Raw genomic sequence first — 286863 nt, 5'->3', positions numbered from 1 at the left:
ACCTACAAAAAGCTTCTTATCCAAACAATTTGTTAAATTAAGTAATTAAGATAAGACTGGAATGAAGACCAGAGTATACATACAGTATGACTTCTAGAACTGGTGTTGCCTGTCTGTGGTCTGCATAATGTCAGACATAAATACATAAATATTTTTTATAGGTATTATGTTTGTTAAGCTGGCATATTGGGTTAATGTACTGAAAGTAAAATAGAAAAGGAAAATAAATCATCCCTATGTTTTTGTGTGTCTTAGACTGATTACAAAGTCAAGTATATTGCTATGTAAGAGTGTATTGGTTGTGAGGAGAGATATTTTCAACAGTCATTAACTATATTTAATAATGACCAATAAGGAATACATGAACAATGAATACATGTGGTGCTTCCTCCTCAATGCCACTTAGAGCTAACTAAGATCAACACCAACTGCAGTGTGTTATGCTTTTATCAGACAACTTGAAACTGAACAGAGCCCTTTGCAACTTTCAGCACTTCATAAATCAGTTGCTAAACAGAAGGCCAAGAGCACTTTTCTAGAACCAAGGTGAACCAGGATTTCAAGGAACCATATCTTAGGAGATGAGTGCAGACTCGTAGATAACAGGCCAAAATTTGTAAACTGTCAAAAAAACATCTTCTGAAAGCCACACCTCTCCCTCCAGCTGCGGAGGGCACACTGCAATAAAAACTCACCCCTGCTATTAACAAATTGACACAGAGAAAGGGAAAGCTTCCGTTTAGTTTTGCAGAAAGATTTGGCTGCAGGGATGTCAGGTGTTAGCAGTTGCTAGTGGCAGGTGTGATTTGTAATGTCTGTCTTAGCCCTAGTTGAGCTCATGTAATTAATTACTTCTTTCTGCTGCACTTTATTTGTCAGGATTATCCTTGTCGAGCAAAAAATTACTAGTTGAGAACCCAGGCTCAATAAAACTGGGGCTGGAAGTGCTAGTGCTAGGCAAATATTTATATTGCTTAACTAAATTGTATATTATATTCAGGCTCCATGCTCTTTTCTTTCTCAGACAAGTGCACCAGAGACACCCTTCACGGGACACTTGTGTTAAACACAGAGAAAATAAATACTTTTCATTGTTTATAATTCAGTCATAAAAAAGGAGCATATATACCAGGCACATCACAAAATACATCTATGGATCTTTTTGAGACTCTAAAAGGCTTGCACTACATTTTCATTGAGCATTTCTGGCTTTAAAGCCCTGCCATTTTGTTTCCACGCTTGGCAATTTTTTTAGAATTAGTTAAGAACAAGTTAAAAAAAAAACAAAGGTGCACCTTCAGAAAGAACTTCTGAAGGGCTTCCTTCTGAAATTTACAACTTAAGCAAATACTGAAGTTATGGAGTTGAGTTGTAATAACTTGCTATTTAAATTGATCATGTCTGTAGCAACAACATCAACCAACAGAAATTAAAGGCCACACTGGACTGTTTTTCAGAACTAAAAGGCGCTGTAACTTACACTGATTTTTCAAATGTTTCCTAGGATTTATGATAAATACAAAAACATTTATATAATACTGTACATGTAATAGCAGAATAAAGTGCTCAAAGAGCCCTGCAAAATACATGGCAGGGTTTAGTACAGGAGGGGTTTGTTCACATGGAAACAAGTTCTCTAACAATCTAGTCCAGATGTTGACTTGGTCAACGGGTATTGAATCAGTTGTTGCTGAAAAATAAGGAAATAAGGATCTTGTGCTTGTAATACAATGAAGAGATTGCCACACAGGCTGGTGCTATATTGAATCTAGAATAACAACAACAGGAGAAACTTTTGTCAAACGGTCCTGCAGCACAGAATCTATAGACAACATTGATTTTTTTTTTAAGACTAACCAGGTGTCTTTAGACATGAGAACTTTATTGGCATTAAAAAGAAATAATAGTAAAATAATTCAATCATAAAACCTTTGTTAACCTCCGAATCCCTTCACAGTTGCCACCAGCTACTGGCTCTGGAGCATTTGAACAGGTCCATGCAGAAATAACCACGTGAAACTGCAGCTGTTCAAAAACTTGTTTAGTTTCCAAGCTGCAGGAATCTGAGACTGCAACTAGGTAACATATGAAGACAGAATTCATTTTATTTTTTTAAATGCATAAAAAACATACCAATTTGTAGTATTAGTAGAATTGTGCATTTTGGGGACATACTGTATGTTAGTGCCATTTTGTGCTTTTTGGTAAACACGTGTGGCAGGGAAGGTTTAGACTGTTTCAAAGTTTAAAGTTCAAAGTATATGAGGGAAATGGTTTCCAGCACATGAACCTTATCCAAGAAATATCTGGGTAAGGTAATGAATCACTGCAATGTTTGTTAACTGTACTTCTAAATTTCTCGCCTTGTTCAGATTCTAAACTAGAGTAACAAGTAGAATATTTCCTTTTGAAAGTTTGTATTTGTAGTTTAAAATTTAATGTTAAAGTGAGAGAGTTTTTGCTTGTAGATTTTGATTGTAATGAGGCTTATCAGCAAGAGCTGCCTTCTGTTTCCAAGGATGGACACATGTTTTGTAATTTTTCCCAAACAGACATCCTGCAGGGAGTCAAATTGCTTAAAATACAAGTTGAAAATTATGCTAATGTTTCTGTTTACTCAATCACTGCATGTCTTAAAACATTACTCCCTTTTTAATGTTCCTGGCTGAAGCCAACGCAGTTTGCCAATGAATTGGATGGCTAAAAGTGTGACTTATCAAATTACAAGTCAGTTACATAATGACTGGGGAGCCAATCTCCTGTCCTATAATTCCTGCAATATTTAAATGGTTTTACAGTCTTACATTATTAAAAATAACATGTAATTCTGTGTGCTTATGAAGCTGATGCAGAGTGCTGTGAAAGAGCTAGCTAGCATTCAGACAGAACATTGGGATGGTGTTTCAGAATTTACTTTCGGAAACACGAACAGACTACACCTTAGCTAACAGCTTGTGAAAATCATGCAAATTCTATTCACATTCTTCCCCATGTGGTTTTCTGTTTTACACATTTTTAAATTGTTGATGAGCTTTTCTGTCTGTTTCTCTGTACTATTTTTGAAGTCCCCATAGGATTCCCTTGGCACATGTAGGCATATTGGATGTACTGTCCCGAGGCCATGCACCTGGGAATCATGATGTAATCTCCTCTGCTGACAGAATTTATGGTCACTTAAGGTGTCCACAGATGTCTGAGCATCTTTTGCATTTAGCAGGTCCATTTAGCTCACAGTTTTCACCTGAGACCTGCCAGACTGCCTATTGTCTGCTGAGAACCCACACTGAATGCTCCCTGCTTCATTAAATAGCAAATGATCTATGCAAGGAAATTAGACACTGATGGGTGCTTTGCCCAAACAGCGCGTGTGATTGAAACCCTCTCAGTACAAAACCAACAAAGAGAGGACTTATTGCAACTTCACAAGGCAAAAGAGGCACGAACCTCAGAAGCTCTTTAAGCTTTAGAGCCCGTCATGAGTCAACAGCTTCTCACAATGACCTTCATGATCAGTTTTTATAATATGGTTTTTGCTATTGACAAGGCCTAGAAAAAACAAAAATCTCTTTGATTTCTTTTCATTGAAATTAGCAGCTGATTATGATATTGACAATTATACATTTGAAGCTGTGTTTGTGGGTGCCTGTATTCATTCACATTTTTTTGCTGCTGTCTAGTTTCACTGTTGACGTTATTAAACATGAAACACGCACACCTGGAAAAGGCTCCACAGCCAAAATGCAGTGTCTCTTTTCTTTTCCTTTCAGCATGGAATAAACCTTCACCTGTTCCATTATTAAACATGACTACTATTAAACATCAGATATGTTAAACATTATTCTAAAGCATGGCTAACAATTGACAATGATTGAATTGATTATACAGTGTGTCTGATGTGAGTGCAATATAACCACTAGAATATATACAATACCATACATATACGTACAGATGTTAACACTGTGCTATAATACACTGCTCTCAGCTGAGAGCCTTGTAAGACTAGATAAAATTAACCGCTTTATGATTTTCCACCAGGAAGTAGCATCAATGTACAGTAAAGTAGAACTTTAAACAATATGCAATGTTATGCCACTTAAAGTTCAATTTTTATTGAAGATATATGTGATTTTAATTCTTAAACTGTCCTTTCCCTGGTTTTACATGTTTTTGGTGTTACAGGCTGACGTGTGCAGATAAAGAGAAGGCTCAAACAATGTCATTAGTTTTCCTTTATTTTCATTCTTGTTATGTGAAATATTGCATGGAATGGCAATTGTTAAGTCAATTCTGAAGCAATAGGACTGAAATCTTGTGGGTGCCCTTCCATCTTCTTGGCTGTTAAACTGGGATTATGAGGCTTTTCCTTTACTTACTGTCTATTGGAAAACTGTGGTCTGCTGTGGAATCCTGGTGATGCAGACATTGCAGCCCAAGTGCTTTTTATCTAAATTACTTTAAGTTATCCGAATATCCTAAGATCAGCAGAAAAACAAAATAAATTCAACATAGATTTAGTCAGCAGTATTTGAATTTTCATGTGGTTGATTACAAAGTAGATATACAGTGTTTTAAAAAATTACACCAGCTTAGGGTTGCACAGCGGCACTCGCAGATCTGGGGCCCTGGGTTTATCTCCCGGGGTGCTGTCTGCATGGAGTTTGTATGTTCTCCCCACATTCACATGGGCTTCCTCTGGGTGATCTGGTTTTCTCCCATAGACATATCAGTGGATTAATTGACTCCTGGGAAAATTGTCCCTGGTTTGAATATGTGCGTGTATATAACTGGCATCCATTCCATCGTGTATCCTGCCTTGTACCCATTGCTTGCCAAGATAGGCTCCAGCTCTCACATGACCCTGTATGGGACGAAGTGATTCAAAAACGGTATAATGGAAGCACACCTGTTTATTGGCTTGGATACAGACCCTCAAATGTAAGAACGTTGAAAGAGTAGTACTAGCTCACCATCACAGGCTTGTTAACCAAGGGCGAGCACCAAAAATGTTTGTTTGTACATGTCCTAAAATGCAAATAGTCTAATTACGTCTTTTTCAAACAGCAAATAATATTTTTTTAAAAAATTGTAAATGTAAACCAGAATTCCACATGTCACAATAAATTATTTCACATGAGGCCCACGGTGATGATCTGCCAGTGAACTGAACCATATGAATGTTAATTTTTTAGTTATGTGCTTTTGGTATGCATAGCAAATCCACAGGCATTCTCCTTGTCATCTGGCTGGTATGCACAAGACACATTTTCTACAACCAGCTTGTAGAGTTTGTGAGCTTCTTAAACTTCTATGAACTCAGTTGTGGTTACTCATATTTTCTGGAAATAAATAAACAGGTTTGTACTAATCATGAATAGGTCTTCCAAAGACAGTTTGAAAAGGTGTGAGATGCCACTACTAAAATTGTTAGGACTGTCAAAATGCTTCACAAGCTGACAAAATGGTAGCAAAAGCTTTTGTCAGCAATTAATATGGGTTTTATTTTCGGATATTGTGTTTTAAGCAGTTTTAAACAGGTCAGGAAAGTATCAATCTGTTGTGGATCAATCTGCAACTTTCATTGGTTTTTGATTAATTGCTAAAGAAATAACTAGCATGCAGGTGAGCCTTTTATCAATGGCAATTATAAGGAATAAACCACTACTGCATTTTTTGTCCACTTATCGTGACATTTTTTAAATTTGTGAGAAACATGGAGAAAACTTTTTTTTACTTAGAAATATACAATTGTTTTAGGAAATGAGTCAGAGGTTATGTGTTGTCAGAAATTATTGAACTATAAACAATTAAGATATGCTGTTTATGTTGAAAAGTTATGCTGCAAAGTTATGGTGCTTACGTTATTTGCTGATCTTTCTTTTTAAATACTCCCAGCACTATATAATATAGTTACTTAAAAAACAAGTATTAATTAAAAGAGTGCTTTTAATCAATAATAATAATGCACTCATACAGTATGAATTACAATTCTTTGAAAAATATGATATAACAGGAATATGATCAAAGTTACAGCTATTTTTATATCAACCTCATTACCCTCAATTCATCAGATTTATAAGTACATACAATGGAGTAAACAGGACTATGTAACAGTAAAGTGCATTATAAACATTACAAATAATGCATTTGTGTGTTTTTCTTCTTTTAAAGAAAGGTGTACATCAGGGCATGAATTTATATTTTGTTCCCATTGACCGACCTGTAACAAAAAATACATTTTTGAGGTTGAGGTATTCAATCAAGGGCTGCATGGTGGAACAGTGGTTAGCATTAATGCCTTGCAATGCTGAGGCCCTGTGTTCTATTGTGGACCCGGCATGCTATCTGCATGGAGTTTGTATGTTCTCCCCGTGTTCTCATCACAACTGGGTCCCACAGTCCAAAGGTATACCGGTAGGTTAACTGGCTTCTGGGGAAACTGGCCCTGGCATGAGTGTGTGCTTGTTTGTGTATGCCCTGTGGCATCCTGTCCAGGGTGTACACTAACTTATACCTGTTGTTTGATGGGATAGGTTCCGGTTCTTCCACAACCTTGTATTAGGTAAGGTGATAAGAAAATGTATCATCAATGTACCAAAAAGCAAGGGAAATGTTTTTCTGAATGTTTATTATCCTCTTCACCTGTAAACTTCTGTCTCTCTATACAGTTTATGTATTCATATGGTAATTAATACTGTTAATATACAACACAAGTCTGTCTTGCATTCTGTATATACCTAGAAAGTACTATATAAAATTAGATACAGTAAATTTAGAGTGTACAAGCCTTTCAAGATTAATTATAATGCTTCCAGACATCTGCTATAAATAAGGGCATTAGTGGCTTTACAGTAAATTAAACCATAATAGGAATATTAAATTCTCCGGAAATAGAGAGGAAAGAGTTCTCCTGTCACTTTCAAAAGATAATATTGCTTTATGACACAGTGACCTCACTTCTGTTTTGAAGGCTTTTCCAAGACGTATACTCCTCCAGGAACATTTATCACTCAAGGCTCACAATGTCACCTGTCTTAATTAAAAAGAAAAATAAATCCTCAAAGAAACAGCGGATGATAAACTGAACTGAAACTGAAATAAACCCACAGAAAATAAATCTTCGGTGGCTCCTGGCCAGAAATCAACATTCTTTTTGAAGAAGAATTGTTAAAAGGAAATAATCTTCAGGGTGACCATATGATGTTTTGAAAGAAGCATTCCTCTGCCTCTTTAAAAAATATCAGATTTCTTACTTGTGAAAACGAATGATGAAAATTAACGTATGACTGATATGATGATGTGAAACATGAGGGGGACAGTTTATGTATGATAAACAGCTTCCAAGAAATATTCAATTAATTTCACTATAACATAAGAAATTGATTTTCTTTATCTTTTTGACATTTCACTATATTTGTGATTCTTTGTCCACATTGCCACTTTGCATATTTTCTTGTTTGCTTTTGCCTGTTTTTTTTCTTTCATCTTTATGTAAAAAAATGTTCCTTGGGGGTGTTGTGCATGGAACATTGCAGAGCATTTCCGTTATCATTAAGTGTTTCTTCAAATGTTTTGTCTGCAGGATCTTTCTACAGACAGTATGGTTAAAACTTAAAAGACAGTGGTCTGCCTTCAATTAGAAGAAATTATAAAGATTACGTACCAATAAAGGTGATTTAATCAATCATTCTTAGCTATCTGCCATAACCATATTTATCCAAGGACATCTTGAAGGTAGTTCCTGAAATACTTCAATAATCAGCATTCATTTAATAGGTCTGTAATTTTTCTTTACACCTATTACTCCCCGGGGAACCCCTATCAATCTACAAAATACTGTATGAACTCTAGCCTGGTCTTTCCTTGCAATCTTACCATTGCAAAATCAGAGACACATGCCTTCAGTGAAGCCAGAGCAACACTAAATGCACACACCTAGTTCCGAAAAGGTAGAAATAGCCATTGATAAATGAGTAGAGCAGGAGGTATGCATGGTGCATTAGTTAGCATTGGTGTCTTGTAGTGCTGGGACCCTGGGCTCAATTCCAGACCAAGGGTGATATCTGCATGGCATTTGTACAATATGTGCTCCCTGAGTTTACATGGGTTTCCTCCAGGTTTCTTCCTACAGTCCAAGGACATGCGGGTAGTTAATCAGTTTATGGCAAGACTGGTCCTGGAGTAAATGTGTGCATGTCTGTGTCTGCGAGTGCCCTAAGATGGACTAATGTCCTGTCCAGTGTTTAGTGGATGGATATACTATAATGCTAAATTATTATCAATATGATAATGTTTAGAAGATCAAGTAGAGCAATGATTTGATTTTGTCCACAAAGGCTTAGCAATTGATAAGGATATTAGACTAGGAGGATGTGTAATGATTATTACATTAGATTGAGAAAATGGTGAAATTGACATTTAAAGAAATATTCAGTACAATTCTGTTGATGTATATTGAAGTATATATACAGTATACTGCGAATATAATATAATGCTGATGACAAGCAAAACTAATATTTAAGATAAATTATAAATTGCAGACAGTCAGGCTTACCTGTTTAATTCAAACTCATCTTCAGCTATTTTTTTAATTTATCAGCTACAGTAGGTAGATGATTTCTTGACGAATTACATATTTTTAGAAATATTCAAAAATTGTTTTATTTGAGTATATGTTTTAAAGTAATCAAACCAGTGAATTAAATTTGCTCAGCCAACCAAGGTCCTTCAGTACTTTAATTACAACAATTTTATTTTGAAAAATACAATATTCTAATCAGACTCTTTCATTATTATTGATGATTATGAGAAGTGAAGTTATTATATGCACTGTATTACTTGGTACTACTTTTTGATGATTTGTTTCCCATAATTTGCTTTTGCATTCTTGTAATTAACTTTGGAAAGGTTAGAGGTGTACTTCTAAAAAGATTTTTAATTGCCAAAGATCAAGAACTGTATTATTAAAGGATGTACTGCATTTCTTCATTGACTGATTTACATACTGTAGACACCTTGCTCCCTGTCAAATCTTGTTTCTCTGTTTAATTATTACAAGCACCTTTTGCAAAGTTGCATGTACAGTAGACTGTTTTGTTCTCTTCTCAACTTTAAATATGGTATTTCAGAAATAGTCACATTACCAGGGCCAAATGCTTTTAACTGCTATTATAATGTGGTTAAATATGTTATAGACTTTCTGCTTCTAGAGCAGCAAATGAATTACAAAGCTGTTGTCATGGAAAAGCACTTCGTAAATCAGTAGAAACACATAGTGGAAGTAATGTTGAAATGTAAAAGATTTTTCTCGTGGTGGGGAGTTCAAGGGGCAAAATGTTTGGGCTAATTTCAGTTAGCATTATCTATAGTCCACACAATTTAACTATGCATAGTATTACTGTATATTAGTTTTTAGTATTACAAGGTTAATTTCATGTGAAAGAGACTCTTGGTATGTTATTTATACTACCATTTCTGAAATAACTCTCCACTTCATGGCTGCTTTTTAGTAATGTTCCCTGCTATATTTGTGTGATTGTGGTTTTGTTTCTGTAAACATATATGAAAAGATTTTGTGTTTTAAACAATTGTGAACCTAATTTACTGTAGTCCCCTTTGAACTGAGATTTAGGATGTAATAGAACTCCACTAGAAAATTGATGTTTTTAGGTGAATGTGACTAATACCTTATTTTAAAAAAAAATTAATTTTTTTTTTGTAAAAGAACTTTAAAGAACCCTCAGCCTCCTGTTCAAAATTTCCAAGCGTGCAAGTTCCCTGGTGGTCTACACTAGTACTAATACTAACCTTTTTTCTGTTCATACCTCACTCTTCCTGCTTAAAGTTACATCATTATCCCGAGGATTCCAGTTTGCCCCTCACCCTCTTCTCCTTTACAGTAACAGACAAGACCAGCTGGACTATGAAGCTTTTTCAGATCTTCTTGGCTGCACAGCTTCCCTGCTCAGCTGTGCTTTACCTACCTCGTCCTGTCCATCCTATGTCTGCTTACACAGCGCCGGTTCATCTATGCTCTGTTTGCCTGGAACCCCTATATAGTCCGTCTTTGCCTGCCGACTCTTGCCTCTCTGTTTGCCTTCACTAGGACCAAGAACTTAGACTCTTCAGCCTGTTCTTCCAATGAGCATTTTTCAGCTCATCTCCACATAGTAACAACAGTGGCATCATGTTTAGAATTTTTAAACTCCATATAAATGTCTGACAATTCTCCTTGATAGTTTGCTTTTTTGTTCAAATAAAACATCTACACTGAGCCCAAATCTTAAACAAAGGGGAATCATCAAAAATCCATTTCCCTGACTCTTAGCTTTATGTGGGAGAAAACAGTCCAGTGTTGATGCAACATTTCTGAGCCTTGATACTATCAGTGCAGTGGAATGAAATGGCCCCATAGTAATATTTACAGATGAATAAACACACATGTTTAGTCAAGTTAATACCGGCAAAAATACTAATTGAATTAAGAATTTAGAGTGAAGTGGAAACATTCATATCTTGCAGACTAATATCCTACCAAGAAATTCATTTGGTTTATAACAGAAGTTCATTAGGAAGGTTAGATCCTAATCTTAGGTCTTGCCTTCACATACAGTATCTCACATCCCCCTCTGTCATCCCATCTGCATCATTGCAGCAGACTCCCTTGCTCACTCCTCTACCTCTCAGATAGTCTGTCATTTCCTCAGTTAGCTGAGTCACGCTTAATACATTATACATCTTTAGGTTCTCTATTTCATTCATTAGGAAGTAACCAAACTACTGAAAAGCCACCATATTGATCCTGCCTAATCTTTCCTTGCTAAAATTGCAAAAAAATACTGATCAAAATGTGATGTAACCACTTGCTTTTGAACGTTTTAATTCTTTCCTCTTTTGATCAATTTCTAGAAAACCCATTGTCCATGAGTTCTCATAATGGCTTTAATTTGGAATTCCTAATTTTTTTAAATAAAAAAAATCAATTGTAGGATGGGACCAAAAATTATCACTATATATAATGGGATGAATAATCCAGAAAGTTAAAACTATAATCACTTAATTTATCTTATGTCATACAATATGTACAAAGTAAGATTGAGAAATATTATTGAATTACACTGTTATTACTGAATGTGCAAATATCAGTACTTAGCTTTGGCAATGTTGATGAAATGTAATGAAACCAAAAAATGAAATTACATTACAAAGTTAATTTACACTTAATAAACATTATTATTTAGTTGAGCTTGATTTTTTAAACGATTTGTTTTCTTCTGACTTCACTTTGTGTATTATTTTTTAAAAACATAAACAAAAAACGTAACTTTGATAAATTATAAAGCTTCTTACTAATCAATAGTTAATCTAGCCCTAAAATTAAACTTTACTGGGTTAGACACCCAAATCTGTCTTTTTTTGTTGATGCCGCAGCATAACATTCAGTAATTTATATGGAAGATAAATGAAGCTGTATTATAATATATTCACCTTTAAAACCTTGCAATGACCATCATTTGTCAGTGTTTCCTTTTGTTTCCTTGCTCATTAAATAAGGTACTGTAATTAGACAGTTTAATTAGTTTTTAAGTTGCATATGAAATCACTGCAAGCAGATCAATTGCGTTGTACTGAATAATCATGGTCTTTATACATATGCCAAAAACTTAACTGTTTAGTTCTTCTTTTTCAAGCAAGTTGGTGTCAGGACCTAATTTTAATCTTTTTTATCTTATTGTCATTTTGGCAATACTTTACTTTTACAAGGGAATGGCAAGGAAAAAAAAACTCTTTGTCATGTTCTGATGTGTTTATCTGGGCTAGTGAGAAAGGTTCCCTCTGGTTTTGCACCAGATGAAAGAGGACATTTGGCCTGAGTAGGATGTTTAATTATATAAGAAAGGTTTTCCTTTTCTTTACAATATATTTGCTGTTGGGGATCCTTTATCAGAGAGTGGCCCAGGTGATTAAGTCTCACATCTGGAAAAAGTGGGGTCTAGGTGCAGTATTTGCACTTATTTTATATCCAGGTGTTTTATGCATTCATTTTTGTGAGTTTTTTATACAAACATTTAAGATGCTGCCTGTTATTTTAGTCTGAAACAATTATGTGCCAGGAACAAAGAAGCCAAGTGATGAAGTGACCACTTTGAAACATTCTCTCAACTTGTAGAGTGTTTTATTTAGCTTTTGTGAATTTGCTTGTTAAGCACATTAGTGTCAGGATCTGATTTCTTATTTGTACCTTATTAACAGAATGTACATCCCCCCCATGATGGACTGGCATCCCATCCAGGTGATGTGCTTTTCACAAAATTGTGAATGATTTTCAATTACTGCTTTGTCCAAATTTTGGGGTGAGGAGAGAAGGATTCTGACTGAGAGAATGCATGCAATACAGGAAACACCCTAAATGAGATGCCAGTCCATTCCAGGGCACACATGCATTCACACTGGGAACAATTCAGAGCAGCCTCATTACCCTAGATCACGCATCCTTGAACTGTAGGAGGAAACCAGAGCACGAGCAAAACCAAAACGAGCCAAAACGAGCACGAATATGCAGAATTCTCACAGAAAGCACCACAAGTTGGAATTTAACTGTCGTAGAACTCTCTTCCAAACACACTTCCAGTAGGTGCTGCCTAAGGGTTTGAACCCAAAATGCTACAAAATTGTTATGAAGCCAGAACTATGCAAAAGGTGCATAATCAGACTAGAACAAAAACAATGACACATCATAGATTCAGAAATGTAATATTTTAACTAGTTCACAATCAGCAAGTCACCCAGCTGATGTGTAATGCATGCAGAGTTCTGACATCTTAGTAAGTGGTAGTAGTTCAGGTGGGTAGCTGCGTCAGCATGCGTAGGCTGCAAAGGAACAAGTAATAGGTTTATTCCATGCTGAAAAAAAGAAGAAAGAAAGACAACGTTTCGGCCGTAGAGCCTTCGGGTGTCAGCAGCTCCACGGCCGAAACATTGTGCTTTCTTTTTTTCAGCATGGAATAAACCTATCTTTGTAAGTGAACAGGAACCAAAATATTACTGGTTTATTGCAGAGTATATAATTGCAGGGAGCTATGCTGGACAAGAGTAAACCTATAATTTTGTGTTCATGCTGAGCTAGAGGTGACCAAGAGACTACAGTATATGTCATTACGTCACAAACCGCACGCAGGCATGCAGACACCGTAACGTTCCCACGAGCACCTGATCTCTCACTAATTAACTTCACGCACCTTGTCTGTTTAAACTCCCACTCTGCAACATGTTTTCGCTCACTATTGAGGTTTCCTCAGCCAGAACTATGCATGCAGTTCGCGAGTTAGTCCGATCTCTCATTTTTCTTGTGACTCTCTGGATTTCTGACCCTTTGCTTTTGATCTCTGACCTTGATCTAGCCTGACGATTTGGATTACGTGTGCCTTAGGAATTCAGTTGTTTTCTCTCTCTCTCTCTCTAACTCCGCACAGGGTCTGTTTCCCTTCCCTTTCCCTCGCCATAAGTGACATTATTTCTGTTATAATTCAGGAAGCAGAAACGATTTTTTGTGTGGCATTATAAAAGTGCATATTAACATGAATGTCCCAAAATAAACAGTTAGATGATAAGAAAGAGAATGATAAACCATGGAAAAATAACACTGAAAGGCATCGTTTGCAAAAGGTGATATTGCTTTAATAATTTTTATTCCTAAAAAAAGAATGTCCTTGCTGTATATGTTATGTCACAAATGCCTTAAATGCTTTGCCCATGAGGTAATGTAAGATTATATATCCATATAAAGATGCACAAAAAGCTAATTTAACCTTACAAATTAGATAATTTATCTGTTCTTTTATTCATTAGAAAGGAACATTCTGATGTAAAAGTTAATTGAGTTGTTACTTAATATCCTGGACATCTGATCTCATAAGACAATAGAATAGATATATGAAGTAATTTATTTATGAATTAATATCATGGTATTGATGTATCAGCCTAATTATGCTCACTGTGCTTAATGTTACATTTCATTTTCTTTATTGTATTATGATTTAAAGCATTGATTTTGAAGAAAAGCTGTTCACAATCTCGAAGGGATTTGTGAAAAAAATATTACTCTTCTGTCCCCTGTGTCTTGCCATTAAGAATAATAAATAATAAATTGTACATAAAAATAAGACAATATATCACACATGGCTGTTCAGTTTATGGAAATATTGATCAGGAATAAAATTCTAGCAAAGCGCCTAGTAACACCCATATGCTGACAAATACTGTATGAGAAGAACTCTAGCAACAGGATGTCACAGTATGTGTAAGAAATGAGGGCAAGCATAACAACTGAATTAATCCAGACACCTGAGGAGGTAATTTACAAAAAAGGTAGTATGATCTTTCAATCTGAGTATTCTTAAACCAAAATTATATTTTAAAACCAGAACTTCTTATCTAATAATGTGGATATAAATATTCTTTCTTAAAAAATGTGTTGAATGATCAAGGATAAAATAAATAAGGTTGAGAATCCTGTACAATATAAATTCTGGATTCAAATGATTGGCTATTTACACTAAACAGTCTTAAAATAAATGGACATTTGAAAGTGTGTGTATTACATTATAGCAGAAATTAATATTTGTGATGAATTCATCTCATTAATTGCAAAAGGGGCAGCATGGTGAAACAGTTGTCCTCCCCATGCTCATGTGGGTTTCCTCTCACAGTCTGAATACACATTTGTAGGTTAATTGTCTTCTGGGAAAATTGACCCTGGTGTGATTATGTGCGTGATGTTGCTTGTGTGTTTGTCCTGTGATGGACAGGTATACCATCAAGGGTGCACCCTCCTACCGCATGTGCCTGTTGTTTGCTGGGATAGCCTCTGGTTCCCTCCTGACCCTACAGTATTTTAGGTATAGTGATTAGAAAATAGATGGATAGATTATCATAAGTATTCCCTTATCCGTCAAAACTAAATTACTTAAGGTGCCCAAATTACCTTAACATGAGACAAAATTAATTGAGTGGAGTCAGTTGTGCAACGGTAGTGGTTCACATGAATTCAGAATAAAAACATCCGCCTTTGTAAGTTCCATTTGTCAAGTAATGAATTCTAAGAAAAGATTCAACCAGATGACTAAAGTGCATTCAAAAAAGAAAGAAAGGCATAGACAAAGAGGAGAGTATATATATATTTTAAAAACTCTGGATATCCGTGTGAATATGAAGAAATCATTAAGAAGAGGAAGGTGTATCATATTGTACAGATACTGCCTAAATCAGGTTGTCCCTCCAGACTGAGCAGGAGGGCATAGAGGAACTGGTTCAGCGGCGGAGATGGCGGAAAGTGTCCATGGAGCAAACCTGAGTGAAAACAAAGAAGCCATTACTGAAAAAAATAACTTTCAGATTCTGCAGGGAGATTGCAAAAAAGCATTTGAATGAAACTGCATACATGTGACAAAATCGGTTTTGTGGCCAGACGAAACATCACTGTAACGTTTTGTTCTAAATACGAAATTCCATGTGTAGAGGAAATAACACTACATCACCTAGTCAAAACCACTCCTGCTATCAAGCAAGGTAGTAGCAGTAATATGTTATATTTCTGTTTATAATCAGCAGGGACTGAGAATGTTGTCCAGACTGAGGGTGAAATTGATGGAGAAAATTACAGGGAAATCTTGTTTCAGTTTGCTAAAGAAATAAAACTGAAATTCTTTTTTTAACAGGACAACGATCCCAAAAATAAGATCAACACTATATTAATAGTAATGAAACTTTATTTTATATAGCACCTTTAAAGGGGACTTCTCAAAGCATTTTACAGAATGACAACAAAAATACAATACAACAACAAATATACACTTATAAATAAATTGAATTTTGCTCTATTCAATGCTCAATTGCTCAATGCTCAATTCAATATCAATGCTCAATTGAAAGAAGCTTGATGGTGGTTAGCTACTGAGATTTTGAAAAATGTGAGTCAACTTATTTTTGTCTGCCTTAAATTCTTGAGTGACACCACGAATAGTACACCTTTTATGTAAAATTGTTAAAAAGAGCAGTTTAAAAATGTTTTCCAAATAATTTTGGACTGGGCTGACAAACTTGCCAATGGGGTTCCCAAAATGGATCTACCCATTTGACATGCAGGCTGGACCATGCAGTCCCAGAACTGCTGATTTCATTTTGAAGTAGTAAGTGCTATGAAATGGATCTAGGGTTCCCCATTTTGCTGCAGCAAATTGGCTTTTCCTTGGTTGAGATGGGTTGTAATAAGACAAGGTTTCCTTGACTTTCTAGACAATAGCACTTTTTTAGTGTTAGTATTTACCCTGTCACTTGCATCTGTCAGATATAAATCTGTGAGTGCTTTGCATTTTCATATCTTGTGCTGGTGTCAAGGGTATGGAAAGAAGCTGAGAAGATTAAGAACTACCAATTTGAGGGCAGTGTGAAAACACTTACTGTTTGAAAATGATAAAAATTAAATAAATAATAATAATTGCTTATTTTTGACACAATTAATACATAATCTAGACAATTTGGTGAAAATAAAAATTGAAACAAAATGATATATAGTTAGGTACTGTATGTAAAAAACACAGAAAAAAGTGCAGATGTGAAAACTAAAACTAAAAGGTGGTGAAAAGAACAATGATGGAGTCCCACTTAAGAGGAAGAAAAAAAAGAAGGAAATGGGATAATTGGTAATTCAAAGGAAGATCAACTTAATGGGATATGGTTTATGCAGCAAGCTCTTGAAATCCATGAGCCCTTGTGAGAATGTGATGGTTTCCCAGGACAACCGCTAGCTGAGAGGCGCTGTATGAAACGCGATCATAACATTATTTCTTTTAAAGTCTGTCTCATTCGTCATAATCTGCTTTCCTGAAACTATGAATCTTTGTTTTGAACAGTACTGTGCAATTTCAAAATACGCTATAAAGCATACCCCATTATCATCACAGTTTTTAAAGGTTTTCTTATCTGTTTTTTTTACTGTATCTTGTCTTTTTTAATTGAAAAGACTAGATCAATACAGGCATTCTCTCTAGTAGGTACTCTGATAAACGCAGTGTGGAAACAATCATTAGGCATATCTACCATTTCAATTTAATCTGCTGACATTTCTGATGGATTTTCCGAACCTGAGAAAAATTAATATTCCCCACAATAACCACATTTATTTTCTATTTAACCATATAACACTGAAACATATTTAATATCTGACACTAGTTGACAATATTATATTCGTTAGTAGTTCAGGTGGGTAACCTCCTTGTCCACAGCTCCCTTGACCGCCCTCAGCAACCATCCACACCAGGCACTTTCCCTTGCAAAAGAGCTCGCTGTATCACCTGCAAGTACACAGCCACCACCACACTCATTCAAGGCCCCTCAGGACAATTCCGGATCACCCAGACAGCATCTTGTACCTCCAGCAACCTTATTTACTGTATCTCTTGCAGTAAATGCCCAGCCATCTACATTGGGGAAACGGGAAGGAGACTCGGAGACCGCTTCAGAGAACACGTCAGGGCTGTGAAGATTAAAGATCTCTCCAAGCCCATTGTTTCTCATTTCACCTCTGACGGCCACGACCACTCTAATCTCTCCGTCTGTGTTCTCAAAGACGGTTTTCCGAACTCATACATCAGAAAGACCACCGAAACTAAAATTATTCTGCAGCTAGGATCACACATTCTCCCTTCCCTTAACGACAGATTACTGTTCTTTTAAATTTTCTCCATTCATTGGAAGTTTCATTTCACACCTCTCTGCACCCATTCTGACTTCACACCTCTTGATTGGCCTCTCTCTCTGTCCCCTGCTCCCGCCTCTCACTCCTCCTCCCTCTCAACCTTTGTTCTCCCGCTACTTTACCTTTGCCTACTGCCCTGTCTCTCTCACACCTGAAGAAGGCTCCACGGCTGAAACGTTGTGTTCTCTTTCTTCTTTTTTTCAGCATGGAATAAACCTATTACTTGTTCCTTATATTCGTTATGTTTGGAAGTGTGATCCATGTACATTCTGAGATCCTTGATTCATATAGGTTAAGTTCCTCTGTCTTAACGCCCTTTTATTAACTGAAACATGTATTTATTGACTATGTACATGTACACTTTAATAACTAAATTTCTACCTCTTCTGTCTTTCCTCTCTCTTCAAAAGATGCATCTACTGTATACACATTTGTTATCACTCTCTTTTAACTACTGTATCTTCTTGTGATTCAAATCACACCACGATTGCATGCTCATATACAGTAGTAGTTTCTATTTATTTGCTAAAAATGACATCTCTTCAATTTAATGTTGAGATGTGAATATCTAAATAGGTTATGTAACCATGGGAATCACGTACAATACGATAAAACTTTATTGTCTGATTTCTCAGAAATGTGTCTTGCATTATAGCAGCTACAGTATGTTTTACACACAAAGGAGCTTACAAAACATACAAACATTACAAGTAAACATTAAATTACATTAAAAACTTCAGAAAATTCCAAAGAGAAAATGTCTCTGTCTCAACAGCTTAATACATTCAATCTGTTTCCTGTCACACTGGAGGAACACTGAAACAAACCATGTGTAACAGGGTGTGCACTGTTTGACAATCTTCCACAGGGTTAGGCAATTTGTACATTTATGCCAAATAGCCCAGTCTGATCAGATCTGTAGCACAATACTTGAATCAGGTTACCTCTAACATTTTCAGAATGAGAAAGCTGATTCGTGTCCAGTCTTGGCTGCATATGTGGAATTAAGCAACTAAGCTCTTACAACCATCATTGCCTTTATGAGAATTTCTTGGGGAAAATGCTACAACATTACAAAGATTAAAAACTGCTTTTAAGGAACCACACAGCCATTTAACTTAATAAACAGAGAAGCTACATAAATAAACCATAAGGTCTTCCAAAACAAGTTAAATCAGGCGCTCACAGAATTACTGCAGAAATTATTCTTTCTTTTACAATCAACCTGATGGAATTTAATATTATGGATGGCACTGCTGCATTTAAACCACATATTTCTCATCAGTGTAGACAACACAGGACTAAAGTACACATTAGAGAAATTGAAGAACATGTGGAAACTGCAGCAAATATCTTTTGTGATGGGAAAAAAATAAATCATTGGCTAAACAGCTTCCCCCTCCTTGGCAAATTAAATCATCTGTTTTCTTCATCAGGTATTCCAGAAGGACCGTTGGGTGAGGTGGACGGACTCTTCTGGTTTGGAGTTAAAGCTGCTTGAAGAACTAACTGTGTCTAAATGAACATGTCTCTGTTCTTCACTCGATCTATGTAGGAGGGGGGACTGTTGGAGTAATGTCAACCAGGTTGGTGTTCACAAGGTTGGTGCTCACATGAGTGAATTATGGGGGTCCTTACCTATAAACTGACTGCTTGAATGTCAATTGTGATACAAAGATCTAAGTATTTTCTTTGACATTGGAAAGCACCTTTATGGTAGTAAGCAGCACTTACTATATTAACAATAATAAAAATATATACAACAATTGCTATAAATATTATTAACATGTTAACACTGGCAAATTAACTATCCTGTAATTTGAAAAAGCTCCTAAGAATTATCAGAATGTCTGGCTTTCCAGAAGACTGTATTTATAATTGAATGATGCAGATCTCCTTACTGAAGAAGATTCATTATGAATGCAGACTGATATTTGCATTGAATAGAAATGTACTAAGAGATGCATGACTCAACAAAAAGAAACGTTGTAAACACGCACATTTTTTTCAAAAGTGTCTCAATCTGAGTAAGCACTTTAGTCTGTTTTTTTTAGTCCTATTCAGATAAACTCTGAAATAAATCTTGAAGCACAGTGAAATTGGCCAGAACAGAAACTCTATTACACGCCCAGGTGAGTGGGGCCCATACCTCTGTTCCGCCAGTGAACATGGTCTTCTGGTCTGCAGACACGACTGTCTGGCTGCTTCTTTACAACTGAACTGCTAATGTGTGGGTTGTTGGGTCTTGGCATTTCTGATGAAGTAGAACTGACAGAGCAAAAATCATTCTGAAGATTTAGCATGATGATGTGTCAATCTTGAGCAGATGTCATAACTCACATCATGTTTTATCAGTCGGTGGTAGCGAGTGCCATTTTCTACGCAGTGGTGTGCTGGGGCTCTGGGACTAGAGCAGTAGATTCCAAAAGGCTGAACAAGCTCATCAGGAGAGCAAGCTCTGTCATTGGGTCTGACCTGGACCCCTTGGAGGTAGTGGCTGAGAGGAGAATGATGTCCAAACTAGAGGCCATCATGGACAACTTCTCCCGTCCCCTCTATGACAGGCTTGCAGCAATGAAGAGCACTTTCAGCAATAAACTGATTCATCCACGGTGCGACAGGGAGCGCTACAGGAGGTCATTCTTGCCATCTGCCATAAGACTGTACAACGCATCCACCTTGCGTCTTGGCAGAGGCAACATCGACAGTGACCTGTTTCTGGACTAAACGCATATACACATCTACTGCTACATCTGTTCTCTTTCTTTTTCTTTTTCCCATTTACAACCACTTTTGTGCAATATATGCCAGGGACCTGTGCAATACATTTATATTTATATCTATGGTTACATCTATATTTATATTCATATGTGTGATACGATTTTCTGTGTACTGTTCTGTTCTAGTTTGCTCTTGTGTGTCCGGACTGTGAGTAACTCTTGTATTGTATTGTACTATTGTGTGTTGTGTGTGTTAAGCTGCTGTTGCACTGCAATTTCCCTCACGGGATCAATAAAGTATCTATCTATCTATAACTCAGTGAAGAGACATTTTTCATTTTTGAACTGTATTTTCAGTTTTCTCTTCAGAAGGTAAAATGCACAAAATGCTCAATAGTATTCAAATCAGGAGATTGACTTGACAACTTCAAAGATTTCCACATCTTTCCGATGAACTCATTGGTTGGAAGTGTACTGTATGTTTTGGGTCATTGTGTTGCTGCGGGGTGAATTGTTTGTCTCGCCCATAAAACTTTGTTCTAGAACTGTTGTGGTTCATCTCTGTACTTCTTTGCAAATTCTAATTTTCAGTTTTTTTGTGCTGATGAGAGGTTTGCATCTTGCAGTATATCAATAATAATAATAATAATAATAATAATAATAATAATAATAATAATAATGTACACTTATATAACACTTTTATGGACACTCCACTCAAAGGGCTTTATTTCTGAAATCCCAATCTCTTCTTTAGGCCTGTTTTGACCTATAAGTTTAGTTATTGTGAATTTGCAGCAAATCCACACTATTAGGCTTGTAAAAACCTATGTTTACTATGTGTGAATAAACAGAAATGAGTCAGGATAACTAGTGATTCCTTACTACAGCAGTATTTTTAATAACAAAAAAGGACAAAAGAAGAAAATACGCAGAAGAAAATCCCACAATAAAAGTGGTTACTTTTTCTCAAACTTTTTTTCAGCCACAGTACTGTAGATGAGCGCTCAATACTTAGGTTAGACAATACTGACAGCTGAGGAAAAGAACAAAAAACAAAACAAAAAGGCGACATCCTGTTATACAAACGCATCCCTTGGCACATTGCGCGCCTGACCAGACTCAACAAACATAACATTTTGACCACCCTGACAGGCCCTGAGCCAAGAGAGATGGGTGATCCAGTCCATCCTCCAACCAGACATACAAGCACATCAATGAATGACACAATCAAATATGAATATGCACAAAAAACATTCAATTATGTACTGTATACGTAGTACTGTATGTAGCTAGAATTACGTAGTACTGTATGTAGCTAGAATTATCACACAGTATAATGAAACCCTTTTGCTACAAACTATCAGGCATCTAATATCACTAGTCTATAACAGCAAAGTAAGTAGAATTGGAGATCATTCTTGAGATTGTTTCCCACATCTCATTATCTGGAATATAAACAACCCCCAAGTTAAGAACCATTTTTCACATAATACGCATATCAAAGTATGATTTAAACCATATTTCTTCTGTAACAGCCTCAAGATTTTTCCCATTTACAAGCAACACAAGCAATATACAGGAACATACAGTACAAGCAATTATCATCTTTTTTTTTTTATTTGTTTCCTAAGAACTTATCAAAGTAGTTAAATAAACAAACAGTATCTTGAGATCCAATGGGATAACCATTCCTGTAAAGCATTAAACATTTTTTTTATTATGATAACCAATTTAATTAATTTTATTATTTACTACAATTTTTTATATAAATTGACAGCTCTCCTCTTTACAGTGCCGGCATAAATCTGATACAAATGGTGACACTGCCTTATGTTTCCTGGGGGAGTCAACTACACTCTTTGAAGAAACGTAAATTTGATTATGACATACAGAAGAACATACTTTGATCATGTCTTTTGAGATCTTATTCCACTTTTCAAACCCCAAATGTTTACCTACTCTAAGTCTCTCTCAAGTTGACTTGACTGTGTTATGCCGTAGTAGGTGTCACAAACTGCATTCCTATGAGCAACTCTCACCCCCAACACCCACGCACTAATGAATCAATTGTCATTCCTCACACTCTTCCCTATTTATACCCTCTCACTCCACTCAGTCCCCGCTCACTATTGAGAATTATTCTTCGCCTTTTTCTCTGGCGCGCGCTACAACTCTCGACCTGACTTTTGGCTACCTGACCTGGGTTCCTCCTGCTGCAGCTTCGCCTCGCTTCTTGTCTTGGATTTGGATTCACTCATCTGGACTCTTTTGTCTACCTGACCTAGTTCTTTTGTTTCGACTATGACTTTTGCCTTTTGCTTTTGGGATTTGTTCAATCAGATACAATATCCTTCAGTCTCAGCCCCACATACTGTAGGATCCAACCTGGTGGACGCCTTCTTTGACAGTAGGATGCTACAGGCAGAAGTAGAGGAATAAGATGAGATAAGATCACTTTATTGGACATATATAATTTCTTGCATTAGGAATTTGTCTTTTCGCATACTCCAACTTGCTCTCCATGAGACACACAGATGGGGAGAGAGAAGCTTGGGGTTAGAGTGCAGGGTCAGCCATTCGTACAACGCCACCTGGAGTAGTTGGGGTTAAGGGCCTTGCTCAGGGCCAAAAGGGAGTAGGATTCCTCTGCCAGCCATTGAAAACAAACCAGCAACCTTCCAGCCACAGGAGCAGCTCCTTAGCCACAGTACCACCACTCTGCCAATACAGGCTGGGAACCGGAAGGATTAGTCTGTAGTGCGGCTGTGTGCTGCAGCAGCTGTGAAGGTTTTCTGGCCACGCAAGTGCAAGTGGTTGTGCTCAAGGGTGTTTGGGGGTTTTCGGAGTAGGTTTTTAGTTATTCAGCCAGAGCTGGCTGAAGGCGCGATGAGGGAGCAATGGCTGACTCCTAAAATAAGTGGGGATGGCTCTGAAAGCAGTCCCAATTTGGACACCACTGAGTTATTGAAAGCAAGTTGTCATTCAGAAGCTCGGGAGTGATGCCGTAGAGTTAAATAGGGGATTGTTTAATTTGACAATTGGGTACCTGATTGGAAGGAGGAGGTTTAGCCCCATGGGAGAACCATGATCGCTCGTGGGAATATCACGGTCTCCCAGGGCATCCAAGGGCTGTGAGTCTCTGCCTACCCGGGCGTGACAGATAGCATGAGAAACTGATGTTCCTGTGACATCAATAATTCAATATTGTTGTCTAACGACATGTGTATTATTTTTAAAAATCCCTATAAGTTTTTTTTATATCTGTACTGCTAACAGTTAAAGGACAAGTGCCCTGAGTTGCAAATAAAGAAAGATGTCTGTTAGAGAAATTAAATTCTTTCAGTCATTCAAAAGAAGTTGCATTGTTTTGACCATGCATATCAAAAATTGTGACCATTCCTATTTTACAAAGGACTTTCCATTGTTGAGAACACCACCATTCATTCAAAGTAATGCATGAGGGGACTGCAATCCGAAGAAACCTATAACTCTATGAACATCAGAGGCAATCTTACACAAAATATGTATTATGAGATTCTTTATGTATTCCCAGTATTTAGGGTTATACCAGAAGGCCTTCAGTAAAAGAGAAATTTATATCTAGCTCTTCTACTGTAGTTCTATAATCTCCAAGGAGGAAAAAGTAGAACATTTAAAAGGGCTCCTCGTGATAAATGCCAAACTAAGGCTAAGGCCTCCTCTATCTCTTTCTAAAGTTGTTAAAGATGGAGGATTGTGGGGGTTTTATCTTTCGGTAGGAACCTTCTAAACACAACATTCAGCTTCTTGAATATTCTCCTGAATAGGGGGGGAGAATAGCACTAAAGAGATAGTTAATGTGTTGTAGATAGGCAGTACTATAAAATGTTGACGTCATGGATTTAATGGCATTGCCACAGACTTCCCCCAATTAATTTTGTAGACAGAGTTATAAAAATGTGTTATGTCAGTAAAACATGTTCTAAAGATGTTTGTGGATTTTGAACAGTTATAAGTATCTTGACTGTCTAGAGATTTAGTTTAATGGTTTGACTAACAATCTTAATACCTTATATCTTACTATTTGCTCTAATAAGTGTAGAGATGCAAGGAGTCACAGCACAGTCCAGTGGAAGTTTCAGATTAATTTAACAACAAAAACGGCCATTTCCAGAGAACACTGAAGGAGACATACACAGATTGTCCTGGCTTACAACAATGTCACAGAGGGTTTTATTGTCCAAATCCAGCCATGGTCACTCTATGTTATAACCATGAAAGGGTGTTTGAGTGACCATTACCAAAATGCTTCCAATTATGGCTAAATGGCTATACCTGACGTTGTTATCCCTACCTTTCAGCTATTCCTGCAGGTGTGTGTTAAAAATTCACTCAAGCCAAGTCAGGAGTAAAGATGCCAGGCCAGAGTCCTAAACCAAACTCTTGGACTGCTGTAAACCAGTATGAGCACTTTAAACGTCAAATGCTTTCTCTGCGTCAAGAGAGAGCATCAGAGTTGGGACAATTGATTCATTAGCATAGAAGTGGGTGTCCGTAAGTTTCCTCGTATTAACTACCACTTGTCTATTCTTAGATAATAACTTTTGTTATCTCATCACTAGTATCTTCACAAATACTTTATTATCCACAATTAAAATTTGAATATGTCTATAATTACAGGGTCCCAAAGCGTTCGTATTTGGCTCGCGTTATAATAGATGGACATGGTTTTGGAAAGTCCTCTCTCTCACTTCCTGGTGAATAATTTGTCTGGTAATATCTCAATAAGGGTTTTATAAAAGTTAACAGAAGCCCATCTTCCCCAACGTATTACTTGTTTATTTTATTACTTGTAAGTTAATGAGTTGTCTGTGTGATTTCTTTACTGATTGTTTCTACCTCTAATCAGTCTTGTTTTCCTCAGAAAATGTAGTAATATTAAGCTTTTCAAAAATATGTCTAAGTCCGCTGTACATGGGCTACAGTATGTTCTGAGTTTCTGAAGTCTGTGTAATGATCTTTTAACATTCTTGGGTGAGTTTCCCGAAAGCATCGTAGCGCTAAGAACATCGTAAACTCGCTCTTAAGATTGATTGTTAATTTACGAGTGTTTCCCAAAACCTATCGTAACTAAAGTAGAACGTTAAATCCTTCGTAATCTACGTGCTCCCCGACCCACTTGTTAATCACTAAGTGCTTCTTAAACTGGCTTCCTCTTGCGCCAACCTTAGCAACAGAGATCGCCAGACAGAGCACATTCAATTCACGTCATGGGAGTTCTCTGGAAATATAGAATACTAAGATTTTATAATAAGGATTTTGATATTTTGTTGTACTATGTAAGAGGAAATTCGAAAAGAGAACATTTATTTATACAGTAATGAATTTATTAGTCATCTTGGGTAAATTTCATATTCATAAGCCAAATGTTTTAATAATACTCCCTCTTTTAGTACTTTTGGGGTGGGGTTTCAATTGTATTTAAATTCCATAAAGAACGTAAAACATGTAACATGTATTACAATGTAGCGCCAGGCAGGGCGGGCTGAGAACAGTACCTGGGGACTACCGGACTGTGTATAGTGGGACGGAGGCTGAGATACAGTCTCTTCCCTTCGTGTGTGTGTGTGTGTGTGTGTGTGTGTGTGTGTGTGTGTGTGTTACTGTAGGTGCAGCACTGTAACCCCTGTCCCTGTGTGTGTACCTTTCCCGATTCGAGTTAATAAATGTGTTGTTCAACCCCATTCCCTGAGTCCCACGCCTGCTCCATTCCGTACCGAAACACGCTGTCGATACGATATTTTAAGTTCGAATGCGGTTTTATGTTCTGTCGTGATTGTTGACGGTAAAGTTTAGACCTATTTGTGTTAAAATTTGATTGTAGGTCCTGTATGTGTTGCAAGACCATCCTAATTTGTGCACATGACACATGCCAGTCTTAGTAAATCATTTTCCCAGATGTCTCATTAATTTGACCAATTAATCATCTGTGTGTAAGTGTGTGCATAAAGTCACCAGACTGCTTCTACGCCATGCGAGAACCTACATCACATTTCCGTGCACCCCTGAAGCGCTGCGTTAAACCAACATCGGGTTCCACAGAATCGGCCACATCCCCCACGTTGTGTGGATGGTACACTGATACCAATTCATACTCCCAGCCTCTTGAAGCCTACTTACACCTGCCGTAAAGGGTTCTCTGCATTGAACATACAGGTGATTTGCAATCACCAAGGACTTTTTACGGATATTGTGGCAAAGTGGCCTGGGAGTACCCACGATGCCTTCATCTGGGCCAATTCGGCAGTGTGTCAGAAGGCAAGACACGGCGAGTTTGGTGGTGGATGGCTACTGGGTGATAGCGGGTATCCCCTTCGTTCATACCTGTTGACACCTGTAAGTAACGGCGGCCGAAGAACAGTACAACGCAGCCCATCAGAGAACCCGCAGTGTGGTGGAGCGCAGTATAGGCATTTGGAAAATGCGCTTCCGCTGTCTCCATAAATCGTCAGTGGCATAAGATTTTCACCTCAGCGGTGCTGCGCAGTGATAGTTGTGAGTGCGATGTTGCACAACATTGCTGTTAGAGCACGCGTACCCCTGCCCAATGATGATGAGGAAGATGACGAGGAAGAAGTGATGGAGTTTGGAAATGTCCAAATTCCTGATGTTACAGCACAGGGTGCATACGAGGCTGGTGTGGAGGCTCGACAAGCCATCGTCACTACTGTTTTCACATACATTTTTTTCCCCTCAGTTCAGTTTCATTTTTTTGCTCTCAGTTTCCCTGAATATTTTTTAAATAAACACACTGTGCATAGTCTGAAGGAGTGTGGAAATTCTTTATAAATTGAATATACTGTATACACATATTGGTAACTTGTTTATAAATTGCCTTCAGGCGGTGTCCGAGTGCCTGAAAAGAAAGTAACATAATGTATACATTAGGTTGCAAACAAAAAACTACAATAGAAGAGTATAGTCCAGACATGTTCACTGTAACTCACCCTGTTCAGAAGGCAGTATTATTGGTACTGATACAGAGGGCCGGTCATACTGTGCCTCTGACACAGCTAGCTGTCTGACCATCACATCTAGTTTTCTCTTCTTGTGTTCCATTAGCTCTGTGTGGTGCCTTTCTTGCTGCTCCAGAAGCTCACGTTTGAGTTTGAGCTTTTCTCTCTTTAGTTGGAGACTCTACCGTTCAAGAGATATTAGCTCTTGACTACAGGCACAGGCATTCACCTGTGTCTGTGGTTCAGGAGGTGGCCATCAACTGGGGCCTGTCTGAGATGGCCCAGGGGTGGAATCTTCACTGGAACAGGGGGATGGATGCTGGGGTGAGGAAACGTGGCATGGTGATGATGGGAATTCATTCCCACAGACATCTATCCCCCCAGATATTCCCTCTGCAGCAAAAGGCCCGAGGATTATCAGGGCTCTTTCCTCCTCTGGGGAAAGGGGCAATGTTGTCATCTTCCCGCCTCCAGTCTTGGCCTGTTCTCTCCTCAATTCGGCCGCTCTTATTTTTTTCGCACATCAGAGCCTGACCGAGGTTGGGACGTGCTGGCATTCATTCTCTTGGCTATTTCGTTCCATTTAGCTTTCTTCTCGGTGTTGGATAGGCTGCCGCGTGCCTTCGTCAACAATACCACTCGGTTGTTCTCAATTTCTTCTTAAAGAAGAGCAAGCTCTTCCTTAGAAAAATGCGATTTCCTTTCACGCCGTGTATCTGTCATTTTTTTTGGCGTTACTCCTAGAAACAATAGGTGGCACATTTCGTGCCTATTTATACGCTTTTGCTTAATTGGTAATTAAATTATGTCATGTTTAGTTCTTATTACTTTTCACAGCTTTATTTAATCGCACTGAAGGACCAAAAGTATTGTCAATCGATTGTTTTTCAATCGACTTGTAATGCTTTGTGCTAAGCGACTTCAGGGGAGGGGTTAACAAAGAAGTACTTTATACTCGCTCGTTAAATGATGGCTAGAGGGGTTTTGGGAAACCCACGAAAAAGTAGCTCGTACGTTACGTACGTACATCGTTAAGTTGGTCGTTAATCTCTAAGATTCATCGTTTTCGGGAAACTCACCCCTATTAATCAAAATTTGATCAATGAGAGTTTTCTCGTCCTCAAGTAAAACGGCAGGACTCAAACATGAAGTTATTTGATTTTGTAGTTTCTATGCCAGCAATTTACTAGCTTTTTCACCTATATCATAATACTTTATTCTAAGTTTACGTCAGCCACACTTTAAAGTTTCACATTAGAAAAAAAAGTTATTGATTTTTAAATTAATTTATATCTGGTACTTTGTATAACATGTTTCATTTAAAAGAGCGAATTATCATTAATTTCAGGCTAATGTAAAATTTTCTTAAATATTCTAAATTATGAAAATTGGATTTATGACATAAAATTAAATGTAGCCTTTAGGTAATACAACACTGTTGAGTTTGTTTGCATTTACTCCCAAGGCAGCAGAAGCAGGATTTTTTATATTGGAACTTTCAGCTTTAAGAAAATAGCAACATTTCTTGCATCCATAAAAAACCATCAGGGGAATTCAAATGCCTAAGCTGAAATCTGTTCCAGCAAAGACATAGAAAATAAAGTGGTTTCCTCTGCAGCTTTGATACTTTACTTTGTATTATATTTAGTCTTAATCATGAGAGACGAGTATTATAGTGAAATCTGTTTAGGTGGTAACTATCCAAATACTGCTGTCTGTAAGCAAAATTGAAAAATATAATTAAATTCTATAATAAAATAAAGAAAGAATACTACTGATCAGTTGATATTCTGTTGAGCATATTAGTTCATGGTGAGTGGAACAGTGGTGCAGTGGTTAGCATTGCTCCTGGGGAGCTGTCTACATGGAGTTTATGTTCTCTCCATGTGGGTTTCCTTCCATACTCCAAAGATATACTGGTGGGTTAACTGGCTTCTGGGATAATTGACCTCAGTGTGAGTGTGTGTGTGCTCGTTGATGGACAGAAGGACTAGTATCCAGCCTAGCTGCCGGGAAAGGTGCCAGCTCTACTGTAACTCTGTATTGAATAAAGCGGATAGAAAATGAATGCATGGATGTTGAGTAGAATAAAATTTATGGGATAGGGTCTGAACACAACGATGTTACAGAGGGTTTTATTGTTCAGGCTAACGTAAAACATTCTGAAATATTCTAAATGTAGAATACCGGTAATTCCGGTAAATTTAGAGTTCCGGTAGGTTACAGAAATTTGTTTAGGCCTGATAAAAGGAAAGCTGGTAATAAATTTGGGTATCCAAATACCACTGACAGGATTTATCAGCTCTCATTCTTCACAAGAGCAGGAGAGTTCAATGACAGAAATCTCTTTGAAGAAATAAACCAACCACAATACTTCAGCATTCTAAGCATACAGTATTTTCTTATTTACTGACTTCAGTGTCAGAAGTCTTTCAGGTTCTTTGAATTTTTTTTAAACCCATCTCATGTTTTGTGCTTGTCTACAACTTTATCCCTGTTGCCCAGAAAGCTTATTGGTCTTCATGGTTGAATCTTTGCTTGAAATGCACTGCTTGACTCAAGGTGCCACAGATGTCGGAAGGGACGAACCGTGGAATGGCTGGAGAGTGGAAAAAGACCCTATGCTTAGCGGTGAGACGGGGGTTAGCCTGGGCTCAGCTGTTCAGGAAATACCGTATAGAAACCTCTGCCCTCAGGCCATGGACTGGAGCGACCTTGTGCTAGGCGGGTCTCAGGACATCCAAACCTCAATGCTGAGTAAGGAGCAGAGCAGAAACAGGAAGTAAATAGGCTACACAACAAGACACACCAGAAAGACATGAATAATCACAGGGAACTAGGAACAGGACAGAAGTAGAGCACCCTCTAGGTGTACTGGGTGTGACACAAGGCCCTGACACACATAACCTCTTTTGACCATAAAAGTGATCAGTTTGTACATTCAAGTATTGATGAAAATATTAATTTTAGCCATGTCTATACTTCACTTGTAATTCAACATGATGGAAGAAGGGATATCATTGGAAGGGACCTTTGAAAGGCACTGTATCAATCTTGGAAGTGGCACATACAACATGACAAATATTGATTTCCATCTGAAAATTAAGAGCCAAATGGTTATGTAATTTAATAGTACCAATTTATGCAGCTAATTTTAATCTCTATAGTGTATGTTGTTAACTACTGTCAACATTACAAGATGAAGTTGTGTCCTCCATTACTAGCTTTTACAGCTGCTCCATCGATCCAAAGAGAGACAGAGGTTACTAATTAAGGTTACTTATAAAGAGGTGCCTTGTAAAGCTGACATTTCCTCAAGCTATTTAACACTGCAGGACATAGTTGGTCAATTGTTAGTGACCATACTGAACCCCTGTCAATCACTCATATTAATTTTGTCAAGCAAATTATAGCTCGGGTATATGCATTGTAACATGATACACTTTGATTTTCCTTTGGAATTGAAGAACAGGAACAAGAACAGAATCCTTGGACATAAACACAAATAATTAAATCATATAAAGAAATATCTTAAAATATTTATAATTTTTAGCAGTGTAAATACATCCCCTTACATTCTAATGCAATAAATACATTTATGTCCAATTGTTTTTTCATTTTCCTTTTCCCCCAGATATTCTTCTATAGGAAACTCAGCTCACTGTTACTGCACTCATAATGTAGTATCACAGGAGAGTTGAAGAAAAATATATTTTCATATACAAAATACAATTGAATAATTTATATACATATAACATGGAATTTATGGGTGCAACAAATCTTTGGGGGAGGATAGATGCAACTTTCCAAATAATCTTGGAAAGTTCCAAATACCCTGGCATATCACAAGTGAGCCAAGTACTGTATATTGTCATGAACCGCACACAAACACTTAGACGTCACCGCATACCCACGAGCACCTCTAACCATAGACATTCACACACTAATTAATCAATTATCATTCCACACGCTCTTCCCTATTTATACCCTCTCACTCCACTCAGTCTCCGCTCACTATTGAGGTTCCCTCTCCCGAGCTCAACCTCTGTCCAACCATTTGGAAAGACTCTTTCTTCTGATCGACTTTTTGGCCCTCGAAACTCGAGCACTATCCCTTGACCAAGGCTATGCTTAACGTTTTTGGACTTGGATACCTTTGGTACTAAATGGGACCTTTTCTGGAAAATATCTACTACCGCCTCGCGTAGGGTCCAAACCTGCTGCTTGGCTCCAACCCTTGACAGATATTCTGGCTGGCTCAAACCTTCTCAGCCTCCAGAATGTGCTTTTTTTATTGGCAATTTGTGCCTGTTCTTTCGGGGAATCCAGGTCATTCAGCTAATGACACTGCCAGGGCTGAACCGATCTAGAGCCCCTGTGGACCTAGATCTAACAAAAGCTGTGCACCTCATGTGAGATTTCTTATATTAATTGGTTTACAGAAATTAATTTCAGCCTTTAACTTTCATATCTGCAATTGTTTTCTTGCATAAAGCAAATTATATTTACAAAAAAACGATTGTTTTGAACCTGAATTTTACTACCTTTAAACAAATATTTGCTTTTGGAATATCAAGTTTATTTGATGCTTTGAACAGCATACGTTGCAACAGCAGTCATTTTTTTCAGTGTGCAATACGGTATGTTTCATATGCTGACAATAACTCATACAGATTACAGGCTCTGGAACTGCTGACAGTAAACCTCAAATTTTATCTCATGTTTCATCAGCATTACATCTTTGACTTTATCATAGTCTCCAGACATCAATTTTCATCCACATATGAGCACTCCAGGCCTTTTCCTGTAAGGACTGGTACAAAATGTACAGCTTACTTCCTTTTCGAATATCTTCAGGCATTTGGTCTCCTTTGTGACCTGGCAATTCAGAGCACAGTGCTGATATTATTTCTACAGTTTTAATAATCTTATCAGTTTAAGGCTAAATGTTATCAAAAGGACAGATTAAGTACTTGCTACCCTAGTTTCTTAGTTTTCATATTGCAGTTGTATTGACTAGCTGTACTGTAGTTTCTATGCTCTATGTAGGTTCTATTTGGAAGCCTAGAAGACTATTGGTTTTTCAAGAAAATATGAAAGTGAAAAAACGTAAGACATGCAGTAACAAAGGAAAACATAAGTATGAATAAACTGGTAAAAGTTAAATTCTAAAAATCTTACACCCCTTAGGACATCCCTTTCAGGAAGCAAGGAGGAAAGGCATCATATCCCATATTTAAATTTCATATTTGAGCAACTACTGTCCATATGAAATTTATTTGTGCCAGTTTGACCGTGTTCTATAGCTAGCAGATAAATCTAATCTTCTCCAAAATTTCATAAAAGTACTATGGTTTCTGATTTAAAAAAAATCATATATTAGATGTTGGAATGTTTAGATTTCTATTTTGTGGTTCAAAAAACATTTTGTTTAAGAAGACAGTCTTTTCAGTTTTATAGAATTGGAATTGGCCTTTTTAGGTCTTTCTTTCTTCCAGTGCTTAGAATATCAGTATAAAAAGCTACAATGACAATGTCTTGCTTACAGTACATTTATGGTTTCCATGACATGAACTCCAAACATGCCAGCTCTGGGCATGGTCCAACCTCTGTAAAAGTATACACCAAGAACACATAAAAAGATTGAATGTAGCCTACTATTTCTTTTCAAGCCCATTCAATCTCTGTCTCTTGCAGATTGTGTGGATGCTAATAGCAATTCTCTGACTGAAGGCTGCAGCATTGAATGAAGGGTCTATTAAAATGTCAAAACATTATTCTGGTTCTGCAAAGTTCTGACTTTTCAAATGTATACATGTATACATGTAGCCACAAAAATAGACAAAAAGTTACTGTAAGTAAATTTATACCATTATATACAATGTTCTATAGATATATATTTGTTGTATCCTTATTTTGTGGTTAAAATGAATTGGACCTCAAATGTTTGGTTTGATTAGGGATGTTCAGGTGAAATTATGAACTATTGTACATTCTCTGTAATATTGCTCACCATACAGTAGCTAGGTGCTACATAAATTATAAAATTGAATTATTGGTTGATACAATACCTGATCATAATGCTCAGCTAAGAGAGTGAAGTCTCTCTTTAGACATAGATCAAATTTAACTACAATCTAAGAACAATCTGATATACAAGAATCCATACCTGATTCCATATGGTAGATTTTAGTGCCAACTGCCAGTTGTTCCTTTGGACTGAGGAAGGTGGTTTAGGACTGTTTAGAATGATGGTTTATTAGTGATAGGGTCTGAGCCCTTGGGACTTTGAAATACTGTACAAGTAGTACAGTAAGTGGATTGATTATATAGCTGTTTGTGACCTATTCATTTTGTATAGCCCTGTCTATCCTGTTGTTTTCTGTAAGTGCCTGGTACACCTGAGAGACATACACTGAAAGGTAGATGGCACTAGAGGTTTCTTCCTATTTGTGAGTTGGTTTTTGTACCATTGACTTGCTGGCATTGGAGAGCTGTCAACTCAGATAAGCCAGCTGTTCAGGCTTTGCACAGAAATGCCAAAAAATAGTATTAAAATCTTTTAAAATCTTTTTGTTGTGTCTATTTTATTTGCTTCACTGCTGGGATCTTCCTGGAGGGAGGCTATTATTGTACTGGCATGCACATCACTATTAACAAAAAAACAGCAAAAACTGAAGGTACTTCAAGCTGTTCTGCTGTATAATACTGTAAGAAATGTGATTACCTGCACTCAATCTTAAAAAAAAAATCAACTTAGCTTAGATCTAACAGAAGAAACCTCCAGTTTTACAAACTAACACATTCCCTTCAGATCAAAAAGAAAAATAGTTCTGACATGTATATTGCATTTCAAAACCATGCAATCAATATAGACATGACTGGAGTGCTCAACAGTTACTTTGTAAGAGGTTGTTTAAGAATTAACACTTTATTTTAGGTGCACACTACAAAATATGTACTGGTTCTTTATGAGAATACTAATGCTAAAACAGATCACAAATATATAAAAATGTTGTCAGTACATATTACCTATTGTTAGCACTAAATAATTATTGGTGAGTACCATTTGCTTACAAATAATTATGAGGCTTGGAATTATGTATGACCAAATCAACTGTGTGTGGATACTGTATGCTTGTTCATATTGCTCTTTCTGTGACTGTAACATAATGAAAAATACAGTATTTAAACCAATTTGCGGTTATAGCAACCAGCAATTAGTTTTCCAAACCTTTGTAAAAAAACTGCACTGGCCTGAAGAGCCACATTGCGTGCATTCTCTTTGCTTTGTCCTTGTATTCACCCAAACAAAATAGGATTAAATTAGATACATGTCACAAATGTTGCATTTTTAACAACTCATGTTGTACATCCCATTTTTGTGAGTAGTTCTCCATTATTCACTAGCCAGTGAACTCTCCAAGACCCTTCCATTTCTTTATGTTTGCAGCAGTAACTGGATGAATTATTCACTGCTTACTGTTGAGAAAGCATTTAGTCCATCCCCAGTGGTGCTGAGCTCCAGGCAAGCACCGTACCTCCTTTCTTTGCAAGTTTGGTTTCTGCAAACACTGAACTAAATTCAGTGTTGAGGTGAAATGAAAAGTTTAGTTTAAATTAAATATTCACACATAGGAGATGAAAAACATTTGTTGCACCTTAATTGATTGTGGCACTCTAGTTAATTAACACCTTGCCCTGCCCTGCAGTACAAACATTGTCTGAACCACCTTTCAGTGATGAAAGCTGGTTGCCGCTGCTGATTTGGCTTGCAGATTTAACATGGCACTCAGTTCACCAAGAGGACAACCCCTCACTCTTCTCAAGAGCCTCACCTCATTATATTTCTAACCATCTTCCCAGTCCTTGAGGGTCTAATGTTGTTCACCATGTATAACTGGAGGAAAGTTTGGGATTCCCAGGTAGTTCATTCATTTTAAATAAGTAAATACAGATGGCCTGGATGGAGCAGACAGACTTCATGACTGCCTTAGATGAAACCCAGTGTATAATATTAATGTAAACAGAGCCTTACTGCAGGTGTCTGCTTGAGGATACTGGTAGAGACTCTCCTACATGTAGACACTCATGTTTAAGAGGAACTAAAACAAACTGAGGCTGATTGTTGTGTCCAAGGAGAGTGTCACCTTTTTTGTCACCTCGAAGTAGAGGAGTACCGGTAGAGACTGTGCTTGACTTACAGAGAGAGCATTTACATGGTCAGTATGGTCTGTATGTTCTGTTACGTCCCAGTGTGTGTTTTGTGTGTGTTTTTTCTGTTATGTCCACACTGCTGACCCTTGATTGTTCTCCCTTCCCCATTGGCCCACCATTACACCACACTTTAAGTATGACGTCATCATCAATTAGCACTCAGCCAATCAGAACACATTTTATTCACTATATAACATGGAGGTTTTCAGCAAGGAGAGGCCTTTCGTTTGACTTCGGTCCCGTTTGGTTTTGGTTATCGCTTCGCTTCTGGTTATTGCTTCGGCTTCGTTTGTTGGTTTGTTTTGCTTTGTGTGTGTGTATTTTGTACAGCTTCGGCTTTGTTGTTTTGTTGGTTTTTTGTTAGTTTATTTGTACTTTCGTTTGTTTGTGTGTTCATCCTTTTTTTGCCATTACCTTGCCCCAGTGTTACATGTTCAACTTTTGTGTTCTTTTGTACCCTGCTCCTGTTGATTACTCTTGTTTACCCTTATTTGTATTCCTGGTTCACTTGTGTTTTTGTGTGAACTTTTGTATATAAGGTTAGTTTAGGTTGTTGGGTACACTTAACACACTTAGTTGATTTTGTATTAGTACACTAGTTTAGTACGGGTGAGTGCCATTTGTCTTGTATGGTTTTGGTTAGTCAGTGCAGGTAAGCTAGGGTGTTGAAGACGCCGAAGACCGTGTGTTTCGGTTTTTCTTTTATAGTCAGATTAGCTTTCCCTCACTCTCCTAGCTAGCTTCATTTTGTTTGTTATTTTCTTTCCTTTGGCACCACTCTAGTTCCTTACCCTTATCACACTTCCTAGTCCCTCACCAAAACCCACCTGCTTCCAAAAGAATTATCCTAAATGTTACACCCCTTTACCCCTAGACACTTGGGGTTGTAACAGTTCAGTTAAGTGCTAGTTGCTGACCAAAAGCGAGTATTAATTGTGCTTCTGTTGAAATACCAAAACCTGTCCAGCAGTCAGTTCAACATATTTCAGTTCCCCAGGAGATGAGGAAAAACAGATCTACCACACCATAGCTGAATGATGTGACAATCAAAAAGTACCTACAGTACCCTCTGTCTAAGATCAAAGCATGTCCAAAGTGGCTATTAACAAATAGAGACGGATGAGCAACACCTCTGCAAAATAGCATTTATCATAAAGTATGTTTTTTTTCTGAAAACAACAGGATGTTAGATGAATTCACCCAGTATACACCAAAAGGGCTTTGGAGCTGTAAGGATTGTAATGGAGGGTCCGCTTTAGTTGCCAGTGTAAGGATATTGGTAGAGTGTGATCCTTACAGGTTGCCATACTGCACAGATAATGCAGTACATGAATATGTAAACAGTGTGTGTATATATAGAGAGAGTAGTAGATTGAGGGGCAGTTGGTTAGGCAGTTACTGAATTAGTGTAGTGTAGTAAGAGTAAGAGTTAAAGAGCACTGTGTTCATAAAGTGCACGTTCATCATTAAAAAGCTGTGTGGTTAATGACCGCCGATAAGAACACAAATAGAGAATATAACAGCCAGGATCACATCGACATCTTTGGGAGGAACATAGAATGCATGTCCTGTATTTTGAAAAGGTTTTCATATGACTCTGTAGGTATAGTTTAAAATTTAGGACATCAAAAAGCAAGCTGCTAAGTAAGAGATGTTGTTTCTATAGCACTTAGCGAAAAAGGATGGAATCAAGACCAACAGTAGTCTTCAAGGATATAAAGAAGTAGAGGTCCCCCGCTCTCATCTCAAAAGTTTCAGATTTTCCTGGACCTGTGTAAATACTATTGACAAACTGTGGTGCAATTAGCAAAGAAATTAGCTAAATTCATCTGGGGGAATGAACAGCAACAACTCAAAAGGAAACTAATCTCAGCACATGCAATTAGAAATTTCTCAATAGCAAGCAAGTCCATGCTTGATACAAATGCTTCAAACTGGAACAATTAGGACAATTCCCTCACAACATCAGTGGGAAGAGGAGGAACATAATATCCTCTCTGTCTCGATCTATCGCTAAGCTCATACAGTACATGCTCATCATTAAAATACTGTCACAAGATTAGAAATTCTTCCGGAAGTAAGGATGGACTTCTACAGCCGCCAGTTCTGGCACCATCTACTGAAGCTCAACTTTTTATTCACTGATTGCAATTACCTGTCTTGGACAATATCATTTTGAGAGAAATGCGGGGTTGGCACCCAAATTGAAAACAAATACACTGTCCCAGAAGCTCTATGGCAGTAAGTGCAACTGCTATGAAACTGGAGAAAGCTGACTCACAGCCAGGCAAGGGCTTCTCTTATTAGAAGACAATTCATTGCCAGTAGGGCAAATAGGCTCTGTTTGAAAGTGATGTAGATGAAAAAGTAAACTTATCTATGAAATCCACCTAACAGGAGCACACTGGAGATCTACAAGGGATGTAGTAAAGGCTGAAAGTCATGGGCAACCTTGCAAATCCAAAAGCAGATAAAATCCTGAAGGCAGAGGAAGCTGAGAGACAAACTCTTGCAACTATCAGACTTAAAATACTTGGGTATGAACAGAGACTCAATCCAGGCCTCTGTATCTTACACCATAGGAGGTGGTCTGAGGTCTTACCTACTGAAGAGCAAGTGGTTTTAGAGTGACCAGTTGTAAGAAAATAGTGACTGTACTGGCTTTGAATTGAGCAGCAACAGGAGATTATTTCTTATTCATGTTGCTTTTGGACTGACATATACAGTAACTACTTTTTCCTTATGACTTCTAGTCCCACTACAAAAGGATGTTAAACAGGCTTGCCATAAGCCTCCTCAAACTGGTCAACTTGGAGAAGAAAAAACACAGACTGTATTCATTCTTCAGATACAGTACTGTCACGCCCTCTGCAGCCAGAGGGCGCTCCTTCTCTGTCCTGTCTCTAATTTCCGGTTCTTTGCTGTCCTTCCGGTGTTTCTCTTTCTCTGGGGCTATATATTTCCGGGTCTTTCATTCTGCCTTGACTGAGCATTGACGTTCGGATGTCCTGAAACCCGCCTAACCACCCAGGTCGCGCCATGTCCGCTGCCTGAGGGCATTGGTTTCTACCTGACTCCTGAACTGCTGAGCCCGGGCCTTTTTCCTGTTCTGCCACTACGCTTAGGGTCTTTTCGCTCTCCTGTCATTCCATGGTTCATCCTTCCGACATCCGTGACAAGTACATGAAGAAATCACATTCCTTTTAGTAATATTGAACCAGTTCAGTAACTAGGTACAATAATTACCCAAGTCTGCTCTTCATACTGTAGTGTATTTCATAATTGCACTTGAATTCAATCCTGACAAGGTACACAATTTTGAAGGTGTCCATTTCACTGAGATCTGTTAATTTCTGTGCTTGACACAAATCTGAATGACTTCCTATCACCCAACTTTAGGTTTCAAGCAAAACTATTTAGTCATATCATATCCCAAATTTTTCTTTGCTACATGAGCCATAATCAGGAAAACTGGATGAACATCATCCCTTGTGACAGTGACCTACCATTTATTTTGGCACTAGTTTTGTACCTAACAAATAATTGATTGGCTGCGTATTTGGGTTAATAAAATATCTACAACTGAACCCCCCAATAACCCACAAGTTAGAAAAAGATCATCTCCACTCCTTCTCCATGCACCACATGTAGATCTACAATCAGCAAATCCAGGAAAAACCTACCAGTCCTAGAAATCCTAGAAACTTCAGGGATCATGCAAAAAACAAAAAGCTATAATTCCAAAGCTGTGTGCCTGAGATTAGCGCTTTACAAAATAAAAGGCTAACAACACTACAGCAACTAAGTTCTACACAACAATTGGTTATAGCTTTTAAGTAACCATGCCATTCCAATTTAGATGCAAAGACAAATACATGAAAATTCATGTATTCATGTATTTCACCCAGTGTACAGTTTTGTGTCTCTATGGCTTGTACCTACTAACAGAAGGACTAAAATACCAGCATCAACTACAGAGGGTTTTAGACCCCAAGAACTTAATTAGTGATACAGATCAAAAAGGAAGGTCAACTCCTTTGCAACATATTGTATATGTGGGTCAGATTTGCATTCTGGTTAGAGGGAGAGAAGGTCAAGCTAGCTGAATCAATATGAATAAAGCCTCTATCTGTATTTTCGTCAGATCAAAAGGATTAAAGCCCCAAACTATGTGCAGGTTGAATTAATTCTACTACTCTCTTGGATTCAGTACTTTGCATTCAAATCATCAGGAACAGACAATGAAAAAGATGCCCCAATTTGCCCTTGTCACATTATACACAGGGATCGTATACTGTACCACAAATACCATTATCTATGCAGAGAAATTCAGATTTGCTCACTAAAAATGATAAAAAATAAAAGAGAATTAACCTTCTTTGTCGCTAAAAACAGATTACAGAGACAGATTAGATGAATGACACTTGTGCTAGTGTAAAGCAAGGCTACATTATGAATAAAACATTCACATTTTCATTTTGAAATCATTTACTTTAATAATTTAAAATAATTTTGCATTTTATTTAGTGTTCTCTCAAATTGATTTTAATAAAAGTTAAAGAAGGGAGTGAGCCAACATAACTTGTGAAGATATCAGAAAGAAAATAATATTTTAAAAAGGCTACTAATGAGAGGAAGCTATTCATCCCATCTTGCTCAATTGGTAAAAGATCATTATATTAATTATTTTCTCTATTTAATGTAATTCCATTCTTACAGGAAGACTGAAGGCTAGGCTAATTAAATGCTTCCAGAAATGCAGCAAGTCTTGGGCATTGTTAAATGGACAGCTGCACAGATAGATTGATTCTACCACAAAACAAAAAGAGTAAAACACACACCATGGCACAAAATGCAAATCAAATCTCCACAGCTTTGAACCAAAATGATAATCAAATCTGTGTGATTCAATTAAGTCATTAGGAATGTAATTGTTGCTCTGTATGAAATTAATTTTATTCTAGGCCAAAATTAATTCCACATGTGTAAAGATATTACATGATTAATTTTTTGCACAGCCATCTTAGAGTGGCTCCATGCTGGAGCTACAGTATATTCACTGCTATGTTTCTGCAATGTATTCTTGTACTGCTATCAACACTCTGTTTCTCCCAACTTTGCCACAAGTACAAGGGATTATGTACAATATACTGTATATTGTAAAGACAACCTAAACTAAACCTAAAGTTTTAATTTAAAAGCAAAATTCTAAAATGAGTCTCAATTGTAAGTTATCATAAATGACTATATAGTTAAGGTTTTACATAGCAGTGTGTAACAGAGGTTAGGGCTCAGGACTTAATAAGTAGGCTGTTGAGTTCAAATTCCTTGTAAAGCATTGCTGTTGTACCCATGAGTGAGATGCTTCACTTGGATGGATTCAGTAAAATACCCAGCTGTATAAACATACGTTCCTTTGGATAAAGGTGAGAGCCAGACTAATGAATAGCAGGTTTAAACCATTTTCTATGCATTTGGAGACATACACTGAAATAAAAATGCATCTCTGAAACCATTCCAAATTCCTATTGGATTACAGAATTAATTATGGAGCACTAAGCAGTTATGATCTTCAGATACACCTATTGCTGACAGCAAGAGAAAATTAGTCCCAGGGACATTTTCCTCCTGCTTATACATAATATCAGCAATTCCCTGTCAAGTAATCCCCTTCATGTTATAACTGTCACAAAATCAATGATGCCTCATTTTCATTTTTTCTTAAACAGAAAGAATCTTTGAATATCCCCAACTGAGACTTGTGCCTTAGGATCTGGACTACATAATCAGAATATATTCCAGCAGCTGTTACAGAACATTAAATCAAAAGGAGATTTAACAATGATTGAGATGGAATTCATCATGAAACAATCATGACACAAATGAGTGGAAATAGGACTTTGGTAGTAAGCAGAGAGCACAAGAAAAATTATTTGTGATCTTCATTGTAGTCATCTTATTTTAAACAATGTAAGAGCAATTTCAGATGGCATGCTCCCTCATCATTTGAAAACCAATCCAACTATCATGAATCTATAGCAATATTAAAAAATGAAATATTTCAATCCAACAATATTTGATAAGAAAACAATGAGGTAACATCCTCCAGATGAGACATGAGACCTGACCCAATAATCCCCATCTATTAATTGACTTCATCACTTTGTTCTCCTCCCCACTGATAGCTGTATGTTGTGAGTGTACTGTGCGCATTATGGCTGCCGTTGCATCATCCAGGTGGATGCTGCACATTGTTGGTGGTGGAGGGGAGTCCCCATTACCTGTAAAGCGTTTTGAGTGGAGTGTCCAGAAAAGCGCTATATAAGTGTAGGGAATTATTATTATTAAAAGGTGTTTGCCCCCTATTGTTATTTTTCAAGAACACACAGGAACATAAGAAAACAAAATAACAGAAGGCTGTTTCTTTTACCTGGTGCAAGTAAGACCAAAAAACTAAAAGAATAAAGAATTTTGTCTGACTCTTACTTTTAGGCTGAAGCATGGATTGCCATTGAGAATTTATTCTCAATTTGCTGCGTTAGTAAAATAAAGGATTACATTTGAGTTTCTACACCTAGGCAGTCGAATATAAAGAATGGGCTGTTTATGTAGTGGTTATTCAAAACTGAAAAATGTTAAAAAGGGTTGAAAAGTCTATTTCCTGGTCCTCCTAACAAGTCTATTACATATTTTATCTTAATGCAGTTTGATCAGATGAATATGCATTAAGAATAAAGTAAACAAAAGAAACATTCCAACAATACAGACACCACACTCAAAAATTATTTAAAAGAATGGTAGAGGGCAGTATGGCGGCACAGTGGTTAGCATTGCCTCTTCACCACCAGAGTCCTGGGTTCTGTTCCAGACCTGAGGAGCTATCTGCATGGAATAGACTATACTCTTTCTCCAAGTGTTCCTGCTTCCTCCTACAGTCCAAAGACAGACTGGTAAGTTATTTGGCTTCTGGGAAAATTGGCCCTAGTGTGAATGTGTCTGTGTGTGCCCTGCGATGGACTGGCATCCCCTCCAGGGTGTCCCACTCTGGGCTGTTGCTTGCTGAGACAGTCTTTTCTCTTGCAGGTTTATGTAGACATTTATTGTATACAAGTTCAATGGCAGGTGTAGGCATTTGGGCCCTAAGAATGTGGAAGTCACAAAGCATAAGATCTTTATATTAGTCATGAAACTGGGATATCTTGGGACACATTACAGAGTCTCGCACCTAGCTTCAAATCTTTCTGCCAAAGATATTGCATCCTGTTTATGGAGTATGAGTTACCTGTGAACACGCATAGACTTTTTCCAGGTTACTTGTTTTAGTTTTTGTAAAATAAATTTAGCACATGCAGCATGCAGTCTCAGAGTAGTCATGTGCGTCAGCAATGATCCTTTTCAACAAGGGATAATGTGTCTGTCTTCCAAAGCTGATGCTTAATAACCAAGTAGTGCACATTACCAGGACAGCATCAAGAATTTCCTGACCACATCAGAGAGACAGAAGCACCATTGAAACTGACCTTTCTTCTTGCCATTGCAGTACATTTTGTTGTCAAATTCCTAGACACCTGCAGGTCAGGGTTTCCTCTTCTCCTTTTACAGTAAATAATAACCAATTTTTTCTGGTACAATGCACTGTTAAGACTCATGATGTTGCAGGGGTCTGTCATAAGATTTTCATTTAGCATTAAAAAGAAAACACATTCACATTATTTACAGTATATGCAAAAGGACTGAGAATACACGCAGTTTGCTTTAAGTATAATTAAACTAATAGTTACAATTCAAGCTGCAATAGACATGGAACCATATGGAAGCCAATAAAAAATAATTGTAATTTGTATGAAAATATTGTTTCAGTTTCTTCAGTCAAATTTATATTATTGTTTACCAATGTACAGCATAAATGTATAACAATCTTAGTTTTTTAATATATCTTTATGACATATTGATGACTGGCTCCCTTCCCAGGGTGTACCCTGCCTTGTGCCTATTGCTTACCGTGATAGGCTTCAACCATGCATTGGAAGGAGAGTTGAGAAAATGGATGGATGGTAAATGGATGAAGAATTAAGTATTTTTAAGTTTTTTAAAAAAATAATTTGTTAGTTAAAGCTATTTAAAAACTTTGCTGTCAGTGGTTGTCTATTTAGCATTGGAAAAATGTGTTGGTATACATGCAGACATGTTTGTATCTTTGACAGCACCTGCTGTTTCCCCTTGTCGTTTAGATGTTCCTTCTCCATTAATCAGATCAATGTGGGCTAGGGAGAAACTAAATATTTTCAGATTGCAAAGTTCAGTACACACAGCTGTTATTTGTACACATAAAAAGGAAAATTAAAAAAATAAGCAGGACCTATTCAGCACAAGATTCTATAAATGTTTAAATATACTTCAAGTAATAGCCTCATAAAGGCTTCAAGACCTTTATCCTAGTTGATACATAATGATACTATGATCCCAACTTTATTCAGTTAATGAGTAACTTTAAAAGAAATCTGAAGAGTCCAATCTACATTGAAGAACAGCTTGCATTGTGACCAGAAAATTATGTTGGATCCTCGTTGGTGTACTTTGTAAAGCCCACAAATTGTACGCTCACAATATTAAAAACCACTAGGACAATTTTAAGGGTTTTGTATTGAGTGTTTTCAATATATCTTCATAATGTGTTATTTATTGATTGACTAGTTTATCTGTAATAAACGTGTATTTATAAATTACCTTTGTAAATCATTTATAAATAACCTTTGGAGGCAGTGTAGAGAAACAGAAGTGGCCCAAATTCATAATTTCTCTTCAGAGAAATTTAAACCGCCACTGAAAGGAAAGGAACATTAACAACTTTGTCTCTCTTTAATTCTTTTGCTTTCTTTCACCAAAGAGTTTCCATATCTTATTTGTGTGTGTTAAAATATTCCCAGTTGTTTCCATTTTGTATTCCATTCACTTTCAGAACTGAAACAAATCATCATCTATGCACAGTATATAATTTTTTAAAATGCTGGTGCAAACGTGTGTTGAAAGCAATAGTTGCACAGCCTTGCAGAAACGGTAAGACAAAATCATGAAAGCATTGTCTTTTAACTTCCATTCTTGCTGGGATATGAGATTCTGAAATCTTTTTTTTTAATTGTAACATACAGGTACCCTTCAAAAGAAATGCAATGTACTTTTTTATTTTAAGTGCAATTTATTCCCATGATTGAGAAAACAGGGTAGAGTTGAGTTTCCCATATGCTGCATGTATTAGGTACACAAATAAATTAGTTAGCTTTTACTTATAAATTAGCCACAGTCAGTACTTCAAGATACTTTAAGGGACTGCTCTGATTTTCCCTATCCTAAGGCCAGGTAAAACGAACCTTTTTTATTTAATTATATCCTAAATGTAATTAGGGACAAGACACTGTTCAAAGATAATGCCATGTAGTCCTTATTCAGTCAAAGGAACATAGCCATTGCAAACAGTGAACATTTTAAATAGTATTTCTGTAGCATGCATGGTAAATTTTACAGATTAATAATTAAACTTAAATTAAAGGTTTTTTTCTACTGACAGAAAAAAAGTTAGTTTTGTTGGATAGGTGAAAGAAGATTTTTTTAATACGTGATTTGATGTACAGGAGCACAAAACACATTATTGAAGTTCAATTTCAGCCTTGATTAAAGTACACAAGCCATATTTTCCACTAATAGAATGTGATTTCATTAAATTTTAAAATGACCCAAGTCATCTGCTGTTTCTTATTATTTAAAGCTAACAAAAGGTGGAAAACAGGCTCCTGTATTATTTGTGTATAATCCAGCTGGGTGCTGCTTTTTAATATTTGGGTGACGTGGGTCCTGCCTTATACAGTGTGTTGAGTTCTTGAGAAGAGCCATTTAATTTAAATTAAATACCTATCTGTTGCAAGTATATCTGTTTTCAAAGGTGGTACAATGGTGGTACAATGTTTTTTACTGAATTTACTGGTAGGTTAATTGGTTCTGGGAAAAGTGGACTTGCTGTGAATTTGGATGTGTATCTTGGCCAGTTGCTTGTCAGGACAGGCTCCAGCTCCCCCACGACTGTGTTGGATAAAGTGGTTAGAAAATAGATGAATGAATATATATATGGTTTATATTTATAAAGATTTATAAAGATGTTAAGTGAAACCTAAGTGAAGAAAAAATAATTTGCAGGATCCATATTATAAGTTAGAATAGTAACTGTTGCAAGTCTGTTAAAATGTGTTTAAATAAACAGTAAATACACTAATTTAAATGTAACTAAGTTTAAATGTAAATCCTCTACAGTATATCATATATGCCAAAGTATAGAAAAACAAGCCTTATAAAGGTTAGGTATCAGCATGGAATAAACCTATTACTTGTTCCTTTGCAGCTCACACATGCTGATGCAGCTACCCACCTGAACTTATAAAGGTTAGCTGTGGTACTTCAAGGTAAAGCAAGAGCACTTTAAAATGCACAATAGCACACTAAAATCTGTCTTCCCTAAATCTCCTCCTAAATTCAATTGGTAAAGTTATTTTCTACTTTTTCCATTCTGATACTGTATGTACTGTAGTGAAGCTGCTGGTATACTGTACGACTGCCCTGTGTTGCCCAGGTGGCTGCTGCAGTTCAGTGGTTGTTTACTATATATAAAGCATCTTACAATGCTTTGGGATGAAAATGTAATATAAATACAAAGAATCATCATAATCATTATTAATAATAATAATTGCTTACACCTATATAACGCTATTCTGGACATTCCACGCAATGCGCTTTACAGGTAATGGGGACTCCACCACCACCAATGTGCAGCATCCACCTGGATGATGCGACGGCAGCCATAGTGCACCAGAACACTCACCACACATCAGCTATCAGTGGGGAGGAGAGCATAGATGGGGATTATTAGGAGGCCATGATTGGTAAGGGCCAATGGGAAATTTGGCCAGGACGCCGGGTTTACACCCCTACTCTTTTCAAGAAACACCCTGGGATTTTTAATGACCACAGAGAGTCAGGACCTAGGTTTTACATCTCATCCGATTAAGAATGCCACATGTCATTACCTGTAACTACATTGTGTTTGAAACTGGTATCTGCGTTTGAAATTTAGTTTGACAAACAGGGAATCTGTATCTTATAGTTGCTTTTTACAGGAAAAGGATAAAAAACATTTTGAATCCAAATGATTAAAAAAACTGACAGAACCTTTAATTCTAAAAATTGTGCTGTGGATCTCACATCCACAGCTGGAAAAATACTGCATTAAATATACAATGTTAATGCCTTTTCTTCCATGACAGCCTTAACATGCCTAGAGGAGAACACATCAGCAATAAAAATGGGATGCAATGTCAGACTCTCCTTGAGTATTTTAAAGAAGAATTTCATCATGCATTATGGTAACTAGCATTTTCGTGAATCACAGAAATCTGGTATATTCTTTCATCATACTTCATACCTTACATCAAGCCTAAAGTGGTTAGAAAATAGATGAATGAATATATATATGGTTTATATTTATAAAGATTTATAAAGATGTTAAGTGAAACCTAAGTGAAGAAAAAATACGTTGCAGGATCCATATTATTACAGAAATCTGGTATATTCTTTCATCATACTTCATACCTTACATCAAGCTAAGAGTAGTAATTGCTCTGTGTCAACCATGCACTGGAAAAGCATATTTAATTCATAACGCATTTCGCCTTAATTGGGTACAATGAAAAGGCACTTATTTTAAACTGTCGATAATAGCTGATATCGTGAGAACTCCACGCATAATTAAATAATTAAATTGCTAATTAAACTAAAAATTCAACAGTGTTAAATGGATTACCAACATTTTAATCCTTGCCTTGCAAAATTAACTTTATTTTGCTGAATTCAGTATAAACAACATAGGTAGATCACAATGCGGGGCTGCAGTATTTCCAGATTATGCTATAATTACAATACTGTTCTGTAGAATGTGTGCCTCAATTGCAATGTCATGAAAATTATTTTTAGCCCACAGGGGATTTAAGAGCAGCACCAAACTATCATTATGATTCTCCTTCATGTCCTCAAAATAAAATATACATGTATACATGGATGGCATGGTGGTGCAGTGGTTAGCTCTGCTGCCTTGCAGTGTTGAGACCTTATGCCCAAATCCCTGGGGTTCTATCTGTATGAAATTGGCATGTTCTCATTGTGTTTGCATGGGTTTCCTCCAAAACAGTCCAAAAACAGTCCCACAGTCCAAAAACATACTGGATGTCTTCTGGGGAAACTTTACTCTAGAGTGTGGGTGTACAGTATGTGTCTATGTGTGCCCCAACCAGTATGTATCCTGCCTTGTGCAAATTGCTTGCTAGGTTAGGCTCCAGCTCCCCCATAGTCCTGTACTAGATACAGTGGTTAGAAAATGGATGGATGGGTTATCCAATCTGTAACTCATTATGCTTTTTTCCCTGTTTCACTGGGCATATGAATAATCCCGGAGGACAATGTGTATATGCAACAATCCAAGTAATAACACCCAATAATTGAATCCATCTTATCCAATATTTATCCTTCACAACACGTAGTCTTTTTTTTCATCTATATACAGGACAATATTTTTGACCAAAAATGCAGAATAGATAGGAAAATTGGTTTTAATGTTCTTTAAAGGCATAAAATTACGGCTTTGAATGAATCCATAAAATACCACTTTTTCTATTAGGTTTCTTTGGGATGCATTTTGATTCACAGGAAATGCATGAAATCAATTTCAATTTAAAAATGTTCTTCTGAGTTCAAATAAAACTTTGTTGTGGGTTCATCTCTTTCTGTTGATAAGAACATCTTAAACAAACTATGCAACCATGCTGAAAATGATTCTGGGGCCTGACAGCTATGACTGAATTGATCTGCATTCATTTTTGGTCTACTAAGCCCAGCAAGTACTTGTTTTTACCCCCGGGATCAGTTCTGATTCAGCATTGTAATTCCACATCATCCCTTTTGAGCTTTGAAATAAGGTTCTCCCCAATCGTTTGCACTGCATTAGTGTTGTTCCATTGATGTAAAGCTACCCAAATTACACTTCTGAGTGGGCAACACCTGAGAAAGGCTGCTTTCTCTCCCTCCTTCTCTCAACTAATTGGCCCACTGAGTATAGGATAAGCTCTCCCTGACCTCCCTATGTGCAACTCAGACAGGCTCTCCTCCAGGCAATGTGCTGAAGTGTAGACAGCACTTTATCTCTCCCTTTCTGCACCATTGGCGCCAATTAATGTAGCAAGGCGAGGGATTCAATTAAACTGATGGCAGTGATATTAGGGTAGCATTTGCTTTATCCTTAATATCAACTGTTCTGAGAAAAATAGAGGCAACCTAAGAAAGAGTTTATAATCTTTTACAAGATGTAACGCAACACACAACTACTTACAGTGAACAAGCCAGAATGCCTAAATTACTGTAAAAGTTCAGCCAAAACCTGCTAGAGGCATTTTAAAGCTGATTGCATTTGAGTTTTAATATTAAATGATCAAGTAAATTAATGAAAGCCTTTGTCTTTTAAACAAGAGATATTGAGCTCCAATTAAGTCTCAACAATTCTGTTTAAGTCAAACATTTGCTAGTATGTGTTTAAAAATATTTCTGGAAGAAAGATCCATCAATCAGTAAACACCCTCTCTCTGTAGATGCTTTGCCTATCATTATAGGTTACACAATACTTTACTTCAAGCAAAATATGACAAAACAAAATCAGGCAAGATAGGAAGATAGGAAGTTATGTCAATGAAAGGGACTGATTAATGACAATGAAGATTAATGTGCAGCCCATGTGTCTCAGAGTACCATTCTTCAGCATTTTATGTTTCAAAAATCAAAAGAACGATGATGACAAACACAAACATTCTGAAATGTTTTTGCAAATGTTACAGTAAAGGACATTTTGGCTTTTGCCGAAAAGTGAAATGTCAAAAATGTCATTTTTATATCACATACAGTATCTCACATACAAAGAATGACATTTGATGCTGGAAAAGTAATGCTGGTAATTTTACTTTCAATTAGCATTAAATGTTTACAAACCGAGATATGTATATCTTTGGGAAAGTAGTATTCACCCATAGTCATCTTAAAAACATTAAAAAATGGTTACAAACATGTTTCTTTATCTAATGAATATTTTGTTGGCACTACAAACAGAAATAGGGAATGTATTGTTTAGAATTTACATGTTTTCACATACTACACAGAAAACAATGTACTGTACTTTATTTGGTTTAATTTTCCAAGTACAAACAATAGCCGTGGTCTTGTAATACTCTAAATTGTCTATTCTAATTAATTTTGACATGTAAGATGTACTGAGCTCTGTCACAAGACTAAGGGGAGAATGCCTGTGTTCTTGGGGATCATGTGATTAAAAGGCAATGGGTAAATAACTGGCTGCATTGTAGGGATTGCCTACAATGAAAAAATACTCTTGATATTGGCACGTCCTCTAACACTGTTTCATAGAGTAGTGCCAAAGAGTAGGAAATTTTACTTCATGATGTTTCTCTGTATTTGAAAGAAAGGGTTTCTTTGCAAAATCTTTGTATTAGCTCTCAAAAATCAAAAGCCTTAAAAATATATTGTTTATTGTTGCCATAGATATTTAAGATTTGTGTTATTAACATATTCAACACATTTAGGGTACTATATGTTTCTTAAACAAAATTGAATATAGTGATGGCGATAAGGATTTAGAAAAAAATGGAATGTCCTGATTTGGAATGGAGAAGAAATTCTTTTTGTGATATTTTAGATATTTTATTTAACAGTATGAAGCATTGTTTTTGTTGTACATGCCCAAGTGTAAATTGTGTGATTTTCTAGGCAAGTAGAATCAACAAAACTGCCTAAAAGTCATGGTTCACTTATATACACTGACCATAAATAGCAATTATTAATTTTGCAGAAAAGCAGAGTGCTCTGCAAAATGCATTTATTCAAAATTATTCTGTTGTGAAATTATTAGATTATACCTACACTGCTGCTGAAATCAAAGCATAATAAATACTGTACATCTAATGGGGTGAACAGTTTTTTGTAAAACCTCATTTGATTTAGGCACTTGTGTTTTACTGTGCTCAGAAACTTGTTTCTTTGTTAATATACAGCATCGATTTACATATACAGTATATACAGCATTTAGTCTGTAGTTTCAATTGGAGTCTAATGTTGGTTTTACTTGTAGAATGCAGGACACAATATGCAGTCACCTCCAAAATATTTTTTGGGATTCTATGATGCAAATGTATGAAGTAAGAGATTATATTTTTATTTATTTTTTTAAATAAAGGGATTTTTATATTAATTAGAAAATGTAGCAGCGTTTTTTCGGTTTTAAGCGCTATCATATTCATTGAAACATAATAATTGTGCAAGCATTAAATGTTTTAACCATGGCACTCATCGTCACCACAACCCTGACACCGCCAGATTACCACTTTTGTGTTTCACATCTTGAGTGGTCTGTCGTGGTCTTTTGAACCTCCTGCAGGATTCGTCCAGATTTTACCCCTCTAAAGCAGCACTCCACAATCCACTTCCTTCTAGGTTTGTCACTTGGTTCAATTTACACACATACTGTACTGTCACAGATCGCACACAAGCATGCAGGCATCACCACATACCCACGCACACTCCACACCGCACGTACTCCAGTTGATATCACACTCCTTCCTATTTAAACCCTCTCTCCTCAAGCCATCCTCGCCCGCACTGAGACTTTTCTCAGCTAGAGCTACTCAACCCTTCGATAAACATGAAAAATGCAAAGAAAAATGAAAGAAAAGTTTGATTGTATGAGTATGAACCACCTTTGCAATATGAAACCTTAAGTTGTTCAGGTGCACAAAATTACTTCGACAAGTCATGCAATGAGTTGAATAGCATTTGTAAGGTTCCTCTGTCAGACAGTGAGGCTCAAGAAAAAGTTCAATCATGAAGACCAAGGATCTTTCAAATAACTCACAGATAAAGTTGTGAAAAGGCACATATTGAAGAAGGGTATACAAATTCAAAGAGTCTGAGTATCTCTTTGAATATAGTAAAGTTACTTATTAAGAGGCAGAAATTGTATTGTACCACTCCATTCCTTTCCCACTTATGTACGGTTTTGGCACAGGACTCATATTATCATTATTAAATAATAATAATTAAAATTATTAAAATCACCAACATGAACTGTTCATACAGTACCACTTTTGAATTAAGCTAAACCCTTCCTATGGGCCATAACATAATTGTATTTTCAAATCACTCTTGAAATGTTACCATATTAGCATTCAGTGTTTATACACAAGGTGAACTTTTTATTATTAAGGATGTTTAGAAAAACAGAATTTTTGAAGCAAGCACACATTTTTGTACTCTTGGCTAAATTCCTGATTACAGGCTCATGCTTAGACACCGAATGATTTTTCCAAATCAGGCAACATTCTGTAGTCTTCTGTGCTTTAGAGCATCATCATTAATTAACATCTTACTCACAGATTTTCTGCCAGTCTAATACTCAAGAATGTCATACATAAATGCTTGTCTTAAATGTCACTTCCTAGCTGGAAGCCACGCAAGCTAATGAACTCAGAAGGCTTCTCCTGTCCTGACCTTCATCACTGGGCACCTTCTCAGTGGGGGAGTATGGAAAACTACTGAAAATCAATCAGCGAAGAACCCTCTGTGAGTTAACTACGTTTATCATCACTGTACCACCAGAAGTCATTTTATCTGTAGTTCTTCAGTCAAACCTTTCACATAAATCCCCACCATTATGTCCAATACTTTAGATGGGCTTCCCAGTGTTTTCTAAAGGAATACCAAATGAAGGAAGCAACCCTTCCTCTTAGGCTCATTAATATAAAATCTGTGAATATCAGTAAAACTTCCATTGGAAGACAATATAAAGAACATTTTATCAGTGTCTCTGTTCTTCAAAGAAAATTACACAAAAACTGATCTTGATTTGACCTAGGTTTCTAAAATGTAAGAAAAATGTTAAAAAGTGAAATCTTTTTTAGTTTTGAATTGGTAATTATTTTATATTAATTAAAATAATAGGGGCAGCAGTATTACCGTTGCTCCCTTCACAGGGCTGGAGCCTTGCATTCAATTCCAGACCTGGGGTGCTGTCTGTATGGAGTTTTTATGTTCTCACCTTGTTTGTGTGGGTTTCCTCCAGGTGCACTGGTTTCCTCCCACAGTCCAGCAACATACTGATACGTTTATTGGCTTTATCGATGATGAATATGATAATAATAGCTCCTCCCAAAGGTTCCCAGAGAGATTTATATACGAGAGGGGATCCTTTTCTGAAGTGATGCAGTGCAGATCAAATCAAGTGTAGAAGTAAAAAATAACTTCCATCATCAAATTAATTAAGGGGAAAATTTAGGATGCTTAGACTGTAAAACCCCATAATGGTATTTAGCCAGGATGTTGGGGAATCTGAATTACAAAGTCTACATGTATTAAAAAAGCAAATAGCACCATTACAGAGTCCTCTGGGAGGTTTTAAAATTTAAAACATATATACAGTATAGGCAACAAGAACAACCATTTATATTCATTGGGCATTCATAAGTACAATGTTAATATTGTGATTCTTTAGAAGGATAATTCTTATGCCACCAAAGTCTCAAAAGCATGAATAATTTTTACTGGTGTTAGCCATATTAAATTGTTTTTTTTTTTCCATACAGAACATCAATTTCCATGCTTATTAAACAAGGCCTTCGCAAATCTCCTAAATCCTTTCCCACACCAGAGCCAAATGGCTTTGTTAGAATTGCTCTAACAAAATATTTACTAAAGCTGTTCAGCTAGAATGCCAATTCAGCACATTTTCGATGGTTTGGACAAAGCCTTCCATGTGAAAAATGGGACTTTACAAAGTTGGCAGTGGGAAGAAACCATCTGTGGTTAGAGATAACCTGGTCCTAGATGCTGAATCAAAATGGATGATCTCCATTATTTTATGTATTACAAAATCAAACATGATTGTCATTTCTGGAATGGCAGTTGAACACAGATGCAGCAGCTCACTGCTGCACTATGTTTTCATAATAGTGACAAGAAATATTTTATAAAGAGGCCAGATAACTCATTCGAGGTCACATGTATAGAGCTTGAACACTGACATAAAGTAAATTATTGTTATATTGATTTGGCAGTCTGCAGCTTTATTAAAATGCAAAGGTTTAGTCATCTCTAACATACAATGCTTTGCAAAATAATTCATAGCATTCCTAAGGTGGCCCATTTTGTGAACTTATAAAATAAAGCATACACATCTTTTTAAATGTAATATTTTATCTAAAACCTGAATATTCAAACTGAGCAATTCCAATGGTTAAGAAAAGTAATGTTACAGTAAATGTTAACAAAAACTTATATACTGCATGTCAATTGCATTTATTTTCAGACCCTTGATCTCAAAATGTGGTTTTGGTTAATTAAATAATTATAGCTTCAGGTCCTTTTTGAAAAAACTCTGTCATCTTTACACATCAGTTTTGTGCAATTTTGTTCCATTCCTCTCAGCAGATTTGCCCACGTTTTTCCACAGAGTCTCAATAGGAATTATGTCAGGACCTTGAGTCAAGGACATTCACTTTCTTATTCTAATGCCATTGCAGAGTAGCTTTTGCCTTCTGCTATGGATCATTGTCCTGCTGAAAGGTGATTTTTTGCCCCAGTGTAACTATGTGACTGTAGTTTGCTGGGGTCAATTTTTCTTCCTGTCCTCACCAGCCTTCCAGTACTCATGGAGGTGACGAATCCCCATAACATGATACTGCCACTAACATGCTCTAGGGACAGTATTAACAGGGTGTGAGGCAGGTGCTGTGGTGGGTCTCTCCTAAATGTAACATTTGGCATGTAGACCAAAAAGGTCCAGTTTGATCTCATCTGACAACACCTTTTTACACATTTTTAGGATCACTCCGGTGCTTTACTACTACTGAATGTTCATTCAGGATATGAGATGGGTTTTCCATTCTGCCTATTGTTGCCGATAGCTCGTTGGTTGGCTTTGGCCTTACAGTGGCATCCCTCACCAATTTTCTCCTCGCCTGGCTGCTCAGTTTGGAAGGACATTCTGTTCCTGTGTCTGGGTGGTACAATGTACTTCTATTTTTTGATTTCTTGATTCAATTTCTTGACGATTAAGTAGATTGTGCTGAAAGGGATATTCAATAAAGTATTGTTTTGTACAGTTTATTTTCCAGATCTTTACTTTTCAATGACTTTATCTATGACTTTCTTTGAAAGATCCTTGGTCTTCATGGTTGCTTGAGATTCACTACCTTACCAAGGAACCTCACAGAGACAGGTGTTTTTATTCTGAAATTGTGAGAACCTCTATTATAGTACACTGTGGCCACTCAATGAATTGTGTGGCTCATTAAGGTAAATTTGTGCACCTAAATTAATTTAGGTGTACAACAGCAAATGGTTTAAAAACTTACTGTATAGAATCATGACTTTTCCACTTTTCTTTCTAGTTACTTTTGTTGTTTTTTTGTGTGGATTTGATTGACTACAGTATATAAAAAATATTAATCTCTATGTTAAAGTGTTATGATTACAAACTTTAAAGCAGCAAAATATGAAAAGTGTGCAAAAGCCTGAACACTTTTGCTAGGCACTGTATATTGTAAAATTGCTATTAATATTAATCTTGTGGCATCCAGATGTAATGGTTTGAAAAAACGAATACTTTTCATTTTCATTGCTAAAAAAGAGACTGCCACTGTGTTGTTATAAGTTAATAAAAATATGATAAACAGTTTTAGCAGAATATGTTCAATATCTACACACAAAATACTGTAGGTATTGCTGCAGAATTATAGTTTTTTTTAGTTTTCACCCTGATCACTGGCAGAAGTGAAACGTGTGGCTAGTATTGAATTACCTTATGCTCCATAAATCAACCACCTCTTGTATAGTCCAGTATATCCCATCCCACTGTATAATTATTCTTAGTCTAACTTTGCCAAATATTATTTAGTAGATTAGAAACTAAAATAAAAACAGCCTATTTATGGAGACACTGTCCTTGAATTTGTTACTTGCATTCAGACTTTAATATAAAAGACTAGCAAATAGCTTAAAAAAATCAATCAGAAGGAGTTGTTTTGTTCCAAATGAAATCTAATATACACAAAGAAATTGATGAGAAAGGACCCTTTATAGGAATTAAAAATAAGTCCTAACTGTAATACTTAGAATTGGAAATAATGATCAGCAAAGTTCTTATTGATCATATTAAGTAGTGGCAGCTAAACACTGAGATTATCTAAATAAAATGTAAATCAAATCACCTAATCACATTTTTTAACTTACTGTCACACTGAGCAGCATATTATTCTCACCCACTTTTCTCTTTCGGCAACTTGTACATTTAAGTTGGTTCCAATCATCTCCCTCACATGGTGTACAGGTAGAGACATGTGAGATGCACAGCAGCATCTCCTACAAATTGTATTTGTAGTGACACTGATAAGATCTAATTCAGTCCTCATGTAGGAACTAATTCATATCTGAGGTACTGTGCAAATCACAGCATATCAAGTGACAAATGGCTCTGACAGATGGTTGTGTTAGAGGAGTATGTGAACAGGTCTACAGTCTCCCCATGTGATCCTCACATTCAATCTCTCCTGAAAAGTCAAGCATTGTATTGTGATCTATTAAATCAAAATCTGAACTTAATGTACTTTTGAACAACAGGCATCCATGGATACTACAGCCATAAAGCAGCATCTAATGAGGACATGAGATTAGAGCATGTTTTACAGTCCAAAGTCCAAGAATGGTAATTAAAACTGTCATCTACAGACTGTGCTGTGACTAATCAGCAAAAAAATACCAAAGTTCTACTTCGTCACCACTTCCGATGTCTTTATCTGTGGTGTATAAAGGGACCCAAACAATTGATTGTCCTGGCAGGAATGTTCATGTTAATTTTCATGCAGTTACCAAAAACAATTCTGTCTTCATTGATTTAGCAACAGTATTTTGACATAATCCATTGGGATTCTTTCATTTTGCCTATATGTATCTGACATGTTCATTAAATTAAAAGCAAAATCTTGGCTGGGATGTATGGGATGTCTTCAAAAATCAGATCTTGGATTAAATTGATTATAAAATCATTATAATGTCAGATGTGGTTAAGGTAAATGATTGTCAAGTTCATGTCTCATGATATCAGTAAAGCATGCTTTAAAGCCTAACATTTTCTAATGTATTCGGTTTCACAGAATTACACTGTTCTTCCAAGCAGAAAAAGTCTGTATTCTTTATGAAGGCAAGAAGATTAAATGGATTCTTTGTACAAAATATGCTAGCAGTGCCTTACTGGGCTTGAGACACTGTGAGAACCAGAAAGAAAACAAAGTAAGAAACCGATCACTTGAGCATACATGCATAGTGGTGAAGATCTTCCTAGAAAATTCCTACAGTACTTTAAGAGAGAGCCTGAGCAGGCGATCTCCCTTTTATTAATTCCCTGAGATCTGCAGCAGAAGAGACAAAAGAGTCAGTGCCCTTATTTCCATTCCTTTTACCTTCCACACCATCTCGTACAGGTCATGAACCATCATGGCCAGCCAGACCCAGGCCTGAGCTACAATCACCAAATGATACTCTAAGTAACATTTAAAGCACAAACTACCTTTTTTCACTTTTTCAGCAGTGGGTTCCAAATTTTCTAAAAGTTAGCTACTAATAAAGTGTATCTTTAGGATCCTTATATTTTCAAGATAGTTTTTACATGCCGAAGAACATTAACCAAAAATAAAATGCATACTTGTCATTCAAATTAATCCCAAGATAAAACATACTGTAAAAAAACAGTTTTGACTTTGTTATTCCAAAGCTTTTGGGGCGCACTTTAAATCTGTTGTTTTTGTGCAGGTCATTCTTCAATGCAGTGGCATCTTGTAGCTGCTCTTTTAGAAAGACATGTTTACCAAATGGATATTTGTCACGCTCTCACATAATCAATCACCTAACCCTCCTAATTCCCACAAAAGCCGGCACATTTCCATGACCACAGATAATCAGACACCAGCCTGATCCAATTCCCGGAAACGACAGCACACAAACTCATCATCCTATCACGTCTCTCACTTTTCACCCCACCTTCTATTTATGCCTCCCTCAACCCGCACTTCACTGCTTGGTATTAAAAAGTTTTCCTGAGCTCTTCTCCTGTTTAAGACTGCTGTTAAAAGCCTTCTCTTCAACTTTGGATTCTGACTCTGCCTGCCTCATCGACTCTGACCTCACCTAGCCCTTTTGGATTTGTTGACAATCTTCTCTGCCTCTTTGGATTACATCTCCGCCTGCCTCATTACCAACCTCGCCTAGCCTTAATGGAGTTGTTCGCTACCTGCACAGGGTTCTTCTCAACGTACCCATTACAGAATACCAAGCCGTTCAACATGAACCCCGCAGGTCCGAACAATCCTTTTTCCATCCTACAACAGCATTCCCAAACCCTGGGTCAGCTAATGGCAGCCATGGAGCAGCTAGTGGACCATGTTACTTGATCAAACCCTTCCCCATTGTCCGCGGCCACTGTACCACCTCACTGTACCACTGCACCCGCTACCCCTCCCCACCCCGGATACGTTCGATGGTGACTCTGCCAATTGTCAGGGCTTCCTGGTCCAGTGCTGGATAACTTTCCAGGCTCCATCCCGACTGTTTCCCCTCTGACCATGAAAGGATAGCTTACATTATCTCTTACCTCTCCGGTCGAGCCCTGGACTGGGCCACAGTGCTTCTTATCCAGAATGCACCTATGACAGTGGATGTTGTCCGTTTTCATGCCACCTTGCAATCTGCATTTGGTCAATTTCACTCGCATCTTCTCACCGCACACTGTCTCTCCATCCTTGCACAGGGACAACATTCTTTACAACAATATATAGCAGAATTAGAGATAGATATCAGGCTCCAGGAGCGGAAAGCGGACACACATCTTCTTGCTGCCCCCCCCCAACATTAGATTCCTGCTCCTGGATTCACCATCCCACCCTCTTCTCCTGGGTCACCCCAGGCTTTTCAAACATGATCCCCACTTCTCCTGGACTCGTGACGAGGTCCTGGCCTGGAGCTCCTGTTGCCACTCAGAGTGTTGTATTTCCCCTGTCTGAGTTGCTGCTGCCTCCACCTCTTCACACCGCTCACACCACATTGCTCTACACTATACAGATTTGAAACAAGCTTTCTATAAACAGGGAGCCCTATCGCTCCCCCGCATCACCCATATAACTGCGCAATAGACCTACTCCCTGTAAACCTGCCACCTAAGGGGCGCGTTTGTTCACTTTAAAGGACTGAATCGAATGCCCTTGAGAAATATGTACAAGAATCCCTGCCTCATCGACTCTGACCTCACCTAGCCCTGTTGGAGTTGTTTACCACCTGCACAGGGTTCTTCTCAACGTACCAGTTACAGTATTAACCAATGGTTTCTTGTGTACCCTGGAAATATTGTGTGCAAAGAGAGATAATGCAGTCCATTTATTTTTATTTTCAATAAATTCCTGCTGCCAGGAATGTCAGTAAAAGAAATACTGTTTCTTATTAACTTTTCAGGTGAAATATGTATGAACAATAGCTATAAGACACTTTAAAAACGTGCAGTTCTTCAATATAGTAACTCTCTTATCTGGAGTGATTGTACACGATATGCCTTGTACACTTTGATCTGTGTTGAACACTCAAAAATGGTCAGCCCTTCAAACACAACTGACTATTCCCTTTACATAGTATCTTTTATGGAGGAACGTCTTCCGACATGACTGGCAAAGACAGTACAAAAATAAATAGAATATCTTATGTGGAAGTACACTTTTGGATGTTCTAGTGGACATATATGATTAGTCATACGTGATTAACATATTTGTTTTCTGGTGTTCTCAGTCTTGAATTTATTTTTTATTTCCAATCAACATCTATATCTTCATCCAGTTCTAATAAACAATTTAAAGCATTCATTTCTTACATTGAAATACACAATATGACTCTTAGGTATCATTCTTGGAAGTGAAATCCAAAGAAAAACTATTTAAATTTCAGTGTTGAGTGTAATTTTCAACCTGTATTCTGTATTCACATGCTACATTAATATATTATGATAATTTAATTGTGGAAAACATATTCAAAGCATTATGTACCCACAGCACCTGTATAAATACAGAGAATATTCTTGAAATTAAGACATTGCAATTATAAGGAAAGTGTATTCTTTATTGGATTCATAAAATGAAAATCTAACATTTAGTTGAGTAATGATTTTTATGTTTATACTAATTCTGATACCTCATTCTTCAGGTTCCCACTGTTTAAACAAGCCCATCACCTAGAAGTACAAATTCTACCATTTAAATATTTTTTTTTAAATTGTGAAAGTGTCTGTGGTCTAAAATCTAGTATTTTTTTCACATTGGTCCTATCGGTTATGAAAATGTAAATATTTAAAGTTTCAGAATGTACAGACATACCCAATAATACAATTGCAGAAAAGGTTTTCAGTAATAGTTTGACTTTTATTTGCTAGGTTTGAAAAATGACTGGCTATATGGACAAGAAAGCTGAACCTCACTCCCCCCCCCCCCCTCCTTCCCATTCCAATAAATTCCAATAAATGGAATTTGTAACAAAAGGTCAGGACGGATGACAACAACCAAGTTCAATCAGACCGGGCCTAGACTAACCTATTTTCATTAAACACTCCATAATCCTTCCAGAACACTTTATACTTGGGTGTTATTACTCCTAGTAAAACTGAAGGAGAAGCTGCACTGGAGTTGGGGATGGTGGAGAGTGCTAATGTTAATGAATTCTGGGAAATAGTGGTCTCGAGTCTCATTTTTACACCCTAGTGAAGGTGAAAGGTGGGAATTGGGGCCTGTCCTTCTCCTGAACTTTCGTTATGAATGCCTTTAATTCAACAGCTGAGACATTAGTCTGTTTAGTCTCATTTTGCTCATTCTTACATAATCCAGCCATATGACAAACTTCTGCTTCCTTGTATATAAATGTCATTCAGAAAAAACACAAAATGAAATGTTTGTCATATTAAAGTTAATTTAAATTGCCTACCTTTACTAGGTTTTGCCAAATACAGAGTATATGGCTGAACACCCTGAAGCATGATTTGTAATTTCATTGATTGCTTTAAGCAGACTAGACAATCTAGGATCAGAGCATCTTTGCAACACTGGAACACATTGTTCACTCGTATTACTTTTTGTACAAGTGTGCATTGTACAGCTGCAGTAGCACTTCAACAGAGGCATTATGAGAAGGGGGTGAAATGAAAACTTTTTGCAAGACATTGTTTACTGCTTATTTTTTAGATAAGTACAGTAGCTGTTACTCAATCTTTTAAACTAAATATAAATACAGACAGTAAATACATTTATAGTCACAGACACTCTCTGAGTAGTGTAACATGCACAACTAATTTTTGAATGAAGAAAATTGTAAAAACTAAGTTTAATTCGAACTGTCTGTTGAAAATAATGGTAGAATTCTATAGTATTGCTTTCTTCATCATTAGCATTCTCTGAATATTTTTAGTGAATATTCTGCTTCTCCTCTCTTTGTGCAGTGATTTTGCAGCTATGTTTCCACATACACGTAACATCTCACTGTGGTTTCCCTGTTTCTCATTCTGTCTTTATCCACTCTGTCCTCTGAATTCCAACAGGAGCGAGATAGAGGATTTACATTAGCTGCTTTAATCCCAAACATGTTCAGAATGTTATGGACACCTCTCATAGAAATCATAGCCTTGTGCTTTAAAGGGAACATTCCAAGAAACATTACTGTAACTAGAAAGGTTAACCTTTTGTGGTCACCAGGACAGGGAGCCATTTTTGTTGCCTACACAAGAGTGAAGTGAGAAATATCAGATAGTGGTGTGTGCTTTCCCCCCAAAAATGGCTTTACATTACAGTACATCATCTTCCAAATCTGTGACTGTTTTGTTTCAGGGTTTCCATTCCATTCAACAGAACTTGTTTTCCTTCAACCTCTGTAAAAGACTGGAACTTAGAGCTAACTTCCATTTCCATCCACAAAATAGACCTGCAGTAGACTTTCTTCTAAACATAAAACTGTTTTGCATTGTTTCATTTGAAAGACAGCTATTACTGTACCTATACCTATAGACCTAGGCATCCAAACAATGACATTTCCTGTGAATGAAATAACTTTTGCAGTCTCTGCTGCCACAGTCAAATTAAATTTCAGTTTACCTCAGCAGGATACATATATATGTATATATATATATTTCGTTTACAATTTACAGTACTGTATATAAGTTTGTAAATGTATGTACCTAGTACAAAGTTTTGTAAAAGGGTAAAAGAAATATTTGCAATTGGAGAAAACAGTTAAGGTGTTAAATCTTAAATTGTAAATTTATGTTACATTGCCTTCAGAAAATAATTCACCACACGGTGAATTTCTTATGTTGCAAACTCAAATAGAAATACATTTATAATTTTTTGTCATTAATCTACAAAAAATATATTTAAGTGGAAAGTTAAGGAAATGTTATATTGTTATATGTAATTTAAAAGAAAATACTGAAAATGTTTAATTTGATTTGTAGTCACCCCCTTTCTCACGACTCCAAACTGAGCTCTAATTGCCTTGTGAGATCACTCTAGCTTGAATGGATTTTACCTGTGGTCAGTCTATATAATGTCCCTCAGATAGCAGTGCACGTCAGGGCTGAAACTGTATCATGAAGACCAAAAAGATGTCCGAGACAAAATTGTGAATACGTATAGATCAGGGGAGGGTATGAAAACAAATCTATGCTTGAAATTTCCCAGGAGCTCAGTCTGCTCTATCATTAGGAAATGGGAAGAATACAGAATCACTCACACTCTTTCTAGAGCTGGCAGGTCTCCCACACAGAGCAACCAGGCAAGAAGGACCTTGGTCAGAGAAGTGACCCAGTGTTAGACCCACAGTTTCATGGCTGCGATTGGAGAACCTGTCCAAGTACAACAATCTCTGAAGCACTACACAAACACAGAGCTTCTATGGTGGAGTTGTTTGACAGAAACTGATAGCACAATAGACCATGTGGCAAAAGATTCTTTGGTCTGGTAAAACAGAAATTGCACTCTTTGTCCTGAAAGCAAGGCACACACTGAACACAAGTCATCACCCTTGTTACACTATTCCTACAGTTAAGCATGGTGGTGTGAGCATCGTCTATACTTTTCAGTGACAAGAACAGTAGCAGGTTGGAAGGCACAATGAATGGAGCCAAATACAGGCAAATCCTTGAGAATCTGCTTCAGTCAGCAAAAGGACTTGAAAATTGCTGTTCATCGACATTCCCCATTCAACTTTGCAGAGCTTGAGCAAATCCACAATGATGAGTGGGCACAAATCCCCAAATCCTGATGTACAAAGCTGACATAAAGACATACCTAAGAAAACCCAAAGCTGTAATTGGTGCAAATGTGCTCCAACAAAGTATTGGTGCAGCAGGGTACAGTACATACTTCATTAACCAAGATCTTTCCATTTTTCATAAATTTCTGTTACAGATGAAAAATATTCTGCCCCTGTAAATTATTCTATATTTCATGTACTGTAAGTCAAAAGAGCAAAATAATTTAAATGCATTAAAAATTCTGTTTTTCACAACAATATTTGCTATTGCTCAGGACTAAATACTTTCTAAGGATACTGTGCAATATTTTCCTGGAAAATTGTCATTTATTTTATTTGTTGATACAAATTTGAGATTGTACCTATAATTGTGTATTTTCCTACTTTTTAAATATTGTACTTTTATTAATATTATCGCTAAAATTGAGAACAACACTGACACCACTCCCAACATTGCCAGATTTCAATACCAGCAAAATACAAAGGAAAACCACAGTATCCAGAACAAAAAGGGACAAAGCTAATTTCTTAATTAGGGATGTGTTTTGTACCTCTGTTTCCTACTCTCAGACCTTGAGATCCAAAAGCAATTACAGTATTATACTGACAGCAGCTGGTTCACCACTTGCAGCAACTGTTTTCATGCTCACAAATGAAAATGTGATCATTTAACTGAAAGAAATACACAATCATTATCAGAAATCATTCACTATTCATTGGCGTGTCTATTATGTTTCCAAGCCCATATGTAAAGCTTGATTGGCATTTCATTTCTGGATAGGTTATCTCTGTCTATGTGTTATATGCTGGGAGCCATTTCATCTCCTTCCTTTATGTGCTCTGATTGTCACATATGCCACTAATTGCTAATGAACCTGCTCATGTGCTTTTCTTTGTCTCTCTCTTTGTATCCGCTTTGAATTAAAATTGCTATCACAATGCAGAACAATTGTCTACAGTTGGCAATAATATAGAGTCTTCTTCTTCTTTTTCACAGCCTTAGTCCCAGACTGTCCTGGGGTCAGCTGCTTTGGTTGCTCTTCTCCATTTGTCTCTGTCGAGCACATCTTCCTCACTCACTTCACATACCTCCATATCTTTTCTCACACAATCTATCCATCTCTTTCTAGGCCTGCCTCTTCCTCTGTTACCTTCCACCTCAAATTCCATTACCCTCTTTGTTACTTCCTCAACGTCCCTCCTCATGATATGTCCATACCACCGTAACCTCGCTTCTCGCATCTTCTCAACCACATCCACCACCCTACATCGTCTACGGATTTCTTCATTTCTGATCTTATCCTTCATTGAAATCTGCAGAATCCATCTCAACATCCTCATTTCAGTTCTTCTCATCAAGTTCTCTTCCCTCTTTCCAACTGCCAAGCATTCAGCTCCATATAGTAATACAGGTCTAATCACAGTCTTGTACATTTTGCACTTTAACTTTCTGGGAATTTTCCTGTCACAGATTATTCCAGTTATTTCTCTCCACTTGTTCCATCCAGCTTTCACTCTTTGTTTTACTGCCTCCAGTGTTTCTCCTCCCTTTACCAGTTTTGATCCAAGGTATTTAAAGTCATCAACTTGTTTCAGTTTTCCTCCATTTGTCTCCTCAACATTGGTCATAGTATCTCCTCTTCTCTCCATTACCATTATTTCAGATTTTTCTGCATTCATTTTCAGTCCACCCTTTTCCAGACTCCTCTGCCATTTGAACACTTTCTCCTGTAGTTCTACTTCTGAGTCTGCCATCAGTGCCACATCATCAGCAAAGATGAGTTCCCAAGGCACTTCTGTTCTTACCTCCTCTGTCAGTGTGTCAATAATGTTTATGAAAAGGAAAGGACTTAGTGCTGATCCTTGGTGTACTCCAACTGTGATTTCAAACTCTTTTGTCTCTCCCTGTTGTGTTATCATCTTTGTAGTTGTATCTCTATAGGTTGCTTGAACTAACTTCACCATGCTTTCTGGTACTCCTTTCTTCCTCAAGCACCAATACACCACCTCTCTGGGCACACGGTCATATGCCTTCTCCAAGTCCAGAAAGGCCACATACAGCTTTTTCCCTTTCTCTAGTGTCTTCTCCTGTAACTGTCTCATCACAAAAATGGCATCTGTTGTGCTTTTCCCCGCTGAGAATCCAAATTGTGAGTTGTGGCAATAATATAGAGTATAATGTGAAATTTCTTTCATGTCGCTGGTAATAAAAGGTGCCAAATGTGATGGAGATGGGGACTAAAGTCCTTTATTTATGAACAAAGAAGTTGTGCAAAATCCAGGGAGATGACATGAAATTGCTTTTCATTCCTATTTTAAGAAGTTGGTAGTGAACAATTAACACTATTATTTTATCTTTCTTTTGCTTGAGAGTGCAAAAATAGGAAATTACTTGTACAGTACATGCCTGTCTGACTAATACTTGCAGTGATGTTGGTAGAACAAGAAATGGCCTCTATGCAGTCTAGTTCTCCGATTAAAAATATACTAACTTCAGCAAAACACAGGATAGGCTTTGCTTCCTGCTGCTGTTCCACCTAGCTAAAAAATGACAGGTGATTATGAAAAATACATGCTGTCAATCTACAAACTCACAAACCTTTGCTTTCTACTATTTAAACCAATGGTTTGTATAAAGGTAGTCTATTTGTTTTCTGCTATTTCTTTACTTCACTTTTGTAAAACAAAGAGAATAGGCTTCTGCTATTACCATATCTGTTTTTGAGCAAACAGCCCCTGCTTATTTTGAGGTGGGCAAATGATACAGTAAGTGCCGAAGCCCAGATAAATGTTTGTGTAAACTGTTTTTTATGCAGTTCATCAAGCAAACCTTTCCACATTTACCCTGGTTTTCTGACATGTGTCTGATAACTTAAATACACAAAAGATATTGTTTCTCTGAGCGACAAGCAGGAATGAAGCCTGAGTGCAGATTAAGCTACCCCATTACACAAAGCTGAAGACAGAGTCAAAAGTCTAATGGTTCTGAAAAGCATCTCTGATGGTTTGTTGAGAACTTTTATCTCACGTGGAAATGCTGTTGTTGAAAGAACGCAAAAACAATACAACAACCAATTTGTGGGGAATGACCTACGGTCCAGGTTGAATTCTCTCTGTCATCCAGAGCTCAGGGAATGAATTAGAAATACAGTTTAATTTGAGGTTTAAAGATTTGTTTCCATTAACTAAACACCTGTGTCAAAAGCAATCACAAATTCCAGTTTGAAATATGTGCCTAGTTTAAAAGCAGTCAACAACAACAGAAGCACATTCTTTAAGTGTTCATGAAAAGGGCTCTGCTGTTGGACCATGTTAAAGTAATTTGTCCAGCAATTTGTCTATAATTCTGCCTGTTTTTCCATCTACAGTATGCTGTAAAATCAGATATGTGTCTTGGAGTGTTGAAATTTGTGACTGATTGCTTCTTATAAAATGTTACGATTCTTTTGATGATTCTTATGCGTTTACTGTTATTTTATTTTGAACTTGAAAAGGCAGCATTAATCATTCGACACACCTACAAACCATTAGCAATGCTAATGGGAGCATCACATTTGGGATCTAACATGTATCTGGTGATTTCATGTAATTATTTAGGAAAGATAACATGCAAAAGGCACATCTGTGAACTGAAGGGAGCGTAAATTAACTCAAGGAAAATCTTTCTGCCAAGCTGCAAGCCAGCATTTTTAAAATGACCCTTAATGTCATTTTGCAATCTTCAGGGAACAATTTCGTGCATTGAATAAAACTGATCTAAATGACCTGATCTAAACAAGAAATGTAGGACTTTCTAGAATATTTTTAGTCAGAAATATGTTGTGCACATTTTGTTTTTAAATATGTTTAATTTGATTTTGTGAGAGTTTTTGAGGAGCCTAAAAGATAACGTATTTTGAAATTTGATAAAGAAAGTATTATGATAAAATGACTGTAAAATATAGACATTTTAATAGAAGATTATACAGTAAGGAGGAACTATATTTTCCATGTTGGTAATATAAGTTGAAATGGCCGGCAAAATCCTATCACCACCTCCTCACAGTGCCGGCTGGATACAAAGGCTCGTTGGAACTAACGGCGAAGGTCTCCGATGGCAGGCGGAGTGACCCGCTGGTTGGAGTATTCTCGGTCGCATCTAATAGCAATTGCCGACAAGCGGACCCTGCCGATGCGGGAGTAACGCTAGGATGAAGAAGAAGGTAATATAAGTTGAAATAATAAGTATATAGATAAGGGTAGCATGGTGGGGTTCAATTCTGGACGTGGTGGGCTCTCTGCATGGAGTTTGCATGTTCATGTGTGTTTTCTCCGGTGTTCTGGTTTCCTCCCACTGTCCAAAGACATACTGGAAGGGTAAATGGCTTCTGGGAAAGTTGGTCCTGGTGTGAGTGTGCACGTGTCTTTGTCTGTGTGTGCCCTCTAATGGAGTGTCTTACTATCCAGGGTGTACAGTATGGGCCTAGCTCACATTGCTTGCTGGGATAGTCTCCAGCTCCCCCCGTGACCCTGTATTGGATAAACTAGTTAGAATAGGATGGATGGATATGCAGCACACAGTACAGTTATAACTAATAAACATACAGTATACAAGTATAATATGGTGGCAGGCAAAATCCTATCACCACCTCCTTGTGGTGCCGGCTGGATACAACGACTCGTTGGAACTAAAGGTGAAGGTCTCCAATGGCAGAGACGCGCTGGTTGGAGTATTCTTGGTCACATCTAATGGCAATCGCCGGCAAGCAGACCCCGCCGATGCGGGATTAACGCTAGGATGAAGGAGACAATACAAGTATAATATGGTAACAGAATATTAACAAGGACACACAGTATAAATGCTCAGGCTATAGATTTCATAAATAGTGCAGTTAAAAAATTAGATCTAGTCAGGAACCTTCACCAGAAATTCCCTAACAACTTTGTACAGCATATATTTTTATGGTTTTCATATCCCATCTGTTCTTTGTTAAAATGGTATTCATTCTGGCAGAGACAACACATCTGCAAACAATGTTTGCACAAATATTCATGCCAGAATTAATACCACAGTTTTGTCGTGGCTTCGGGCCGATGGTGCTAGATCGAGAGATAGCAATCAATATCTTTAACTAATTTGTACTGGATACCTGTTACACAGGTTGGATGTGACATACATACAGTATCTACTTCCACAATGCTTTTTTAAAATTACAATAATATATCATATAAGATGCAAAGGGATATAAAATAAAGTAATAGCTCCCAATAAGCCATATGCAGTTTAATAAAATACAATTCAGAGAGATCTAAGAAACTTCAATTCTTATTCCTTCTTCAAAGGAATCAAATGAAATGGCATCTGAATGTATTCACCCAAACTGTGGTAAAATTGACATTTTGTAAATGGCTCCATACACATTTTATCATCTTCACATGCCTATAGAGTACAGTGTGAATATGCACTGTCAGACTTTGCTATTATATCCTGACTTACTGCCTTAGTTTATATCCAAGGCCTTAAGAGCCCTACAAACCAAGAACCTGGACAAGACAATTAAAAGCCTCACAAAACTCTGAATGTACAAAAAAATGTCATGTTAGCTTTAAAGAATCCCAGCTTGAGTCATTACAATTGAATTTAATTACAGGTAGTTCCTGAAATGAGGATCTGTCAAATAAAAAGGTCACAGCAGTTGGTTTATATTGTTATTGAAACTGTACCACTCCATGTTCAGTTTCCTTAAATAGAAAATGTCACACTTCACAGTAACAACATACAACTTTATCTAAAGGCGTACCTTTTGTTGTGTTGGATTTACAATCTTGCAAGTCTCTGTCCACAGAGGTTGAGAGTACATAAAGAGGGTTTTGGTTTGCAAGCACTGATTTGCATTACTACTATTCATCTATAGTCGTTCTAAGAGTAAAATGCATGCTGATAGGTTTTGTTGTATTCAGTTTTATTGTAACATGTGTGGTGTGTGCTGTGAGCGTAAAAAAACACAATCCCTGCTCCAGACAACATGTGAAGAAAAATATGTTGATTTTTGCAAGAATACTTTATGTACTGTACTTTTCTCATAAAAACATTTGAGAATAACAGGACAGCTCTTTCCAATTAAAAAAGCAACATTACACTACAATACACCTGTAAAAATAAATACGACTGGAAAAGAGCACAAAACCATAAAATACTATAAAAAAACAGATTGATTAGAACAGGGCAACAAATCAAGTTGCCTGGTTATTAAAGAATCAGCACCATCTTGATTGCAGCTTACTTCTCAACTTCGATCCTAACATCCTGACAAAGATACTGACCCACTGTCTTCAGTCTTACCATCTATAATTTTTTTTTAAACCAGACTGATTTTACTAAAAATAGTCATTCCTCCTTAACCTTTGTCATCTAGTCAATGTTATCTGTAACCCTTTTCACTATCCAATACTGAAGTCTAAAAAAATATTGGATTAAGATATTCTGCTCTTCCACCCAGCTTTCCTTACGTATTCCTTACATATTTAATCTCCATCAAGGCACAAGGCAAGGAAGCCCTTTCTTACCCTTACTTTTTCCCTTTGAATACCCTTGTCTTTATCCTTGCATAACAGCCAGCAGGTACAGTACATGGCATGGGTAGAGAGGGCCAGGAAATCTCTGTGTGCACATAGCAGTCAATTCTAACCAGCTTGCCTATATTCACCACATTCTTCCTATATTAGAGCACTTTGGAGAAATCTCTGGATATAAATTGAATTTGCACAACAGTGAATTATTTGCCATTATTCCTGCTCCTGTAAATTACCAGCTTTCAAAATTCCCATTAACAAATTGCACATGACAGGCTTACATCTCTGGGTATCACAGTCTTGTATAAATTGAATTTTACTCCATTATTTGTACATACCAAATATGATTTGGCGTGATGGTCCACTCTACCTTTATCATTAGTTGGCCTACCTTTAATTATCTTAAACATGGTCTCTGAAGATTGCTGTATATCCCAAATGTTTTTTTGTTCCCAGTGCAAATAAAAAAAACTCTTCTTCAATTCTTTTGATCAAATTGGCATATCAGAATAGAACCAATTAAAATTCTGTAATAATTACAAATTGCCATCATCACTACAATCCAGCATATCAATGTTCCTATTAAACCTCCACGCACAGCAATCAATTGCAATACACAAAGGGAGAATAATAATCTACACAATTAAACATTTTAATTCAGTTTAACAACCTTTTTCACAATTCATCACTAAAATTTGAAATGCTGCAATTGTTTGAGATTTCAGGTACCTGAGGACTGGAAACAAAAAGGTACTATAAGAAGGTAGTGTTTGTCTTTTAGACTGATATTATTTTATTTATAAAAAATTTGTAATCCTTTGGCTGGGAGGATTTACTATTTGGTGCTTAAGATCTTTTTATACCAGAGAAGTGTAAATGGAGATGAACTATTTGACAGTTTGACCATGTTCTTACTTTTGATAGCAGCTCTCTATTCCTTGACTCTCTTTTTAAAGAATTTTGGACATGTGCACAGAAGAATGTCCACAGCAAAAACTGCATTCTAGTTCTATGTCATAGTGCTTACTGCTGTAAGGAAAGCAGACAGTCAGTCTGAATTAACTGCATTACCACACACAGCACAACTAGTACATTTATAATGGCTCTACTTGGTATCCTGGATGGTCAGAGGATAGAGGACGATTTATACTTTTCGCAGGCATCAGCCTTGACAGAACCTTCAGGTACACAAAATATCGGACCAATTTTGTCTTGCTCGTTTCCTTCTGGGGAGCAGATACCATGACCTTAAGGATATCTGTTCTTGTCATCTCATACTTAATTGCGGAATAGTGTGTCCCAGAAGCATTGATGGAGCCTTCTTCGGATGTGTCTCAGATTAGAGCTCTTCTCTTTTCTAAAATCACCAGCATCCCTACCACTTGTGAAGCAGGTCCCTCCCTCATTTTGTTGCCCTTTGTTCTCAAGTGAGTTTAAGTCTAAGCGTTTTTGGCCTACATTAATCCTGTCACCGGTCTTTCTTACTCAAACCTACACTTGTCAAGCAGGAGGGTTAGTTCTTGCTCTTAAACTTTCATCAGAAACCACAAATAAAGCCGTGTCATATGACAAAGCTTACTGCATCAGGGAGCAGCAGGACCCACACAATTCTTCCCACTGTCCCTCTATTTCTTATCATAACCTCCAAACGCATTTCTGCTGTTCTCTGAGAAATCACAGTCCTTACGCTCCTTCAATCAACAGACTCTTACTCCGTATATCTCACAATTATTTTTCTTTTGGTCTGCTACATTTCAAGCAGGCTTTTTTGTTTAACTATATAAATTAAGATCTTTCAAAAAATTAGGCTACTTCTATTAGTAAAAGAAAATGTTAAGGTTAATTCCACCTGAAAGCTACCATTGACCAGGATCATTTAGTTGTGACATCCAGTATAAGGCAGGAAAAACGTGCCTTGCCAATGTTTCTCACTCCTGTAAAACCTGTGTTTTTGAGTGTTAGGTACCTTGAAGTCTGCACAAATTCCCAAAAGCAGGACTTAATGCCTCATGGGGAAAACATGGTATGATTCCGAAGCTCACAAAACAAGCATTGCCATAGTAATATTTATGCTAGAACTTTTAACTTTGTCAGAAATTATGTTAGTATTTATTGGTAATAAGTAAATAAATCTGGTAAACTTAAAACAAAGCATTGTTTCCCTCATAATTCAAGTTATTGCATATGCAAACATAAATTAGATTGCTATTAGAGTTCATGTTTTCATTCTTAGTAGACTACATTCGCTTTACTTTTTACATTGTGTTTTCATAAATGCAGCACTACCATAAATAAGTTTATAACAGCACAGTGATAACAGACACGAAACTAAATTAAGTGAAGTCTCTCCCTTCCCATTTATCAACTCACTCTCCTGCTCCTGCAGTTTAATTCTCGTCTCTTATCCTTTTCCACAAAAGCTGAGACTGTGATAACTTAGGGGACCATAGAGGCTTTTAGTGGTGCTGTATACTGTATAACACTTGTTTTATTTCACAGCATAACACTCACAAGTATTACTCTCAGAACAGATCTACACATAGCACGCATCTGTCAGTTTCCTGACAGAAACTGAATAAGTAAATCATAACCCACGATGCACTGCTACTGTATATAAACTTTATTAACCAACCTATACATTTTCTACAGAAACCAATGAAGGTTGGGAGATATAGATCTGCGAGTTGAAGATGTGTAAGACGGTGTTTGCATTTACTTTCTAAATGTGTAGTCCATGAATAAGCAAATTTGTTCTGCAAATGCTTTAAAATGGTCACTAATAGTTTTGCGACATTGCAAATTAAATAGGTGAAATTGCCAATGCTGTACTCATAAATATCAAGGTTTACTGTAATTTGTTCGTTTCACTGTGTGAAAGTAGCTCTGGATTAAGCTTCCAGATTCCAGCAAGGTTATGAAAAAAATCTAGCTCTATATTTGGAACCCCAGCTCATTTATAATCTCTCTGACGTCTTTGTATTATTATTTTCCTTTAGCTGCAATGGCCAAAGTTGTTAAGTTCTTTCCAGCAAAAGGCCATGCTTACCATGCTCATTGATACCCTGAGGAAAGCTAATAATGTACAAGTGAACCTCATTCACACAGGAGGCCAACCAATTAGTGTCTCCTCTGTCTACCTGAAAATATAGTCTCTCATTGAAACAGGGCAGAGGAGACTACAAACATCAGCAGAGAGGCCTAATGTGGGTCTTCTCAGAACCCTTGACTCAGAATATATTCCCTCAATATTCCTACTCCAGACTCTGTTACAGGCGAAGATGCCTTTTTCAAGTGTGCAGTATAAATGTGTGTTTTATTCTTGCCCTACTTTTATTAACAAACACGCAAGTGAGTAAACAAAAGGCATGATATTCGCACATAAGTCACATGCCAGTATGCAAAAATAGGCGAGATTAGGTTCTGACCACTTTAAACTGTTGTTTAAAACTCTATTAGAAGTAGTAAACATAGTTATTTTCTAGATTCTAATGTAAATAATGCAGTAGTTGTGTTTTGGGTGCTAAAAATGTTATTTTTCTAAGGGAAAAAAGTCATGCATAATGTATTATATCAGATGTATATCAAAGCTTCAGATATTCATACCGCATCTCCATGCTCCTCACACTCTGTAAAAAAGCAAGCTTTTGCATGCTAATGCTGTAAAGAATGCCAGAAAAGGTGTAGCTGGTAACTTCTGAAACAAATTAAAGATCAGATGTTTTAATTTCTAAATGCTTTTTTTTCTAGTTCCCATTATGTGCTTGACTCCCTGTTCAATCTGGCTATACTGAACTTTGAATAAAAGTACAGGTGTGTGTATTCATTTACTGTATCTTACAGTGTTGACCCTCCTGGAAGAAGGCGAGATTCACTGTCAAATCTGCTTTGGTTCTCTGAAGCAAACATAAGCCTTCTCCTGGATGTTAGCTATGGGTATACAGCATGATGTAGTTCAGGTGGGTAGCTGCACAGGAACATGTTATAGGTTTATTCCATGCTGAAAAGAGCATCTGAAGAAGGCTCCATGGCCGAAATGTTGTGTTTTCCTTCTTTTCTTTTCAGCATACAGTATGATGTGCCAAGGAAAAATCAATAGCTGCTTCAGGTACTATTTTCTCATTTTTTCAGGAATCCTATCAAGTAAGTATTTTTCCAAGCAAACCCAGTATTTTATTAGATCTTTTAAAACTTCTGTACTGTACTTTTAAAATACTGTAAGTTAAATTATGATATACTATTATAAGAAACATTAAACATCTTTATAGATGTCATCAGCAGACACTAAAATGTCTCACTAGCAGTTTTAGACTAAATCTTTGAGACTCTTATCATTGTTTAAACAGTATATTAATAATATATTACCTATACATTACATTAGTAAACCAGCAGTACAGTAACAATTCAAAACAGTTCAAAAGTATTTTTTTTTTTGCTAACTTTGTCATTCAAATGAAGATTACATTGAAAACTATCTTACAGACAGTCTGGCTCCTTTTTTCATGTTATTTGAAAATGTTATGCACAACTACATATTATGAAATTTAACTTTTTTCCCTTTAGGCATATATTCTGGTTCTAGAGACAGCAGTTATAACACATCTAACTGACATGATAATGACAACGACACACACATGCACAGACACAAATGGTGTCAGACTTTTGAGTTCTCTGAGATGAGAATCCTTTGACCTTCAATATCTTTGTATTGGTGACTCCATTAATCAGGGTAAAGCCTGGCTCTTTGCTTCACAGAATATTCCAGAATGCGATGACAGGCTAATCCTTGGCCTTCAAAGATAAAGGTCCTTAGAGTCAACATTGTAATAACAATATTGTGAGGCGTGAAAACATTCTCACTATTCAGGCAAACAACAGGATGAAGTCTGATCCGTTCCCAGGCCGGAAAGTGTGGTCTGCTTATCGCCCAAGGCTTCTAGGAATGCTCATCAGCCATGTCTGCAGCTCAGTTTCAAAACACAAATGTGTTTTTGACTGTGGTGTGAAAGTAGGAGTATATGGAAAATTCTTGAAGAATGAAAAATATATACAAGATATTGCTATGTTCCTTGTTTATTAAATAAAGTGTGAGCAGTTAAGCACAATTAAGGAGGGATAAAAACAGGGACTGTGTTTAAACAATCTTTTTAAAGTCTTTTATTCTGTTACTCAACATATGCAATATGAAAACAATCTTCCCACTCTCTTGATACAAGGAGGTTATAATAGTGTTATCACACTTATTATAATAGGTGGAAACAAAGACATTGGTGGATTTAGGGACCACCGTGAAGAAAACTAAAATGAGTATTGTTTCCAAACCTTTGGTGTATGGTAGTGTATTGCAGTAATTATAGGGAAAAAATCATTTTTCCACAAAGCCTAATATCTGCATCTATGTGCATGTCTGTCTCATCAGCCGATAAAATGTGATGTTTTTGTCAACAATATTTAATAACTCCATACCCACAAGCAGTGCACAGCAAGAACAATTAAAAACAAGAGAAACCTAAATTCCTGTCCCCATTACCCCCACCCCAAAACAAGCATGGTAACCCACCCCTTACTCAAAATATTATCCAAAGTCATCCAAAACAAAAGACCAGTAAAAAGGTCAACAGATAAGAGAAGAAAAGAATGCCAAATCTGTAAAAGAAAAACAAAAAACAAAAAGCCTGCAACAGAGTCTTGTGATTTTTGTTGTAGGATTACATGCTTTGTTGAACAAGATAGTACATACAAATTGGGAATAATTTTATTTCAGCAATATTCTCAAACTAAATGTTGTGGTGACTTTCATGGGACAATGCAATACATTTTTACAGAAATCACGTACTGACATTTAGGATATAAATTATTAAAACATAGAATGTTTAAATGTAACATATTCAGTTGCAACACTGAACGGGGCTGCTCGCCTCCCAGTTGTTTGCCTTCCTTTATAATTGCATTATATCAATATTGTAAACCCTATTGCATGCATGTGTAACCCTGATTTTTTAACGTTGTCCTATATCATGACATATAGTTGAATATTTTTGTATAATATCAAAATAATTGGTTTTGTTCATAGTGTATATTACAGCATAAAAAGTTAGGGAAGAACATAGTTTGAATAAGGGGAAGTTAAAATTATAAAAAGAAAACATGGTTCACCTAGCAGGCAAATTACACATTTTTCCAATTTTAACATGACACGTTTCTTTTGTTGTCTGGTACAACATACTGTAGTTACACAGCAATAGCCAGATGGTAAGATATAAAAAAACAAATTGACAAATACAACTTACAAATACCAACACACAATATTTATGACTATTTCATACTGTACAGATATTTACTAAACTGGTAGTACTGGGTTCCTGTGTTTTAGAGAAATAGGATAATACAAATCTGTCCTACAACTGAGGCACATATACCATTTGACTGGTCCAGTCAGACCTTAATTAATGTGTAGAAGAGGCATGACTCAAATGTGTGCTATACTGATGGAAAAAAGAAACACAACACCTCCTCCTCCACACTGGCCCTCCTGTCTTGTGGAACAGGCTGTAGAGGGACTCATCCGTGAATTGGACCTTATGCCACTGTTGACGAGTCCATCACAGCCTCTGTCTGGCCCAAGCCAGTTTGGTGTGATGTCTAGGAGTTGTGAGCTGAGGGCCTCTGACAGGTCGCCTTGCTCTAAGGCCAGCTGCATGGAGCCTCACTGTCCTGTCACTGATCCTGGCATTGTGTCTGCCAGCAGTTTCAGCAGCAGTACGGGTGGCAGATCTGAAACGATCTCTCAGATGGACTAGTGTCAGTCCTGCTCTGGTGTGGTCACTCGAGGCTGACAGGATCTTGGACTGTCATCTGTCCTGCTGGTCTGCTGAAACCTTCTCTGCAGTTGGGACACAGTGGATCGGCTTACTCCATAGTGTCTGGCAACACTGGCACATGACGTGCCTGCCTGCAGCATGCCAATGGCCCTCTCACTTGCTTCTGGGAACAACTGAGGCATTAGGAATGCACAGAAAACTGAAGTTTGGCCTTTTTCTTGCAGTGACCTAAGCTTTGAATTAAGGCCTCTTTAAAGGTGAGCTGATCAGGCATTGTTTCACCTGGACCTTGTTGGGTAAAAGTGCACCTAATGAGCTTTCGTGTGATTGGCAAGATGCAATTCCTCACTGTATAAGCTGTATTGCTGGTCAGAGAGCTTAAAACAAATTGACAACTTTTTGTGAAAGTACATAAGCTATAACTATAGTATTCTCATTCCAGAAAATGTTGCATTTCTTTTATACATCAGTATATATGTGGGTAACTAGCCTGGCAGAGAGAATGATAATCGGTAAGGAACCCCCAGAAGAACAGAATAGACCCAATAATACCAAAGCAAAAGTGTTAAATTAAGAAAAGTAAGGATAGAATGTGAATGATGATTATGATGATGGTTAACAAATTGAAAGAATAAGAGGAAAATGAAAGGTTTGAAAGATGTTTTAGTAGCATTCCCAACTAAAGATGTATGGAACACACTGCTCCATGGAATAATGATTGAATGAGGGTTAAGGAAGATTGACTGTAAATTCTGTAACACCAAACCAGAATCCTTAATTATGGAACATGGTGAGCATGCTTAGAGTGGATTGGATCAACATTTGTTATAAAATCCATAACTTCAGGGGACCAACAGTCAATGACTAAATGAGGCAATTAGGATGCTTTCATGCACAGTGCAGAATGAAACTCTAATCAAAGGAATGGCCAGACAGTGCTCTGTGCTGAAGACTGCTTAGTCAGTGAATAGAGAAAGTAGTGTAGGAAATAGTACTGTAAGCCACTAACTGCTGATTTATAAAAGAGCTCAGAAAAGACAACTATCTGTGATTGGTAGAAACTGAGAGGTATGAAAGAATTGTTTTTAGAAGGACAAATTAAATGAAGTAACAAATGGAAAGTTCAAGATGTGAAGTGACCCGAGAAGACCACTCAGTATAGAGAGAGACACTGGAAAATGACTTCTGAAAGGTATAGAAATAACATCAGAGATGCAAAATCTGTGAAAAATGTAAAGTGGGGGAGCTCAGACACTAGATTGAGTGACATGCAAAACAGCGTTGAGGAATACAAACAGAACATATAAAAAATTGGTTATAGATACAAACCCAGGTGAGACGTCTAGGAAGATTCATGACACATAGAGATTCAAAGCACCTTTTTATAATGTGTACTATAGATATACAGCTGACTAGAAGAGCACAGGGGCTCCCAGTGGAATCCTAAAGGATAGTGGAAATGGCAATATGGTAGAGTTCTTAAAGCACTACCAAGGAAACCAAGAGGGTTCATGTGGCCAGTGAGCCACAAGTTTGAATTGCATTTTTTTTTCCTTTTATTAAATCATTATTTAAGGACAAAAGGCTCTATACAACCCTATTATTCCCTCATTCTGTTTTTATTAAGAACAAACTCTGGACAGCCATCTGTAGTGAATTACATTTAAAAGTTCAGAGAGGAATAACTTTGGAATATGAAAAAATGTTTTGTGAAAAATGATATTTTGTTATACATAGTGTGTGAAACTGTAACAGTATCAGGTCTGATCCTGATATGAGTAGTCAGTAAAACATTACTTTCTTTTTAGTGACATTTTCCAGATCCAATAAAATGTGTCATTTATTTCTTTGTTTAGATTACTTTAACTTTTTTTTCCATGAAAAACTAATAGCTGCGTCAAAAAAGATAGTTGCTTTTTAAACTTTTTGATTTCTGGCCTTTTGTAAAACAGGGAGCAGTAGAAATCAATTGTGGGTTTGGTTTAGGTTTTATAGTAATTATATGTAAGTGCATAGTGGAAAAGGGATTGTGAAAAGCATATTGATTCAATTTATTTTTCACAAAAGTGTCATTGATTTTGTTAGTATGATGTACACAAAAAGCTCTAGATTTTTCACATTCTAAATACATCTGTATTCTCACCATTTCAAAAGGCAACATTTGCTGTTTTGAATTTATGTGTGATGGTTTTAGTGCACTCAATAACAACAGGCAGACACTCAAATACTGCTCTGACATTAACAATGGCATCTAAATGCATTTTCTTTTCCCATTCTGGGCACTAAAGAGGACGGCACTTTTAATGGCCTAGTAGTTGATGCTCTACACAGTTGTTGAGCTCAGGGGGATGTCAAGCTTGATGTAAATCCACAGTTTCAACTCCTAGAACCCAGATTAGAGAGAGTTCTGTTTGTGCCCTCGAGGACAAGCTAGTGGAGTGGTAGGAAACAGGAAGGGGTATTTCATCTCAAACTCTCTACCTTAAACACAGCACAGAAGATTCTGATCCACCAGTAGGCTCTTAACCACTAGAGGTTTCTTCCCACATGGCGTATATTTCTTTCAAGAGAGATATAACTGTATGGCAAGACCATTTCAAATTTTTCAAAGGCAGTGAGGCTGTTTTCAAAGGGTTACAACTGCTCACAGCACTAGATAAAAATACACATACTATAAGTAATATTAAAGGAATAATTTCTTCAATGAAGACCCTCAATAACACTCTTACACGCAAGTGCCAGATCCACTTTTACTGAAATTAAGCAAATGCAGAAAGTAGCCAATATTTGTTTACCAAATAAGTTATAGTATTTCCTCCACATCTAGGAAAAACAGCACATCATAACCCAGTTAAACAAATCTACAATAAACAATATATCTTAACCAGATTAAAGACATTCTAGTGGCATGTTTTAATTCCATTTTCATATACTTATCTCTTTCAGATAAAGTTATATGCTCGTTCTAGCATAAGCTTCTACATTTGTTACCTGCGAAATATTAATTTTGAATGGTGAGTCTACCTAATAGGACTATCTGGTTTGATTTGTGATCTTTCAACGCAAATGCAGTATAATAAATAAAACAGCTGGAAACAAATGGGCAGATGACGTCCAAGGGAGATAAATATCTTCAAATATACATGAACTGTACATGTAAAATGCCCCTTATCTGGAAGAATGTGTATAAGAGCTGAATAGGTTTGAATAAAAGAGAGGTAATTTATCATTTAATCTGATAAATAGACTTCACTAAAAGCAACTCTTCCATCTGTTATTTGTTTTTGGTAAGTACTACAGCAGTCCTACTCCCTTAGATTCATCTTGTCCTCTCATCTGCACTGATACCTTTACAAAGAAGCCTTAAACTGCACCGTGTGTCACTCAAACCTCTTGTTCAGGTCCAAAACAAAATGTGATTAGAATGCATAAAAACTATTGTAATTGCAAAATAGAGCAGCCTCCAGATCTGCACAATACTATTTATATGTTGATATCAACATGAAAAAAAGTATTGCAGGACCTGACATAACAGTCTGTCACATACAGTATTTGGTTACAACAGACGTTTTATACCTTTTTAAAATTAACTTTGATTACAAACGTTATTTTTTCTATAGGATACGGGGCCTAAGGAGGACATTTTCAAGTGTTAATGAAATGGCTTAGTATTTTATTGTTTCAGGTCCTGTGATGCCCAAATAATGTAAGTGTGAGCCAAGCTAACGTGAAAGAACAATAAAAGGAATCATCTCATGACCTCCGACCACGTTAACAATCCGCATGAGGTTACAAAAGATCCCTCAATAGTATGTTCTATTTGATTTACATTGCCTTGGCATAAAGCTTTGTGACCAAAACATTCTCAATTTAGAGAAAAGTGACTGCTCTTTAGAGTTTATAATATTTGCAAACCCAAAGTTCACAATAAATTAATATGTCACAATAAATGAGATGATATAGAAGATGTGACTGTTATAACCAGCACTGTCTCCCCAGAGAAAGGGGGCAGATTCTAAAAGAGGGCTCAAAGCCCCTGACACAAAGCCAGCCTGGGGATAAACTGTTCGCACAAGGCCTCGGCCAGGGTCCGGAAGCAAATGGGACTCATCAGGATCGGTCCTGACTCCAGCAGTCGGGCTCCCAGAGAAAGGGTCGTACTGGGTGGCAGACAGCCTGCTGGAATCACCCTGGATTGGCAGGCAAGCAGACTGAAGGACTGAAAGGCAAGAGGGGAAAGTGCAGGGAAGGCTGTTGCAGGACAGGAAAGAGCCACCAAAGTCCAGAGCTCTGCTTCATGCCAGGGCACAGTACAAGGGTGAGGGACGTGAGATCTGTCACCAGGCTGAATAGGACGCATGCTCATCGGGGGATCTTCTCTAGAGAGATTAACTGTCAGTGAAAATTTGCAAGGAAAAATTCAGAACTAAAATACAGTGGTAATGGAAGTGTTCACCCCTTTGCCAAAGTAAAACTAAATTAGCTCAGATACACAAAATCACTTTGATAAAACCCACAGTTAGTTGAATGCGTTTAAATGTGATGCCTCTGCCTTTGCAATAATAGTGCTTCACGTGATTTCAAAATAAAAACACCTGTCTCTGTAAGATCCCTCAGTCGGGTAGTAAATTTTAAGCAAAGGTACAACCCTTAAGACCAAAGAGCTCTCAAAATGTCTCCGGCATAAAGCTGTAGAAAGGCACATACTGTATGAGGGGACAGAATGCCACCAATGGCATCTTCGAAAGAGCTACAGAGGTCAAGGGGTGAGAGGGGAGAAAATAGACATGAGTCAACAATATCCACATCAGTCTACAAATCTGGCCTGTATAGCACAGTGGCAAGAAGGAAGCCATTACTGAAGATAAAACAACAACAAAGCATTTAAGTGGTACAGCAAGCCTGTGAAAAGGGTTTTTTATGGTCAGCCAAGACCAAATTGTAACATTTTAGACAAGCATTGAAGTTGGCAACACTATGTTATGTGGCAGCTTTTCATTAAGCAGAGACTGGAAAACAGCGAGGGAAAAATGGAATCAAGCACAGCAGAGGCCAAGCTTAAAGCAATACCCAATTCTGTTTAGATCTAAAACTGAGACAAAAAATTACCTTGAGTGGCCCAGTCACGTTCTGACAGGAAATCGATAGAAAATCTTTGGCAAGAATCATTGTGTTTTAACAATTCTCACCCTACTAGAGAGCTTGAAAGTTTGTGAAGAAGAATTGACAAACCTTGCATCATGTGGGTGTGCAAAGTGGCTAAAGACTTATCCAAAAAAAGTTGTAGTTGCTAATTTCCAGTGAGAATTGACTCGGGGGAGGCGAATACTGATGCTATCAAGGTATTTTTGTTTTAGAATTTACTCAGCAGCTTTTGCTGACATTTACTGTAGTTTCTTTCATCCGTATACAGTATCTGTTCAGTTTGAACTTTAAAGTTTTGATTAAAAATACTTCCTTAACAAGTATACAGTATACTGTACATCATTTGCACTGTAAATACTTTGTCAAGGCACTGTATATATAAACTTTATACATCACTCTACATTATAATAAGTTCATAGATAACAACAAAAATCCTGACCATGGTTATTTAATCAACAGAATGTAAATGTCATTAAGAAACATCAGATACTTATTTCTTCTCGTCATTAAATGTTGTGACTTCCATTTCCAATGAGCATCAATGGACACTTTTCGAGATGGGATCCCCTCCCCATTCATTCCTTAGTTATTGCAGGTAACTATTTTTCCCCATTGAATAGACTTGAGGTAGTACATTTCCTTTGATAATCTCTCCAATCTTCTAGCCCATCCCCTTAATGAATCCTTCAGACAAACCAACCCCTGGGCTCTCCGGTTTCATTAATTGAAAAGCTGAGCCTTTGTGCTTTTCACACATGTGCTTTTGTGTGTGTGTCTGCTACAGTACCTTTCCACAGCACCATCATAAGACTTGCTGTGGTTGCACAACACTGGAGTCCAAACTCCTTTGGGACAGTAGTACAAAATACATTTGGAGTCCATCCTTGACAAAGGCTGATAGCATCTTTCATTAATTCACTTGGGCTGGCACACATACAAAAAAGAAAAAAATAATGTTAAGCCTTTCATTTTGTTTCCAGACATACAATGGCTCAGACATGTGAGTCTGCAATCTCATTCCAGGAGAACAAAAAAGCTGGTAATCAAACTGTATCATGCTTCCAGCCATTATTCCCATGTACTGTGATATAACAGGTGTCTCGGTATAATTACTGGAGCTATAGTATGTACCATTGGATGCCATAGAACAAGTTACCCTTCCACAAAATCAGTACCATTACAAAACAAAGAAATAAAACAAAATGTATTACCATTTTTTCCATAAACAATTAAATTTAGCCATCATTTATAACAACCACTGTACTGTAATTAAAAAATGAAATGCCAATCATAATATTAGAGTAGAATACACAGTATATTACAATTAATTACATTAATTCAGTAATTTTTCTTGTGGTTTAATTTAATTCTAGAGTTATTCAAGGTATTACAAATCTCCATTAAATTATTAAATATAATAAATGCCATTGAGGCCGACCATAATGTTTCTTGTGGCGAGTTGATTACATTAAAAAAAATATCCATTCCTCTTCGCTTGTTGATTAGCAGCTTTTTTTTCCTTTAATAAGCAGTGCCCTTTTGAGCACACTGCATTTATTAAATCATAATATTAAATCTTTTATGTTTTTAAGTCAAATCGGATAACAGAAGAAGAATTCAAATCATGCCATAAAATTGTATGCATTCATTTGGCAAGTAAATGTCAGGTTATCCTGAATAATATTTCCAGAGTAATTATACATAAGGCTTCTTTACGCATTTTTACACCTGGTATTTGTATTGTGATTATAACTTGCTCCATCTTCTCTCCTTCAGCATTTCTATCCTCTATTTCTGATGGTCACCATCCCTCTCCTACCCAGTTTTAGGCCAGTGACCTTGAATCAATGTGTGACTGCCCAGGGCACTCAAGATCTAGGAGTCAAGAACAGCATACATTGCTCTCTAGTGTTCCCCTAATGTTTACATTTCTGCTTTATCTACACTATTACTCTTACAAATTGATCTTTTATCATAATATATATTATTTTTCATGGCTATTACTGAAATAAATTGCCATTAATTAATCTGAATGCTCGTCTGTTTCTCAAAATACTGAAGTCCCATGTGTGCTGTTTATCCCCCCAAAAAAGTACCTAAGGTCTAGCCAGAAATGCTTATTACTATGCACTTAAAGGTTATTGAAAAGAAACCATTTTGTCTCTTTCTGAAAATGTGGCCATCCATACAGTACACCACACAAAATGTCCTTTAGAGGGTAACTGTTGTCTTTACAGGATGATCAGAATCAAAAGTCACTTGTTATCAAAATAACAGATTTTGATAGCTTGTCTTGTATTTTAAATAATTTAGTTGGATATAGATAAACTGTGTGTCTCTGCATCTGTTTTTGGTGAAGGTGAAATGCAAGGAGTCCCTCTTCCACACAAACACCAAATATTTAATCAGAGTAAGATTCCTCTGCAGTTCTAACTCCTGACCTCTTGCTGACACCAATGGAAGTTCTCAACTGAAGTTCAGGAGGTGATGACAACAGCCAAGCCACCAATTCACCTCACACATCCCTCCCCAACCCCATTTCCACCCTTGCAGCTACCCCTTGGTTAATTCCTGTGTTTGTGAGTCTTAGCATCTTCGTCCTGTGGCCAGGACCCTCAGCTCAGCCAAGCAAGTTAAGCCACATTTCATTATAAATAATGAACATCCTCAAACGCATCTAATTCTTGATTATTATTTTCCTTCAGAACTTATTTGAATATGAATACATGGATGGGTAAGTCTCAATTACACCCTTTCAACAAGCTAATATAAATCAAAGTGGCTGGCTAGAGTTGTATTTATGAATACCCAGTTGTTGAGCTCAAGGGGAGTTTTCATGTATAACACAAGAGAAATGCTAAAGTGAACAAGCGCAGTATTAGATAAAAATGCACGGATGATTGAAATTGCTTGGCATGAAGTATTGCTTAGCAATAGTATTGCTTAATATGAAGCAAAAGCGAAACAGAAAAGAGAACAAAATTGGAAAGTTTTTCATTCAGCTCTCATTTTGCTCATGCGGTTTCTCCTTATTCAGGGTGGAATAACAGTCATTCTGTTTTATTTGGTTTGACAGATCAGGGGGAGTTCTTTACTCTTGTAATAACAGTCTGCAATCCATTCAAACAGAGGATAAAAGATTTACATATGGGCTGGGATGTAGTAAAGTTTAACAGAAAGAACAGAATATGAAATACAGAACAGAAATTTTAGAACAAGACATTTTTTGCATACAGTATATGCACAAAGGAACATTAATCCGTCAAATTTATACACAAACATCAGTACATTAGACAGACTTTGGACAACTGAATCTATATACATTTTAAAATAATAAATGTGACCTCGAATTCAACCTTCTAGACCCATAGGATGTAGTCAAATACCTACAGACATAAATTCCAAAAATTCCACAAAACAAAACCAATGTCCATTCATTGACATCTTCTTTACCAGAGGAACTAAGAGCACTTCTGCTAGGCAGGAAAGGAAAACTGTTGAAAAGATGCTCTTCTCTCAACCATGCATGACTGACCATAGTGAATAACTTACTGACTGAAAGAAATGTAATTCTGGCCCACATTGTTTGTGTGCACATTTCATCTGTATGTTATGATGAGCTTTGAATAAAACATTTTTTCAGTAAGGCCATTTTCATACCTCTGTGGCTAGACTGAGAAGCAATCCCCTGTGCCACTCATTACTCTAAAAATCAATAACCACGTAGAATAAATTGTGATTAGAGACATTCCCCATGAATTTATTTGACAAGGCGGGGTGACATGCAGTACACTGGAAAAACATCAGAGTAAACCAATTAATAACAAAGTATTGTGAATGAGAATTGAAACCAAGAACAAAAAAATTACCAAACAATTGTTGAAGTTTTACAGTGTAGTTTCTGAATCTGTATATATGGATTTAAATCTCACCTGAATTCCTTAAAGGCCTGATTAATCTAACTTTTGTCAAATTAAATAAACTATTACTGAAACAGGATTTCTTGGATCAAGATTTATTGGGAAAAGGGTCATAAACATTAAGCCCGCTGATAACTCCAGCATTTCATTTTTTACAGAATATATTACCCTCCGAGCAATATGTTGGTACAGTGTTTAGCATTGATGCCTCATAGCGCTGGGGCCCTGGATTAAATTTCAAACATGTTGTGCTATCTGACTGAAGTTTTTTTATGTTCTCCCCATGCTTGCTTGAGTTTCCTTTAGGTGCTCTGGTTTTCTCCCACAGTCAAAACAGATACTGGTAGACCAATTGGCTTCTGGGAAAATTGGCCCAAGTATGAGTGGGTGCCCTATGATGGACTGGCGTTCTGTCCATTGTATATCAAGCCTTGTGCCCACTTCTTTCTGTGATACACTCTGGCTACTCTGCCACTCTGAATTGGGAGAAGTGTTTAATAATGGATATTATCCTCCACAATTGTTCATATACTTGATGAATTGTAACTAAACTGATTTAACAAATAAAGTGTAGATGTCCATCAAGATGTTGCCACATTGCCATAAATTATAGAAACATGTATTACATATATTAATATTCTGCAGATATTTACAATGATTATACTGCAATAGTATGACTTAACTATGGCCAATGTGTTCCATGAAAATATACATAATTTTTCAATAACTGTTTATTTTTCACTTCAGAACTAGAATAACATATTATGCAACAAAGGACTGTTATGTAGAGAAAGTGCACAAAAATAATCCATACAGCTTTCTTTCTCTGACCTTCAAGGTACTGTAAGTAATTTCATAGTCTCAGAGTGAATGTTCAGTCCTTTAAATTTTTTTTGTCCATTATTTAACCAAATAAGTGAATTGAGAAAAAAAAGGCTCATTTATAATATTGTCCCATTTACCAGAACAATCTGAGCAAAGTACCTTGCTCAAGGGTACAACAGCAGAGTTCTACCCATAATTTAAACCCTCAACTCTCCAATCAAGTCCACAGAGCCCTACTGTTATTACTACCTCACACTATCTGAAACACATGTAAAAAGGGCAAGTTAAATGACTGCTTTCAGAGTAACCAGGTTCCAATTAGACAACTTGATTTGAACTGAATCTTGTTTAAAGCTTTTATCATTTCTTAAAGATGTCATTTTCTTGCATGCATCCAGCTCTTCTCAACGAGATTATTTGAAGTCTTTAATCTACAAATTACTTTTCCTCTATCCACACTGGAATAACTCGTAAAATGTTTTTAGGAGAAACTTAACAAGAGGATATGAATGGTTAAAAGAGCACTATGTAAAAGCTACCAAAAGATATGCTCAAAGAAAACAATCAAGGTCAAGGTCAGACAATCAAAATGGAGACCTGAATTACTGACTGTTTCAAAACCGACACTGCCATCATTAATTTTAACATGGATCCTGATGATACCTTTTAATTGCTCTTCTTCCCTGACAGGGTGAAAGATTTTCAGGGCATTTGACGCATTTGACTGGCTACATGTCAGGAAAGCTAACTGTGGTTTTAAAAAGAAAAGACGGTGTAAAGTTAGCAGGGAAGGTTACTGTGGCTAGGACCAGACTGACGAATCACTCACTATCAATCATAGGCAGTGTAACATTCATTTAAATATTCATTCTAGTCTCATTAAGCCTTCTTCCTTTACCCCCTTGTCTAATTTACACATCACTGCATGTTAGCTAAAAAAAGCAAATGTCAAAAAATGTATGGATCTGTTTTGCATATATGCAATTAGGGTTCCCCCATTTCTGTCTTCTCCCTAGGGTTAGCTCAGATGAATATGGCACACATGAATTGTGGACAGTGCTAAGCAAAGTCAGTCAGGCTTTACAAACACCGGTCTTTGATTTATGGACACATGGCATATGGCTAGGAAATTGAAGAGTTTGAATAATTTTGATGCTAATTGTTTGGGAGGGAGAGTGCAAATGATCAATAGTTTTGCTATTTAAGAGGTATTGATTTCTATGCCTTTAATTTCAGGCCCATAATGAACCAAGTGAGGAAAAGGTTATAACTCAAGTGGCGGTGTAATAGGAACATGGAATGCTTCAGTGAAAATGATGTGAATCTTGAGTTTTTAAAAACTAAAAATTATTCTAATCGGGTACCTCCCATAAGGTATTTAGTGGGAAGCAATGAAAAATAATGGTGTTTGTGAAAAAGAAATTTCTGATATATGAATCTTTGAAAATGAGTATACTCCTTCTTAATCAGACACAGAACAAGGATTTACAGAAAAGAGAATATATGCCATGAGGCTTATCTATAAATATATACAACAGCAGCAAAGATGCAGGCCCCTGAGAACATTTTTATGCACTGTCCCTACTACATTTATTTTAGGCTGTCAAATACTTTTTTGTTAGTAAAGCAACTTCCATTAGTCTTATGGTTACTTGCAATGTCAACATATTAAGGAGCCTATGATATAAATATGTCTTTGCATTCTTCAGATGTGTTGAATCTCTCAAATTTGTTATGGTAAACAGTTATGGTAATATGATAATAACCTCAAGACTGAACAGTAGCATTCTAAACATTTCAGTGCATTCTGAAACTCGTGGTGGCTAACTAATTACCCCCCCAAATAAGAGAGAGACTTGCTCACAGCTGCTGTGGATTTATAGGTCATTTTTGTGGCTCAGATGATTACACTTTATTGTTTTTTGGGGCACAGAAATATGCGGTTATATTAAAATGTCTTGTCTTTTGGCTTCAGGCTAGAATGTGTATTCTAGAGAATATAATGCATTGTAACCCTAATTTTGTGAGACTCGTTTGCAATAATTTTAAAGACCATGTTAATTTTGTGGGACATCATACTGTATCAACTGCTATCCAGTAGGATTTCTCAGTTTAAAAGATATACTGTAGATTGAATACCAACAAAAGTTTAAAGTGGTTACATTTTTTGCCTCCTTTTTAACACTAGGATTCATACAAAATAAAGAGGCTCAGAAAGTGAGAGCAAGATCATTTGGAATTAATTTTCTTCTTGTGTAGTGGGTGTATCTTTGTCATTGCACTGATTTACTGCCGATAACCAATGCTATAGACCATTGCCTTAAACCACAAGAAGATTCCTAAACTACAGTATGTGTAAAAAAATAAAGACACAACATTTACATTCATTTTCTCGGATAATATTTGTGATAAAATATCCCCTCTACTCAAACATCAGTATTCTTAAATCAGAACCACAGTACATCAAATGCTATTGCAGTCTGCTTCTCAACGAAAGATAAAAATAAAAACAATTAAGTTTCTGCTGCGATAGGTTTTGTTTTGTTCGTCTTGTACCCGCAGACTGCAAGAATGAAAGGAGAGATGATTATGCTATTCAGTAAACCCCCAACCAAGAAAAGAAAAGAAATGAGCTGAGAGGATGGCTGTATTGTCATGATTCAAATGACTGCCACCCTTGTGGGTCAGGTGTAACGCATGTCTATCCTAGATGATAATTTGAAGCAGTTTACTGTATATCATCTGAACAGACACCAGCCTGAACCCTATTTTCATAATCGTGTGCCATGATATCAGTGGAAATGAAAGCACTGTGTAGCCTTTGTTATGTATGACTTTGGAGTGAGGTGACATTCATCAGACAGCACCTTCACTACTTGAGAGCCCATTGTGTGAGCCCCCTGCTAACAATGTTCATGTCAAATCAGCCACAGCTCCTGCAGCTGCATTTCACAGTGAAAATCAGCCAATCTCCCGCTGGAAGGCTTTACAAGTTTCACGGACATTATTGTTGAACTCTTTTTACTGCTGAGAACAGTAAGTGTATATGTATGTATAATGTATATTTACAGTAAGCAAACACCTTATATACTATCTCTGAGACTAACTCAAAATATTGTTATAATTGTTTGAATTCCTGACAATCTCCATTTTTATTTTTCCCCCCAAAAAATAAAGCAAAATTACAGAAATACAGTTTCTGATGCAATACCTAGTGTAGGTTAAGTCCACACAGGAAAATAGCTAGAAATAAGCAAGAACATAGTGTTTCTCTATGGAACCTTCTTCAGATATACCGAATGTGTCCACACTTTTCTATATAGAGTCTCTACTTATCCCTGTGCAACATGCAGACTGACACAGCTCTACACTCTAACCTATTTCAGTTGTTTCAGCTGTCAAAACAGATTTTTTTGCTTTATACAGTATATATTTTTTTATTTTTTAAAAATAAATTAAATAGGGCCTTTACATATCCTCAAATCCCACATCACAGCATTGTATCTTGGTGTGTAGACTCAGTGCCAGAATAATAAATATTTCTACAGAGCCTTCTCTCAAAATTAGTTTTAAGTTTGTATTTTTAAAACATTTTGTTAAGATTTAAAAAATTAAAATAAAAGTAGAATTTGTATTCTCTGCTGTCTAATGTAAAATTATAGAAATAACAAACATGCAAAAGTTAGGTTTGTTTGACAAAGGTAACAGTAAAACATACTCAAAACCAATGATTACTATACAGTACATACATTACTATCCAATCAATGTACAACTGGGTGATTTTTCTTATCACAAGTAAGAAAAAGAAAAATAGAAAAGAAAAGAAAACAATGATCCTGTGCTTTGTGTTTTCTCTACATTTTCTTTTTAACTGAAGTACACATAGCTATGTCAGTTTACTGTATCTAACGTTTTCCTGCATACTGCAGTCTTCATGATTCCTCAAACCAGTAGTCCTCTCCTCTTGTCCTTGAGGGAAATAAAGTGTTCTGGTTTTTTGTTCTACTTTAATTGCCTAGCTGATCTAATTATTTATTTAATTGAACGATTTTCCCAGGTGTGTTGTTAATGAAAGGAACCCATAAAATATTCTGGAGTGTGGTCTTCAATGTGCTCCCTAACCCTCACTAATTTCTGGTCCTGCGGAGCCACACAACTGCAGGGTTTAGAGAAGATTCAAGCTTCTTGGTGACTAAAACATTGGAAACCAGTGATAATTAAGGTCAATCATGTCAATAACGAATACAACTAAATAACTAGGAACTAAATCTATAATGAAAATAATGGACAAAGAATGAGGATTATTGCAGGCCAGATGTCTAAGGACAATCAAAAATGAAAAAATACGGTATTTAAAGAATAAACATTTAACATGAATAACAATTAAAGGCTCTTAAATATTTTCCAGATGAGATGTGTAGTATTGGTAATAGCAGATTTCTTTTAAAAAACAAGGTGATTTAAATATCTTGTTAAGAGTTGGCTCTGACTCTTATTGACCGACCTACTGACAATCTTTCTATTATCTTTATTCAGATTTGGGTTATCTTCAACATTTCTCACATCTTCCATAGCTGAACTGGTACTGTATGCTACTAGTATATTGACTAGTTCTGCAATTTTAACTCCTGTTTTATACTGTTTACGTCTTCGGAAATTAACAGCCTCCAGGTAAAAGCTCACACCTTAAGAAAGATTCAACTGCCGAAATGTTGTTTCTTCTTTCCACTTTTCATCATGGAATTAACCTTTATGAGTTCTCCTTAGTAACACATCAAAACACACACACAGAAATCATAAGTTAAAACAAATGCAGTTCAATGCCTTTGACTTTTCTTCTTCCATAAAAAGGAAGAAATTGCCTGGTAAATTTGAACCTATTCCAGCTACTTCCAGTCATCAGTTATTTCAGTGAAACTTTAGAAAGAGGTGATTTTGTTTTCTGCAGTGTTCAGGGCTGCCAGCTGGTTAAGCCAGGAGAAGGTACAGCTGCACGAATGAGGTGTGGTCCAAATGAGATGTCTCCCAAGAGACTGTGATTCAGGACGCCCAGGCACAGCTCATTAAGAAGGCTGGGTAATTCTCTCAAAGACATTGTTTTGTTCAGAAACCAATTAACAAACACCCCTGTATCATGTGCAGCTCAACTTACACGTTAATTTCATTTGCAGGCCTGTGTACAGCATGCACTTGGTGAGGAATGATTAAGCTTTAACGAGATAGAAACGGAATAACCTAAGCTTTGAGGCTGATAAAAAGCTTGGTGATATTCTGCCATAACTGAATTTATATTCTTATATACAAATCAACTCAGAGACAGGCAATCTCTTTTGTTGCTCTGTGTGCTCTACACTAAGAATGCAATTGTCTAATTAACAATGTTAGGACCTGAACTAGCACAATTTAAGAAGAGACCCCAGACTGCATTTTTATGCCATATCTATCCACTCCTCACACTGTCTCATGATAGCTATGGGCAAAGTGTGTGTGTAGCTCACGAAGGAATGCTGTTCAAGAAATATTAAAATAATTCAAAAAACGTTGTAGCTCGTTCAACCGCAAGATCCTATTTAGACCTTGTTGCGTTTAGTTTAAGCACATTAAAATATGAAGAAGCAAGACGGGATCTGCTTCAGGCCCGGGAGGTTCAGAGGCCCCTGAGGCCCTCTAAATCATCTTGTGGTTTGACAAACATTCAAATTGTGAACCTTCTGCCAAAGACACAATTTAAGAAATTTGGGTTACAAATTATCATTAGCATTTTGCAGTGTACAGTGCACAATTCCAGATTCATCACCAGTTTTTTTATTGCTTTGGGATTCATCTACTAGAAAAAAAAAAAATATATATAGGGGTGAAAAATCATATTACAGTTTTCCCAAAGTTTCCTAAGGTAGTCAGTGTAGCAAGCACATTCCACCCCCAAAAATGGAAAATTTGCCAGATTGAGCTAAAGATAGATCAGAACAAATCCAACCCAAACACATGATTAAAAATCATCTCACACATGGAAACGGGCGTTTTACAACTAGTGAGGCTACAAAATTCAGAAATTCTGCTTGAATTAAAAAGACTGCATAATGGGAGCAATTCATCACATAGAGCAGTCTGTGGAATATAGGAATTGTGTTTTGTCAGGTGATTTCAACTGCATCCTGTCGTATTTATCAATCAGTCTGATTTTAATGAGTCATGATGTATTCAAAGTAAATGGCACGTGATTACTGGTCTCTGCTTGAACAATTGAACAGTGTGGTTTATGTTAACGGCTTCACTTCATGGCTTTCCTGTCCTCTCTTGCACCTGTTGGGAGATTAGAACATTTGAGGGTTTACTAAAAGAGTGTTCATTATATGACAAAAAGTGGTGCATTCTGTATAATTAATAGCACCAAGGACATTACGAAAGCTAGTTGCTTCATGGAAATGAATCCAATTTTCCCTGCAAAGCCCGCCCTCATTAAGTAAATGGTTTGTGAATTGATGCCGGCATTGAAAAGGAATAGACTGGGACATTACAGGACTGTATCTTGAATGAATTATTGACTATTATTATTATTATAATTATTATAATTATTATTATTTACTCCCGAAATTCTTAACTGTAAAACATATAGAATCAGGAGAGCTGTGTCACGGATGTCGGAAAGGACGAACCGTGGAATGACAGGAGAGCGAAAAGACCCTATGCGTAGCGGCGAGAGGGGATAGCCCGGGCTCAGCTGTTCAGGAAATGCCATATAGAAACCTATGCCCTCAGGTAGTGGACGTGGGGTGACCTGGTGCTAGGCGGGTTTCAGGACATCCAAACGTCAATGCTGAGCCAAGGCAGATTGAAAGACCCGGAAATATATAGTCCCAGAGAGAGAGAGAAACACCAGAAGGACAGCAAAGAACTGGAAATGAGAGACAGGACAGAGATGGAGCGCCCTCTGGCTGCAGAGGGCGTGACAAGTTGTTGGAATTACTTATTATTAATATTTAAGCTGAGCATCATATTCTTTAGTTTAATTTTACAAATAATCTTCATAATTACCATTGGATTTGCAACTTGACTTTCATCATGAATTGTAGTTTGTCTGACGTTGTTTCAAAGTAAGTGATTCAAACACATTGAATCTTTCCTATAATGCATATGATTCATCAACATTAACATTAAAATCAGAAATATATCCATTGCATTTTTGTTGATTGTGGAACAGACAAGTCTAATCACTGAGTATCAAAGGAGCCACAACTTGTTCTGTATGTGCACCTGGGCATGCCTACATTTCAGAAACCGAGAAAGTTTCATCTATCTCATTACTATACTGGCACAGAAATTAATAATTTCCACCCACTTAGTGCACTTGAACACAATTATCACAGCACATGACTTAACAGATTATGTGTTTAGGATCTGAATATAAATCTTGGCTGGGCTCTATTCCACCACATTAAGGAGTGGCAATTATAGACCAACAATGTTCACGAATTTGGAACATTTGGTAGAGGTGACAAAAGCTTTGACACATTACCCCAATATTATGCCATGTCTAACAAACAATATAAAATGGGAAATTTTACTGTTTCCCTATTACAGCTAATGGCAAGAGGTAAAGTTATCATTATACACAAGACAAAAAGACCTTATTTGAGAATGCATATAAATTCATTTTTTCTTTCCTGTATAATACAGTTCATCATCTATTCATGAATTTTTAAAATTAAAGCTTACTGAACAGATATACTTTATATACAGTATATATTAGACTTTGCAACACAGTTTCATGACTTCCAATTAATGGAAGTGAAAAAACAAAAAAAATTGAAAAGGATGTTGTATCCTAGACAGGACTTTGTTTTAGCTTTCAGATTGTTCCCAGCAGTAACTCCTGGGAGTCCTGTATAAACCTTCTACTTTATTTCTTGCATGTTTCAGCTGTGTAGGGTGACCACTTTTTGCAAGGCAGCTGGTACTGGAGTCTATCCAAAAGTGCTAATGTCTGTAAGGATATAATCAAACTCCAGCAGTTACAATCCAAAGGAAATGATTCATTTATTGAGGCTCTAATTACAGGTAATGAAACAGCTGGTTGTGGGTTCTGAATCCAAGACCACATAACTTTCCACCAGCTGTTCTTGTGTGGAACTGGGGGAGGGGGAGAGACTGTATTCCGAGTCAGTTCTCCGCTGTCTTCATCTCTTTGCAAACTCCCTCTGAGCAGTGCTAAATGGTACAGTCAAAGAAAGGAGTTATCTCAAGGCACTGGAGAAAAAAAATGTTGCTTTTAAAAGTTCTGCTACTTGCTGTATCTTATCCCTCTTAGTGGGTGAAGAAACTTCATTTACAAACATATTTCTGATTTTATTTGATTTTGATGCTCCAAGAGCTATGCTTTTTAAAGCAAACTATACAATACTAAGTACTTGGCAATGGCAGTAATTTTCCATACCTCCCCAATTTGGAATGACAAATTGTAATATGTTTGACTTTACTACTCCGACCCTTGCACCATCTGGGTCACCCACTCATCAAAGTGCCAGGGCGCATCCTGCCTTGCTGCCATTGCTTGCCGCGATAGACTATGGCTCCTCCGTGAACATGTATTGGCTAAAGAGATTAGAAAATGAATGGATGAGTTATCAATAACTTTGAGGTATAGATCATTTTTGCTAAGGAATTTCACAAAATGATGTATATGAATTCACTCATAATATTGTTGGCACATTCAAATCGGCTAGAAAAGTAATCATGTACTGTAAATACTCAGCATATAAGGGAAACTGCCTCTTTTAAGATTGACCTGTTTTTGTAACACAGAGCAGTGCAGCTTCAGTAATTTATCTTATGTGACTGTAATTGCTTGTAATTAACTTAAGCCCATTTGGAAAATTAATGACACAACGAACATTGATCAACACTGACTCATTCTGACTGGGAATTATCTCAGATTTACAGAAGGTGGATTTAATAAAGCAGTGCCACAAATGATGCCTGATAGTAGGACTGATGGCCAATATGCAATGTGCTGTCTTACAACACAATATGTACTTTTACTATCCTGCCTTTTCCCATCCAAAATCAGAAAGACAGAAGCTGGAAAAGACCCTGTTGGATGATATTACGATAGATGTCCAAGTTTGGGTCTCCCTTTATTCAAACTGAGTTAGATTTTGCACCCACACCTTCATATAGATTGTGTATAATGCTGAAACTCACTTATGATTTTGTTTTCTCTGAGAATACATAAATACATGTAAATACAGAAGTATTTGTAACAAAACTTAATGTTTGTCAAAGGACAAGATTGTACATTTTAAGGTTATGATTGGGATTACAGTCGATACAGAGTTATTGTTAGATCTAGGGTTATGTTTTAGGTAAAAGTTCAGACTGGGTACATTAATTGAGAAATTGGGTACAGATTGGCTACAGTATTGAAAAAAAATTGTTTTCTCAATATTATTTTCTCAACACCAAAAAATGCCAAAAACAAAAAACCTCACTCCCGTAGGAGTCCTAACTATGCTTTTATAGAAACCTTTTCCCCAACTATACAAAAGATTAAACTATTCCAAACCGCTAAAGAATATTAAGTTTAAATCTAATTATTTTACTCACTTCTCTCTCAGTCTCTCTTTACAATCTTTTCTTCTCAAAGAGCCCCACTCTCCTCTGTTCCTTCCGGTTTGTACCAGCTGCCTCTCTTCAGCTTTGTCAACAGATGTACTCAATTGAGGCTTGTCAATCTCAGTTTCACTGAGTAGGAACGCCTGATTCTTTTCAGCACTGGGATGGCTTCTCCCTACAGAATCCTCCCGGGGACACCTCAACCGAACCCTTCAGTCGGGAATGTAGATTCACTCACAGGCATCTGAAAAACAGCTGCACGTTCCTGTTCAAGACATCAGTGAGGTACTGTAGGTAAGCTCTTTAACAGCCCATGAAGAAAGATCAGATAGAGAGTTCAAAATCACCCTATTACAACCCATCCATCCTTCCATCCATCCATTTTCGAATCCATTCATCCAATTCAGGGTCACAGAGGGAAACGGAACCTAACCCAGCAACAACAGGCAGAAGGCAAGAAATGGTCCATCGCAGGGAACGCACAAACATGTACACACTCACACCAGGGCTAATTTAGAGAAGCCAGTGAACCTACCAGTGTGCCAGTGTCACTCTTCTTCAATGTGCCTGTAGAGGAGTAGTGCCTTGTACAGTTTCACTTTGTTCCTTTAAAGCTTGCAATTACGACACTTTTGCAATCAAGACATTTTTTAAGTAGCAATTATTATTTGTAAGAAACGCAATCTACACTACACATTTAAAGCAAAGAGCAAAAAGATGTAAGCAGATAATGTAAAAGAAAAATGGTAATTACTGCATACCATTCAAACCCTTTGCTATGGCAAATGTAAATTAGTTAAGTTCTAAATTAGTGCACACAATCACCTTAATGAACCATAAAATTAGCTGAGCTCTGTGCAATAGTGGCTCTCATGATCTTAGAATAAAAACTTCAGCGTGGTTTCCTGGTTTTCCTGGAAGTGTTTTTCAAGAAAAGACTCAACCAACCAAGGAAATTAAGGAACGCTCAAAGGCAGTAAGAGACAAAGTAATTTAAAAGCACAGACCAGGAGAAGGATACACAAATATTCTCTGAATATCCCTGTTACACTCTACAAAAGTTTCAAGAAATTGAAAATGCATCCATATTCGAGCAACTAGGCAAGGAGGAAACTGGTGTGGGTTGCCTCTGTGTGGCCAATGGCAACTTTGAACCACAGCTTGGATGCGATGACTGGTTAAAATGAGCATCTGTCAACAGCATCTCAGCTGCTCCACAAATATGTCCTGTCTGGTGGTGACAATATTGTGCTAGGGGGATGCTTTTTTTCAGGGACTGGAAAGCTTTTTAGGACTGATAAAAACTGACAGAGCAAAGTACAGTGGAAATATTGGAACAAAACTTGTTTCAGTTTACAAAAACCTTCAAACTGGAGCAAATATTTACCTTTCAACAGGACAAAGATCCCAAGTGCAAAGTCATAACTACAATGGAGTTGCTTAAAAATAATAGTTAAGTGAATCTGTTAAGAATATCCTTGAATGGACATGTGGAGCAAGATCTGATTTGAATCCTATTTTTAATCTAAAAAATAAACTATAGTCCTCTTTTTAAAATGTAATACTTTGAATAAAATAAGTCTGAAAACTTTTGCAAGGCAAGGTATTATAACTGTTTGGTCAGTAGTTTGAAGACATCCTCTAGTTTTGTCTTTTTCTTAGCAAATGTCTATTGTCAATTTAATTTTCCTTTAATTTCCCTCACTCCTTGACATAAGAGTACTCCACATTCTTCTCCTTCTCCAGTGTTTGCTGTAGCTTTCCAGATCAACAAATCTGAATGTTAATGAAATCTTCCAAGTGGATTTATCAGTGTAGGAATTTGCATTAAGTGCATGTTAAGCTCTATGCTCAAACATCAGGGGCTCAAACCTGGGTCACATCAGTTGCCAATTGTGACAGATTCTTCAAGTGTTGGCACTTGACTCACAGCTGGTGGGGGTAGTGTTGGGGTTACCAGCAACTTGCAAGAATTCCTGGGTACCTATTTTCTCTTAACCTGCAGTGAAATAGGTATGAGACATGCCTCTCCTCAACTTGATGTTAAAGCTCCCATATGTTGCTGCAAAACACTGAAAATGTCAAAAAATGAATGCATTGATATCTAGAAGGGATGAAGAAGCCCAGCTGTAGTTTACTTCCCTATGTATAAAGGGGCCATCACAACAATCTAAGACATAACGACAAGATTGGCGATTCCAAACCACAGAATCTCAAGCATAAGTTAATCCAAGGCTAGAAAGCAATAAAAAAACACTTGAAATCATTTAAGATTATGAATATAATGAACTTTGCAATGCAGGCTTAAATTAATAATAAAGTTTATCCAGAATTATCCAGCAGAAAAAGAACAGAAAAAGTATTAAATGAATTTTTCAGATGTAAATGTAAAAGTGAATAACATTTGCACACAAAACATGCTACAGGTACTAGAAGCACTTCACATAAAGTACATCTCCAGGGCTTAGCCATTGTACTTAAAGCAGCAAGAGATGCTAGTCTATTAGTCTATTAACACAACTCTTCCAACTGTCACTCAAGACGGGGTTAATACACATTAACTGTTAAATCGCTAATGCAGTGCCCATTCATAAAAGTGTGACAACACTTAATCAAGTGAATAAAAAAATCAGCAAATCTTATGTCTATGAATGAAAAAATAAATAAATCATTTTTAGAATTAAACCTGAGAAACATCTTTTATTTTCCTTTATTTATCTTTTTTATTTCAATCTCATTCAACAGCCTTCGCACTTCAAGAAGTGGAGATTGGCCTTGGTCGCATTGTCCAAATCCCTGTGTGTATTTTTTAACACACCTGAGAAAACAGTTTGACAAACTTGAAAATGTGCGAAGATAAAATCAGCAACTATAGTGCAAGTTGATTACTTTGAGATGTATCATGCAGTAAGACAGAAACAGAAGCAGTATTTAAAATAATACCCTGAATATATGTGAGTTTGGAAAATTTCAGAAATGAAAAACCTGAAACAGACACATTGACATTTAATGTGTGCCTTTAAATCACCTTGAAAAGTATAGGAGTGTACAGTACCTAATCCTTTTGGCTTCCCGACCAACTCTGACAACATGCTACACAGAGTGATGCATTCTGCAGCAAAAGCTTTAGTTTCAAAACAAGTTTCAAATCACTGTGTGTGTGTTTTTAACACACCTGAGAAAACAGTTTGACAAACTCGAAAATGTGCAAAGATAAAATCAGCAACTAGAGTGTAAGTTGATTACTTTGAGATGTATCATGCAGTAAGACAGAAACAGAAGCAGTATTTTAAATAATACCCTAGATATATGACTGTGAGGCTTGGAAAATGTCAGAAATGAAAAACCTGAAACAGACACATTGACATTTAATGTGTGCCTTTAAAATCACCTTGAAAAGTATCGGAGTGTACCTAATCCTTTTGGCTTCCTGACCAACTCTGACAACATGCTCCACAGAGTGATGCATTCTGCAGCAAAAGCTTTAGTTTCAAAACATCTACAGTATCTGGTCTCAAGACTGCTTTTCCAGATGAACAGAATTGAACAGACACCCCTTAAGAAATAACAAAAGCAAACCTACAAAAAATACAACTGGAAATTTGCCAACTGGAATCAACTTCTCCAAACCTGAACTTTCATTCACAATGCAGAAATAGATTTTTCATTCTTTAAAAACAAATGCTACAACCTGGACTAACGAGAGGATGGTATTAGTTTTAGACCACAGTTGATGAATATGGTATAATTTACAGTCAATTGGGCAGGTCACCTGCACGTCTGCAGGGAGCTTGTCAAATATTTCAGTCAGAAAGACTGAAAATAGAATTGGAGGCAATGACATACCGTACCCTTGTTTCACTCCTGTTTGGACAAAAGACGGATTTGTAAAGGATCCATTAGTGAGGCTTAGTGCACACATAGCATCATGAAGCAGGTGAAAGTCAAATTCTGGAACACATCCATAAGAAAAATCTTCCAGAATTCTCTATGATTCAAAACTACGACTCAAATGCTTTTGTCAAGTCAAAGGAGTTGCTGTTGCTATTGATATTATAATCGGTGCACAGAAAGGCTGCATGCAGAAATCACAAAGGTGTTTTTCCCAGCTAAATTGAGAGGAAGAGTAATCAGGCATTCATTTATTCCATAATAGATAACTCATAAAGAGTTGGTTGATGATTTCATGCTTGATGGCAAATACAAATTCTGTCCTTCTGCACCTCCTCAGGTTTCACAATGTAGTGCGAAAAAAAATCTCAAACTAAGTCCAAGCCAAGTGCTCGATGGCAGGCACCAACTAGTGCATGACATTTTTTTCTTGTCAAGAAACCACTGCACACCAGCTTCCACACATATCTTGACAAAAAGTGGCATTGATCCAGCAAACAACTGGAGCAAGATGAGTGGAGCCAGATGACTGGAGATGTTATTCTGCTTCACCCTTAGAATGCCAGACCAGCCACTGAGATATTCCAGAAGGTGCATGTTCTTCTGGAAACGTCTGCCATTGAGAACAGTCTTCAGAGCTCTGTTTGCTGAGTATGCAGGATGTAGAAATCCTAACACATCTTCATATTAACTAAGAAGACACCCAGTTAATGAAGAAACAGTCCCACTGTAATTCATCGATATGGACCCGATATTACTTTACAGAACTACAAAAGGAAGACATTGACCTTAAAGAAGAACATGGCTTGAAAATAGGTAGAAAAGTATGTCCTTAGCTCTAGCTCTTGTGGATAATGGAATGAAATGGCCATTCTTTTTTAGAGTACTTCCTGGGGGTGCTGTCAAAGCTGACATAAAGTGTGCCCTTTGGTGAGAGCTGATACTAAATTACCAACACTTGACTCAGTGACTTTTTTTTTCTTGAAGAAACATTTTTTGGGCCATCTTCTAAAAATAAGTCTCCCCAGGTGCAAAGCCTCAATGTCCTAGTGGGTCAGAAGAAAGAATATACAGCACTTACAGTATATCACATAACATGCCTTTATGTTGTATGACTATCCCATAGTGCCTGTTTTCCATCCATACCATGTTTGGCTGACAGGATATCACTGTGCGAGTGACTCCTGCTGGACAATAGCAGGTGTACAGTTACAGTACGTGACATAAGAAAACAAAAGCATGAATACCTTCTTCAAGTTTTGTAAAGGGTCTCAACCTTCTGTGGTAATGATAAAACACTAGGGTGTCTGGATCACCTTGGGCTCTAGCCATTATCTGGGAACGTATTGAGACATAACTTTAAAACATTAACCAAGTCCAAGTAAAAAAAAAAATCAATATATTCTTTGTTTTTCACTAAAACCTAATGTTTTCATCTTTTGTTCTGAGTGCCTCTGTCAAAGAACACAACACATCTGTATTATACAGTTCTGAAGTTGTTTTTAAAGCAGTTGTAGAGAAATGGCCAGAGTGTTTTGTGTTTATTCTCCCTCACAGAGATTTGTTCTTTAAAGTAGGGCCTGGAAACATAAGAAGATATAGCTTGTTATCTCACCCTCTGCCACATGTCAGGTCTCCAGAGCTAGGATTATTATCACCTGTTTAATTTTTCAGTCCATGCTAGCTTCAGTTTCATGTCCCTTAGGTGCAGAATATAAACTGGATAATCAGCTTTGGCTCATAGTTTATGCAGCTGATGTCACTTGCAGGATTTTGTTTTTAAATCTCATAATCCACTGCTCCCAGTCGTGCCTTCCTCTCACATTAAACTACTTTCCATCCAAACCCAGAAAAAAAACAGCAGCAGAGGGGGTAGCTGTGGATACAATTCACACTTCTTAGAACATTCCTTTTGCCAGTCTCAGACTAACTAACCCTGGAGTCTCTGGGAGACAGCCACTAGTCTCTTCATTAACGTGTAAATCCTCCTTTCCTGCCATGAAGATGACTGCTCTGATCCCTCAGCAACCAGCGACGGGAAAGAATGTCAAGACAAAGTATATTTCTAAACTAAATCCATACACATCAACTTAAGTGTAATAACTGACACCATTTTTTCTGGAATATACACTATTGTTATAAAAAAGATTAACCAATTAAAATGTATTTATTGTAACTGACAAGTGAAATGAAAAACAAACAAAATTGTACTGTTCTGTACTTGAAGTAGTACTGTAAGAGTCTTAATTTTTTTTTCTTATCCATTACCAAAAGATTAGAAAAATGTCTTCAAAACAGTATGGAATGGATATAAACCAATTCAGAAAAACTATATTTAATTATACTATACTAAGTGCCATAAAAATAATTATCATCTTCAGTGCTTTTGATGAATGGAGGCTTAATTATTTAATGCTTCATGAAATAATTAATTTATCCCTTAAATGTGGATATTCCTGACTTTCCCCATTTTAAAGTACAGGTCTACTTAACTGAAAGGTGATTTCTAGCTGTTTTGCAAAATACATTAACAGAATAAAATACTACAAATAGTACAAAAGCACTTACATTTCTTTTTATGTTTCCTGTGATTCTGTAGTAATGAATATACTGTAGAAGCCACTTAGGCAGTTAGGATGGAGGTGTCAAAAGCCTAGCTTCTGTGTATAATTTTTACCCTGGACATCTGGGCTGAAATGAAAATTTACATTATATACCTAAGATTTTCTGCCTTTTTTCATTTAATGTAAAGGGAGAGGCATGGGATAATGTATTTTGTCATACAAATGTGTTTTTCATAAATAATAATGTAAAACAGGCACTAGTAATGTTTAATTTGTACATTTAAATCAAGACCTTTTACCTTTAACAATCTTTAAAAAGGTACAGTATATTCCAGTAGATCTAGTCTTCTTTGAAAAAATCCTGTCTCTCCCCCAAATAATTCATAACTAACACTTAATGTGATTAAGTAAACCAGGCATTCTTACATTTGTTTTGCAGAAATTCAAAATTAAACGTAAACTAATTTGTGATAATTAATTTGGACTGTTAATGACATTTTCATCATGACTTCATGTACAGTAAGAGCAAATTGTGTTTCTATTTCCAGAGCTCAGGCTATTGTCTTTACATGTGAGATGGAAAACAAAAATGTGCTACAACCAACAGTGAAGTAGCACTTTAGTAATACAGTTTTTGGGCACAATTTCAGTTGAGTGAATTTGGCTAAAACAAATCATTGGCTGCTAGGGTCTGGATGCTGTGATTTCTGTAAATAAATTACCATGACCATCTGGGGAAAAGGTGTTCACTGGAAAATGATAGCTATGAATAAATGTTACTGTAAATTACAATATACTGAATAAACAGTGAAAATCTGACAACTTAAATTGTCCGCATTATTGAAGGGACCTGTACACCCCAGGTCATTCCTAGGTCTTCACTCTACCCTGTCAAGAGTGGCCCTGATACCTTACTCTTGGGGTTGAAATGAATTTGATCGATGGCAAGACAATATACCAGTCAATCTGAGACTGAAACATTGTTATCCTAGCATAATAACACTAACTGTATAAGGTTTCTGCATCTGTAAAGCACTTCCATATTCATATGCCGTACCCCCAAAGCTGACTAGTGTGACAGAAACATGTTTTGTGTGGCCAAAGGGTATTTTCCAATTCTTTTAAATCATTTAGGAACCATAAAATTGTTTTCTTCTTGCAGAAACAAGATATTGTGTAATATAGAAAGCGCATGACAGCGTGTGCGTTAGGATAAAGTCACTTCTGAGGTCTGGAGTTTTGGACACAGCTGGCATGTGGCCTAATGCCCAACCAACCCAGATGCAACATTATCCCAGCCCAACTCATCCTGTCATGCATTATTCAATTATTAATGTATGTTTTTTTCCCAGAATCCCTGCATTTCCTCTGTCTACATTTGTTAATATTTGCCAGTATCCATCTATCTGTTTAGCAAGCCAGATTCACTTGTCTTTATTATTCAGATCAGTATCCCTGCATCGGTGCTGTGTGATGAAAGTGTTTAAGATATCAAAGGCTGAAAGCAGTTTGTTTTAATTAAGTGCACAAGTCCAAATGTTGCCTCTGCTTTTCAATGCAAGCATTGTGTCTAAGTTACAGGACTCCAGTAATAATAATGTACAGTAAATCTAACTAAAGCTGTGCCATGGCTCCTAGCAGAGTAACTGGTCAAGGCTTTAGAATGAAGTCTCAGCTTTCACACAGACAGATGGAGCGAGCAATCTTTTGACAAGACCAATATCACTAACAAGGACAACACACCAAACAGACATGAGCACCAGAAAAATAAGTCTTTTCCTATACAGTATGTACCAAAATTAAGTTCCAACAAGTAGAAATAAAAATGGTCATTTAACTATTGAAACTAAAATGTAGACAATAAGCTTTAGGATACAAGCACAATTTATGGCCATATATTTTTATTCTAGGGAGATTTTTGCATATTTATCTAAAATCATTTTGTTGCAAAGAAACAACTGCAAATTTAAATACATTTTAGGTTGTTAATATTATCTGAACCTATTGGCTTAAGACTGGGCATTTCATGTTTCTTATAGGATTTCAATTAAAAACAGCATTTGTTTTGGGATACAGGATGTGTTCTGCTCAAAAGGTAGCCTGTTAGAAATCTGATTTAAAAAAGTCATCATTCACCAAGACACGTTTTTAAAATCATTACTGTCAACAGGGTGTATATTTTTGAATGGGGTCATTACACAACTGCAGTTTTTGCTTTTTTCCATAAAGAAATTTGGAGCCAGTACACTAAAACACAACAACAGGCTAATCGAGTTAGAGCTGTACGGAAATGGCTGGCAGAAATCCATTTACATCTAAAAGGCAATGGAAAGAGGCAGCTCATACATTATGCATGGGTAAGCGCAGAATTTAGGGGACAAAGTCTTTTTAAAAATTAAGCAAAAGCCTCTGGCACAGAATGACACAAAAAAAGGGCTGTTTTTTTCCTGTTTTCCTTGCTGCCAGAATAAGATGAAAGTACCAAGACGATTTTAATGAATCACACTTGTACTTTTGTCTTGAAAAAAGGCACAGCAGGGGGTTGGGGGGGACAGTAAAATGAAATCAGTGGCCAGTACTGGTGTCACGCGCCTACTGAGGATGACAGCCACTCCGAGCTTCTCAAAACACAGATAGCAGGACACATTCATCAGAGTCCCATACCAGATTCGTACTTGATTATCTGCTGATCTATCACCACACTCATTGCCTTAGATGTAATGGTAACCAGTCCCATTACACAGCCCAGCAATAAGAATTAAGTTCAGTCTTCCATGTAATCTCTCCATGTTTTTTAAACAACATTGTAAGAGAGTCTTAAAAATGCAAGTTCAGAGGTGACAGGAGCTCACATTTTTTTTTCCATTTTGTTTGGTGATTGTTACATTAGCACCAGCTACTGGAACATCTCAATGTGACACATAATACTCAGTGCTGGCTGATGGCTGACATTGTATGTGCTGATTAAAGCTGAAGAATAATGACAGGAAAAAAATCATGGGATGTTTAACTTTAAATATATAGAATGCCTTCTCGAAATACATTTTTCTGTGTGTAAATGACCTGCTCACAGCTTTCTAAAGATCAGTGATAGGATCAGACATTTCTGGATACCAGTTCTAATCAGGTTATTTCAATTCTTATAAGCAAAGCCTTGAATCAACAGTTAAAAGTCCAAATATTTTATTGGCATGTGGTCTTCTGGAAGAGGTTAAAATGTTGTTATATGACTGCCACATAAACCCATTAGAGCTCTTCAGCAGCTCTTCAGCAGCTCTGTAATGATGCTCTGTATGTACTGTAGTTTGTGTCACACCCCAGCTGGGAGCGACTCGCAGTCTGCGATTGCCACAGACAACCACAGCATTCACATGAACGCTTCTCCATCAGCTCAGTTTGTCCATCAGGTCGGCTGTGTACCAATCACGCAGGCAATCATCCAATTAATTACACTATTTAAGGCTTGGTTCGCCATACGACTGGTGCCCTGACATTGTTGAGCTTGTCAGCTTGTCTCTACTTCTGTCTTTACCCAAAGTTTTAGCTCTAATTATGTGCAGTATCGTTCCAGCCAGTCCTACGGCACCAATTCTGAACCGCCTCATTCCTACCGGATTCGGCATCACTCAGACCAGCCGAATCTTCAGCTCATCCTCCGGATTGCCTTCCTCCAGCTGGTTATTTGGCTCTCATTTGGGACAGACCTGCTAATACGGGGCGGTGCGGTGGCTCTGTGGCTAAGGTTTTGCGCCTGTGGCTGGAAGGTTGGTGGTTGGCTGACAGAGGAACCCTACTCCATTGGGCCCCTGAGCAAGGCCCTTAACCCCAACTGCTCAAGGGGTGCTGTATGCCTGTGTGTCTTATGGAAAGCAAGTTGAGGTATGCGAATAGACAAATTCCTAATACAAGAAATTGTATATGGCCAATAAAGGGATCTTAAAAAATACGGTCCTGCCCACCTGTCTGCTTTTTCCCCTTTTAGATAGATAGATACTTTATTGATCCCGTGAGGGATCCTTTTGACTCCTTTCAGTGTACTCTGCTAAAACTCGAAGCCCAGTGCTTGGATCCCTTTCTGTCATCCCACCACACCACTGCAGAGAAATATGTTTATTATTTTCTTTACGACAAATAACTTCAGACAAATATCACCTTAAGAACTCCAGACCTACCTTTACCACAGGTATTATAGTCAATAATACATGGCTAGCTTTGTTAATATTTGTTTCACTTTTATAAGTTTCTGATTTCTTTAATTCCATGCAAGCAATACTGTATGTACTGTACCACCCTCTGTAAGGAAAGAGGAGCATACAAAATTTATAGGTTTCTTTTAGCAAAAAAGGAATTAAATGACTTCAGTTTGGGAGGTCATTTCTATACTTGGAGATATTTATTTTATTTCTTTTCCAATTTCTTTCATTTTTTTAATCATTTATTTTCCACAGCATAATGCCAAGAGTTGTTCCATTTCAAACCCATAGTATATGATTTCCATCATGCACAACTGTGAATCAATTAAAACAGGCACCATTAAAATAACAACCAAGATTAATGCTGATGCCTTTTTTTTCTTTTTTAGTACAAATACAAATTTATTACATCGTCTTTGTTTACAAATCTTAATCAGTAGGAAGGCCACAGTATATTACAGACTACATTGTATCTAGTCTTCAGTAGTTAGCTACTGCAATTTTGTCATTGTTGCAGTTTACCAACAGTAACTACAGTACGTACCACTGACTGTAGGAAGAAGAAATTGTTCTCTTTCTCCCAAATTAAATTTACCTGTACATCAAAGTCTACAAAAACAGAAATGGTATCAAAAGTTGATTTTATGCTCATTTAAAATTAAAATAATAAAGTTTTTTTAGCATTTTGTTATTAAAAGACAACAATTATCAAAAAAGGAGATACATTTATTTTTCATATAAAAAATTCCAGAAAAATCCATACCCTTAGGGATATCATGTAAGTAATTAACTCATAGAACACACACATTGAACCTTTAAAACATTAATGTAGTCTTTCAGTCTTTAACATCATACTAAAAGCTACACACGACCTCCAAAACTAGGCACTTGCAGTTTTTTTATTTAGCTCTGGAAAAAAGTGAAGCCAATATTCATAAAAAAAGTTTAAAACATATAGACAGGTGCTGTTTCTTCCACCCATCCTGGAAATCCATGCACGCACCAGTGGAGCAGTGAAAGCTGATAAAAACAGACGTGTACTTTGCATGACACCAGAAAACAAGGCTCCTAAGTGCTTTTCATTTCCTTAGGAAGCGGTAGTACATTCAGCACTTGGAGAGCTTTTTCCGCAAGCTATTAACCTAGGTCGTTCTCAGCCTTATTTTGTGCTCTACTTCTCACTGATATGTTTTGAGGACAAGGCAAAGCTAAGCTTCAGATGCTGAAGTTCTATTTAGCCTCCTCCTTCTTCTGCGAAGATGACCTGGACTGCGCCTTCATGCTCTTGCTCCTGTGTGGGCTTTTTCCTCTTTTGTGATTGAATGGCCTCTGAAGTGGCTGGGACTGCTGAGAGTCGCCACACTCAGGAGTTGCCAAGTCAACGGGCGAGGCCTTTTTGAGTGTGTTCTGTTTTGGTTGCTCTATAGCAACAGAAGGTGGCTTCAGAGCAGGTGCTGCAAGTTCTTCATCTTCTTTATTCTTGGTCTGGCTGCCCCTTTCCAGCCATTCCGAACTCATAGCTTCAGCTGTTTCAGTGTTTTGGCCGGGGCCTGCATTCTTCTCTTTGCGCTCCTTCTTGAAGGATTGCAGGCTCTCTAAAGCCTGAGTATATTCTGTCTTCAATATGCTTAGTTCACTGGACGCTCTGTCTCTTTGCTCTCCACAGTCCTTAAGCAGCTGTTCCACAGAATGGAAGAACTCTTTCCCATACCTAGAGAGGGCCTCGTCTCCTACAAAAGGGAAAGGAATGGGTAAGCAAAATATATAAATAAGAGGTGCACTATTGTGCTATGAACCACGTGTGAGAGATCCCAAAATTCAATAAATTTAAATAGCCTGTATCAGTCTTGTGTAGATATTTGGATTTCTGCTAATACCACTGGTATATTTTTTTAACATTTGATTGCTCAGTAACATAAAGAAGCAGAAGATAAATGTTTCTAATAGCGTGGCCAATGTAGAGCTGTAATGCCTGTGAACAAATTGATAAATAGGAAGATCATAAAATACCCCAAGGTCATGCAGTGAGCCTATGGATATAACTTGAATTCAAGCACTAAAACAAGGACTTTAGCATGTGAATGAGCAGTGGCAACAAACTGCCTTTCAGACATCACCATGCACAATTCAATTACAGAGCAGTTACTTTGCCTTAGCAAGATGCTTAATTTCTAATACCCATTGAACTGCAAATTGGCATTTTGGAAACAACACTCACAGTTGTGTCGTAAATGACAACCACAACAGCCCGTTTACATTGAAGAATGCGCTGCCTGGAAGATTTATGATCACTCATTTTGTGTTTAAAAGGAGGGAGTGTGAATGTAAAATAAAGATAAATCAGAGCTGATTTTCCATGTGGCTTGGAATGTATCTGGAATGGTGTAAATCTTCAGTTTTTTTAATAATCACCTGGCTCTCCTTGGGGAACCTACCCCACACACTGGCTGCCCAAAGGAAGCTTCTTTCTATAAAGCCCTGAGGCCAGCTGACCTTGAGAAGTCCTGGGGCTAATTCCAAAAAGCATGAAGTGGCAGGTGCTTGCATGTCGGGTGTCTTAGGTGTTATTGAGCAGGTGTGAACATTTCAAAGGGACAGACTTTGAGCGGCAGATAGGCAGGTAGAGAGACTGACAGATTGACATGGAAAGATATTCATGATTGCAGGAGAAGAAAGAAGAACAAACAGATAACAGCAGCGGTAGGTGTGCACACACCGCTCCAGGCCTGATTGATGTGCAGATCACTAAAAAGATACACTGGCACAATGACGGAGAAAAACACAGAGGGAGAAGCACTCCAGCAGATACTGTCTGAAAACAAAACAAGCTGCATTTCCTCCACCATCCCTTGAAGGTTACAGGGGAGATATACTTGAGCTGAGCTAGGCAAGATATAGAAAGCTTACTGAGAGGCTTAAGGAAGACTAGAGTGTCACAGTGACAGATTTCAAGTAGATATTGTGTGTTCAGAATACAAAGTACAGTTACCTAAATATGAAATGAGAATAAATTCTCTTTAACTGACAGTTTTATCACCACGTTTTAAACTATGTGCAATAGTAATACGATGATTGTATATTAAAATGCAGATTCGTGGAAAATAAGGACAAAGACAGAATAACGAGTCCTATAAGTTGGACATAAAGATGGGCTAAAATTCCTAGAAATTAAGAGTATGCAAAAGGTTCAAATACAAAGATACAATAAAACTCAAAATAATTCATCAGGCTCTGATATTATGTTAGAACGCAATACAGTTCTAACAGAGAACCAATCTTTTCTTGGGAACATTTATGATGATCAAAATGTGTTAAAATTGACCAAATTTGAAGAAAGGCAGCCATTCCTGAGGCTTCAGTTAATTTATTCATAAGAGCTACAGTGGGCAGCCACAACATAAGTTTTCACTCAGCCTTGCCAATGCAGCCCCAATGCTGCCTAGACAAGACCACACACAGAGGTAGAGAGAGCCAGGCCACCTTGGTAAAAATGTGAGCAGAACATACTGAATGATACCAGTTAGTTTTGATCCCTTTACCACATTAAATTATGTACGACAGTGCAGTGCAGTTACTACAATTCCAGAATTAAAGGACATTACAGCATCTTAAACACAGGGTTATCTACATGATAACCTACTGTTTAAATTTACCCATATCGGAATGGACTGTCACTGACAGGTTTCTTTGGATCATTACGATAAAACTAGCTGGGATAGTGAAATGAACAGAACAGCTGGTACTCACTCATGAATGCCGTCATGCACTTAAAGATGTAAAGAGAAAGTGCACAAATCATATGTTGACTTCAAACAAGTGTTTTATATATATGAAAATGTAACTAAGCTACAGAGCTTGGGAACACTGGGAATATCTAAGAAGCATCCTTGGGTGCAAAGATTCAAGAGGAACAAACAAAGGACATACAGTATACTGTACAAACATACAGTTCAATGTGAGTTATTAATATATTAAGAATTAGAAGTTCATTTTATATAAAAATGAACTGAAATTGGGAAAAAAATGAATCAACACAAGAAAATTAGACTTTATTTTCCTTTAAAAGGAAGTAATTCTAAAAATTCTGGTGTTGATACAACACAGGTGGCAAATCCAGGGTACAGCCAGCACTAGTAGATCACTTCACAGAAAAGATAATTCCATGTTTGACTTGGCATTTGGATTAAAAAAAAGAATGGCAACGAAGTGGTTGTAGAAGATGAAAACAAAGAAGCAGGAGATAATCACTGCGTCGTGTTCTGATGCCTCTGCCTAAAAGTGAAGTTTTTCACATCTATCAGACATAGAAGTGCCATTTCTAACCTTGTCTGCCAGATCTTCTGAGTATTCAATCAAACTGTCAAAAACTAGGGCTGCTTCATTATGTATCCATGGTCTTTTTATTTGACATGCATACAGTAGTTGAATGCTATTGCAGGTGGCTGGCTTGTAGTACAATTTCTTTGTCAAATTTTATTTAGAACAGGTTTGTAATCTTTTTTTAGAAACAATAAAAATTATACAATACCTCGATGGTTTAAGTCCATATGTGAACGAGAAGGTGGGATGATCAGTGAGTGCTTTGATCCCACTACCTGGCAACTCCTTCATATCCTGATCAGCAAACACTGCCCAGTTTGTGACTCTGGGAGGTCTGGGCACAGTTCCACTAGTACACAGCTGGGATCACATTAGCCCAGCTCCTTACACTGCTCAAAGTATTTATGTTTTTACAGGCCATGCAAAAAAAAATATTTTTCTTATAAATCTTAGCACAGCAATTTTTTGTTCAATATTTTTAGCAGCTTAGGGTCTGAAGTAGGATGCTATGGTTAATCAAGACCAGCAAAGTTTGTCCACATGAGTACAAAGGAAAATATTTAACTCCCTAAATATCCCCAGTTAAGATCATGGGACATACAGGTTAATACTGTACTTATACTGTAAGATAAAAATATGCAGTTTCCAAAAATAGCAACTTAAAATAAGTGTAAGAAACTTAATGAAAAAGTTAAAGAATTTGATGTCTGTATTTAACAATGTACTACATAAGCTATATTTTCTTTTCAAATATGTATTGTGTTAAATATTTAACACATGCAAATGTATGTAAATATATGGCATATAATTGTAAAATTAAGACCTTTATTAAATTAAATTCCTTAATTAGGAAGCTTAAGAAGTTTCCATAACCTTCGTTTATGTGCTTTTGTGTTCATTTTAAAGCAGCATAGAACGGTTAAGCCAGCATTATATGCAAATACTGTACAAGGAACAACTACTGGAGCATAAACTATATACCAAAGCTGCTTTACATTAACAGGGCTCAGGTGCTTGAAGGGAAAAAGACTTGTGCTTTGCTTCAATTACCTTCATTCTTTGAAGGCTTCAGTGCTTCCACTGCTTCTTGGATCTGCTCAGAGTTGGTTTTAAAGGCTGTGAGAAAGTCTCGCAGAGCTGCCTCTGAAGCGGTGCTTTTCAAAACAGTATAACACGAAAGTACATCTGTAAGGAAGGAAAGTTGCTACAGTACATATCACAGATCTGGCACTGATGAGCAATCCTATAGCTTGACAGGGACTTTCCTTTAAATGATCATAATGACGTATTTTTGAATTGGGAGATTTTGCAGTCAGGAGTCTGTAATATACCATTATTTTCATATTGATGTAGGAAAAAAAAAGGCAAAATTAAATTTTTCAGGAAGTTGTTATTTGAGAAAGAAGTTGTTAGAAGAAGTTTCTGGAAGTTGTTACAGTACTCGACCATTTTAGTCACTGGCTGAGAAATCATAAGCAATGTGACAATGGTATTTGGTATTTGATCAAGTTTTTTCAAAAAGTGTCTGCCTATGCTCACAAATGATTTCACGCTCATTCTGACCTCGAAGATCAGCTGTCTTACGAATTGTATTGTCAACAGCAGGTTCTTCCATGAAATGGCATTTAACTGACTGATGAAAAAATATACCAAACTGCATAAGGAGGTGCTGTACATATAAAAAGGTTAAATCAACTGAACAACTCTGTGATAGCACTTGTTCATACCCCTCTACCTGAGGCATGGGAAAAACATAAAAATAATCATTATATTTTTAACTATAAACTATAGAAAACAATCCAAAATTATTTTACTAGTACAAAAACATCTGTTTACAGAAAAATCCAAAGTTCTTTCCAATTTTGCGTGTAATTAGTCTGGACCTGCCACAGATATTCACCTGACTTGGCTTTTGCGGGGCCAAACTTCATAGATGTTGTGTATTAGGTACTGCTTTGATTGGTGGCTGTGCCAAGATAAAGGACAGACATCTTGAAGGGGGTTATATAGTTGGCACTCATGCTCCCAGGGTTTAAATACCGTAATCAACAAGACCGATTCACCTCATCACACTACAGTGAAATTGTCTGGCAGGCGCCGAGTAAGACTAGATGAAAATGGCTCCAGCTAAACACCAGGGCTTTTTGGCACAATAAGTGCTTTTCTTTATTGTATAATACTGGATAGGTAAAATCACAGAGAATTAACCTTCTTTCAATCTCTTGATTACACCTAGCTGCAGTGGTGAAATGATTTGTTTAATCTATTTATAACACCAACTGTATTTTTCTTGGGGTTTATGTCAATCTCAAAGATTTCTCAAAAAATTTAACTTGTACCAGCAAACCATCCTCTGCGAAGTGCTTTTAGGGAAAGTGTAATTTTATCTACTGTAGATGCATAGAAGACATGTTCTGATCCAGTTCATGTTTTAAGTTAGATTAAGTATATCTATTCTTGGAAAATGAAGAAGACTATCTGCATGGGACAGGGCATGGATGTTTCATGGGCTAACTGAAAGGACCTTCTATTACAAAACTTTGCATTTCCTAATTCTTAATAAGAGTTGAGACAGACAACTAAAATATATATAGAAGAGAGTATATTAGCTCTTCAGACAAGAACATAAATATACTGTATACAGCACTCCTGGGGAAAAAACATGGTCCTAACATCAAATATTTCCACGAAGGCAAAGGACAATTATCAATCAATTTCAGGCTAGGAGCAATTTAAACACAAGAGTACATTGGCTCTGTCTTCTACATACCACAGCGACCTTTTCTAACCTAAAATCCAACCAGGTCGCAGTGCTGGCAGACCACAATGTAAGCCTGTCACTCAATCATCACAATAGAGGTAAAATTCAGGGCTTCGTTGTCATTCTGTATGCCAATAGCAGGATAAAAAAGATACAGTATGCATTCTAAATCCATCACACTTTTTAACACCTAAGTGGATGAGCAGTGGAGGTTAAACTGCTGCAATATTATAATTTAAAAAGCTAACATTTATCAAAATTAGTAAACTACAACCAGCTGTCCATTTTCTAACTGCTTCTTCCAATTAGACTTTCAACCATTTGGTCTTCATTGCAGCATTTGTGGAGTATGAAATTGGGTTGTATTCAGTTTTAAACAGCAACAAATCTGTGATTTTTTGTGGTTACATTTGCCAGGATAAACAAAGTGTTTCAGAAAGGCATTTGCAGATTTCTCTGTGTAATTTTATAAACAATGCTCATCTTGCATTACATTTATGGCAATATGCATAAATGCTGACTCAGTCTTAGCATAAAATGAGTAAAAAGGTAAATTCACTATACCTTGCAAAGGAGCACACAAACTCTCAGCAACATTGTCCTGAAAAGCTCTGTAGGCCTGTCTAATCCCCTGGATCAAAGATTCAGTGTATCTGACTTGAAGGTTGTATAAGCTCCTATGAAACTCCAGCTCTGCCTGCAATGCGTCCACCTAATTCACAAAGGAAAACAAACTGAATATCGTGTTTGTTCAACTAACCAAACACATTTTTTGTGTGCAGTCTGTAGCTTTAATGTTACTAATTTAAGTACACATACAAATACACAACTAATGGGCATTACATTTCAGCATTTTTGAAAATATTAATACAATACTACACAAAGGGTTACAAAAACAGGCTCAATAACTAAGAAAAAGTAGAAAAAGAGTATGGCTGTTACTTCAGGGTTAAAGAACAATGGTTTGAGGGTACTGCTTGTTGTATACTTCTCATACATTAAAAAATACAAAGTAAATCCAGTACTCTTCATAATGTGATAAAAAAAATCCCTCAGCTGTAAAGCAAGAACACATACAGTAACTTTCATAAAAGGGTTAGTACAGTTTGTTTAGTTTAGATAGTATTAAGATACTTATAAGAATGCTGAAGTGAAATCACACTCTATGAAACTGATTCATACGGGATTAATCTGTTATCCTTAAAAATGCATTAATAGACCATAACTCATATTCATGAGCAGAATATGTGTGACACACCAACTGAAGTGTTATGCATTAATCAGTGCCCTTAGGTACAGAGGTCTTTGTTTATTATTAATGATTGATATTTTCCCCTTCATAGAATGCTAATGCATGGCTCTTACCTGAAATCACTCTTTTGATGACCTCTGAGAGGAGAATAATAGAAAGGCACTCAGCCCTTCGTGTCAAACAAAAATATAAAATAAATTGCCACCTTAGCTTTCAGTGTTAATAACCCCTTATTATAGTCATCTGTGAAATTTAGGTAGAGTAAGAAATGTGGAACAAATTTGATTCATTATTTTCCTAAATTGAAAGTAACAAAAAACACACATACTAGATTACAAAACGTTCTAGTTACACATAGCTTTCACAATTATTAGAATGCCTTACTTATCAACATCTACTAAAGTACTCAGCAGATTCCAGTATGTCAAAAATGTGTCATCTCACGTGTTAACTATACTGTAACTACTCAACATAAATTGTGTTATAAACAGGTCCCTGTGAAATTTAGAAGTAAACCTTAATGTTCTTCTGCTCATGTATAAAACATTTAAAGGTCTGGCTCCAGAGTATTTTAAGGGCTTATTGAGCCTCCTCATCTACAGGACCAGGTTTTAAGAACACATTGACCAATTCCATTAAACGTTCTACAACTTTGAAAGGTTAAAATATAGCTTTTATTATAAGATATAGCTTTACTCTTGATTTTACTGGATCTATTTATGATGCACTTTATTTTTCTTCTGTAATAAGCCAATATCCTGGCTTCTATTATGAAATAGCTGGAGATAACTTAGCTACTAAATGTGCTAGACTGCCTGAATGGCCGTCTCTCATTTGTAATCATTGTCATATTCTTATGACATATCATATTCTTATGACTTTGACTGTTCCATTAAATCACCTCATTAGTGATAGGGGTGAGTAGGCATAGGTAATGTGGTAATTTAACATGTTGAAAATCACTCTTGGTGATAAGAAAGAAAAACTGGGAAAAAAATAATATGCCCCAATGTATCAAGAATACAATGGCTCTGTGTCATTTGAATGTTGGAGGCTGGACTTCTGGGGTATTCACAGTCAGCAATTCCTAGTCCTGGGATGTCACTTGTTGTCCGTCATTGGGGCTCATCTTGACATCACAACATTCTAGCAGGACAAGATGTATCATATTGCAACAGCCTTCATGCAAGATTATAATGTAACCATTACTGTATGATACTGTATGGATGCCCTACTAGTCAGACTTGAGCCTCTTTGAGTGGGACAAGCTGGTACCAATGTGTGGCATCTGAGGCTCAGAGATCAGTCAACAGGCACGTGTCTCCCCAGACTCTACAAGAGGAATGGACCAGAACCCCTCAAGACAACATCTGCAACTTGGTGCAATAATGCACAGCAGATGTACAGATTGTATTGCTGCCAGTGGCGGCCACACATGCTACAGGTCTGGGACTTTACAGTATACCCCCTGTTGATCAACCCTGTTACTGACAAATGCTATTCAGCAAGATTCATTTTTGCGTGTCATGTCTGTTTTATAAAATGTCTGTGCACCTGCTGCAAAACAAATATTTTGTCTTTTTCCTAATAATAGCTTTGTTAATTTGTTGCAGTAAGAAATTATATTTCTTTTAATGCCCAATACACATAACTATTTTGACAGTTTTTTTCTAGGTTTGGGTGGTCTAGGAGTTCAAAGTGAAAATGAGAAATTTGCTCAGATTGAAGATGGAAGAAATGAAGAAATATTTAGTAGACAGATTGTTAACTTACATTTCTGGTTCCTGCAGTGGATATTAATTTTCAGAAGGAGATATTAACTGCTAATTCTTAACTGGATATGGATATTCCTAGAATGCATTACAAAGCAAATATGATCCATAGAATAAAATAAATCTGTGAAAGAATACTACTACCAAAATGACATTTTTACAGCCCTGTATGTGTAAACTAAGAGTAAAATTCAAATGTATACAGTATTTAGAAAGGTGCCTCATTTTAAAGCACTTCACTAAAGTTAAAAGAACAATGTAGGCCTACTGTAATTTAACATAAAGCCGGACACATCCTGCTGAAAATCAGGAGTACTCTATCTGCATGATTGAGAGTTCTTACCCTCCCCTACTAATTTGGCCCACCTGCTGCACAGCCATCAGTCGGGAGTAATTTGCAGCCTTCACCAGGGCCTCTGCGGCTCGACGTGCCCGCTGCTGAGGGGCTCCTTTTGGGAAGGCCGGCAGCACTGAAAGCACGTTCTCCGCAGTCAGCCCCTGGCTCACCCGCTGCTCCCTTCTCGCCTGTAAAACATCGATACAGTCACGCTGTGCACATCCTTAATTAATAGCACCCTGACATTCACTTTAAAAGCTGAAAAAACACCACGCAGGCCCTCACACAAACAGCCGCATGTGGGGAACATTTCCCAACGTGGAAAGCTGTAATGATTGAAAAAAAGATTTTATACTTCCACACTTAAAGTGGGGCACTTCGCAGCTGAGGTCATTGTTTTATTTCAGTGGGTTTGTTGCAGCGCAAAGCTATTTTTACTGCTGACATTTCACATGATGCCACTGGGCAGTTGCTACACAGGCAGTGGTCATAGAAGCTTTGTCACGTCACACATCCACACCCTTTCTTGAATCTGTCTTGGAAGGACCACCTTGTAAGAGGCTGACGTGACTCATTTTCACTGCATTTGCAAACCCTGAAGCTGCTTTCAAAGTTAAGAACAGGCCCAAAGCAAGCGTCATTGTGGTTGCTGAGGTCTACACCGGGACTATGCTTGCACTATCTGAACTGATTTTACACTGGTCCGTGAAAGAATTTGATCTATTTTTTTCATATGCAGTGTCTCACATGGAAAAAATAACTGTTTATCAACAGAAAATGCTAACAACTATAACAAAACTATAAAGATTTTCATCAGTTATATCACTTCATTGTTTTGAAGGCAACATTTATATATATCTAGTAAAATTCTGAATTGAACAGGCTTTTTATCTTTAAAGGAAAACAAGCACAATGCATACAGAAAGAAGATGAATTTGACTTCCAAGCAAGATAAGGTTAGTATAAATCATAGTTCAATGATCCTTAGTACACATCAGAGTGGCATACTGTATGTGTGGATCATGAAAAGAGACTAAAAAGTGAGTAAGTTAAAACTTAAATAATTATAAATGGGACGTTATCATGATGTAGTGTTTCATTAAAGCCAGAATATTAATAGTCAAATGGATTATAACACTTAACCAGATTGCTAATTAAACATCTTATAACCAGCGACATAACCATTCAAAGATACATCAGTCTCTGTGTGTTCTGCACTTCCATCGCTTTTAAAAAATATGCAAAAAATAGCAATTCTGTCGTACTTGTAAGAGAATTACAACAGAATTGTCCATGGCATACAACCACTCTCAAACCAGTGGGATTGTCATTAAAGAGCAGTTGTGAGTTACAGGATGATACTTAAAAATTGTCTAAAACAACTGGAATAAAGGTGTTTCAATACATATTTTCTGGTAGAGCCAGGTCACTCTAGAAAAAGCATATTCATATTCATTTTAAACAGTACAAGAAAGCAATTTTGTTTGTTTTTTCAAATTTATTTTAAGAGGTTGGTATTCAGACTTGCAGTTACACCATTGGGCTTCTGTGCCAAACTCCATGTTCTAGGACAGAAACAGTATCATTTACATGCACTCTCTATATACAGTATTTAATGTGGCATGGTTCTTCATTATAAGAAATCTAAGAAAGAAATAAAGTAACATAAATGTTCCTGCTTTAAGGAATCAGCAAGGGCCAAAGCACATAGACTTTCAATTTCAATTTAAAAAAAGTATGATGTCAGTAAAAATGCATATGCTGTACAGACAGGAATGAAAACCCCAAACATTCTAAAGGGTATTAAAAAGGCAACACAATCTATTGTTTTTAATACAATGTTGTGCTTAATCCCTATCAGTATACTGTATAATTCAAAACGTTGCTACAGAATCCAAATAACACGGAGGATGTGACAATTTAAATTCAGTAAACTAGCAGACTTTTTCCCCATAAAATTACACATTATATTAACTTCATCTTATCTTTAAAAAACATGTGTATGATATATTTGAGAAGACAAGTCAACTCTGAAATTTAAGAAAAAAATCTCTCCTTAAAGAGATTTAATTATTTATTCCTTGATAAAGACCATCACTTCTTATAGTGTTATCTAACAGGGAAAGGGTTCAGAGCTGGCAGCCTGTTCAGCCTTTACAGGTTTGGAGGAGGTAAACATTCACATGAAGCAGGCAGGGGAAGCTTAAACAGTTGAAGAAAGTGATCAGTACTTATGAAATATAAAAAGAGGGTTGAAGGTTAAAAGCTTTTACTTCATTGTTTACTATTAACAGTATATTTGCTACAAAACCTCTGATCTCTCTGGCCTATATGCATAAACACCATCTATTCTCATGACAAGATGAAATGCTGCACACATTTTTTTAGGTCCTTCAGAAAATGTAAAATTCCTTTGAAGTAGGATGTTATGTTGTGGTTTTCAACTAGCAATATAAAAAGAGGAATGAGCCAATATAATAGCCTTAGAAAGAAAAATTGACACTTCTCTAATGCCCTTTTTCTCTAGTTCTGGCCGTAGAACATTCCCTATTACGTTCTTAAAAGTGATACATACTGTAGCATTTTGGATCACAAACACAAATGTAACTTTCTGAATTAAATGACCACATGTTTTTAGGACTGAACACTTCAATGTTTTAAAATAGACTAAGTCAGTGAAGATAACCTTTGTGATTTATTCATTAGGAACTTTGTATTTATCGCCTATGAAATTACACAGTACAAAGACGGTGAAAAGCTCTCAAAATTTGCATGCCTTCAATTTATATATACTGCTGGTCACAAATTCACAAAAATAAATCTACTGGAAAAGGGGGGTGAATACAATACTATTTGTCCTTCTGTATTCTAATCCCTGATCTCTTTGCCTGAATAGATTACATTATATTCTGAAGAGAATAGACTTTGCGGTTAAGTTGTCTTAAACACGGTATAACGGCAGGCCAATGAACCTACCTTTTCGTAGAAAAATACATTTACCAGTAATCTTTAAATAAAAGCAAATTGATATTGATATTTTCTTTGACATATAATAACTTTTCTTTTTGGTGTGCTGGTAGTAAGGAAACATGTTCAATCTCAAAAACAAATATACTGTAAATCTTTTCTGAACTTTCCTTTATTTGCTGGACATTACAAACAAACATGGTTTCTGAAATTACCAGTACACTTAATTTGATTTTCTAGCACACTGGATTCCTGTCGCTGTTCAGACGGACATACAGCAGTTTTTTTTATATAAACATGGGTCTTGCAGAGATTATATTTTGAAACCACTACACCCTCATGGCTAATCAGGCCTTCAAAGTGACTCAAAGTCCTGAACATCACATTTCAGTAAATAAGTCGGATTGACTTTCAAAAGCTGGCCTGACATCAGAATAGTCAAACATGTACTTCAAAGAATCTCCTGTTGCAGCCTTTCTCTGGGCTTGATGCCTGGCCTTCCATTTTGGGGAAATAGTCTGTGCTTGCTGAGTGGTTGAGCTAGTAGAAAACAGCAAGCCCAGAGGTGGACAATTAAATTAAATTCAGTTGCATCGCAGACAGTGAACAAAACACAGAAGGTGCACTTGCACACATTTTACAGGCAAGCTGTGGTATCTAATGATTTCAGAAACATTTCATTACATTATTTGACTGTTTCAGCCAGTAACTCCTAAACATATTTGAACTATTGGCAATTACAGTACTTTCCCATTGTTCATGTGTTTATTGGATACTTTTCAAAGCACTTTGTTACATTCATTAGTTCATTTGTTATCAGAAATGTTGTGATGACCAACTATATGAATGATGCTACAAATCCCATCTGCTCTGTATGAATGGATGGTAACTGAAAAGGAAAAAAGTGCTATTAACTTACACAGCAAAACTGCTTTGACAATCAATCAGAATTGTGATAGTTTTTTTGGGATGTACTTCCATCAAGTTTTTCACATATTATACTGTTTGGGTAACTGTTATTAAATAACAGAATTAAAAAAATATTGTAGGCATACTATTAGTCATCACAAGGTGATGGCGTAAAGAAAGAGTTTTTGCTGACTAAACTGACGCATTGCTTATTTGCCTTCAAAGTAGACACTGGAAGTTAAAAAAGCCCACCCACTGATTTAACTGCCTGAGTGCTTTCTAGAGACTCACAGAAGAAACACTGGTTAGCTGTTGTCGGAGACAATTCAGTCTCTATACAGGTTTCTGCCTGTCAATGAAGCTGGTTAGTGAAACATGTCAAAAAGGTTATCCCCTTATACAAGATCACAGCATAACGCAAGATAACTTGGGAACTTCCAACTTTGGAAACTGATGAGAATTTTCATTTAAGCTCAGAAAACAATGTTAACAGAATGACCTAGAATGGGGCATGCCATATAATTATCACTTCCAACGATGGCAGATAAAACTGGAAAACAACGTGAATTTCAATAAAATTTGTTTTACCATACACTATTTTAATGTTCTCTTAGTTCTGTGACATTATGCCACAGAATATCTCACGTAATGTGACATAATGTTCTGTTCTCCAGCATAATGTGTATTTCTGTATGGTTTTGTAACTAAAAATTATAAAAGGCCTGATTTCGCATTTTGCCTATAATGCGTTATAAATCTATTTAATATGTATTTTATAGAGAGCTAGATTTTCTATAGCATTTTACACTTCTTATGAAGAAGGAACACTGTCAGGGGCTGCCGTACATGAATCTTACACAACATCCACACATCCAGTGAATCCAAAACTAAGTCTAGTTAAAAATCTGTCTAGTAGCGATCCACTGGTAATAGCTAATTGCATACAAAGTAGGTTGCCCTCTAACACTCTTAAACAGGCATCTTTTAAGCTACCAGGTATGTCTTTCCTACAGCTTTTGTGCAAAAAAACATCCTGTACTGCTATAATAATTTAGGAAATAACTTTTTTTTATCACATCCCATAAAATACTTCTGATGATGACATCTTTTAAGAGTATGCAAAATAATTAGTAAGCCAGTGGTATATGAGTGTGGGAAATTGTTTACTGCTTATAAACTATTATTCCATTTGAACAGATACACGTAAAATCATTTTAACATCTTAAACAAGATGTAATGATTCTATGGCATCTGTTTTGCCCTTTTGCAACTTACGCAATCCCACTTCTCTCTTGGGATGACTTTACTGCCACATGGATTTTGTCTTTGCCTGTTTACACATGCTCATTGAATCTATTTAGCAGCGTGCCAATTAGGAACAAATTAATTGGTGGCAGCTCATACTGAGGTATTCCAGTTCCCCTCTCCAGCAGGACTTTGATCCTTTCTGACAGATAAGGTGGCTATGTTGTGTCTAAACCTCTGCTTGGAGCATATCCAGTTAATTAAAAGGGCTTTTTGCAAAACTAAGCTCAGATGTATTTATTGTAAATAAGTTAGGCTGGAGCTTTAACACATTCTTTTAACATAAATTCTGTGAATCACAATTTCTGAGAAGGGAAAGAACAAAAATATATATTTTTTTGCTCTCCCAACAAAAAAGACTTATATATAATATGCACTAATACTTTTTTAAGTGTTCGGAATGGCATGGCACTCTATGAATGAAAAATGACTTTAATCTGTAACCTATACAAAATACAGCAAAATTACATTGGTTGGACCACACTTAAGACTCATTCTACTATTAACAGTTATATCATTTTTCATAGTGTTACATGTCTATTGTTTTAAAGTTACTGAACATCTAGAAGAATCAAAGCAGAGTGACTTCAACCATTTTAACATTCAATAAATTGCTATAAAGTGCAGTAAAGCTATTAAAATGCAAAATTCTGACCACATTTGACAAAACACTGTCTACAATTAACCTTATTTTTAATTTCATCAGGACAGTCTTCAGCAGAGTAAAACGCTTGGGTACTAAAGCCAGTTTGAAAGGAAGGGTGTGATGGAACATTTTCTGCACAAATCTTAAGACAACAAAGGAGAACACCTTGTGGATTAGGAAATTTAAGAAGATTAAAAAAACTAAAAGACCATCTAGAGGTGTTCTACTGTCAGTAAGTTACAATTAAATTTAAAACAAATTATCTTCAAGCCATCTTCAACAGTATATACAGTAGCATATACTACAGTATATAATCAATAAATTGTAACCATGTTCCTTTATGTCACAGCCATACTGTTTTGACAACACACTGCAAATGTTTTTTTTTAATGATGTATCCCTTTTTATCAAATCTATCTCTTCTAGTACTTTTAGTACAAGGTTTTGTCATGTTGTTGATTGAACCCCCTTACGCTGGTCACATTTTGTTCAGTAAAAAATGCTAGTCTCAGTTTTTTTTATCATCCAATGTATTACAAATCTTTAATTAAAAATAAAAGGGCACTTTATTAGGCTGGGCAAACGATTTCTAAATTTTAAAAAAAATAAATAAATAATGAGATATAATGATGTGTTCCTGCTTAACTTAGACATTGCACGACTTTAAAACATATAAAAACAGGTTTCGAGAGTTAAAAACCACTTTTTATGCGCGAAAAATGGGTGATTTTTCTTCCTCGTGATCAGCTCAGAATCTTTGTGTACGCTGTAAGGTTTTTACTTCTTAATTAAACGTTTAAAATACACGAATTTCATAAAGACAACACACGTTTCGAAGAGAAAAAATCCCATTCTTTTCTCTTCCTGGTGTGTGAAACTGATCAGCAGGTCTTTTTTTCCCAATCAGAGGCTCTGAAAATAGCGTACCGCCCACTGCGCTCCGTCAGAGAGGGGCGCGGCACCGAGAGAGGGAGGAGGCGCGGAGCTCAGCAGTACAGAACGAACGTTCTACTGCCTGGAGCGCTTATGGCAGCGATCGCGTCTCATTTATAACTTAGTTTTTAAAATTAATCAAGCAATATGAACCATCTCTTTTTACTTTTAAGTCACTTAATTATCATTAAGCACAGCTTTCTCACCACCTAGACTTCTTTTTGATACCATCCTTAGACAAAGCAGAAACGTCTTGTTCTGTCTAATGACATTACAAGTGGAAAGATTACAGATTTTAATCGTCTTTAATTTTGTTACGTTATACATCCATACAAACACCACAAAACTATTCTCGATTGTATTTCTGAATGGTATGTTACACTTAGTTCACTGTTTTAAATACATCTAATTAAGAAAGTTAGGTGTTAGCATAAACTATTAGCAATCAATATTAAATTTAGCACTGTAATAATTTGTTGCACTTTCCCCCGCATCTTGTAAAAATATATTTTCATTGTTCAAATATACATTAAATCTGACTATCATATAATAAGTTAAGTTACAAACTAAAGAAAAAATAGGGTTAAATATAATTCAAAATATTTTGCTAACAATGTTAACTGTTTATAAATAATAAATTGTATTAACTAAAGAGTAGGATGGCACAGTTGTTAGTATGCTTTTTGTTTTGTTTCTTTTTCATAAATACAACAGTAGTACCTGATGTCTCAGTGGCTTTCAAAATTAAATTTTGCATGCAAACCTGTGAACTAGAAAGATAACTAAGATATCCATCCATTTATAATGGTGGCAAAGTGGTTAGCATTGCTATCTTGGAGCACTGGGGTCCCAGGTCCCATCCTGTGTGTGTGGGGTTTGCATGTTCTCTCTGGGTTACATGGTTTTTCTCCATATGTGTGATATGACTCCCTCTCGCACTCCAAAACATACTGGTAAGTTAATTGGTTTATGGGAAAACTGGCCCTGGTGTGTGTGTGTTTGTGTCTGTCTGTCCTGTGATGGACTGGCGCTATGTTCAGGGTGTATTCTGCCTTGTGTCCGTTGCTTACTGGGATAGGCTCCAAATCCTCTGTACTGGATAAAGAGATTAGAAATGGATGGAAGTAAAGGCACTGTGTGGATTGAACTATACACAGTGTTAGAAACCCACTATGAAATGGCAGCATCTCACTGAGAATAAAATATTTTATAGTGCTGGCTTAAGTAAACAGCCTTTCCACCTCTCTTGCACATCAGTATCCATACCTAGTTATTTAAACAAATTGCCTCTAATTATAAACATCTTAATATGCTGGCTCTGTGGATCCGCATCAGCGATGTTTGGCCATTCCTTCAATTCATGTGCATCCAACACACAGTTCAATGCTAGCAACTACACAAAATCTAAAATACAATCCTCATTTCAGTATCTATGTAAACATACAGTCTGTTAACTTCATCATCTTCATCAAAAGTATGCCTAACCCCATTAGGAAGTGTTCTTGTTATCAGTGTATTCCTCAGCTATCCCAAAATTATCTTCTTACCAACATCTCTAGTTTTTTATCCTGCAATAACTCAGCCAACACTTAAATCTCGAAAAGCTGCTTGTGTTCATTTCTTTAAATCACAAATATCATGTGTAAATACTGTCCATATAATACTCTGCATTGTGGAATAATAGTTTATTTTAAAGGGAACTAGAGAAACTAAGAACTAGAGAAATCAAGAAAGGCTTTTTTTTTCTAGAATTAATAAATGCACATCCTGTTCACTGGGGAAATTAAATCCACACTGAGCAATCTTCAATATGTTCAGAATATGACAGCGAGAATCCTATCAGGGATGCATTACACCTGTTTTCAAGTCCTTGCATTGGTTACCTATCAGGTTTCGAGTCAACTTCAAAATCCTCATCCTCATTCAGTACCTACAGTATATGGCTTATTATCTGTCTACTCCCCACCTTTGTCCATCTGACTCTGGTCTTCTAGCTGTCCTCAAGAACATCTACATTCTGTGGGTTACAGGGTCTTCTCTAGCTGCACCCCAGAGCTCTCAATTTGTATTCCCAGTGATATCAGTCATGTACCCTGAGTGCATTTAAATCTAACCTCAGAACCTTTCTTTTCAGAAGACTTAGTGTCTGTATCTGCTTCATTTTCTAATTTTGGTAGCACCTCTAACTGCTTGTCTTTCTTATATGTATTTACTTTGTAATCTGTGGTCCTTTTATCTGTTTTTATATCTACTGTATTGCTTTGAGATGCCACTTTTAAAGGTGATATATAAAATAAAGTTTTTTAGTATTGTTATAGAGAAACATGATCAGTTTTCCCTGGTCCAGATAAAAAGATCTAAAGCATACTAGTTTGTCACTCTTCTCATTCCCTTTGCTAAATAACTTTTCATACTAATCTGATCAATCTAACTGCCTGTTTTCTGTGCTTTCTCTATCCTGCTAGATTTGCAATTATTCTGAACATTTTCTTCTTGAAATAACTCATTTCTAAATACCTTTTTTCACTGTTAACATCTTGCAGCAAAGCTGCGACAAAATATACACTTAGCACAGTTCATCCTGCTACCAACATTGAATAACAAAATCTTAAGATTTCTATATTTATGTCTTTATTTGGTGGTTTCATTAGTGACAAAGGCTAAACTTTCTTGGAAAAATGTATTTTATGTGTTGCAGAAAAAACTGACTTGCTTTAACAAAGTATGTTTACAAATCCTTTCACCTGGCAATCTACCTGAATGCCCAACTATCTGAGAAGCCCTCCATGAAACCATGGTTGCTATTAATTCATTTAGGGCTTATGGACAGAATTGCTGTTTTTTATGCATGCTAATTTTCTGATTCCTCACTCTGTTTCATGTTTATAGATAAGACTTTATTGATCGTGAAGGGAAATTGATGTACATGATGAACATGTTTGCATGTTCTTTTGTAACATACACCTTTTTGTGATTTTTTTTGTATATCTAAGCAAGTGTTCCTGCATACCTCTTCTGCACTTTAGTCATGGCTTTTTTTCTGTTTGCTTATTTCAAAGCAACACCTGCTCCATTTCTAAAACTTTTTACTCATGTGCATTTTTGTATTTTTTACACCTCTAGCACTTTAACATCCTGAATTTTCATTTGCCTTAATTTGTAGAATGAACTTGAGTTTTAGCCTAAAGAAGTTTTCATTATCTTTTGTTTCTTTTCCTACAACTGTTATTATTGATCACCGAATTATTGTTCTTGACATGACTTCATTCAGCCTTTCCTGAACGTCTATGACAGGCAGAGAGAGTGCTGTTTCTGGTGTGATCTTTTGCAGCTGACATTTCACTGTTTTAAACGAACAAGAAATTAGATTGCTCATAGATCACTTATCCTATATAAACACAGCGTAATTGCCCTCCGAAAATCCTCTTTTTCTTGTTCGTTTTAGAGACCTTGATCGAAACTGATTTTAGATGTCAGAAAGGATTTCTTTTCTCTGTATTTCCTACATTGCTTTGTCGATATTTTAACTTTATATCTAACCTTATATCTAGGCTCAGATTTCAACTATAAATCGTACAGTAATTAATAGCAGTAAATACTGATGTTTTGCGCCCTCTTACCACAAAAATATATATGTTTTGTAGCTGGGATGAACTTTATTTCGTACGCGTAGCTACTGCGATTCGGACACGGACGGTTAAACATGGCGGCAAATCAGACACCCAGAGAGGGGGGGGTGGGGGGGGGCGTCTTCTCGCCTCCATAACTAAAATGCCAAATAGGAGTGGCTTAAGTGACATACACAGTCGTGTAACTGACAGTTTGAGGTAGCCTATCGTGTAAATTTCGCTTTGTTGCTGATAGGTTAAGCTTTCGAAACTCTGCCCCAAAGTCATGTGACTGATTTTTCGCCCTGTTTCGTTGGTTAAACGCAATGATCACAAGCACCACCATGGTAACTGGGATGTGTAGTTTTTAATTCCGTTTGAATTATAACTGTACGTACTGTCTTCGTATTTGGCCAGGGCTTTAAAGAGAGGGCGCGCCAAAAATTTTCGGTGCCGTCGTCTCCGCTTTAAAGGTACCCCCGTCGCGGAAGAATTCGATCTCGGGACGTTTGCCCAGCGTAACTTTATGACCCCTTCATTACCCATCTGAAAACATTACTCTGTGTACATGTGGTAATGGGGTGGTAGGAGGACACAAGATGATGGATTTTGTCTCTACTACACCCCCTAAAAATATTTTTGGGACAAACATTTGGTCTGCTTCACCTGACCAGTCAATATAGGTTAGATAATGTTATGAAACCAAGAAGCTGTGTGTCTATTTTGAAACTGGTAAGCAACTTGGCTTACCTGCTGAGGTAGCTAAGGAACTGAAGGAGTTCATTTTAGATAGAAGTTAAGTGTAAGGTGGACATTTGTTTTCATGTTTTGCATTTATTTCCTCTACACTGTAAATAAAGTTCAGATTTCCAAAGTCTGTTTGTTTTCCTACATAAAAGATCTCTGAGGTACGATACCCTACATAAAGTCACATGAGGTAAAGAAAGCAGCAGTAGGCTGTGTGGTCTTGGGAATGGCGTGTTGCCATGGCAAACATGGACAGTGGACTGGATGAGGGACTACAAAACCCCAGTGTAGCTGGAAGCAGAAGACAGGAAGTATCTTTTTTTGAGCTATGGCAAAGCGTTATGGAATTTGATATGGGAGGATGAGGACTTCTAGCAGGAGGGCATTCGAAGCAACATAATGACCTCATGAAGGCTTGACAAGCCATTTCCTAGGAGGTCTGCAAAGGCAGACTTGGAGAACCTGGAGGGGGGTGAAGCCTGAAGTTCTGGAAGTTTCCCAGGAGTGGCAATAAGCTCCGTTGTCTAGCTCACAGGCAAGTTGGAATGTGTACATACCCTCTAACATTGTGCATGAGAGAGGAACTGAATTTGTTCTGCTAGACAGGAAGAAGGTACTTTTCTCTGAGTTTGCACCTAGGGAAGAGCTGCCATGCCCACAGTCCTTGGACAGAAGGGAAAATGAGTAGTTACCACCATGGCCTGAACAAGGGGTAATGACCTCAATCCATGGGCAAAGATGCTAGAAGAGTAAGTGTCCTCTGAGCAGCACTGCAGAGGCAGTGCCATTATCTGTTTTCCTGAGGTCAGCCTATCTGAAAGATCCTTGACACCATACTACCTCATGTGGTGTTACAGCAGATACTGAACCATATTTTTATATGCCCTGACTATCTAAAAGCTGTATGGAGTATTACAATACCAATGATCACACTAATCTCTCCATCTGTGTTCTTTAAGATGGTTTTCCTAACTCCCACATCAGAAAGACTAGAGAAACTAAAATTATCCTGCAGCTACTATAGGATCACACCTTTCTCCTTCTCTCAACAACAGACTTATTTTCTTCGAATTTCTCTCTATTCATTATAGGTTTCATTTCACACCTCAGTTCAGCTAAACTTTGCTTACTGTCCTGTCTTTCTCACACCTGAAGAAGGCTCCACGGCCGAAACATTGTGTTTTCTTTAATCTCTTTTCAGCATGGAATAAACCTATTACTTGTTCCTTTGCAGCCTACGCATGCTGATGCAGCTACCCACTTGAACTACTTAAAATACCACTGACCATTAACACGAAGTGTTTTATTACCATTACTAAAAGGTATGATATTGATTGCACATTAAACAGATTATCTGGAAAAAGAAAATCACGGTTAGATGGGACTTTCAGAAAGTGTCAGGCCTTTTTTGTCAAGTTAACTTGGCCAATGCATGTTGACCATGACACGCAAGTGTTGTATATAATGTTTCGTGTACATGTCTTCTACATCAGTTTTCAAAGCCCAAGTGTGAAATACTGTAAGTGGTCCATGCTAAGTAAAATGATGTTGACATGATGATTACTTCTTACGGTGATTGTGAGGTCTGTAAGCCTGTTGAAAATGTAATCATACAGCAAATAATCTGATATTAACAAAATTCACTTTGGTCTAGGCAGAAGTAGAGGTGCAGAGGCACTTGCCCTAACAACTACAGAACTAGTTTAAAAGAAGAAAAATACACATATATATAAAACAGAATTTGACAGAGTGGAAGAATCTGAGTGGTACTGATGCTGATACTGGAGAAAGCCTTTTCAGTTTTTGATAGTTGGTATTTTTTCTTTGAATTAGAAGCCACGGCGGACAAAGTAAGATAAGGTATTTTTTTAAGAAAATGAGACTTTACTGAGAGACTTCACGATGTACAGTAGGAAATAATTTGCCAGAAATAAATCCTTTTATAATCTTGTGTATTACAGCAAATGACCTGATGTTTTGAATGAGCAATATTACTAGCTATATACACAGGCATAGCTTTTTTTGTTATTCTTGTCATTTTTAAAGTATTTAAATTGCTACTTTTCTTGCTGTGTTAAAATCTTTTTTCTATTCTTAATGACATTCCAAAGAAACTTGTAAAACAACCTAAACTGGGGAGAATATTTTTTTTATGAATCCTGTTTTAAAATTAAAATTAGAATAAAAGAAAAAAAAAGAAGCTTTCAAAACACTTCTAAATCTTTAAATCCCATCTTGTCCTGACAGAATTTAGAGTACCTCTTTTGCCCCCAACAGGAGGTTTTTCTATACCTTTTCAAGACACCAATATTCAGCCCATTATCAACCACAATGTCTCCTGGGGAGATGAGAGCTTTCTCCTTCGCGTAATCATTTCTATTCTGTATTCACCAAGCCCTCTCGCCTTCAGCTCTTAAACAGCACGAATATGTGCTTTAAAACAGACTGAAAGCGGGCCCCCTGGCAGGTTCCCCTGCACTGCTTGGGGGGGTACTGTCTTTCATAGAAGACATAATCTCCCACCTGTGTGCTGAGAAATTGTTGGAATAAAATTACCAAGATCTGAATGTCTGAAATCATAGTAATTAGTTCTCTGTTCACATTATGGTGATATTTCACTATGTCTGATACAAGTTCCCGGTTTTCAACAAAATGGATAGAAACTTTTCTAGGCTTTCAGATCCACAGTGACTTAATAGAGTCACACAGTGGCTCACTGCTTGCCTGCCCCTCACATAATGTACACCGACTGATTATCGTCCTTAATCAGGAAAAGAATGAATCACAAATTAAAGAGTTCGTGCATAATTTAAAAAAAAATGAGGGCAGCACAGAAAACCTTTTAACAAGAAAAAAATGAAAGACTTTTTTTGCTTCAGTATACAGTATGAATGAAGATATTGTGTAGTTAATATCAACACTTCAATTAACTACTTTCAGTTTTAGTGCTTTGCTTACCAGTATATGGGCATTATTGTTTTCTACTCTCCACCTATTCTGTCTTGAATGTAAAGTACAATTACTTAACAGTGCTTAAGTGAGGTGAGGCTTGAGTCAAAAATCTGTCCAAAGATTAGCAAAGAAAGAAGCTGCTGATAACACCTTTGTTCTTAAACAAAGGACCTGAGAGAAAAATGTGGCTCAGTGAAAAGATCTGTTAGACTTATAGTGTTAACATCTCTGGGTTCCATCACTTGATAACAGCACTTACATCTGTTTTTTTTTTGTTACACATAATAAGGAAGTGTAACAGTCCAACTGTTTCTCTGAGCCATCTGTAGTGGTGAGCACTGTGGTTGAACCAGTCTAATCCGCTAGTTGGGTTTAGAGTACTTTTATGGTTTCATTTAGAAGAGGGAAAAGGTTAAAATTTCCCATGGGGTTGCAGGGAGAAGGGGGTAAGCCCTACTGTAGATTAAAAAGGAAAAGCAGGATTGCTTTCCCATACAGGTTAAGTTAAAATGACAAAGCACAGTGTAGTATTACTGCCATTTAAAGTCGGGTTTACACGGGAGCCTGGTGAAGCAAAGCAGGTTACAGACCAAGTCAGAGTGGGAAGGGTTGATCTGACCTCAGTACCGGTTTTCATAATTCTCCAGACTCATTATTAATACCAAATAATGTGCAGGTACCATATAACACAGGGTTTTTGTGCATAGGTCCTCCAATGTCAGGTTAGGGGGATCAGCTGTAGGAAAATAATTTTAACTCAAACCATGCTCTTTTTTCCTTATCTGGAATATCGTAACTGTACCAGACACTACATGTGGATTGGTGGTGAATATTTCTAAGGCAAATCTTCATGAAAACCTTTACTATCACCTTAATTAGAATCCAAAGATAAATATCACAGAGGTACTGTGGATGGAATTGCAAGTGCTTTATTTCTCAGTAATTTATTAAGTGTAATGGCTGTTTTTCACTTAGCAATTCTGATCGTGTCAACCACAACCCCACCCCGACACACACACACTGAACATTTGAAAAGTAACTTTTTAATAATTTGCCTTTCTTGTAACTTTCTTACATGTTGGACAATTGCTTTGGACAGAGCCTGATGGAAATATTACTCTTATGATCCAGAAGTACTGTATGTCCAACATTTGTACATGAATAAGAAAATAAATAAAAAAAGGTTTTTCTTACATGAAGAACTCAGACCAGTTCTTGACCTCTAAAATATAAAGCATAAAGAAAATATTGGAATTACGATGACCAGGTTTTCATTAGTAAAGAAAACCCTTGAGGAATGAAACATATTTAAAATAATATCACTAAAACAGACAAGCACAATACCTAAATGTTACTAAAAAGGCACATAAGGTGATATAAAATGTGCCAGTGCTGAGCAAAACTTCCTGTAAATTGGTAGCTAGGAATCATTTTATTGTAAGATCTTTCTCACACAGAGCTTCCTTTTCAACATTCAAGCTCTTTTTCTGCAGGCTTATTGTACTGTACATAATGCAGACAGAAATACCACAGTTAAAATCCACTTTGGAGTTGATCATTGTAACTTCATAAAAAATAACTTGATCTGCTCATTCTGAGTTTCAAGATTCTTTAGAGATGTAACTGCATAATGGTTTTATTACTGCGTAAGAAGAGTCTTAATATTTTAGTAGGACTATAAAAATCATAGATGAAAAAATGCACGAAGAACATAAATAATAAATGTAAGGACTATTTCATGGCATTTTTAACTGTATTTAAAATCAGACAAAATGCCTTAATATTAATTGATTTTGAAGAAATGGCAAAAGATGAAATGGTGGTAATTGGAGGATACTTCAATGCACATTTAGGAGAGAAATGCCCAGATTATCCAGATGAACATGGTCAGAGAGGGCTAGGAGAGAGAAATGAAGAAGGAGGAAGGCTACTAGAAACACTCCAAGCTCTTGAATTGTTTGCAGTGAACAGAATTATGAGCAAAAGGTGACATACATGAGTGGAGGCCATGATACCCAAATAGATTACATATTAGTGATAAGAATTGATAGAGTGAAAGTCCAAGATGCTAAAGTCCTGCCCTATGAGGCTGTTACCAGACAACACAGGCTACTGGTGATGGACATCACAATATTGAAGGAGCGAAGAATAAGGCAGAGGAAACACCCAGCACGAACAAAAGTGTGGAAACTGAGAGAAAACAAAGTAGATTTCAACAGGCTGGTGAGAGAAATGAAAAACAACACAGAGGAAACAGAGGAGCCTTCAGCTGAAGAAGAGTGGACTGAGATGAGCCACATCCTTGAAGACGCTGCTACCAGGGTTTGTGGAAAGACAAGAGGAGGCAGACCGAGGGAAAATGAAGAGTGGTGGTGGGATATGGAAGTTCAGAAAACACTGAAGGAAAAGAAAAAAGCATACAAGGCACTGAAAGATGGCACTGGAGAATTACAAGAATATAAGAGCCTAAAGAAGGTAGCAAAAAGAAGTGTAGCAAGAGCAAAGGAAAGAGCCTGGAAAGAATGGTATGAGAAACTTGAAACAAAGGAAGGAGAGGACCAAATCTACAAGATTGCTAAACATAGAGCGAGACAGAAAAAAGATATTATCCGGGTGGCAGTACTCAAGGATGGAGAAGGCAGAGTCTTGATTAAAGAAGAACAGATCAAGCAAAGATGGCTGGAGTACTTCAAAAATCTGTTAAATGTAGAAAATGAGAGGGAGAACCTAGTGGAGGCAGACGTAGTGTGTGGACCAATCCAAGAAATTTCAGTAAAGGAAGTGACAGAAGCTATCAAAGAGATGAAAGTGGGCAAAGCAACTGGACCATCAGGAATAGCAGCAGAACACTTTAAGAACCTCGATGAAGAGGGGATTCAGTGGCTGACGAGATTGCTAAACAATATTGCAAAGGAAGAGAGAATTCCAGAAGAATGGACAAAAAGCAGTATGGTTACCATCTACAAGGAGAAAGGAGACCCAATGGAGTGTAAAAACTATAGAGGAATACAACTTCTGGAACATGGATTGAAAATCCTGGAAAAAATTCTGGACAAGAGACTCAGGAAGATAGTCAGGACCCACAACTCACAATTTGGATTCTCAGCGGGGAAAAGCACAACAGATGCCATTTTTGTGATGAGACAGCTACAGGAGAAGACACTAGAGAAAGGGAAAAAGCTGTATGTGGCCTTTCTGGACTTGGAGAAGGCATACTGTATGACCGTGTGTCCAGAGAGGTGGTGTATTGGTGCTTGAGGAAGAAAGGAGTACCAGAAAGCATGGTGAAGTTAGTTCAAGCAACCTATAGAGATGCAACTACGAAGATGATAACACAACGGGGAGAGACAAAAGAGTTTGAAATCACAGTTGGAGTACACCAAGGATCAGCACTAAGTCCTTTCCTTTTCATAAACATTATTGACACACTGACAGAGGAGGTAAGAACAGAAGTGCCTTGGGAACTCATCTTTGCTGATGATGTAACACTGATGAACACATGGATGTTGACAGAGCTTATTTTAATATTTTTAAAATCTTTTAATATTTAAATTAAAATAATTTTAGACATACATTGCTGAGATTACAGATTTATACTTAAAAATGTCATAGGTTATTTTATACCATGTTTCCTTTAATCATCCAAATATGCACTGCAGATTGCAAAATTGCACTGCAATTTCCCTCACTGGATCAATAAATGAATTTAGATAGATAAATCTGATTCTTGCAGTTCTGCAGTTCTGCATTTTGCCTGATCTTAACAACAATATCTAAATGGTTACTTACTTTATTAGCAAAAGTTGCCATCTGTCAAAGGAACATCAGCAAACATCAGTTCAAAGAGATCTCTAACGCCTTCAAACCTGGTTAAGCTATTATATTTCAGGTTTCTGTGGTAATATCAGTCTATAGAACTATTTATTTAGTCTAAACAGTTTAGAGTAATACAAAGAGTATAAAACGTTTTCATATGAAAAATTGGGTGAAGAGCCATTTGGGATTTGAATTAATTTCGGTATAAGATTCAAACCCAGTATAAAGAGAAACTAGAGATGTGCAGCAAAGTTTGATTTTACAGAAATACCATAAAATTAATACTAAAGAAAAGATAGAGAAGTAAGATTTTATCATATCTATCCAAGTGCTTGCATGCTCTCCTTGTGTTTGCATGGGTTTTTGCTGGGGCTCCAGTTTCCTCCCACTTGCCAAAGGCATGTTGGCTGGTGTCTCTAAATTGCCCCTGTGCGCACTGAGATGGACTGGATTCCAATTCAAACGAGTGCCCAGTACTTTTCCAAAAATAAGCAGCTTTTTGTTAATGGATGGATCCAGAATTTCTGGATGTTTTCAAATATCACAGAATCACAGAATCTCGTTTGATATATCTGAAAATATATAGATGGATAATCTCCTGTATTTAAAGAAAGCCTCATTTGTAACGCACTGCTAAAACTGATCCACTCTGAACACTAAAGAATATTTGTTATAATTTCAATCATCATTTTTTTTCCACATTATGAGCCATTGAAGAAAGAATCTAGAAGCCATCAACATACTTTTATAAATGAATATGGTATTTACGTTGCACGTGTGGAAGACGCATGACATTCAATTGTGGCTCACAGGGTTAGGGGGGCATAAGGAAATGCTTTCACCTTTAAGGAGCCGATATAATTAGCACACATATAATGACAATTTTAATAACGTCAACAGCAAGTCAAAATAGAAACCTGTTGGTAAAACAGTATATCTAACATTCAAACCAGTAAATAATTACTAAATTCATTTATTTGCTTTTTTCCCTTTTCTGTCCTATTCAATCATGTACAGTATGTGATGTAAGCTACCTAGCTTTTATAATGCCAGTGCATTATACAACTCGTATTTGATTTTCTGTAATTAACAAGTGTAGTGGTAGTTTACAATGCAGTTTTTCATAAAACAGAAACTGTTTTCACAGAAGAAAATTTTTGTTTTTCAGATGGTTCATGTTCATCTTTTACAGATGCACTACAGAAAGCACACTGACAGGCTGCATCACAGTGTGGTATGGCAACTGCAGTGCTGCTGACCGCAAAGCCCTACAGCGGGTGGTGAAAACTGCCCAGTCCATCACTGGGGTTACCCTCCCATCTATCCAGGACATTTATGACAGACGGTGCTTGAGGAAAGCTCTAAGCATAATCAAAGACCCCACACACCCCAGCTACAGACTTTATGATCTACTGTACTACCATCTGGAAAACGGTACCGGAGCATTCGGACCCGGACTACCAGACTCAGAGACAGTTTTTACCCCCACACTATCAAACTGTTAAATTCCCAGCCTCTCTCGCTCTCACTCTCACCTCACCTCTCACCTATGATCTGAACCTCACAGTGCCTTCTTCCTTTCTTTCTTTCTTACCAAAAACCAAAACACACATTGAAAATCTACCTCTACCATACATGTCAAAAGCTCACTCCCCATAATTTCTATCCCTTTATTTTATTCTGTTGATGCATATTTTTGCACATAACCTGTTCCCTTTTTGTTGTTTTGCACATTGCCTGTTGTTGTTTTTTGCACATTGCCTGTTGTTGTTTTTTTGCACATCGTCTGTTGTTGTTTTTTGCACATTGCCTGTTGTCTCTGTCTTTCTTTTGCTACACAATTGTATTGTTGTTGGTTGTTGTTATTCTTTTCTCTTTGTACTACTTATGTCCGAGAGCTAGCTAAATAGCATTTCGTTATACCATATACAGTACCATGTATATGAGTGTAATGACAATAAACTTGAACTTGATCTTGAACTTCATGTCTGAATTTGACAGAATTCTAAATCATTTCTCAAGCAATAATTCCATGACCAAACCAGCAAAAAGCATCACATCAGAAAGTGGAGAGCTATACATCCTAAAAAATATTTTGCAATGTATATTTTAAAACTGATAAATTATCAGACAAATAACTGCTCAATATAGTGAACAGCGCAATACTGAAGTCAATATCCTAATAACTTTCACTCTGCAAGTTACTCATAAGGGACAATGAAAAAGAAAGGCAGGGCCTTTAACAATTAACAATTGATGAATGGCAGTTTTTGAAAAGATAGTCTTTTGCACACGAATCAATCAGTATTTCACAGGTTACGTCACTATGACAGTTGAAAAAGAGAGATTAGTTATTACATCCATACAGATAAGAATGTGTGGTGTTCTCAGGGTGCTGCTAAACAGAGCACACCATCACAGATTCTTTTAGCAGTCTTATCAACTCACATTTTTCAATGTATCCTTTCCATCTGTGGACAGATCTCCTAAACACACATGGACATTGTTGCCAAATCTTGTTTACTTATACTGTACGCTCTTAGAATCAACCGTACAACATTCCTACAGCTAGTTTAGTGGAATTGAGCTAGTAGTGGAATTTATATTCATGTTTGTCTTCTTATTGATGTGATTTGTACATCTAATCCATGAGACATGGGTCAGAATTCCTCTTAAACTTTAGTTCTGTACACAAAATGATGCATGAAAAGCATTCAAATTTATTCTGAATACATAGATTTCCAAATATATTCTTCATAGATTATATGTAATTTCCTGGTGCTAGTAAGGTGCTTGTTTGGAGAGAACGTTAAGTTCTATAACGCACACATCACTAGCTAAAACTGCTATGTCATAGCTAGGATTGGCCTAGATTCCCTTGGTAGCAGTACATAATTGACCAAGGCCTGCTGGAGTAAAGTATGCTTGAATCAGTCAAGGTATCTTCAGGTTGCTACTCTCTGGAGACCAGAACCCTGTGCTATTTCAGGGCTGTCAATGAGAGTCATATGACTGAAGGGCTCCATGTTTTTAATCTAAAAAGTTTAATGTCAGATTCTGCAAAGAAAAGTGAGATATTCAGTTAATAAAACATTGCATTCTAAACAGCTGTTTTGTACAATTATGTAACTGATTTTGTACAGAGATAGAGATAGACATGGTGAAGATTATCAGTACACTTACTGGAAACGTCCTGCACCTCAACTCCACACAGGTGGGCTCCAGTCAAGTAATTATGTGACTCAGAAAAGAGATTTGATTACTTCAGAGGAAATTTAGGTGTGTCAAAGCAAGGGGGTGAATACTTTCATGCATTCATATATTTTTTTTTTAAATTAATTTAGTAAAATGTCTGGAATATTTTTACTTTGACATTATACAGTACTTTGTGTTGATGAGTGGCAAAAAGTATCAGTTAAATACATCATGGTTCCATGCTGTAACACAATAAAATGTGAAAAAGTTCAAGAGTGGTGTAGACTTTCTATAGGCACTCTTTGTTTTGTGGTTAATTTTTTGAAGACATAGTATTCACAGTGAATGTAGACTGACAGTACATCTCTCTATTATGCTAACAAGTAAAACTCCATGCTGGCTATATTCACTGTTGAAGTCACCTATGAAGCACTAAGCATTGTCTTTAAAGGTAAAATGTATTTGTGTCCTTATTTAAAAGCATTCGAAGAGATTAATCATGAACAAAACATATTGCCTTCCAATGATGTTCCATTTTGTTGTTTTAAATGTGATACACACTTCAAAACATTGGTCTTGGGTTTGATACAGACCTAGAGCTTCTTCTGTGCGGAGTGTGCATGTTTTTGATGTAAAGGGATATGAAAACTCAACACAATTGTTTATGGTGAGCAAATTCATTTTGAATTATTTTGAATCATTTAAAATTGAAATGCACACCATTGTAGTGCACACTTGCAAAACATGCTAAACTATTTGTTTTTGTTTTTCTGAAGTCTAACAATTGAGTTGCAAACATTGGCATCAGTTAATTAAATCCCCAAAGATAGCTATTTAAGGAAATGGCCAAGAACACAAATTCAGAAATGGATTTCAGCATTTATTGACAAGGCTAGGAAAAAACCATAAACACTTGGTTAGTCAAAAGAACTGAGAAAAGTCAGATAATGCAGCTGAGTAGCTATCACAGTTGACATAAGGTACAAGGTACAAGGCAGACTTTGTTTCAAATTCTTAGGATTTAAGATAGTTTTGTGGATTTTAAAGGTGGCATACTTAGAAAGTACTGGTTGGTGACACAGTAGCAAAGTGATGTTCTGATGAGTGATGAATCGTGAGCCCTCTCTATAATAGGGACAGAGCTCATTTGAAATGAATGTAACCGTACCTTCTCTGACTGATTACAGTCATGTATGTGTCACTGAGATGTCTTTTTTCTATATTTCACTCTTCATATTGTGTTTATCGTTTGAAAGGTTTGAAGTTCCCAAAGAAAAACTTGGGGTCATTTACTTAATGTTAAGATCCCATGTACTAATGCAAATAATATTTATGTTTTTAATGCTGCTCACTCAATTACAAAAAAATATGTTTTACTTTAAGGTAATGCTGCCTCTTTGTAGGGCTGAATTGTTAATAAATGGATATAAGTCCGTTACTGATATTTTGAATCATGATAGTTTTTACTGTAAACAAACACTAGTACTGACCATTGCTATACAGCACATAAAATAAACATGACTATAGGTAATACGTTGGCTTAAATATGAACAGTTCTAAATAATAAAAAAATAAAAGAAAGACATTTCTCATAAGGGTCACAACAAGCCAGACCTCATCTAAAAAAAATAAGGCACAAGGCTTCTAATACCTTTGGATGGGGCACCAGTCTGTCTTAAGGCATACTTATGCAGGGATAAGTTGAAGAAGCCAATTAAGCTTACCAGCATATTCTTGGAATGTGTGAAGAAACCACAAATGTGAGCAAAAATGGGGAAAATATGCATGCATACTCCACACAAAATTGAACCCAGGACCAAAGAGCTACATGGCAAGCCTAGGTGTAAGAGAAATCTTTAAAACTATATAATAATAAAAACAAAATGTATCCCAAATAGTTTAGCACAAAATAAATATGAAATATGAGACATAATACAAAACATTTTGCAATCTTTAGAAAATAAAATATAATTCGTAAGAGGATTTTTCTAAATAAAGCTTGATAAATAGAGGCACACATCTGGGCCTTCATTGTGACCTGATCCATGTGTTATACATAGTAATGTCATGCTCTTTTCACATTGAAAACTGTGTCATTTTGATTAAACAGTACAGCAATTCCCAAGCTAATTCTACATTGCGGCCAAAGATCACGGGGGACTTGACTCGAATCTGAAAAATCGATTCACACTGTTCATTCACCCCTGGTGTTTATGGTAGCATGCTAAATAAGCTTAACAAACTCAGTGTCACATACATGACTGTAATCAATCAGAGAAGGTATGGCTACATTCATTTCAACTGAGCTCTGTCCCTATTATAGAGAGAGGTCACGATTCATCACTCATCAGAACATCACTTTGCTACTGTGTCACCAACCAGTACTTTCTACGTATGCCACCTCTAAAATCCACAAAACTATATTAAATCCTAAGCATTTGTTACAAACACCAACATAAAATATTAATAAAGGTTATATATATACACCATTAAGTCCAGGAAAGAACACATGTTTGCAATGAATTGTTTTTGTTATTTCTCATTAGAAAACAATGGTACTGTTCCACTTTGCCTGAGTAAGTCATTTTGGAATTTATTGGAACAATGAATGGGAGATTAACAGCAAGGATGTCCCTCCATCTATAAATCTGGATATATTTATAGGGAACTCTGATTTTATGTTGTGAGAAACTGGGTTTTATTTTTTGGACTTGGAGTTCAAAAGTGAAATTAAAATGTGGCATCAATTTACAGGTATAACTAGAGTCTTGAGATATGGGAAAAGGCTACAGTTATTGGTTCTCCATAAAAGAAACTTAATAAGGAAGGATATTAAAAGAAAAATATACATAAGTCTCATATTAAATGAGTCGCGTAACCTTACTGGGTACAAGCATTGCACATTTACCCTGAATCCAGTAGTGTGCTTGGTTGTACTACCAGAATTGTGGGGCAGATGGCACTCTGGCAAGAGATATAAGAGCATATGGACACTTACCACTAGATTCTTCAATAGCTTCTATCCACAAGCAGTGAGACTGGCGAACACATTTAGCCATCCCCCTCGGACCACACCTACACCATCACCATCTACCTCATTGTAATTTATTAATTGTACGTCTCCAGTCATTGTTTACACGTCTGTATTGTTTACAGTCAAACTGTCTGCATGTTTACTTGCACATTGTCTATTGTTTGTTTGTACATTGTCTTGATGCACTGTTTGCACTTTGTTTTGTTTTTTACACTTGTTTTATAATCGAGAGACTTTCTGTAAGTAAGAATTCCATTGTACCAGTACCGGTTACATATGGCAATAAAGTTCAAGTTCAAGTTCTTGTGGCTTGACTTTTCCCCACTCAACCGATCCTTCTCCTGTCTGCGGTAAGGACAAAGCCACATGGTCTACAAAGTATATTGCTGATCCCTTTGCTCACTGCTGTTAAGCAGACGACAGAACGGGGCGTCTTACACTTCCATCTTTTTTTTCAAGCAGTGGCCCTTGAGAGTCCCTCTCTCCTTCCATCACAGCTTTTGGACTCAACTGCTTGGACTTTTATTTTATTTTCTTCCTTGTAGAAAATCCTGTTCGGTAGCTGACCCTCTTTTTGCATGTCACCTTTCAGAACCACAATCTCTTTCTTAGCTTCCTTTTTATAGTGGGTGAGGGAGAGCAGCCCAGCTAGTAGAGCTGAGGGAATTCAGTGTGAGGTACAGTACTTCTCCTTTGAGCCTCACAACAAATTCCCAATGTTAACAGGCTGGAACCGCCAGTGACCTTGGGGGCACTAATGTAGTAAAAGATGGGCACTTTTCTTCTTTTACAGAGAGAATTCCTAAATTAGTTATTAAAGTATGACTTATGCACAAAATTGCATGAATTAAAGCTCTGATCTAGAATTCTAGTATTCAAAAGAGTGTTGAGGCCTAGGATTGTCTGCAGCTTCCACAATCATCTATTGCCTCTCATTGTGATTCAGTGGTAAATGGAATGGAATGATCCTTAGACCTAGAAAAATCAAGAGGTGAAGGTTATAGATAAACTGATTGATTGCAGCTTAGCAGAACAAATGAAGAACTATGGTCTGTCTCCCAACCTGGGGTTTGAAACTAAATTAGATGAGAAGTGGCGTTTGGAATTTGCCAATACAAAGACCTAAAAGACCTGAATTGTTTGAAGTTGTGAACCTTCCCCTCTTTTCGGTAAGGAAGAAGGGGCACACTTTCCATGTAGATGGGAGCCTGAGGGAGTCCACAGCACTGATGAATGGCCTCTGGCTCCAGGGGAACACAGATTCTGTTGTATTAATTTTAATGGCAGGTACAAGGAACATCCCTGGACTCACCCACCTTAATTCTCTGAGGTGACTGACATTAAAGATTTTTAGATCAAACTATGAAACTCCCTGAGTAAAACATTTTTCTCTATCTTTACTGTGAAGCCTATCCACAGTACTTCAATATTGCATTTTGTGTCTTCACTGACTGTTTTAGATATACTGTACAGTAAGTCGTTTGTCTTCTGTTCTAGTGTGCTGTTCTGTTATGCAAATTTCTTCTGATACTGCTGAAAAATACAATATATTTTGTTATTTATCTGAAATATTGTTCTTGTTTCCACTGTACTGTATGGTGCCACAAATCTACTGAAAGGTCACGGGCATAGTGATATGAGAAATTCAACACCCCAACATCCTATCAACCTATGGTCAACTAGTAAGTAAGCTTATGTGATTACTGCCTATCTCAAGATGACTTTCAAATTACCTTTCATGACCTTCAACCAGGTAAGTGCCCTCATAGAAACTATTGCCAACTGCACCTAATGGGAGAAGAGCTGTAAGCTTAAGGTATTTTAATTTTCTGTGTCATTTGTAGAAACCTAAAACCTTAAAAGTGAAGATTTTGTAGACAATGTTTTCTAACACTATGACCACTACTGAATAATATACTAAAGTGTAAGCTTCACTGTAATATTTTATTATGCCATTTGAATCTAAAAATCCAATAAAAAAATATTTACAATATTTAAATACCTTGAAAGTATTTAAAATATGAAACTGAACACCAAACACATTACATCTATCATTTAGTTCATTGTTGTTTTCCTGATTATAAGGGTTATAATCCTGATTATAAGGAAAAGAGAACCACCCTGTCTTTTGAATTTCTTTGATCTTTGTGGTAATTAAAAATAAAAAGGCTTACATGATGTACTGTATACAAATTTATTCCCATCTTTTTCTGCACTGTAATGTTGATCTCTAACAAATAGGCTCTTTTCTTTACACAAACGTAAGTAATCAAAGCTGGAAAAAATGCTGCTCTCCTTCTTATTTTGCAACAGCAGTTTCACAACAGGGGCTATTTTTCCAACAGCTCATCAGCGCTTATCTTAAGCCTTAGTCAACACTGTACTCTGTGAGTTCACACTGAATTCACCATCATGTCCAGCATCATAGACGATGGGATAACTGTATGATACACTGGTAGATAACTATATTGGGATTTCAGCTGTCTTGTTTTGTTTTTGATTTGCCATGTGGACACGGCTCACACACATCTAATAACATTTGTGTAGAAATATCTAAATAAATAAATCATTCTAACTATATAACACCAAACCAGATGGGACTCTTTATTTATGCTTAGCTGGATGCCCATTTCATGCCGTCCTAACATCTATCTTGCCAGTTTTTACACAGCTACCATTTGGGGCATTTGATTCCTTTTCTGTTATGTTTATAGAGGGTTACAGAAGTGATGAATGTCCTGCACTCCTAATGAAGTTTTTGGTATGTGCACCTTCACTCAGGCGGAAAAGGGGGCTCAAGCAGGGCTTTCTATGAACACCCGCCATGTTATCAGTGTGCTTATTCATTGTGGCGCTAAGCAATACATTTAACAGATGGGTCCTATTCTCCAGTCTGCAGACCTCATTGTCCAAAGCCAACAGGCCAAATAGCCTTTTGGTTTTGTTCTTTTATCATCTCAAAACCATTTTTAATAACTGTATTTTTTATTTCCATCTTATCAATGTATTTTGTTTCCTCCTGCTGCTTTTTTAAGTTTCCAGTTTTCTTCTTCCTATTTCTGACCCAAAAGCATGCTGTTGTAATTCTTAGTGTAGACAGAAATTATTTGGATCACTTTGTTACCCAAAATTCGTCCACTTAAATTAGGATACTGGAATTGCTTTTTACATCACTATTTACAAAGTCCTTGTTTCAGGGGTTTTCAACAGTCATGTTGTTTATGTGAGAAAGCAATCAAAGAAAGACACGAATATTAAACATATTTCTGTTCCTTCTAAAAAATACTACTTGTTTTCTGAAATGACATAGGTTTCCAATGATGTTGGTTATAGAAGGAGATCATTTGGTAAATACTCAAAGTATAAGAACACAATAGATAAGAAAAGAAAAACAATTCTGTTAATTTCCCGGTGCTAAGATCTACGATTACAATTTCATTCACTCCATTTTTACAAGGACTTGGAACGACCTGAACATTATACAGTAAATGCGCTGTATAATAGTGTTATTAAAAAGTTGCCAAATAAACTCATGCAGCAGCTTCCACATGTCATGATGTCCTTTACAACTGTGTTATATTTGATACAGTGGCATCCAAATTTATTCATATTCACATTCTTGATGAAAAAGGGGTAAACAACAAATTACAGAAAGGTATCCAATCAATTAATTTTCTTGTATAACAAATTCTAAAAATTGCTACACTATAATCTGAATAGCAATGCACAGACCCAAGTTTTTTTTTTACATGAATAATTTGATATATGTGAGATTTGGATTACTGTGAATCATTCTGCTGATGTTTCCAATGAAAAAGGAATGATGTTCCCTTATCAATGAAGTATGAATAAAAATGGAAGTACATTGCTAATTTGTGACATGTTGTGCTATATGTTACATCTTCAGTTACTGAATATGCAATACTCATGCAGAGCTTATGTAAAACATGTGCAGGATGGATGCTTAAAGACAAGCTATGCACGCCAAAATAGAGTGAAAGGCTGTGTTTTATAAAATGGCAAACGTAAAAGGCTGTGTTTTAAATTCACAAGGCTTTACAAATCTCACACTAAATAAGTACCTCCAGTTTAAACACACAAACAAATTGGAAAACAATGGTAAATAAATGCCCTTTAAAAACATAGAAATGCTCATGCTATTTAAGTCATCTGATCTACTGGTAATCAGCATCAGAGACGATCCGCTATAGAACAGAACCGACTTGGCGCCCTATTGAAATTGAGAGAAAACTATCTGTGTGTTTCAAGGGACAGCCCCTAGGCAGATGCACAGGAGCCCCGAGGCTTCCCACCAGGCCTCAGGCCAAGACACATCTGCTTTTTACTTCCCACACAGGCATAGCATACAGAATTTCTATCACAAAATGTTCTATCACATGCTATCTTAAATACTTTTGAGTTTTCTGAAAAGCCCTTACAAATAAACCATAATAGGGAATGACAAAATAATGGAAACACCAAGCAATATATAAATAGATAGTATATATATATGAATATTTATTAATAAGGAGTTGGGTTGCCAATTGCCTTCAGAACAGCTTCAGTCCTTCTCTTTCAAAATCTGCAAGATCTCTCTAGGTACTTTAGAACATATTAAAGTTTTGATTTTAATTCTACTCTTACAGCAAAAACACACTGGTAATTAGTATTGAAATTAATATGAAACACACTGTATGCAGAATCCTTTTTAATTGCAATTTAGTTACTTCACAATACAAGTCTTTTTTCATCAGATGTTTCCATTATTTTGTCCACCCCTTGTATTATTTTATTTAAAGTTCATCAGAGTATTTATTCTTCCTTTAAAATGACAGGCAGGCTCTCAACATGCTTGAAATGCTACCTGACAAATCTTACTACATGGTACTACGAATTTGTCTGTTTACGTAATCTTCGCATTTACAAAGGCTTTTCCAAAGACTTAGAGTTCGGCTGTTTGGGAGAGGGGTCACCCAGGAGAGAAACAAATGTATCGGTCAGCTCTGGGATACAGACTGGCTACTGTTATTGCCCATAAAGGTTGTCAGCTCCTTTTGGAAGTAAGAATACCGGGTCAAACTTTGTCAACTTACCCATGGTGCGGAAGGCACTATTAGAGATAAGGTCAGCAGGTCCAAGCAGCAGTCCTCAAGAGGCTGGCTGCAACGGTTCACATGGTTTAACAGCCTGGCATACATGGCTGGTGGGAGGAGCTGCCTGGCTTGTTCACTGCAGTCTGGTCCTGGGGCAAGAATAAAGCCCAGTGTGTGCCTCATTCCATGCAGGTGTTTGAACAGCTGGCTAAGCTTTGATTCCAAGATGCTCTGATGAGACACAAGAAGAGGAGACAACAACTGACAGCACTGTCAAACAATGATAGCTCCTGCAGGTGAGAGGTCAGGCCACTCCACCTCCACACCTGCCAGTGCAAGTACAGTCAGTGCTGAAATGGGAAAACACTGGCTTTAGAATACATTGGACAGCTTGTCAAAACCAGCAGTGCAGCAGGCCTCTGTGTTTTCAAACCCCAAGAGTAGCTTTAGGTGGTGTGAACAAAAACAAACACCATGTGGTGGAAAGCTAGCCTACAATGACCAAAGCACAGTTATTTATGGCTTTAGGCTTGAAATATGAAAACAAAAATCAAACCAAGATTTTCCTAAAGCAACATACATAATTAGTTTAAGAAGACTGGGTTTGCAATATTTCCAGTATTTTCTTTATGCAGAACCATTGTTTAAAGCTGAGAATCACATATTTCTGAGCCTTTACCACAAACCTTTCTAATTGTGTTATTTCAAATTTAATATTTTTGTCAAATTCTGTTTAGAGATCTCAACACAAAAACAAGAAATTATTTTAAATCTAAATTCTATAATTTCTCATAGGAAAAATGTTTCAGGGAGTTTTGACAAAGCACGCTGAGCTGAAAAAGAATCTATATGCATGAATGTTAAGAATTAACTTTAACATTAAAATGATCTTCACAGAAAACAGAACAAGAAGAATATCATTAATCCATCGTGCTGATGCATTTATGCTGATACATTTAGATTATATAGATAGATCGCTGGTACATTGCATAGCATGCTGGTACATTTATCAGCATAATATGCAATCTGAGGGAAGTAACTTGCTTAAGGGTACAACAGCAATGGGACATGAATAACCTTCCTGTTAGAAGTCTCCAGGCCTAACCCACAGCATCAGAAAGTTTATAGAGGCTTCTGTCATTCTGATTGTCAGCAGGTATTAAAGGAGTCTAAACACCAAAGTAGTGTAAACTAGTGTGTAAACACTAGTAGTGTACACAAAGTAAACTACTCAGAACCACATCATTCAGGAGAAAAGTCCAAGAATTATCCAAAGATGTAAGGTAGATGTAAGGTGAAAGATTATCGACGTAATCAACTCAAGGATCAAAACAATTCTAGTGATGGCTACAAAATAAATCCATAACAAAAATCCAAAGTTTTAACTTTGGTGTCAGTCGTGAAGACATTCAATACTAATCCAACAATTTCTATCTGGAAGAGCGCACAACAGCATTTAATACAAATATGGTTTTAGAACATAACGTCTGGCATGTTCAAGATACAATGTCTCCAAGATTACCATTTGAAGAAGACCTCATGAATCAGGGTTTGTTTGGCAAATACCCATGGCAACATAAAGAAAAGACATGATACTCTGCCAAACGCCACTCGATCAGAAATGGATCTATACAGATTTAGTGTTCCAAAGTGTTTGAAGATGTTTTAGGCAAACTCTAGTCAAAAAGCTGTCAAAAGGTTTCAAATGGATTACAAAACTAATGCAATCTACATCAATCTATAGGCTAAATGAATAAACATCAAAAACAGTGTTTTTGACTCATCACCATAACATTTTGGTTTGTGCTGAAGAAAGCTGATCAGAAGTACAGGCAGCCTGGAAGAGCCAAAGAGGTTCTGCATGGAGAAGTAGTTGAAGATCCCTTATGAGAAGATTAAGCACCTTTTAAAAGATATACTGTACCTTCTGGAGGTTATCAAAGCTAAAGGCAACAAAATATTGATTCCCAGGCATGAATAACGAACATCATTAGTTTATAAATATATGCACCTCTTCTTGAAAGACATTTTGTTGATATGTACAACAAGGAATTTATTCAGTATGTGTTTTTAGTCTATTTACATGTAGGTAAACTACTTATAACCTGGATTTGCATATTCCCATTTCCATATTCACAATTTCAAGACTACTATATATACTGTATACAAGCAAGCATAGCTAGAATAAATACTTTTATATCATGTATTATCATACAGCATGTACAGTATTAAATACTACACTAAGAGTATTTCATCATGTTGGATTTTGTTCAAATGCATTTATTCTTACCAAGATTGGGATACCTTTGTACTTCTGGCTTGTGTCTGGTTTTATTAGAGTTGAGAAAGAAAATATATTATGTTTTTACCACTTTGTTATATAAAAATGATGTCTCAATCCTACATAAGTTTACGTTAACTAAACATTCAACACGAGAAATAAGTAACTTTTTAACACCTACATGTATTTCTACACATTTTGTTTTCCAGAAAGCCTTCTAAGGAAAATAAAAAATATCTATGGATAAGACTTAAAGTGAGATTTGAAGGACAAAGGACCAAAGATCACAATCTTCATATGCAACTCATTATAACAAACTTGTGAACAATTTGTAGTGCGGTCTGCTACTAGGTTAATTTAGGGAGTACACATTTGTAAAGCAGTACTTTACAAATGCTGAAACATGCAGAACTGTGTGAAATTATTCCAGATGATACATTTCACCTCAGGGTTCACCAACCCTATAAGTAGGGTAAGCCACTGCAATGAAAATTTCAGATCAAAAGCAGATCTGGACCAGAATAGTAATTTGCACAGAACATATTTTTTTTATCAGCATTTAATATGTTGAATCATGACTGTTGAGGAGAAAGATCCATGCTCTGTTTATTTTTACTTCAATTTTATATAAAAGTATTTATATATATTGATTCCTGTGTACAGTATAATAACTATAAATTCTCATACATGTATAACACAAATAAATTATCATAGGTAATGCACTGATCCAAATCAGTAAATATAGCCCTTACAGAAAGCTACAAGAGTTCCAGAAATAGTCATTACAGGGGGCAGACTGGAAAGACTGCTCCTTGCATTAGTTACTCAGAAGGTGCCACGTGTACAGTAAGCATGGTATTTAGTTCCCCCCCCAAGACATTTTCCTTTCCTGTAAAAAAATATCTGGTTCCTACAAGGGGTTCATAAATGTAATCTTGTTCAAAAGTATTTTTTTATCTTTCAAATCACATAACTTAATATTAAATTGACAATGCACAAAAGAAAAATAACATACATAATGTAACTATTGGGGATGTGTTCTTTCTTTGTGATAGATTGTGATGATTTCTTTCTGATTAAGTGTTAGAAATATTTAAGTGCTACTCGGGCACTTTTATTCTGACAGTGTGATCCAAGAACTTTGTTTTTATTTGCACTGATTTTTAATGCCCTGAACAGCTGTATGCCTAAAACCCATTTCCTGACTCATTTTGATGCACACTGTTTTTTGATAGGCACTGTTCCTTTTAGCACAGCATGTTCTCACTTTTTGAAATGTTTTCACTGTTGCATTTCAATGCTTGAAAATGCATTTACAATGTGGAGCAAATTTCTATGCCCCCAAATAAAGAGAGCAGAGCATCTGTAATAACAATCCTGCATACTAAATGTATGACTATCACAATCAGCATTTATCAAACTTCTGCTGAAGCTCTTCATAACTTGGACTTGTTAGTAGCAATGTTACTAATAATAGTAACAAGTCACAGCTACAAAGAGAACAACGGGAACACAAGAACAAAAGTAATAATAAATCAATCTCACTAAAAAGATGATGATGGTTTACAGCAAAGCCATTCACTGTTGTTACCTCTGGGTCTCTTTCCTATCTCTAATTGCAAAAGCAGCAGGAGCAGGTCACTGGAGTTAGGGCTGCCAAGATTAATGATGAAGAAGAGTTTTTTTTTCAGGAGAACTCCAACTCAGCATCAATCACCATGAGCTCTTGTCTTCCCTTTGCAGGAAGCTTCTCCGAGTCTCAAGCCGGAGCTCTGCAGAGGACGGGGGAAGAGACAGAACAAACCTAACATCTGTTTCTGCCATCTGGGTGAGGGGTGAAGCTGGAAGCTCTCTCTGCTATACCTGTCTGTAAAGATTATTGAAGGTGGGAGGCAGCAGGAGGTTAGCACTGGAATCAACATGTGTTACACATCAATGTGCAATACAAATTCATCACATTGCCTTCGGTCCTTTACTTCTGTCTTCACAAATGATGTATTCTGGATCTGCGATAGGAGTTATTTTTTAAATATTGAGAGTTTATTTCTACATAAAATCAGACATTTTTGTACCTTTAAGAATGTGGAAAAAAGCCTCTATAAAATCTATGAAAATGGCTGGAATTGAAACATTCTTTAAAAAGTTTTAAAAAACACTGCTCGGTCATTGATGAAATAAGAAAACAAAAAACCTAAAAATTTGGTATTAGATATTGGTGTATGTTTCATGTTACATGGAAACTGTAACCTCAGCGAGAAACTGAACTATATATTTTACTATACAGTATGTACTGTATATACTGGATTTACTATATACTATATTTGACTATATATTTTCTATTGTGCTATATCTTTATTTTGGTGAATTTGCTACTTACAGTATGCTAATATAGTATACTATAATATAATGCAATATTTTGTTAAACTACACTCTTAGAGCGACAAACCAGTCTTAATGATGCTCTTACAACATTGGGGACACTATGAGAAAGCTTGTGGTGTGGGGTTTTTCTCCACTGTATGCCGTGGAAGGCTGTGTAAGTTTAAAGCACAGAGGCTGTCAGACTCATAATAGAATGTTAATTTACCTTATATAACTTATAGACCTTAAATACTGCATGCATGTACTGTACAGTGCAAAATAAAATGGATCCCCCGAAAAGTTACTGGTTGTGACCTACAGTATAAAAGCCCTGCACATAAAGACTGTTAGGTAATTCTTAATTGCAAAAGCATCAGAGCTTCAATTAGAATAACATACACAACTGGTGCTCAAAACTTTCTCTTTACAAAGACAGTGTAGTAGTTTGCTTTAGATGTGACCAGAGTGAGGTTCTGGACTTCTTAAATGGATGAATATATGACATCACTTACTTTAATGACAGCGGCATTAAACTTGCCAAGCACTGACCCATTAGCCTATCAAGCATTAACCACACAGCTAAAGGGCACTGACAAAGCCAACTCATAAAACCCCTTGTGAGAAATGAGAAGATGAGCTACTGATATGTATCATCGTCCTTTGAAGTTATGGAGCACACTAGTTTTCTTCAACGAATTACAGTTAAAGAAACTAAATAGATGTCTATGGATTTGCTAAAGAAAGGTGACAAATTGCAACTATCCTGTTTGCAGAGAACAGTTAATTTCACTGATGACAGCATGTGATAACATTTGGGTACACAGCCTTTTCTTTGTCATTTAAATGCTGCCAGTTACATCACTATTACACAGAACCACCTCCTGCCATTCTACCATCAAGGTGTTTTACAGTATCAGGATCATATGCCAGATGCCTCTTGCAAAATAATCAAAGAAATTGCAATGTGAAAAAGGAAAAATGGAACTAAACAGCATTTCACAAGGGAGCTCAGGTGACTCTTAATCAAGAAGGCAGAATAGGCCAAGAGCTCCCATGAGCTTCAATGTTTTCCTTGAAATGACTGAATTTAAATTTAAACTAGTCTTTTTGGCCCCATCCTGTAGAGCTGCAGGATTCATCAGTAACGGAGCAAAGTATTCCTTATTCCCATAACCAAAGGTAAGAAGTGGAAGCAAATTCCTACGTTGTGGGCCGGCACAGCAAACACTGCTTTTTCCTGACTCGCTTGATAAACTACCACAGCTCTTTGATGAACAGTTCTACTCATAGAGACATTTTTTTGTGGGTTTCTCTTAGTACTTTCAGAAAACAAGTCTTTTCACTAATGTTAAAGCTTTCTGCACCATCAGGGGAACATCCAGTCTTACCTACAGCAGCTGGAGAAGATTACTATGGCTACTTTTTCTACCAACCAAGCAAACAAAAGTAATAAAAAGTACATTAGTTAGGAGGTGTAGAACCAGAAAACAATGGGATCGTCATACAATCAGAAAAGGAAATCTACCTGCATAAGTCATGTCTGGAGAACTGCAGGATAGGAGTCACAGCTCTAACATGGATCTTGTTGGCCTGTCAGAGAGTGCTGACGAATCCTCTTAAGTTTTTAATATTTCAAACAAGATGGTGACCCTCATTGTTCCCCACTGTATCCATTAAAGTTGTGATTTATAACACTTTAGGTACACAGAAGAACAGGCCTCATACCTTCATCTTTAAATATGTTTGCTATACTAATCGACAGCTAATTCATCAGGCTGCTATGAAATTAGCTGCACTATATTTAGATACTGAAAGTTTTTGGCAAATTGTTCTATTCTTAGTGTACAGCTCATAAAATGTTTACATCATACCAGTGCAGAGTTGGAGTGCAGAGTTTCTTTACTCATCCAAAAATATGAGCATCACAGTGACCAGCTAATCTGTTTGCCAGCACAAAATTGTGAGATTGGAATGACAGACACTAGAAGTGATTTTTTAATTTCTTTATCTGTCCTTTCTGTTTTAGATCACCCAACTACTAGTGTATATTACTCACTGTCTTTGTACAGTAGATAATATGACATCATTAAAAAGAAAATATTGGTGAACTGTTAAGGCATTCTGGAGTGGGTGTGCCGAATCTGCTTTACTGCACCTATTTCCTGGGGTGTTTTTTTGTTGTAGATTACATTACTATCGCTGCCGACCTGAGATGCATTATTTTTGACTTGTGGATATCTATTTACATCTTGGTTCAAAGCCATGGAAAGCTAATGTCTGTTTTTTTAGTCTGGGTCTATTGCAGGATACTGCTTCTCTTAGCTAGTTAATTTCTGGAAATCATTTTATATTTAAAAAATAAAAATATTTTAGATCAGACCTGTACTTTGTTTTTGCGTTATACATCTGGTTGCTATGACTCTGATGAATATGCAATTTTATAACAATGAATGAATGGTTATCTATCCATGCTGCAGGATTCATTTTACTAGGATTTAGGAATCACTCTTGGTAAACACTGGAGTTTTAAATCTCTTACTTCAGCATCTCTCCGAGTGACTGAAAGATGTGTTAGATAATAGTATTAATCCTGAACTTAACATTCTTTATAGGGGTTACCACATACTGCACTTTATTAGGGGGGTTGTACTGTTTTTGCTTCTATTGTCAACAGAATTGAAGTATTTCTCAGAAATCCTTCAGCTGGAAAATTACAAAACTGTAACTTCCAGAATAGTAAGGCTAAACATTTGCCAACTCTGAAAGGGGATTTTAAAAATCCCCCTAGTCTAGTTTAAAATTATTATTAACAAACTGTGCTGTTCCTTCCAACACTATTTATCATAAACATTTTACTCAAAATTATTTCAAACTCAGTCGTTTCCAAGATTGGTTAAAAGATATTGAGGAGTTTGATGACCAGTGAATCTTAATGAGTTTTACAAACAGCTCAAAGAAAGACTTGGTGTTTTGAGCCAGTAGGAAGTCTAGTTAGAAGAGCTTAGACTTCTATTTATGTTTTGTGAATATTGGAGCTTTACTTTGCCTCAAATGATAATTGTACTAACCTTTTATACAATGGCTGCTTGTACAGTAAGTCCTTTTTACCTAGACCTTCCAAGAAACAATCCTGTTAATAACACCCTGTTCCAGGTTGTGCCACAGTACTGTAACTATGGGCACAAGTGTTAATGTCAGTGCCAATTTCCAAAAGTTTGGAACTGTTTCCAGTGCTATAATCCCATCTCTTGTGACTGGTTCAGTGATATCTGTGTAGTTTGCACAGGGTAGAAGTATTTCACAAAGCTGCCCTTCATCACCATTATTGTTTATTCCATTGTTAGAACACCGGCACTGGTATCTGTTAGTATTACATATGTTAGACAGAATACCAACAACAGTCCCTTTGACATACATTTCACTCTGTACCAATGACATTCCCTGGTTCTGTTCTCTACATTTTAAGCTTATTTGATGAAGGAGGTGATTTCAACAGAGCAAGCTTCCTGTCTGCTTGCATTTCTGCAGAAACTGGTCTGACTGACAAGAGGGAGCGGTGTGGCCGATTGCTGCTGTAGAACTAGGCCTCTCCACTATGCTGCCCCAGGGATGGGCACAACAGATATGACTGGTGTGATTATACCATTGAGCCCTTGGATCTTAACTCTCAGTTGTTCAGCATGTCATCTTTTTATTTGCAGGAAAAAATCTGTTTTATGAAGTCGGTTAGAGACCAATATGCTCTTAAACTTCTCTTGGTCACATTCATTTGTCAAAACTGGTCTTAAGGAAAGTAAAGTGCAAAAACTGTGACTGTGTTCAGATGATTTCTCATGTCTTCAAAGTTTGTCTCAGCTGCCTTTCTTGTAAGATCACAATTTTGGTATGTATGATTTCTTCAGCCCATTGGAGTGTTGTCCTATTCTGTTTTTCAAAAATATGAATAAAATATAAAAGGCATTCCACAGAGCCTTGACATGAACCTCATCAAACATATATGAAAGCATCTAGACAGGGAACTAAGAAATGTTTTCATGTCATTCCTTTATAATTTTTTCTTATTTTCTTTTAACTATTTCTTTTTCACTATATCCTCTCACATTGTATGAATAACTTGAGCCCAATAACCTTTTTAAGATTTTAAAAACTTAAAAAAGGCAATTATGTTTTAAATAAAAGAACTGAGAGTTTCACTGAAACAAAATCCAACAATATAAGACTCTGTTCCAAGTTGTTAATTTTCTACATACCTTTTTATAACCCACTGTTCATGATTCATGGAAGAGCAAGGAGCTTGAAATGGTGCAGCTGACAGGCTGCCTTCAGGTTAGAATTTAAAACCTTTTATTTTCTCAAACTGCACTGAGTATAAAGAACTAAGTCCTTAAGCACTTGAACCTTATAACTAAGAAATCAAGTACAGAAAACTTAAATGAGGGAAATTAGATTGAACAAATTTAATATAGATGGCACAGCCTCAGGAATGCTTTAGTCAATTTATTAAAAGGAGCTTTTTTTAGAACAACTAATCGGTCATAAAAGCTCAATAACAACTGGAAAAATGAAGGAAAATGTAAACGGTTGAATGTATCATTAACCAATTTAATACACTAATTCTGAATAAAAAAAATAAAAAAATAATAATATCAGTCAAAAGAAATATTTGCGCAGTCTGTAGTGTACACGAATACTAAATTAAGCATGTCATTTACAAAGGAAAGATTCAACTAATAATGAATGCCCTTAAACTGTAATCATAATCATCGGTACTACATGTTTAACAGTACTGTAATACTTGTTTTATTTATTCTAAATCACATGTGCCTATTGTTTTGTTCTATATCTGTCTTTTTCTCTCACCCTGTTCCAAGGTTTTCATTTATTTCATAGAAAAAGAAACTGAAATATGCCAACAACAAGGGTAAATGATAAAGTGAGATAGATTTTTTTTTGCTTTATAAAGTAAAATAAATATTTATGACTAAGTTAGCTTCAAAAATCTTGTAGTAATTAGATTTTTTTGGTTTTGATTCAATGTATACTAATACATTTACTGAAATATCATTAGGGCATTACCATAAAGTGTCACAGTCAATTTTATCTGCTTCATAACCACAACTGTGCTCTATGAGATCAGGTAGGATGGCCCTATTGTCTTTTACAATATAACAGTACTCCTCCTCTGCTCTTATGTCTCAGACAGAAAGCAAAGCCTGATATTCTTGGTTGATTTCCATTTAATGTGACATGATATTGTATTACAAGGTCATGTATCAGTAAGATCTCATGAGCAGCTGTGAAATTTCTACAGCACCTCTGTTAAAATCATAATGTTTCTGTACATTCCACTTCATCATCTAAAAAAAGTTTTAAAAATGCATAGAAAAACACCTGGTGTAAAAACGAATAACCAAACAAATCCTGTTTTTTCTAAAATGTTCTTTAGTTGCAGAAGGTAGGATTTTTTAAGTACAGTACCTTGGCTGCAGTATTAAACATAGAATAGGGACTATGACATTTTGAATAAATAAAAATATTTTTTGATTTAATACATATACAGTATAATATATATCATATAGTGCACTCCATATTCATTCACACCCGCAATTAAATAGGAAAAAAACATAATATAACAGAAGTATCTATGGATCGGATAATGTGTCATTAATAATATATGAACAAGAATTCTAAAAATGTTACACAGTAATTTTATTGCATTGTCACATTTTGCAAAAATAATATACAGTAATAAGGAAAAAAACTACATGTTATGTTTCTAGTTTATATTTCAATGGGAGCATTAATAAATCTGGAAGGCAATATAAATATGAAATAAGCATTTTTACATAGTTTGGATTGGCAATACCATAATGTTTCTACCTAATTCTTGTTACATGGAAAAATGTCTGGTGGGTCTCAAAGAATTCCATGATCAACCAGGAAAGTGCATAATGTTTTGACCATAATTATTACCCATCTTTAATACAAAGGTGCCCAATACAGTAAGACAACAATACATCTTGCGCATTTCTTCCAATCCAAGCACCACTAACACCTTTTCTGATACCAACACCATTAATTACCCTCATTACAGAATATAACTCAAGCTCTTGATCAACAATGTAATTAACTTAAATATGCAGTGAACCTATTTACAAACATCCCAAAGTATTTGGTGTATAGTGGCAGGTGTTCTGCTTCATTTTAAGAGACAAGGCAGAGGGAGAGTGTTTGAACAACCTTACTTCTCGATCACACATCCTCCTCTGTGACTTTTACATCCCTGTTTTTCCAGCTTTACTCCTTTCTGAATGTCTCCTTGGCATTCCAGTGGATTTTCATTCTCCTACCACATACAGTCCAAAAGAGCATCATACAGTACCTGTCTTCCAGCTGATCCTGTAAAAACAAACCTTGGGATACAGCTGTTGGAGAATATGCTCCAGAGAAGTTATGCTCTCCTCCTTTCCTCCTCTCCAGGAACTACCACCTTAAGTCAGGTTCATCCCCCATGAGCCCAAGGAGCATTGGGGTTTGGTGCCAAGTGCCAACCAACACAATTCTGTGGCACACTTCCAACACTTCTTCCTCCCCTTCCTCTTCTACAGGCTGAGGATAGTTGGCATCACCCTATCCTCTCCTGAGAAGGCCATGGGAGAACTCTGGTCCCAGCACAGTTACTTCCTTAAGGAGGAAGGAATGCATGTAGAGGTTCACTGCATTGGGCAGGAGTGGCAGTCATGTCCAGACCCATTACAGCCACTCCATATATCAAGGTACACCCAACCAATTAGTAAGTAAGGTGTTTACTCCAATCACACTATACCAGGCGATAAACGGAAGAATTAAGGTGCAGAGAGCTTAAATGTTATTGTTGTATGATGTATGAGTTTTTGAAAGTCAACAAAAGATAGAACTTCCTTCTCTACTAATAAACTCAAAGCAATCTCCCCTCACTGCTTCCAGCCCAACTACCATGAAGGCCATGCAACTCCCTATTACATATTTATACCACAAACTACCACCATTGTCTGCCCAACAAAGTGTTTTCGATAGGTGCTATAAGTTGACATTTTAAAATGCTGCTATGGTGCAATATCACAAATGCACACTGGTTTACCTCAATTGAGTAAGTGGCACCATTTAATAAGATCAATATAAAAGCACTACTGAATATTCCTTACTATGTTAATCAAAATTTTTCTAGCTTCATCCTTGATGATCAAAGAAACTAACCTGAAATAGAGACTTTCAGAAGATACTTTCTTTTCATCTTCACATCTTCCAAAAACCTTATTACAATTATTAGGTTCTGCAGGTAAGTCAATTTCTGTATGACATATTTAAAATCAGAAATTCTTAAATACCTTACATGTGTCACGCCCTCTGCAGCCAGAGGGGGCTCCTACTCTGTCCTGTCCCTAGTTCCATGTGCTTTGCTGTCCTTCCGGTGTCTCTCTGTCTGGGGCTATATATTTCCGGGTCATTCATTCCTCTTTCCTCAGTATTGACGTTTGCATGTCCTGAGACCCGCCTAGCACCAGGTCGCCCCACGTCCGCTGCCTGAGGGCATAGGTTTCTTTACGAACTCCTGAACTGCTGAGCCTGGCCTAACCCCCGTCCCGCCACTACACATAGGGTCTTTTTCCACTCTCCTGCCATTCCACAGTTCATCCCTTCCGACATCCGTGACAATATGTTTTAAACTTAAACTCAAACCTATAGACTAGCACCAATCCCCACATTTAGTTTGGGCTGAAAGTTTTGTCAATTGATTCTACTCTTAACTATCTTTTCCTAATATCATTGAATTTGAGATAATGTTTCCGCCTTCAATCAATCCAATTATTTTATAATTATCACAATAATTAACTTTAAAAAAAGTATTTTGAAATGTTATAACAAAGCAAACAATAACACTGAAAACTTCAAACTCTCACTTTCTTTCTTAACCTTAATTTAAATTTGAGGGGCCTAATTATAAACAAAACCTAAAATTGTCCAGCCTAATAAAAAATACAATAATTGAGGCAGATTTAGCTATGAGTTAAAATTGTTTAAATGTCTAATCTTAAAATATCCAGGATAGGTTATGTGCTTTAAGCTATACAGTATATGAAAACTGCTGTTTATGTACTGTATGTATTGATCCTTGTTCAAATCTAGTCCAAGATCTACAAGTGTATCTTGATCCAGTCGTTGACCAGCACAGCCTTAGGGGGAACAGTAATTGCTTGTGGGCATCCTAGCGCAATCTGTTGTCTTAGAATTTTTTTTATTAAAGCTCACTGCAAGTGTTAGTATTTGATGAGATGCCCTGAGTGAGCTCTACATAAACCACATACTATAAAAATGTATCTGAATATAAAACAGCTGCCACCTAGCTGGACTAAAAGATCAAGCTCATATTCTTTGTTAATTCTGATAGAACCATTACCTACTGTATGGTTAGTACCAATTCAGGAGTGAATCAAAATGAGTACACAAATAAAATAAGATAAAGGACCTCTTTGATGATGTAAGGTTTCTGCCACTAGGACGGCTGTTCCAAAACCAGAATATGGAGTATGTGATACTGAATCTATATTACCTGACAAAAAAAGATAAAAGTTTGTGTCTACAACCACACAGCAGCACTGAACATTCCATCGTTAAGAAGAGCCCCTGACTCCCTTTGGCTAATAATATAATATAATATAATATAATATAATATAATATAATATAATATAATATAATATAATATAATATACAGTAATATACAGTAATAAACAGATATATTGTTTGCTGATTCATTCATTGTGAATTAATTATTGTGAGTTGCTGAAGCTTGTGTGGGTAAGGTAATCAGATCACCTTGATGTATTGCGATGAACAGAATTTAAAAAGAACCTAGACTTAATCTTAAACGTAGCCTTAAACCTATTCATAGACTCCACTCCTAACTGCAGTTTTCAAGTTTTTTGTTTTTACAAGATATCTTCATGGCATCAAACACCAAACGTAAATTACTACTTTTTAATTGCAAACACATATTAATTTACCATTTTAAAATAATTGCAGTTATAATGTATACTACAGCATTGCAAATTACAATTTTTTTAATTGAAATTAAAAGAGTTTGAAATAAATTTTTCTGCAATTGTAATGTATTATTATTTTTATTCTTACACTAGATATAGAGCTTAAAGATGATCTTCGTCAGTCATAAATGACACAATAACAACTGTCAGCCCTCAGTAATAATTATTTACTTTTATGTACTATAATATTTTAATCTATGTCATAGTATCCCACTTTTTGGAGGTGACTCCATCTTGAAGTGAAGCACCATCTACCTTTAAATCTAGCGGATTTCTGACACATTTTGTATATTTTCAATCAAACACTGAACGTTACATCAAAAATGTATTAACTGATTTTTATATAACCTCCATAACATCTTATTTTAATTATCACAATTAGACACCCACAGCTCTGTATGTAAAGTCTTTCCTAGTCTCCCTTTCAAATTAATTGCAATTTTCCAATCTGTGATATCCAAATACAAGTAGCATTCCTCATTTCTTTGGGAAATACCAACACTTTCCCAAAAGGGAAAGTACACTCAGGCCCCAGGAATTTATTAGCTTTTATCCCCTGCAGATCCACAGTGTCAGCTAAAATTACTCAACACTGCTGGAGGTCACTCTGTTACACAGACCATGTTATTGACATCCTCTATTGTAAAACAAAATGTGTCAAACATTCATTTAGCATGTTTACTGTTTGTTACTATTATCTTATAAACTATTTACACCAATTTTACAGTTCATTTACTCTTGTAGCACTGAATAAATGCTTAGTATACTGTAAGTAGTATTTTTGCCCCTGTATAGTAGTTTTGTGTGTCCTTCTTGACAATTCTGATGTCTTTTGTTCATGGCTCAGCATATCTGTTTTTATCTTTGAATGTTGGGTTGCCTTCCTTTTCAGCGATCTGTAGAGCACTTGATCTTTTTCTTACTTTCGCCATTAAGGCAAAAGACTGATAGAATCTTAAAATTTAATGAAGATATTATTTAATTTATTATTTAATTCATATTATTACAATTCTCTTTATTCTGCAACTAATTTTTTGGGAGTTGAACATTTTCTGTTTTACATCTGCCCAATCTGGAATTGACTCAAATTCACATCTACCGACCACTGTATTTCAAAGGGAGAAGAAGAAATTCCAACATACTTCTCTGTCATTCTACTGTATCTTATCACAAAATTAAAGAAGAGAAAACACAAACATGCTCCCAAATCCATCACTTATTCATTATTCTCTGCAATTCAAATAAATCAATATACACAATTTCTAGAAAGCATTAGCAGAATGTGTACATTTTCTGAATGATCCATTGACAACATTCTAAAAAAGTAGAGAACAAAAAAGTTTTATAAAGCTAAAAAACTAAGACACAATTTAAAACCAAGGTGCATTAGCACTGAAAACAATATTGTTCTGTTTAGTCTGTTTTCATTTTTTTTAATGAACATAAGTAAAAAGTCTGATCAGAATTACCCAAAGTAAACTAAATACATTTGGAAACTCTGAAATTAATCCTGAATTACAACACAGTCTATGTTCTATAAACCTTTGAAATAGGAAGCAGCTGCTAAACTTTTTCATTTGATCATTGCTATAAAGTCGTCATAGTTTTTTAATGAACTAAAACTAAATTTATTTTTCTAAGAAAACAGAAGACTCATGACATAATTGAACTGCACAGCCTACAGGCCTTTCAAGCACAACAATAAAAAATGACTGCAGTAGAATTCTTATTTATGTCAAATTAATTTATTCTGTAATAATGCCATTTTTATTTAACTAGGAATTAAAGTTTACAAATGAGAGGAAGCCATTTGGGCCATGTGATGCTTGCTCCGCTGTTTGCCATGAGCAAATCAATTTTTAACGATGTGGAGATGAAGTTAAACTAAGACAAATGCACCAAAATCATATACAGTACCACCTATTTCACTTGCTTAGATACAGTAGTGTAACAGACACTAAGAATGCACTCACTGAAAACCCAACAAACCCCATAAAGGCTTTAAAGGTCAGCCTTCCAGCATCAATTTTAAACAAGAAAAATACTTATAAACTGTCACACGTTTTACTAATACATTCTAATGTTTTAATAATTCATCATTTAAAGATAACCCATAAGATCTTTTGCATCCTGTCTCTCCAGAACCTAGGCTGGAGATTCCTTATACAGGTAAAAGACAAAAAAAAGTCGAATCACCTGGGCAAATGTGGGGAACTAACTATATTGACCTTCCACTCAGGTGTTGCTCATGCATCCTATCAAAACAAGGGCAGAAAGTAGTGTTCCCATTTTTTTGTGCAGGAATAGATGTATTGCAAAGCAAAATATTCCACAGCCCTGTTAAGGAAAAAGGAATTTAAACATGGCGTTGGAATGACTGAAGGTGACCATAGCCTTCCTCAAACAAGCCAAGCCGAGAAAAAAATCTCTACAGTAGAAAATATGATTAAGTTTAGTAATGGAAGCAATACTGGGGAACGTGTAACATACTTTCATATTTATGTAAATGCTAAAATGTCAAATGCCATTAACTATTTATTCTCTCTGCCAGTCAGATAAGATCTAATCCTTGTTTTAGTTTTGAAGTCAATGGAACACTGCTCTTCAAAGAAATAAAAGAACACCTCACAAACTTCAAGTCCCAATATTACAGTAGCTTGGGCCAAGTGATGAATAAAACTGGTAACCATTTTGGTAGAACTTTTTGTGAAAAATAATGGCGTCATGACCCTCAGCACTCACACGCAGGCTAAGGCATTAGCCTTTATTTTAGCCTCCAATTCAGCCAGACAGGATATAAGCAAGGCTATCTCCCTCTCTGATTCCCTGATGCTATTGTGCTCCTGGCACTGTGCCACCTACAGGATATCCACCCACTTACATTCTCTGTGGACAGAAGACTGAGCAGGAACAACCCTCTTCTCCAAGTGCTGAAGAAAACTTGGGACTGGATGGTCCCCTGAGTGGCTCAAACAGCTTTAACATCAGCAAAGTGATCAATTTTCATAGAGCTGCTGAAGCAACCAACAATAATGTTGTTGAGCAAGTGGAACTGTGCAGCAGAGCCATGGTAACTGTCACTGTGTGTCAATTCAAAGTAAGCCAGTGTCTAGGATTGCGATTTACCTACTTCTTAGATTCTTATCTTTATTTTGGAGGACAGGTTAGCCTGGCTGCATGACTGACAAAAACCCATTTCTCTGGAGTTCCTAGAACAGACATGTCGTCATAAAACCTGCCCTAAATTAAAACTTTTAGATTTTTAAGATAAAACGTGTGCAGAGTTTGAGAGCTCCTTGGTTGGATCTACTGTAAGTCCTAAAGCAAATTTGATATGACCGTTTTTGAAGAAAATGTGTTAACTGTATTTCCAGATGCGATGTATGTCATTTAAAATACAATTCTAAATGTTTAACAAATTATGATAAACGATAAAACCTTGCAAGGTACAATAAATCAAAAGGCTACACAGTGGTAGGAGTCTACACCATAAAATTCACTGATACACACAAACAGTGGCACTCATCTTCTCTTACTACCAGATAGTTCTCTTTATAGCTACATTTCAGCTACATTTAAGTACGAATGATCAACTTCTACATCAATTATAATATGTTGAACTGAAAAGAGGTCCCTGGAAGGTACCAGTAGAAAAGATAATTTAATGTTCCTGCTGGTGTGAACCAACTGTTAAATACGAATACTGAGAGGTGAGAGAGCCCTGAACTAGTATTGTTTACAAATGACTACAAACACAAAGTAATAAAAATATTTTTCATATTCAGTATATTGTACATTGCTTATTTTTTGTTTAACATACTAAAACACATTATTTCATAACCTCAGTCCGCAGTATGCATTTTCAATGTGTAATACTTTAAGTTTAAGTAACATTCTTGTAAATTAGATGACAGTTAAAGCATTCAGAAGGCTTTTTAGAAAAATAAATTATAACTGGTCAAGTAAAATAACATAATGTGGCACAGTGGAAGGAAGAGTAATAGAGGGCTGGAAAACTGGAAACTACCGTCCAAAGTCTGTAGTTGCAAGAAGAGAAAATTCATATCAGCTAAACTCACTCATCTGTGCTGCCACAATTAGTACAGGTATATTTGGCAGAGGCTGAAAAGTGACTTGTAGTCTAATAAAGTGGGAGAAAGACCAATAACCCTGAGCTTAGAAGGAAATAACTTGGAGGGTTATTGGATTGCTGCTTATCTGGTTGTCTGGAGGTGAACATATCCTGGAGTTTGACCCTAGCCTGGAAAAGATAACCATCGATAAAGTTTTTGCTTTCTGTTCATTTTGAAGGAGTTAGTGCTCTAAAGAAACAGCTAGTTTATTTTGTTAAACTTGTTGTACTCTATTTGATTTGGGAAATCAAAAGTGCTTGAATATAATTTTTTCCTTTTTGACCATGATGTTGTCTATTGTAGAGATTCCCACCTAAAAAAAACTCTATGCACTTTTTCCTTCAATTGGTCATTATATTAACAGTAACTGTGGAATCATGTTTAAATTCTGGAATTGTATTTGTTCTTGTTCATTTCAGGCATGTGCTCGATGCCATCTTCTTTCTGCTTTATCAGAAATCACAACTGAGAAACTACGTGGGACATAAAACAGTCAAGACAAAGTAAATGCGCTCCAAAGAAAGCTAATTTATTTTACAAAAATGCAGGTGAAGATCCATGTATGGTTTTAAGGAATATGACGATGAAAACATGTACAGTATAGTACCACTATTAATAGTCAAAAGTGAATAATAATGAGCAAAAAGCAGGTATTCAACATTCCTTTTTGCCTCTCTATCCAGTTCACACATATATTTCAATGTCCTTTATATGAGAACAGTCTGGTACAGGAGTAGGTATTTTCATCAGAAATGCACAGCTTTTATTCTAAAAGAGATGTTGTTATATCAACATATAACATAATCCACAGTCTAGATCAGATTGCATTTCTCCAATTTTGTTTTTGTACAGGTGTATTCTGTTGGCTCCAAATTTACTAATACCTTTAATTTGTAAATATATCAGCATAATTGATATACAAATAATAGCATATTTCAGCAAACTAATGGACACTGTTGTAATAATTAACATAGAAATATGAAAGATTGTAGGAGTGTCAGCAACAGAAAACACAAAAATAAACATTTCATATTTTTCTTAAGTGGCAATGTTAAAAATTATTTATACCCCAGCAGTATTTTGTTGATGGTGGTTTCTATAGCGTTTTAATAGTTTCAGGCACTTCCCAGTACTTTATATTTCTCCATGCAGTACCTCTTTCTTCTCAGGAGAGGTTTGTTCTTCCTTTAGTTAATACCAGAAGCATCTGAATGGAGATCTGTAGATTGTATCCTCCTTCATGAAATCTGATTTTCTTCTATGACATCAATCAAACATTAGCTTCTTAGCAGAGGGAACCAGGTTACTGGATAAAACACCATGCTATACTGTAATTTGGAGTCCATCTGTCCCTAAATTCTAGCACCAGAGCACGCTTGCAGAACAGAACCACCTACTGTACATACTTCACAGAAGCCGGAACTTTACCTTTCTCAGGAAACAAAACTGTAAATGAGACTGATTGGCATTTAATCCAGGTCCAGCTGGCATTTGATCCCATTTGACTTTGGGAATGCATTAGTCCTATGGTTAATTCTTGCCTTGCTCTAGAATGTTGCCATGAATCTTAGCCGTAAACACCAGATTCATGCAGTCAACCAGATTCATGCAGTTTTTTTGAAGACTTACAGTTGTTGCCCTTGGGTATGAATAAGCCTCCCAAATAATGTTTCTGGTCTTACAATCTAATCAATCATTTTTACACACTCTTAATGGTGCAATAGCAACCACCTAAATAGCCTTTAACACCTGGATGATGCACACCAGTCAAAAGTGGGATGTTTAGAAAAGATGTCACTGTCACTAGAGTTGCTAGGTTTTTTTAGGTTTGTGAAGGTTAGATATTTTAGCATAGATCTTTGGATAATTCTGACTTTCCTCATGACGATTAGTTATTTTGCTTTTGCGTTTAGCCACCCTCGAATTCTCAGTGTTATCAGACAATTATAGAAGTTTCTTACAGTCTCTGAGCTTCTGTGAAATTACAACATGACTAAAAATGATTACAGGAATAAAGAAAAAACATAAAATAAGGGAATAAATTCCTGTATTTACTTTTAATACATGTATATGGTGGGAATAAATTAGAAAAGTATTTGTTGCAATATCCAGGACTGATAGACATGCAATTTATTTTATTAATACTACAATTCTTATTGTACATTTGCATGTTTATCAAGGTAATTAATAAAACTGGAGCCAACTGTATGTTTTCTGTTTAGAGATCAGTCCTTAGAGTGTGAGTTTTACAGGATGGGTACAGAACCTTATTATCGCACCATTCTGTGTGACTGTTTTGCCACTGGAATCATTGTTTTATTTTTGTAAGGTAAGGTACAAGGTATCTGCAATCATTGTATAAGGTGTGTGACAATTTGTGTTGTCCAAAACAGAAAGAATAATTCAGTTGTTCTTCGGAAATCTGTTTCTTCAGAAATACAGTCTTATTGGAAAATGAAGCCCTCAGTCATAAACTATTCAAGCAAAACATTAAAAGCTGACATGATTAGAACATTTCTCGTATTACATATTTAGAATTTAAAGCAGTTCTTTTAATTGCAGCCAAGCAACCACAGACGTAAGTGAGGATATACTGAACAGGAACCAGACAGTATGGTCCCTTTAAAACTTCAAAACATTCGCTTTTTACTCAAAGGAAAAAACAATCTCTTGAAATCTCAGCAGCAGCTTGCATTGCCTAAAGATAATTCAAGTTACTGGCTGCCTGAAGCCTTTTAAATGAAAGGAAGCTGCTTTGAGGTACCCCCAAGGGATTCGAAGAAGAAACTACTCTGTTACAAACGCTGTCAAATTTCAGGAAGAGTGGGCTGTGGTCCTTAGAAGCTACTGCAGACAGTATCTTATTGACTGCAGTTATTAGCGTTCCATATCCATCTGAATGGCACATTAATTATCAACTAAATCAGCATTATAATGTGATGATGATCCGACAACGGTGATTTAGTATTCAGACCGTAACTTGAACCGTCTTGATTTAACACAAAGATTGCTTTAATTATGGAGCCTATTTAACATCTTTTTAATGAACACTAGCACAGATTCAAATCTACAACAATTTTAAATGACCATGTAAAAACTAAACACACAAGGCTGCAAATGAACTGTCAATTAGATTAAATGTTCCTAAATCAAAACTATTAATATAAGATTAGTTGCATTTAATAATTTTTTGCATGGTAAGATCTGCTGAGACTTTTTAAAAATCTTTCTACATAAACAATGTCTTAATTTGAATTTTTAAAATGATGGAGAGGCACTGTAGATGTGTATTTTAAGGATTTGTAGCTTGACCTAAAAGTGCTACGATTTAACAGAAGACAAAAATCCCAAAGGTAGCTTAAGTTAAGAGAGTGAGGTTTCTGTATGGACTGAATAGCTTTTGTTGGATTTCATTAATTCTGCAACATGTACAAAGATGGAAATATTTACTCTCCGCAATAAAATATTCCCAATATAGAGTACATTATAAAAAAAGGAGGAATTAATACATTCAATTCAAAGAACAACACATCAAAATGTTTTTAAGCAATCCAATATTCCCTGAAGAGGTTTGTCATCCACTACCTAAGCCCTTTCTGACATCACCAGGCTTGCTTTCCCACAGTTCACTTGCATTTGCAGCATGGTGTCACTCATGCGCTTCTTAAACACTTGGTATTTTGCCTATGTCACAGGTACAGTATCATACTCCAGCTTGCAATAACTGTCTAAACTAATGGCCATAGTGCCTTTCATGGAAACAGCAACCTAATACTCCCTAGCAGTTGGAGACAATGGTCATTACCAGTGGATATTCAATACCCAAGCTGGAGCTAGACCAGCTGGGCGAATCTCAATGAACACCAATTAATAGTCGGCATCATAGCTATGGGCAGTGCTTGCCTTCAGGATTCTGGTCCCAGTGCAAGGGGCTATGTAGTTGCCAAGTTGATCTTGTAAAGCGTGGTGGAAGAATACATGGACAAAGACAACTGTACAGAGGCTTTGCAAAAAATCATTTTCTGTAAGGAATAGCTGGCAATCATTATTCCACTGTTTTTTAAAATCTCCAAAATGCCACAGGAAACCCTTAAATATGAACAATTTAATGTTCAAGGTCCTCAATGTTAAAATAGACAGACTTCTCAGTAAAATGTGTATAAGTGAATTGGACTTCTTATTACTGGGAACAGAACCACAATTCTTCAAATTGTTTTGGGCTGGCTTATGATGGGGGGTTGAGTTGCAGAAGTAGGCAGTGATTATTTTTCACTCACATATTAACATAATATTTTGTAATCAGTTGTTTGGAGACTGTGTCTTTAGATGTAGGAAGATGTAGGAAGAAGAACATATTCATATATACTGAAATTACAAACTCTACTTTGAATGCAAAAAATGAACTAGAATAAAGCAGGTAACACTGAGAACAAACTTGAAAACACTGAAAATATAAAATATTTGAATCTTTAAACAGACGTATGAGCCTGAAAAGAATAAGAAGCTAACATATATTAAAAGCCAGTGCATATACAATAAAATGGTACCAAATCTGTCTTACGTCTCCACTAAACAGCACCTGTCGGCTTACCTAAGCAAAGATTGATCTTGTGCTAAAATACAAGCACAAGCTGACAACAAAGAAATATTACCCATGATGCTTCGATTAACTGGACTTACCACTTGCTGAATGTTCAAGTTATTTGTCTTCCCATAGCAAAGATCCAACAGGGTCACTGGCTCTTTGGTCAGATTTCTTCCAGACAACAACCAGGGCATTGCGAGATTCTCCACGTTGGCCACCTAGAGATGAAGAAGAAATCACAGCACTAAAAATAGTTTCTTTGCTTCTTTACAAAAAAATCTTTGTTTAAGCTGCTTGTATGTCTTTCTATGCATTCTCCACAAAGGGGTTTAACTCTTTGCTCTGCGAAATTATCTGAAAAGGCAGGAGAAGTTTTCTAAATAAGTAAATGAAATATAAACATTCTTTCTGATACCGCTGCTAAAAACCATTTGATTACAGAAGTATTTAGTAAACAATAACAACAATGTTCAAAACTACTAGATAATGCTACAAAGGCACAAAATTTCAATATAGACCTTGAAATGATTAGGTATTCAGTGTTTTATCAAAATTAAATCAGGAATAAAATAGGTGAGAAGACACCATTGGAATTACATAAGTGGAGGAAAAACGGTAGTAATTTCACCTAGACTTCCACCTTCTGGACTCGCTATTGAGCTCCAGTGTTATTCAAGACAATGTTATAGGACCAAATTCATCATAACAGCTGTAGAAGACAGAGATATTGAGAATGTTTTTATGTAAATAACTGTAAAAAAACTCATAGCTTGGTCAATGTATGATCTTCTCTACAGGCATACTGTTATTTAAATTTTGTTGATTGTCCATTACAACAATTTCTGTGCATAGAAAAAATAATAGGGACTAGTATCTAATGTTAATTTCAAATTTATGTAAGAGAAAATATATTTATTTCCTGATATCAGCACAGCACATGGTAAAAGAGAAACAAAAAAACCTCTTCAAAACATTTTCTTAAGTATGGATTTTGAAAACATCTTTTGCATTCTAATGAGAGACCTGGTTTACTAAAGAATTGAGGCCATGGTTTCATTATGATTCTGAGTCAAAATCTTAGTCTGAAGACAGCCCACAGGTGTACTATTTGCATTTCAAAGGCATGAACAAGCACACTGGGGGGTGCCAGCACACTCCTTCCTTTGAAACAGGAACACAGGAAACATACTAAACACAGAAAAAGCCATTAATCGCTCCTAGTTCCTTGATTCCTTGAGAACAACTTCCAATAAGAAAATCCAATATGTTCTTAAAGAATTCTATAATATCAGAATTGACAACTTAACCAGGCAGCAGAGCAATTACCTTATTTCTCCAAATAACACTTTCAAAGTTCTCTACTAAAACTGCCCTTGCTGATCTTCTAGTTCTGGCCCTTAGTCACACTTCCTGAGCTCAGGAGAGGAAAAAAAATCTGAAATTGACATTTCTTATATGGATTCTTTTGAAGATTTTAGAACTTTGATAACCTTCCCCAATCCCATTTTCTTTGTAAGTTCAGTTCTTTCAACCTGTCCTCTGTCCATACTGTAACTCTGTTCTTTTCCCACTGGAACAGTCTTGTTGTTCTGCTCTGAAGTTTTCCTTAGTTTTTCCTTAGTGTATTGTTCTTCAAAGAATAAAATGAACAATATTCAACGTATGTATACATTGGAACAACTTAAAACCAAGTCATATTGTCTCACATTTTAGATCATAGATTTAAGCAATATAGAAGTGTTTTGTGCAGTTCAATTGATTTTGACAGACTAAAACCGATTGTCCGCATGAAAGTGGTACAGCTCAGATACATTTTAAAAATGATACAAAATGCATTTCTAAAACAGAATAAATACATTACAAGAAATGGAACTAAGAAAAACTAATATATAAACTCCACTAAAAAGCCATTACTCTGGTATATAAGTCTTTGTATATCTGGAATATTCCTGGGTACAGTTGTTGAATTTGAATGGGGACTCATAAGAAGGAGAAGAAAAAAAACAGTATCAGCTGGGATTCATTCACTGCACCACAGCAAGCTCCATCGATCTGATTAGTTCGGTCAGATGATGTCTCAGGGTAAGCTCAGTCCTCCAAGGATCGGTAACAACTTGCACCAATTTGGTTTAAAGTGAAAAGAATCTAGCAAGGCTTACTTCTTTCAATCTATGACAGCCAAATTTACCCTCAACTTCCACGACCTACAAATGTACCGCAATCCCTCAAGGAGTTTTCAATTCATTGGGCTGTGAAACAATACTGAATAAAAAGCATAAGAATGGAAGAATCACAGGAAGTACCGCTTCAGGCAATCAAATTATTTGGAAAGTTGCATTAATAAAAAACAGTTATGTCTTGGGTAATTAAGGCGCAGAGGACATTGATGTACTGTAAGTGATTGAGAATACCCTTTCCCCTTACAAGGGTGGACAACAGATGTTTTATTGAACTGAGTCAAAACAGACTCTCTCATCCCTAATACAGAGAGCTTGGTAATTTCGCAACCAAAGTTTTAAAAAAATGTATCTTTTCTTGTGAGGCCAAAACATCTACATACAGTATAATGCATGTGATGCACTGTATTACCCAACAAGGAAGGAAGTCAGACATGAACTATGTGTCATGTGTAGTTTTTATTGCAATTAGACAGGCATTAGAGTCTTGTTTGTGACTGACCCCTAATGCAAACTATACTGATTAGAATGGAAACACTGCTGCTTGTAAATTAATGTATCACACAGTAATCAGAATACACAACGTCTTTCTTAGTAAGACATCATTTGGATTCAAATGCTTTATGATCTGGCAATAATGACTCACTACATCATGAATCTATTGTTTCTGGTAAAAAAAACTACAGAATACTTATTTTACCTTTAAGGTTATAAGTCTAGAAAACAGAGAATGAGTATAAATGTAGCCTCCCCTTATAAAATACAAAAATAAAAAAACACCTGCAATTTATATTATATGCAATTTCATTTTATATTGAAAATAGCTCCATCTGGAATATCTGAATATTATGTGTGGAAAACTGACAATTAATGAGAACCTTTGAAATAAGTTCAAGATAGGCCATTGAACTTTCACTTATCCTCAGGTCTGTAATCACAATGGCCTTTTGTAGTGCCAAGTTTGATCTGCGGAACACAGCTTAAAATGCATTGCAGTAATTTTGACATGATAACTGTATATTTAATGTACTGTATACTACAGAGTACTAAGTAATAAAAATAAGAATAAAATAGACATCAAATTCACAGAAATTTTAAACTCTTCCATAAATTCAGTTACATTAATGAGAGAGGTTTGCTTGTTTACCTGATTATAGTTTATGAAAAACTGCTGATCCTAAATTGTAATAGCGAGAACATGTTTTGTTCAGCCGTGCATACAGAGATGATGCCCAAGGCCAAAGCATTTTTGTAGCAAGCCAGCACAGTTTAAATCTGTGAATACAAACACACTGGTGACAGTTTTACACATTCAAATGACAAGTACCCATCTTTTTCACTTAAGCCACAAACAGTCTACAGCTGTCAAGACTGTGGTCTTGGATGTAAGGGATGCACCACAAGCCAAAGCAAATATTCTGGAATATCTCAGCTCTTGTTTTGAGACTTTTATATGATTACAAGTTAGTGCCTGCGGCTATCTGGATCTTACAGCCAAACCAAATTCCATTCTTTTTGAGTTGATCTGGTGAGCATCATACCAAGAGAGTAAATTCCAAAGATGGAAAATGAGAAAAGGGTTTTGATTGCTCTTCCCATCTTGGAACAAGGTAAATCAGTAATTAGGTGCTGCATTATCAGTTGGCACTGAAAATATAAATTAAAAGCAAAAAAAGAACAATAAAAGCATTGCATCAATAGTGTTTAATGCAACTGTAATTGCATGAGGCAAAAAAAAATTCCTCATGCAAGTTTATGTCCACCTGCATGTATACTTCTAAAAAGAAAAGTATTGTAAAAATGTAAAATAAAACTCCAATTAAAAGATCCAATCTTCTATGTCTTAAAGGGCATATATTTTTTCACTAAAACTCCTTATACTTATATTATTGGTCAACTATCAGATTTCACTTTCAAGTCAAACATTTCAAAATCTCAACTCAGCCTGCAGAAGATGGTAAGACTCTTTCATGATCCGGAATGCTGCATCATCTGCCAATACTTACTGTACATAAAGCCTGATTTATGCAGCAGTACTGCTTTCTAAGCCAGGTTAATTACTAATTTTCTTACATTCTCAGATGCTCAAATAGCTACTTACAGTTCAATTGCAGTCAAAGTATATATACTGTATAAAAAAAATTTGTCCTGATTAAAAATCAGCATGCAGCATAAACATCCAAAAACTCTACTGTATTTAATAAACCGATCCAGTATAGAAGTATCATTGTCTGTATCAAGAAGGCTGAGGCATCAGTGCGTTTTGGCACCTCTCTATCCATTAGGTCTTCAGACACATATGGGTAGGAATGTTTTCCAAAGTATCTGATTTCAGAATCTGTTCTCCTCCCAGCACCACTGTCTCAACCACAGAATAAAAAGGCAATGATCAATGGCTCTAAATACTCAACATGTGTAATCCTTTTAGAAACTTGAAAAGAAAGACTGCATTTTATCAACTTTTCTATGTTTTTAAATGCAGACAGTACACTTAGTACAGCAATTTGAGCTCATTTATATGATGCAAACATTAACCTCAGAGTGTCAGTTCTTATTGTTTTTATTATTGCTGAAAAGTGATGTTCTTCCACAAGGTCAGGAATTAGGAAATTCAAGCTTTCAGAAACAGCATGAGGGCATATAACAATGTTTTAGACTTTTACAGCCAAAGAAGCACATCCAATATACAGTACTGTATAAAAACACAGTGCATTTATGCTATTTATGCTTTTTTTCCAAAGCTCCAGTTTAGATGCAACTAAATTACAAAACAGCTTTAGTTTATATTCAGCACTCAAAATTACAATTTGGAAAACAAGAATATAAAACAGACGATGAAAGAAAAGCATCTCTGTACATCCCACTTTTTTGCACCATTAGGTGGTTTGTAATTGAAATAAGAGAACAATGTTGTACAAAACCAAACGAGGTTGTATTTTTCTTTCTTTTTTTCCCCAAAACAGCATAATTTGTTTTGAACCCCAGAGTACAGGACGCCCAGTCTCTTATACAGTCCCCAGGCAAGAGAACAGTTCCTCTCTATCATATTATTTCTTTGCCTGCTGCATGTGCTCTGCGACGGATGATGGGTTGACTGCAATAAGAGCTTCTTTACACTCCCTGTTTCACTGCCAAGTTCACCATCTGGTATATACCTCTGATCTGCGCTGGTGCAGCCTCTACTCAAGAGACCAGCTTTCCTAGCTCTTTTTCTCAGCAGGCTTGGGATCAGCCAGAAAGCTGTCAGCTAGCATTCAGTGAGGGGTGGAGGTGGGGGTGAAACATGGAGGGAGGAAAAGAGTTAGGAATTCTAGGGTTTTTTGATGCCACCTGGCAACTATCACCTGAGCATTTCACTAACATGAAACTGTAGGAAGAAAAAAAAACTCCAGAGAAAACTGCGTGCAGAGAAGGAAAGCATGTACTGTGCAACTGTTCCATTTAACCAACTCAAGAGCTTTCTACATAATAACAACAGTAATTCTGCTGTGTAATACTAAGTTATAACATTGAAATGTTTGGTGCATGTGACTGACACCAAGTAGTTTAAAAAATGTGGCAAAAAATATTTATTACACTTGAATATCTTACCCTTCTGAAATAACAGCCTTCAATGGCTAACTGTAATGATTCATTGTTGCTGGCTTGCTGTGTTTTCAACAATAAAAACATGATTCATTGAAATTCATTTATTTTATCAATATTCTCAAATAGTTCAACAGAACTAAGCTACAAAATATAGAAAAGAGATTTTGGATTTTGTCAGGTACAAAATAAATATATGATAAAGCTTTTATGTTGTTTTGCGATAGAATAGTATTTTACACTTTGGGTGCACCATACCAAACCGTTTCTGAAATTAACTGTCACATTCCCAGACAAAAGGACTAAGTGAAAAGCATACTGTATATTGCTATTCATGGACTGTTTAAATGGTGGTTATGGTGAAATATACTTGAGCAATATTTATGTGCATTTTGAACAGATTGCCATTTACATTTGAAGAGATAAATTATAGTACTTTGTATTCTGCTCATTTTAAGTGAGGAGAAAGCATTAATGAAGAATTTAACATGAATAGCAGAAGATTATTTAACACACACTTCAAAAGCAAAAAAAAATAATACTGGGTTGTCAGACCAACTGTTCAATACCTGGTAACAACTGAGCAGTTTGGAAATGAATGTGCTATGAGAGTTATAATTGTTCATGATTCAGTTTCTCCCTTTTCTTGCAGTAATTACCTGTTCTTGTCTTTCTCCACTCCTTCACGCATAGTGATGAATACATTTATATTTGCTATACAGCAAGAATTCATGAGCTATTAAATTTGCAGTTTGTTCTTCTGTACTTGCTAGCTCTAAATGGAGGAAAAGTGACAATAGTTCTGTGATATTTTCCATGAATGTAAAATCATCTATATATACAAGTTACAGTAAGGAATATGAATGTTATAATTCTAACTTACACAAAACAAAAAATACAAATATAGATGCAAGAGACAGATGGCAAACAAGTGTTGTCATGCATTCAAAAAACTAAATTAAACTGTTTTTAAAAGGAACATATACTATACTCCACACTCACACACTAGAGATGTTTTCACCCCAAGGGTTCTGATGACATTTATAAACCACTCAGGTTTTGCGCACATAGGTTACCAATGTCAACTGAGTCCCCTCCTGTAAATTACAATCCAGTATCTTCCTCACAGGTAATATCACTTCTTTATTATCAAGACAATTCATATAGTCACAGCCGCACTGCCCTGGAGGAACACTCATTACTAAAGGAAAAAAATGAAAGTGCATCTTTGCTCTAATCCCTAGCCTTTCCAAGACTCAAAGTGGGATTTTTGAAGGAACAAATAATAACAGACAGAGGACAAATGTGGAGGCAGATATTTCTTTTGATGAAAACATACATACATACACATTGCAGACATGATACACAATCATACATTTATACATTACTAGGATAAATACAATCCCCAAAATCATTTCTGAGTCCCTTTAAAAGAATAGGGGTTGCTTAATATTAGGCTGCATTTAATAATACTTGAGACTGGCATTTGTTTATTCCTGTTCCTGGGACGGTAGTGTTCTTATTTGTGTTTTTAATTCATACTTCCATTTCCATTTGCTGTGAAATTAATGTGTTTTCCAAAAATCTAGAAATTGATTTATTAAAGTTTACTTGCCTATTTTTTTTTCTCATAGCAAACACAGTAGGCTATGTACTGTGGAATTCAGTTTGCTTTAATTTGGTCTGAAACATATTTATGACTGCAGAAGAGGGCAAGTATTTGTGTAAATTAATAAAACTGCACTATACAAGCAAAGCAAAGTGCAACACACATACAAACACAAAGAAATGAAGTCTATCCTTAAAAATATGATTAGCTGTCAACATGCCTTTTAACTGTCAGATTATTCCAAGAACCTGTCAGACAAATATGATCAAACACCTTCAATGCTGTAAAGCCTTCATGACTAATATTGATTGTAACAGTAACCTTAAGATTAATATTCTTTTTGTTCCATCTTATAAAGGTATATCAGGAGTTTTTCTGCCATAATAACTATGAATGTCATTCATCAGATCCTGGATATTAATCAAACAATGGCTTTTTGTTTAGTTTATATAGTACTATTCTGTGCTATATTTATTACAACGACACTGTATTCTGTAGAAATATCTGCACACAGCACATTGTGAACAAGAATACATGTTGGTGCTGTAAAACAATTCAAGCACACTTATCCTCAAAAGTAGTCAATTCTGCTAGGATGAAAAGATGTATTTGCGATTATAGCTAGATCATTTTAATTTTTATTTGTTGTGATACAATTCTACAAAAACATTGCACATTATGTGTAGTGAAAATCCCCTCAAGGGGCAGAAGGGGTAGGGAAAGCAAAAAGAAAAAAAATGTTCAAGGGCTTATGGCTATTCCATTCAAATGAACAGAACCCACACCCCAGCTGTCTGAAGTCAAAAGTTAACTCTCATCTAACTGACCTAAATTATGCCTAAACTGCATTTTGCATTTACATTCAATGTTACAAATCATAAAGCTTTGAAAATAATGCATGGATACAGTATTGTTAAGAAGTCTCAAGCCAATTAGGCACTGTTTAGAAAGATAGAATGATAGGTTTGAATGTACTGATTGGTACCATTATGGATTTATGTAAAGATTGTATAACTGCTCTTACGGTACATTCCAACGGAAAATATTGAGATTAATGCCACACTATGGGGTGGCCAAGGAGAGGTTACAGGGTCTGGGCTGCCTTTGTTTTGCATGTTGCTTAACTGACCGAACAGATTCATAAATTGAGAACAAATAAAACCATTTCTTTTCATCTTACATGAGCACATTTTGGTAACTGTATTAACTTAATAAAGAGTTGTAACAAGTAGAGAACAAACTAGCAGATCAGTGTTTAGACAGAGTACATTATTATTTTGTTATATTATATTATTTATGTATTTTATTCCTTTATTTTAGGGTTTTGGTAACTAAAACAAATCAAACAGTAGTCAATGTAACCTTCACTTAAGAAAGGTGCCTTTAAGCTAAAGAAATACAGTATAATAATTACCAATCATGTTATGGACCACTACTGATGTTTGGAATTACTACTTAATGAAAGCAGTGGTTTAAAAAATGCAAATATCATCCCAAAATACAAGAAAATATCTTAAAAACCAATCCCCTAACTACACTATTAAGATTTACCATCAAAGTCATTGTGTGTTACCACTGTATGGTTTTGCAATGTAATAATGATTAACAAGTAAATATATTTTATTAACCTCTCTCCCTCCTTTAGTTATCTATACAGACATTTAACACTGATTTTTATTTTAATTAAGTGCTGCAGGTTCATTTTCATTCCTTTAACTCCCTGACACTACCATTTTGTAATTCACTTTCTCTTAAACTACATTTAACCTTTAATGGTCATAGAAAAAAAATGGGTCAAACTTCTTTATCATGGTAATTCCACACCAGACCAGGCATCCAATGTGCTGTATTTCAGATTACTTCTTCGCAGACAACACTCATCATTTTTAGCTCGGGTTTGACCTTTAAGAAATGACTTCTTCTACACAGGTGTTACATCAGACTCACCTATTCTGAATTTAGGCACTTCTGAAAAGAGAAAAATTAATCATTTTCTTCTGTAGGTAAAATACTAACAGATTGTGCTTCCGTCTGAAACATCTGCTGTTCAAAAGCTACAGAACACAATTTAACCTCCCTTTTATTAAATTCTTGGATTCAATCAGTAATGAGGAGATACTAAGCTAGTAAGTGCATATTACCTATTTGATATTGAACACATCAATCCAAGCTTGATTAGTAAAGTGGTGTATTGCTCTACACACACAACACAGTCCAAGGCTGAGTTCAGTATTTTAATGCAAAAATAATGAAAATAAAACGCAAAACAGTAAAAAAATGTTTATCAGATAATAATAAATATCTTCATGGCTAGATTTAAACTGTGTTTTTTGAGTCTGATGCTTTCATATAATAAGCTTTGTCCTCATGCATTTACAGTACACTATACATATTGTACATACTGCATGTCTTTCTAAGAGAAAACTACCATTTGGTGACATCTTCTGGCATAAGCTGGCAAAAGAGTGCAACTGGACACAAACATAATATGTGTGTTCTTTCTAGAAGACTCCAGTATGTTTTTATCCACCATGCCATTTTAGAAGCACAACTAATAAAATGTGTATTTGATTAGATGCTTGGGACAGATGGAAAAAAAAGAGAAAGTACAACATTACACATTTGTTCACTAGGCATTTAATTCTATCAATATATTTATTATTCTTAATTCTGGAAACTATGGTACTTTATAGCCCAGGAGTGCACTGTGCATGTATTAGGTGACAGCACAGCTCAGTATTAAATAAAACTAGTTATTTGAATATGTTTCTGAATTGAAGGGATGACATCTTTCTGAAATATACTGTATATATTTTCAACAGAACTACAGAAATCTCGTGTGAGAGGGCTACCTGATATTCACAGCTACAGAAACATTGTCAAGAACCTCTTTGCATATAAACAGACCATATTTAATAATCCTGTCATTTTTTACATGGGTGAAAAATACACTGTAAGGATTTAACACTATTTAAGGACTGGATCTGAAAACAAAATCTATTAATCATATCTTCATTAAATTATTTTATAAAGTCATAGGTAGAAAAAGAGAAAGTGAAAACCAGTGCTCCAGTTACAGTATTTTTAGTTTCAGTGTTGTCTCTTTAAAAGCTTGTAAGGCAAAGCAGAATAACAGTGACCTCAGAGTCAAGAACAAATTAGGTTTAAAGACGCTTCTGACATTTTTTAAACTAATAACTAACTTGCTTCTGTGAAGTAATTACAGCTATCCATATGCAGCTGACATGGTACAATCCTGGCTTCTGTTCAGGTTCAAGATCAGATCTATCTTTGATGACTTCCTGACAAAAGGGCTACAGCTTATGGGTAATTATTCCACGCAATTAAATTTTATAGCAAGTCCTTAAAGCCCAGAGTCTTATCAGAAGGAATCATCTCTCTCTTGTGCCCAAAATCCTAAGGCAAACACACACCTGACCCTCACCACCACACACATTAACCTCTCACCTTCCACCTTTCATTCTAATCTTCAGCAAAGCACATTTTTCATGAACACCACATGCATGGCTTAATTTGTAATGCATGTAAAACACCTTGAATAAGCAAAGTTAAATTTGCAGACTTGCAGTTATAAAACATCTTCTAAGCTTACTCTTATAAGCAGATATGACCAGAGATCAGAGGACAACAAAGAAGCCCTATTAATTGAGGCAGACAAGTCATGCATTCACAAGTGAGCCCATCAAGGATTTCTGAACTTACAAACACTGAAAGCACACAGGCAATAAAACCGTTTCTTCAATGTAGACTGAATAATAATTTCTATATTTGTGAGAATGAATTCTTTATCAATTCAATGTTCCTTTCCCCCCTGCAGGGATATTAGAGACACAGCTGCGATGCCCCAAAATAGTTTTTGTCTTTTTTAACATTTTTTTTAAACAAAGGACAAATTGCTAGCTTGAAATCCTTTCGGAATTCCAGATTAGCTACGTATGGCATCCTATGTAGCTAATAACTGCACACAAAACAGCAGCTAACCTCACAAACAATGACAAAAAATCACTGTTCTTTTATCTGATAAACGTGACCTCTGTTAAATTTCTTATTTTATTTTTACAAAAAATTGGTCCAGTTACATTAGGAATTAGCTTCTTGTCTTTACCAAATTTGTAAGGTAAATGCATTCAGGTTGTGTCTTAAATTAATAAACATCCGCATTCTATTTATATTCAACTTACTATAGCTGGGCAACCCATAATTACATGTTTAGTGTTGTTAAATTTTTAAAGGAACAGGTTGTCTTTTGACTTTCGGGGCATAAAAAAACACTAATAATCATAAACTACCTGGTACAGACCAGTAGGAATATCAGGCTTGCAAGTCTGTAAATCGATTACTCCTATTATAAAAACAAACCTTTTCACATGAAGAAAGTATTTATCTTTTGGTCTTGGTACAAATCTGTGGTCTCTTTGACGCAGTGCATGACTTTAACAAGCCATAACATTTATCTGATGAAACCCAGATGGAGCGAGAGTGTAGAACTAGAAATCCCAGCACAAGGTTCTTTCCAAATAAGGCATCAACATCTCAAATGAGAGAACGTGAAATAATTTTAGCCTCAATCCCTGCTAATGAGAAGGCTGCTGTATGTTGTCCTGTTACAGTTTTATAAAAAAAAGGTCAAGTACTGTTTTTTGCACTCCAAAAATCATCAGTTTGTCATTTTGTGCACCGCGGTCTTAAGTGCCAAGACTAAACGTACCCTCTAATTTACAGTTAAGGGTCAATAAATCAAGGGTCAACATCTTTCCACCGAACTACAGCAGCCATTTATTGAGTTCTGCTATACATACTTTCCATATGTTTCCAATCAAAACAACAAGAAGAAATATATATTTAAAAACTTAACAAAAAAGTAATCCTGTTCAAAAATCATTAGAAAAATAAACAAGTGAAGCTACTGAAAATAGGTATACCTTCATAAACTTCCTCATGATAATCCAGATGTTTTTATCAGCCCCTTCATTTCTACAGAACGTGCAACATAAAAACACATCTGCACAATGATATTCATCTTCACCATTAATAATAATTATTTTATTTAATATAATTATGTAAGGGGGCAAGCCAGTTTTAAAAGAAAAGCATTCCAATCTAAATACTGCAACCTCACTTAAAGACTGTCGGACAGTAACAGATCAACCTCTTGTCCCAAACAAGGATTTAAAACAGACAGATGGGGCTGGAATTAGTCAGTTAGAACCACAGACAGAGAGGCAGACAGACAGAGAGGCCTGTAAGTGAGAAGCAAGTGTTTACCATTAGTGTCACAAGACCGACAGTAGATTCATTGCTGAAAACCCCCATCCCCAGCCCCAGAATTGTGGAAAATACCCCACTGAAGTGTTAACCACTTGGCCCACTTTGAGTCCCTTACTTCAAAGAATGATGATAGATGGTTGTTTGAGCTTTTGAAGTGCAATAAATAAAGGCAGACAAGGTTTAATAAGCCTTGAAAACAAAGACCAAATGTTTTCATGTGAGCTTCAATAGCCTCTGCATGCTATTATCTCAGGGAAGTACTCTCAATCACAGTGGCCATCTACTGGAAAGCTGGAGCAGCTGCAGCATTATTTGAATATTCTAATACAGCAATCATGGGGAACAGGATGTACAAGATTTCTAGAACCAAATGATTTTTATCACTGTTATAAAAAACGATTCTTGTTTCCTGCAGAAGTGTACAATAGGTTCACATTTATGTACGACAGAATTTGTAACACACACTAAAAATATGCTTGAAAGCTGGCATGTTATGTATCAAGATTATTTTTGCTAAACATAAAGAAAAATAAACAGTGAAAAGAATGTAAAAGTTACAATCATGTACATTTAAAAACCTTACACATTAAAAAAAATGTACTGTTTAGAGAGCAGAGCCAATTCAGTACAATGGGGAGATTTTTATAATTAGTAAGAGCAGTCAGGCACAAAATCATGCATTCAGCCAGTGCCTGCTACTGCTTTGCACAAGAGGAAGGTAATTGCAAAGCAGTGCAAAAACAACAACATAAGCAGCAAGGGAAATAAGGAAATTACTGTTGTGGATGCTTAAAACTGGTTAGTACTTTGTTGTACAAACTGATCCACGTCCACCTTCTTTTACTCATTTCACTTGATTACTCTTGGAGTAATGTTCAGTGTACGTTGTCTGAAACACTGCAGATGGTTTGCTTAATTAATTCAATTACGGGGTATTATGCATGCTCTCTTCAGCAGCATTTTAACCCGTCTCACATAAATCAGCAAACAAATTATTATGAAATAAAGCCAGGCTGACAGAGTACAAGGAGGCAAAAGAGCATATTTAAGAACAAGCCTTTTTACATTGTTCATTATTGCCATAACAAATGGAAAGCCAAAGGTCTTAAAAGCCCATCTGGGTCACTTGCTTTATTTGGAATTGCAAATTCGATTGAAACTGAAATAATAAAATGAAACATAGAAAAACTGGACATTACGTTTATTATTAAGAAACTGCATAGGAAAAATGTGTACTGGGAACAATGAAACAAAGGTATTAGGCAGGTTAGAATGCTTATATACTGAAAGGTATAAAACATTAAACACATTTATGTTATTGTGTTATTTTTGTGTTTTTTGAAAGAGCAAGATGCATCAATACATGGTATTGTCAAAAGTCATGAAATTTATCACTGGTAAGTATTCTTAACAGTTGAAAATAATGTGGTAAGCATTTTGCAAACTCATAAAGTCATAAAAGCTTTAATTATGTTTAAGTCTGCATCCCTCACTTTGCCATGGATGTAAAGAAGTTAATACAAGGAAAAATACACACAGTGGTGTCAATTCAACAGATGCACCATAAATTGATTTGAAAAGTAAACATTGCAAAAAAAACACACACTTCTACATGTTACTAAGGTGTCACCATTTTTATACTGATAAGCGATAAGCAAGACCAAATTAGAAGTGAGAGTCAATTTAAACACAATGACATCAGACTAGGGGGATGCAATAAATCTTCAGGTCATTCTGTTCCTGAATTAAAAAGAGAAACAGAATATTGTGTGGTGAAAAAAGATTCAACTAATACTGTTTCTAAATTTGTACAAAAAACACCACGGTGCATGAATTTAACAGAATTATCATTTTTTGAGAGGATGTTAAGATGTACATGCATTGCATACAAGGCTTATAAAGGCTTAGTTATAATCTAAGACTGAGGATCGCACAGAGGAACCAGGAACTTGGGAGGATGAATGCTGGAATGTTGCAGCACTTTGTGTCATGTGTATCCATCTATCATCTAAGATCTATCATCTATTAGACCATGTTTGGATGCTTGTTAGAGATAGTGACTGCCTTTGTCCTGGTACCCCATGTTATCACAGCAAAACAGGATGTCTTAAACACAAATTTCAGTTAGCCACTACTGCAGCCAAAGCTGTAATTGAGATTTGTACAGAACAGTGCAAAGACATTTAACAGATGTGGTTTGCAAAGCTGTAGGCTTTATCATGACCAACTCCTTACTCAATATCAAGTTACATGCTAACAGTTGGCAGCAAATGGAGGCAACCTTGGACATACAGTATAAGATGGGAAGATGTCATTTTCTCTGGCGAATCAAAGTTTAATCTGAGATTTACAGATGGCGGATTCCGCACAAATGCTAGGGAGCAACGTCTGTAGAATTATGCTTTTGAATGAGCTCAGCAAAGGAGGTGTGATGATGAGGTAACAGCACAAGTAATGCTCAATTCCAATCAGAAGGTCTTGTTATAGTGGGGAATCTCACTGTCCAGCTTGTTTTTTAACATGACAGCTTGTTTTTTAACACAAACATGAGCAACCCGAGAGTAGCAATGGTCACACAGGCATCCCTTCATGCACACAGCATTCAAGTGTTTGCAACCACTGGAAATGAACCCATGTAAAGAAATTTGGGATGAGTTAGGTCGTCACGCTCGACTACAATATCCTGGACCATTGAACAAAGAATTAGGGTTCTATCAATGACTGAAAAACAACAGGCCTTGAAATACCAATGGCTACGACTCCTGCTAGCCTCTCCGAGACATCTGTATCGGTCCTCATATACTTCTGGTATGTCAAAGCACAAGCTCTTAATGACTAAGCCTCAGTGACTCTTACAATTTCCAGGCACATGTTACATCACAACCAATTCATTCCAACAAGGATTGTAGACATCCATTCCTCTAGTTCAGTGGTTCTCAAACTGTGGTACGCGTACCGGCAGTGGTATGTGGAGTGCTGCCAAGTGGTATGCCAAATGACCCTGGAACTGTGTCGTGTGCGCTGAAAAATTGGGACGGGTTTTCATATTTTGTATTTTAATACGTGTCGAATACGCAGCCTACGTACTACGATACAGTGCGCGCTAATACTTCAGTGGACACAAGAGATACTCTGTAATTCTATACCACTCTATAGGAATGCATGCTACGGATGCAAGTGACCAATTGTATTTAAAAAAAGCTACTGTATCTCCAGCAAATAGGGAGAAAGGAGAATGTGCGTGATTTTGGAACAATGCCAACGTTGTAAACACAGGAATGCATAGAAATACGTGCTACGAACGCTGGTAATCTTGTGAGCACACGAAAGCGTGATAACAGAAAAATATTTAAGAACTGTTCTAATTTGAGAAAAATACACCAAACGTCTCTGTGTTTCGCTCCCATGCGCATGAAATAAAAACTTTAAATAAATACGGAAATAAAAACGGAAACGCGGAAAAATGCAAGCTTGCGGATTGCTAAAGCAGGTAAGCTACACTATTTTTGAAGAACCTAATTTACCGTTGGCAAAAGAGCTGACACGTATTATGTGTAGAGAAAAAGCTGCTAAACAGCTTGACCTGCTGCCCCCCTCCCCCTGAAAGACACAGTCATTCATAGAATTAATGATATGAAGGATTATATCAAAAGTACACTGATAGAGCGCGTTTAGATGAACAGATGTTTTTCACTGCAATTAGATTGAGTCTGTAGTCGATTTGGCCAATTTGCTCGTTTACGTTAGATACGAGTTTGAGGGCATGTCCCATGAAGACTTTCTGTTCTGTAAACCGCTACCAACAGGAACTACAGGAGAGCACATATTTCAGCTTCTGAATGAATTTATCGAAGAGAATGGCCTCGACTGGATAAAATGCGTCTGAGTTTGTACAGACGGTACTAGAGCAATGACAAGCCGACATAACGGTGTAGTTGCACGAATTAGAGAGGTTGCCCCAGAAATTAATGTAAGCATTACAACATCCACCGCGAGACCTTTGCCGTCAAGAAAATGCCTAACGATTTAATATCTGTTAGGCTCTGTTGTATCAAGGCTCGAAAAATTAATTCACATCTGCTTTGCTCAACTAAACAGGCTCACCCCTCTCACTGAAATGGTGCTTTTTTTATTAGTTGTTGTTAATGTTTTTTTTTTTCTGTAAAACACTTTGAGAAGCCACCTTTAAAGGCGCTATATCAAATAAAGTTTATTATTATAATATTAATTATATGTATGTGTGAGTGTGTGCACACGCGCTCATGTTGGTCATTGAGAATTTCTGGGGTTCCTATGAGATGATGACTTGTAGGTGGTACTTGGATGCTTTGGTTGGATTAGGGGTGGTACTTGGTCCAAAAAGTTTGAGAACCACTGCTCTAGTTGAATGTAGGTATACTGAACCACAAAGTGTTTTTGCCAAGTGAACAGTCATAAAATGATTTTCACTCTTGTTGCTCATGTTAAAACATGTTTTCATACATTTCAAGGGCGAAAATGTGGAACACGTTTTCCATGACTAAAGAACACCTTGTGACACCACACAAGGTGGCCATCACTTAAGGGCATTATCCGGGTAGGTCCACAGTGACCGTCAGCATGCCCAGCAACAGATGGTGTTACAACCTTTCAAACTGATACATAAAAAAAATCTAAACTATACAGAATTTGGAAATTGATTAAATTACTCTGGTGTCATTTTGACTGATTTAATTAACCATTCATTACTGACTGTGATACACTTCAGTCACCCTTATCATGCTAAGGTAATGAGGTTACTTAACCTTTTGAATGTCAAACCTTGCGTAAATTAGGAAAGTAAAAAATAAAAAAAGCCTTTTTGTCATTGGTAGCTGGAGACTGGACTAAATTAGTGCTCCAACACTTGTTAGAAATTTCTAACTTGGCAAGCCGTTACAGTCAAACACAATTCATCAATGCAATTGGGAAGTCCAAGTGTGATGGTCCAGTCACTGTAGCACTCCACCTGCAGTGCCTGATGGCAACCTGACAGCATGATGCTGTCCTGTGACTTCACCTGCTGCCATAATGGCAGGCTCTTGATGTGACAACACTCCAGCAGGACAAATCTCACCCTCATTCTGCTGAAGTAACAGTGCACTCTTGCAAGATATCAATGTGACAAATACAGTACACCATCAACATCCTACTCAACTTGGTTCAAAGTATGCATCACAGATGTACAGCTTCAATTTACCCAGCTGTGCTGTTGAAGCTAATAGCATGACTTTCAAAAATTAGACAAATGCGATCCTCTGACTAATTAGCTACTAGCAATAATCAAGACAGGCCAGATTGCCTCCTCTCATTTATAACTTTAAGCTCTTACTGTATATTGGTTCAAATGTTGACCGCTCATGACTATCTTGTGACTTTTAAATTAGGACCCTTGTTAATGACAAATGTTTATCAGTATAATAAATCCGACTGTTATGTCTCTTCAATAAAATATTAGTGCACCTACTACAACAAACATGACAGGTTATCTCATTTTCCTTATAATACTTCAGTGAATTAACTATTCAGTGGCTCGAAGTTATAAGATTTGTTTTACGCTCAGTACAAATTCAACCTAAATTTACCACAGATAGCAAAAACATACAGAGCGCAAAGAAAAGATACTCCTTTTTATTTTATTTTTAATTTAAAGCCTATATTGATGGAAACAGAAACCCACAAAAGCAGGATTATCTTTCAAAATGATCCCATTACATTGTCCTGACAGTTATACAAGATTGTCTATGAGACGGCCAATGATAAAGCATGCAATAACATCTCGGCTATTATTTAACAGGACTTTCTATCATCGTGGCATGTTATTAGCGAGCAGACAGAAGTGTTACATCACTGTTGGCTCTCAATTCCACATGTGAGCACGAATGAAATTGGGGGACAGTGTCCTGCCAGACACAGAGAGATAACCAGGTACAAAGTAAGTCAGAGGAAAATAAATTTCTCAACAAAAAAACACCCCTATTACTAAGAACAGGAAATCTATGCTCAGCATTAATCGCATCAGTCAACTTCTGTTCTTGAGCCTGAAAGACTATAAATGTCTGAGGCAAGAGGAATAACTATCTGTAACTTACACAAAAGAATTTAATAGAAAGCGCCGATGCACAAAATAAAGATAATGATTAAATTTTAAAATGAATGCACTGTACTGTACTCCACACAACACAATATTAATGCACTATGTTGCTATAAACCACAAGACAGACCACGCAGATGTCAATTCTGATCTGTGAGATATTTAAACTAAGACAGCATAGTGGCGCAATGGTTAGCATTGCTGTCTTGCAGCACTAAGACCCTAGGTTCTATTCCTGGGATCCTATCTGCCTTGAGTTTGTATGTTCTCCCTGTATTCACATGGATTTCCTCTGAGTGCTCCAGTTTCCTCGCAGAGTCCTAAGACATAGTGGCAAGTTAATTGAAAACTGGCCCTGGTGTAAGTGTGTGCATGTCTGTCTGTGTGTGACCTGCAATGGACTGGGTATAACCACGGTCCTGTCCAGGGTATGACCTGCATTGAGCCAACTGTTTGCCAGGTTAGGCTCCAGCTCCCCAATGACCCTGTATTGGATAAAACTGTACCATATTGTAAATCTGGAGACACAACCAAGTATCTCAGTCATTAGTGTTACAGTAAAGTTCTAATGTAGTATGATTTCTAACCAGTACTTTGATTTGATTAGCTTATATGAGAAGCTGCATACAACAGAAGACATTTATCTTCCATTTAAATAGTTTACATTTGCTAATGTATTAACAAATATCAATTTTGTGTGAACAACTGTAATGACTTTAATACAAAGGGCACTAAAAAGATTTGTTTCAAGTATAACAATTATGAAGCATCTGATATTGAAGTTCATTACTGTAAGCTTCCACATATACTGTCTAAAAATTCCGAGAGAAAGTCTGTATTTTTTTAAATATCTATTTATTCATCTGCCTTATTCACATTCAAGATAGTGGTAGAGAGAAAGTCCTAAAATAAATGAAAAGAAAGTTGAAGAGTTGAAGTCTTATTACCTTGTTGTTTTTGTGCAGTTTTTGTCTGATATTTTGACATTTTTCAATCAATTGAATAAGCTCTGCCCGTGCAATGAAGACTTCTGATGAATAATTCTCAAGGCTTAGCAGAGATCTGTATGAGAAACAAAACCAACATGGATTACCAATCCTAACCGAATTCTACAATTGTCTATAGAACTTCTTAATGAAAAATGTCTTTCTTAAATACTAATGGAAATGCATGTTGAATTCTATTTACTACATGGATCCAATAAAATGTCAGATTTTATGCTTTTGCAATTTTTGTAATCAAAGCAAATCACACTCTGCTTTTCTTAGTTTTTTTTTTTTAATTAAGGTATTCGATCAAATGCCCTCTACAGTCCTTCAAGCAACTGTCAAGGCCAATGGCAAAAGCCTTTCTCTTTCTCTCTTGATGGATTTCATAAACCTATTCTCTTCTGTGACATTTCTACTGCTTCCTTAAAGCCGCTTCTTGTTGGTTTTCTCTCTTTACACTTTTATCCTTCATTGCTGGCATTACTAGTTCCAGTATTCTGTCATCCTTCAATCTGCTATTATGCCCCAAGTGTACCAGCTTGTGATCTTTGACTCATTTACTGATCTATACTTTTTTACTTACTGCAGCCAGTTCATTATAACACTTCATCTCAGATGTACTCAGCCATTCTAGATCTCTTTCCCTCAAGGTTTAGGTGTTATAAACACAGGGGCATTTGCCTAGAATTCCCAGTTTTCTTCTGATTGAAATGTAGCCTTTCTTCCAAATCTCGTTTCATGTACATTTTCTAATGCTATTCAATTATTTCACTGAAGCACTTGCTGTCATTTATCAAACTTTCAACATATATTAATTATTCCACACATTCAAACTTTTCATCATCTACCTACAGTATTTCCTCTTTTTCTTCTCATAACTATGATTTTAACGTTAGGCTTGTTTATGTATAGTCCTTAGTCCTTTCTACACTTCTCTCAAATGTTCCTAAAACAATGCTTTTCTTGTTTATTCAACCTTCACCACTTTCTATGTTTTCTGTGGCCATTACATTTTTGAAAATGCTTCTGAAAAAGGAGGACATGAGCAGATCGGCTAGCTCATTAGCTATGCTGGTATATTTACTACAATTTCTGCTATTAGATTCAGTGTTAATTTCTGTTTCCATCTTTCCTAATTCCACCTTGTTCTTCACTCAAATGTTCTTTAACCACGTTGATCTTTTCCATGCTTATGTGAATAATGAGAGCTTTAGCTAATTGCACAGACTCTCAGGTATTCTTCATAAGCATTTTAGGATTGAATTACGCCAATATTTGGGCCACATACAGTACCTGTCTCACATGCTGCTCTTCAGCCTCCTGCTTTGATCAGCTCAGCCAGAATGCTATCCATGCCCCTGCTCTTGCTAGCATCTATTTTTGATTTTGTTTGTTACTGTTATTTCTACTGCTGGCATTCAAGTGTGGAATTTTCCTTTTTATATTTTTAGTTTGATTTGTTACCTCTAAAAGCTCTGTTACTAGTCATCAAACACTAAGGAGAGGAGGTATACAGTATCAGAGCTTTTGTTTGAAGAAACAAAGCCTGCAAATCGCATGATTCACAATTTACATCAGCCTTTAAGGTAGTACAAGAATTTTCTAATTTTTTTGCATGGTTATACTTCCAGATTTAATCTCAATCCAAACTTTTTTTGGACAGGAGCAATAGGTTCTTGTCAAAACTCTTGGAACGGAAGATCTCCAAGGAAAACCAGGTTGTTGCTATAAGTGGTGCTGGTGGATGATTGGCTAGCACTCCTTCCTTTGGACCAGAATTTATAAACCAATATCCCATTATGATAACTGAAGTCCCTATGCCAGTGGTTCTCAAACTGTGGTACGTGGAGTGGCACCAGCTGGTACGCCATATGACCCTGGAACTTTGTTGTGTGCACCGAAAAATCAGGACGGGTTTTCATTTTTTCTATTTTAATACGTGTCGAATACGCAGCCCACGTACTACGATACAGCACGCACTAATACTTGAGTGGACACAAGAGCTACAATGTAATTCTATTCCATTCTACAGGAATGCGTGCTAAGAACATAAATGACCAATTGTATTTAAAAAACTTATCTCCAGCAAATAGAGAGGTAGGAGAATGCATGTGATTTTGGAACACCGCCAATCTTGTAAGCACAGGAAAGCATAGAAATGCGTGCTACGAACTAAAGCGGCCAATTGTATTTAAAAAAACGTATCTCCAGTAAATAGGGAGGTAGAGAATATGTGTGATTTTGGAACAATGCCAATGTTGTAAGCACAGTAAAGCATAGAAATGCGTACTATGAACGCTGGCAATCTTGTGAGCACAGGAAAGTGTGATAGATAACAGAAAAATATTTAAGGACTGTTCTAGGTTAATTTGAGAAAAATACACTGAGCGTCTCTGTGTTTCACTCCCATGGGCATGAAATAACTTTTTTTAACGTCTGAGACGGACTCCTAAAATGGAAACGGGGAAAATTGCAAGCTTGCGGATTGCTAAAGCAGGTAAGCCCCACACTATTTTTTGAAGAACCTTATTTACCGTTGGCAAAACAGCTGACACATATTATGTGTGGAGAAAAAGCTGCTAAGCACCTCGACCTGCTGCCCCCTCCGAAAGACAGCCACTCATAGAATTATTGATATGGCGGAGATATCAAAAGTGCGCTGATAGAGTGTGTTAAGATGAGCAGATGCCTTTTACCACAATTAGATGAGTCTGTAGATGTCGTCGATTTGGCCAATTTGCTCGTTTACGTTAAATACGAGTTTGAGGGTATGTCCCATGAGGACATTCTGTTCTGTAAGCCGCTACCAACAGGAACTACAGGAGAGCACGTAATTCAGCTGCTGAATGAATTTATCGAAGAAAATGGCATCAGCTGGATAAAATGCGTCAGAGTTTGTACAGACGGTGCTAAAGCAGACACAGCGGTGTAGTTGCACGAATTAAAGAGTTTGCTCCAGAAATGAATGGACGCATTGCAACATCCACTGCGAGACCTTAGCCATCAAGAAAATGCCTGATGATTTAAAATCTGTTAGACTCTGTTGTGAATTGTATCAAGACTCGAAAAATGATTCACATCTGCTTTGCTCGACTAAACAGGCTCACCCCTCTCACTGAAATGGTGTTTTTTTATTGTTTATTTTTAATTGTTGTTGTTCCTGTTGTCATTCTGTAAATCGCTTTGAGAAGCCACGTTTAAAGGCGCTATATCAAATAAAGTTTTTTTATTATTATATGTGTGTTAGAGTGTGTGTGCTCATGTTGGTCATTGAGATTTTCTGGGGTTCCTATGAGAAGATAACTTGTAGGTGGTTCTTGGATGCTTTGGTTTGATCAGGGGTGGTACTTGGTCCAAAAAGTTTGAGAACCACTGCCCTATGCTCATACCATATACTGTATATACAAGATATATCATGCTTTTATACATCATTAAATATCCCATGGCAAGGTTCATAAAAACAGGTGTGTTAATCAAGATGTCCTTGCAAAATTCCACTCTGGGCTTGCATCATCAAAGTTCCCCATTAATTCAATTAATGAAGCAATTTCTTATTCTATCACCTAATGTGCTGTAGAGTAGCTGCTGATGTATTATAACTGTCGTGTTCATCAAGAGGGTTCACTCCTATATGTAAAGCATTTTTTATTCCTCTGGGATGAAAAGAACTATGTAAACACATAGAATTACAATTAGTAAATTATTTTGGATCCAAAGTACATAGAATTAAGTAGTCACAACATTCTGCAATAGTTTTCCTAGAATACTGACACCTCTCATGTGTGCTTGCTGATTGTGACTGCACAAAATACTGTCCTCAAGCAGAATTCTTTCAGCTAAAGATTTTAAAAGAAGGCAGATTCTAAGCTCTGAGTAACAGCAGTATAAAAACTAAACCAAATGCATGTTAATTTTAACATTAACATCATGTTTGGCAAAGTTAAAAACCTAAAAAAAGAAGAAAAATATATCTTAATTGCAGTATTTGATTAAACCTATCAGAAACATTGTTGTGAAAGATAGCTTAATATACAGTATATGTGAAAAACTATAATGGCATTTTTATATATTATGCTAAAGCATATCTATTATTAACTTTCATATCTAACTATTCAAAAAATTAACAAAGTATAATAACTATCATTTAGATTATTTTTTTCACTGGTAGTGTCTATAAATTTACTTTAACCAAAGTATGTCTTTCCTGTATCATGCTGAGAAGTCAGTTAATAAAGCAAGGGTTAAATTGCAGACTGTTAAGACAAGCTACTGGCTAACAACTAGAAACTTGTGTATTCAATGCCATCTCCTTAAACCTCAATTTGCATTTGTTCCTTGCATGTTTAATACATGTAATCTACAAGGTTAAATACAGTAATATAGGCAATCTCTAAAATGAAATAAGAAATCAGTGTTCCATTAGCAGCACAGTGGATGTCAGTGACATGATAATTAAAGAGATCAATTAATCCTGGGTTCTCTCTTGTTCCGCAAGTGATTGGAATCTTAACTTTGGTGCTATAACACAGTACTACAAAAATAGATGAAATGCTGCACATGTGGCTTGGAGACCCAAGAGGTCCAGAGATTAACTCAACACAGTTTCAATCTTGGCTACATTTATATGGGAGTAGACGTGATTGATACAACACCCATTAAAAATAACTACATTGATTTAAAGAGGAGTATTGGGATACAATGTGCATGGCCACTCAGGGGTGACAATTTCTGGATGGCTAATTAATTGGAAATGTGTGAATCTAACAATATTCATTGAACCACATGTAACTAGTACAGCAGAACTATAGACATGTTCCTTTTGTTTCAGGTACAGCACATAAGAGAAAGTTTTAATAAACCAATTAATGGCTCTGTGTGAACCCTCAGATCACAAATTAAATTACCCTACGGCCTTGATTAATTGATAGGAAAACACTGATCTGCTTCTTTTTGGTTCCTTTTGTGCATGCAGGTTGGTTTTATTTTATTAACTTGCATCTCCTTTTTGTCCCTGTTTTTCTCTACACTTTTTATAAAAGCCCAAATTTAAAAGAGACATAAATGACTCCTGCTTTCTGCATAAAAATGAGCAGTAAGCACAGTAAAATTACCTTATTTTTGTTATAGAAAAAGCATAAAAGAATATTCTGTAGTGCCTCAGAGTTTTCAATCTAATTTCATTTTAACAGTCACATTTAAGGAAGGTCGATCACAGCAAAGAAAAATAAATTATACTGTAGATTCTTTTCATCTGCCCTTGCATATGATCTTCTCTTGTGTGCTAGTGAAGTACAGGATATTAATCTGACAAAGAACTAAGAGGTCTATAGCTAATTTAGAAAAGATGATGATGAAATACCTCAGTCTGTCTGTGAGAGATTCAAGGGCATTCTCCACCTCAAGACCGCGACACGCCTGAGAACTTAATCCTTCTGCCAGTAGGATGACCTGAAGAGACCATCGAGAAACAACCACATACAGTATACAGTAAATACATTTTTTTGTGTTTAGGTATTAATGAGGGCCAGTAAACAAAAACAACTTGTTAAATCTCAGATCCTTCCAACAAAATAATTATGAGTTATCCTTGCTATTTGCATATTGAGTTAATAACTCCTCTAACTTACCACTCAGTAACAGTGACACCATCATTCAGTGAAAGCACCTCACACATACAATAATATTCATGATGAAGTATAAGTCGGTTGTCTGCTATTCAAAGCAAACGTGTAAAATGGACACCTGAAACTGCTTTTTTCATGAAATAGCAAACTTTACCTTTAGAAATCGAGATAAGATCAGTCTAAATTATGTAATAAATTGGCAAGGCCTAATTTTAAACATTGTGTACATATAACAGATAGGTCATTGCTGTTGTGCATTTACAGTATGACTGAGAACTCCTAAAAAAGGACTGTGGTGGTTTGGAACAGACTTCGTTATCCATGCTGCTCACACATATTCCCTGGAATCTTTAAGGAAATGTCTGGGTGAGATCCTGAGAGAGATCAATAAATGTGACTAAAAGAAAAGGAGCAAAATGGGAAGAATAACCCCCTCTCTTTTGTAAATGTTCCTACAGTATGTTCTTATGAAGACTCTTGGACAACATTCTGCACAGTCAAATCAGAGAAGAAAGAATGTAAAGAAATTAAACATTACACAGTAGAATGCTTTTTCCTGAGTATCGTGATCTACAGAGAACCAATAAATCTCTCATTTAAAATAAGGCTTAAAAAGTGCTTAAGCATGCTTTACATGAAAGGTAAACATTTTACTTGACCTCCATGGTACTGTGGAAAATTCCACAGTAAAAGTACAATATCCTTGATTATTAAAATATGGCAGATATACAATGGCTTCTGTACAGCCATTTGGCAGTTCAGGTTTGCTGTACTTGGCAGTTTGTCTTGTGGCCAGTTTGAGTCAACAAGAATCTGTATTAAAATCATGTATTCTTACCACACTAATTCTTGAAGAGATTTAGGAGGCAAGAATCAGTATCCCTATACAGTATGTAATAGTACCCCTACGCCAACACTAGTCACTCTTGATTCGACATTTCCCCTTGCAATGACCAGGCCTGAACAGTCATCTTTTCTTCCATTTAAGTTAATTCTACAAGGTAATTGCTACAAAGAGGAAGGGCTCAGTTTAGAAATAACACTTTTACAATGAAATGCCAGTAAAAGCCACAAAAAAATGGATAAGCACAAAATATTACATTGTTTAAAACCATACATTTATGCTCTAATTTTCCCTGACCAACTAATGCCAACTATACCTCATTAGAATATTATGAAACACATTATAAATACAATCCCAGTTTCAAGATAAATATTAGATAACAAAATTAAGTTTATGGCTTGGCTATGACATCACTGCCTTATTTGTAAAAAAGGTTCCTGATATGAATGTCCAAAATATTACCAATGTCACAATACATAATGTGTCACATGGTACCCCCACCTAAGTGATCAATACTTACTGTGTCATAATATAAGCTTGCAAGGTTGGCTGAACTTTGTACATGGAAAGAGCGAAGTCAACTCCTTTCAAATTATAAAACCACGTTACTGTCATACAGATCAGTAATGTTATTAAGGGGTCGCTAATGTTTACATTCAGTTTTCAAACTCATCACCTAGGTGGCTGATCGGGTCATGATCTGATGTTGCTGTGAACCAGAGCACGCAACAGATCCTGATTTAAAGTATTGGGTTAATGATGTCGTAAGGGAAGGAGCATAACTCTTTCTCTATAATGATATAATGATGTTACCATTATAAAGGCAATTCCATAAGACACAGGTCTAGGCCAATTATGGGAGTTTCCTGTCAGGTGGTGGTCATGCTGCCTGATACAGCAACTGTGGGTGATTGTATGGACAGATCCTAAATGCCCTAGGAATGTGACAATATGTTAATCTCGGGAGCAACATTCCCAGTGGGCCTGCCCATCTTTCATTGAGTGGTGGCATCACTGCACTGTGACTGAAGCACTAAAGTCGACCTTCAATTAAAAAGAGATGCCACCTTTACAACCTCACTTACATGCATTTCTTACCAACAACAGAAACATCACACCCTCTTTTGTTTGAAAAATAGACTAGGACAAGCAGGATTTAGTCCTTCAGTTTAGCACCAAAGAAACAAATACCCATTTTACCCATTGAACCTCAATCAGTGTTTTTTTCTGAACTATTAAGTCTTAGAAGAAAGAACTAAACACCAGAAAATGTCCACCCGGCCCTTTCAGTTCCTGAGGTGTTTCGTGAAATGACTAAACTACTCCAGTTGGCTTTCCATTCACAGCCTTCTAAATACAATTGTTAATTTGGTGCACAAAGAAACAGATTATAACAATACAAACCAGTATGAACACACAATACACTGATCTGCCTAACATACTATAGGTAAAACTAAACAAAATTTTATAAATGCTTTGATGTTTATCTAGCTAGCTTCAGCTATTATATTCCTATTCTATATTTTATAATTCAGAAATACAAATACATAGACTGCACATAGACATATTTTAATGATGTTACTTAATAACATAGCATACTCTAACTTATTGTCTCAGTAGTTTACTTTTATACATATTAAAGACCTCCTTCTACCTTCACCATTGTTCCATTAAAATAGCAAGAAATGATAATCAAATATACTACTTGCACTAGAACATCAATCTCAAAATAAGTACATAATTTCACTATATATATGATCACTGTTTGAAATGCTGATTTTTTCCACTTGAATGTTTGTAAATCAGTTTATGTTGGTGTTTACAAATTGTTGTTTAAAAAAAAGCTGCCTGTCTGAGGACTTACTGAGCAGGTAAGACTCTAATGGCTGAACATCGCAATGTAAGACAAGCTGGGATCTGGTAGCAAATTCCAAAAATTTTAAAATAGCAATGTAGTAGGTTCTAAACTACATGAATATACAAATACCTGTCTCTCCAGCTGCATCACCTGAGCCTTCAAAAGGTTTACACGTCTTTCCTCAAACATCTCTTCTTTTCCCTCCTCAAGCAACTGCTGATACTGGCCCCTGTAGAGAGATCAGTGTTTTGTCAAGGAACCTTACAGTACATAAGCCAAGTAATAGAAATGGCAATGATTTCTAAAAGTTTTCTTCAGTATAAATCAGGAAAGAGTCGATCTTCTAAAAGTCAAAATAGCCTTCAAAAACTGCATCAATGTAGATGGTCTAGAAAACAGAAATACTAACTTTTTTATATATATTTCCTAAATGTGTTAAACCTGGATGTATTCAGACACTTTATAAATATACTGCAGACCATTTTTGTTTTGTGAACCATTAAAGTGATAGATTCTATTTTCCCACCTGTTGGTGGCTTGGAAAGTATCCCAAACCAAGGTGGTAGCAGCTTGAACTGAATATACAGTACATGTTGCTGTTCTGAAAATAAGCCAAATATTCCTGAAATGAAGTAAAACTGCTAAAAATTAAGTTTATTCAGTATGAGTTTTAGTACTTTGCCATCCATGCCATACTCAAGTGTTGGTGCTCAAAGTTATAAGAAGAATATCTATATACAGTATTGTGTTCCAACATAATATCCATTAACACATGACACATACTGTTACACTCATGTTATAGCTCTGGGGAGGGTAAGTGATGTTATCCTCAAGGTGATGGATTACATAATGGAAGATCAGTTTAATATTTAGATTACTACCATATTAAGCCATCTTTCAATGAACATGTCAAATCACACAAGAAAAAGCAGAACTTGCAATCTGCAGATTAAGTCTTGTTTCCCACTGGGAAAGTGCCCATGTGTAACCTCAAAAAAATAAAGTCACGTAATGATAAAGATCTTGAACTCAAATTGGTGCAAGACAGAGGCCATACAGTACTTTTGAAAATAAATCACCAGGCGATACTTAAATGTTAAAATACAGACATATTTCACATGTATCATCAACCATACAGGAATTGGTAACACCACTGCATAAGAAATTATTATTTATGATATTCATATTTATTATAATTAAATACAGTTTTCAGGTAATGTGTAATTGAAAGTTTGTTAGGGTTATCAAAAGTACAGAACTTTGTTTTGAATTCAAGGGCCGTTGATATTTATAGAATGTAACTTGCTTCATTGGCTCATTATTCTTTATGACTGGGGAAGAATATTCATTGTGTTCAAGATCAAAGACAACTTCTTAGTTTTCTAAGAAATCAAGGCATTCTGATTTGTACCAGCAAACAAACTATCTACACAAAACTGAAATAGGTTGGGGTCATCATTATCATTCATCATTCATTCAAGAAAGTAAGGTGGCATCTTCGAAAAATTAATTCACATTCCTTAACTGGTAATGTCTAGGAATTGGTTTAGACCATTTCTTAATTGCATTCCTAATCCAAATTAAATGATCAACTGTATAGAAAATACAGCGCAGTGGTAAACTCACACATCCATGGGGTGTTCCACAGTTAGCCTCAGTTTGTGGAAGAAAGTAAATTATGGATTTAAACCCACTGCATTCTTCTTGTAAGGAATTATTCCAAAATATTTGATATGTATTGATCTATATTTAACAATACAATATCCAGTCAGATTGTGTTAAAAGCTGAAGGCAATGAAAAGTTTAACTGACATGCCACTAGAGTACTGTGACTGTAACTTTTCAAGTGGTATTGCTGAAGCAATTGTATAACAGGTCCAGGATTAGACAGATTTCTCTTAATGTCCTGCTGGGTGTTACAGTTTCCAGTAATACAGTGACACCTGCATCTTCTCAGGCTCATGCAGTTTTACAGTGATGTCAGCAAGGATGTGCCTCTTCTCCAATCAGCACTGTACCTCCCAAACATCTCTGTAGAGTTTGCAGCACATTTAGAAATCTATGTGTTCACTGAGTGGATGGGCTAGGACAGCCCATTCACATTCCTTCGTTCTCCAGTGTGGGTCTCCTCATTTTGAGCCAAGACATCAAAACACAACCAATGATTTCAAATAATGTGGGTATTTAATAAAATAATTGGCAATAAGATATTTATAAAAAAAAACAAGTTGTCAGAGTATTTAAGATACAAAAGGAAGCAAAACACACATAAAACTCAGATACATAAAAATATAATACTGGATTTGTCCTAAAATGGAACATTTTCCACCAACTTGCACTTCCAACCTTAATTCAGTTGTTAATGCCTTACTTTAAATCCTGGAGCTCTCGTTTCAGCTTAATGTTCTCCTTTTGAAGTTTCTGAAATTAAAAGAAAGCACAGAAAAACAGTTAAAATTTTAAATGATTCCTGGAATCACTGGTTAATAACTTCCTCAACAGCAATTTCTTTCAAGTACTTTGTAACTGCATTATACAACAATCCTCTAGCCAATATATAAAATAAGATAGTTAAGAGCATAAGAATGGTTACAAAATGGGGGCCATTTAGCCTATTTTGTAGCTTATTAGGATTTCTCATGCATTTCTGTTCCTTAAATTACTTAGATTAATAAAATAAAGACAACGCTTGCCTTTTTTAAAATTTAATATTAAAAAAGAAAATGCATACCCACTGAAAATCAGAAATCACATGAAAGATGAAAAAACTGATTTTGTGATCAACAGAACATCATTGAACAACCGTGCAGATTTGCACATAACATCATGTAACATCATGTACTTTATTGTAACCATGAAGTGGTCAGAACTAGTCTATACAGAAACATCTGGATAATACAATATCTACAATTTTGCCATGACAGAAACCAATTAAAATATGTCTTTACAAGTATACATGTACAGTGCCTTGCGAAAGTATTCGGCCCCCTTGAACTTTTCAACCTTTTGCCACATTTCAGGCTTCAAACATAAAGATATCAATTTTTTATTTTATGTGAAGAATCACCAACAAGTGGGACACAATTGTGAAGTGGAACGAAATCTATTGGATTTTTGAAACTTTTTTAACTAATAAAAAAATGAAAAGTGGGGCGTGCAAAATTATTCGGCCCCCTTGCGTTAATACTTTGTAGAGCCACCTTTTGCTGCGATTACAGCTGCAAGTCGCTTGGGGTATGTCTCTATCAGTTTTGCACATCGAGAGACTGAAATTCTTGCCCATTCTTCCTTGCAAAACAGCTCGAGCTCAGTGAGGTTGGATGGAGAGCGTTTGTGAACAGCAGTTTTCAGCTCTTTCCACAGATTCTCGATTGGATTCAGGTCTGGACTTTGACTTGGGCATTCAAACACCTGGATACGTTTATTTGTGAACCATTCCTTTGTAGATTTTGCTGTATGTTTGGGATCATTGTCTTGTTGGAAGATAAATCTCCGTCCCAGTTTCAGGTCTTTTGCAGACTCCAACAGGTTTTCATCCAGAATGGTCCTGTATTTGGCTGCATCCATCTTCCCCTCAATTTTAACCATCTTCCCTGTCCCTGCTGAAGAAAAGCAGGCCCAAACCATGATGCTGCCACCACCATGTTTGACAGTGGGGATGGTGTGTTGAGGGTGATGAGCTGTGTTGCTTTTACGCCAAACATAGCATTTTGCATTGTGGCCAAAAAGTTCGATTTTGGTTTCATCTGACCAGAGCACCTTCTTCCACATGTTTGGGGTGTCTCCCAGGTGGCTTGTGGCAAACTTTAGACGAGACTTTTTATGGATATCTTTGAGAAATGGCTTTCTTCTTGCCACTCTTCCATAAAGGCCAGATTTGTGCAGTGTAAGACTGATTGTTGTCCTATGGACAGACTCTCCCACCTCAGCTGTAGTTCTCTGCAGTTCATCCAGAGTGATCATGGGCCTCTTGGCTGCATCTCTGATCAGTCTTCTCCTTGTCTGAGCTGAAAGTTTAGAGGGACGGCCAGGTCTTGGTAGATTTGCAGTGGTCTGATACTCCTTCCATTTCAAGATGATCGCTTGCACAGTGCTCCTTGGGATGTTTGAAGCTTGGGAAATCTTTTTGTATCCAAATCCGGCTTTAAACTTCTCCACAACAGTATTACGGACCTGCCTGGTGTGTTCCTTGGTCTTCATGATGCTCTCTGCGCTTTCAACAGAACCTTGAGACTATCACAGAGCAGGTGCATTTATACAGAGACTTGATTACACACAGGTGGATTCTATTTATCACCATCAGTCATTTAGGACAACATTGGATCATTCAGAGATCCTCGCTGAACTTCTGGAGTGAGTTTGCTGCACTGAAAGTAAAGGGGCCGAATAATTTTGCACGCCCTACTTTTCATTTTTTTATTAGTTAAAAAAGTTTCAAAAATCCAATAGATTTCGTTCCACTTCACAATTGTGTCCCACTTGTTGGTGATTCTTCACATAAAATAAAAAATTTATATCTTTATGTTTGAAGCCTGAAATGTGGCAAAAGGTTGAAAAGTTCAAGGGGGCCGAATACTTTCGCAAGGCACTGTAGTACGACAAGATATGAAAAACTATTGGCCCACAAAAAGAATCTGATTTGTTAAGTAAAGACCATTTTGTGTAGTGTACTGTCTGAGAAAGGCAAAAACCCCATTCATAGCCTAGATCCTACAGTATGAAGTTGTTGACATACAATATCTGTTCTTGATGCAGTTAAAAAATATGCAAATATGTATTCTAAATATAACACATTCAATGACAACTAAAACAAAGTAACGGGTGCAGTATTGTTTCTAAATGAATGTCTACAGGACATTTACAAACCTCTGCATCCAGGTTGCTCCTGTAAGAAGATCTTGGATTAGGATCCCTGCTTTGTCCACTTCCCTTACTCAGTAGATTTTCTTTAGAGCTGTGGCTTGTGGACGGGTGGCTCTCACCAGGGTAACTAGATAAAGATTTGCTCAACTGAGCAATGGTTTAAATGTCAGTATTTCTTCAAAGGTACATACTGCAATCGCCTGTAAAGAAGGCTTAACGGATAGGGAATGTAGAACTTATTTTTTTATCTGTAATTGTGTTATTGAATTTCAAACAAAATTCTAAGTGTGTATTACTTATATTATACACTGAAAATATCTGAATATATTATACACTGAAAATATCTCTTCCCCTCAGAATAATGAATAAAGTTTTAAATGCAAGCTGTGCTGCTTTGAGTACAGAGAATGGACTGTACTGCTTGCTAATTATAAAATGCTGTTTTCAAACAACCCTGTACTTTCATTATTCACTTTGATTTCATTTCATACCCCAGGTCTGTGCATTACATCTTACATGACCTGGGTCACAATGACTTCATTTTAACACTCAACAGTATGCGTGTGTCTGTTTTTGAGGGGATGTATAATTTATAATGTTCTACTCCTGGTGCAATTTATGCAATATCTTCTATAAGTAAAAAAGAGATAAATGTCTTACTCTAATACTAAAGGCATGTCTAGATATCAGGTACCAGAACACTGATGGAAAAAATCTTTAATTGAGCATATATCAGTTAATATGCTCCGTGCAATATTATTCTTAAAGGCAATTGGTTATTACTGTCTGACCACAAAATGTATGCACTGTGTTTCAAAATTCTGTTTTGTATAGTTTCTTAAGGTTATTGTTAATAACCTTAAGAAACTATTCTACGGAATATAACACTACAACTAAATTTTATTGTCACAGTATCTGTTTGACATCCAAATATCTGACATACAGTACAGTATTTCTGAGATGTCAGAAAATGTCAATGATCTAACTCTGATAAACTCTTAATTCCTTTCTAAAACATGTTTGAGGTTGCATTTTACTTGTTGAATTTCAAAATGAACACGATCTCCAAAGTTTAAAGTTGGAAAACAAACTTGCAAAAATTGTAATCAATTTGTTAGATTAGTTGAGGATTCAATTACAATGGGTATAGAAAGTATTGACCTCCACTGTATTTTGCCACATTTTGTTGTGTTACAACTGGAAACTCAAGAGTTCTTGTGCAATGAAAATGGTGAACCATTCAGATTGAACACACCTGTCTTTGTAAGGTTAAATACCTGTCTGGGTGATTTCCCACCTTTGGATATTGTATACAAAACAATATGAAGACAAAGGAGCTTCGGCAACAGAACAGAATTGTGGATAGACATTAATCAGGAAAGGGCTATACTGTAAAAAAGATTTCAAAGGCATTGAGTATCCCACAGAGCACTGTTAAATAAGTGGAGAAAAAGTGTAGAATAAATAAAACTACTCAGAATCTTCAACGACCAGGTCGTCCTCAAAAATTAAGCAGCCATTAAATGCTTAAGGTCTCAGGGGGGTGAATGCATGTTTTTAATAAAACTGTTTTACAAAACTGATTCTGCCCCATTGTTAAGGTCCAAGGGGGGGGGGTCAATACTTTCTGTACCCACTGTAAGTAGAAGCTGTAACAAAAAACATTAACAGTGTGGTTCTGAGTGTGGTCTGGGAATCCCTGCTGTCAGGCAAGATTGTTGTATGGAGTAAAAAACACAGAAATCAAATGGAGATTTGGCAATTGGATGTCAAAGGCACATACACTTCACTAAACAATACTGAACTTGCCCAAACCCTGGGGCAATTTCAAAGACATGGTAGAAAAATGTCAATATTATTACTGGATCATAAACTCCCAGATCTACCGCAGTCCCAGCTAACATTTATTGAGTTCGAATACAATTTGAATGTTTAAAATGCATGGACATGCAAAACATGCAAAAGTATGCAGATGCATGTTTTAAAAAAAATATATAACTTTAGTTAATCTGACAAAAAAAATAATGTAATTTTACAAATTAAACACTATTAAACAATATTAAACTGGAAAAGAAATCTTGTGTGGGGGATATTCAAATAACAACAACAGTGTTATCTAACAAATCAGAATTAAGCAATGATTTTGTCATTTGCAATGGGCTGTTATGATCACTGAATTGTTAAGAAATCATGATAAACTCTCTCTCATCCTAGCGTTAATCCCGCATCAGCAGAGTCCGCTTGTCGGCACGCCCTTCTCCATTTGGTGGTTTGAACCAAATCTTTGAGCTGACGTTGCCATTAAATGCGACCGAGAATACTCCAACCGGCGCGTCGCTCCACCTGCCGTCGGAGAAGAAATCATGATAAACTGGTTTCAGAATTTGTTTTTATTGATGGATGCATTAACAATTGGTGATATCTGCAGCTAACTGATGTATGCATGGGAAAATGTTTAAAATCCAGTGCTTATTATCACTGTTTTGCAATTTGCATTGAGGTTTTAATTAATAATTGGTTATACTGTATAACCAGTCTTGAAAGAGAATTCTGTGAATTTGTTTAAAGGAAAAAATAAAATAGGGGCGTTGCTAGGAGCTACAACCTAACTAATGTAGATTATAGAATAGGAATGAGTATGGAACAAGATTTTGAGCAGTGAAGAACCCCAACCATTCAATTTATTCACCCCAAGATCTGTCACAAAACATATATACTGTATTCCGTGGATAAGGATCCATGCCTGTGGCTGGAAGGTTGCTGGTTGGTACCTCATGGCCAGCAGAGAAATCCTACTCCACTGGGCCCATGAGCAAGGCCCTTAACCCCAGCTGCTCCAAGGGCCGCCGTATAAATGGCTGACCCTGCGCTCTCACCCCAAGCTTCTCTCCCTGTCTGTGTGTCTCATGGAGAGCAAGTTGGGGTAGGTGAAAAGACAAATTCCTCATACAAGAAATTGTATATGGCCAATAAAGTGATCTTATCTCTTATCTTATGTCAACTTGCAAGAGCAACTGCATGAAACCAAATCCTCACTTGTTTATAACCTATGCAATCTGGAGACCACTAGAACCATAATGCTTATTATGGGACTGATCAGATGTGCAGGAGAACAGGTAACCAAAACTCTTGACCCTTATTTACAGATGTGTCTTGCAGGATCACACCCTATTCATTTTAAATTACATCCACATGATCATTCTTTTCTTTCAGAAAAATTATTAATATGATTTTTCACCACTGGCATCACTGACTCTTGATTCAGTATTGGTTAAACAAGCTTTAGGAGACATCAGTGAATTTGCAGTCAGCACAATAATAATTAAACAGATCAGTTATCTGACATGAAAAGATTTTTGCACAAGTCACAAAGTACAAATTTAGTGATCTTTTAAAAACAAGGCTCAACACAAAGAGCCTATAAGGATAAACATGTCACGTGGTATTTAAGTCTTGCAATGTGTGACATATTAAATTCAATTTTCAATTGATGGGACTGCAATTGGCTATTGCACCTACTCTACAAGGTACATACATTTTTGCCCAGCACTGTGTCTTCCTCAGCTTTAAAACCACAGGACTTTTCCATAAGATCAAGATTTATTTTGATGTCCTGCAGCCTTTTTTCTATGAGCCAACATTCAAAGATATCCTTTAAAGATTAACTACATTAACCCTTTTATTTGCAAGTAATATTTTTATTCAGAAAATACATACCGATTTGTTTTAACATCTGATCTTCACTGTCAGTACTTATTTTTTCTTAACCTTTCACCTTTATTAAGCTCATTCTTCTAAAATCCATCATGTGCAACAAGAACATAATAAAAACACATCTAGAACTACCAATATAAAGGAACTACTGTCTTTTACAGAACACCATTCCATCCGGGCCACCATCCATACTTGTCCAGCAGCCATATCACCCTGTAACTCACAACTAGCAACTCCCTGAAGTTAAGCAGGTGAGAGACTGGTCGTTACCTGGATGGGAGACCTCCTGGGAAAAACTTACGTTGCTCCTGGAAGAGGTGTAAGAGGGGCCAGTAAGGGGTGCTCAAACTGCAGTCTGTGTGTGCCTTAATGCCCCAGTATAGTGACGGGGATGCTATACTGTAAAAGGGCACCATCCTTCAGATGAGACATAAAACCAAAGTCCTCTCTGTGGTCATTAAAAATCCCAGGGCGTTTCTCGAAAAGAGTAGGGGACTTACCCTGGCATCCTGGCCAAATTTCCCATTACCAATCATGGCCTCCTAATAATCCCCACCTATGAATTGGCTTCATCACTCTGTTTTCCTCCACACTGATAGCTGATGTACTGGCGCACTATGGCTGCCATCGCATCATCCAGTTGGGTGCTGCACATTGGTGGTGGTGAAGGGGAGTCCCCATTACCTGTAAATCTTATCGAGGGACTTTTATAGGAACACACTAATCCAGTTATGTCTTCAGATGCTTGTAGGAAACTAGAAAGAAACCCATGCAAATACCGAGAGAACATGAGAGCTACATTAACCACCATTCCCCTGTTGTACATAACAAACCACCATAATCAAAAAGCCATCAATGCTGAATTAGGTTTATAGGAAGACGGAACCTGACAACTCAAGGACAACTCTGAAGTTCTTATCTAAATTATGAGAAGCACCATTCATAAAATGACATAAATGTGTGCAACAAAGGGTAGAAAAGAAATATCAGCTTATATCTCTGAAGATGAACAAAAACATGTAATTTGTTGTAAACACAGGTGAGAGGAGGAAGATAAAGAACACTTTCAATTCACTGCATCCTCAAGTAATTTTCTAAAATGTATTTATTATTTTTATACCCTCTAGCTATACATAGATCAGTGTACAAGATTGCTTGCCTTTCTCTGCTGAGTACACAATAATTATGCTACAGCAATTTACTATCCAGAATGAACTTCAGCACAATAATTAAAATAATTCACCTTGGGGGATTATTACTGTCCGTCAGTGGGCAAAATTCCACCCTCTCTGAAATCTGGTTTTCCATTAGCCTACTGAAAACATTTTACGAATAGCGTGCCGAGCTTACTGCTTTTTTCTGCATGCTCAAGGAACAAGGCAGCAAGATAAAAATGAATAATTTATTACTTGCACATCCTGTGATGACATCAGCATTTTCCCTTTCCCTCTCAGCGACCTCTTCCACTCGCCTTAGCTCTCCCTTTAGTGTAAAGAATGAGGACAAAGTTGAGGACGACCTGTTTCTTACCCCTGCTGAATTCCCACCAGTACAAGCTGGGTCAATGAAAACAAGCCTTGCTGAACTGAAGCGTGACGAAAGATTCCTTGACACACATCTGGCTTTGAAAACGCATGGTGTCTGAATTGTGGGAAAGAACTTAATGAGTTGATTCAGCTTTACAGAGAAGTTGTATTGCCAGTGCTGTTTTTTATTTAAAGTGTTTTAAAGTATTTTTTATTTTTCTTGTTTTGAAAAACAAACCCAGCTCTGAACATCTCAGAACAGTTCGTGGCACACAGCTGGTTCTTTCAGAGATGGGTCTTCACATGATCCCAGCGCAATCTACTGTATTTAATATCTTCCTGGCCATTGAAACATTAAAGTCACAGAGTCTTCTTTTGATCTACAAAGAGAAGCTGGTGACAGCAGTGTTACCGTCATCTAGCCTGTCCTTGTCAGATCTCAGGAGTTAAGCAAGGCTGGGTCTCATTAGTACTTGGAAGGGAGATGTCTACAGAAAAGCAGGTCACTGCTGCATGTGGTGGTGATGCACCATGAAATAGCACTCTTTCCTCCCCAACAGAATCTCCAAGCCAATGCGTCTGTATGATGACACAGTGCTGTGTTCAAAGGAGGTGCTGTGCTTCAAGCAAGACCTTAAAACAAGGTCCAAACTATTTGGTCATTAAAGATCCCACATCATTGTCCTTAAAAGCAGTGGTTTTAACCAGTTTCCCTTAACAAAACTTCTTTCTTCACTTCTTCGCCCTATGTGCTATATCATAATGGCTGCTGCACTGCATTGCTACAGCTGAAGATCAGCATGTCCCCTCCTAAACAAAAAGGGTTTAGGCATCCTTTACGGTAAAAAGAGCTTTCCAAATCCAAGCAGTTAAGTACAGTGCAACAGACAGATAAAATCAAAAACAGCACAGCTTGAACTACCTTTGACGTACTGTATCAAAGTTATAAGGTACCTTTGTCTATCATCTTAATTATTAATGCATGTCATGCCTTCAAAGATTATAAATGACTCTGCAAAGAGAGAAACGTGAATGAAAAATATAATGTGGCGGATGCAAGAATTCAATGTTCTTCCAAAGCCATTGTTGGATCATTTCTATACCTCTTCAATTTGTCCTGCTGCTCTCTGCCTGACTGACCACTTTGTTGTACTGGTGGATTATCGTTTATTACTGTTGCAGCTTTCTACCATATTGATCACCTTTGCTCGATGCTGGTGCAGCCTGCTATGAACCTCATTGCTTAAACAGCTTGCCCTAGCAATGAATTGCCTATTGTCAATGTAGAACTATATACTGTAGCACAATATTTGTTGTGCAAACACAGTAAGCATTTTTTAGTTTTTAGAATTACAGTATAATGCAATATTTTTTTCTTCTCAACTCTCTGAGTTACTTGAAAAGTGCTCATAAAAAAATATATCACTATTACAAATACACCAAAACAGTAGGTCTCTACCACATTAATTCTTGTCATATCAATGCATATCTATTTTTGCCAGTTTTCTCCTGGAATTGAATTCCACTGCTGAAAAGAATTTATGTTTGGCTTATTGAAAACCAAACATACAGCCCAACGAAGTATGTAACAGTTCGAACAAGTAATTATCCTCACACTTATGATTGTAGTATAATTGAAGAAGGGGGGGGACCCTATTGTTCACTAGAACTGTCACTGGAAATCAGAGATAAACGTAGGAGCACTGCAAAACCAAAATGGAGTATTTTGCAAGATGCATGCTTGTACTTATAAATCACACAAAACTCAAGATCAAATGTACAGGAAATTTACAATTCATCACAACACAGAACCTTAAATCACAGAAGATAGTTGATAAATTGGCAATGTTATTTAAATGTTCCCAGGAAAAGAACCAGAATCTCTTTTTACAACTTACTACTCTAAGACATACAACAGGTAAAATATCTATTTTTTCTCCTGCAGTCAAACGCATTTTTATTTTATCTGCTCTACCTACAGTATAGTAAATATTACCTTAATTTGTATTCATCTGAAAATCTTTCTATGGACTATAATTTCTAAATTTGATAACAGAAAAGGAAGTTTACTGCTTTCTGGATATCTTTTAGGAGTGTCATAAGCACCTGAAAAAGCACTAGAAACAAATTTTCAAATGGCAAAGATACAGTTCTATATTCCATTCTGTTATCAATTCTTTTATTTTTTTAGTAAATTGAATAATAAATTAATCTTAGCTCCTAATTTCATTGCCCAGTTCTAAGGCTTTAGTGAAACGGTATCACTAATAAGGCAAAACTCTTTCAGCAGGACTAATTAACTAATCTGAAAATGTGGTACTGAATCCCAGCAAATGTACTGTATGCAATGGCTAGATTTTAAACTTTTTGAGGTAGCACTACAGCATCATTTACCCCTCTCCAATCCTAATTTACTGACCAGCCCATTCTCATGAGAATACCAACTTTCAATTTCAATCACTGGAGGGAATGTAGTACCTTAAATTGGATTACAAAGTAGGCACAACATACTGTATTCACAGACAAAAATGAAATTCTCAAATTCATGATAATGATAGGAACCCATAAGAATTAGACAAGGATATCATGTGGTGCTTAAAAGTGGCACAGTTTTCTTACTGAAACAGTGAACAGTGAATTAGATAATGCACTCATTATTTGGATTGCACAGTTTTCCTGAAAGGTGTAGTCAAAATGCATTTAAAAGCATCGGTGTAGGAGTTCAATTTTTTAAAGATGCGTCTCTCTAGTATCTGTGTGGAACTGGGAGCAGAAATTTGCACCTGCTATTGATTTTTAAGGTAAACTATGTTCTCCTAGCATGGTCCACCAGCATTGAATTAATTATATTTAAGCCTTAAGCTCCTTCCCTCTGCCATTTTGAGGATTAGAAGTCACCCCAGTTTCCCTACACAGCACTGCAGGGCCCTTTTTATCTCTGGAAAGATCAAAGAGAAGTCTTTGTACATAAAGAGAAAATAAAATTAATATAAACCGGTAATGCAAGAGTGCCATCTAGTTAGCTGATAAAACACTACATCCTAAAGTCTGAAGGGCAAGGCTGTATACCCATCTTTATTGTCCACTGTAAACCCTACAAGCAATAAGCTAATTTTAATACAGTTTCAAATCTTTGTAATTGTGCAATAAGGGTATCATTTGTGCTTTGCTAATTTTGTATTTAAGAGACAGCTGAAGATCCATGGCAAGGATATGTTCACTGATTATAAATTTACTAAACATCCCTAAAAATGTCATAGAATGCTAGAAAGCCGATGAAATAGCCAAAGTCCCATCAGCAGATCCTTAAAAAAAATCTAATGTACCCTCACAGTAAGACTGGGTTAATTACCTGCACAAAAATGCAAAAGGCAAGACAAATACAATCTACTTCTCAGAGCAGAAAGGATGTCAAATTAAATTTATGTCATCCATTACTAAAGCCTACAAATAAATTAGATGGATAGACATTGTCATTTCTGTTGTTTGCCTTCTATATGGAAGCACCAGCTCTATCTCTATCACTATTTACAATACTCAATATTCAGTTCTGAAGTACTGGCACTTGTAGGCACTGCGTAAAAAGTCTTTATCACAGCCATAAATTTTGCAGAGACTAAATCCATTTTATAATGCCCCTGTTTAAATATATTGGATACGTTAGTATTGAACTTTCTAACCTTTCTATTTTATATGTAACAGTAAACAACATTCAAGAATGATTTTAATAAAAATAAACACACAGTACTCCCATACTTGATTTAATTTGTTCTATGAGTCCTCTTCCCTCCCTTCAGTCATACTAGGATAAACTGCATAATAGAAATAAATTCACATACTGTAAGAAGGGTTCATATTCAATTTCATATTGGAGTCTCTACTCAACACTGTGAAATCTTCAAGGTTTTGAATATATAATCAAGGTCTTCAATATTTTGTTAATTTTCCTTCTTAATCCTTCATTTTGTGATCATTGTCTTCTTTGTTGTAATCCCCATGCTCACGTATTGTGGTTTCCACTGGAAGTCAGTCTCCATAGAGACATCTAGAATTTATTTATGCTGGTGCTCCCCTTAAACACTGCAGAATTTGTTTTTGCCCTTTTTTAATTACATCCAGAATTTGCAATTTGGTGCTTAGAAGAAAGATTTTTGAAATCCCCGAAGAGCAGGCATTTCTATTCTTCTGTTTTCTACAATCACAAATTCCTTATAGAAGATTGAATGCAGATTGCCTACAATGATGTTGGTGCTTTGTTGAGACTGAGAATCCCAGATTCCAGGTGAGCCAAACTGGGGACTATGTATTTGTACTTTCTATGGCTCAATGCTTGGGAAAGGACAGTGAAAGCACTGACTGCTATTATTTAGAAAATCCAAACTTTATTGCACTTCAATTGCAGCTGTCTAACTTCATTTCAATCATCCTTTAGTGGAAATCTTGGGAGGGGGTAGAACTGATGAAGGGAGGATATAATGGGGTTGGAAACTTGTTCTGCCTTCAAAAAATTAATTTAATTTAAAAAACTGTTTAAAAACTGAAACATTTGCATAATTATGATCTAGAAATAATGAACACCAGAATGTTTTTTAGCTTTCTGTTTATTATAATTTTTAAGAATACTGACCAAAACAGGCCTACTGATAGCAGTGTTACCCCCTTTTAGCTCAGGTGGGCAAAATATGGCCCCAGGGCCAGACCTGGCCCTACTAACATTACCTTCAGCCTTTGACACAACTTCTAGAATATTTCTCCATGAAAACTAAAAACCAAATTATCATTAAGTCTCAAAATGGGTATTTAAGCACCAGTACTCAGAGGACGTAATGTAATTTATGTTTACTTTGTCATGGAGCCCTACTGTATGGCTTTTATGATGAGGAGAGCTGATAGAGAAAGCTGTGCCTTTCTGACAGACTGAAGAATCCCAGAGCAGTAACGCAGTGAAGGCACAGAGAGTCGAAGGAAAGCGGGGAATGCCAAAACAGGACGGACACAGTAGGTGATTGTGGAAGCAAGACGGAGAACGGGGGCAGACGGGACTAAGAGGTGAGTGCAGCTAACATGGCTGATACAGACAGGGTGGACCCAGTGACAGAAACAAACCTAGTGTTAGGATGTGGCGTGCAGATGAAGAACCCAATAGCTAGAGCCCAGTGAAGGCTCGGAAGAAGACAACTGGCAAAGCAGGATGAAAAGTAGAGGATGACAGTGATTGCCAAGGCAGGACAGAAGGAGAGGCTGACAGGCAGCAGGCAGGACTGATCTAGGAGGCGTAGGCGAGTAGCGAGCACAGTTTTCAAGGTTGATCCTGGCAGTGTGGCAACACTGTTGCGCAGGATTATAGGCGGCAGGTTCGGAAAAGTGCCTCTGTCCCGTTGCTTGGTTAAAAGCAACAGAGTTCAGGCAGACAGAGTGGGATCGAGACAGACAGAGAATCTCTTTTGGACAGGATACAGGCCAAGTGTCCTTCTGAGATGCAGACTAGTAACGCTGAGAGCACTACACAGGCCAGAAGGAAGCTCAATGACAGAGCACCCGATAAGTGGAAGAGCAGGTTACAGATCGGCTTCATGAAAGTGGCACAATCGGGCCAAGTGAGTCCAAACAACCGCGGAAGGTGCTCGACTCCCCTTTTAAATGTGCCGAATTTCTGAGGAGACCGAGAGCTGTGAGGTCTGGCTCGCCGAGGAATAACACCCAGAGCAAAAGATAACTTGTTTTTATTTTGTTCTGCATTATTCACCAAGAGGTCTACTGCATAACAGTACTGAAACTAAACAATTTCGAAACTGGTGATCTTTATTAGAACAAGAACATATAGCCACAGGCAATTTGTCCATCTGCTGGTGGAATCTAATACACAAGGATGTTCTCTACCATACAAATGTTAGAATGCTCAGTCTGAGATTGACTTGATTTAAAGATAAAAGAAATTTCCTTAAGTGTGAACTGGATCTCTAAAGTAATTCTGCATTTGCTATATATGTTACATATCAAATTAACTAATTGAATTCTGAACAGTACGGAACCTTGAATCATGACCAAATGGTTGTACTGTTCAGATGGATCACCCATTATCAGTGAGCAGACACTCTGTGCCAAATTTCAGTAAATTAAAGAACGGCTGTTCAATCAACGATGACCACCTTGTGCTCCACAGTGCCACATCAGAAACTGCACCTGACCACTTCTCCTCGTAATGCCTATCAGAGATTTTCTTCACACTTTCATCCAATTATCCCAGTTCCTTTCTTTTTTTGTACACTTAAATTTAACAATAAATTTAAGTAAATGTTCAGTGATTTTGACAGTTCACAAAACAATCTGCTATGTGATGCTTTGTGTAAATGTATATTCAGTTATTAAAATACAAGGATCTCACTACAATTTCATTCAGTGCTGTAGAAATGTGGACTTATGAGTTATCATGACTTAGCAATCCATCTTCTAGCCTGTTTTTATTAGATCTCAGAAGAGAAGCAACGCTGGGCCTGGTCAGTAGTGGATTGGGAGTCCTCAGAGGTAAACCAGGTTTCTGCTGTAAGTGGTTTAGGTGCACCAATATGTAGTACTTTCTTCTGAGCCAGAACTTACAAAACTACTGACCTAATATGGTGACTGGTAACTCTGAGCTGTAGCAGGTGCTGTCCTTCAGAGGCAACCTTAAACAGAGCTCCTGCCTACCTGTTCATTAAAGATTCCAATCTGAGCTTGCACAATAGGCTTCCCTAAACTAATTAGGATTCTGAAATGCCTCGCATTTATGCAAGCACTTCTTCCACCACTGAAGGCACATCACCACTGGGTGATGTGTGTCATTGTGTACCAGCAGCTTTACTTAGGTAGAGAAGCAAAAATTTGTTTTGAACTGTTGAATTAAGATTATATCACCAGCTGTGTCCCACTTGTGATTTTAAGGTACAACCTTCCAGTTACAGTACAAATCCAATCCTTACCTGCTACCTACATACTCCACTTAATTCACATGGGTATGCAGTATCTCACTTCTAGTGGATGTCCTGGGACATTTATAAAACTCAATGATTCAAGAGAATTTGGTCACTTGTTAAATGTTTAGCTTTAGTGGGCAGTAATATGCTCCTTAGTCAGACTTAAGTCAATAAAACATTACTATTTCCCATTAGGCAACAAGGTGCAATTATTCTCAATGGTCATCTACTTCCAACTGTTTATTCTGGTGAGGGTCATAGCACAGCCATAAACACACTAAAATATTCTAATTTGTTAGTTTTAATACTGAAAAATTGAATTCACATGGTTTATTATATTTTCTGTGTAATATTTGTAATGCACAGATAGAGAAACTAATACTATACAAAATACAAAAGGCTAATATTTTAAAAGTACAGCAAGTACCAGATTTCTAAATTCAAATCCCTCCCGTCAAAACTGATTCAACACATTTCAGTACTTAAACAGATCAAGAAAGTTTATACCATATAAAGGTTTCCAAAGGCATACCTGTCACCTAAACAGAAAAGAAAGATAAACCATAGTTGGCAAACTCAAGGAAATAAAAGTATTTTCACAACTAATACAGCACCTTTCCTAAATTTAGGTTAAATTAAGTCAAATCAGTTCCAGACTTATAAGCTTCCTTCAATCAATAATTAATTTAAGTCAGATTCATTGCATTAGAGGAACACTCTCACCACCTCTTTGAACTTCCTTTTGGTTCTCTTCTGTCCTCATATTAACTTGTTTAAATAATGTTTTTTTTAAATAAAAATAGTCCTAACATCTGATTGGTCAAAGATAACCCCTTATTTCTGATTGGTCAATGATAAAAACAATATACATTACAATCCTACAGGAAATGGTGTCGAGCAGACATGGCCACTCACTGTCCCCCTGGCTACAGGGAGATCATTGTGTCCTCTGTTAAAAGCCCCTCTATTACCTGGGGCAAAGACTCTGGGGGGATAATTGTGTGGTATAGAGAGGAGCTACAGCCTGTAAAGACAAGGAGTCATGACTTTGACTCGGAATAAGCAGACAAATCATCTGTACAGAAAATACGTATTCCTGTGTGCAATCTACATTCCCCCTGGAATCTCAATATTACAGAGAGGAAATTCTCCACAGTCTCCACATTGAAATCTGCAACTTCCAGAGACAGGGAAACATGCAGCTGTGTGGAAAACTCAACGCATGAACAGGCTTCACTGTCATGAGCTGGGCTTGTATATCGTCAACAGTAGGACCTGAGGGAACTCTTTAAGCAGGTTCACCTACAGCTCAGTTCTGGGGGAGCAGTGTGGTGTACTATGCAGTCACTGATCTGGACCCTTTCTGTATTAGTGCCTTCACTGTCAGGAAACAAACTGCTCTACCTCAAGAGAGATGCACTGACTGCTGTATGACTTGAACCAGCCATACAGTTGAGACACGGCCCGGACAGATATCAAAACTGAACTGGGTAATGAAGAAATTCAGACACAATTAAGCACAATTCCTAAACACTCCGTATCAAACCAACAAAACAGGCATGAATTTGGGCACACAAAAACGAAATCACCTATTTCACAAACTAGCATCAAAATCAAAGCTAAAAAGAACAAAATGAAAAAAAAAACTACTTAAAAACAAAGGAAAAGAAAAAGGGTTTGATAGAGTGCAAAAACATCTGAAAAGCACTACAAAATCTCACTACAAAAATACAGATCTGTGCCTCACTTACTGTAAGATGGTAAACATTACAAACGTAAGCTCAAAAAGAAAACACACATAAATAAACAACTTACAGAAAATGGGAAGTCATTAAATCAAAACTGCTTCAGGAAGAAGTGGAACATTTTCAATCATTAAAAAACAAAATATTTTTTATTTATTTAAAACTTATTTTGAATATTTGTCCCAAAAGCTCCCAAATACTAATGAATCAGACCAAAATATAATTTATGAAAAACTCAAAATTGTGGAATTGGCTATACAACTAAGGCTATTTGGATTCCCTGATCACCGAGCAGGAGCTAGTAAAAACACTCCGGACTAGGATGGAGTCAACACTGTGGCCACTATGAAGTCAACAATGAGATTCCAAGACACAGAAGTTTAGAGTTGCAGCAATACCTCCTCAAACTCTTCAACCTCATCCTGAAAGCTGGGTATTTCCTCGAGGCCAGAATCAAGGACTGATTACACCCATTTATAAAAGACAGACGGACTCGATCCCGATAACTACCAGAGCATCTGTGTGATCAGTAACCTGGGGAAGGTATTCTGCAATATCATGAATACGCAAATACTGATCTTCCTTACTGAGCACAATGTCCTGACCTCTTTAGCTTCGTAACAGTTCACTGCACATCCGATCAGACTTACAACCTATGCATACTTATAGACTAACACATCCACCAGAAAGACAAAGGAATTTTTTTCCCTATTTTACTGATGTCAAAAAAGCATTTGACTCAATTTGGCTGTTACTTCTCCAAAATGGCATACTGAGTAAAGTGTACGACGTAATTAAATCAATGTAATCAACTCAAAGACATAATTAACAAATGTGCAGTGGAACTTGGGAACAAAAGGACAGAATTCTTCACTCAGAAGTCCAACACTGTTCAATTTCTAGGGTATATCAATGAGATTGGAACAGTCTTATCCTCAGCACTTATCCTCATACTACATAACACAGAGATCATTCCTGCTCTACGCTGATGACCTGGTCCTTCGGTCACCCACAAAACAGGGACTGCAGCAGAGCCTGGCACTGCTGGAGCAGTTCTGTCATACCTGGGCATTGACAGTCAATCTGTCAAGACCACAGTCATTGTTTTCCAGCCAGAGAGCCAGATTTCAGGGAAACGGGTACCACTTCACACTGAACAATACCACAATGGAACACACATCCAGCTACACATCCTTGGTCTGACTATCATCTGACAGTTTCAACCTGGCAGTGAAGGCAGTAAGGGAGAAGGCACTCAGGGCTTTCTATGCAATAAAGAAGGGGGCTTTTCAACATTGACACCCCTACAAGAATCTGGCTTCAAATATTTAAACGGGATAAAAACATTAAACCATTCAAACCATAAAATGGGATAAACACCCAACAGAAACTCTGCACATGGAGTTCTGTAAAAAAAATTCTTCATATGCAGAGAAAAACACCAAACAACATGTGCAGGCCAGAATTAGGCCAATACCACTGCCAACCAACGTACAGGAGAGAGCAATAAAGTATTGGTGACATCTAAAAAGCGGTGACCAAAACTCCTACCACCACAAGGTCCTGCCGAGCCAACAGCTGAGCCCAAAGAAGAGTCCTCTGAGCCAGTTGGTCCAGAAGCTCACTGTCCCGAAACACTCCCACAGCAGCCTCAGGACAGCACTACTAAAGCACCACAAACCACATCACAGCACATATTAAATAACAATATCTCATACACAGGGAAACATACACACAAACACAAAATAAACAGACGAAAAACACTAGTTGAATATTTGACCGTGGTAAGAAACCCTGATGAAGTATATACTCAGTGACCACAATCTTGCCATAGAAACTGGCTGCCCAGGGAGGACAGGTTGTGCTTCCACTGCCAGCAGTGGAGAAACAGAGACACTGTGCACTGTGCAAAATACTCTGGGATTAGACAAACATTCCTCCCTTAAATAACAAACCTAATCCCAGAATTCCCACACCTGCCAGAATCAGAACAGCTCCCAATCCTACTGGGAGAGGGGGGAGGAAACTCAACAGAGAACAAGCCCAGTCTGTGATCTCCTGTCACAGCCTGAGTAACAGTGATCCTGTCTTTCAATAATGTTCTTTGTGTTATATATTGTATGTAAAAGTCCTATGTTTTTGTATCGTAAATGTTGTATTGATTGTATATACTTTGGCAACTTTGTAAGTTGACAGTCATGCTAATAAAGCTGTTTGAATTTGAATTTGCTAACTTCCTGTTCGTGAAATATCAGAGAACCACTGAAAGTCTCCTTAATATAAGAACGTGGGATATCCAGCATGTACAGTAACAGATGAGAAAACAATTTTTGCAAGGTATTGCAAAATGGTTTGTATTATTCAGACCCTAAGGTATATATTCAGGTTACTGAATCCCTTCATTAGGCTTATGGTAGAATAAAAAAAAATGATTGATTAATAAATCAATCAATAAAGATCAAAATGGCCATAGATCAACTTATTCTCAGTATGAGACTTTTAAAATAATAGTCATTACAAAAACACTTAGAACACATATGTGTGAATAGGGCATAAGTACAAAGCTACTAAAATCATTTTAAGAGATAAAAAGGAAACCTCATATACAATGTTAAAAGACTTAAAAATGAGAGCAGGGGGTGATTCTTTCCTCAAGGCTATGTGGGAGTATCCAACTCTGGATTCCTTTAAGGAAAAGCTGCATGAGATCAAGGGATCAATGTGCTAATGACAAAACAAGGTACTGTAGAAGCTGAATGGCCTCTTCTTATTTGTAACCTTTCTTATGTCCTTATAGACTGATGAAATCAGACAAGCCCATAATAATTACCATCGTTTAAATAAACTGACTGTGCTTATCAGTTAGTCAGAGTCCACTCAATATCACAGCACTGTTGCTTTATGTTCAAAATAAATTTCAGCTTTGCTATATCTATGCGGCAACAATAACTATTCGTCCAGTGTGATAGTATGATCAACGGTATATTGTAAGCAAATAAATGAATTGCTGTTAACTCCTTAATCCATAGCTGTGAAGCTTCACAGAGTATTAAAGTTCACAAGCACACACTTAATTATCTGCTCACAATAACTATCAGGTCTTATCTACAGAACCAGATGAGCAGGCGTTCTTTTGAAAGTCTGTGCACTTCATTCTGCAAAGTCTGCATTGTTGTTGGAAAGTAAAAAGACAGCCCTGCCAACCACGGCAAACACAAACATTGCTAGCTTTTAATGTGCAATTACTGTACACTAAATGAGTAATTAATGAAAAAAAGCTCTGGGCATATGAGGTGTAGACTTTGGAATCAACATGTGTTCCTGCGATGGCATTTTAAAGGCATTAATGAAATCCCTTTCTGTCAAATGTGGAACCTACACAGTACTTCACTGTTGGTGCTCAGAATAACAGCCGTTGACCTTGGTTCCAAATACCAACATGTTTCAAGCCCCCAGAGGAGCTCTGTCACGCCGATAAGCAATATTAATGTTCTAAATAGCTTCTGAATTCCATACAGACCTAAGACTCCGCCAGTATTCTTTTTACAGATTTCCTGAATCTCTGAAAAGGAATAACAGAATGTCATTTGGGATGTAATTTGCCCATGCTATTGCTTATCTTGCCAGCACAACACGCTGAACAATTGCAACAGGAGAAAAGCAACATGGAGCAGAATGTTGTAATTCAACAAATTACAGAACATTCTTACAGAATAAGTGTTCCCAAAATTTCCATACATTTACCGCAACTTAATTTTTCTGTATTTGTCTCTAGCATGCATTAACGTTGGATTGCATAGAAAATGTCTGGCTTGTCACAGACAAGTTACACTTATGCAGAACTACTATTTCATATTTGTAACTCTGTTACAGCATTTTTGAGGATCTATAATGTTCATCGGTTGGCCTAGTTCTTCTCAAGAAAGAAATGTTAAAAAATTAAACACGGCAATGTGACAGTTATACAGTACTTGCCATTTAGACTACAGGTAAGAGTGAGTATGATTATCCAAGAAAGTACAAGCCAGAGAAACTGAAGGTGCAGATGAAAGGAAAAAAAAAGATAAATCAGTTCAGATGATAGGATCTACTTATCTACATTCCCTTTTATCTCCTCTTGAAATAATAGATTCATATGGCAAGTAGGAGGAGCTGCAAGACTTAAAAAAACTGATTTCCAAGCTTGAAGTATATTAAAAAACATGCATTTTTATAATTCCATATTTTTGAAGATGTAAAATTTCTAAAGGGCTTTTCAGAACAGTAATATTTCAACATATTCGTTTTGTATTCTAACTTTATAAAGAAAATACACCCTTAAACTAATTATGCATCTCCTACTCAGATATGCTTTTCTCTTCGACCTTAGGCAACTGGTTACAGAACTGAGCATTATGTTGCTGGTATGAAATTATATATTTTTTGCATCCTGTATGTTCATAATCCACTTGCAAAACACTTAAAAGTATTGTTGCTACCTTTATCATATTCATCTCTTTATACAATTCAAAACTCATCTTACAGGCCATTTATCCTCATTATCTTTCCACGCAAAGTTCAGTAATTTACAATACTTCCTTTATTTTATTCAGAGGAACTGAACATTCAATAAAAGCTGTCAACCACACACTCTTTCGTTTTTAAATGGTTGCCTTGGGCACCATCTCCTCATTCAAGGCACCACAGCACACAAAATTCAGGGTGTGATAAAAATGAATAGTAATAATAGCGTCTAGACTTTGTGTGGGCTTAATTCTCTACATATTTTAAGTCCTTATATTTCCTCTTCACCTCCCTTTCTAAATTAAACTTTTACTAGAGAGTGATTTGTCTTAAATGTCAAAAAAACATCTCATCCCAATGTGATAAAAAACACTATTGAAACTATTGAAAAAATATATAGCATGATTTTCCCTATAAAGGAAGTCTAACTGGTAACTGTTGGCTTTCATGTACTAGTTTAATGTTCATTAAGTGGACAAAAGAGAAAATATTTAATTGCTAGCAAAACGTGATTCAAAATGATGTCACGTAGATCTGTATTAGCTTTTTACAGAAACAAGAAAAAAATAACTTAAGATTCAGTTTTTCACATGTTTGCCACTTGAAATAAACCAAGAGATGGTTTGAAGGGAGCCTTAACTAAGCAGAATAGCAATTCTGACCGTCAAAAACAAGAAATCTACTAAATAATAGGGCCGTACAATAAGAAATTAAAACTTTTAATGTCTTGCTGAATTTTTGTCCTTTCTGTTCTAAGATGAAATACATGTTGTCCTTGAAGTGGTTTATCAGACCAAATGTAGGCCTGGTTAATCGGCCACAGATTTACCAAAATGAAAAACTATTGTGAATTTTAGAACCACACAAGGGAATTTGAAGGTACTTCCCGTCCAAATCTAATAAAAATTGAAGAAACAGAATCATATCTAAGAGTGTATCACAGAAATCTGTATTAGCATATCAGTGGTGTTTTTCACATTTTATACAGTGTATCTAATACATTGTGTGCCTCAGAGATCACATTCTATAACAGTTTAAATAAAGAATATATTATTTATGCACAGTCTGTGTGTGAATTAGAAAAGAATAACTTTAAACTGCTTGTTTTTTTTCCAGATTCACAGCTAAGATTTAATATTGATTTTACAGAATTCTCCACAAACAATAACTGGCCATACAGGATAGATACTTTTACAATCAATGCATTTTGGTTTTAAACATTATTTGAGCAGACTCCTTTCCCTGCTCATGAATAAGTAATTTAACATATTAGCCCAGCATTATTTTAATTTCTATGTAAACAGGCATACAGTACCTTTTAGTATGACAACCAGCTATATTAAATGCTCATACTGTTCACTGTAAAGGGTTTGCATAAGTACACTGTTTTTCTCTGCTCAAAAAGATATCATGATAGACTTCATGCTTCCAAAGTGACCTGACATTCAGTTATCCTGAAAAGCAGTCATTTTTTTATAGGCACTGATATAAAGAAAGAGCTCACTGATCTTTAGCTTGCCATTTCTGGACTAGATCTATGTCATATTTGACCAAGAAAGTTTGCCAAAAAAACGGCCATACTCTGGTTTAGCTAACAATTTAGTGGTTGATTTAATCTAAAAAAAATACTAGTGGCTGCCAGTGGCCCTGGAAGTGGAAAAAATAAACTTAGCTTTGTTTCATCACACAACCGTTGCAGCCTTGCCTCCAGAGAAACCTAGCTTTTCTTTTGTACATTTATGAAAAGTGAACATGAACACCATTAATCCCAGTAGGAAGTCCTGCAGACGCGACACTTCCAGTGCCAAAACAAGGCGCTTAATTAGTGTGCAGTTCCGGTCTGACGGTCAAGGTCTTGACCTTCCTGGGGGAATAATGAGCCAGGCAATGTTTAGGGCCTCATGCTATGACCTCAGCACACCACAACAGTGCCGACTGCAGCTTTAGACGTGCTAAACTGACAGATTCAGGTGACCGAACAGTGAACTGTACACTTGGCACAGAGAAGCTGAAATATTTTGCAGCACAGAGGGAACGGTCAAGTCTCTGTTTAGTGTCTTTTGTTTCCAACTGGTGAAGCTAGATAGGATTGGTCAGTTCATCTTCTTACAGGAGAACTGAGGAAAACAACATCTGTAATGAGAGAAGACAGGAGAACTTTGAAGGCTGCCGCTTTCTCAGAAAAGCGCTTGCTTTGAAAATAAAAGCTGTGAATGTGTCATAGACTTTTAGGACTAAAATAAAATACATCCAGAAGATGAGCTTGGATTGCTTGGAAATGAATGCTAACATATGAAATAAGTTTAAGAAGGTTACTATATTGTGAAATAAGGCTTTAAAACCATTTTTATTGGTGTAACTTGTAATGTAATGTAACTTTAGCCGAAGACATGAGGAAGCACTCCATTAAGGAAATAAAAATGTACTCATACAATTATATCATGGATTTCCTCCATTGTTCTTTTTTTTCCTTACTATACAAAGTCTGTCTAAAGAAAGGCTCTTAGATGTTCATTTCAGGATGCTCTTGTTTAGTTTCTATAAATGACTTATACTGTACATGTGCAATTCATTCTTCACAACATGACATTGCGACAAATGGTGCAAAAAGCAGGAGGTTTCGTTTTTAAGTTTTTGGTTTTAAGGAGGTTTTGTTTTTAGGTATGTATGAAAACATACATACTTTGCTCTACTCTGTAGCACATCATTGTATCAGCATGTCCTCTTATGTATTCACGTGTATGAGTACATTTAAATGTTGAATATTAAAAATTTTAAAGTTAAAATCCCAATTATTTTCAGAATATCACACTTCTATGTGCAGATGTATGATCATACAAAGCTGGAGAAACAGCCTTCCCCTTGATTTAACTCTAAACATAATCCTAGTCTCTAATTCTAAGATAAACCTAAAATACAAAGCAAGATTTAAAGATAAAAGTTATTCATCTTTAATCCTAACTACAGTATAATCCCTGACAAATCCACTTTTTAAAACAAAAAATATTCAACAATGCAAGTTTTCAGTTTGAATGCTTTTATCAAGAATTATTGATTACATGTATAGTTCTTCATCAGCACAGTGATTAGCTTTGCTGCTTCTTAGTGCTGGGGCCCTGGGTTCAATTCCAGGCCTCAGGTATTATCTGTGTGGGGTTTATATGTTCTCCCAGAGTTTGTGTGGGTTTCCTACAAGTGATCTGGTTTCCTCCCAGAGTCCAAAGACATACTGGTAAGTTCATTGGGTTCTGGGAAAATTGGTCCTGGTGTGAGAGTGTGTGTGCTTGCTTGCTGGAATAAGTTCTGGCTCCCCCACGACCCTGAATTGGATAAAGTGGTTAGAAAATGGATGGATAGTTCGTTCCATTGCATTTTACATTTAGGGGGGACCCACTTCATCAGTTAATGTGGCTCAATTCAGTACTAGCAGCAGAAACTGCATTTAGGCTAACATTTCTCATATTTGTCGAAGAACTTTAAAATAGTGCTCCTTCAGACACAGAGGGTCAGTGTGAAATTTTACTTTTCAAGGAGAAAGTTACACAACAATATTTCTTATATTTGCTTCTGTAAACATATCTTTAAAACGTACACATAACACACTACTGTACGTTTTTACTTGATATACTGTAATTAAAAATGTTTTTTTGCATGGAGCATCAGTGACACCCTGTGGCAACACAAAAACCCTGACAGGCCACTCATTTCCCTGCAGTAATCCTGAGTAGCGCACTACACCAAGCCCTCCTCACATTTACCCAAATATAGTCAAGGAGAAATCCAACAATGACAAGTTTTGTTACCACATAAAATACAAAAGACAAAATGAATATAAAAAAACTGCACATTTTGTTCAGTTTAGAAGATCAACTCGCTAATCCTTTTTAGATGTTAGTTTCCAAAATTCTGTCTGCTGAATGGCTTACACTTCACTGAGATTAGTCAGGCGTTCCACATTCCTGGATTTCATAAAAAGATAGTGCTTAACCATGCTCTGCCCAGATCTATAAGCTGCTCATAGGGACAAGGAACTGACAAGTTGTTCCTATACCTTGGTGTAACACATAAGCCATTCTTACATCTAAAGAATTAAAAGGATAACTTCCTAAATTTTAATAAGGAATGTTGGAGGTTCCTTCCTAGAATGTCTGAGAATTGACTGTGTACTTCAATGTTGTATTAGTATTTAGAAATCAACCCTGCCAAATCAGAAGATAATGCATGTAGATGCTGTGAGGAAAATAAGAACTGTAAAAACTTCTCCCAATTAATGCTCCCAAATACGTTGTATTAGTTGTTTTGTTTTGAAAAACGGAGTAACTGAAAACTTTGTTTTGCTTTTTTTTCAAACATTTGCCATATTGAAAGAAAATATTAATTAGCCATTATATTTTAAAGAATAACCTCTAATTAAATTTCTACTTTATTTTTGCAAATGAGATGTTGTTGCTAGTGAAAACATTATATAAAGCAAATGACGCAGATTACATGCCTTGTACCAGCAAAACAAACATCTTCATGAGCCTCACACAAGAGGGTATTTGTTGAGCTGATGTTGATGGATTTGGGGAAAAAAAATGTTATTTTTTATAACTCCTGCACGTGCACCTGGCTCTAGAAACATGTTCCTCCAACATTTTGCCTCCATAATTACAGAAGATCAATTCTCAGAGATGTTGTCAACTGAGTTGGCCAAATGAGCTTCATGTTCATTGTAAGTTTAAAAGCACAATACAATGTGAAACATCCAACATCACGCAAGACTCCAAACAATAATGAATGGTCACAACTATACAAATATCTGTATCACATGGGAAGAAGTCAGCGCAATCAAAGAAAACCCATGCAAACAAGGAGAGAACATACAAACTCCACACAGATGGCACCCCAAGAATCGAACCCAGGACCCCAGAGCTGCGAGGCAGCAATGTTAACCACTTTGCCACCGTGCAGCCCTATCCATATTCAGTGTAAGCAAATGATCAAATTGAAGCGCTTACAGTAAACACACAGCAGTTATGTTTATCATCAACATCACTACAGCCAGAATAATATAAACCAGAATACAGACATTTTTTTCACATTGAAAGAACAGCAGGATATCAAACCCAGGCCCCAGGTCTTTTGACAAACTCCAGTGACTGAAAACGGTGCATTCACTCCGAATGTAAGCAATTTGTTAAGACCGCTTAGAGTCTTTTCGGTAATTTCTACCATTTTATTTTGAGAATGTATTCCAATTTGTCAAAGGTAATTTACCACAAAAACTCTTTTCGGCAACAAATATCTGCAATATAATTTCTTATATACAGATTTATTATCTGAGTATTTGGCCGCACCACATTAGAATACAGCCATGTCCACCTGCCCTCATTAGATGTTTTTCAAACCGCTTTAAAAGATCTCTTCAACAAAGCAAACATATATGGCAAAACAGACAGCCTTAGGCCAATGTTTTTTGTTTGTAATACTGTGTAATAGCCTAATAAGATTACCTCCATCTCCATTCTGGATAAAGCCTTCACCTCTAGTTATCAGCTCTTGAGATCTTTCCCAATGTGAATTCAGACTTTAACCACTTATTTCATGCATATAAAATTCTAAATAAAATAACTAGATATTTTTATTGGCAGAGGGGTAAACCATACAGATCATCTGGCATGTAAAAAGCAAAAACAGAAAACTCTTTCCCAATAGAAATTTTGTGACAGGGTTCAGTGCCCTTGCACTGAATAGGAATTATTCTTGAAGTAACAGTATATTAAAATAATGCCCACTAAAATTCAGCTACAGACACATTACATGTCATCTCTAAGGGCATTCAACTGAGACCCACAAAGACGGATTTTAGCTTTACAATCCATACAGTAAGTGAAAGTTTCAAGGTTTCATGTGTTCTGAATTGCCACGGCGCTCCTCTGTATAAAAGACACTCTTCAGACAAGCCGTCAGTGGTAATGGCTCACATTAAAGTTTTTTGGCTGACTTTAATATAAATACACAAGGCCAGCAATAACATTCCCATATTTGCACAAGCCCTGAAAATATATATTTTAAACAGTATCCAGAACCACAAAATGTACCAGGTAAATTTCCAGCCTCACTGTACCAGTATGAAAATAGTTCGAATTGGACTGATAAAAGTCATGTAGCCGTAAAAATGGGAAAGTTCATCCTTCTCAATGCATCACTATTGCCGAGCCAACAAAACAAGTATGTAACCTTACCAGAGTCTAGACAATACAGGACACAGTAATACATGACATCCTAATATTGAATAAGCTGCCCTCTACTGTGTGCTCTCCGAGTCTGAATGAGTCTCACTGTCCTGAACTGCCTCAGCATGCGAAGCTCAAACCAGTGCTGCTCATGCTGTTCGGCCTACTATTGTATAGCTGTAATTTCACAGAAGCTCAATATGGCCAAAATATACAGTAAGTATTCAGAATAAGTTCATTTTGGTCAAGAGCTACCAAGAACATCAACCTGGAGGAGCCATACCAGAGGAAGCTGAGGGGAGGGAAAGTTCAAGGGCCTGCTAGCTGAAGCTGGAGTGAGGGGTTTCCCAGGATAAGTTGCTATGCATCTCTAAAAGGTGTGTTTTGGTCCTCCTCACTACCTAGTGAAGGGGGGACTCGCCTGAAGATAGAGCCAGGAGCAGAAAAAGCCATCAGCCGTAGGTATGTAAATGAAAGCTTCCACTTTGATAGAGCACATATAATAGTTCATATCTTCACCTTACTGCTGCCTTTTCCGTTTGACTGTTGTCCTGTCCTTTTTTTTATTTACAATTAGTAATTTCATGAAAAAAACAACAGGGAAAACATAACAGAAAATTGAATCTATAACATTTCAGTTGACTAAACAAAAACCTTTTTTGTACTTTACTCTTTCGCTGTCAGAGTTTCTGATTCTTCTTAAGCGACTCTTATCGAAAAGGATATCATGCCTGCAAGTGCAGGAGGGAGGAGATCCTTTTCTTTCACACTGAAAGGAATGGCTTGAAAGTTTTCCCTGGAAAAGGGAGTTAAGACATGTCAGTGTGGCACTGCCTGCTGTTAAACCAGGCAAGAAGTGCAGGTGTCTCCTTGGCCTTAGAGCCCTCTAGTTAACCCTCTAGTTCATTTGGGAAGCCAAACAAATCTAGCTATTTGTTTTGTGGTTAGCGATATACAGTACAACTGAAATTAATTAATTAAAAATAGTTGCAGCTTAGTAATAAGATATTAGATTTCCTCACTTATTGCTAAAAAAAATGGGAGATTTTTATTTATACTAGAAATAATTACGGTATTATTATTATTATTATTATTGCTTACACTTATATAGCGCTTTTCTGGACACTCCACTCAAAGCGCTTTACAGGTAATGGGGACTCCCCTCCACCACCACCAATGTGTAGCATCCACATTGTAGTGGTCTTTCTGCTTGTATAACGTATAAAGATCTATCTACTTCCATCTGCCCAGATTGGACTTTTCATCCAGTTCACCTCAAATATCCATACTCACCCACACATTTTCTAACCACTTTGTCCAATCAAAGATCGCTGAGGAGCCAGAGCCTATCCCAGCAAGCAACGGGCACGAGGCAGGATACACCCTGGACAGAATGCCAGGCCATTGCTGGGCACACACACTCACACCAGGGCCAGTTCTTCCAGAACCTGCCAGTACTGTATGTTTTTGGACTGTGGGAGGGAACCAGAACATTTATAAAAAAACATACAAACTCCACACAGATTGCACCTCAGGAATTGAACCCAGGGCCGCAGAGCTGTGAAGCAATGCTGACCATTGAGCCACAATCCTACCCAAGTTCAGCTTAAGTGAATTATCAGTTTTAATATTGATGAACCTAATGAACATGAAAACATAAGAAAGGTTACAAACAAGAGAAGGAGACCATTTGACTTAATGGGCTTGTTTGCTTGCAAGTATCAAACTGAACTGCAGATCTTGTGAAACAGAAAGAGGAAATGGAAAATGGAACTAATTACATAACGATTGTCATATTTCAGCGTTATGTTTTTAGCTTATGTGTGATGAGCGTTCTGGCGCACTATGGCTGCTTTCGCACCATCCAGGTGGATGCTGCACAGTGGTGGTGGTGGAGGGGAGTCCCCATTACCTGTAAAGCGCTTTGAGTGGGTGTCCATAAAAGCGCTATATAAGTGTAAGCAATTATTATTATTATTATTAATTTCGTTTTATCATTTTCAAACAACAGTTGTTTTCACACTGCCCTCGAATTGTTAGTTCTTAATCTTCTCGGCTTCTTTCCATACCCATGACACCAGCACAAGATATGAAAATGCAAAGCACTCACAGATTTATATCAGACAGATGCAAGTGACAGGGTCAATACTAACACTAAAAAAGTGCTATTGTCTAGAAAGTCAAGAAAACCCTGTCTTATTACAAACCATCTCAACCAAGGAAAAGCCAATTTGCTGCAGTAACACGGGGAACCCTGTCTTACTACCTCAAAATGAAATCAGCAGTTCTGGGACTGCATGGTCCAGCCTGCATGCCAAATGGGTAGATCCATTTCAGGAACCCCATTGGCTAGTTTCTCAGCCCAGTCCAGATGTATCTGGAAAACATTTTTAAACTGCTCTTTTTAACAATTTTTACATAAAAGGTGTACTATACGTGGTGTCACTCAAAACTTTAAGGCAGACAAAAATAAGTTGACTCACTTTTCGAAATCTCAGTAGCTAACCGCCATCTAGCTTCTTTCAATTGAGCATAATTCTTTGATTGCCATTGCTCCGGGGCAGTCAGAAATGCACTGGGGGGTCTTATTTGTTTCTTTTTAGTCCAAAGTGAGCAAACCTGAAGCACAAGGAGCTTAAGTGCTGTATCTGGCTCGGGACTGAAGTGCATTACTGCCAGATTTTCAGGTTGCATAACAGGAAAGTTATCCTGACTCCAAGTCCACCAGCTGAAGCACTTAATGTCTGTTTATTCTGTAATGCCTCTGCCATTTACTATTTACTCTGGCTTAACACAGAATTAATACATGTCTTCTCCTCTCCTCTGTCTTATCACATTAAATCTGATTTAAACCTGATTCAGAACTGAAAACTTTTTTTTTTTGCTCTCACATGTACCACAGCTGCTTGTAGGTGCTCACCGAAATGTATTCTGCATTTCTGGAAGTACTATACACTTGTTTCATCTTGCAGACACACAGTCCCTTTTTTTTGCCCTTGAAGTATCTTAGCTGGTAAATATATCCCAGAGGATCTCCTGGGACAGAAGCACTTGCTGGACCACGACATGTAAAATAAATGAGTTGAGGAATTTTACCAGAGTCAACAGCAATCCCCAGCTAGTTGCTACTGAATTTATAAAACTAACAGCTTTTTCTTCATGTCTATATGAAAGCTGATACTTTTTGCAATAAACCCTGACTGTTAGACCATGAAACTAGAACAGAGCCCTCTCTGTAGCCCTAGAACCCAGTGTACACAACTCTCAAGCCGTAAATTACACAAAGCTAAACTTGTTTATAAATCTACCTTCAAGATGGAATGTGCAGTATTTGCTCAGCTTGGCAATGACACCTCAGTTCATGGGCTGAAAATTGACTGGCCCTCCTTTATCGTCTTAGCCCAACCCACTGAAATTCTTTTTACAAGCTACCTGCCTGTGAAGAAACCTCCTGTTAGGAGGAATATGGAAAACAGCATTTTTTTTTACTGGGGATGAAATCTAATATGTGCCTCAAAATAAGGAAGTTTATTTTCCATCTTGGCATAGAAGCCTACCTTCCCTGAATCACATACAATATTGCTGCCAGACTGGTCAATATGTAACAGAAGCAGCTTCTCTTATAGGGGGTGGAGTTGGGGGTGGAATAGGGTACCTGCATCGTCTTTCACAGGTTTTCAGCAATAAAATGTATAAAGACTGAAATGTTTTTAAAAAAATAAACACAGTGCTGATACTAGATTTACTGCTTTGGTTACTTTGCACTTATACTTTGATAAGCAATCAAGCAAAGACTAGCAATACGGTCAACATCTTCATGGTACTGGACTGAATACTGCAATCAAATGCTAAATATTCTATGTATGAAGCGATATTAAAAATGAGACATGTTTTATTATCTGTCTGTATACGTGAGTATAAGTACATATAAAGCTCAATTGTCTAGCAACTCGACAGTTGTTGAACAGATACTGAAGTTAAATATCATGGGATTCAAGACTTCTTGGTTCAATAAAGAAAATACAAAATTTTATTACTTGGGTTCAACACTAGGCGGCACTGAAAATATCTACAACTCAAGTCTGGAGTTTTTATACCGTATGCTTCCACACAGCAATGTTGCATACTGCAAGCAGGGTATTCTATTTTTATTGCAGTAAATATAAATGTGAGCCATTGAGATTTTTTTTTCCTGAAATAAAGCTAGTTGCTTTGCTTGTCCACTGTAATTTTAATCAGATTTTCAAAAGCCCTACGCACTCAGCACCAGAGTGATACCAGTTACCTTTTTTTAACAGAATCAAGCAACTCACAGGCAAAAACATACCAGCAAGCGAGTGGAATTCAATACTAATAAAATGAGATATAAACGTCAACACGACAAGGGAAGTTCGTAGAGGCACCATTCAGTGGTCGCCAGTGTGGCTGAAGACCCTTTATTTCACACTAACATCCATGATCACTTTTCAGTTATCTAGTTATATTTCAGTTGCATCTGTGCATAGCATTATCAAGAACAGCGTGAGAGAGGTTAGAATACATAAAACAAAAGGTCATACAACTGACAGATGATAATCACAACATCACCTATTTCATTTTAAATGTATTCAGCATTACTGCATTCTTTGGTTTACTTCTTTATTACTTATTTACAGTACCAATGCACCTGCTACTGCAGTGAGTTGTGAACGAATTACCAGCCCTTAAAAAAATTGACAACTTTAACTGCTGCACTAGCTTACCTTAGCTGTTGAGTCACTGCCGGAGCTAACAGATGTCATATTGCTGCTTTAAAATACCCGACAGGAGAGGGAATGAATGATTGTTCCGTTTAATCAGTTTGCTTCCCGGCGCAGCAACAACAGCACAACACGCTTCACCTAGGCAGCCGATCCTGCTTGGTACACCGAAAGTTTACTTTGCATTTGAAATTAAAAAAAAAAACTAAATACAAAACAATAATTATAAATAGATTTTTGTTAAGTGTAGCTGTCATTTCTAACGTAGAAAAATAATAGTTTTGTTCGTATTGTTGATTTTGTTTTCTTTTTCCTCAACTACACGATGATAGGACCTGACGTCGTGTTACCAGCTCTGCTGTACGTGACGTGCCCCAGTCTCCCCACGTGTTTGTCATGGCAGAAGCTATGGTACAGTGCTGATTTGAACGACTGTAAAGCTTAGAAAAATTGTTTCGTTTCACAGACGCCATGGGGAAGTTAAACGTTGTAATTCTAAGGTACCTATCGAGGGATGATTTCCGGGTCCTTACTGCAGTAAGTACGGCTTAATGTCACTCGTTTCGTCATTGTTAGCACTGCTTTTGTGCAGTACTATAACTACATGTAACTGTAGTGCACGGCCTACTCGTTAAATAGTTTAGGATTCGTGTTGTACTTCAGTCCTCTGAACGTGATTTTTTTTTTGCCGTTTTATTATGAAATGGTCAAATTCAAGGTTTAACATCCATGACCTGGTAAAAAAATGGCATTTACTTTGGCTGATCTTGGATAATATTAGGAGACGTGTTGTCATTTTAATTGTATTTTCACAGGTGGAAATGGGCATGAAGAATCACGAAATAGTTCCTGTTAGTCTGATTGCATCCATTGCCTGTCTGAGACACGGAGGATGCAATAAGATCTTAAGAGAACTCGTCAAGCACAAGCTGGTTGTTTACGAACGCACCAAAAGTAAGCACTAATCTTCCCTTCCCCCAATAACGTGTCTGTTATGCGAAATGAGCTTTTCCTTTTTGTTTATGCAAAATGTTATGTTTCTGTGCTGTTGGTTGATCAGCTGCTTACGTTGTTTCGGTTTCAGCTGTGCAAGGATACCGTTTGAACTATGGTGGATATGATTACCTGGCCTTAAAAACTCTGTCCGCCAGAGAAACACTCACCTCTGTTGGGAACCAAATGGGAGTTGGCAAGGAATCAGGTAGGGATATGACTGATATTAGGGGTAAATGTATACGAGGCTAGAACAATATGTGCATGTTCAATAAACTTTTTTTAAATAAGATGCAAAGTTGTTATATGTAGAGTGGCTCTGTGGTGCAGGGTTAGCATTGTTGCCTTACAGTGTTTTGGCCCTGGGCTCAATTGTGGACCTGGGGTGCTATCTGTGAGGAGTTTATATGTTCTCCCTGTGTTCGTATGGGGTGCTCTGATTTCTTCCCACAGCCCAAAGACATACTGGTAGGTTAACTGGCTTCTGGGAAATTCGGCCCTGGTGTGAGTGTATGTTTGTGTCTGTGTGTACCCTGCGATGGAATGGTGTCCTGTCCAGGGTGTATCCCACCATGCATCTGTTGCTTGCTGTGACAGGCTCTGGCTCCCCCTCAACCCTAAATTGGATGAAACCGTAAAGAAAATGGATGGCTGGAAGTGTATTTAGTCTCACTTTAAAATATAATCATTTATATATAAAAATGATGGTATTTATAAAATACCCATCATTTTTTAGTCATAAACTTTGTACACAAATAACATTAGAATTGTTTGTATTATTGTTGTGAATCTGTAATCTGTGTTGACTCTTCTCCAGCTGAAAGAGAGAAACAAACTTAATAAAATTTCTCTGCACCAGAGTAAGTGAGCTGCGTTCACTTACAGATGCATAAAGCAAATGAGCAAATCATTCTTATATGAAGTACATAAAACATAAATGATTAATTTTTGACAGTGCTGAAAAAACGTTAGAAATAGGGACTTGGGTTTAAAGTTTTTGTAAATTGAATGTGCTGTAATGAAATAATACGTTTCATTTTGTAAATAAAGTTCCCTTTGACTTTAAGAGCTCAGGGATCCGAAATTGATTAACATTGGAAACGTTGTATGTCAATTTCCGATAGATCAGAATCTAGTACATCACCATTTGTTGCTTATGAAATAGTGTGCCAGATTCGGACACCAGTACATTTAAATCTAGTAGCACTCACAGAGTCGCAATTTTGACAACACTATTTTGCGGCCAATTTATTGTTTTCTCTCAGATATCTACATTGTTGCAAACTCTGAAGAGGAACAGTTTGCTCTGAAACTCCATAGATTGGGCCGAACTTCATTCCGGAACCTGAAGAACAAGCGAGATTACCACAAACACAGGCACAAGATGTCCTGGCTTTATCTTTCCCGACTTTCTGCAATGAAGGAATTTGCATACATGAAGGTATGTAATGAACTAAAAAAAAATATATAAAGCATTTTTTTAATAGATTATCCTGTTTTTTACCAATTGGACAATTTGAATATTTTTGTGACCATATGTAAATCTAGTTCATTAGTCAAATACGTGTGTGTTCTTTATTATTTAAGTGTTAATATAATATTTACATAATTTTTGGTTTTTAAAATAAGAAAATAATTTAACCTAATACAGTGATACTCAAATGTAATGAGTGACCTTATGGACTAAAATTTATCATACCTTCATCTAGTAAATGTGCCTCTTTAATTTTTTTTATATAATCTGATAGAAAACATAAGGTTACTAAAGTGTGGATACAAGTGTTTCTGAAAAAACATTCTGTGTAAATAGAGTAATATTATAAACACAAGAAGTGTAATATACTAATCAACAGATGAAATATGACATTTATAACTGTAATTTTCCTGATAACATTGTGAATATATTGCAATCTCCATTTGGGTGGTGTGTTATGTCTGGCGCAAGTCCAACATATTCTGGTCAATTTAGACCAGAAAGATCATTGTTTATATAATCTGAGCATGGAAGCGTCTTACGCATGTCTGCGATATATAATTTACAAAGTTTAAGATGAGTCTATTTCAGTAAAGGCTTCATTCATGCCACTCACCCATATAGGCCATGGTTGTCTGGGAACCAGGATGTTGTTGATGTATGAATAATGAGTTCCATTTCAGACATCACATTTTGTACATTTTTCAAAGTCACTGTATGTTTCACATTGGAATTCCTGCCTTACTGCTTGGTTTGGAAGGGCGGCCTGATCTAAGTGGTATGATGAGTGTTCCACTTTCTAACGATGAATGTCACATTTCCCAAAGTGATAAGTAACCTTTCAACCTGTTCCTGTCTGCCACTTAATCCCTTATTTATTTTGAAAGCTACTTCATGGTCAGTTTGTTGTATTGCTACAAGTTATGGCTTGAAATCCAAGATCTGTCTGGGGGAATTTAAAGCATTTGCTTGAAAGTCAAGTTACGCCACTTTGATTGCACATGGAGATGGAGACCGTTACATTTTTGTGACCTTTGTTTTGCACCTTAACTGTTTTATAGTTGGCATAGCAAAGGAGCTGAGTACTTAATATTATAATTAAAATAATTTTTATCTTAATATAATTAATAAATACTTAAATTCTATTTGCTAGCTTGACAACAGAAAGATGCAGACTTGTAGGGATTGTAAATTACTTTTGTCTGTGTGTCAATAATACAAATTTGGTCATCATGCCAGCTTTAGTTATGGCAGTGGCAGTGTTCAGGATTTCATGCACAATCCTTTTACACTTTGGGGTCTGTTTCAGGCTTTGTATGACAGAGGATTTCCAGTCCCCAAACCAGTGGATTACAATAGACATGCTGTTGTGATGGAGCTCATTAATGGATACCCTTTGTAAGTATTAGGTGTTATTTGCTTACTCTAATCCTTTGCTTTAAAATATTAAGTATTGGAAGTTGTTTATTGGATTGTGTCTTTATTATACCTTATGAGTGGTTAAGAACATAAAGATGTTTCTAAAAAGGAGGCCATCTGGCCAAGAATCAGCTTCAACAATTTAACTGGGAAGATTGATTCAGACTCAAAACCCTTTGTGTGCTTTGGTACCTCCTGTTCTCACCTTTAAATGCATTTCCACTGTATCCTCTGGTTCATGTTTCACTCTCGATTCTGAAGTCCACTGAGTAGATTTTGTCAGTGCCTTAGAGAATTTTGACTCAGACACCCTTGTATGGACTACAAACATTCAGTTATTTTAGTTTGATTCAGTAGGGGGTTCAATAAGCCAGCAAATGTATCTACTGTAGATGCTCTTCTTTGGACTGATTCCAGACAGCAATATCTTTTTTTGTCTGTATGGTGACAAGAGTTGTATATGTTTTCTTACCAGCACACTATACATTTCCTAACAATCTATTTGCCTTTTTATTGCTTTCCCACATTGCCTAAAAGATTAAGAAAAACACATAAACATCCAAGTGACTTCTCTAAACTTATTGTTTTCCCATCCCAAATTTAGAAAGTTTGTTTCTGCTACCTGCATGTCCACATTAAATCATCTAGTCATGGCTGAGTTTTGTCTAAATCTTTAAATTACCTCTGCTTCTATTGTATTTGCTAATCCTGCTGGTAAAATCTGCATATATAACTATCTTGAAAATCATACCAGAATCTAGATTGCTGATAGAAATTAGGGTGAGCAGTGGTACAGTTCAGATCACTGTGGTACTACACTAATTCTTCATGATTTGAATATTTACCCCTTCTCTGTACTTTGTTTTCTTTGAATCTTAAGGTATTCATTATCTTGGGTGACACCTCAAATACGAGTATGTATCTTTTATAAGGAACTTACTCATTTTTCAAATATTTTTTTCTCCTGTTTCTATCAGTTTGTATCCTTTGCTGCTGTTGCTCGTTCAACCAACTTTAAGACCTAGCTTTTGTAAATCTTTGATGACTTTCCACTAGAACCGTTTTCTTATTCAGACCAATCATTTTCTTATTCTAGTTTAGTTCTGATTATCATTCCAGTAACCTTATGTGTATTAAGAGTAATACTTATCTGTAATTGCATGGTTCTGTTATGGATGGAATTTTCCAGTCAGTGAGTATTATACTTGAGCCTGAGTTGAACTGAGATTAAATCACTCTTCCTGAATGGGATGCTTTTTCTTTGCATCTTAACTCCCACCCGAAACTGCTGCAATTTGTACTTCACAGTTGACTGGATAAATCAGTCTTTGCTTAGCTTAAGGACTGGTTAACCCATTATCTTCTGATAAGAAGCCCAGAGCCTTAACCACTATTTTAATAACTTTGCTTTTAAAAAGCTAGGTGAAGGTTAATTTTAGATTAGTAAACAGTTGTTTAGTAGGTCCAACCATCCTGACTGTTTCCTAATTATGTTTAGAAAACAAATTTCATGAGTACTTTGGGTGTAACATTGTATTTGTTTTTGTAAAAACCTTGTACAGCACTTGTTTTTTTCATTTGTAATTCCCAGTCCCAGAATAGAACCTTCAGTAATTCTGACACAGAAAAACTTTTCAGTGTCTATCAGCAATACCTTTGTCATCTCTGCCTCTGACATACGAGTAGAATGTCACCCTAATCCCGGTCCTTAAAAGTTCAATTGATAATTAGCAGGTAGACATAATAAGTAAGGTGTTGTTTGCTGTAATGTATTTCACGGAATGAATTGCGAGAGATTAATTTTGAGTGGCCCTGTTGTAATATACTTGGATCTAGTAATCTAATAAATCTAGATTTACAAGAATCCAGTACATAGTTAATGTTGTACTGAATTTAGTCTTAAGCTGCAAGAAATGTCCTGTTCCTGTTAAAAAAGAATCAGTTTTTTAAAGTTCTAACAGGAGGTAACAAAGACAAAAGCCTGCACCATGATTTGGTTTGGTTCAATTACCGCTGTGAGAAAAACTCTTTATATTTTTTATCTTTGTGGTTTATCTCCAGAGACTTTATTGTCTCAGATGAAAAGTACTTGGTGGGGGGGGGGGTCACATGCGCTTATTATTTCCAAAAAATCTTATTCGATAGCATCTAAAGCTCTATTTTGTACATGGGAAGACATTAAGTTGTCATTAAAACTTCAATGAGAAAAACACAGTGCTTTGTTTGCACAGCTGAAAGTGGAAGACGGTTTCAGGGCTGAAATGAAGTAAACTGTGACCTTCTCTTAACAGCCTGCCTGCACTTTAGAAGGCACTAGGTAGACCTGTGCCTGTGGGACATGGTTATTATTCTGAAAATGGCTAAAAAGGCATGGTTTCAATTTTGGGGGGAAATTGGAAACAACAGTATGTAAAATGGGAGTAACAGTCATTTCTAATTTTCATAGCAATTGCATGGTGGAGTAGCAGCTGTTTCTGTTTCACTGCGCTCTAGTGGGGTCAGCTGTTAATAGAGATTTGGACAATTAAAAATGGATTATATTGAAGCAGCCAAAACACACCCTTTGAGTGATGGATAATTTACAGTTTTTTGAGAGCTTTTCCAAAAGTATTTTACCAAAGACCTCAGGCAGGATTTGGTATTTTCATTAAAACAATCTAGTTAACTGTATTCAGTATTTTGTAAAGGGGTATTCTTGAAAAAACGATTTGGATGGAATGTCAATTTTACAATTTTCTTTTAAACTGAGGGTATACAAATAATTCAAAATGCCAGGCAATAACAGCTTACTATACTTGTTTTCTTATGGCTTCTGATGTGGGTCTGTAGGATTGCACAGTAACTTCTTAATGCATTTACATAATCACCTTTTAAAGAAACAGCATTACACTTTGACATATTTTGTGTTGGTATCCAAATATACTAACACTGCAGTTTATATTTTAATTATTTTAAGAAACTTTGAACATCTGGAATAGGACACTTGTGCTAATACATTTTAGCATTAACATCTACCAGTTGATGTAAATGGTCCTTTGACATGATGAAATGACATAATGACTGAAATTACTTTTTTAAGATGCCAGGTGCGCCGTGTGGAAGATTCAGCTGGATTATATAGTGAAATAATGGACCTGATTGTGAAACTCGCAAATCATGGCTTGATTCACGGAGATTTCAATGAGTTCAACCTCATGCTGGATGACAAAGATCATGTCACGATGATCGATTTCCCACAGATGGTGTCTACCTCCCATCAGAACGCAGAATGGTAATTTCTTTAATAAGCTTATCTGACATTTAAGGAAAGCCAGTATCTAAAAAAGTAGAATTTCCATACAATAACTTCTTCTACATAAGAAGGTTTGCAAATGACAGAAGAACTTTTGGCCCTTGCTTGTTTTGTTTTTAGGAGCTGAGTGATTGAAGGAGTTCGTTCAGCCATTTTAGCTTTGACAGCATGGCTGTGTAGCTTATTTCAGATCTGTTGATTGAAGAGGAACAATATACTGGAGTCCAGTAACTTGAGTGGTACAGTTTCCATTTTGAAGTGATCCCCCATCCCCAAGTGGTCCAAGATTTCTTACTGTTTTCTGTTTCATTCTTTTAGGTATTTCAACCGAGATGTCAAATGCATTCGTGATTTCTTCACAAAGCGTTTTGGCTATGAAAGTGAGCTTTATCCGACTTTTAAAGATATCAGGTAATTTTAATGTATAAAATTTGGGAGAACCCACTGGAACCCAGAGATGTTCTTTTACATTTTTCTTCATGCCATTTGTTGTCTAAAATGCTCAAAAATAGAGTCACACCTGAAAAATGCATTTAGTGTTTTTGCTGTTTATAAAGTGCACTATGTCAGTGCAATTTAATTAAAAGGTTAAGCAGAAACTATTTTTGAAAAGATTCTTCAGTCACAGATGGAACCACCTGGGCTAAGGTGTGTTGGAAAAACAGTACTTTATCTGCTGTGGCAATTAAAGATATTGCTCAGTCAGGTTGAGAAAAGTGCATAGACGTTCTTGGTAGCTTTAACACCACTTAGCAATGTTTTTGTGTTTGTTCACCTTTGTTCCAAATATGCACCATATAGTTAGGTCACAGGCTTCTATTACCATTCACACCAAAACTGGAATGCTGAAGTCCAGTGGGTTTTACTAGCCTATTCCATTTTTTTCCATTTTGAATGTACTGATTACTAAGTCTGAAACAAAACTTTAGAGTTGCAATATTGTAGTTCACATTGTAATGTAAATGTGGTACAAAATGTAAAAGAGTACCTGCTGTCATGCAACTAACACAGTAGGTGATCTTACAAATAATGTAAAATAAATAAACTTTATTCTCTCTTAACAAAATGCTGCTTTTCTACTTTAAATTTGGAACATCCAAATAATCTAGGTACTGAACTTTTATGTTCTTGAAAATGCAACTGGTACTGTGTGCTTATTTATTAGAATTGGTACAATCTGGTGTCAAAAACACTGAAGGTCCTAGTTTTCTTTGGGGATAATAGGGGTTACTTTTGTGTTTGGGTCCAGGAGAGAGGACTGTCTGGATGTGGAGATTTCTGCAAGTGGATACACGAAAGACATGCAGCTGGACGACGAGCTTCTCCACCCAGCTGGACCTGAGGAAGAGGATGATTCCACTTCCGCAGGCGAACAGCAGCCTTCAGCCCAGGATTCAGGCCGGGAGGCCTCAGAGCACAGTGGGGACACAGAAGTGCCATCTTCACATAAAGCTGACGAGGCAGAAGTGCTGGAAGATTTGAATCCAAAATCTGAAGCATCTGTGCATATGAATGAATTCCAACAGGCACTCCTGGAACTGGAGGGCCTGTCAGTCAGTGGGAGCAGTAAGACGGGCTTTGAACACAGCGCCTTTCAGACAGACAGCAGGCTTGAAAAATCCCAGCAATCTGGAGATGATGAGACAACTGCAGATAAAGAAAGTGAGGAGGACGAGAATGAAGATGAGTGTCCTGATTTAGTTGACCTTTCAGCAGCTAATAAAGAATACCGGCCTTTCAGGTACATAAATGTGTTTTGACATTTGTTAGGGAGATATAATAATGTACATACTTCACCTGGAGGGGAAAGTGATGGTTCACAAAATTAATTTGTTGCCAGAAAAACTAAAATGTGTCCGCTAGCAGGTCTTAGTAAATGGATTTACCACATTTTATTGTGAAAGATCTTCAGTCATGCAGAAACCTTCACATGCCTTTATGCTGTAACCCTCATCTAACCAAAAAATAATTTTTGTGTAGTAATGAAAAAACAATATCCTAAAGAGCAGATTTGTTCTTTATGAGGTTCTGTCAGAGTGCTTGTTAATGCTGTATGTGTGATACTGTAAGCAAAGGTTACATGATCCTCATAGAGTGTTTAAGAGTATTTTATTGCTCAAGTAGAATGTTAAGAGGCTCTTGTGAAGTGAAATCTCACAGTCTGACTGAATAATTTCTGCCTTTCTAACAGAAATGAGGAGAGCATGCTTCACATTAATGAGCACAGGCGAAGAACAACCAGCATGACATCAGTGGGCAGCCTGGCAAGTTGTTCAACAATACCATCAGTAAGTACAAACCGTGGGGCTCAGCTCTAAACATCACAATGTTCCTCTCCTTCTTGTACTATTTTTTTTCTCCCTGTCAAACATGTATAAAAAGCAGTATATTTGAAAGCGGCACGGTGTTACAACGCTTGCAGCCTTGCAGCGCTGGATCCCTGGGTTTGATTCTTGATCTGGGCTACTGTCTGCATGGAGTTTGTACAGTATGTTCTCCTGTGTTGGGTTTCCTCCAAGTGCTCAGGTTTCCTTCACAGTCCAAAAAGCTACTAGTGGATTAAATGAATTCTGGGTAAATTGGCCCTAGGGGTGAGTGTATGCGTGTCTTTGTCTGTCAACAAAGGACTGGTGACCTGTCCAGGGTTGACTTTGTTTTTAGCCCGTTGGCTCCCCCTTTACCAAAATATGTTAAAGCTGTCAGGAAATGGATGGATGGGATATATTTGAACTAAGCTTCTGAAATGGAAAAAATTGCCCATTTTGGGAGAACATTAAATTCTTTTCTTTGTAAACATTAAGGAAAAAAAACTGGATTCAAAGTGACTTGTATTTTCCGCATAAATAAGAGATATTTGTTTAATTTTCCACCTTATTTATAAAGAACAAAGTATCAGAAGTAATGAGTAGCAGATCATTTTAAATAAGCATGATGATGATCTCGTTAGTGGTTTTTCAACAGTTTTGGAATGTCTCTTATTTTATTTTAAGACAAAAAGGAATGGTTCTCAAAAATGTTATCGTTTACTTCAGATCTCAAAACCAAAGACTAATTTAAATGCTGTCTACTTGGAAAAGTATGTTGTATATAGAAACTGGAGCAATTTTAAATTTTGTGCTTGTATCGGTTTTAATGAGATTACAATACACTGAATGTTTGATTATACTCCAAAAATAAACTTGCGTGAAAGAAATTGAAATTCTAAACAGAACTAGACTGCCACCATGTGGCAAATAAATTACATAGCATTGATTAGGACAAAAATATTTTCTGTTTGGTATTATGGCTTATATTACTCATTGCAGAATGTTTATTTTTAAAAACCAAGTTATGCATTAATTTTTAATGTTTAGTGCTTTCACCAAGTGAAATATTAATATCCTTTTGTTTTTAGCCCTGCCTTTAACTATTCAGATTTTGGCTAAAGTATTTAAAAAATATATTTGTAGATCCATAAAGTCCATTCTAATTCCACAGTGAATAGAACGTTTTCTTCTTTATTTCAAAGGCATCTAATTTTGTAATTTCTGTGGGTATTTTTGTAATTATGAGCAGTCAGTCTTTGAACTTTTGTACATGATTTTCTGAAATCACATTTTGTATTAGATTTGAGATAGCTTTGCACTTAGCCATACACCCATGTCATCTGCATTGTCACAGTCCTAATAGGTCTCCCCAATATGCTTTTTGCCAAACACACATTAGTAACACAATCACAGTGGTGCTTTTTAATGTGTAAAAGGTCAATGCTAGAACTGCCAGGTTGGGATATTAAATGAAAAGTCTAATGCATTCTGCACCAGCGGGCCATTAATACAGCAGAAAGTAAAGGCAAAATCAATTGCTCTGGATGCAATCCATCATTACATCCTAGGATCTGATCATCGCATGTGCACCCTGAGGAGCTAGCGCAGCTGGAAAATAAAAGGTCTATGGTCTGCGCTCTGTCTTTTCACATGGTTGCTTGGTATCGGGTTGCACGTGTTCCTGAAAGGGAGTAAATGTGGTCTTGAGAACAGGAGGTTGATGGTATTAGCTAATATTGCCCACCTCAGTGGTATAAGATTTCCAGCATTATGCCTCAGTGCTTTGCCGTCTCAGACAGGTTTATTCTTGAGTATTGTGCTGAAGGGCATTCATATTGGGCATTTTATTTTCATACTCAACCTAATAACCTAGTAAATAACCAACTCATGTTACATTTATTGATTTCCATGAAGCATCCAAGTATGTCTTTTAGACAGAAGTTCTTCAGACGTAGATTACTTCTAAACCGTAGGTGCCAATGCTGGGTCAACTCAGCTGAGATGTTTAAAATGGTTGCAGTCTCTGTGGGTGATGCAATTTTTATTGTAATATTAGTTAAGGGGTATACATGTTCATTAAGTAAACCAGTTTGTTCATGGGTAGAAAAGCAGTGTCCCATGTGGATTTTGAACTCATATCCTGTTGGTCTGATGGCTGGAGCCTAAACCAGAATTCAATCCTGCTCATTTGTTCCCTACTTCGCCCCATTGTCAGTGTAGTTTGAATTTTTATGAAGGTCGCCTCAAGCTCCATATAAACTCCGAAAAAATTATTTACTATATATATGTTATGGACCATTCAGTTTGACAGAATCCTTAATGCCGTTGCAGAAGACCAGGGTATAGCAATTCACATTCGCTTTATGAAAATGTACCCACTCCACTTTTCCTTTACAGGGAATCCAAATGCTCACTGAATTTGGTCCTTCTTTTTATAGGAGCTGGTGAAGCAGAAGGTGAAACAGCAGCTCTCGAAGCAACAGAAAGCAGCACAGCGAAGGCGTTTGCAGAAGGGAGAAGCCAGTGTGTACACAAAGGAGAGACGGGAGAATGTGCAAAATATTAAATGGAGTCTGGATGCTGCATCCTTCTGGGGATGAACTACATCCTGAAAGATTTGTAGTATAATCATATTTCTTCCCACCTTGGAAGTTGGGAAGAAATATTAATGTTATGGTGATTTTGAGGTTCCAATCTATTCAAATCATGTCTAATAAATAAGTTTGTTTACTTATTTAACCTGACTGAATTTGTTTGAAAATGTTTTAGTCTGCTTTCAAGGGATACTAAACAAGGGTCAGATTGTCACCCTGTACTTCCATCATTAGTATATAACTAAGATTACAAACATGCTGTGAAACTGTTGCAACAGTGTGGTTAAATAGCATATTCTAGGCACAGACAGATTTGTGTGTAAAATAATACTGATTGCCCTCAGTCCTAAAATTACATCTTTTTACTTTACACTTGTGTCTCACCGCACTTGTTTAAGAATTGATCCTGAATATTCAGAAATGCCTCTGTCATACTTTTAAATTTTAAGTATTCACATGCCCTCATTCAGAACTAAAGAAATTAAGTTCTTTCAGGCCAGTAATTATCATTGTTGCTTTTCTTTGGACAGGTTCCAAAGCAATGGCATTTTTATCAAGTGATGACCAAATGTTTACCTTATATTCTTAATGATTTCACTTCTTTGTCTTTTATAGCTTTTTTCAATGTATTGAAAATGTATTGTACAGATCTTAAAATATCCTCATATTCTCTATATACAGTCAGTATTACTTAATTCAGAAGAGTGTTTATAATGTAAAATGGTGATGTATGCACACATGTAATACTCAGTATTTGTATGCTTTTATAAAGCATAAATCGGAATGTATTATCAAAAGAATTTCACAATTACGTAATTCACCTACAGTAGATTTTGTGTCGTAATAGTTATACAGCTATTTAAATATAAATTTAAAACATTTCTCTGCAGGGGATGAATTGTTATTTTTAGTGACATACCCTTCAGTTTGTTAGGTTTGCCTTCTTTAGGCTTCAGAATTTGAGTTGTGTACTTTTACCAGTCATGTAATTTAATGTCATTTAACATGTAACTGAGAAAACTCTTCATCTGACAGAGATTACAAGTAGCTGGATTATGTTCATTTTTCCAAATTAAAGAACCCATTTCCAAGGGCCTTTTAAAGGCTGTGTTTGAAAGGCGTTGCAGACTCCCAAGTCTGGCATCTCTAATGGGAGATGTGGAAGGGGCCACTGGGAAGGGGCAGCACTGGGGCCCAGGGTTCGATTCTGGACTCGGACTTGCTATCTGCATGCAATTTGTACGTGTTCATGTGCCCCCCCCCACCCCCCCAGTCCAAAACCGTACTGGTATGTTAATTGGCTTCTTGGAAAATTGGTCCAGGACCAAGTGTGTGTGTTTGTGTCTGTGCCTGTATCTGTGTGACTGGCCTCTCGTCCAGGGATGGGTGCCCGTTGCTTTCCAGAATAGGATTTAGCTCCCCTGCAAACCAGAATTAGAAGAAGCAGTTAGAAAATGAATGGATGACCACTGAGAAGAGAACTAAAAGACAGGTGCGTGCTAACAACAGGCTGTGTGGTACATGCAGTGACTTTGTCTGGATCTGTCCATTGGTTTGTACGTTCTTAATATTTATGTGCTACCCTTTTCTGTTACAACTGACCACCACAGTATATCAAAACTAAGAATTGTTCTTGACCTGCTTTTTTGTACTTTTCTATATGTTTTCTAGTCCTTTTAACTTCAAACACAAGTAACATTTTGGATGGTTTGGTTTTGATGTTTGCTGTCCTACGTATTTAACTATTGTCTGAATGTTTTTTGTAATCCTCTTTATAAGTGTTTGCTTTATGGAAGTAGTAATTCATTTTGAATTTTAGTAGTGTTTTGATTTTAAGCTGTGTATCCCAAAGTAAATTAATGCCATGAAGTTCAACTTCAATATACGAGCCATACGAGTTGGACGGTATGTTTCCCCAAAGCACCAAACAGAAACAAAACTGTAGAAGGCATGACATTTTTTCCTAACAGTCATTTCAAATATGTGATATAAACTCCTGCTGAAATGAACATGAATGTCGTTTCATTAAAACATATTTACAAAGTCATCGAATCAGAAGGAGAACACTAAATTTGTAGTTTTCCTAGGTAATGAGACCTAACAACAGTTATTCTTAAGGGTCTCAAATTTGCCTGATTCACTTGAAGTCGGTATTACAAGGGCAACAATACAGGGAACAATCAGCTTGACTAGATTTTGAACAACTCTCCAGCAGAAGGTGAAACCAATAACTTTTTTCTTCTTCATCTCTTTAGGTGAGAAGTGCCACCTATCAGTCCCCAGCTTATGCACAATTGGTTCATTATCAGTCTTGTATCCAGAATTCTCTCCACCAATTTTGCTATCTGACCCATGAAGCCCATATAGTCGGCAGCAGGCCTACAGCTGCGTACCATGTCATGAAGGGTCATACTACAGGTTTACACTGAGACCAAGTTGGTTGTGTCCCGTTTACATTTCAGCTCCAGGAGTTTTAAACAAAAGGCACTTTATGCAGGAAGTTCTAAGGTTATGTCAACACTTTCCTGCTCAATCTTGATAAATAGTCCTTTATTTAATGGATGAGATGAGTGACTTTTTTTTTTAAGGTAGAAGGAAGACCAAGGGAATTGAGAGTAGAACTGTTTAAAGATGTGTTTTAAGAAGTAACAAAAAACAAGAGAAGACCTGTTCTGATTTTGTTGGGTTTTTTTGGGTTGAGTTTTTTTTTTGTAAATAAAAATTGGTACCAGCTAATTTGTTCTTCATTTTTAAATTAAGTGGAACCTTTTAAAGAGCAAGTATGACATAAGGATATTGGCAAAAAGTTAAGAGACCAATATTCAGGCTTTGCAGATGTTCCAAAATACTACTTGGGAAGAAGAAGAGCAGTGTTTATTTGAGAAGAACAATTAAGAGACTTAAAATAATTAAAATGTGTATAACTCACCCTGTGATAATTTATATAAATTCCAAAGAACAACTGTGTAGTACAACAATTGTATAACTTGTAATACTACAAATGTGAACAGTTGGAAGGGGTTAAAAACTAAAATTTTCTCCTTTTAAAAGCTGATATTACGTAAGAAATGTAAGAATGCTAAGGATTTCTGTGTTCATAGAATAGTTTCTAAATAGCTCTGAATATCGTAGGATGCAAAATAACAGGGACTTGTATGTTATTACTGAAATCTTATGCCCCATCCTTTACAAATTAAGTGCTTAACGATGCAAATTAGATAGAAAAATAATTTCAGGGCACAGTTCTGCCAAAATATTTGCTCTGTAATAAAAAGTAACTAAAATGGACACTTAAAACTACTGTACAACACTCCCTTTTAACTTGAAGCATAGCCTGATTGCTTTTCCTTACTTAATTCCAAAACCTCCCCAGTAAGGTCTATCCAAAACTCATCAAATCATATTGTGGGAGCTTATTCATACCTGGTCATACTAAATCTCAGATCCAGCACCATATTGTGTAACATACAGTTAGAAGACCAATGTTAATGTTAATTTAAAAAAAGGTTTCAAATGACATTTTTAAGTGATGCTATACCCCACTTTACAGCAATGTCATGATATGAAAAACATGTTGGGTGATAATGTGTGTTAGAATGATGATACGCTTAAAATGCCAAACAAGTAGGATTCTAGAAGAATAAGACATACAAGTAAACATTGGTTTATCATCTACAATATGATGGGGCAAAATGTATAAGATGTGCATTACCCCACTTAAAATAAGATGATGGGTAGATTAACTTCTGTGCAAATTGAATTATTATGTTTTAAAAATTGGAAATATAGCAGTAATAAAAGTACACACATTTTATTCAGTAAATCAAGCTTACTGTAAGGTGTACCTTAAGAATGAATTTGTGTAGGTTTAATGGTTATCAGGTATTAAGAGCTGAGGTTATCCTTTAAAAACTGCCTTACAACACAATTATCCTTTGCTTGTCTTTGTGCTCACAGCAGAGAAAGGTGCCCTTAACAAAGAATGGAGAAGGATGAAAGGTCTCAGAGGCAGCTGTATCCAGAAAGGAAATCCTTGAACCAATGTAGTACTATCAAGCTGGCATAGTGATTAGCATTGCTGCCAAGCAGCAGTAAGACCCTGGGTTAAATTCCCTCTGTGTGGAGTTTGCATGTTCTCCCCAAGTTCATGTGGGTTTCCTCAGGGTGCTCTGGGGTTTCATCCCACAGTCCAAAGACCTGCTAGCAGGTTATGTTTTTCATACAAAATGCTCCTGGTGTGAGATTGTAAGTGTTTTGTGTCTGTGTGTGCCCTTTGATGGACTGGCATACTTTCCAAGTTGTATCCTGCCTGCGCCCAGTGCTTCCCAAAATAAGTTCTGGGCCACCATAGCCCTGAATTGGATAAGCAGTTATTGTTTCCTGAATCTTTTATTTTCAGGCTTCTTTGCATGTCTTAAGCTATGAGGTATCAACATGTTTTGACATTTCAGAGTACTGTAAAACTTGCATTAGCTAATGACCAGGTAGCTAAGGCACATTTGTGGGGTAATAAATAATTGTACTTTTCATTTTAACAGTGCACATACAGTGCTAATGTATGTATCTAATATATGTAAAAATATATTTCATATCAAATTTTATGGATTTTTAATAAACTTAAAATCTGCTAATTTAGCTTAAGATGCAAACAAGAAAGGAAGTTATACTGTATCTTAAGATGCAACACATTTTCCTTTCCTAACAGCATGCTAATGATTTCTCTTACACATATCGTGAGGAACTTTTATATAAGTAACTACAATACCACCTTACTTACATTGTAAGGCACATATTACAGAAAGGTTTTTGACATTCATCGTACAGGTATGTGTATGTTTAAGATCAACTAGTAACTGAGATCCAAAGAAAAATTTTATGTTCATGGTTTCACTGTTTTCAAATTTTATGTTTCACTGAAGTGAAACATAACAATTTGAAATGTTGAGCATATAATAAGCTGTTTAAAGTGGCAGTTCCCATTCCGAGTCCTATGGACCTACATGCCTGCCAGTTTTCTTAACTTACTGTAATTGAACTTTTAACTGAGTTGCCTGATTGGAGCCTTTGAAATGGAATATATGCTCAAACATTAGAGATGTTTACTTGCTTATTGAGACGTAGTAGATGAAAGGCAATGTCCAACGTGTTTAAGGGCTTAAACATCAATGCTTCAAATGAATTCTCTTAAGTAATTATTTTAAATTAAGGAGAGACATACCCTGGTGTAGAAGAGAAAACAGATGAACATGACATAGTGATAAGGCTAGACGGCAGGACAGGTGATCCATGAGTGTAATATTTTGATGCTTCATCATCTGTAAAATATTCAATAGCATGTTGACTTAAAAAGTAAAAAAGGTGTATGGACGTGAATGTTCCCTTCCACGTAATGTTGCATCAACTTATTTAATTGATCTTTAATTAATCTTCTTTTCTCAAGTCCATTTTGCTTTACTCAAGTTCTATAAATCAAGTACAATTCATACATGGAATTGAAAAGCTGTTATGGACTTTCATCTACAGTAAAAAAAGATCTTAATGATTATTTTAAGTAGGTTCACGTTTGTAAATTACGGTATTCCTTTCGAACAAAAATAAATCCACAGGTTTATTGCATGCCATTTAGAAAATAGAATACAGAAAATGGGTCAAATAAAAATGACTCAAGGCAGTCAAATGTATAGTAAATTGCCAAAGTACTGCATTGTTAAACATGTGGAAAGCGCGTTTTTTTAATTTACCCAACCTGTAGAAGTACTTTAAACCTAATAGCATTTAAAATTAGGAACACATTTTTCTTTCATGAAGCTAAAAATGCTAATCGTAACATATCCCTAATCCCAACAGATCAGCTGTTATTCAGGAGGTCATTCAAACAGCAAAAATGTGTCTTTATTCTTGGTGTTGAAATTATGTTATGACATTGCTACAGCGATGCAGTACTTGTACGAAGTTTGAAGTTCATGATGTGCTGATCAAAGACATTCATTTTTCTAGCACATTAATTTGAGGACACTGTGTGCTCAATTAGCACTAAAGCCACTTAGCTCATCGGAACTATTGAGAGTTGCTGAAGCTTCATCTCAATCACAGTCTGCAATGTCTTTCACAACAGATTGACCTCAGCTTTCATTTGTCATGCTTTGGAGTGTTTTGTGAAGTTTCACTGTACTCTTCCAGAATGCAAAGTAGTCTGGTGGATGACCTATTGAACATATTTTTTTCAGCACAATCTGAAATTCTATTGTAAAGGGTGGTCCACCCAGTAAAGATACTTGCCTGAGCACAGGTTGAGCTCTATGACCCTGACATTCTGGGATAGACGCTAGTCTAGATCTAGTATGTCACTAGCCAATTGTTACTGGGTGGCCCACAATGACCCGAGCACCTCTGAGCTGAGGGCTGGATTGGTCCAGAAGGGTGTTCTGGGTTCTCAGCTGTGCAGTGACTCCTCCAGGTGCTTGAAGGCCTGTGGTCATACCAGAACTGCTTCATACTAGAAAAGTGTTGGTTTCAAGGTGGGTGGGTAGGAGGAGTCTGTCTATACTTATAAGATAAGAGATCACTTTATTTGCCATATAAAATTTATTGCATTAGGAATTTGTCTTTTAACATGCCCCAGCTTGCTCTCCATGAGACACACAGGTGCACAGACAGGGAGAGAGAAGCTTGGAGTCAGAGCAAAGGGTTAGCTATTTATACGGCACCCCTGGAGTAGCTGGGGTTAAGGGCCTTGCTCGGGGTCCCAACAGAGTAGGATTCCTCTGCCAGCCACAGGATTTGAATTGGCAACCTTCCAGCCACAGGCGCAGATCCTTAGCCACAGTGCCACCACTCTGCCTGATTCAGTATAAGAGTAAGTGTTAAGATTATTACACTGCCTCTTATTCTTAGTGGGTATAATAATAATAATAATAATTGCTTACACTTATATAGCGCTTTTCTGGACACTCCACTCAAAGCGCTTTACAGGTAATGGGGTCTCCCCTCCACCACCACCAATGTGCAGCATCCACCTGGATGATGCGACGGCAGCCATAGTGCGCCAGAACGCTCACCACACATCAGCTACATATATGTATAACCAAAATTATTGACAATTCTATATTTTAAAAAAAGAAAAGATTAATTTACATTACGATTTTGCAGCTTACTGAAGTTATCAAAGGAGATCAGATTAATAAAACATCTTGCATATGCAGAACTAGAAGGACTTTCAGATGTCAAAGGAGTGTACTGTAGGAGGGGATTATTTTTGTGGTGAATGGACACATGGGGTAGTCATATGGTTTGTGTTTAAGTGAGATTTAAACTGTTATTTCCTCTGCAGGCTGATTTCACAGAGTGTTTTGTCATACGTGAAAGGCAAAACTGTTTAATTCCAGTGAAAACATGCACATGTTCCTTCTTTGCTTGAAAGCATTAACACTCTTTCCTCTGAAGAGTTTGTTTTTTCTTTCCTTTCCTCCTTTCATCTTGCTTGAGTGACGGGTATGTTGGGTCAGATTTGCATTTTTGAAGCTGCACATTGGGATGTCCGCTGTTTCATAGTACTGTTCCAGTTGATGACATTGCCATGTAATCTACGGGTTTTAATCTTCAGTGAATTTAATTACATTTGAATGCATGTGAATGAAAGAAATCTGAAAAAAAATTAGTTATGAATACGTTAAAGTATATAATATGTCTGATCCTGAAATAATAAAGCTTTTCAAATGCTGCTACCTGCATAAATATAAAACCTGCCAATTTAGCTTCATTAGTGGATTCGCCAAATAACTTCCTCCACAGCTCCTGTAACCCCTCCCTACCCCCCCTCCATCGCACACTTGCTGATCCAGCTTGGTCTCAAACTCTGGGCTTCCTAAACTTGCATGAGGAAATAAAAAAAAGATTGCATACCCCAATTTTAAAAAAAGCCATTAAAAGAGCAGGATGCCCACTCACAACTCCATTATCATTTTTGTGCAGAAGTGTCAGCACAGCTTAGTAAACTGAGTGTTAAACAAAAGTTTAAAGAAGAGATTTAAACTTATTCAACCTTCCCACATTTAAAATCATGGGACTTGTTGTTGGGAGCAGCATGGTGGCACATTAGTTAGTATTGCTTCCTCACAGCACTGGGGCCCTGGGTTCAATTCTGGACCTGGAGTGCTATCTGTGTGCAGTTTGTTTGTCCTCCCCATATTTGTCTGAGTTTCCTTTGAGTGCTCTGGTTTTCTCCCACTGTATTTATATCTGTGTGCACTCTGCAATGGACTGGCAACCCATCCACTGTGTATCATACCTTGAACCTGTAGCTCACCAGGATAGGCTCCTGCTCCCTTGTGACCCTGTATTGAATGTGGTTATTAAATGGATGGAAGGGTTACCTGGTTAGTTGCTTACACTTCTCACTTTCACAATCCTCCCTCCACCTTAGGTAAGATCACTTTATTAGCCATATACAATTTTTCTTTTCTCATACCCCAGCTTGCCTTCTGTGAGACACACAGACAGGGAGAGAAGCTTGAGGTCAGAGTGGAGGGTCAGCCATTTATACAGCGCCCCTGAAAGTTAAGGGGCTTTGCTCAGGGGCTCAATGGAGTAGGATTCCTCTGGCGGCTGCAGGATTTAAACCGCCAACCTTCCAGCCACAGGCGCAGATCCTTAGCCACAGCGCCACAGCGCCACCGCACCTCCCTGTCTTCACTCTTGCAGCAGCAACTCCCAAACTCACCCTTCAGTAGAGGAAAGGGGTCTGACAACTATGTCCTTGCAGACAGCTTGGTGTTCTCCTGGGTGAATTATGCCTATAAAGCTCACTGTTCGAATCAAGCCTTATCCTCAGTGAGGGTTTGACCCAACTACAGGAATTACAACACAGTATTGGGTGCTGGTTTTTTCTTTGTTTTTAAACTTTAATGAAAACCACTAGTGTACTTGTGTGGAATCTTATTTTAAATTACAAAAATGCAATAGTTTTTGTAGGAGGAGTGACTTATTTATAGTTCCTTTTCTTAATGCTAGAACAAAATTAGTTCCAAATTTCTAGAATTAAAGCATAACATCCATTTCACATATTTGACTTCCTCTAACTGTGATCTTCTGAAGGGCTTTTAGACCAATAGAACGGGGTAGTGCGAGGTTATTTCAGCACAGCAAGCGCTGAGAGCCATGTAGCCTGTAAGACACTCATTAATACAAAGTACTTCTCTCAGTTCCCAAGCTGGACTGACAAAACAAGTGGCAGTTCCATAAAAAGGGTTTTTCCCATGAATTAAAAGGGATTAGAGATTGGGGTGTTCTCATACTCAGAGACAAATGAAAAGCATAAAGCAGAAGTATTAAAGAGATGAGGAGAAAGAAGTGGGAGACTAAAGAAGGGATCAAATGAGGTGGAGTCTTAGAATTTTGCGCTTCTAAAGAGGTAACAAATGCTGTTTGCTAACCATTTATCCCAAGAACTGATTAATAGTATAGCATAGATTCTCCCTGGTGACACAACTCAGCAACAATTTAGTTAAGTGCTCTGAAACAAAGTACAAGTGAAACCAAGTGCTGTTTCTCTGACCTACAAATACCTTTCACTCACAGCTAGATTACAGAAACAACTTGAAAGAGGTAGAGTCCAAAATAGAATTCTAAAACCAAATCACTAATTTTATAAATAATACTGAATACCCCATAACAAAAAAAAATCTGGTATTGTATATACTGTATTACCCACAATGACACCTTTGTATTTCTAGGAGTCTTTAAGGAAAGGTAGGGCCCCATCGATGAATGACAGCCAGTCTTAACACATCTTATGTAACACTAATAAAGACATTAATATAATTGTTCTAATTACAAAATTACAGCAAAAATGCTGTAAACGGGCAATCAGACAAAGAAGCTATTCAACAACAAGGGGTAAAAGAACACCAAATTACCAACTACATATCTAAGAACAAAAACTACTGGCACTCCTTAATGGCTTTGGCTTAGCATGTATTTGGTTTTGATCATGTGCACAGTAAAGGGTAGTACATCGGGTTTGCATTTCAAGGATAATTGATGTGAGGCTTGGGATGTAATTCATGTAAGGATTTGCTACTGATGAAATCAGGTACTATGATTTTATGGAAAATTGGTTTGCACACAATTCAGGGCAAGGGAAATACTGGATCATACCTGGAAAGGATAAAGCATAAAGAGGACAGGTTTCATTCATCATTCCTTGAAACAATCTTTGGTCTGTATCATGTCAACATGTTGGCACCATTTTTAGCACAATATGAAAGCACTGCTGAAGAGGTATGGACTTGCATTTTAATTAAGCTCCCACTTGCCTTTCCTCACATTCCAGGATTTCATTTTCATATGTATTCCTCTTCTTTGAACCTTTAGCCAAGTTTTCTGTTACAGAAACCATTTTTATAAAAGCCAGCTATTGTTTCAAAACGTTTGGCTCATCCGAGGCAAAAGTCAAATAAACCTCTGTCATATTCTGACAATAAGCACATTTCAGCTCTCTGCACGTATTTCACATGAAAAAACACCCAGACAGACTGAATGGGAAAATGTATTTTAAGACAATAAAACTGTTCTTTAATTATTATTTTCTGAGTATTTTTCAAATTCATACCTGTAATCTCCCCAAAGGAAAGGAAGAGTTTTTATTTGCCTTGTCTGCTATACTTTTTAAGTTTCTTTACCTCTGCTCGAAGTGTTTTTTTATGTTATACTGGTAGAAGGTTCCAGATTAGTATTTATTTCAATTGAGAAAAAACTAATTCCATTCTTTTTCACGTGTGCCTTGTAAGATTTTTGCATTTAAACAAACTCCACAAACTTCTCCTAAGCCTTCAGTGTCAAAGAGGAACTATGCCAGTAAAAGGCAAAAGACTCTATTCCCAGATTCCTGCTTTCTATTAATCCTTTATCATGTTACTTTAAGACATGCAGTATGTGAGAGCTTTGCTTTGTTGCAGCCCTATACATATGTGGCAACTGCTGACTCCAAACAAGTCTGAAAGCAGGGACTGCATTCCTGGGACAGGATTTAACTGGAAGGTTTAGGTAGCCAGTGGGTGTGCTTAATAGGATGGAGAAGAGAGAGTGAAGTATGTTGACCAGCCTCCCAGCTAATTAGTTCACCACTTAACAAAGGTAAGCCAGCAATGGAGGAGGACCCCTGGGGCCAGCTTCAAATCCTGCTCTGTGCCTGAGTGGCAGATGAAAAAAAAGAGAAAGAGAGAGAAAAAAAAGACAGATTCTTTGCATTTGTTCACGCTGGATGTGAGGATGGGCACAAGTTCAATAAATGTTCTGCGCTCCCAAAGGCATGAGGACACTGTCCGGTTGTATCTGAGAAAGAAGGATCTGGAGATGGACAGTGTTTTGGAGTCTTTGGAGGAGATAGTCTCTCGGGTGCTTCCTAACACAGACTCGAGCAGTGTCTTCAAGGATCGTGAGTACCATTCACTTGCTAATAGTATTCACCACATTGTTAGCAGCTGGTTCTGTCCTCCAAATTAAATTGCACATGAGGTACTAGTGCACATGTTTCGGATTCTGATTTGTGTATCTTTAAGCTTTTCTTAAATCAAACAGTATGGGGCTGTTATCTGTGTTATAAAGAATAAAAATGTCAGCTTTGACAATGTCGGAATTTATTTGCATACTCTGAGAAGTTACATTTATTTTAGATTACGTGATAAAGCAGTAAGAAAATTTGACAGTGCTTTTTTCTAAAAGTATTTGTCTTAAGTACTTTCAAGAACTTCATGAAGCTTTAGGAAATGTCATTTAAGATGCGCTGGGAAGCGTAAATTCAATTCTAGTAATTCCTGCAATGTTTAATTTCCATTTAATCAGTGGCTGGAAAAATACTACAAAACAAATTTATAGGGAATTTCCCACAAGCTTGTAATTATATTTTCTTTTGTAAATCTATACACTATATCTTTTTTCAAATGTATATTTGTATTGTTTTAAATATGTATATATTGTTTTATTAAATACATTTAACAAAATGTTATTTATTTTCATTGTGACTAAGTGTATAATTACATATTCGTTAAACTGAAACAAAATTATCCTATTTATTCTAATTCTAAAGTTTTTTAACAGTTTAAAGTCACCTTAAATGTGTTAAAATACAATTGGTTTTATTGATATTTTTATGGATTTTGCATTTTTTCAAATTAATTTATTGAAAAATATAATGTAAATAAAACAGATAAAAATGAAGACCTTCATATCAAAGTTTGTCTTTCCTTTTCAGGATTCTTAAATTATGCTCTTATCTGAGCTGCTTATAATAAATGACATCTGAAGAAAACAAGATAGGTAGCAGTATTATTGTGTTTCAAGTGGAAAATAGCAAACCCAAAGATTGAGTTAAGTTACTGTGTCCCTTAATCTGCAGAATTTCAATCAACATATACTGAAGTCTAGTCTGCATCGCTATAGTTAATCCCTTTTCTTTTAAACACTGTCATTTCATACCATTGAATTTTAATTTATGGCAGGTGCTTTTAAAAACTGTTTTCAAATGTATAGTATCAAATATCAATTTAATATTTCATTTGATTTTAGGATTTTTCCTGTGCAGTGTTACATAGCTGTCTTCACACTGTAAGTCATACTTTAGCATGGGGATTTTGATTATAAAACCATGCCTTAAGCTATACACTTCTATACACCTCTTTCAGTGCAGCACATTACAAGGAAGCTTGTCTTTTATTCTCTAAGGTAATATCTCTGTAAGAGTACATCTAAAACCAATCAAAAAGGATTCAATGACTGAAAGACTTCTCAGGAAAACATCAAAACATCTCCATCATCACTTCTGCACAAGTAAGACTTGTGCTTAAAATAAACTTTCTACAAGAAGTTGTTCCCTTATATTGTTGGTTAAATGTGGTGTGGTTAACTGAGAAAGATTTCCAGCTTTCTTTGATTTGACAGATCCTCAAATCAAAGGAAACAAGTTCCTGCAAATCCTTTACCACATTGCTCAGTGTTATTTGGTGTGGCTGAAGGAGTACAGTTTCCAACAATACTCCAGACCAACTGAGTCTCACCTTCAGATCACTGTTTCAGTTATAGAAGTGATTAAATCATTCCAATAAAAATATTTCTGTGCCGAATGGTAGGTTCCTTTTCAAGATGTTATGTTGGGATTCAGTCTTATATTTTAAATATTCTTTCATAACATTAAGTGTTGTATCATATAGCATTAAACACAACCATGATTAAGTGGGATGAACAAAAACAATTACTTAAGATATGTTCCAGTTTAAGAAATAATAACATTAAAATGTTCAGATACTGGGTTTAACTCATCTACATATTCTACTAGAAATGACATATTATACAGTTTATTTTTACAGATGAATAAGCACAAGGTTTGCTTTTCCACATAATCCCTCCCCATTCACTCAGGTATACTGGTATTATGGCTATGTTAATTACAAATATTATGGTTTGATTATGCTATTTCTACATATCTGTTAGGTCATGCTGACCTGTAACCACCTGCTTACAAATCAAGATCTAAAATTTTGAGGTTTGGCATTATATTAAAAATGTAGTTCAGGTGGGTAGCTGCGTCAGCATCCGTAGGCTGCAAAGGAACAAGTAATAGATTTATTCCATGCTGAAAAAAAGAAGAAAGAAAACACAACGTTTCAGCCGTGGAGCCTTCATCAGGTGTGAGAAAGATAAGGCAGTAGGCAAAGGTAATGTAGCGGGAGAACAAAGGCTGGGAGGGAGGAGGAGTGAGAGGCGGGAGCAGGGGACAGAAAGAGAGGCCAATCAAGAGGTGTGAAGTCAGAATAGGTGTAGAGAGGTGTGAAATGAAACCTTCAGTGAATGGAGAAAATGTAGTCTGTTGTTAGGAGAAGGGGGAAGGTGTGATCCTAGCCGCAGGATAATTTTGGTTTCGGTAGTCTTTCTGATGTATGGGTTCGGAAAACCGTCTTTGAGAACACAGACGGAGAGATTAGGGTGGTCGTGGCCATCAGAGGTGAAATGAGAAACAATGGGCTTGGAGAGATCTTTAATCTTCACAGATTAAATATTAAAAATGTACTTTGTGGAACTTAAGGGCACTATCCCCTCCCCCCTCTTTGATATTTTCTATCTATCATTCCGTAACAAAGTTTTGAATTTCAGATTTCTCTTGTGATTTTTTGTTCAATTCATTTGTCAGAATTTTGGTACCTGTATGTATGTAGACATCACGTTAAAACAGTCAGATCAGTTTTGCTTTGGTGGTCCCAGTCACAAATTGTTTAAGATGACAGCCCTGATATCATAAGAGATTCTCTTCACTTAACTTAACTCCATCGTGAAGGAAAATCTTAGCCATTGTCAAAGAACGTGAACCTTATGCTACAAAGAGGAAATATGGAAGTGTTATTTTGATTTCATGGATATGTCCATTTCTTTATTGAAGACACTAGGAGGTCAATCCAATTTGAATGAGTCTTTGACTTGGAGATCAGAGACTTTCCTCACTGCTGGGAAGAGAGTTCGGGTGCCTTTAATGTTCCAAAGGGGGATTGGACTGCACAAGGACAATAAGGCTTATTTCCGGCATCCAGGCTTTGCAAGATTCTGTCCTTTATCCTTTGTTAAAAGAATCAAAGTGATCTCGGACGCCTTGTCCTGTAAATGTAGCTGGGACTTTTGATGAGAGTTCTTCTGTCCTGCAGCCTCTTTTATGCATACCACATAAAACAATCTGCATATATTCATTTGGTGTGTGGGGGGGGTCTTATTATTAATTAGAAAGCAGCCTAGAGTATAAGCATGAACTGACAAAGCATTGAATGCAGCATTGTGTGTGATGAACTGCTTTCAATTACTGTATCTGTAATCCTGATTAAAATGCTATCAGCAACCTGTTAGGGGACATACTGTAGATCTCAATTTTTTACCTTCTCACTGCAGAGATTTAAAACACGTAAAAAGCAGCTGTGTTGTTTCTGAGCAAGTATCAGATAATGCCCACAAAGTTCTCTCTTTAGCACAGGAAAACGAGTTATGCATTTCCCATCGCCTTAATATGGATTTTCCAAAAACAAGCAGTTTAAATACTTTCAGCTGTAGATCAAACAATGTGCCATTTTAAAAGCTATTTCTTCATGCATGCCAAAACAGTCTACTAAATTCTAGGACTAAAATACTGGCCACAACATCCTTTACCGAACCTCCCCAAATGATAATAGTCTTAATTCTGAACGAAGGGCAGAGAGGGGAGATTTAACAAGCAATACAATATTTGGAAATGTACAAATACATTTGCAGAAGGTGCCCATATTTAGGATGGCACAGGGGCAGGGAAATTGGCTCACAGCTCTTAGAAACTGGGTTTGATTCCTGAGTGCAGTGTCTTTTGTGCAGTTTCATGATTTTCAATGTTCAATGGGTTTTCTCCAGTTGATATCCCACATTCCAAAGGTTTCCATTCCATATCCGGCTAAGTTAATTGGTGTGTCTAAATTGTTCCTGCGTGTGTGTACTGTATGTATACCCTGCAGTGAGCTAGGTGTAGGCCTGCCTAATGTCCTATATTTCTGGGAAGCACCCTCATGACAAATAAGCATCTTTGCATTTCTAGTACTGCTATAATTCAAGATCCCAGTTTATCCCACAAATGTTCAATGGGCCTTAGGTAGGGCAGACACGCTAAGCATAAGGGCCACATTCTCATTACACAAGAAAGCCATCATTACATGAGTAGCATGAGGACAAGCATAATCCTTTAGAGTGCTGTCACATCAGCATGACAGGAAGGGCAGGAAGTGAGATCCCAGGACTCGATCATTTAACACTTTGTAGTCAGATTGCCATCAATCATTGCAAGTGGAATTTTGTAGTAACTAGATGCTCCTGCCCAGACCATCACAATTGGATGATGATCTTGGGGAAGTGTAATGAGCATTGAAAGACTGTGTTTGGTTATCTCCTCTTTGTCAGGTTATAAATTACTATCCATGATCACCCGGCGACTGACGGTGCACTGACTTAGACCAGCCTCCAACATACCTACAGTATGTCAGAAAATCATAATTCTCTTAATAAGTGAGACCCATCCTTTTTGTCATTCTCATTCTTTTTTCCTTTTTGTTTAAATTTCTTCTTTTTCTCCAAGCTTAATATTCAAAATGTTAAATCATCTCATCACCTGAATCCAGTCCATCCTTATTAAGTGATTTAATATTTAGGCAACAAATCACTCAGATATGACCACAGTCAGACATGAATGATCAATTAATCAAGAAGACACCCAAAAGATTTATTCAAAAGTATTCAAATCCTTCCTAAGCAGGACCATTTTGTGAAACTGAATGCTTAAACTTAAAGACTTCTAAGAGCTAGATAAGTTACAGAAAACATCAGCAAAAAATAAAAATGTCTTTTTGGGTAGAATTCTACCAGTTTTGCACATCAGGTTGTAATATTATATTATTAAAAACATGGATTTCCACTTCTATGGCCTGTTCTATTTGTTATTAAATTTAATTAAGAACCAAAAAGCCCTCCTTTATCGCTTAAAACAGCCGTAGTAGTTTTCCAGTAATTCTGAGTTTTTCTGGAATGTGTATTAAAGATGAATGAATTTTAAAAAGCAAGTTTTGTAAAAAAGGACACCTCAAAATTCTAGTTAGCAACTGATCTGCAAACATCTTTAACCCAGTATATTTGCTCTCTGTTCATAGTTGAGGCTTAGTGAACACCTGTGATTTTGCCTGGAAAAGCGATCTTTGAGGGTCAAAGATATAAATGGCTTGTATATTTAAAACACAGCAGTGGAACTATAGTTAGAAAAGAGAAAGTGGAAATAACCGGAACAGTGCAGTTCATCAATGACAATGAAAATGTATAGCAATGTCATGTGTAATCTATCTATAGAAGTATGCCCACATACTTCGGCATCGACCTGCAGGTGGAAGCAATTGTATTTAATCATAATATTAACCAGGCCCTGGCTCAACAGGAACAGATCTAAGCACTTTAATTGAAATGTAGCTAAAATTTGTTTTGTGCTGCTTCGAAGCTCTGAAATAACATGTTTTAAATTTGAAATAGATGTGTCCCAAATGTTCTGTCATTATCAGGGGGTTATTAGAGGTGAACCCAAAGCAAAGTTCAGATTTCATTACAACAAAAAACTAAGAATTAGAAAGAAGTTACGAACAGAATGAATCATGGTCTTTTGTTGTCCTAATTGTTTTTTTTAGTTTCTCATGTCCATGGAAATATTTTAGGATGCTATGGAAATGAAAATATGAACGATAAAATGGATGATGCATCAGAGATGCAAACAATATATTTTGAAATTCTTCACAGTTTTAAGTAATACTCTATGCAAATTTGAACACAGAGTGTGTTAAGAATGTCAGCTGCACCTTGCTCATGTGATCTTAAAAACATTTTGTTCCTGACAAAGTGTGTTACTGAAGAATGAATTGGAAAAGGCAACGTTTTGGGAAAAAAGGGACACTTTAAAATGCTAGTTAGCAACTGAGTGGAAATATGAGATGGGAAATCAAATGTAATTCATAGTACAGAAATGTAACTCAGAATTATAAGATAGAGCTGTTAAAACAATTTGAATTTCAAAGTTGCTGACACAAAACTTTATGTAAACTTCAAAAAGGAAAGATTAAAAAAGTAGACTTTACTGTGTAGGTGAAGTACAGATTCAACCAGCACATTGTTTCTGTTATGAAGTAGGCCTCAGGGAAATTGGCTTTTCTTCAAAAGCTTAAGTTGTGTCTAAACCCTAAAGACAAATTGATGGTTGTTAACAGCTTGGTACTTCCTCTCCTTGGTTCTTGTAATGGCGTGTAGAAATTGAAAAATACCTTGGCTGCAGACCAGAACAATAAACAATAGACTAAATCGACCTGGTTTTTACCAGTCTGTGTCCGTATATGGTCCAAATATTTCAATTTCAATTGTCACCTAGCTCTTTTTATAAAGTGAGGACTGTCTGTCAAACTCCATATAAAAATGGTGTGAGAAGCTGTCTATGCTGCCAGAGAGTGATTATCAAATTATAAAGTTATGCTAGTTTTCCATCCACCCTCTGGAAGACAATCAGAATTTTCTGAATCTTAATCTTATCAAAGCTTTTTATACACAGTTCAGGGTTGGCAGACCATTTTTCTTGAGTAACGATAATACTTGTTGTTAACCAATAAAAAGTCAATAATGCCTAAGAATTGTTAACCTCTATGCTACCAGCTGTAAGTTACAACCCACATACTGTTTACAGTATGAAGGGAACTCAGAGCCCTAAGTTGTAAGCACAACTGGTGTACAGAGATTTCTCATACTACTTTTTCAAATGCTTTCCTACAATTTGAGATTGACCTACAACTTCCCTAGTTCTGTGCCCTTGCACCTTCTTATTATACTTTAGTTAAAATTGTGAAACCAGAAAATAACTAAACAAATCTGATAAGAAAGGTTTCAGTTTCCTTTGATCACACTGTTTGATTTTTTTCATATAAAGTTACGTGGAGCAAACTAAAAATCTGTGTATGATCACTGATTGGTCAGGAACGATTGTACCTTCTGTCAGTTTTGTCCCTTTTATGTTCCTGAGTAATACTCAAATTTTAAATCAGTAAGTACATTCACTCTTGAATTTTCACATAATAATGTTTAAAAGTGTCTTGTTTTAACAATTGATTGAGCTGTGGGTGGATTCAAAACACATTTGTCACATATGTCACATTTTTTCATCTCCTGTATAAATGTCAAAATCATGGATGACATGCCCGGAGCCTATTCTGAAGAGCACAAACACGCACACACTCGCACCATGGCACATTTTTACAAAACCCAGTTAAACGACCAGTACATCTTTGGACTGAGGGAGGAACCTAGGGCATCCAGAGGAAACCCACATGAACACGGGGAGAGCATACAAATTAATGGAACAAGACAATAAGATAACAAGTGGTAATAGCAGGTAATATTTAATTGAATAATACAAAAACATATTATTTCCTACCATTTATCTTTAATACTTGTATTTCTATTACACTCATATGTATTAATTATGTTAAACACAAAGATAATTTGTCAGTGATCGCTGGATCCTTAAGATGTCAATAAAAAGCTGGGAACACTTTAAGGGGAGCAGTTGATGTGTAATGCTTAAAAATCATTTCAAAAGATACCAGCTAAAATCTAATCAGCATGTCCAAAGTAATTTGGAAAACATTGATAAAGACATTTATGAAGTTATGAAAAAAAAGATAATTCCATTTTGTAAATAAAAGTGTTAAGAAAGTAATATGATGTCTAAAATGTACTTTTTTTCTATTTATTCTTTGCCTGTTGCTAGACCTTATACAGTAAAGTTTTTTATATACAGTATGTAGTTCAAAGGACCAGAAATACTTTATTATATTGTGAAAGTTAGAACTAAAGGAAACATTCACAATCATCAATCATATTAAATATAATGTATGTGAACACAATCAAAATCATTACAAATGGTAATTGATAACTAGTTCAATGGTAAGAAAAATATTTCAATTTAAGTACCATATTATACACAGTGAACACAGTAACAATTATGTTTAAAGATCCCTTTAATCAGTATGAGAAACAGCTGTTATGATTTAAAAATGTGTTGTGTAAAAACCTAGACACTGGTGGTCTTGCTGATTATTAGAGGTTTACAGCCTGAAAAGAATTTGAATGTAGTTTTTAAGATTCTTATCCTCAGAATGTTCTAGTATGTGTTATAAATATAATTGTACTTGTTAAGATGGATCATACATGTGCTTACGTTATCGTGCTCAATAATATATTGCACATACGTACTTTAAAGTGCACTACAGTACATGAAACAGAGGTGGGATTAGCTGGTGGCATAGCATTTGGTGGTTTATACTGATAGGAGACTTATCGTTGTATGATCATAACTGTGGTTTGTAGAGGATAGAGTCAAAATAATGTAAATGGTGAGGACACCACAGAGAGCTTTTTCTATTTGGTTTCTATCTATGGCCTCCAAGACAGTCCGAATGGCCTCCTCTTCCACGTAACTCTTCTTAAAAAATGAAATTAGGCATAAAATGACAACCACAAACTGAACAACGTTCATACATTAAAAAAAAACTGAAATAAGAAATGCCTGAGTTTATTCTTCTGTTACAATGATTTTAGCATTTGGTAGAAAAGGCTGAGTTTAAGTGGAAGTTCTGTTTGATTCCACATTATCAGTTTGTTACAGTGGGAGAAAACTACAGCATTTATTTTCAAACAAACCAATACTGAAAGACATTAAAAATGTAACAGATGAGTATTTACACCTGTAGCATTATTTGGGTTTTTAATGCCTCTCAGAGTATCAGATAAATGGCTCATCATGAATTCTTGTCACATCACACCTGAGGATTCATTAGTGTTTGGATTTGCTCAGATTGCTCAGTGCTTTTTTTCAAACTTAAGCCTTTGTAATGGTATCTTTGGATAACATTCATTAAATTGATCCAACTACTCTGTTGATAAGGTTGAGTTTGAACTCACCAACTGTATCAGTTCTCTGTTACTGGGGACTCCCAGTAAACAAAGTAGTGCAAGTAGTGTAAGATTTTAAGAAAATTAAAACTACGAACAAGCACACAGATAAGGACAGGTTATATTGTATCTGCAATCAGAACTAAAGAAAGACGTGGGGCAGACTGATAGACCATGAGAGCCCAAGCACCACCTCCAACTCCTCTTGATGGTAAAGTTCCATTTTAAACCAGAGGTGAATCAGAGTCTATAAACAACACAAAATGTTGGATCAGACAGGAGACAACAAACATAGCCATGAGAATACACCTTCATTACACCTTTCGATCACAAGGGATCTCAAAACATTACATACTGTATGTCTGGGAACTCTCTTCAACCACCACTGAAATGCAGCCCCACTACAAAGCAGAGCAGGTAGAAAAATAAGAAATTGCTTCATCAGTTGAATCACGGAGGAACATCAGAATGGTCAGGCTTCAGATTGTACAGGTCCAGAGTGAAATTTATCTAGGTCACCAGGGTTAACACCTTCACCTTTAGGACCAGCGTCATGGGATCTTCATTGACAAAGTGGTCAGGACCTTAGTTTAATGTCTTGTCTGAAAGATGGCTGTCTTCTACATCACAGTGTCCCTGGTCAGCATAACAGGAAACTCTTGTTCAGAGTGAAGAGTGCCACCTAGTGGTCCACCAACACCACATAAAACAGCGACCTGGGTCTCCATGAAGGTCTCCAATCCCAGTACTGACCAGATCTAACCTTGTGTAGCTTCTAAAATCTATCAGGATCAGCCTGATCAGTGTAAAGGATTTTGGGCTCTAGCATTGCTATTATTAATAATTTCATACTGTTTATTTGAGATATAACCACCTTGAGTGTTACCAACAGTATGGAATTATTAAAAATAGCAATGCTACAGCCCAAAATCCTTTACACTGTGGAACTTTAGCGAGAAGCAAGTAAGAGGATTCAACCAGCTAACTGCAGTAGACCACCTGGACAGACGTGCAGGGATTTGCGCTGACTGTTTTCAATGTACTTGGCAGTGAACGTGGTGGGGATGCTGCATGAGTTCTGGAAAAGGAAGCAGACGGGCGGAGTTCTGGTGCGTCCCGAGAGCCTGGTGGTGTATGAATGCGTCTCCTCCCCCAGCCCCCCTTTCGTCTGCTACGTCACCTTACCTGGAGGCAGCTGCTTTGGCAATTTCCAGGTAAGTCCTCCATTTTGTCCTATTCCGGACTGTTGACCACAGTGTTTGATTTATGGTGAAGGCGTGAAAGCAGTACTATATCAAAGTATCTTGCTGTCAGAAAAGCGCAAGTTATTAAGATGTGAAATTTTAGGCTCTGTCATCCCTCATCGCGGTAGATCTTGTTTTTGTGAACCAAAGGTTTTTACAATATACTGTATGTGAAATACTGAAGAAGTCTGCCTTTAGATCTCTTTTCTGTGTGTACTGACTCCAGTTCATTATACTAATACACCGATGCTTCTGCGGCATGTAAGATGAACAGATGATTTACAAAAACATTCAACATAAAAATATATTAGAAAACAGTTTTCCTAGATAACACACATTAGTTGGATTTGTTGTGCAGTATTCAGTTGGTATGGTTTTGGTTTGTGACATAAAGTTCTCAGAAGTGAGGCCAAAGTTGGTTCATATTTGACACCAAATAATTGTGCTGCCTTTCAGCAAAATGTTTATGCCAGAAACACTGAGCAACTGTGTTAGGTTACTGAGTTTACTCGTGCTGATAAAAATGTTGTATGTTAAAAAAAATCTTAAACCAGAAAAATCCGGACTTGGAGCACCTGTATAATTTACTCCATTGCCGAATTTCATCCTCGGGATCTGACAAATGGAAAATTACTCTTAACCTAACTCCCACTGCCCATTCTTTGTCATCTGCACATTTACATTAAATTGTTCTAATGATGCTCATTAAGCACTCAACTCTTTTTTCCAATTTTCATGATTTCTTTTTAGTCTAGAAGGCACACAATACCAGATTGCTATCATAAATCACATTCCTTTCCCCAGTTTTTCTGGCTATTTTCAGTTAATATCTGTGTAATTTCAGTCATTTGATGAATGGTAGAATATGTACACAGAAAATGTACTTCAGACTTCCAGCTTGCTGGAACAACTTATCTTGCTTCCTGGGACTGAATTGGAATGTTGTGACTCGTGTTCTCTTTTTTTATTTTCTTGCAGCAAGATTTTTGAATACAAGTAGAGGTGAATTTAAAATATTTCAGAGCTAGTGAACTTTTGGCAGGCAAGGCAACTGCAAAAACCAGAAGTCGTAGGGTGTGGCAAATCTGGTTCATGTGTTTCTAATTTATGGATGGGGCTCCACTCCATCAGAAAGCTTGCCCTAGCAAATACCTGTCCATGTTCATAAAGATGGGAGGACTGGAGCCATCAGAGTAAAATACCTCACTCAAAGTACAACAGCAGGGTGGAAAGGAGTGTTTTCAACCTTCAACCTGGTAGTTACAATTCCAGAGCCTTTCCCACTACACTACATTCTCTTTATTAAGCTGTTTACTTATTAAATTCAAGGGTAACTTGTAGAAATGCAATATACTGTACATACTGTAAATGCAAATACATTTACATTCAAAGCTTTGTTGAATCGGGCCTTCTTTGTAGCTGCCTGACCACATTTTAGAGGCCCTTAGTAAGAAACATGGGAGATAGTACCACAGACGCAAGATCAATGAAAGGGCCATGTGTTGGGTGAAGTATGGTTATTTTTATTTTTATGTTGTATTTTGTTGTATTTGTGAAAATGAATCTACAAATTTCATCACAAAAAGCTAGTGAACTTGTAAAATTCAAACACAGTAAAAAATTAAATCACCTGTGTCTAACCAAATAGAATGTACAGCATAAATCTGACAACCTGTATTCATTACCTACTGTATCTATACTGAGTTCAGTTCCTATTAAACATGAATAAACATCTTTAAAAGCATAATGGATTAATAAATGGGTTAGTCTAATGTTAATACATAACAGTAAGGATAACGTCATGTCCTGTGAAATTAGGCTTTTAGAATATGATTTTCTCTTTTTTTGCTCTTTTTTTCTATTTAATCCCCTATCCGTTACATTGAGGAGAGTGGAATAAGACTTAAAAAGTTACTTAACTGTTCTGTTGTATTCAGCATACCTGTGAAGTTTAGGACAAAATACGCTTTATCATGCACTTGGCACTTCTGAGCTCATATTATGACGATATGTAGCAGACCACATTAACAAGGAATATTGATGTTGTGTTAGTGCTTTTTTGTTAGTAATCGGTATCAATATATAATCACACTCATTTACAGGTACAGTACTGTACAGTATATCATTGTCTTGTGGCACATCCACTTCAATAAGACAGAATTCAGGTAACAGGCAAGGGAGGAAATAGGAGGTACATCCCTGTATATTCCAGCACACTGGAGACAACTCATTTGTCCAAGTTGGTACTTGGTACACCCTCTACCCTTGGTACACTTGAAGCCCTACATTGACTTCACAGAGAAGAGCCTATGTACAGATGTGTTACATATTACAATATTTAGTCATGTTTATTCCCACTGAGAGTCATAAAACAAAGGGAAACCCGTAGCCTGTCCCAGAAATATAGCAGCTGTACTATCCACTATGCCACCCTGAATATGTGCACCTTCTGAAGAGTGCCTGCATATTAAAATCCATTTCAAAACTGATGTCTGAACCCAGGATCCTGCAGCAGTCCAAATTCCAATGCGTGATCTCAACTTTTGCCTTCACGTGTGTTGTACATGAGATGGTTAAAAATGTTTCACCTCCTCATATTTCTGAGAGAGATGGTGAACAGGTTGATATACTGCAGTGACCCAGCAATAGGACTTCTTTACCTCAAGATGTGTCCCAATACAGAGTTAGTATTACTACCTTTCTGGTAATACAGCTTCATGACATCAGTTTGATGCTAGGGTTGTAAGTATAGAATACCAATGAGCAGTTGCATTGCTTTAATTCTGAACATTAATGTGGACGGTGCCAATTGGTTTGAATTTTTATTTCATTTATTTTATTCAAATGTCTTTGATTCTTTTCTATGCATGTACTGGGTAATGTTCCAAAGGTTTGGGCTATAGTGACAGAGAAATTTGTGGAGGCTTTTTAACAGACCAATATTTATGCAAGTCATTATCAACTTTATAGGTTTTATCAATTCATTACTGGATAAAGGTCAGACTTTGGCTACCCTTAGCCAATTTACTCCTAAAAATAAGTTGACTTTCAGTCCTAAGATTGTAATAGATAAATAAACACTGATGCAGATGTATGGTTCACCTGCACATACAGTAGGAAGAACTTAGGCATTGCAGTGTAGAACATTAATTGTAAACTACAATATGAATATCAATGCAGTGCAGTCATAACATTTGATCCTGTTAATTTCATTTAGAGCAGCATACAGTAGCTGTTGAGCAATGCTTTAAGTTTCTTAAAGCGGTATCAGTCCTGCAGTCTTTGAAATTGTTTTTCTTATAATTGTAATAGATTTATATTTTCTGAATATTGCCCTTTGATTAACACACATATACAGAATGTACAGGTGGATGCTGCACATTGGTGGTGGTGGAGGGGAGTCCCCATTACCTGTAAAGTGCTTTGAGTGGAGTGTCCAGAAAAGCGCTATATAAGTGTAAGCAATTATTATTATTATTATTATTATTATTATTATTATTATTATTATTATTATTATTATTATTATTATTATTATTGTTATTGTTATTGTTATTGTTATTATTATTACAGTAGTCAGAAACAACTTATCACTCTATTCTAAGAAAAATATATAGATATTGCTAAAATTATTTTATTGTTAGTTTGATAGTTTGATTAATATTTGAGACTGACAAAGATTCACTCTACTGACTGACTATTGAATAAGCACTAAACATTCTTCTTACTCAGACCTGGTGAAAATCATTGGTGATAATCAATGGTGGAGGATGGACTCCAGCATGTAGTCAGTTCACTGTCGGGAGTGCTCACAGCCAGCAACCAAACCTAGCAAGATGTTACAGGTAAACACAGTCTGTGAATGACACACCACCACTTGGAAGACCATGAATCATGAGACCTTGATTGAAAGATCAATGTCCAAATAGGATGAGTTGGAGAGGAGTGTAGAACAGGAACAAAACTGCACTGGAAGTGATTGATATCAACTTGAGTGCATGGTGCTAAATTGCTAAGGTCCTAGGACCTTATTAACCACAATTCCTAACCCTTCCTTGATGTGACAACATTCCAGCAGGACTATGCTTGTGCACATGCTACTCTTGTAACTATGGTTCTTTTGTGTGATGAGAATGTGACAATTATGCTGTGGACAGCCTGCCTGCCAGACCTGAGCTCCACTGAACATTTATGGGATGAGCTGGGGTGCTGTGTGCTATCTAGGAAGCAGAGACCAGTGAACAGGCACATATTTGTCCTTACCATACAAGAGGAATGAGCCAGAATCCCATAACACAGCATTTGCAGGTGCAACCTGCATCTCCCATTTGATCAACCCTGTCAATTAGCATAATGAATTTATGCATGTCATGTCTGCTCAATAAAATGTCAGTAGGCCTGTTGATATATAGATTCACTTAGTACACTTAGTGACTTTGTTGCAGTTATACAGTAAGTGAAATATTACTTTGATGCTCGGTATGGTATGCTCAGAAAATGTACAGAAAATTACAATTTGTGTACCATTTTGGAATTTTTTATAAACATCATGTTTCCACTCTAAAGTCACTCTCAGTTACTGTCATCTACTTACAGTAAAAGATAAGATTTTCATGTACTCAGGTCCTCCATTTGCATGCTTTTCTGAGGCTTGCAGTTTGCTCTGGCATTATCATACTGGACAGCCAGAAGACACTGACCAGAAAATAACAGAACACGAGGTTGCTTAAGTCCTTCAGTATATCAGTGGCTGATCCCTCTGTCACGCTCTTGACTGTCCAGAAACAACTCCATCACACAAAACATTGTCCTGTTTTGTCTTATCTCAGTGTTGCCTAGTGCAGCTGAGCTTGTCAATGACAGTGGTCTCGAATGTGGTCTAACGGTCTGTTAGTATCTGGTCATGTATGTAGAGGTTTAACGCATACTGTACTTGATGTCAGCTGCTATAAAATTGTGTTTTGTAAGATGAGCTATCCCTATATGTTCACCTAAACTTTATGAGCTTTGTGATGTGTATCTCCATGCCTGTAAATGCTTCTAAATGCTGTTTGTGTTGTTCAGATATATAAGGAAGACATTAATCATTTTACGTGTTTATTAGCAATGGGTTAAAAGACACAATGGAATATGGTTTATGAAATTATTTCAGTACTGTCATTTTTTAATTTTAACATTATGATTTGATAGCTGTAATGTGAGCTTATAATACTTGACAATCATTGTCATCTTTCAGCATTTAATAAACAAAGCTGTATTCTACTGTATATGTTTTGAAGGTATTGATGGATCCTGAGATATGAGTTCAACTAATTCCCCTTATTAAAAAAGTAGAGGTGGCTGTCATGCAACAAAGTAAATCATCTTCGGCTGATTTTTCCATTTTAATGTGAGATACACTTTTTGCCCTTTTCTCATAGATCTTTGCTTAGACAGAAAAAACGGAAAAAAGTAAACTCAGACCAGCTATGTCCTAGTTGCACGCAGTATGTTAAACGTGATGTATCTGGTGGTCCTCAATGGCTAACGTTTGCATTTTAGAAAGTTGTGTGTTGATATGTGCAATGCAGAAAATGTTTCAACGGTCCTTAGTAGGGATTTGTTAGAGACGGAGGAGTTAGTTGATCTTTGCTATTTTGATCTTTAACAAATAGTACATAGTATCAGGGGGGCAGGTTCTGGGCTTGTAAATAGAAGGCTGTGAGTTCAAATCAGACACTGTTGAGTGAGGTGCTTCAGTAAAACACCTAAAGTGTTTTGCAATTTACTTTTAGGAAAAAAGTGTCAGTCAAAGAAATTTGGGATCCTATCATAAAATAAATTATCTGTTCAAATCAAATTGTTCGGATATGTATTTTGCATGTGCAAAAACTGTAAAAATTATGCTTGCGCCACGAACCCAGAAAAGATCCACTCCTGATAGATAGATAAGACAGATAGATAAGACTTTATTAATCACGTAGGGAAATTGGTGTGTTACAGCAGTCCAGCCCAAGACAAGCAAAACCAGAAGACAACAAAATAAATAAAAATACATTTAAAATAGTGTTTTGGCAAGATGTTTGGCACTTATTTGGCAAGATTTAAATCTACACACAGTATGTAAATTGAATTCCTTTGATTGTAATTCTCATTAGGCTAGTTTCTCTTTTTCAGTGCTGAACAACACCATGTGTGTTAACAGGGAGAGTTACAGGTGGTTTAGATTAACCCAAACAGGCAGACCCACCACAAACCAAACCAAAGAGTTTTTCTTTGGGTGGAAATGGAATGTTTTAGATTGCAGTCAGAATAATCCTAAATTATGAAGAAGGATGTTTGGTATTCTACTCTTCATCTGCCTGAAGGTTTAAGCAATTACACATAGTGCTTCTTGGGTCACTGTAACTAGAAAATGAAATAGGAATCTGCAATAATAAATTACAAACATCTAAATATAAACTTTCACCCTTGGATGGCCTTGTCTACCTGGATTTAAATCTAACTGCTGTTTACTTACACTTCAGTTATTGGATAGAACTGATGTTTAAATATATCTGCTTTAACATCTCTTTTGACGAAGGCAATATTAAATAAATACATCTCTTTAACTCCATAGACTACCCTAGAGATGCTGAAAAAAGCATCTTTACACTCTGACATAAATTCATTTGAATTAAATTATATCATAGTTATATGAGTTCTGGACCTGGGGTTCTATCTGTGTGGAGTTTGTATGTTCTCTCTGTGTTGGTGTGGATTTCCTCCAGGTTCCCTAGTTTCCTCTCACAGTCCAAAAACATACCGGTGTAGGTTTATTGGCTTCTGAGGAAATTGAAGTCTAGATTAACAACATACTGTATTCACAGTCTATCAGGGAACATATTATTATAAAGCTTTTCAAAACACGTAGTGTTGAAGAGTTACAAAGATAGGTTAATTCCATGTTAAGAAGGAGAAAAAAGTAATCCAACATTTCTTTTTTCTTTTTTCAGTGTGGAAGTAATCTTTATTTACAGTATTCCTTTGCAGCCAATGCACACTGATGCAGCTCTCCACTTGAACCCCGTATTAAAGAGTTTGCTATTGTTCAGTGTGTAATGAAATAAAGTTCCAGTATCTGTGAAGAGTTTGTGCTTGGCCAAAGAAAAAAAAGGGAGAAATGAATTATTATGGCAACATGGGTAACATTAAAACAATATTAAAGAGCTTCCTGGGTTGCTATTTTGTTTACAACTCTGTGGGTTTTTACAAAGCATACTTTTGTGATTCATATACTTGTTTATTATTTAGTAATGGCTCGACCATGTGATTGAATCCAGTGCAATGAAATCCTTGTTTAATGTGGGATGTTTTTGCAGCAAAGCAGGGAAAGTATTATACAAATCTTTTGATGAGAACTGATTTACTTAAAAGATATGTAGGCTTTGATTACAACTACAGTATATACTAGAGACCTGTAATATCTACATGTAAATTTTTAATGTCACAATGGCTGTGCAAAGACAGATTTTATTTTAGTATGCTATCGTACATTAGAGTATATACTACAATATTCTTTCCTGTTTGTTGTTTAGAATTTACAGCTTCATTGCAGATTACATTGTGAAAGAAAGCGAGACATCATTAGTTTTGATTCTTACGTGAATTAAAATAACCTGCAACGAAATTATTTGCAGAATTCTGCAGAGTTAAAAATGCAGGCTTTGGGCTGTCACCAAATTGTGACAGAACTAAAGAAAGAAAACTGAGGCATTCGCCAGCATCAACAGCTTAACAGCAGCATAGTACTGCATTTCATTTTATTCAATCACCAATGTGTTCTGTCTGAGAAAAGTAAAGAAACTCCAATCCAGAATATTGTCATCTAGCAATAGAAGCTACTACAAAAGAACTACAGTATATACTGTATAGTAGCTGAAATAATAATGGTTGGCAATACATCCTTGTTCTAGGCTTCTGTGTGTAACAGCTTATGACAGTAAAGACAGTAAATTATTAGATACAGTTTGAACTGTTGTAAAAATAAAGATTTTGAAAGTTCAAGACATTTGCAAATTGAGTAAGTTTCCTTAAAATATTGATCTTTTCGGAAAACAAGTTATCCTCAGTGCATCATGCACAGGGCAGAACCATACCTTCTGGACATAACACACATACATCCATTCACACATGCACACACACAATTTACAGGCACCAATTCACCTGCACAGTACTTATTAAACTGCAGCACGTAGAGAGGAAACCCACTTCAACAAGGGGCTTTCATGCAAGCTCCACACAGACAGTACCCCAGGTCAGAATTGATCCCAGAACCCAAGAGCTGTGAGTCAGCAGTGCTAACAGCTGTTATAAAGTACCAAGGGCTTACAGCTCAGCAACAGTACAGTATTTGAGAGGTCACCATCAGCACCAGCAGTGGGGGACCCCAGGACTGAGTGTTGTCCCCATTGTTTCAATTATCAGGTTTACAGATAATTTGGCCTTGATTAGACTTTTGCCCAATCAATTAATCAATTAAATGTCTAAATACAATTAGACACAGGAGATAAATCTTTTTTTTATTTTAATATTCACTGTAATCATACACTGTTTTTACACAAAACTAAGAAAATGACAATTCACAAAAATGTGTTTATTCCTATGAACCCTATAAACCGTAGATGGAACTGATAGTGAAACAGTAAATTAATATAAATACCTTGGCACTATTATTAACTTTATCATTATCATTATAATTTATTATTATCAGTAAGTTTGAACGGCCAATACAGAGGCAGGTATTTGAAAGTGCAATAAAGGTAGTATTTTTAAGAAGGTTAAGGAATTTAATGTAAAAATCACAATGTTTTATAAGAACTGGGGAGGTACCTTGTCCTTGCAGAACACAAATAAGTTGAACAAATGGATCGGGACTTAATAACATGTCTAACAGAGTAATATATTATTAATCTTGCACATAAAATCTTAGATTACCCCTTTCATCCACTGCTTTCAGAATATACTGTACTGTACTCTCTTATCCACTGGAATGAGGGATCAGATGCCCTGTATAAAGACTAATAGAACATTTACTTCCTTTATACCTAAAAACATTCAGTTGTTGCACAGTAAAAAGATCATTTGCAGGTAGGAATCTTATTATTATTGTTGTTCTTGTGTGTTATTTTAGAGACTTTTCCAGCTAATAATCTGCTTTTTAATCTTATAATACCAGATTGATTTCTGATTGAGCAATTTTGCTGAATGTTTCTTTATATTATGGAATTGTACTGTTGTTGTATTGTATTGTATTATTTTCCCCTGTGTTATATGTTTATGTACTCTTGATGTGCAAAACAAATTCTCGGTTAATTAAATTAAACTTTTCCATTGAATTGGACTTTGAATCAACATTGCTGCTTTTCCATTTTGCTTGAATCATTTTTATGTCTTCTAGTGTGTTTTGCCAAAACTGTCTTTTGAAAAGTCTAAGTAGTGAGAGACTTTTTTTTCTAAATATATTATTGAAGTACAGCACAGGGTAAAATGGGCATTATTTACATTATTTCAGTGAATCTCAACAGAGGAATAGAATCCATTATCTTCAGTGTGCCTAAACAGCAAAGGGTCTTTGCACCTTGAACACTGTTTTTATTATTTGAACAGAAGGTTTCTTTGACTTTGATGTCTATCAATACTCATCAACTTAAAACTGGAAGAGTTCTTTTTTCAGACTGGGGCTTTCAATTTCTTTTTGCTTAGTGTCCACAGCACAGTGGTTTAAAAGAAAGGATGGCTCACACAACAGTTTTATCTCACTGATCAAAGAGTTACTGTCACTAACAAAAGTCATCTGCCTTCTTCAGTATTCTGTCCACACGAACACTGCTGCTGTGTTTTGCCATTATGCTGAATTTCAGTGTTTCCCTTCAAAATGAAAACTGGTTTCAAAAATTACCTATCACCAGTGCAACCAGAAGCTTGTTTCAGATCAGTTGAAATCCGAAAATGGAACTGAGCTAGCAATGATGCTACAATGCTGTCTGTGAGCCATCCCAAGAATTTCTACATCAACTTCATGTCACTCTCAAAACAGTAGTGTCAACTTAAGTCTTTGTGATCTTTTCAAAACAATTAAGTTAGATCTGTAACTAAAACATACATGCATAAATAAACTGTGGCTGTAAATAACTCTGTTCTGAGAGATATTGTTTTCCTGGAAAGGATCAGTGATACTGTAGTAGTTTTATGATCTTTTCTGTAGGCTGGCGCCTCAGAAATGTTGCGGTATGGAATAGAATCCTGGTCCATTTCAGGAAGGTCGTGGTTACACATCCCATAATCTTCACAAGAACTTTAAAGGTGGTTCAAAGCTGCCAAAGAACTGAGTCAAGCAGATGGAAAACTCAGGCGTCAGTTGATTCAAAACAAATTTATAAGGATTAAAAGGTAGTCAAATTACTGTAGAGAAGGCAAAATAAAGGAGATTGTGCTGTATAAGCCAGATTTAGTGAACTGCTACAGTACAATTGCAACAACCTGCCTTTACTTTTCAGTGCTGTATATCCCTTAAGAGACAAAACAGTGACAGTAAAATGTCAACCAAAACCTCAGTTGACATTGCAACACTATTAGAGTGGCGACTGACACTTTTGTACTAATACAGAACTTTCTCAATTTCCAAGCAGTTTCAAGTATAGGCTTTCTTTCTTCTTTGTTGACTGATGTGCTAGAGGGATGTTTGTTTTCCAGTGCTGCCTCACTAAAGCTGAAGCCAGGCGAGATGCAGCCCGAATTGCACTTATGAATTCCGTCTTTAACGAGCTGCCCTCACGCAGGATAACACAAGAGTTCATCTCTCGCAGTCTCCAGGAGGCAGCCACTACTACCTCTGTAAGTTCAAAGCGTCTAAAGAATGTCTCAACAGGATAGCCTGCCAGTAAATTAATTCATGAACCTGCATCTGTAGAGCACTCTTCTTCTTAATAATGGATGTCAACACTCTTTACTCCAATCAATCTGCAGCAACATCCATCTATCCATTTTCTAACTGCTTTATCTAATTCAGGGTTGTGGGGGAGTCAGAGCCTATTCCAGCAAGCAAAAAGCACAAGGCAAGATATACCTTAGACAGGATGCCAATCCACCGTGAGGCATGCAGAGACACAAATAGACACATCAGGGACAATTTTTTTCAGAGGTTAATTAATCTACCAGTATGTCTTTTGGACTGAGGCAGGAAACCAGAGTACACAGAGGAAACCCATGCAAACATGGGATGAATACAAACTCCATGCAGATAGCACCCCAAGTGTTAGGCCGCAATGCTAACCACTGTGCCACCTATGCAATATGATATTCACAGAGCATGCAGACTCTCTGCAGACAGAATGAATTAATAAAAGACGGAAATGGAGAGCAGGGACAATTAATATCTGATTACTGTTGAGAATAGAAATAATTCAGAAACATATATATTTTTGACCTGCACCACAAGGACACAAAAAAATTAGTGTCCTTCATTCTAAATATTAAATAACGATGGCACATTTAAAGCCTATCTTGAAACCTACCACCACCACAGGGTACCCATCAGGAATTTGCTTACCTGTGAGTAGGAGAGTCATATTTCTTATTAGTGCCAAAGAATACAAGCTGAATGTATCTCAGTGGAGGAAAAGAAGGCCACCCATAACTGAACATCAGCTTCAGATAGGAAATTGCACTTGATGCTGTGCCATTCAGAGGGAACGTGCTCAAGTTATTATTAATTTACTTGGCCGACACCTTTATCCAAAGTGACATCTGTAAAATTTTATAGAGCTGGGGTTCTTACTGAAGCAATTTGATTGAAGAGCCAAGCTACAAGGATACAGCAGCAGTACCATACCCAGGTTTAGAACTCACAGGCTTCTAGTTATAATGCCAGAGCCTCAGTCCTTAATTCACAGTGTTACAAGCTATCCCTAGCATAAACGGAACATAAGCTTGTGGCTTACACAATTATTCCTAAGGCTCTATTAGTTCAATCAGTTAAGCAATTTCTCACTTTTCCACCTCATCTGCCACAGAGTGCAGTTCTGGGATCATAACAGCCAGCAGCTCACAACTGACAACCCACTGAAGCTAAGCAGCTGTGAGCCTGGTCTGTACCTGGATGGAGACCTCCTGGGAAAAACTAAGGTTGCTGCTGAAGATATGTTAGTGGGGCCAGTAGGGGACACTCACCCTATGGTCTGTGTGGGTCCTAATGCCCCAGTATAGTGACGGAGACACTATACTGTAAAAAGGTGCCATCCTTCAGATGAGATGTAAAACCAAGGTCCTGACTCACTGTGGTTGTTAACAAAAATACCAGAGCATTTCTTGAAGAGTAGGGATGTAACCCCGGCGTCCTGGTCAAATTTCCCATTGGCCTTTACCAATCATGGCCACCTAATAATTCCCATCTAGGAATTGGCTTCATCACTCTGTTCTCCTCCCCACTGATACTGATAGCTGATGTGTGGTGAGCGTACTGGTGCACTATGGCTGCTGTCGCATCATTCAGGTGGATACTGAACATTGGTGGTGGTGGAGGGGAGTCCCCATTAAACAGCCATTTTCCTCAGGTTAGGGTCTTCTGTGCTCTCATTCAGCTTTTTTTTGTCTTGCCTCACCGTTCTTTTTCCTCTCTGAGAGGTTTTCGCTTTTCATTGTTTCACTCTATCATCTTATTTGTGGTCTTTCCCCCACCCAGTTCACAGACATCACTGTAGTCTGGATAACTGCTGATGACCTCAGTTCCATACACACATTACACAAGAGCAATTCATCAGGTGGAAGTGTAAAAACGTTGCTTTAAATCTTAAATCTACGTATGATGTCCTTTTCTTGTTTTATTTTAGCATCTTTATTTGTTTCATTTCAAGGGCAGTTTAGGTGATGCCAGGGATCCCAGTACAAGCATAGGAGCCTACTGCTTCATGCTGGAGTCAAACAAGGGGAAAACCATGCTGGAGTTTCAGGTATTTCAGTAAGAGTTTATTTTTACTTGAATCGGGATACTATCCCTGAGAAAGCTAAACTGTACAAGCTGATATCCCTAAATACATGACAAAATCATACAAATGTTAACAACTAATATCTTACTTTAAAGCAAAGAAATAGTTAATTGTTAATATTGTACTGTATGTATTACTTATTTGCAAATTGTCAATTAGTGATTTAGCAAATTAAATATTCTGTACTGCAGCATATTTGATGGGTTCTCTTAATACTAGCTCCAATACTTCTGTAGATATTAATAAACAAATACTGATTTAACCTACGTTATGGAAAGACATAGTTATAACATAATCAGAAAATTACTAGACTAAAGCAGTTTTCAATTTAGTCAAGGTAAAATGTGGAAAGCATTAACATCTTACTTGCTAATTAAACTTACAAGGAACAAATGGATTTCCTTTTCATACTAAGACGTGAATTTCATTTCTTCTTATTTAATCTATTCCTTACACTTTCAAACCTTATAAAAGATCTCTCAGATATAGGGAAAACATTCTTGAAAAGTAAGTAGGGTTTTCAGTATGAACACTTCACCATTTTAAAGGATTCTATCAAGTTTGAAGTCATTGAGAGAGAAAAAAAAATGTTTCATTTCCTTTTCAACTGAAACAGTATTTAGTGTCCATGGAAATAATCCAAAACATACAAACACAATCCAGGAGTCAAGATTTTCTAATGTGTCATTCGCATGATAAATATTCTTACTGACAAGCAGATTAAGCATACTTGTTAACTTTTAATAAAGCCCCCAGACCGCTAAAACAAATATAATGAACAAAATATCAGACAAATCTTGAAGCTATTCTAAAATTATAGCCAGCACTATTTTTTTTACTGCTAGGTCAGATATTGTAGAATTGTTGTTGAAAGACATTTCTCTTGACATCTTGACATCCTCAGAAATCTGCTGATCCTTCAGGATCAATAACATGACCAGTTTTTTAAAACATATGCCAGTTGTCAGCCTTTGTATGAACTTTAAACTAAACAGGAATAATCATTTTAAAATGAAATATATACATGAATTTGATCATGTTCATTATGTGTAAAGGATTCCTGTGGACAAAACAAAAAGAAATCTATGATAAAATTAAAAAAAACATTAACCACAGTCTGACAGCAATAACCTCACTTGCTTGTGTGTTTGTGCATCATTCTTTGTGTATCTTTTATGTTATGAGGCTGCAGCAACTGACAGATGAACTAAATACTACAATTTAGACCAGCAGGAATTCTGCCTCTGTGTCTAAAAAAACAGTAAAAAGAAAAACTTTTTACTTGTTGTTTAGTAAGATGTGAAAGACAGTATGTTGCTGTATTACAACATAAAAAATTAGGCTGATATATAACTTGCACTCTCACTACTTTATGACTAATCATATTGCCATGTGTTTCCCTTTCTTCCTCAAATTTAAGGAAATAATGACAGTTTTCCAGCTTCTGCACTGGAATGGGAGCCTTAAGGTATTCAGAGAAAGGAAATGTTCTCGCCAGGTAAAGAATATTTAGTCTGAAATTCACTCACAACATCTGAGAAGGATATTAATTAAAAAATAGTTTATAATTTAATGACATTTCATTTCGTGATTTTTAGACAAATGTAATGTAGCTGTAACCACAACTTTAAAGCCTCATTAATTCTAAATATTGTAATTTATGTTTTTATTAACTGCTGAGAGCTATTATAAAAGGAAACTTGATATTTGTTTAGCTAATTTGTTTATCCAGAATTCTCTGACACTACATCTAAAAATGTAATGTAATTTAAACAAAATTCACAAAACGATCTAAGCATTCAAAGTCATACCTTTGTCATGCATTCCTGTTCTGTAAGTCTGTAAGGACCAAGTCATGTCCTCAAGAAGGTCATCGAAACAGTTTTGTGATACCTACTATATTTCTGCCCCATTCCAAGAATATACAGTAATATAGTCAAATAATATGCATATATTGCATATGTCTATATTGCAATATGAACATATGCCTTATTTTTATGTGTATATTTACACCTTTGTATCACAGCAAGAAGATAGAATGAATGTATTAAGTTATTACTTATTAATAGTAGACTACAAATCTGAAAACAAGTTGCATTGGATGTGCAATAGTAACGCAGCAGATCATGTAATAATCTGGTTCTGTACTTATATAATTATCAGCTGAAATACAGTCAGATAAAAATGCTGATTGACTTTTCATTTAAACTACAGGAAGGGCTTGGTATGCAGTTATATACAGTATATTACACATGGAACCATTTAACTGAATTTGACGTTTTAAGCATTTTTGCTGTTAAATTCGATACCAGTACGTCTCAAGTATATCACTTTACATTTCCACTTAATGCTATACAGTGATTATACTTGATTTTGCATTCCGGCGTAATGTACTTAATTTTCAAGAAAATCAAACAGAAAATTATTTCCTAAGAGCATTAGTTCGACTGTGCCAGAATCTGACAGTTTTATCTGAATAAGAGGTGTTTAATGGCGTGATAAATTTCGCCTGTTTTTGATTACTGTCAGAGGTGGGGAATACATTAAGCATTTGCTTTTTTCATTAAGAGCAAGTGGCCATTCACTTTACTGACAGTGGCAATCATAATCCGACTTGTTTGTTTTGGAATGAATGAATAACACTAGACCTGTTTTTTGCATGAGTGAAAAATAATTAATATTTTAAGATTGACAGTAGGACTGGAAGCTAAAATGAATGGTCAGCAGTAGACACACTTTTACATTACAGTATTAGAATAACAGCAATGATTACTGAATTGGAAATAATGGCACTGTATTCATTTGATCATGACATTTCAGTTCATTTTATAGAGCTATTCTCATTAATTTAAAATATAAAAACTATTATACCATACAGTACAACATTTAGTACCATACATAGTGTATACAAGATATACAATACGGTGGAGCAGTGGCACTGTGGCTAAGGATCTATGCCTGTGGCTAGAAGGTTGCTGGTTCAAATCCCATAGCTGGCAGAGGAATCCTACTTTGTTGGTGTCACACCCTCTGCAGCTGTCCTCCTCTGTCCTGTCCCTAGTTTCTGGTGCTTTGCTGTCCTTCAGGTGTCTCTCTCACTCTCTCTCTGGGGCTATATATTTCCAGGTCTCTCATTCACCTTCGCTCAGCATTGACGTTCGAATGTTGTGAGACCCGCCTAGCACCAGGTCGCCGCTCCGTCCGTGGCCTGAGGGCATAGGTTTCTATACGGCATTTCCTGAACTCTTTGCACTGCTGAGACTGGGCTTACTCCCTGTTCCGCCGCTTTGCATAGGGTCTTTTTCCGCTCTCCAGCCATTCCACGGTTCATCCCTTCCGACATCCGTGACAGTTGGTCTCCTGAGCAAGGTCCTTAACTCCAGCTGCTCCAGGGGTTCCATTTAAATGGCTGACCCTAACAAACCCTGACAAATTCCTAATGCAAGAAATTGTATATGGCTAATAAAGTGATTTTATCTTATCTTATAACACTGAAAAAATTGAGATACATGTTAGCACAGCAGGGATGGATGGGTAACAAATGCTACCCAATATTTTGCAGTATGGATTTTTTTCAAGGTTGGCATGGTGGCTCAGTGGTTGGCATTTCTGCCCTGCAGCACTGGGACCCTCAGTTCAATTCCTGGGGTGCTCTCTGCATGAGGTTAGTAGGCTTTCCCTGTGTTTATGTGGGTTTCCTCCAGGTTCTCCGGTTTCTTCTTACACACCAAAGACATCCTGGTAGGTTAATTGGCTTCTGTTTGAGTGTGTGTGTATGTGTCTGTATGTCTGCCCTGCAATGGACCGGTGTCCTTTCCAGGGTGTCTTGTGCTCTTTGTAGGCCCTGGGTCCCCACAACCCTGAATTAGATGAAAACAGTTGGATGTTTTTCAGTGCCTCTGCATATTTCTGTTACAGTCCCCATCTCACACACATCTTTTCTCCTTACAGGAAGTTATTTCCTACTACTCCCAGCATCGTTTGGATGAGTACACCAGGAGCCACATGGCACTAGACTGGATCTCTAAAGAGCAGGAGACGCCAGGGCTCATCTCTCACGAGCTACAGCTGGCCCTGAAGGAGCTTGGGCAAGCTTGCAAGGCTGGCAGAGAGCTACGCTTCTACAAGGAGAAGAAAGAGATATTGAGTCTTGCCTCAAGCCAGATGTACGGTGAAGAAACCGCAACCACCTGCAATGGAGAGCAAAGTGTGTGTGATGCTCAGGGGACAGAGCCCAACTCCAATAAGCAACCCTAAAGCCTGGAGAAAACAAATCCGATCACTATGTCATTGCAGCACTATGTCTAGACTTCTTACAGCACTTTCAGCTGGCTGAGACGTCTCCTGTGGAGATTAAAAATAATGTGCCATTGTGCTTTATGAACAGGCAGAGATCATTTGTCTGCAGGCTTCACAAACTTTTTCAAGAACTTGGATATAATTCGCAAGCCCATTAGTTGAAAAATATTGGGGGAGGGGTTGGCACTTTCGAACTGTAAATAGGAGAAACAAAGGAGCAACAATCCCTTAGTACTAACTGAGATATACTACATTCTAGTGAGCAATACCTTCATTATCCTACTCCTTGTCCCAGAATACAAACCTTTAGTACTGTTTTAGAGCCTATATACTGTAGAGTTTTAATGAAGGTTTGAAAAGGATGACAGCTAACCAAGTGGACCTTCACCTCTGCAGCTGCCCCCTGGTTAATTCTTCGCTGTACATGCAGGTGTTAACATCCTCATCCTACAAGCAATTTGTTAACCCTTAGACAAGTGGGGTTAAGCCAGAGCTAAAACGTCAGAATAAACATTGCATTTTCTTATTGGGTGTCCCCTTGGAACATCATTAGCCTGACTTCAGACATCCTATTAGTATGATAAATATAGACAGTGTTCTGATTAAGTCCTATGATCTTGAGATAATTCTTCACAAAATATTGTACATAAGAAAATATGAAAGGTTAAAATGAGATAATAGCCTTCAGCTCTTCAGCCTGTTGTTGGTTGCTGCTAGCTAATTGATCTTGGAATCAACTCTCTGTGTAAAAAGTGCCTAGAATTCCTTTATAATACTTTACACTATAGTGTAGTTTCAGCTTGTATCTCCTGGTTCATGTTTCACTGTCGAGTCTAAAGAAGTCCATTGGGTTCACTTTGTCAGTGCTTTTAAGAATTTTGAATACTTGAATCAAGTCCCTTGGAGTCTTCTCTTTCCAAAGACTTAAAAGGTTTAGATACTTTAGCCTCTCAGAGTAAGACATTCCTTTTAGCCTTGAAATTTATCTGGCTATGCTTCTCTGAACTGTTTACAGAAAAAAATATATACTTTTACATGACCAAAATTGTATTGAATAGTCTAACTGAGGTTTTATTTGTTTGTTGTGCTATTTTAACAATTCCTTGATTTAAATGTTGCACTTTTAACTAAATATTCTAACATTCCAACTTTTACTATTTTACCACATTGTCTCAATTTGATGAAAATAATGTTAACGTAATCACTCCATGATGTCTGATTTTGTTGAATTACAAATGAGGTAACACATTTTCAGAATTTCAGAATGTGAATGCTGAAACTAAACGCCTGTGGGTGTAGGAGGCTATCCACTTCTCCCCATCAGTTCTAGCTATGGGCTGAATCAAAGTGTAGGTTGGAGCCAAGATGGTGGCTTTCTATGGGAACCTCCCTAGGAACATTAAGAATATCAACATTTGCAGTCAGAAACATGGACACACTAATTAGTGGTCGCACTATTCAAAGGTACAAAAGGCAACATAACATAAAAATTAAGTAGAAATTAGTGATGCAAAGTTAAAATTTACATAATTTTACTAGATTTTAACAATGAAGTGAGATAAAAGTTGCATGATGTTGAAGGAGACAACCACTCTCCTGCATCAGCATTGTAGTGAAAAATATGGCTTAAGTTCGTATTAAACTGGCATGGAATCGTGTATTTAATTAATATTAAACGGCGCAATATTACTATTAAATTAACATTAAACAAATGACGTAGTTTACAGAATACAACAGAAATAATAACCAAACTTAAAGAAAAATATCATTTTCTTATCATACATTCTACACATTCGTGTCAGAAGAAGAAATTAATTTGAATAAATCTTCTCACATTATTGTTTATCATTGAAAACAGCATTAAATTAATACATTAATTGAAGCCAGTGTGATATTATTATTTAAATGCATATTAATTATATGTTAATGTATTAAAATAAAGCATTACCAAGAATGTTCCCATGATTCAGAACATGTTCTCAATCTTCAAATAGGTTGCTGAGCGGAGAATGGAGACTCATTGCTTTCACTGTTCCAGAGATGATGAACCTGGGAATGTGATTAACATATCAACACAACCACAATAAACTGTGTATGATATTTCAGGAATCCAGTATATATGGCATCATAGACTGCATCAGTAAGTGGTTATCTGCACCCCCATCTGTGTTTTTTTATTTCTCACATTAAATGACTTTTAATTTGATTGCAGTTAAAAAAGTGTAAATGAATACAACAGACATTGTATCACAGATATAAGATACAACAGAGATTGAAAGTTCAAATATTACAGAATAACAAATGCACTCAAGGAAGTGGCAAATGGAAAGCAGGATAGACTAAAAGTAACATGAAACAGGACTCTTGAGGAGGAACATTACAAGAAACATCCATCTATTTTCAAAAAGCTGTTGTTTCCTGGTAATGGTCATGCCAACTCTAAGTCTGTATTAGACCCAAAGCAGAACCAGAAAGTTGTTATGTTATCCCTGTGGTAAATAGCTCATACAATATAATGTTTTTCCATTGTTTTCTTATTTTGAAGTTTGGCACATGAGGATAATCCTGAATTGCTTGATGGGTAGGAGATGGTTGCTGTGGATTATCTGTCTGTACCAGGTGTCTGTGAAAAGCAACGGGCCATTCGCCTGTATCGCATTCAACAGTGGCTTAAGCAAACTCTTCCTGGCAACCACAGCAACCTCATCTCAAGCGTCACAATTCTCACAGGCTTTAATGTTGGATCAGCCAGATCCAGCACAAACGGCCTATTAAAAAAGCATGTGAAATAAACTGAAAACAACTCAGAATCAATTTAATGTATGTAAAAAGCAAAGTAAGGCTTTCTTGGTGAATCCTACTAAGGTTTAAATAGCATACAAGGCCAACCTTTCAAAGAGAACTCAAGCATGAAGTTATCTGAAGATGTCTCTCACAGGGTGTTCCAATTCCCTGCCAGAACATTACAGAGTATGCTGAAGTGAAGTCTACATAGTGAATATTTGTGAGCCTTAACTTAAGCACACTGTGGCCAAAAGCCACATATGCTCTTTTCATAATTACATTATTTTTAACTTCCCTTTGAAGCCAAAAGTAGAAATATATATTTTCATTGGAACAAGCTTCTTTCTTCATTTATATAATTAACTTGTTTTAAACCCAGACAAATTTTACAATGATTATCTGAAACCAAAGCATAGTTTGGCACCACTGTATATATATAACATGAATAAATAGCACCACATATGCTTTTTTTTGTCTTTCTCTAGTATTATGGAGCCAGTGCATGGTATTTTAATTATCTTTTTTTTTATAGTCACAAACTATATCTTTTTTCATAGTTTGTGACTCCTTTCTCCTTCACTTAAATCAAGTTTTGCTGACATATACAACTCACTCCTGCACACCAAAACCTTCAAAAAGTATTTAATGCATCAGTTGCTGGAAAGGGTCACATTTGATAAAATTACCTTTTAACCTTAACCTTATCTACAATCAATTATTAAATGGTTTTAAACAAGAGAAAGCAGGTCTATTTATGTTAGTTAAACATAACTGTGTGCACCTTAGCAATGGAGAGCCCATTGTAGAGGTCCATCTTTTTCTCTAAGAAACAAAAATTGAGACAACAATAGCTTACCATCTGTTTCCAGGAAGCCTTCCATAGAGTGCACAAAGTGGAGTTATAGCACTTGCACTAGGAACTGAAGATTTCAGCATGCTTTAGTAAGTAGTGGTTTGAGGACAGACCTAAATGCCTAGATGGGACTAAAGAAGAGTTCTAGAGCAAAGAAAGTTGGCATGCAAAGGAACCTACAAGAAAATAATCACAAATTGTTCCAGGCTGCCTTTCTCAGAAGGAGGCCACACAAGAAGATTTCTTGAGAAACAGCCAACATTGGAGACATCCTGATTCTCTCACTAATCCTAATGATCAACTTTTCCATTGGGTCTGTTAATCCAATAATGCTTCAACATGCAATCTTAAAAAAAGTCTCAAAACTTTTGCTTGACTTGTTTTCTTTCAAGAACCATAAATTATGGGAAACATTTGAAACAAGAAGACTGTTTAGCTTTAATGTAGTTTGTCCAAAACATCCACGACTCTTTACGTATTGAGCTGCCTCCTGTTTTCAGTTTTAAATACACTTTCCTTTAATTCCAATTTTCTACCATATTTCTCTACAGCCCTTTTTTGAATGGAGACTGACATAAAGACACACTTCATGCCAGAATTTAACATAATGTGCCCCATATTTGAGGCATGAGTCTTAGTTTGTAAAGGGTTTATTGTCATAATGTTACAGTATGATTATTAGCTTGGCCCAAGATGTTGAGCACTGTTTCCTGTATTATTTATTTTGAGAAACAGACTATACTTTCATTACTTTTCCAAGCAACCAAGGCTACTCAGGAAACACTGTGTTTTAGTTGATATGACGGGTGACTCTCTTATTATAAATACAGTACAGTACTCCCTTGGTTTAATGGACTTCAGATTGAATGGACGAAATCTGCTAAAATGGAATTATGGCTGTAAAATCAGAAATATCAGATTTTCCCTGCAGTAATGACAAAAAGCACAAAAAAATAAAACAAAGTTAA

At 36.6% G+C, this 286863-nt stretch overlaps 3 protein-coding genes across 6 annotated transcripts; 2 read left to right on the top strand and 1 right to left on the bottom strand.

Moving 5' to 3' along the window:
• Positions 1-107389: 107389 nt before the first annotated feature.
• On the bottom strand, positions 107390-231364 carry LOC148673211 (uncharacterized). 4 transcript variants are annotated; one of them, XM_088629568.1, is made up of 13 exons: positions 231117-231363; positions 206839-206911; positions 201719-201862; positions 199224-199273; positions 196982-197081; positions 193886-193974; positions 188485-188599; positions 168861-168983; positions 146326-146556; positions 117150-117308; positions 114324-114471; positions 112049-112183; positions 107390-108408 (listed from the first exon to the last, which is right to left on the bottom strand). In XM_088629568.1, exons 2-13 carry the CDS (start codon positions 206863-206865, stop codon positions 107909-107911), a joined length of 1821 nt encoding a protein of 606 aa, XP_088485694.1. In that variant the 5' UTR covers positions 206866-206911; positions 231117-231363; the 3' UTR covers positions 107390-107908. The 4 variants fall into 4 exon arrangements, 3 of the variants coding, with proteins under 3 accessions (XP_088485694.1, XP_088485693.1, XP_088485695.1); XR_015935964.1 differs by lacking the exon at positions 206839-206911 and adding an exon at positions 111207-111387 and having other exon boundaries at positions 108274-108408; positions 231117-231364; XM_088629567.1 differs by lacking the exon at positions 206839-206911 and having other exon boundaries at positions 231117-231360.
• Positions 231365-231482: 118 nt separating this feature from the next.
• Positions 231483-243336, top strand: riok2 (RIO kinase 2 (yeast)). The gene is made up of 10 exons (XM_088629571.1): positions 231483-231650; positions 231929-232067; positions 232198-232314; positions 233372-233547; positions 234890-234978; positions 238079-238270; positions 238610-238702; positions 239541-240032; positions 240483-240579; positions 243036-243336. Exons 1-10 carry the CDS (start codon positions 231585-231587, stop codon positions 243195-243197), a joined length of 1623 nt encoding a protein of 540 aa, XP_088485697.1. The 5' UTR covers positions 231483-231584; the 3' UTR covers positions 243198-243336.
• A 10920-nt stretch (positions 243337-254256) lies between these two features.
• Positions 254257-284215, top strand: lix1 (limb and CNS expressed 1). Its single transcript, XM_088629566.1, has 6 exons — positions 254257-254625; positions 264765-264928; positions 275669-275809; positions 277828-277923; positions 279380-279457; positions 281911-284215. Exons 1-6 carry the CDS (start codon positions 254391-254393, stop codon positions 282214-282216), a joined length of 1020 nt encoding a protein of 339 aa, XP_088485692.1. The 5' UTR covers positions 254257-254390; the 3' UTR covers positions 282217-284215.
• The last annotated feature ends 2648 nt before the right edge of the window (positions 284216-286863 follow it).

The sequence above is a fragment of the Lepisosteus platostomus genome, chromosome 4, assembly GCF_059453375.1.
Source record: "Lepisosteus platostomus isolate fLepPlt1 chromosome 4, fLepPlt1.hap1, whole genome shotgun sequence".
Classification (NCBI taxonomy): domain Eukaryota; kingdom Metazoa; phylum Chordata; class Actinopteri; order Semionotiformes; family Lepisosteidae; genus Lepisosteus; species Lepisosteus platostomus.
Note: the sequence above shows the minus strand (reverse complement) of the source record. Positions and strands in the feature narration are given on the sequence as shown.

What these genes read in the sequence shown, in the direction of transcription:
- LOC148673211 (XM_088629567.1), bottom strand. Translation starts at nt 231,155, where the DNA reads ATGACATCTGTTAGCTCCGGCAGTGACTCAACAGCTAAG. An exon ending in GCAGTGACTCAACAGCTAAG is followed by an intron (nt 201,863 to 231,116) that starts GTAAGCTAGTGC and finishes ACCATTGCTCAG; the next exon opens with TTGAGCAAATCTTTATCTAG. An exon ending in GACTGATGGCTGTGCAGCAG is followed by an intron (nt 114,472 to 117,149) that starts GTGGGCCAAATT and finishes TTTGTGAATTAG; the next exon opens with GTGGACGCATTGCAGGCAGA.
- riok2 (XM_088629571.1), top strand. Translation starts at nt 231,585, where the DNA reads ATGGGGAAGTTAAACGTTGTAATTCTAAGGTACCTATCGAGGGATGAT. An exon ending in AGGAATTTGCATACATGAAG is followed by an intron (nt 233,548 to 234,889) that starts GTATGTAATGAA and finishes GGTCTGTTTCAG; the next exon opens with GCTTTGTATGACAGAGGATT. An exon ending in AAAGAATACCGGCCTTTCAG is followed by an intron (nt 240,033 to 240,482) that starts GTACATAAATGT and finishes CCTTTCTAACAG; the next exon opens with AAATGAGGAGAGCATGCTTC.
- lix1 (XM_088629566.1), top strand. Translation starts at nt 254,391, where the DNA reads ATGAAAAAAAAGAGAAAGAGAGAGAAAAAAAAGACAGATTCTTTGCAT. An exon ending in AGGCAGCCACTACTACCTCT is followed by an intron (nt 275,810 to 277,827) that starts GTAAGTTCAAAG and finishes TTTCATTTCAAG; the next exon opens with GGCAGTTTAGGTGATGCCAG. An exon ending in AAACCATGCTGGAGTTTCAG is followed by an intron (nt 277,924 to 279,379) that starts GTATTTCAGTAA and finishes CTCAAATTTAAG; the next exon opens with GAAATAATGACAGTTTTCCA.